This window comes from Aotus nancymaae, unplaced genomic scaffold (genome assembly GCF_030222135.1).
Source record: "Aotus nancymaae isolate 86718 unplaced genomic scaffold, 86718_ANA_hifiasm-v0.15.2.pri h1tg000067l, whole genome shotgun sequence".
NCBI classification, from domain to species: Eukaryota; Metazoa; Chordata; class Mammalia; order Primates; family Aotidae; genus Aotus; species Aotus nancymaae.
Window position 1 is genome coordinate 7,416,831 of NW_026988482.1, and position 288,358 is coordinate 7,705,188.

Here is a 288,358-nt window from a genome sequence, read left to right on the forward strand (position 1 = left end):
CCCATTAAACTGCTTTGGATGACAAGATGCAATTTTTCATTACAGGATCCAGGTTTTACCCATTCCAACCCACACATTCCTGACTAGAATGCGAGTAGCATTCATTTACAACTATGTGTACACCTTGTAAATGTAAATAGTAACTAGGTAATCCATATGGTAATATGGTAATAGCTCTATAGACTCATGTCTGGAAGAAGCTCTTTATCCAAACATCTTCAGTGGCTCAAACCACCTCCCCCTGCCTCCCAGATGTACTGTTTTCTCTCAAAGCTACTAAATTATGCCTGTGCTTCCTTGTGGCAGCTGGGGTGTGGTGAAAAGAGCATGAGGTTGGAGCCAAAGCCCCATAGCCTGTCTCAGCTCTATCATCACTGACTAGGGGACTGCTGGTTCAGGCTATTTTCTTTCACTGCACATCAGTCTCCTATCTGAAAAATGGAAATAATAACTCCTGTCTTATAGGGCTGTTTCAGTGAGCTGGTGTGTGTGAGGATGTCCAGTGCCAGGTAGACGGGCGGTGGACATGGGTTTCCATCTTGTGAAGTGGATGGATTTGAGCAAATAATTTCATCTCTCTGAGCCTCCGTTTTATCATTTGTAAAACAGGGATGATAATGCCAACCAAGTAGAATATTTGAAAAGCATCTAGCAGAGTATCTGGAAGAGAATAGAAATGTAGTACATTGTGCTCTCTCCCAACTCTTCTGTATGAATCTTGTTGCTAGGAGCTCACCTTTCATGACCACCATTGACCTTTTCAGTAAGATCCACAATGCTATTCTCTGGCATAAATTAAACAGTTCTCACATCTTTCTTCTCAATGCCATGTTTTTCCTTTGTAGATTTCACTTAGTGTTTTCTTCTTTACTACTTTTCTCTGATGTCTAGTGTTTCTCTCTTCCTCACTGATTTCTGAAAAAAACGAAAGGAATTCTGTTGGATCTGAGGACAGAGGTTCAGAGAGCCTTCATGGAGGATGGGACCTTGCAGAATGCCCATCTTTGGCAGAAACAGGGTCAAGGAGATCATAGGAAGAATGTATGATGAAGGCATAAATGTGTATGCGTCTGATATGTTGGAAGGGAAGAGTGTGTCTGAGGCAATACTTTGGAAAGTCACTGAGATGTCCTGGCTCTCAGCAACTACAATTTTCTTAGTAGAACATTATGACTTTTTTTTTTTTAAGATTATGACAAAAGCATGTGGTATATAATTCTATCATATGAACTGGAACAATTTTATTAGTAGAAAATGGGAATTTATTTTATGTGTGCATATAAAATCACAACCGTGAGCACGTGTCTGTGAAATAAACAAGCTGTTGAAGGACACGTGATGGGCTGCTCCTGAGGCTTTTCCATGATTATTCACACGGGACTTGTTCCTTCGCCTTGCCATCTGTGGGCTCTCACTAGAGATAGGCAGAGCTTCGAGTGCCAAAGGTTTAACAAAAATCGATGGGAAAAACTTCTTAACATTGAGAAAATTGTATCTTTGAGCATAATTTGGACAAAGTTCCACTATTCTATTTTAGTGAAGGAACATTTCTTTCCAACTTCGGAGTGCCACTGAACTGCAGTCTGCAGGGAGAGCTGGGTTGGGTGCTGGGGGTGGGGTGGGAGTAGGTGGGATGGGGCGGGGGTGGGGGTAGTCTCGGAGAGGAAGGTGAGTTGGGAGGGAGTTGGGTAGGGGCTGTATATTGGGGATCTGAGGAATTTGGGTCTGATTCTTCAAGCCATGGTAAGTCCTAGAGCAGAGGAGTGACAAATGGAAGGGGGAAATTTGGGAATGACAAACCTGATGAGGATGAAGGATGGGCTGTAGTACATCAGAGCAGACAGGCGAGAGAGAGAGCACAGACCTGGCTGAAGAGATGGGGGATCAGGAGAAGCTTTCTTCAGATGCCTTCTTGTCCCAGCTCAGAACACCCCAAAGCTCAGAGGAACAGGCCTGGGATCACAAGGAAGAACAGGGAAGGCTGTCTGGGCTATCAACACTCTGAGTGTCTAGGAATCAACCCAGCAGGTCCTGCTGCTGCCGCTTTCTGCCTCTGCTAGCTTGGATCCCGTAGGAAGAACAGTTTTACATTCCTTCAGTGAGTAATTGACTCAGCTCCACACCAGGTGTGAGTGGTGGGGTGGGGGTGGGGAGGCTCATGTGTGCTCCTCCCCTGACTTCTTCTCCACCCTCCCTCCCCCCAGGCACACCAGGGATTTGTTCATCAGGGCCGATCTTGAATGGCAGAGATAGATTCAAGCCATTTTGAGCCCGGGTCCATGGTAAACAAGGAGCAGAATCCTGTAGGCTGTTAGGTTTGTTGTTTTAAAAGACTTGGTACGTTATTTGTAAGGGAGTGCCAAGGGAAGTACAATAGTTCTTTCAACTGGCAGGCATGCCTATCTGTCATACTTTAAAAAAATTAAACTTACAGCCTAATTCCAATCAGAGAGGTTTCAGATATTTAATAATCTCACTTTTTACCGTTTCTCCGAAAGCATTTGTTTTTGTTAATTTTTAAAATCAATCTTCTCAATTCACCCACATTGGGAGTTATAAAAACACTTTAAATTGTAAAATCATTCTATATCCATTGTATACAATTAGGGAAATATAAAAAATAATTTAAAATGAACTAAACATCCATCATTCTAGAAATGAACACTGTTAACATCTAAACATATTTCCTCCCTGTCTTTTTTCCTTGCTGTTTTACGTAATGGAGATTTTAAAAGATAAATAACTTTGTATTTTTTCCTAGTATTACATCATAGGAGTGGCTTAAGGTTATCAAACATTCTTCAAAAACTCAATTTTAAAGATTTGCCTAATATGCCTTCTTATGGCTATAAGATGATTTGCTTGTTTTCCTAATGTTGAGTATTAGGCTGTTTCCAATTATTTGAGGTTAAAAAACAACACTACCACGAATATCTTTGTGTGTGTGTGTGTGTGTGTGTGTGTGTGTGTGTGTGTGTTAGTATAGGTATGACTGCAGGCCTGGCTACCTCCTGTTGCCTATTTCAGATGGGGATAGGACTGCCCCCTTGCCATTATGAATGACAGCTGTCAGCCAAAGGGAGGGCTGCATTAGAGACTGTCAATCTGGCTCCTGGGAGAGGGGATAACACTCAGCACAGGAATGTTGTAAACACATTAGAGAGGTCTTGCAATTCCACTTTGAAATGGAGGAATCTAAAAGACGTCCATTTTCAGCTGGGGTCGGGTTTGTTCAGGGTGGTGTGGCCATAAACAAGAATCCATTTTCAAAGGAAACGGAGGTTTTCAAAAAGCGAATGGACTGGGGTAGTACTGTGTGATTTTTAAATTTAATTACCCATGTTAAAAAATAGGGGATTTAGGCCAGCCACAGTGGCTCAGGCCTGTAATCCCAGCAGTTTGGGAGGCTGGGGTGGGTGGATCATGAGGTCAGGAGTTCGAAACCAGCCTGACCAACATGGTGAAACCCGTCTCTGCTAGAAATACAAAAATTAGCCAGGTGTGATGGCAGGCGCCTGTAATCCCAGCTACTCAGGAGGCTGAGGCAGGAGAATGGCTTGAACCTGGGAGGCGGAGGTTGCAGTGAGCCAAGATCACACAATTGCACTTTAGCCTGGGAGACAGAGTGAGACTCCTCAAAAGATAAAAAGGGAGGCAGGAATCCAATGAAGTGGAGAATAGCAGTTACTTTGAACAATAAACTAGCAGGAATATTATTTGTGAAGTTCCAGGCAGGCTGGCTTCCTTGGTGAAGCAGTTCACCAGAGTAACAAGACGAATATTGGAGTCAGCAAAGCAGAATTCTGACCCTCGCTGGGCCATATTGGGCAAGTTGCTTGGTCTCTCTGAACCTCAGATTCTCCACTAACAAAATGAGGTAGATGATGATACTAATATTTCTCACCTGCATTTTGTTGTTGAGAGGATTTAAAATACCAAGGAAGGATCAGTAAATGGCAGCTAAGACTGTGCCGTTAAGAGATGGCTGAGTCTTGTTCTTAACTCAGAATTCAAAGTAGGCGTGCCTGACCTCAGGACCGCACAGCACAGAAGACTCACACTTACAGAACGTGGCTGTAAATGGGGGGTCCTGGGTTATATTTTCCGATCCACTGTGGGGACCTTAAACCTTCTCTGTTCAGGCCTTTAATAAATGGTTTAATTTGTGCACTGGATAGTTCAACACTATTTTTTTTTCTTTTTCTTTTTCTTTTCTTTGCCCCAGCCTGTGAAAAGGGACAGGGTTGGGCTAAGGGAACGTTGAAGTATTGCATTCCTCTGTCAGAAGCTTGAAAACCCTGCAATCAAACCCGAGGCCCTATTCGGAAACAAGTGTATCCGATGACAGCTTATTATGGAAGGTTCTGAACTTCTAAGAATTCCTTCGTAGGAAACAAACAAAATACAAAGATATCCTCCTAATTTTTTGCTACTTGGAATTTTGTTTTTCTTCCTCACGTCTCCCAGCCATTCTGCATGTTTGTTAAAATGTAGGCACACAGGATCCCTGGCGTGTGATATTTGGGTGGGCAGAAGCCTAGTTCAGTTGGTCAGCGAGGCAGACAAGATGTGGTTTAACACACACGTTGCTGGAAGCTGGGACTTCTCCCTCATTAGTTCAACATGGGCATGAAGTAAAGATTTCTGGTATGTGTGCCTGTGTGTCTGTGATCACCTATCATGTCTGGGGTCCTGATGGGCCCCCAGGCAAGTTTGATTTACATTATCTTCAAGCGGGAGACTTGTCATCCAGTTTTCATTCACCCTTCTCTCTGGGCAGGAAAGAGCTCCGTTTTTCCTGCTCCAGAGAGGACGTTTTATTTTTGTAGTTCTTTGAAGAGTGTGTGTGTGGTGGGGTGAGTGTGTATATGGGAGATCTAAGCACCAGGCTGAAGGCAGCTCTGTGTATCTTTGCAACAGATTAGAACATATTCACATTTTATTTGCTCACAGAACAAATATTTCCCTTGGAATGAGACCGAGGCAGTGGAGCAGGACTAGGCAGGACCAGACACCAAAGAATGGCCCCCAGGCCCCATGCCGGGCCTGGTCAACGCCTGCACAATTGGTTCCAGAAGACTGCTTCTCCCCACTAGCTGCATTGAGGCACTGTAGACACATACGGCTGATTAGCTGAGTCATTTATCGATTCAGGAATATTTATCAAGCCCCAACAATGTACCAAACACTGTGCTGGTTACAGAAGTAAAGAGAGAAACACATTCTGTCCTCAAGGGGCTCCTAATCAAGTAGGAGAGATAAGCAGTGTCTGTCTATTTATGAATCACATCAAGATGACAAAGATGAGGCTTCAGAACCCAGCAGACAAAGCGTTTGAGGTAGGTCATCATTCTGTGTGTTGCGGGGTGTGTGGGCAGGGTGAGGTGTGTGTGGGGGGTGTGAATGTGGTGTGTATGCACCTCGGTGTGTGTGGGAGTGTGTGTGGTGTGGGGAGTGTGTTTGTGTATGGGAGTGTGTGTATGTAGTGACAGGTGAATATGTGTGTGGGTATGGTAGTGATGGGGGTAGGTGTTTAGTGTGTTGAGAAGTGTGTGTGGGTATAGGGGTGTTTATGTATAGTAAGTGGTGGTGGTGACTGTGTATGTGGTGTGGGGAGTGTGTATGGGAGTGTGTGTGAGGTGGGGAGTGTGTAAGGGAGTGTGTCTAGTGAATGGTGGTGGTGAATGTGAGTGTGTAGTGGTGATGGTGGTGTTTGTGTGGTGTGTGTGATGGGAAGAGTGTGTAAGGGTGTGTGTGTAGTGAGTGTGGTGGTGAATGTGTATGTGTAGGGGTGATGGTGGTGGTGGTGTGTGATGTGTCTGTGTGATGGGGAGTGCGTGTATGGGAGTGTGTGTGGTGAGTGGTGGTGAATGTGTGTAGTGGTGATGGTGTTGGTGTGGTGGGGAGTGTGTATGGGAGTGTGTGTATGGGAGTGTGTGTGGTGAGTGTTGGTGGTGAATATGTGTAGTGGTGGTGGTGTTTGTGTTTGTGTGGTGTGATGTAGTGTGTGTGTGATGGGGAGTGTGTATGGGAGTGCATGTGGTGAGTGGTGGTGGTGAATGTGTGTAGTGGTGATGGTGGTGGTGGTGTGGGGTGTATGTGTGATGGGGAGTGTGTGTATGTGAGTGTGTGTAGTGAGTGGTGGTGGTGAATGTGTGTAGTGGTGATGGTGGTGGTGTGGGGTGGGGAGTGTGTGTATGTGTGTGTGTAGTGATTGGTGGTGGTGAATGTGTGTAGTGGTGGTGGTGGCGTGGGGTGGGGAGTGTGTGTATGTGTGTGTAGTGAGTGGTGGTGGTGAATGTGTGTAGTGGTGGTGGTGGCGTGGGGTGGGGAGTGTGTGTATGTGTGTGTAGTGAGTGGTGGTGGTGAATGTGTGTAGTGGTGATGGTGGTGGTGTGGGGTGGGGAGTGTGTGTATGTGTGTGTGTAGTGAGTGGTGGTGGTGAATGTGTGTGTGTGTAGTGGTGATGGCGGTGGTGATGTAGGGGGTGTGTGTGATGGGGAGTGTGTGTACGTGTGTGTGTAGTGAGTGGTGGTGGTGAATGTGTGTGTGTAGTGGTGATGGTGGTGGTGTGGGGGGTGTGTGTGATGGGGAGTGTGTGTACGTGTGTGTGTAGTGAGTGGTGGTGGTGAATGTGTGTGTGTAGTGGTGATGGTGGTGGTGTGGGGGGTGTGTGTGATGGGGAGTGTGTGTACGTGAGTGTGTGTGTAGTGAGTGGTGGTGGTGAATGTGTGTCTGGTAGTGATGGGGGAGGGTGGTGTGTGTGCACATGTGGACGTTGGTTTAGACAGAGGCAGAAATGAGGTGGCAGATCTTCCCGATGGTGACGGGGAGGAGGGGTGGTCACAGGGCGCGAGGAGGGCCGGCAGGCAGACGGCTGAGCTAGCGGAGGCTTGGACATGAGGCAGCTCCACAGGGGATGTGCAGGGGGCGTGAGTGGTGGGAGGTGAGCTAGGAAGGCGTTTTAATGTTGACACCTAATCAAAACAATGGCAGTTCTGCAGCTGTTCCTCTTCTTAAGCTCCTGTGAGGATTTTGGGTTAGAAGCGCGGTGTTCTTCTCTGCCAGCCGAAGCACGCTAGCGCTGGGGCCTCCACTCTGGGAAGGGCCTCGCGGCGGAATCTCTGAGCATTTACCGGGCTCCTTCTCTACCTGGGTTGCTGCATCAGGAACAGTTCTGAGAGTTTCCAGCCTCCTGAGCTTGCGGAATAGCAAAGGTGGGTTCTACTGGACTTGGGGCAGAGGGGGTTTAAATGTGAGAATCCCTGAGGCAAATGTTAGAAGAAAGGGGAGTGCAGCAAGGCAGGGGGGGCTCCAGCTGGCTCACAATGCATGGCTGCCTGGCTAGATCCGCGCGTGTAGAGCTGTTTAACTATCGAATAAGGGACTAGGCGCGGTGGCTCTCGCCTGTAATCCCAGCACTTTGGGAGGCCAAGGCGGGAGGATCACCTGCGGTCGGGAGTTCGAGACCAGCCTGACTAACTTGGTAAAACCCTGTCTCTACTAAAAATACAAAAATTAGCTGGTATGATGTCGGGCACCTGTAATCCCAGCTGCTCGGGAGGCTGAGGCAGCAGAATCGCTTGAACCTGGGAGAGCCGAGATCGTGCCATTGCACTCCAGCCTGGGCGATAAGAGTGAAACTCCATCTTAAAAAAAGAAAACAAGTAAGGAGGCAGAGGGCAGGAGCTGACTTTCTTCCTCAAATTTTGGTTTGCTTTTTATTATTTTCCCCTTTCTGGATAGGGTCAAAGCTGCCTCATGATGAAGTGCTGGCCAGATAAGAATGATTTATTTCCATTTTACTAGACAGGGACTGGAAACACAGAGTCTAAGGTTTGCAACATATTGGTCATATTGTCTCAGGTCGTTTTGGTGCTTACCTGTTTCTGGTATCATTCGCATTTTACAAAAGGGGAAATGAGGGCTAAGAGCGGTAAAGTCATTAGCACAAAACCACTCAATCTCTGCAGTGAGCTCCTCATCACCGACCGTCTAACTGAAATTTCAACTCAAGACTGTTTGGCACCAAAGACCATGTGTTTGTCATAATGCTTCCTGAAGTTTACGAGGAGCATGGTTTGGCTAAATGCTGGTGGGTTTTATCATTACATAGGCGTAGGTCTAAACCCAAGTTCTCCCCTTTGCTGGTTAGGTATGTGACCTTGTATTCTTTCCTTCCTTGGTCCCTCGTCAAGTGTTAATTGAAGGCCTATTATATCCGTGTCAAGTGCTCTGCTGGGGTCTGGGAATATGCCAGCTAACTTCATAGTCCTTGCCCACCCAGGGCGTCCAGTCGGATGAATAATGCAGACTGAAATAGACAAGTACAATGTTGTTTGAGAAGTGCTTTGATGGGAAGCCTCAGGTGCTCTGGGATCACCTCTAGGCGATCTCTGTCCAATACAATAGCTACTAACCACAGCCCAATGCCATCAGTGTAAAATACAGGCAGGATTTTGAAGACCTAGTACAAAAAATAATGTTAAGCACCTCGTTAATACTGTCTTATATTGATTACATGTTGAAATGATTATTTTTGGGATACTTGGAGTTTAAAACTACTTTATTCAAATTAATTTCATCTATTCCTTTTTATTTTTTTATATGTGGCTGTTAGAAAATTTAAAATTACTCTGGGCATGGTGGCTCACGCCCATAATCCCAGCACTTTGAGAGGCTGAGATGGGCAGATCATTTGAAATCTGGAGTTTGAGACCAGCCTGACCAACATGGTGAACCCCCCCGTCTTTATTAAAAATATTAAAAAATTAGCTGGGCGTGATGGCACGCATTTATAGTCCCAGATACTCGGGAGGCTGAGGCAGGGGAATCGCTTGAACCCAGGAGGTGGAGGTTGCAGTGAGCTGAGATTACACCACTGTCTTCTAGCCTGGGCGACAGAGCGAGCCTCCATCTCAAAAAAAGGAAAAAAACAAAATTTAAACTTACGTATGTGGCTCACCTTATGTTTCTAATGAACAGCGGTGTTGTGGAAGAATAAAAGCATGGGACGACAGTGCCTATCTTAATGCAACAATCAGCGGACGTTTATCCTGTGATCTCCCCAGGAAGGCACACAAGAGAGACTTAACAAGTAGGAGCTTCTCTCCCTCCACACGTGGTTTAAGAGGCTGTTGTTTATTGCGGGACCCTCAGTCCTCTGGTACTGTGGAGAAGGTATCAAGTGACATGGCTGCAAAGCTTGTTCAGTCCCCTTGAGGATTCCTTTGGGTCCTCTATCTCGAGAAGTAGCTGTTGTAACCCACCTCCCCCATGGCCCCCGAAACACCCATGGCTGAGAGTCAGATGAGATCAATGTTGCTTGTTGCCATGGTCCCTAGGCATCTTTACTTTTCTTTATTTTAGCAGAAGGAAGTCTTGTTACATGTTTGAGGAGAGTCTGATTTTCAATATCTTCATTGGATTAAAAAAGACAAGGCGCATTGGGTTAATGATAAGGCCTTTTCTTTTCTTTTTTTCTTTTTCTTTTTCTTTCTTTTTTTTTTTTTTATGAGATGGAGTCTTGCTCTGTCACCAGGCTGGAGTGCAGTGGCTCAATCTTGGCTCATTGCAACCTCCACCTCCCGGATTCAAGTGATTCTCCTGCCCCCGCCTCCTGAAAGCCCAGCTGATTTTTGTATTTTTAGTAGAGATAGGGTTTCATCATGTTGGCCAGGATGGTCTCTATCTCTTGACTTTGTGATCCACCCGCCTCAGGCTCTCAAAGTGTTGGGATTACGGGTGTGAGCTGCCATGCCCAGCCCATGATAAGGTCTTTTCTGCCTGTTAGATTCATAGAACTGGGAAGGGTCTTGGGAATTGACTAGTCCCACTTCTGAGCCTCCTCCTCAAAAAGTGAACCTTAGAGAAGTCAAAGGGCTTGCCTAGGGTAACAGAGCCAACCAAGGTGGTCAGCGACTGGACCCCAGTCTTTCCATCCCTGTTCCACATGCAGCCACCATTCGGCACAGCCGTTCTTTTCTGAGATGCTCCCTTTCCTGCTCCTCCTTCCCTAAGTCTCCTCCTGTTTTGTGCCTCATCCCTCTTCTGCTGCCTTCTCTCTCTCTGACCCAGTGTCTTTCCTTTAATACAACAGGCAACAGAAACAGGTGTCAAAAAGAGATAGGCAGGTTAAAGGATAGGCAGAAATTAACAAAACAAAATGGAACAGAAAAAAATCCCTAATTTTGAATAGACACGAACAAATGAAACCAGGAAGACCTTCGGTGGCCTTAATAGTGGTTCAGGGCCGGGCAAGGTGGCTCACACCTGTAATCCCAGAACTTTGGGAGGCCAAGGCGGGTGGATCACTTGAGGTCAGGATTTCAAGACCATTCTGGCCAACATGGTGAAACCCCATCTTTACTAAAAATACAAAAAATTAGCCGGGTGTGGTGGCGCATGCCTGTAATCCCAGCTACTCAGGATGCTGAGGCAGGAGAATCACTTGAACCTGGGAGGCGGAGGTTGCAGTGAGCCAAGATCACATCATTGCACTCCAGCCTGGGCAATAAAAGCAATTGTCTCAATCAATAAATGAATAAATGAATAAATAAACAAACAAATAAATAAAAGTGGTTCGGTTGAAAAGGCAGCCTGGATGTGTTTGGAGGAGCAGGGATTTGGAATTATAGGCTCAGGGCCTGAGGACTGGCCAGGAGGCCTGGGAAAGCCATAGTTTCCTCCTCTGTAGTCACCCTCACTGGGCTGTCATGAGGGGAGAATAAGAGCATGTTTCTGAAAGGGTTTTGTCGTCTCTGAGACATCATCGTCCCAGTGGTGGTTATTATCATTCGTACGGGGCTAGGAGATTTTGTTGGCCGTCAGAGCAGGATGCAATAGCAGGGTGATATGCTTGCCAAAGAAAGCTGATGTGGTATCGAGAGCAAGGGATGTGACTCTGCACTTGACCATCCGTTTCTGGGGCACTATGCTGTGCTCAGTTCCGGGAATCGCCTTTTAAAAGGGACTTTGGCAAACTGTTGATGTTCCAGAGGAAAATCGCAAGAATAGCCTAGGGTTTGAGAGTTATGACATGTAAGGCATGATTTAAGGATTTGGAGGATGTTTAGTCTGGAGGAAAAAATTCAGATTGGCTAGAACGAGGTAGCTCTTTCCAAATATCTGTAGGTTGTCCCGCAGAAGACAGGAAAGGTTCCTTCTGTGTTGCTAGTAGCCAAGCCAGGACCCAATGATGGGAGTTAAGAGGAGGCAGAGTTGGGTGCAATCGGAGCCTATCTAAAACTCAGAAAGCTGTTCCCATATGGACTTCCTGGGAAAGTAGTGAGCTGTCTGTAAGTGGAAGTCTGCAAGCAAAGGGTTGGGGAGGTGTTTGTTTATGGAGACAGGATACTCTGAAGAGAAGTCCTGCTCTGGCTGAGAGGTTAAACCAAGTGTTCTCTGTGGTCCCTCCAATTCTGAGACTACGATTATCTCCTTCTGCTCTCTCTGATCTTTCTTTCTGTTTCCCTCATGGTTTTTGATGTCTTTGTTGACTCTCTGCTCCTTCTGAGAATGCTTTAGGGTTTTAGATTCAGAAATCTTTCTTCAATCATTGATAGTCCAGCGTGATGGAAAGTAGGAAGGAGGAACATTTAAAAACAAGGCAGTGTTGTTAATTTGATGGGCACACAGTAACCTGTTAAGTGGGGGAAGAAGCAGGAACATGGTCATGTGTGTTACAGAGTCTTGTAAACACTACAGCAAATGAATAGGCACCCCTTATTCTTAGCTATTGTTCAAAATGCAAACACAACTGCTGAAGGCCTTTGTTCTTGAATGGACCAGCATTTTCCTTGTTTATACAATTCTTTTGTTAACTACAGACATTCAAGAAAAATTCTCACTATAAGAATTCTAGATCATAAACTGCTTTCCAGACTCATAATTTAAATGCTTTGCTGATTTGGTTATATCAAATTCTGTACAGGAGGTGTTTTCATGATTTCTTGACTTCAGAAAAGCTATTTTCTTGAGAAAAATATTTTTCACGCATAGTTAGTGTTGCAGCTGGGAGAGTAAGAGGCTAGCTGAATCTCTGCAGTTGAGTGGGCAGCTGAGCTATTTCCAGTATTTTGCTCTGGTCCCAAGTAGCAATTATGCATCTGTCTCACAGTGCTCCACCTCAGACGTGCCAACCATCATTTCTAAAACCTCCACCTAGACTCTAAGGCACAAAATAGAACCGAGCAGATCCAGGTGGAAGGCGGAGGGAATGGGTAGGAATGAGTAACATTTTGGTCAGGTTCCCTGAGGTCAGAGCCCTTGCCCAGCCCTGAGAATGACAGCAGAGACACGGAGGAAACTGTGGATCAGGGCATGAGTTCCAGTGCTTGGGAGCCTTGTTGGTCCACTGTGGCAGGAAGAGCCTGGAGAGAGAGCAGTTAATGGTTCTTCAGATCCGGGGGACTGGCCAGTCGGGCCAGGCTGGGCAGGGTGGTGGGGCGCTGAAAAGGCAGGAGCAATCTGTAGGAGCTGCAGCGTCCATGGTCATCCTCTGAGACTGCTGCCCTATTACAGACCCAGCCTCTGAGGCTGCTGTGTTAAACCCACATGCTCTTGCCTAGCTTCACCTTGGTGTGCCCTTGAACCCTGGGTTCGGGACAGGCTCAGCCTGGAGACCAGCAGATGGATTTGCTCTTGGATCTAAATTCTGGACAACTCTGATTGAAGCCTGCAGCCTTAATCCCCACTCATTCTTTTCTTTTTTTTTTTTTTGAGACAGAGTCTTGCTCTGTCACCCAGGCTGGAGTACAATGGTGTGATCTCGGCTCACTGCAACCTCCGCCTCCCAGGTTCAAGCGAGTCTCCTGCCTCAGCTTCCCAAGTAGCTGGGATTACAGGTACCCACCACCATGCCTGACTATTTTTTTGTATTTTTAGTAGAGATGGAGTTTTGCCATGTTGGCCAGGCTGATCTCAAACTCCTGACCTCAGGTGATCCACCTGCCTCCACCTCCCAAAGTACTGGGATTACAGGTGTGAGCCACTGTGCCCGGCTCCTACTCATTCTTTTGTTCCAGACCTGCTTCCTCACCAGTCTCTTATGTCTAATAGTGCTCTTCTGTAAGTTCTGGTTTCTGAGCTTATAGAAGTCTGGGAAAATGGAGTCTGGGAATGGATGGGACTTCTTACTGAGTCATTTTAAAACTCTGACTTGTCTCTGTCCTTCCATAGTGGTCCTCCTCTCCCTGCATGGAGTGATACAATAGTTCTCAAACTTCTGTGGGCATGAGATAGTCCCAACTTTTATGTTTTTATTTTTTGAGACAGAGTCTTGCTCTGTCACCCAGGCTGGAGTGCAGTGGCATGATCTTGGCTCACTGCAACCTCTGCCTCCTGGATTCAAGCGATTCTTCTGCCTCAGCCTCCTGAGTAGCTGGGATTACAGGCGCACACCACCGTGCCCGGCTAAGTTTTGTATTTTAGTACAGATGGGGTTTCACCATATTGGCCAGGCTGGTCTCAAACTCCTGACCTCATCATCTGCCTGCCTTGGCCTCCTAAATTGTTGGGATTACAGATGTGAGCCACCACACCTGGTGACAGCCCCAGCTTCTAAAATACCAGATTTCAGAGGCCCATTCTCAGAAATCATGATGAAGGAGGCCTGAGTGAGCCCCGGGAATCTGGAGCCCAGGTGTTTCTAATGTAAACAGTCCCTGGGCCATACTTAGAGAAACGTTAGAGGAAAGAACATGAAGTTTGGGGTCTGAGAGAGACAGAACTGGGTTACTTACTGTGTTATGCGTTGAGCAAGTTAATCACCGTTTTTGAGCCTTCTGTTTCATCATCTATAAAATGCTGACCACTTCTCAGGGGAGTTTTCAGATGTTAGTGTGAAGATGTATATAAAGTGTTTAGCTGGGGCTTATTATTTTATTTTATTTTAAGTTCTGGGATACATGTGCAGAACGTGCAGGTTTGTTACATAGGTGGTAATGGTGCCATGGTAGTTTGCTGCACCTGTCAACCTGTCATCTAGGTTTTAAGCCCAGCATGCATTAGGTATTTGTCCTAATGCTCTCCGTCCTCTTTCCCCCCACTCCCGGACAGGCCCTGGTGTATGGTGTTCCCTCCCTGTGTCCATGTGTTCTCATTGTTCAACTCGCTGGGGCTTATTAAATAGGGCTTTCGGCTGGGTGTGGTGGCTCACGCCTGTAATCCCAGCACTTTGGGAGTCCAAGGTGGGCAGATCACGAGGTCAGGAGTTCAAGACCAGCGTGACCAATACGGTGAAACCCTGTCTCTACTAAATATGCAAAAATTAGCCGGGTGTGGTGGCGTGTGCCTGTAGTCCCAGCTACTCAGGAGGCTGAGGCAGAAGAATCGCTTGAACTGGGAGGCCCCGAGGTTGCGGTAAGCCAAGATCATGCCACTGCACTCTAGTCTAGGATACAGAGGAAGATTCCGTCTCCAAAAAAAAAAAAAAAAAAAAAAAAAAATAGGGCTGTTGGCTCTCTCTCCTCCTCTTTGAACACCAGGAAAGTGGCAACAGAGAATTTCAACTCCTCCTAGACCTGACATCGGTGGTGCCTTTCTAGCAGTTGCCCCTGTGGAATGGTCACAGAAGTGTCTGGAGGGACACACACATCCCCAGTGCTCTGCCTGGACTGCCAATCCTGATTTCACAAGCAATGACATGAAAGGAACCCACCAGGAGATCAGAGGTCAGCCACTTGCTGTCATTTTTATTTTCAGTAAACGACAGAGTCAGGACACACACAATTTACACATTTACAGTGCATTAGAGAACAATTCCACGGCACTCTATGCAGGCAGATGAACGGGCTCGAGCAGGTAACACTGTTACAGAGCAACACGTTAGGGTGGCGGAGGCAGTGGACGTGGAAGAGCAAGGAAGCATCTGGATCTGGGTCCTGTGCTGCTAGTTAGCTACCGCCGCAATCGTGGCTGGTAAAGTCTGCATTCCTGCAGTGCAGCTGAAGTGTGTTAGGACCTTTAGCTTCAACCTGTGCCCAGGGTCACCCTCAATACTGAGGTTTAGCTGAGTTCCCTAAGTGGAAGCAGTGCTTTCTGCTGTGGGATTGAATTCTCTCCCAGCACACTGGCAATTCAAGAGGGCAAAAGAGGTTCGATGCATGGAAGGGAAGATGCTTACACGTCAGGGTTCAGGTGTGTGTCTGTGTCAGTGTGTGTGTGGGTGTGTGTAGAGGTGGAGAGCTTACCTAAGAGTTTCTTTGTAGTGTTTCTTTCATGTCGGACCCCCGACGCCTCCCAGTTGGCTGATTTCTGAGAAGGAAAGTAGATTCTTTTTTTTTTTTTTGAGATGGAGTCTTGCTCTGTCACCCAGGCTGGAGTACAGTGGCACGATCTCGGCTCACTGCAACCTCCGCCTCCTGGGTTCAAGTGATTCTCCTGTCTCAGCCTCCCAAGGAGGAGCTGGGACTACAGGCCCCTGTCACCACGCCCAGCTAATTTTTTTGTATTTTTAGTAGAGATGGGGTTTCACCATATTGGCCAGGCTGGTCTTGAACTCCTGACCTTGTGATCTGCCCACCTCGGCCTCCCAAAGTGCTGAGATTACAGGTGTGAGCCACCGTACCGGCCAGAAAGTAGATTCTTGGCAGAGGGGTTAGGAGTGGCCCTCCTGGGTCAGCAGGGCTTGGAGAAGCCTTAGGCCTAGTGGGAAACCCCTGAGGACAAAGACCCCACCTCCTCTCCCATGGCTGCAGCATTCACCCAAGGTGAAGCAAGATCGCTGTAGCAGGAAGGTCTTTAGAGCACCCCCTTGTTAGACAGATAGAGGAAAATAAGTCCCAGAAGCATATTGGATGTGTCCAGGAGCACGTAAACGAGCCAGGACTAAAGCCACTCCCTGTGCCGCTCGTCTTCCCAGACAGGGCTTGATGCCTTATCCCATCATGGGATGTGGAATGACTCCCTTCCACAGCAGCCTCTATGGAGCATTGGGCAGACTTCCCCAAGACAGAAGGTTCTTACTTGTTTTCTACAGAGAGATAAAATCATCCGTCAGAAACCACTTAGCAATGGCTTCTTGGGATTATGACTACTTGCTAATAATAACACTGTCTCTGAGGTACCCACCGAACTTTGAGGTCGACAGAACAGAGAAGCGTAAAAGCATAAAACCTCTTTCCATTCTGTGGAAGAGGACAGCTGTGCTGTAAGCTGGGTCAGCAACTTGCTGTGACTCCTGTTCTCTTTAGCTGTCTGCCTCTTGCCACCTGAAGAAGGAAGAAAGAAATGCTGCAGGTTTTGAAATCTGCCTCGTTGTCGAGTGACCCACACACTAGACCACACTGTCTCTATTGAGACTGTAGACTACCTCGGCAGGTTAGCACAGAACAGAAAGGGTAACATCTGGGGCGTCAGGCCCTGTCCAGGTGTACACCTGCCTTGCCTCGTATCTGGGGTCCTGGGAGAGTTGTTCTAAAGGCGTTTTTTATATGCTGATGGAAGAACCAGTACTGAATGACTGCCATTTGTTAGTTAGCTATAATCAACAGAGACAGACATTGTGCTGTGCTTTCTACCAACTCTGCATAAAAGGTTGGACTTGGCTGGGCTTGGTGGCTCACGCCTGTAATCTCAGCACTTTGGAAGGCCGAGGCTGGTGGATCACCTGAGGTCGGGAGTTTGAGACCAGGCTGACCAACATGGAGGAAACCACATCTCTACTAAAAATACAAAATTAGTGTGGTGGCGCATGCCTGTAATCCCAGCTACTCGTGAGGCTGAGGCAGGAGAATCGCTTGAACCTGGGAGGTGGAGGTTGCTGTGAGCTGGAATTGCGCCATTGCACTTCAGCCTGGGCAACAAGAGCAAAACAGCGTCTCCAAAATAAATAAATAAATAAAAGATTGGACTTGATAACATTTAAGGAAGGGCCTTTCCAACCTAAGGGGGCTATGATTTTAGAACTCCTTGCTCCGTGGACTTTTCATGTTAATGGAGATAGTTTGTTAGGAACTGTAAGTCCAGCAGGGTTCTGCTTCTGGGTTTTTGGGTATTTATTTTGTTTTTGTTGACTTTACAGAAGCCAAACCCACCTAACTGCCACAGCCTCTAGTCCATTCTGTGTTCCTGATTCTGTTGTTTTTACACTGAAACTATTATCCTCATGGCCTGAGATGTTCCCCTGTGTCAACAGTTCTATCTCACAAGGTGCTTTATGGCTCTGATATGACTCAAGAGGTAAAGAGAAAAAGAAGAGTAGTAGTGAACGGAGGGGTTTAAGTTAGACATTGGGGCCATTGGTTTTCTTTTGAGATGGAGTCTTGCTCTGTCACCCAGGCTGGAGTGCAGTGGCGCCAACTCAGCTCACTGCAACCTTTACCTCCTGGGTTCAAGCAATTCTCCTGCCTCAGCCTCCTGAGTAGCTCAGATTACAGGTTTCACCATGTCAGTCAGGCTGGTCTCAATCTCCTGACCTCGTGATCCGCCCCCCTTGGCCTCCCAAAGTGCTGGGATTACAGGCGTGAGCCACAGTGCCCAGCCCTGAGGCCAGTTTTTTGTGGGAGAAGTTTGAGAGGCTGGAGTGCATCCTGAAACTGGGCTTGGATGATGCCCTCTGATCTTTCTTGGGCCTTTTAAGCACAGGTTTGCCTGGAGGTAACAAAGTGAGCAGTTGGCCCCTTAAAATCCTTTTCTAATCCTCCGATTTTATGTATGAACATTCTAAAAATAGAACCATGCTGGGGTGCAGTAGGCTGTGGAGAGCGAAGGAAAATATCATGAAAATAAAAGAAAAAAGTAGAAGAAGCAGGCTCTGGGTGTGGGTAGAGGTTGAGAGAAGCAGAATGTGATAGGAAAAGATGGAGAAAAAGTAGGAGAACTGCATTGCGACATGTTAAGAGATTAGGGTGCTTTTTTTTTTTGAGACAGAGTCTTGCCTAAGCCTCCTGAGTAGCTGGGACTACAGGCGTGCATCACCACACCCAGCTAATTTTTGTATTTTTAGTAGAGACGGGGTTTCACTTTGTTAGCCAGGCTGGTCTTGAACTCCTGACCTCAGGTGATCCTCCCACTTTGGCCTCCCAAAGTGCTAGGATTACAGGCATGAGCCACTGCGCACAGCCCAGGTAGTCATTCTTTAAAAACAAAATATTTACAGATGAATCCATTAGTAAATGTGTGAATCATCCTATCCAGCCCCATTTTACACGTGGGGAGAATGAGCTATAATATGACGTCCCTATTGCCAGTTGGTATGAAGGGAGGTGCTAGCATTGACCTTGACCAGCGTTGGAGAGGAGTCCAATGCTGAGCGGAGAGTGAAGAGCACATTGCCCTGACTGAGGATGTGTGAGCAGGAAGTGCTCTCAGGACGTGGCTTCGAAGCTCAGGACGAGAATGGGCAGGGCTAAGGCCTCGCGTCTTCCTTCCCTGGCCCTACCTCAGAGCCCCCAGTCCCGGAGTGACCAAGGTGGCAGGAGGAGCTAGGCACTGCAAGGGGCCTATGCATTTTCTTTCCTTTCCTCAGTGGCGGGAGGAGAACCAAATCCTGTCATAAAACCGTCCCTTCTCCTCTTGGGAGCCATGCAAAATGTCTGCTGAATTTGGAAGTTGGGCTCATGCATGGCCTTTCCTTGCTTTTACTCTTTCCTCCTTACTCTGAGTTCCTGAGTGCGGTTTCCAGAAGTTTCTCTCCTCATTTGAGAAAATGGAGTTTGGGAATGGATGGGACTTCTTGCCAAGTCAGTCGGAGGCAGGATGGATTTCCTGCAGATGACCTACCTTTGCGACTATCTGACAGATTTCCCTAAATGTCCTTTTCTTTCCCCTTTGGGGGAAGATGGGAATTTGCATTGATTAGGTTGGTGCAAAGGCAATTGCAGTTTTTGCCATTAAAAGTATAAGCAAAACAGCAATTGCTTTTGCTCCAGCCTAATATTTTGTCTCTCCCTCTGCCCTAGTCTCTGCTTACAAACATCTCAGAAGGGACCCTCGAGCTGGAGTCCTCCAAAATGTCACAGAGGTGTGGCTCCCAGCTTCCACTCTGTTTCTATCTGTGCTCCTCATTCACTGATGAGTCCATTAGTAAATGTGTGAATCATCCTACCCAGCCCTATTTTACATGTGGGGAAAGTGAGCTGTAATATGACTTGCCCACGTTCCTATTGCCAGTTGGTATCAAGGGAAGCACTAGGGTTGACCTTGACCAGCGTTGGAGAGAGGTCCAATGCTGAGCGGAGGGAGAAGGGCACATTTCCCTGACCAAGGATGTGTAGGCAGAAAGTGCCATCAGGACGTGGCTTCGCAGCTCAGGAAAGAGACTGAGAACGGGCAGTGCTGTGTGACCCACAGCCTTGTGGCCTCATCACAGAAAACAGCCAAGTGAAGGGGGCTCAGCATATTCAAGTAAGCTTTGTCTTTTGAATTCTTATTTTCCCCCTTAGGAAGCTGGGCCTCTTTTAATCACTGGGAAATAGGAAGAAACTTTGTGCTTCCTCTTCCCTACTATAAAATGACTGATGAACGGTAGTACAAATAGGCCTCTCTGTTCTGAGGAGACAGAGAAACAAAAAATCATATTGCCTAGGCAAAACAAGTGCAAGTGTGCAGAGACCTAGCCCAGCATCCGTCTCTGGGAAGGCCTGCCAAGAGCTCTTATATAAGCTGCAGTGAGCTCATGCGTTTGATCAGCAGATCCCGGGTTTCAGGGCCAGGGGTTAGGCTGGAGGAGGGAGCTTAGAAGAGACTGTGTTCTTCCAAAGAGGGAGCGATCTGGGAAGAAAACATGTTCCTACACTCAGAATGATGGAAGCAATTTTCATCTCTGTGCCAGTCAACATAGACTTCCATTTCTCATGGTGTCACTGTCAGGGGAAGAGAAGGTGATGCTTGGTGTTATGAACTCTATGGTGTGAGGAAAGGGGTGGTGAAGGGAGGGATGGTGTTTAATGATTCAAAAATGGGTAGATGTGTGCTTGGGATATGGATAAGAAAGCGTTCCTCTTGATGTGTAGGAAGTCAGGTAGGTGCCCATTTAGCTCCACCATGCCTAGGCTGGGAATCTATCAGGCCTTGGTTTCTAGTTATTGCCTCTCCCTTAGGCTGTGCTTAAAAGGGGAAACTCATTTCATTCATTGATGGAGACCAGCTGAATATTCTGGCACCTGCTATCACTCACTTTGCGTGCTTTTCTTTTGTTTGGCAGAATCACTGAGCTGGTAGACCTTTGCAAGCAAACTCACCACCCACCTGCCCACCATCTTGTCTGGAATACATGCAGCCAGCCCACCCTGCTCCTGGCAGCTAAGCACAGAACAAGTGGAATGATCCCTGCTTTCCTTACATTTTGCCCACTGAAAATTCTCTCTGACCCTGCGTAAATGAGCCGACGCTTTTCAACCAGGCTTCCCAGATGCTCTCTCGGGGGTTGACACACTTCCAGCTCAGTCCTGCCCTAGTGAGGGGGAGTATCTGTACTTCACAGCAGTCTACCCACTCGCTGAGTCTAGCTTCCTATTTTTCACATGATGGGGCAATAACTGTAACTGTTTTTTAGCCGAATAAATAAATCTGCAGACATGATGGTCTATTGTTTTACCTATTCAAAATAATATTGTGCCCAGCCGCTCTGTGACTACTAATGCTTTAAACAGTTATTTCAGAATTAAGAACATGCATTTTTCGGGTGAATTTCTTTCTTTTTTTTTTTGGTTTTTGAAATGGAGTTTTGCTCTCAGGTTGGAGTGTAGTGGCATGATCTCGGCTCACTGCAACCTCTGCCTCCCGAGTTCAAGCAATTCTCCTGCCTCAGCCTCCCGAGTAGCTGGGATTACAGGTGCCTGCCACCATGCCTGGCTAATTTTTTTTTTTTTTAAATTAAAGACAAGGGTTTTACTATATTAGGCCAGGCTGGTCTTGAACTCCTGACCTTAGGTGACCCATCTGCCTCTGCCTCCCAAAGTGCTGGGATTATAAGTGTGAGCCACCATGCCCGGACTTTCAGGTGAATTTTTAACTCCTCCAAGTGTTTCACATTTTCTCTCTGGCATCATTAGTGCTTATAACACTTCCCAATTTAGTGTCTTTGGAGAATTTAGTTCATGGACTGTTTGCTTTTCTGTTTCTAGAAGAATCAGGAATGTTTCAAATACAGCTAAGACTGTCTTTGGTTCCACCCAGCACTTTTTCCTCATTAGCGATGGTAATGTCCTGATTAATTTGTATTTGGGAACAACTGGGCTTAGTTAGTTCAGAAACAACAGAGCTCATATGCACCATACCTCGAAACCCTCCTTCAGCAACACCGATGATACAACTTTCAACACTTAAGAGAGAATCTTGCGTGATGATGTATACTTAAGTATTCTGGTGTGAGATGTCATGATACCTACAACTTACTAAAAAAAAAAAATAGCCAGGCATGGTGGCTCACTCCTGTAACCCCAGCACTTTGGGAGGCTGAGGTGGGTGGATCACCTGAGATTGGGAGTTTGAGACCAGCCTGACCAACATGGAGAAACCCCGTCTCTAATAAAAATACAAAATTATCTGGGTGTGGTGGCACATGCCTGTAATCTCAGCTACGTGGGAGGCTGAGGCAGGAGAATTTTGCTTGAACCTGGTAGTTGGAGGTGCAGTGAGCCGAGATTGTGCCATTGCACTCCAGCTTGGGCAACAAGAGTAAAACTGTCTCAAAAAAAAAAAAAAAAGAAAAAGAAAAAATATATTCAACAGAAAAAGATGAAACAGGGCAAAATGTTATCAACTGTTAAATGTAAGCAATGGGTACAGGCTGCTCATTATACTCAGGGCTGTACTTTTTGTATGTTTGAGCATTTTCATAAAAGAAATTATTCCCAGCTGTTCTAATTTCAGGAGGCATATTTAACCTGTGGGGGCTTGGGGAGGTCGACGAGGAGCAGATGGAAGGCAGGAATTGCTTAGTTCTTCAAGGCCTATTATCATTACCTTCATTCCTGGTGGTAGCAGAGTATGACAATAGCAAACCCAAACAGCAGTTCAGTGACACCTCCGTTATCAACACCCTCCAGGCAAGTGTGGTTCTCTGAGTTAAAAGATCTGGTTCTCAATCCCTTTACTTCAAGGATGTTGGGGAGAGAGGAAATATTCACCTGGAAAGCTTTTCTTCCCTTGAAGATCATGCCATTTTCTGGTAACTGATTGGTACCAGTTTTCTTAAAAAAATACAAAAGACAAAAAAGTTCATTAATTACTTCAAAAGTACTGTTGTTTAGTCCCTCAACAGAAAATGCAAACTTTCTAGAATCTTCTTCCGGATTGCCGGTTATATTGTGGGGTCTTAAAGTTCATTTCATTTCCTATTATCTAGGGTAAAAATAAATTATTATTTTTATTATTCCTCACCTTGTAATTCCTCCTAAGATTTCATTTTAAAAAGATTTTTGCTTTTTGGAGAGTAAAAATGCTCATTTTTTTTTTTTGTATTATTACTCCAGGCAGTATTTTTTATCCCGAATGATGATTCATCCGACAGGTTTTTAAAAGGCCACTTCAACTCTCCACTCCACCTTTTGATATGTTACTAAATTCTGGTATTTGACGACCTGACCTTATTTCTTTTGCCCCTGATCTTTAGTATGGTTTCTGCATATCTTTAAGATGCTCTTTAATACTATGTGAATACTGTGATCTGGCTGAGTTTTCACCAGGTGTCCACTGTCGTCCATCTTGTCTCAAGTAGTGCCTTAGGATATAGCCCAGCTGGTGCCTGGGAGCGAGGACCTGGGAAGGCAGGAGGAGGCTGAGATGGGCCTCCTGCTGCTCAGTATGCCCCTGCACCCAGACCTGTGAATGCTATTTTCCGTTCCAGCCCTGTGGAAGAGGGAGGAGAGGGACTTGGGTTTCCAGTTTGAGAAGGGAGTAAGTCATACGTAGGGGATTAGTTTCGGGGTAGTAAATCCCTGTCCATTCCTGAGGCTCAGAGGAATTGGTCATGCTACTGCAGGCACAGACTTGGACTTTGAAGGCAGATACTGACAGATCTGAACCTGGATCTGTCACTGTGAGATTTGCTCTGTTTCTCAGTTTTCCTCACTTGTCAAATAGAGAACCACCCAGCAGCAAGTAACTTCAGAAGGTTTCTGTGAAGTTCAAAAGTGGTCATAAAAATAGTAGGCTTTGGACTGGATAATAAATGATAGTTGTTATTTAACAACGATTTCATTAATACCTGGGCATTCCTATCTTACCATTTACTTGACTTTATGCTCTAAAAAATGTTTTTTTGAGAATTTCTCAGTTCTTCCTTCTATTTTTGGACTGTAATGTTCATGCCCACCTCCCTTGCCCAATTCAATCTGCCAAAAAATCTAGTTCTCTATCTCTTTTCATCTTATGAATCTGTATCTTATTATGCTGATCTCTTACTGTGGTATAACTCTACTTCTGTGCTGCCCTTTTATTCTTTGTCAATTCTGACCTTATCTCTAAGAAGTGAATTGCAAATATTTCTGTCTTTCTGTCCAAGTTGAATTTCATATTTTCTGAATCATGTAGCTGCCCTCCATGTGACCTAGAAAGCCCTTTGATGATCCATATTTAGCTGTATCCATCATTCAACAGATGTCTGGGTAGTTAAAGGCCCCCATGAGCTCCCTCTACATCCTGTGGTTTCAAGTTCCTGAGTTGTTAGTTAAAAAGCTTTCATCCCCCTGCCCCCCACCCCATCCAGAGTAGAAGGACAGATATCCACTTTAGCTATTCATTCATTTATTCATTTAACAAGTATTTACTCATTATCTACGGCATGCTTGATACTGAGTTAGATGTTACCCTCTTTGCTCCAAATTGCATTTTCTTAATCTGACCCATTTAGAGTAGTCCTCCAGGTTTTCTGATGATTTTTCTAGAATCAGCATTGAGCATCCAATTAAACCATCTCTTCTACCTGCAGGGTTTCCTGACCCCTGGGAGACTCGGAGGCTCGATCGTAAGCTCTGATGCCTTGCTATAATGAACCTGCTGTTCCATGCACAGATTCAGACTTACAAAGGTTCACCACAGCTCTAAGGGTAGTTTAGTTCGTAGATGAGGCTGCAGGGTTCTTCTGCTTGTCGTCCTGCACCTTGGACATGAAGAATGAAGTAGTAGCAAGGGGAGAATGCCTGGCAAATTAAGTAGGTAATTGCCAAAACCCCTTAGTTTTCTGTGTCCCTGGTTTCCCACAGAGATGCCTATGAGGAAAGATGCTTCTCTGCTTTTTGAGCTCTCTGGATCTTACCATTAGACAGCATCTCTTGGCATCTGAAAGGCAGCTTGCCATTCTGTTCTCCTGTGGAACACAGATGGCCCAGCCCACGCCTATCACTAATGAGGAATGCATACAGAGCTTCCTTGCTGGAGGCTCCCTTCAGCAACCCCAGTGCTCTTCCCTCTGCTGGCCAGTCACTGTTGACCATGGCATTTAAATCTGAGAAGGCCGTTTGCTGCTCCCCCACTCACAGAGCTGAACAAAAAAATCTATTAGGTGTAGGTCCTGGGAAATGAGTTGCATTCAGCTATAACATGAAGACATTGAGGATTAAGGAAGGGATGGCTGCCGATTCGATTGCCAGGGTTTTGGGATCCAGCTGTCCATGGAGGCTGTTGAGTTTAAATATGAACAAGCACTGGAAGTTCTTCAGTAGGAACACGATTAGATGGCTATACAGAGGTCGAACAGATGGGATATCAATTTGTCAATGCCATATTATTTCAAGTAGAATGCTAGCATGGTGGGAAACAATTAGAATAGAATGTTAAAGGCACTAAATTAGTGGAAAAAGCATAGCTTTTCTTTTCTTTTTTTTTGAGATGGGAGTTTCTTCTGTCACCCAGGCTGGAGTGCAGTGGCGCTATCTCGGCTCACTGCAACCTCCGCCTCATGGGTTTAAGCGATTCTCCTGCCTCAGCCTCCTGAGTTGCTGGAATTACAGGCATGTGCCACCATGCCCGGCTAATTTTGTATTTTAGTAGAGATGGGGTTTCACCATGTTGGCCAGGCTGGTCTCGAACTCCTGAACTGACATGATCCGCCCGCCTCGGCCTCCCAAAGTGCTGGGAGTCCCGGCAGAGCATAGATTTTCATATGAGACAGACCCGTGTCAAGTCCTAGTTCTATCACTTGCTATCTGTTGGACAAAGGACTTCACCCTTCTATGAATGGGTTTCTGTATCTGTAAAAAAGTACAATGCCAATATCATAGGCTGTTCTGAAGATCAAAAGGGAAAGCACATGAAAAGACCCTGACACCGTGCCTGGTACCTAGTAAGCAATGAATGGGAATTTCCTTTCTTATCTTCCTTTCCTGTTTTCTCTTTATAGCAGAAAGTTGAAAGATGGACTCCAATACGGTAGAAGCAAGTTGAGCTAAAATCAGTGACTCCATATGAAAGTTTATACAATTCTGCTCTGTGGTTTTATTTAAAACTTGATTGAATTTGAGATGTAGGATAGTTTCTTTTTCCTTGCTATTGCAAGTCTGATACAGGTTTGATATTTATGGTTAGAAATTCCAAACTGCTAATATGGACCCCAAGTAGAAAGTCAAAATCTGTTTGACCCATTAAGGAATGAGTCTCAAGTATAATCCATTCCTTAATGCCTCAAGTATAACCCATTCCTTAACTAGTGAGTCTCTGAGAATCAATTTCACCTGTTGATAGTGCCATGTCTCCAGTATAACCCATTCCTTAAACTCTCAGAGCTACCAAGGAGCCATCACAACCATCATCAGTGACCCTCGAGGGTGCCAGCGAGTCAGGGCAATCCTGCCGTGTATAAGACTGGTCTAAATGGTCAGTAGTCCTGATCCAGAACTTGCTCTTGGAGTCATTTTTCATTCTTTCAGAAAATAAAGGACACCAAGAAATGCTGTTCAAAAGGAATTAATAGATTTACCAATTTAACATTAATGCCTACAAAAACAGTTTAAATAGCTTTGGGGGCAAGGTAGATTAGTTACTGTTTGTTTCCCATCCAACCAGGTCAGAGCTTTTTCCTGTAAGAGCAGGGGCACGTTCATTCCCACACATGGCAGCCCTTTCCATATGAGAGCAGCTCCAGGAGCAGTTATTAAATGGAATAGAGGTTAACCTGTCTACAACTGTATTTTTCAGACCTGATTCCGTTCTCTGGAGTTACACAGATGAAGGGCCTAGATCATTGATTCTCGATTGAAGATGTGTAGAGGGAAACAATAAAAATAGACAATCTCATAAAGAAACAAGAAAGAGTGTCTTAGAATGGAGACTTTGGCTGGGCGTGGTGGCTCATGCCTGTAATCCCAACACTTTGGGAGTCCAAGGCGGGTGGATCACCTGAGGTCAGGAGCTCGACACCAGCCTGGCCAACATGGTGAGACCCCGTCTCTACTAAAAAATACAAAAATTAGCCGGGTGTGGTGGTGCACACCTGTAGTCCCAGCTACTCGGGAGGCTGAGGCAGGAGAATCGCTTGAACTCGGGAGGCAGTTAGCCAAGATTATGGCATTGCACTCCAGCCTGGGCAACAAGAGCAAAACTCCGTCTCAAAAAAAATAAATAAATAGAAAGTGGAGACTTCTTATCTGAGAAAAAGCACTTTTTGGGATATGATTGTAGAGGATGGAGTTTCCACTTCCACTGAGAACAACAACAACATAATAGATGGTGGGCTTAAGGCAGTGTTGTCTAATCCACAGATGTTAACACACAAAGGACTCTCTGGTTCTTTACTAGGAGTTCTCAGAGACTCTCATGTACCGCCCAGAAGAGATTTAGCACTTGACCACAGAACTCTTTTTTTCATGGAACATCTGATGGATACTAGTGTTTTCAGAGACACATTTTAGGAAGTTGTGGTTTCAGATATGCTGTGGGGACTCAGACTGGACATTTGAAATAATTTCCTGATTGATTAGTGTTAGATCCTGGAGCTGGTGGCCAAGGGAGACTGTGGAGTTTCCTTCCTTGGAAGGTTGGTAGACTCTTCCTCCTTCCCCCAACACCCCCTCTTTTCATATTAGCGTTATACACCCACTTGCCTGGGTGTGTCGGGGTATAGGCCTGATAGACAGGGGATCTGAGCACCTAGATCCTTCCCATCCCCATGATTCTATTTTTATGGATCTCAATTGTGGTAGCGTTGCACGGAAGGCACAGCTTAGCTGGGACAGGAGGGAACTGAGAGTTTTGGCCAAGAGAAGAGGGGGCTAGAGATGGGAAAAGTTGATGCAATTATTTTTGGCAGGAGTTGGAACCAAAGCAGCAGAAAAGAGTAAGTTTTAAGACTCTCTGGCAAAGTAACTTCCTAATCTGTCACTGAGTATGTGTAAAAAAGTGATTAGTGGGTCTCTATATTTATCATGATTACTCACAAATATGTAATTTACATAATATATACAGCACATTAAGTACTATGTCACCTTATATAATGTGCATATGTATAATGTATATGCATGTTATGTAACGCCAGTCTGGAGGCTCTTCCAGGTTCTGCCAAGTATTTCCTAATTTATTTGGCAATTTTAACGTATCTTTTCCATCTGTGGAAAGAACTCTCTTGAGAGGGGCCGGTCTCTGACCTGAATATAATCATCCTACTAGGTCTATCTCCACTCTCAACTCACTGGGGAAACCCCACAAAGACTAAGCCATAACGAGACACAATTCCTAGCCCATCGGTTTAGGGACAATACAGTGTACTAAAGAGTTCCTGCTTTATGGTTTTTATTGCTATTGGGGGGGCAGGTGAGAACATGTCTATAGCATGGCCAGAATCACAATCAGATAAGAAATAAGGGACTAGGTTCTCCCCAGACTAACCATGTGGCTGTGAGAAGTCGCTAAACCTCATTAAGCCTTTCTCTCCTCATTAAGATTGAGATAATACCTTCTCTGCTAACTTCAGAGGTTGCTATGAGGGTCACTATGATGAGGGACTCCACAATAAGAAACCACAGTCATAGTGTTTAAAGGATGATTTGCAAGGCACGATTAAACAACAACACAAGATTTACTAAGGTTACCAAATTGGAAGTGCAATTCCACCGAAGTTTGTTATACTCTATGCCTCTAGGAAGGACTTGGGATATGTCTCTCAAGCAACATTGGAAGTTCCCGTGCACTCAGGTACAGCAGGTACAGGCCATGGCTGCACAGCTTCTTCATGAGACCTGAGAATCAGTTTCACCTGTTGATAGCGCCATGTCTCAGCAGCCTCAGTCGGGGGATCATGGCGGAAACACATGTACAAACTTCTGTGAGACCTGAACCTGCCTCAGTTTCAGAATCAAGTGGCTTCCAAGTTAGTGCCTGCAGTAATTCTGGAGCTTGTTGGCCCCATCACCAACGATCCCATCATGAAAGATATTCTTCAGGTGGCCTGGTTCTCTCTCCCCTTACTCAGCATTCTGCACTGTTAGGTTGGGCAGAATGGTCCTAGATCTTGGTCCTAGATGGTCCTTCACAGTTAAGCGCCATTTGTACACACCATCTTAATATTCCCTTCTTTGTCCAAAGCTCCTGCCCCATGCAAGGGGATTAGAGGCAGCTCAGTGGAGCGATATCAAGCAGGCCCAAGTTTCCACTGAGAAATCTCAGAGACGGATGGAGGCCCAGTGAAGCTCTGCAGGGCCTTGCTTTGGGAAGGAGGACCGTGCTGGCACCTGCTGAGTGAAGCCCACTGAGCTCTGCTGAGACCCCTCTGTCCTGGCTAGCAGTATCTTCCAGAAGATGCCTCAGTCCTCCTTGCGACTCTCCACTGAGGTCATCCCTGCAGCCAAGGTTGTTTCCAAACTAAGAGACTGTGACAACCATGATGAGGTGACATGCGGCGAGTTCAATCTGATGATCTGTTTAGTACCTTCAACCTCAGCCCAACTTCGTTTCCATTCAGGCCAGAGAGAACCTTTGGGATGCAGCACAAGGCTCCTGTTTTCCTGTGTGGGCTTATCCTGGCCACGCATGTGCTGCCCGTTTGTTCCTCCCTGGCAACCTGGATCCAAGTGGAATCACTTTCCAGTGACCAGAAATGACCCTCTTCTGAGATGCGTGGGTTCTTTTCTCTATTAAATATCTTTGTAACGGCGCCTACTCTCAAGCCCTATGAGCCAAGACACCATGGAAAAGTCTCTGAACTTTTCTGAGACTCAATCTTCTTATCTGACAAATGGGACGGTAAATCCAGCCCAGCATGTCTTTCATGCTTGGAGGCTCCAGAATAGGAGTTCTCAGTCTCTTCTTTCATAATAAGGAGCTGCTTTCATTCCCCATAACCTTTATGATCGCCTGCGGCCGGGAGCTGCATCCTGACGATGAAATGGTGGAGTGAGGGGAGTAAGAACCTTCTTTGTCTTTACCACTTTCTGTCCCATACTACCTGTTTTATTCCAATCAGGAAAAGTCCATCAGTAAATAAATATTTATATATATATATAGGCTAAATATATATATATACACACACACACACACATAAGACCATCCCAAAGTATGACTTTGCACTCATATTCTGGGAGTGGTGAGTGCAAAGAAGCAGGAGGGCGCTGTCCCCCAGTTTCCCCAGCAAAGTTCCTTCCTTCCCATCTTTTCTGCCTTCAGGAATAGTCTGCCACCAGGGCTTGGAACTCAAACAGGAAACACGCTTTGGCTTGAAAAAGAAAGAAGCTGGGGGTGGTTTTTTTTTTTCCTTCCCTTTTTACACAATATTATGACACCAATTTGAAAAATAAATCCCAGTTTCTCCGCTTTCCCTCCCAGGTGTTCACAGAACTAAGAAAATAAATACCACATCTAAGGTGTGCTGTGCAGGCAGCTCTGGAGGCTCTTGGAGCCACCTCTAAACAAACACACAGCCACTAGGAGAAGGCTCCGGGAAAGGAACAAGTGCCCACTGATGGCGCAGAAACCCAAGAATGGAAATACAGCTTTCCACGGCCTTTCTGCCTCCTCAGCAGGTTCAGGGAGAAGTTGTCACTCAAAGGACGACCGAGAAACCAACGTGCGCCTGCTGAGCCCTGCCAAGGATTATGCCCTGAGAGCTGGAGGCTGTTTCGTCTCTACAGAGGGACCTTTGTGCAAATCCTCTGGAACCAGAGCTCCTTCTCTTGGCCACATCCGATCTCACCATAGGCAGGAAACCTACAGCCTGCTCCTCGCGAGCGTCCGTGAGGAAACTTACAGGGCTGGTAGAAAGAAAGGGGGATTTCTCTTCAGTCTCAGAAAATTCGACTTGAGGCCTGTGGGGATGTGGAGGTCACGGCATGAGCCAGCCACACCCTTTTGGGCCCTAAGTCCATTCGAAATGTTTTGTTGACACTGGCTCTGTTAGGGGTGTACCCGATGTTGAAATAGACAGAATGTATGGCAAGGTGAGGTTTTCTTCTCAAAGGGTGGCTTTGCTTCCACTGGTTGGAGAAGAGTGTGTATATGTGCATGTGTGTGTGCATGTGTGTGCACGTAAATGTGTGTGTAAGTGTGCATTATAGTTTCTTGTTTTCTCTCTTGGTTTAGCTGGCGTTTGGCACACTTAGTCTTTTGAACGGCTCTTCCTCCTCAACGAGAAGAAGCTGCTCTTCTGGGGAGGCCCCATCATCATGGGCGCTTGGTTCTTGTGAGTAATTTTAATCTAAAAGCAAAGAGGCAGAAATGAGTTAGTGGCATGCAAATTTCAGTAGCCTAAGGGAGAGTGAGTGGCGGAGACAGGAAAGGCCAGCTTTGGGCTGGAAGGAGCCCCGTGCAGAAGGACAACTGTCCTTGAATGGCTTCAAAATTGGCAACTTGACCCTGACTGGGCCTGGAGTTTGGCACGGCTGGAAGTGAGGGGCGGAAGCACTGGGGAGAGACAGGTGTGAGCTTCCCACGTGGTGATCAGCCCACACCTGTCTTGTGTCCTTGGTATTCACAGACTCTCAGAACGTCACAGTCAGAGGAGCTCTCAGGGACTCAATCAACCCCTCTGCAGGAGCCCTTTAGACTAGCCTAAGTTCACAAACAGAGAAGCAGGACAATTAGAGCCCAGTCCTTCAGATTCCCTGCCACCATTGCTCCTGGCGATTCCTGCCAAGGCAGTGCAGAGATGTCAAGCAAGTGACCCAGGCTTTGGTCTGACCTCCGACCAAGCAACGTCATGTGGAGAGTTCCAGAAGTATTTCCTCTTTTCTTAGCCTTCTATGGAAGACCCTAAATTCTTGTTTTTTTTGTTTGTTTGTTTGTTTTTTTATGAGACAGAGTCTTGCTCTGTCACCCAGACTGCAGTGCAGTGGTGTGATCTCAGCTCACTGCAACCTCCGCCTCCTAGGTTCAAGCAATTCTCCTGCCTCAGCCTCCCGAGTACCTGAGATTACAGGCACACACCACCATGCCAGGCTAATTTTTGTATTTTTAGTAGAGACGGGATTTCACCATGTTGGTCAGGCTGGTCTCGGACTCCTCACCTCGAGAGCCTCCCGCTTTGGCCTCCCAAAGTGCTGGGATTACAGGCATGAGCCACCGCGCCCTTAAAACTTTTTTGAATTTTAGGCTTTATAAGTGTTTTCTCCTGCAAACTTTAAGTGAAGTGGAAGTGAAAGACAGCGATGAATTCTCATTTTTGCCTTTCTTCCCAACCTTATCCTCAGGTCATGGCTTTGAAATGCTTAATTCCTATCTGAGTGTTGCTTTGCAACCTTAATAATCTACATATCAGTCCATCCACAACATTTATTTATTTATTTTCCCAAGATGGAGTCTTGCTCTGTCGCCAGGCTGGAGTGCAGTGGTGTGATCTTGGCTCACTGCAACCTCTGCCCCTCGGGTTCAAGTGATTCTCTGCCTCAGCCTCCCAAGTAGCTGGGGCTACAGGTGTGTGCCACCACGTCCAGCTAATTTTTGTATTTTCAGTAGAGACGGGGTTTCACCATGTTGGCCAGGATGGTCTCAATCTCTTGACCTCGTGATCCACCTGCTTTGGACTCCCAAAGTGCTGGGATTACAGGTGTGAGCCACCGCGCCTGGCCATAATATTTATTAAGCATGATAATGTACAGAATAGGATGATGATGTGGGAACAGGAAGCACTTCGAATTCAAAGGCCTGGGTTCGAGTCCAGACACTTCCACTCCTTTGCTGTGAAAATTTAGATGAATCATTGACTCTTCAGAGCTAGTGCTTACCAAACTGTAAATGAGGAGGATAACATTTGTCTTATTTTCCTCACAAAGATCAAATGATAGTCAATGAAAACCCACTGCAAACTGTAAAGTGGAAAGAGCAGTTAGTGAAATCCTTGTCTTGTATTGAAGGAGAAAGAAAGATGGATGTCAAAAGACACAGAACCTGTGAACGCATTCTTATGGTTTTTACCACATTGTAGCAAGTGACAGTGTGACCGCAGGGCACTGCTGTAAACCAGGTTTACATTTAAGGGGCTTCAGGTACTGTAATCCCAGCACTTTGGGAAGCTGAGGTGGGTGGATCACTTGAGACCAGGAGTTTGAGACCAGCCTGGCCAACATGGTGAAACCCTGTCTCTACTAAACATACAAAAATTAGCTGGAGGTGGTGGTGGGCACCTGTAATCCCAGATACTTGGGAGCCTGAGGCAGGAGAATCACTTGAACCTGGGAGGCAGAAGTTGCCGTGAGCCAAGATCGCACCCTGCACTCTAGCCTGGGAGACAGAGTGAGACTCCGTCTTTAAAAAGTAAAATAAAAATAAAGGGCTCCAGGAAATCGAAGAGAAGGATGGAACCAAAAGACATTGTGGACAATTATATAACCTGGTGATATAGGCTGAACATGACCCTTATGTTGGCTTTCACCAGCCTGGAGGTCTAAAAGGGAAGAGAGTCTCTGTTTTGTGATAGTCACCAGGTGAGAAGACCGAGAATACATCAACATCATTTTGTGCTGCGTGTCTTAGTGTGGGCATTATGTTTATCCCAGAACTCACAGAAGTGAGGCATAGGCTGGACCCTGGACACTCGGACAGCACTTATCTGTGGCATGCAATGTAGCATTCTTTGTGGCACGTTCCCTTGTGGTCAGCCTTCTCTCACTCCTGATCTCCCGTGCCCCACGACGGGAAGAACTTCAGCTTATTCACCATGGTACTCTCTGAGCCAGTGCCGTGCCTGTTCAGGGTGCCACACATTGTGGAAGTACTGACTGGTACACCCTACCAACCAGAAAGACAGCCCGTGCTGGCCGGGGATGTGGCTATGCTTGAGGCAGAGGATGGCAGCTGGTGCCATTTCCTGCGGGTAGAGCCTTTTTTTTTCTTTTTAGATGAGACAAGACCCTTGCTTCTCCTTTTTCTCCCTTTAGCTGAGCTATTTACTTGCTCATTAGTACCTCCAGGGCAAAGAAGAGGAAGTAAAACTCAAATCTCTCCTGCTTCTATTTCAGCAGTTCTGACAAAGGTCTTGTAGGGTAGGAGTTTGGAGCTCCTGGGTAACATAATATTTTGGTCAGCTTTGTGGATTCTATTACTATAGAACCGAAAGAAGTATGAAATCATATCCTCATCTCAAAGAGATATCAGTCCTTTACCCACAAATTAGGGGCTAGCAGGTAAAATAGTTACTGTCCTATTTTAGGAGGTAGTTGGCTGTGGCTAAGCCTGCCTTTTCAATCCCTGATAGAAAGAGGTGATCCCACACTTCTGGAGTTAACACTCAAGCTTCTTTGCTAATTGGGCAAGTTAGGCAATTAGCTAAAGTCTCTATGATTTTCTTAAAAACTATTCACAAGGGGCCAGGCGCAGTGGTTCACGCCTGTAATCCCAGCACTTTGGGAGGCCAAGGCAGGCAGATCACAAGGTCAAGAGATCAAGACTATCCTGGCCAACATGGTGAAACCCCATCTTTACTAAAAATACAAAAGTTAGCTGGGCGTGGTGGTGTGTGCCTATAGTCCCAGCTACTCAGGAGGCTGAGGCAGGAGAATCACTTGAACCTGGGAGGTGGAGGTTGCAGTGAGCCAAGAGCATGCCACTGCACTCCAGCCTGGGCTACAGAGCCAGACTCCATCTCAAAAAAAAAAAAAAAGCAGCTTACTGCATAGTTTTCTGCTCTGTTACAGAGAGAATTGATACACTAGCCTCTTGCATGATAGTTTGAAGTTCACAAAACTATTGTAGTATGTAATTTCCCCTTTAAAATGGAATAAAAATGTGAACTTCAGTAGGACTGGGGATTGACTTTGTTTGGGAGCTGTTTTCTGCAAATCAACACATTTTTATTACTTCAAGAGAAGCAAGAGACTGAGGGACTTCTTCCTGTGAGTAATTCAGATAATGCCTAGTAAAGTGGCCAGTAACCTTAAGTGTGAACCCTTCCCAAGCCATTTGAAAGGTGTCTGAGGGGCCAGGCATGGTGGCCCCCGTCTGTAATCCAAGCACTTTGGGAAGCCGGGTGAGCAGATCGCTTGAGTGCAGGAGTTCGAGACCTGCCTGAGGAACATGGTGAGACTTCGTCCCTACAAAAAATACAAAAATTAGCCAGATGTGGATGTGCATGCCTGTAGTCTCAGCTACTTGGAATGCCGAGGTGAGAGGGTCGCTTGAGCCTGGGAGGTCAAGGCAGCAGTGAGCTGTGTTCTCACCACTGCACTCCGGCCTGAGTGGCTAAGTAAGATCTTGTCTTGACAACAACAAAACAACAAAAAAGAAAAGCATCTGAGGTCTGCACTAATTTTAACTGGAGATGCCTAGAAGGGCACAACTCTGAAAGGTCTCAAATAGTCTCTGTGATATTTTTAAAGTTAAAGAAATAGGCCCAGCGCGATGGCTCACACCTATAATCCCAGCACTTTGGGAGGCCGAGGTGGGTGGATCACGAGGTCAAGAGATTGAGAGCATCCTGGACAACATGGTGAAACCCCGTCTCTACTAAAAATACAAAAATTAGCCGGGCGTGGTGGTGTGTGCCTGTGGTCTCAGCTACTCGGGAGGTTGAGGCAGGGAGAATTGCTTCAACCTGGGAGGTGGAAGTTGCAGTGAGCCGAGATTGCACCACTACACTCCAGCCTAGGTGACAGAGTGAAACTCCATCTCAAAAAAAAAAAAAAAAAGTTAAAGAAATATTCCTCCTTAAAATGAGCCTAAGAGAGGAGCGAAGGTTTGCATCGTCTTTCAGATCTTGCTGTTTCTGGGCTCTCCAAGATCCTAGAATGCTCTGCTTCATGACAGTGCTTCATGCCATCAGAGGCCTTCGAATGTAACTGGGCAAGGCTGGGCACAATGGCTCACACTTGTAATCCCGGCACTTTGGGAGGCCGAGGTGGGGGGATCAACTGAGGTCAGGAGTTCAAGACCAGCCTCCCCGACACAGTGAAACCCTGTCTCTACTAAAAAAATATCGAAATTAGCTGGACATGGTGGCAGGCACCTGTAATCCCAGCTACTTGGGAGGCTGAGGCAGGAGAATCGCTTGAACTGGGGAGGCAGATGTTGCAGTGAGCCGAGATCATGCCATTTCGCTCCAGCCTGCGTGACAGAGCGAGACTCTAGTCAAACAAAACAAAACAAAACAAAAGAATGTAACTGGACAATCAGGTTTTGCAAAGGGTGGGGAAGAAGTGTGGGATTTACTGAGGAGTCGTGAAGTTCAACTAGATATTGGTTCTCAAAGCGTGACTCTTAGGCCAGCAGCATCAGCATCACCTTGGAACTTGATAGAAATGAAAACTCTCTGACATCCAGACTTACTGAATCAGAAACTCTGGGATGTGGCCCAGCACTCTGTGTTTCACAACCCCTTCAGGTTATTTAGATGCGTGCTCACGTTTGAGAATCACAGGACTAGATAACTAGGATCATCTTTGACTTTGAGATTTTGCTATCATCTAACTCTGGGAGAAGATTCTGGATTTTGAGGCTCAAATTATGCCACCTAACTGTTATGGTGAAGCATGAGAGATCATCTTCCAGTGTTATAATCATGAGAGAAGTTTTCTTAATAAATATATTATATATATATATATATATACATGTATAAACAAATATGGGCTCATTTTTAAGAATTTAGAAAATACAGGCCGGGCATGGTGGCTCACACCTGTAATCCCAGCACATTGGAAGGCTAAGGCGGGTGGATCACTAGGTCAGGAGGTCAAGACCATCCTGACCAACATGGTGAAACTCCATCTCTACTAAAATACAAGAAGTTAGCCAGGTGGCATGGCGCGCCTATAGTCCCAGCTACTCAGGAGGCTGAGGCAGGGGAATCGCTTAAACCAGGGAGGGGGAGGTTGCAGTGAGCCAAGATTGCGCCACTGCACTCCAGCCTGGCGACAGAGCAAAACTCCATCTCAAATAAATAAATAAATAAATAAATAAATTTAGAAAATACAGGAAAAAATGGAAGGATCACATAGACGTAGTAACTGTTAACGTTTTGATACATTGCTTCCAGTTTGTTTCCATGCTTAGATGTTTTTAGTTCATTGAAATCACCAGATCACCTTCTTAATCTGCCACTTTCATTTAACAGGTTTTCATTAGTCATTAAATATTTACTAAATATGGTTTCCAATGGCTGAAAATGATCCCATTTGATGAATCTCACATAGCTTATTGAAGCCTTTCCCTAAACATTGGGCTTTTTAAGGAAATTTTTAGGAAATTTCCAACTTTTTGCTATGATGAATAATGTAGACGTAACTTTCTTATGTATCAATCTCTCTGTATTTCTGGTAATCTATATTTTACTTAGAATAAATTCCTATAAGGATACGAACAATTTTTAAAAGTGAAAATAAATGAACTAGATCAGTGTATGTTAATATTTATAACAGTTCTTGATGCATGGGTCTAGAGGCTTTTCAGAATGGCTCTAACCATTGATACTCTTTCCTCACTGTATGGGTGTCCTGGTCTCTGCATACCCTTGACAGCAATGAATATTAAGACAAACAAAAAAGCTGTGCTAATTAGCAAGTGAAACATGGCATGGCTTTCTCACTGCTTTAAACTTGAAAATCTTTTCTTCCTTTTTAAAAAACTTGTGGGCCGGGTGTGGTGGCTCACACCTGTAATCCTAGAACCTTGGGAGGCTGAGGCGGGCAGATCACAAGATCAGGAGATCAAGACTATCTCGGCCAACACGGTGAAACCCCGTCTCTACTAAAAATACAAAAATTAGCCAGGCATGGTGGTGCGCGCCTGTAGTCCCAGCTACTCTGGAGGCTGAGGTAGGAGAATTGCTTGAACCAGGGAGGCAGAGGCTGCAGTGAACCGAGATCACGCCGCTTCACTCCAGCCTGGTGACAGATTGAGACTCTGTCTCAAAGAAAAACAAACAAAAAATAAACTTTTCCAAATAATTATATTTCTTTTCTGCTTCAAGTATATTGCATTGACTAAAATTTCCAATGTTAAAAATACATGTCATGCTCATAATTTTAATGAGAATTCCGATAGTGTTTTACTATTAAGTAAAATACTAGCTATTGGTTTAACATATATTTAACAAAGGTATTTATTAGTGGGGGAGGATCTTTCTGATCTTAGTCTTCAGGAGTTTTTATCTTGAAAACTCAGAAATGTTGAATGTCATTGAATACTTTGTCTATTTTATCACGTAATTTTTCTACTTAATATTAGAAGACTTTCATTCCTTTGATATGCTCAGAGGGGTGAATGATTCTTTTAATATACTGTTCAATTCTGCCTACCAATACTTTTTTTTTTTGAGACAGAGTCTCGATCTGTTGTGAGACTGGAGTGCAGTGGCGTGATCTCGGCTCACTGCAACTTCCACCTCCTGGATTCAAGTGATTCTCCTGCCTCAGCCTCCTAAGTACCTGGGACTACAGGTGCCCACCACCATGCCTGGCTAATTTTTTTTTTTGTATTTTTAATAGGTACAGGGTTTCACCGTGTTAGCCAGGATGGTCTCGATCTCCTGACTTTGTGATCCTCCTGCCGTGGCCTCCCAAAGTGCTGGGAATACAGGAGTGAGCCACAGTGCCCGGCCTCTACATACTAACACTTTTAACTAGAATTCTTATGTCATGTTTATATTTGGAATTGGTCAGTTTTCTACAGTTTTTAAATGTAATTTTTGTTAGGTTATTGCATGTCTTCATTTCATAAAATGGATTGAGTAGCTTTCCATCCTTGTCTATACTATGAAACAGTTTACCTAAACATGGATTTCCTAATAGTGTGGAAGAGCTCACCAATAAGGCCATCTGTTTTAAGATCATTTAGTATATAATTCTTTGAAACAAATTTGTTTCATTAATGCTTACCCGGCTTTTCATTCATCTTCTTAAGATGTTCAAGCTCATTAGAATCATGACTATATATTTTGTTTTATAATTTTTTTTTTTTTTGAGACAGAGTCTCACTCCATCACCCAGGCTGGAATGCAGTGGCATGATCTTGGCTCACTGCAACCTCTGGGTTCAAGCGACTCTCATACGTCAGCCTCCCGAGTAGCTGGAATTAAAGGCATGCGCTACCACACTTGGCTAATTTTTGTATTTTTAGTACAGATGGGTTTGCCATGTTGGCCAGGCTGGTCTCAAGCTTCTGACCTCAAGTAATCCTCGTTCCTCAGCCTCCAAAGTGCTGGGATTATAGGCGTGAGCCACCATGCCTGGCCTTATTTTATATTTATATTTAAATAAAGCCATTGACACATTTATGTTCATATTTTATATTACCTTTTTTGCCTTCTTTCTCTTTTAAAAATTATGTTTTCAAACATTTGACATATTTTAAGAACTAGTTACAGATTTTCTTGTTTTTAACTATTTAATTTCTACTTTTATCTTTATTATTTTCTTCCTTCTGCTTCTCCTAAGTTTGTTTTGTTACTGATCTTCTAATTTTGGTATTATTCATTACATTTTATTTCTTTTTTATATGATGGAAGATTATGAGGCTTTGAATTTACTTCTAAATATAATTTAGTCTATATTCTATAATTTTTTTTTGAGACGGAGTCTTGCTCTGTCATCAGGCAAGAGTGTAGTGGCACAATCTCTGCTCACTGCAACCTCCGACTCCCTGGTTCAAGCGATTCTCCTGCCTCAACCTCCTGAGTAGCTGGGATTACAGGCACGCGCCACCACGCCCAGCTAATTTTTGTATTTTTAGTAGAGATGGGGTTTCACCATGTTGGCCAGGATGGTCTCGATTACTTGACCTCGCCACCCGCCTCGGCCACCCAAAGTGCTGGGATTACAGGTGTGAGCCACTGTGCCCTGCCTATTCTATAATTTTTTAACTGGAGCCTTCTTATTTTTGTAATTTTTTGAGTAATCAACTGTGGTGGCTTTGATCTCCTCATGAAACTCTTGTTCTTTAGGAGAATTTTTAAGTCTCTAAGTGACTACATTTTGTTTGTTTATTCACTTAATCTTCTATTAGTAATTTCTAGTTTTATTGCTTTGTGGTCAAAGAAAATGACCTTTATAATTTCTGCAATTGGATTTTATGGAGTTTTTTCACTTGTAAACTAGTTTATGATCTATTTTAGTAAATATGAATGCTTGAACAAATATGATATTTAATTTCTTTATGAGTTATAGTTATTTCATCCAAGCATTTATTTTTTTGCTACTTAACTTCAAAAATGGAAAGAAATATTTTAAAGCTTCTCAATATCTGTCAACTTCTTCCATATCAACCTTTTCTCAGAATATATATTGATATTATTTTTTCACAGTATATATTTTATTTTTTTCAAAGTATAATATATTGACATTATTTTTCACATTATATTTTTATTCTGTTATTAAATATCTAACATTTTATGACCACCATATCTCATAATTGAGTGTACTTTTTATCAAATAAAAAATGTCTTAACTTACTCTGCTTTATGCTTTTGGCACAACGGAAGGTTAGTTTGCCTAAAATTAGCATAATTAACATTACAATTTCTTCCTTTTAGTTTCTCTGTGTCTGATAAAGGATAAAATAAGAAGATCTATATTATATATACATATGTATATCCTTTTATTTTAGATGTATCTTTTGTAAGAAGCATATATTTGGATTCTTCTTTTTAACTCAAAACTCAATATGAGAGTATTGGTCTTTTAATAGGGAACTGTAACTCATCTATTTTTCTTTTCAGTATTTTTATGTATATATATATGTATATAGTCTTAACCTCATTCAACTTGCTTCCAAAAATTTTTAAATGTTGGCTTATTATTTGCTTTCTATTCCGTGCTAAATTGACAGGGTTTATATATTTTAAATTCTTCCAGATTTGAAAGAATGGAATGGAAATAGGTGTGTGCCCTATTTTTAGTTTCACTAGTGATTGTCTACCTATTAAAATTATCTTCTGATTTATCTGTTTTAGCATCGCAGTGAAGAGAGACAATGAGAAACTTCATGTTGCTTTACAATTCCTTCCTCAGCGTCTCCCACATGTTTTTGGCCTTCGTTAATATAATCTTGGGTTTGGGATACAGGTTATCAATGTTTACATGATATGTCTTCTCTTTCAAAGAATGACTTTTACCATTTGCATTTAGTTGCATAACGATATTTAACAGGTTTTTGGAAACTTCATTCTAATTTCACTGGTTTCCATTTTTTACCAAAAGTTCTTTTGTGCTGTGATGGCCCATTCTTAAAAGGCTTTAATTTTGAATCACTTAGTTGGTGTGTACCTTCAAGAAGATGTTTCAACAAGGGGTACATGAGTTTTAACCCTTGCAAATTTAAGAATGATTTTCTGTTACCTTCTGTTATGGACTAAATTGTGTCCTCCTCAAATTCACATGTTGAACCCCTAATCCCCAATGTAACTGTATTGGTATATAGGGCCTTTAAGGAGGTAATTAAGGTTAAATGAGGTCGCAAGGGTGGGACCCTAATCTCTTATGACTGGTGTCCTTATAAGAAGAAAAGAGAAAACAGGAGTGTGCAAACACAACGGAAAAGCCACATGAGAGTACAGCAAGGCGGCGGCCGTCGGAAGTCAGGAAGAGAGGCCTCCCCAGAAACCAGCCCTTTCCGCACCTTGGTCCTGTGTTGTCAGCATCCAGAACTGTGAGAAAATAAATGTCTGTTGTTCATGCTGCCAGTCTGTGGCATTCTATTATGGCAGTCAAAGCAGACGAATGCACCTTTATATATGGATTTCTGGACCTCACACGATGAAATCATTGGTTCACAGATTTTTTCATAGTGAGTTGTAATCTCTAAAGGGCAGTATGGAGGAAGGGTGGGTGTGGGCGTAAGAAGTATTTGGCTATTTCAAAAACCAGTGCTTGAATTTATAGGAATGGCAATCCAATTTTCAGCAAGCACTGAACCAGGTAGGAGAGGGTTTGATTTCTTTTGGCTTTTTTGGGGGGAGATAGAGGAGCTTGGATAGATTCTTCTCAACTCAGTTCCATCAAATGATAAATACTAGAAATTCCATCCTTCCTAACTCCAGCAAGGTGGAAAGCTATTATTTGCTATAGCGTGTTTTCATCTTTTTTTTCTTAGTCTTCATAAGATAGAGGTAAGATTTTTGCAGAGAAATTTCTGTTTTTGATAACCTTTATAGAAGATGCTACCTTTTCTCAGCAGGTTCATGGAAACCCTCTCTCTAGTAGAGGACAACTTGATGTACTGAAGGGCTCGAAATAGCAACTGATCAAAGTAGCTGAATTCTCCACTAGAGTGAGGGAGCTTAGAAATGCAACTTTTGTCTTGTGAAATTTGTATAGCTGCAATCTTATTGAGGGTATTACGCTCCCAGCAGAAGCCCTGAAAACCAGGACAGTGGTTGCTATTCACCACACAGATTCTAGCTGCGTTTCTAACTGAGGACAAACTAAGAAGAAAGGATGCATGGCTCCTGTACTAGTGCTAAAGGGAGAGGGAGAGCTAACGCATACAGTATGTCTGGGAATGGAGAACCTCGAGTTTTGTTGTTCATTTGTTCATCCTTCGACACATATGATTGTGCAACTATCATAAACCAAGCCCTGTGCTACGTTAGGTGATAAAGCCATAAACAAAATAGATAGCCTGTGTGGTGGCCTGTTCAGTGGAAATTTCAAGTAGGTTATCAGGGCTATGGGTGCACCAGGGGAGAGGAATGTCTGTGCACCGTGAGGAATTTTCTCCCAGGAGCTCCAGCAGTGAGAGGAGCTACCCTACCAAATTCTAGGTAAGGTAAGTGTGTAGATTTGGCTTCCACATAAGGAAGCACTTTCCAACAGTGTGACTTGTTCATCAGCAGAAGAATCTTCCTTTTGAGGTAGCAAATTCCTTGCCACTGGCATGATTCCTGCTGAGGCGGTCCAGGATATAGTAGATGTCTCAGAATTCACTGACAAGAACTGCGAACTCCTCAAAGTCAGTTCTATGTCTCATTCAGTTTTGTGACTGGTGCCTCACAGTACCTGGCATACAGCAGGTGTTCAGTAAGAGTTTGGCAGGTAAATGAGTGGATGGATAAATAAAGTGGAAGAGGGGTTGCACTAGATAATCTTCCATGGTCCCTGCAACTCTGAGATTCAGTGATTTCATATGAAGTCAGTGCCCCAAAAGGCTCAAAAATAAAGCTTCTCATCCCATCTCAGAGACTGGCAAGACTCACCGTGCAACGTGGCTGCATCCAGGGCTCTCCATCCACTTGCATCGGCAGCAGCTTGTTTGTCCTGGAACCCAGAACACCAAGACGACACAGTGAGCTTTTTCGAGCTGGAGAGTCAAGGTTGTTCCCAACAGGAAAACAGAAGTAGAAAAACCTTATCTGCGCACTTAAGAGTGGTCCTGTAAGACTCTTTTGGAGAATTTGTTAAAAAGAGATTTCTGAGACCACCTCGGGCAGTCTAACTTGGCAGATATGGGGCCAGTCCCAGGGGTCTGTGTTTAATAAGCACGACAGGGGATTCTACTGCCTTGGTCCTTGGACCTCACTTTGAGAAATACGGCTATGGATGAGCAGTGAAATCCACAGAAGTCTGGGATACAGTGGCCAGCAAACATGGCAGCACCACCACTGAGCAGATGCTCCTCAAACAATCAGCTAGAAGGCCCACAGTACGTGCCAAAAACTCCACTCTGAAAGGGGAACTGGCCTGGTCTCTATGTTGAGTGAGAGGTTGCATCATATCAATGAGGTAACGTCTCCAATTTATACAACATACAGCTCAGGTCTGAGTGTGTCTTGCCTTGCAATCTATTCTAACCTTAATCGTTTTGAAAAATCGCCTGAACAAGTACACTCTGGGGTTGCATGGACTGTGGACCTGGCTTACCTGGGAGAGGGGGTCATCCAGGAATACTGTCCCCAGAGGGGAGGTGAAAGTGCTGCCTTCTGGCTTGAGACAAGGCTTTTCTGGCCTTGGCATATGAACTTTTTAAAAAAGAGACAGGGTCTCACTCTGTTTCCCAGGCTGGAGTACAGTCATGTGATCATAACTCACTGCAGCCTCAACCTCCTGGGCTCAAGCAGTCCTCCCACCTCAACCTCCTGAATAGCTAGGACTACAGGTGCACATCACCACACGTGGCTAATTTTAAAATCTTTTGTAGAAGGGGGTCTTGCCATGTAGCCCCCACTGGTCTTGAACTCCTGGCCTTAAGCAGTCTTCCCTCCTCAGCTTCCCAAAGTGTTGGGATTATAGGACCACACCCCACCATAACTTTTAAAAGGACAGAGATGGTCTTCTGACTTCCTTCTGTAGAAGAGTTATGAATTCATATGACATTGCCTTTGGAAGAAAAGGCAGGCTCTTCTGGAGGCCTCTGGTCTGGTGAGCACGGAACAGTTACCACCCATGGACACAGAAGCCCTCACCTGGGTGTGACATCTGTTCTGTTGTTGAAATTATAAAATGGGAGGGAAAAGCTGTGTTCTGATGTGATGGTTCTCTGATTGACCCTGAGGATATTTAATAATGAAAACAATAAATTCACTAACAAGAACAAGAATAAAGAGTGACATTTTTGGTTCTTGAGGCTGGGGCTAGTATTTAGGAAATGGCCAGGGGGATGGGGCTCCTGGCTCACCCCCTCTGTTTCTACCTGGAAATAGAGCTACTGAATGTGAAGAAAAAGTCCTTCTCCTTATATATGGCTTCTTGGATTCCTCAAGGATGAGGCCATTATGTTCTCTTTGGTCTTCATATATTATGGCTTAGATGTGTTAACAGACTGGACCTACTCAGTGTTAGAGTCCTGGAGAATGGACAGGGCTCAAGAATTAATCTGGAAAACAGGGACCCCATCATGACCACAGCTCAGAAAGAAAGGAGAGCAAAGATCTGGGGAACAGAAAAGACAGAAAACAAAGAGAAGGAATGAAGAAAGTGGTCAGTGGAGTAGACCTTCAGCTAAGACACCTGTGGGGACCTTTCTGAGGAATGCCGTGTAGTGCTAAGGGCAGAGTTTCTTCCTGTGTGCTCTGATGACACTTGCCCAGGAGGTTCTGGGAGAAAAGAGTTCTGTGATCAAATGCCTTGGGGAAACCCAGCATTCTGTGGACTCCGCTAGGAGATCCCCAAGGCATATTAATAGATTTGGTCCATAGTAATTCAGTGAAAAAGAAGAAGACTTCTGAAACAATCAGGTGGGAGAAGAATCTCAGACAAAATGTGATGAGCTGCACTGATTAGTCAGATCAGAGGATCCTCTCAATTAGACCTCATCTTTTCCAGGAGCCTGCAGTGGCTAACCTGTGTGGTCCGTCCGCTAGAGTTGTCATCCTCTCTGTCAAGTATGCCAGTTTTGCTGATGTTGATGGCTTAGCATACAAAGGTATACAGGAAATAGCGTTTCTCAGGTCACTGTCTGAGAAAGAGCAGAGCAGAGCAGAGACATAGTTTTTTTTTTTTTTTTTTTATCAGCACACGCCCTCTGGCATCCCTCTGGCATCTATCTAACATTTTAATTTGCAAATATAAAAAGGCCAAGGAGTTGGACCTTTGGTTCTCTGGACTGCTTAATCTTATACTCCTGTTTAGAGAATTTCACCAGGTCATTTTAACAGAACAGCAAACTGGCTGTGGTGGGTCCTCCAGTTGATATTTTACATGGGCGCATTATATCATGTTTGGGAAATGGTCTACGAAGACGTTCTTTACACACATCATCAAGCTTCTGTGCTGCACTCTCCCTGCCCTAAAATCCAAAGATGCCTTCCTAGTGGTGGTCTGCAAGAATGTGTAGGGAGGTGGAGAGACGCAGAGGCTGCTGGATAACAAAGAGGCATACCTGATGGTGACAGAGGAACACTGGGCCAGCCTCCTGCCCGCACTCTTCAGGCCGGTGTAGATCTGCCCCATCTCCATGGCTCCTTCTAGCCCCACCACTTCAAGGAGCTGGTCACTGAGGTCTGCAGGGCGAGACAGCAGAAGTAGTGCATAGCCATCTCTCTGTTCCTCAGACAGGTTCTGGCCAGAAAGTCTGGTCCCCAGATGCCCAATGTCTGCATCCCTTCATCACCCACCAAACACCTTCTACATCCTCACTCTGAATAGGGTATTTCCCCAAAGGTCAAAAAATCTACCTTTTCATGAAGAGATGGTCAGTTTTAGTGAAAAAAGATTTTGATTCAGACATCATATGCATCCAATAAATAGGTATCAAGAAGCCCCTTCAAACATAGAGTGACACAAATGACGAACCAGCTATTTCGGATCATTTTCAATCCCCCAGTGCAGCTAGAGACATACTGGTTTGGAACTAGGATAGGAGGGAATGTTGATGAAGGCTATTACCCAAAGCTGGATCAAGTCTCTCTTCTCTGAATGTCTGAATCACATTTGGCCTCGCTGACAATGACGGATGGTTAATTAACCTTAAATTTGGCCTGTGGTAAGCCACTGGTGAGCCAGCCTCCTTGGACATCCTCAGGAAAACTAGTGACCTCTTTCAGGACACCAGGTGCCTAATCGAAGCCAAGGAAAAGAACCAACAGCAGAGTCTGTGAGCCCACGGGAGAAAAGGAGGGGCAGGAAGTAGGAGGTCTCACACAGTGGCGGTTGCTTCTCATTCAGAACCTAGATGAGGTCCTTTTCTTTCGAATTGCTGACGCTTGGATGGTGCATCCCCAATTTCTTGTGAAAGCAATAGCAGGATTAGTGTTTGATGTTGGGCTCAAAAGTCACTTTTCCAGTACAACTTTCATGTATTTAAAACAGAAGCAAAATTAAAAGGCAGATTTTTAAAAAGCTTCCATTCCTTCGCCTACCCAGGCAAAAGGAGCTTTCTCATAAGTTGTGGCTAATCACTAACGGCCTCTTAATATCCACAAACTAGAAGACTGTGTCTGTGTTAATGCTTTTGCTAATTTAACAGGTGGCTTCTGTCTTCTAAAGTGCCTCCTGGTATAATACAACAGTGTTAAGATTGGCAAGAAGATATCTGAGTTTGTCTTTACTCTTGTTTAGAAGGCTAACCATTGTTTAAAAAACAATCTCTTGGCGGATGTATTTCTAGTGAAGACAGTTAAACAAACCATTGGGCTTACCACAAATGTGTCAACGTTGCTAGTCTCAATTACTGATGATCACTAATGGACGTCAGCTGCCAACAGATACACGGCTTGCATCAGTCTTTCTATGACAGGCACATAAGCTTTTCCCCACTACATCTATTGACGATCACATTCTCCCCTATTACTCCTTTCTTGATGTCTGTGAAAAGATACTACCTCCTTAAACGCTCCATCTCATTTGGACTTGGAATAAAAAGCCATGAAAAGGTAATGTTTGTTTAGGAGAATGCTCCAGGCTCTCTGATGGAGTTTGGACCTAATAAACAATGAATGTCTAAACTTAATTAGCCTCCTTCTTACCAAAGAGGGTTAAATAATGTTGGATGATCTGGCTCACTTTATCATCCTAATAGTGTCTGTGAAAACAACATGGGCTATGAATGTGTGTGTGTGTGTGTGTGTGTGTGTGTGTGTGTGAGAGAGACAGAAAGCAGAGAGAGAGAGAGGAGGAGGAGGGAGAGGAAAAGGGGGAGGAGGAGGAGAGAAAGGTAAAGAGTGTGTCTAGGGGTGAGGGGGTTAGGGGTTGATGCTGGGGTAGGAGAGAGGAGGAGAAAACAGAAGCAGAACTTTTCAGAAGTCTCTTGAGTGGCAGAGACATATGTCTTGTAAAATGTTGCTCTTCATACCAGGCTTTGGTGTCTGATGGTGCTGTGATAGTTCAATGTTTTCCCTCCTTGAAACATTCCCTGGTAACAAAATGTTCTAAGAAGCAGAGGACTTAATAGACTCAAGTGTTTCAGCTTTACAATGTCTTGGTCTTTTAACAAATTTTCCCGATGAATGGCTTTAACTCTAAAGTTGTTATCACTTCCCACACGTTACCTTGCAGCTATCACTTCCCACACATTACCTTGCTTCCTGGCTCTAGAAGAGAAGTAATGAAGGCTGATCTCATCGGCATGGTGGGTGGGTGGGGGCAGGGGCTTACACAGATGTGGGACTGAGGAGATTTGCAGGGAAAGGTGCTAGAATCTTGGCATACTGTTTGCCATTCTGCCTTTGAGTTTTCCCTGGCATAGAGAGGCTGAGACCACCGCTGAGGCAGGACTTGATTGCTCTTTTACTTCTCTGCCGTCGCCCAACCGATCTTTCCTTCTACTTCCTAGAATGCCTAAGGAGAAGTCTTAAGGTAAAGAAATCTATGCAAAATTGTTTCTCGAAGTTATAAGACCACGAGACCCTTTTCTTGTGTGTGTGATGCCTATAAACCCACAGCATCGATATTTTAGGAATGCAATGCATTTTGGGAAATTCTGGCATCACTTAATTCCCTCTACGTCCTCTATCACAGAGATACTCAGGTACAAATTAAATTTGGAGTTAAAATGAAAGAGAACAGAATGCAAGTCAGTGTTTAGGCACACAGAACAATTAATGTTTAGATTTAGACATCTGGTATACCAGATGTCTGTTTTACCTTAAGCATCAATGATTCAGAGTGTGATTTTGGCAATTCATGTCATCTCCATATTGTCTTTATACTCTTCCAGTCATTAATATTTAAGATGGAATGTCTATGCGTCTTAGTAAAACAGGAATTCACTCACTCACCAGTTACAGAGTAACAACTCAGTGCCAGGCACTGTTTTGTAAGAGCTGGGATGCAAAATGCTTTGTTCTTGAAGGCTCTTAGCCAAGAAGGAGAAACCGAGTGAGGTGTAGAAAAGGCTGTAATTGGACAGCAGGATCAAGGGAGCCTGAGTGGCTGATTCCGCTGGGGCAAGGTTCGGAAGGCAGGTGTCCCAGACATCTCAACAAGGTCTGGAAGGACGATTGACTGCCAAAGTATTTTTGAGTTGAAAAGAGGAAGGAAGAAGGACACTCCAGGCACAGGGATGATCATGTGTGGGGCTGGAAAGTCACAGGATGAAGAAAAAAACTAATTAAACAATAAACCCTCTTGGCAATTTCATTGGAAAATATAAAAAGTATTTTTTCCTAAGGAGAATTACTGTCCAGAGACTCTTTTTGGCCAGAGCTAGAGGAAAAGGGTCTCTGGGCCAGCAGGAGCTTTTTGCAGCCTCGATAGTATTGATCTCTCCAGTAGCATGGGACCACAGAGCTGGGTCTTTCAGCACTGCTCTTACTTCTTCTCGATAGCAAAGCCTTGTACATGTTTTGTCTGTAGTGAACACATAACATAAGCTCTCCAAGAAAAGAAGAAGATAACAAATGGGAAAATGGAAAAAGGAGAATGTGGAAGCAACGGAGGAAAAGCGAGGACAACAGTAGGGTTCCAGTCCCGCCCCTTCCGTTTAACCTCCAGGAAATGCAGATCTGATCGTGTCATCCCCATATGAAAAATCCTCGGTGGCACCCATTATAAAACCAAGTGCTGGCTGGGCACGGTGGCTCACGCCTGTAATCCTAGCACTTTGGGAGGCCGAGGCGGGCAGATCACCTGAGATCAGGAGTTCAAGAGCAGCCTGGCTAACATAGCGAAACCCCGTCTCTACCAAAAATGCAAAAAAATTAGCCGGGTGTGGTGGCAGGTGCCTGTAATCTCAGCTATTTGAGAGGCCAAGACAGGAGAACTGCTTGAACTCAGGAGGTGGAGGTTGCAGTGAACTGAAGATCGCACCACTGCACTCCAGCCTGGGCGACAGACTGTCTCAAAACAAAACAGAACAAAAAAACAACAAAAACAAGTGCTGGGGAAGGGAATATGCGACGTGCATACTTTCACGCTGAAAACGTAAACTGGTAGGAAGGAAGCAATTTGGCCAGTTTTACTGAGTATAAAACTTCCTTGCTGCTTGATCCATCAATTTCTTTCTTGGTATTGATCATGAAAATCACTGATAGAAACTAAGTTCATACAAATACGTACATTGTGGCATCGTTTGTAACAGGGAAATCTCCCTACCCGCATTTCTTCCTGTATGGGAATAGTTAAGTAAGTGATATGGTATCTATATGATGGAATTTTTTGCTGCCATTAAAATATTTTAAAACTTCCAATAGCATTATTGTTTATGTTGAAATATTAAGTGTGAAAGGAGAATATAAACTTACTTATATAGCATACTCTCAACTAGGTGAGAATATGCATAAAAGAAAAGGTCAAATCCCAATAAAATCTTAACAGTGGTGCGTTCTGGGTAATTAAAGGTAATTGTTATTTTCTTCTTTATGCTTTTTGATATTTCTTATTTTCTGTAAGTATGCATTCATGTTAAAACAAGTCATTTACAAAAACATATCAACTTCTCTTCACAGTTAGAAAAATAATGCTCACATTCCCTGGTTCAATGCCCAAGGTCCAATCCCCATCTGGCAAGGGGCTGCCTCTGCAGTTTCACTTCCCGTCTTTGTGAGGCTAGATGCCTGCTGCAGACACACACACATGACATTCCCCAGGCAAACCCTACTGTCTCCTCCTCTGTGCTTTTACATATACTCTGCCAATGCTTTCTCCCACTTTCATTTGTCTATCAAAACTCAGGCCAAGTGTCACCAACTTCCAGAAGTTCAAAAAGAACTTCAAACTTCTGTGCCTGTGGTTTGACTTAGATGCTCCTCCTCAAACTCTCCCAGGTAGATATAGTCAAAAAAAGAACAAGGAAGACAAGGGCAATGATGGTATTGGCTGTGGCCAGATGGCTGCAGTAATTCCTGTGCCAAGGGTCTAGGTTGAATAGGAGAGGAGATGGACTGAATGAACAGGGGGAAAGCAAACAAGAGACTTGAGGCGTTCTAGAAATAGCTGCTCTGAAAGTGAAAGAGAGGGTTGGGGAGAGGTGCTGTGAGCAGCACTAGCTGATGACGAGTTCCACCTGTAGTCCCAGTGGTGGGCAGCTGAAGTGGATGGTGGAGGGTGGGATTAGAGTCAAGGAGAAATGAGGCTTGGTCAATGATTCCTAAACTCTGCTGAGTGTTAGAAAGACCTAGGGAGCTTTTAAAAACAACAATGCTGGCCAGGCGCGGTGGCTCACACCCATAATCCCAGCACTTTGGGAGGCTAAGGTGAGTGGATCATGAGATCAGGCATTGAGACCAGCCTGGCCAACATAGTGAAACTCCATCTCTACTAAAAATACAAAAAATTAGCTGGTCGTGGTGGCAGGCACTTGTAGTCCCAGTTACTCCGGAAGCTGAGTCAGGAGAATCACTTGAACCTGGGAGGCAGAGGTTGCAGTGAACCAAGATGGTGCCACTGTACTCCAGCCTGGGTAATAGTGCAAGATTCTGTCTCAAAAACAAACAAACAAATAAAAAACAGCAATGCCAGGAATTGCCAGGAAAACAGCAATTTAACTCATATAGGATGCAACCTATACAAGTTAAATCAAATGCCATCCTGAGTTAACTCGTATAGGCTGCATCCTATACGAGTTAAATCAGAATGTGTGAGCATAGGAGCTAGGCATCAGTCTTCGTTTTCAAAGATTTCCCGGTGATTCAAAAATGCAGCCCAGTTTGGGAAACACTGGGCGAAGCTAATGGGTGGATCATTCCTATTGGTCAGTGGTTCTCAAAGTCTGGTCCTGGACTGGCAGTCTCAGCATCACCTAGGAACTTGTTAGAAATGCAAATTCTTAGACCCCACCCCAGACCTACCGAATCAGACAGTCTGGAGGTTGGGACCAGCAGTCTGTGTTCTGACAAGCCCTCTGGAAGATTCCAAGGCATGCTTAAGTTTGAGAACTTGGGCCTTAGGCAATAAAACTGCCCCAAATATATACAGAAGCTGGAGTGAAGAAGAATGTCAACAAGTTATTTCATGACTGCTTTGATCTATTGCTTTTTCAATGGAAAATTTGAAATGATAATATTGACCTCAAAGTGGGGTTATGAGATCTAAATGGCAGACCTGCATGTGAAAGTGGCTGGCACAGAGCGGGCACTCAAAACACATTGGTTTCACTTCCCTTTCCTCCACATTGACCCTGACAACTCCCAGTGATCAGTCTATCTACCTTCTTAGAGCTGTGTACAAGACAGGCTATAACATTAAGGATAAAAACATTTTCTTAAATTTTCAATGTTCCTCATGGTTTTACGCTTCCTGTAAAGGTCAGAAATCCAGATGATCTCAACACCGATAAGTAAAGGCTGGCAGAACACTCGTATCTAAGGGGCACAGTTGACGTCCAGTCTTTTTTCTTTTTTTTTTTTTTTTTTAGTGGAGTTTCACTCTGTTGCCCAGACTGGAGTGCAATGGCACGATCTCAGTTCACTGCAACCTCTGCCTCCTGGGTTCAAGTGATTCTCCTGCCTCAGCCTCCTGAGTAGCTGGGAGTACAGGTGCGTGCCACCATGCCCAGCTAAGTTTTGTGTTTATAGTAGAGATGAGGTTTCACCATATTGGCCAGGCTGGTCTCAAACTCTTGACCTCATGATTTGCCTGCCTCAGCCTCCCAAAGTGCTGAGATTACAGGCGTGAGCCACTGCGCCCCTGGCCACATGTCCAGTCTTTCTTTGGGAACATCTGGAAGCAAAAAAAAAAAAAAAAAAACCCGAAATGTTCAAGTTCCTTAGCTAGGTGTGCAAATATCCCTCTGCTTGGACAGCTCGTGTTTAGCCTCCTGGGATGCCCCAGGCACCATGCTTGTTCCTTCTGTGCTTACACAGTGGATCTCATCCAACAACAACTGTCTCTGTTGGTATCACTTTCAACTCCATTTCGAGTTGAAGGCAGGACTGTGTTCTTGTTTTGTTTCTCTTTGTAGCTCTAGCAACTAAACCAGCCTTTGGCATATAGAAGGCTCTTCATATATGTTTGTTGAATAAACTGAAAAATATAGATGCTTTAGAGCCAAAGACTTTGACAGGGTTGGCCAGAAGAAGGAAAGATACAATGATCGATAATAATAATGATAATCATAATAACTATAGTTGTCTGCAGTTATCCATGGGGGACTGGTTTTAGGACCCCTGCAAATACCAAAACAGATGCTCAAGTCCCTGATATACAATAGTGCAGTACTTGCATAAAACCAGTGCACATGCTCCTGTTACTTTAAATCATCTCTAGATTACTTATAATACCTAACACAATGCAAATGCTCTGCAAACAGTTGTTATACTGTATTGTTTAGAGAATAATGACCAGAAAAAATGTCTACATGTGTTCAGTACAGGCGTAACCATCCATTGAAAAAAAAAATCTTTGATCTGCTGTTGGTTGAATCCAGATGCAGAACCCATGAATATAGAAACCTGACTGTAATTGCCTAGATTGTATTGGGTAGCAGGCTTTCCATGAATTAACTCACGTAATCTGCATTTAACAGTCAATGTCTACCCAGCCTGACTTTTGCCTCTCTCCCTTATTGCATAATTTTTCTGTCCATTCTCATCCCAGTCTCTTTTTTTTCCCCCCTGAGATGGAATCTTGCTTTGTTGCCCAGGCTGGAGTGCAATGGCATGATCTCGGCTCACTGCAACCTCTGCCTCCTGGATTCAAGAGATTCTCTCACTTCAGCCTCCACCCACCATCATGCCCAGCTAACTCATATATTTGGAGAGACGGGGTTTCACCATGTTGGCCAGGCTGGTCTCAAACTCTTGACCTCATGATCTGCCCGCCTCAGCCTCCCAAAGTGCTGGGATTACAGGCGTGAGCCAGTGCACCTGGTCCCCAAATCTCTTCTTATAAGGACACCAGTCAGCCTGAATTAGGGCCCACTCTAATAACCTCATTTTAACTTAATAATTTCATTAAAGGCTCTATCTCCAAATACAGTCACACTCTGAGGTACTGGAAGTTAGGGCTTCTTTGATGAATGAATTTTTGGGAGACACAGTTTGGCCCATACAGGGCTAATCATAAACTCTCCTTCACTGGGTTATTTTGAGAACAAAAGAGATAAAGAATATGAAGGTGTTCTGTAAAAAGCCATGTCGCTTATCATTGTGCTACTGAGAAGCTGACAAGCGCAGGGTGTGTGTGGGATGTTCTTATCCTCCTCAGAAAGAAAGGACACGAGCCCAGCTTTGCTCTGCAGTGAGGCCAGGTTCAGTCCCCACAGTCTAGACAGGTGAGTGGGACCTGGCAGGTCTCTTTGCAGACTTAGCTCGCTAAGGCTCCGGCAGGCATGGCCTCGGGCTCCTCTCCTGCCTCCAGATTTCCCTGGAGATGGGCATGTGTCCTTGGTGGCTCGGGCACTCAAAGCCTAACAAAGCTGGGCACTGCTTAGCTCCTCTGAGCCTCCCAGTTGGACTGGTCTGCACAGATGAAACACTGCTCCTGGCTAAAGAGCTTCAAAGCACAACTCAGAAGCAATGTAGCCTGAAAAAAGCCTAGGGGTGCGGAAATGGAAAGAATCCCAAAAGACTGTTTCCTGATCTTTTGCAGGGGAAGGGGACTGGGGTTCCCAGCAACAAGAGAGTGAGGAAGGAAGGAAAGCTCAAACCGGTCAATCTCCATTCCCATGTTCCCACCTGGCCTCTCAAAGCACCAGGCCTTCAGGCATCCCATCCACAACTAAGCTGAAGAACACTCTATGATTAAAGCTTTCCCTGGAGAAACTGACAATGTCACACGGAGAGAAGCAGAGAACTTATTCCTTGTTCTGCCGTGAACCAAGCACAGATAATGTACACCTGCGACAGGTCGTGAAACAGCATGAGCTTCGGACAGTCGGGTCTGATCCTGTCACTTCGGAGAAGGCTCTTAACTTTTCTGAGTCTGTCCTTTGTCTGGAAAATGTGTTAATAGACACAATAAGTCACTGGCAGGGTTGTCTCAAGGTTTAGAAGGGATGCCTTCAGGTGCCCTGTATGAACAGGATGGGATCGGAGCAGCACACAGAGGGCCCTCAAGAAACACTTGCTGTTACTGCGACTTTGTTTCTTTAAAAAGGGATGTCCTCAGGGAGTTCCATCTTTGCTACACAGTAAGTGCATGGCCTTCTGTAGCTGGTAACTAATGTAACTTAGAGAAGGTTATGGAAGAAGAGAAGGCGGGGTGGGAAGGGATGAGAGGAAGGGAGGGGAAGGAAAGGGGAAGAAAACGAGAAGGGAGGGGTGGGGAGGATTCTAAGTAAGAGAAAGACAGAGATGGTAAAGAGCACAGATAGTGTGACCTTGAGAACTGAGGGTGACTTGCTCCTCTGGCAAGTGAAGCATCTCTATTCCTTTTTTTCTTTTTACTCCAAAACAGGGAGGAAGCTTATTTGAAAATGAACTAACTCCTTTCCTTTCCCTGTGGCTCTGTGTGTGTGTGTGTGTGTGTGTGTGTGTGTGTGTGTGTGTGTGTGAGTGTGAGTGATGCAATCCCACAGCTATCCAGGTTGCCTTCTCTTGTTCCTGGGCTGAGCAAGGTGGGAGCAGAGCAGGTTCTAGTCACCTTTAAGGCATGGGTTGGACACTCTTAGGCAGTTGGCTACCCTGCCTGTTTGTGCCATGCCCTTGTCACAGTGGCTTGCAGGTTTCTGCTACTCTCAGGGGTCTGTAAAGCCCCATCAAGGCATACAAATGGCCAGAGGGCACCAAGTGGTCTTTGAGGCTGGATAATCCCATTGGGAAGGGGTAGGAAGGAGTAGCTGGGCGAGCCACTGCTTTCTGAGGAGGAGCGGGCCTGCAGAGCCTGAGAGAGAAGGAAGGGGTGGGCCCAGCAGGCCGGGCTGGAATTGTGGTGTCTGTTCTGGCTCTGTCTACCTGTGTGATCTGGGAAAATCACTTCCTCCTCAGGGCCTCAGTTTCCCCCAATTGAGGGTGGAGGCACCCTATCCCTAAGGTCTATTTGAGCTTTTCCAGCCAAGACGGGGGCTGGATTTCCTGACGGTCTGGGTCAAGAGCAGATTGGTAGGAGACCTCACCTGTCCTCACGCAGTACAGAAGATGGAACATTCAGCACAGCCCTACACTGAGGCAAGAGAAAGCGTGAGGGCCTGCGTACAACGGCCATTGCTGTTGGTTCCTGAAAGCCTGCTTGTGTGGTGGGCGGGGCGGGAAAAGTATATCCTCCATTCTGTGTGGCTTTATCTTCTGGGGTTCTCCAGGGCTCTGACGAAGTTGCTGTATGCTGGGGGAGGTGGGCTTTGAAAGCTCTGTGCATGAGGGTCAGGTGCTTCAGACGGGGAGGCAGTAAGCTGGCAGAGCTGAGTGGTGGGAATGTCTCTCCTGGAAATGGCTCTGAAGCAAGGGTTTGATGTGAGCACACCCCAAAGAGAAGCCAAGGGTGAGGATGTCCTTTAAGGCCTGGGAGTAACAGAGCTATAGAATCTTGATCTCGTGGTCCCAGTGAGGTCCAATGCTGGGCACAGACTCCAGGCTAGGCCTAGAGCTTCACAAAGGACAAAAGCAGGAACTGACACATGGAAGGTAATTAAACTAAAGAGCTTCTGCACTGCAAAAGAAACTACCAACAGACCTCACCGGCAGCCCAAGGAATGGGAGAAAATGTTGCAAACTCTGCGTCCGGGAAGGGTTTTTCTTTCAATCCTTGTGGCAACTCTGTTAAAAACTATCCCAACATAAGAACAACAACAAGCAGCCCTTCAGGCTCAGAGGCTGCGAAACTTGCCTAATAGCAGATAGCTGGCATACCGCCAAGCTGGAATTCAAACCAAGGCCTGATTCAAAAAATAAGCTCATTTGAAAGGACCCAAAGCAGAGACAAAATACCTTGGCGTGATAGAGTGTCTGAAGGCGGCGAGGTGAGCTTGGAAGGGGGTGAGCCTCTTCTCACCTCCACTCAGGGAAGCCTGGGCTATGCAATCCTATTAAATGAAATGCTGAGTTCTTTGGCTTGAAGGTAAAACACAAGTTGGTACATTACCTGGCATTACCCACTGAGCTCAAGAAACTCATTCTGGGCACACCGTATATAATAAAATAAATCAATTAGTGGTAAGATTTTCCAGCTTAACTCAATCCCGATTCTCAGGCATGGCATATAGAACATTACAGAGATCTGGACTGGCCAAACTAATCACAGCTCAGCGGGCTGTCTGCAACACCCACTATTGAGAGATCATCTCGGAAAGATCTTACAAGGAAACTAATCGCATACACTAAGATCATCTCACATTCTCCAGAAAGGCAAAGTTGGAAGAGAGTCACAACAGGGAGGGCCTTTTTCTGGTGGTTGGGTCAGGATTGGCCAGAAAGGGGGAGGTGTGGGAAGTGCTGGGTGTGTATGGAAAGAATCCGAAGTTTGGAATACTAGGACTCAGGCTCTAGTCCCAGATCCACCAGCAAACACAGTCTTGGAGAGGTCAGTTACCTCCCTGGGCCTTGTTTTTCTCATCTATGAAGTATTCCTCAGCGGCGCCGTAGGGGATTTAAATGAGATGATGTATGTAAAATATTTCTAGCATCCGGTGCTACATCCACATAAGCACTTAACACACGCTGGGTGAATAGACCTGAAGAGGAGAAGAGATGGGCACTGGCCACATGCTGGAGGTGCAAAGGGGCAGAGGCCCCTGCTGATGCCTCTGTTCTGCTAACAGAAGTCCCTAGTAGTGGGGAGAGGTTTGGGTGTGGAGGCAGGCAGGAAGAGGCTGAGTTTGTTGGGAGAAGCAGCAGGGGTCTTGCTGGGTGGTCTGTGGGGAGGGAGGAATCACCTGTGTGGCAGTGTCCTCTGTCCACCCCTTACTTACTGTTGGCTCTGTCCATTCTTCCCTTTGGGCCACGGACTCTCAATGTGAGGAGTTGTAAGCCTGGATTCTGCATTAGTCTCTTCACGGGCCTCGTTACCACCAGGTTGTTTCCCTTTCTTCTCATCCAAACTGCCCGAGACTCTCAGATCCTGTTGCTCCTAGCTGAAAAACCTTCATCTCTTCTTCCAGTCTTTGCTTTGCTACTTCTGTGTTTCAGTGCCCAGCCCATGTTTCCTTTCCTTTACTCACTGTCTTTTCAAATCTGTTTGAGCTCCCAGGACTAACACACATGTGTTTCATCTTGTTCATTCATTTGTCCATCAAATATTTGTTGATCATCTACTGGGTGCACTGCATGGTTCTGGGCAGCTGGGGCTCATGTCTGAAGGGGAGACCTCCTTGCCTCCCACACTCTTATAAACTTGTCTCTTCCACTCCACACAATTGTTCTACAGATATTTCTCACATGTAGATAGTAGATTGTCACCTACTTGAGGCCTGGACCACAGTGTATTTTTGTCCCCTCCTCTGCAGACTTGGAGCACCTGAGATACTTGAAGACAGGTTTGAGTCCAGGCTCCATCTTGCGTTATCCGTGCGATTTTGGCCCAGTCACGTAATCCCACTGAGCTTCAGGGTCTTGAGATGTAAAGTGTATTAAATAATTATGCAATAGTTTTGTCCCATAAGTAGGTATTCAATAAATAATAGCCCAACACATATTTGCTGATTAAGAAGATTAAACACTACTATGGACTGAATGTGCCCCCTTCCCCCATATTCATATGTCGAAGCCCTAATTTCCAATATGACGGTATTTGGAGGTGGGGCCTTAGGGATATAATCACATAATGAGGGTGGAGTCCTTGCGAATGGGATTTGTTCCCTTATAAGAAGAGATTGAGAGAGATGATCTCTCCACATGAGGATACGGCAAGAAGCATCCATCTGCAAACCAGGAAGAGGACTCTCACCAGGAACCAAGTGTGCCTGCGGCTTGATCTTGGACTTCTCGGCCTCCAGAACTGTGAGAGATCAGTTTCTGTTATTTAAGCCACCCAGTCCACGGTATTCTATTACAGAAACCCAAGTGACTAAGAAAAACACTTCTTGCATCAAATAGAAACAGATCGAAGAGAAAACCAACATTCAGACTGGGCAGAGCATGTGGCTAGGATGGAGTTTTGCCATGGGATGGATCTGAGGTGGTGCCTAATATTAGATGGTCTATGAGTTTCTGCAGGGGCACAGAGACCAGTTTGGGGGTCAAGATGGGCAAGGGCAAGAGGGTAAAACTAAGGTGTCTCGTACTGCCAAAGAGGCTAGCCTAGAATTTTCTTCTGCATGTGAAAAGTGAAAGTTTCCTTGGCTCTGTGGTTCTATTTTGAGCAGCAAACCTCCTGAGGCAAGAATTAAGTTGGAGTTCAACTCCAGCTTGAACCTGTGTGAGCAAGTTTTTCCTCTGCAGATGCTGAGCTGCCTCCTGAGGCACATTTCCACCTTGCCAGGCCCTCCCCGGTCTTGGAGAAGGGAGAGGGATGGGGAGGAGACACAGCTGGAGTTAGAGTCTTCTTCATTCAGACGTCAGCTGAGAAAGAGTGAGTGATTGCTTCACTTGAATTTCCAGTGGATTTGAGTTGGGTAAGGACCAGCTGGAAATCACAAGGCTGGGGTGGGGTTGGGGTGGTTACTCTGCTGTATGTAGAAGGAATTGTATGTTTGGAATACTTGAGTCCAGTGCCAGATGCACCAATTAGTGTCACCTTCGATAGGTCAATGAACCTCCCTGGGCTTCATTTTTGTGATTTATAAAATTTATTCTTGGTATTCTTTGGAGGAGAAACCAGGCTTACCAGTGCAGTGCTTCTCAAAACCTTCCGTGTGCGTGCGATCGCCAGCAGATCTTGTTGATATGCAGACTCTGCTTCGGCAGGCCTGGTGTGGGACTTGAGAGTCTGCCCTTCTGACACACACCCATGCAAGGCCAGTGCTCCTGGTTCATGGACCACATGGCGTTCTAGTGCAGGGATGACTAATCATGGTTTAAGGATCAAATCCAGCCTGCTGTTTGCTTTTGTAAATAAAGTTTTATCAGCACACAGCCATGCTCGTTCATTGAAATATTGCCTATGGTGATTTTCATACTAAATGGACAGAGATGAGTAATTGCATCAGAGACTGTATAATGCACACAGCATAATTAATTTAATAGTTACTACGTGGCCCTTTACAGAAAAGGTTTGCCAACCCCTGCTGTAGAGGACTGAGGATTGGTCTGTGTGAGCCAGAAGCTCTGGATTTCTCACCTGGGTTTGGCCAAGGGCAAGCCACTTCACCTTGCTGGTTCTCACTTTCCTTATCCAGGCAACAAAATAATATCTACATTTCTAGGCAGTCTATGATTCTGAGATTTCAATATTACATAGAAAACATCACGGTTTCGGCCGGGCGCGGTGGCTTATGCCTGTAATCCCAGCACTTTGGGAAGCCGAGGTGGGCGGATCACGAGGTCAAGAGATCAAGACCATCCTGGCCAACATGGTGAAACCCCGTCTCTACTAAAAATACAAAAATTAGCTGGGCGTGGTGGCACATGCCTGTAGTCCCAGCTTCTCGGGAGGCTGAGACAGGAGAATCGCTTGAACCCGGCAGGTGGAGGTTGCAGTGAGCTGAGATCGTGCCACTGCACTCCAGCCTGATGCCTGGCGATAAAGCAAGACTCTGTCTCAAAAAAAAAAGAAAAGAAAAGAAAAGAAAGCATCACAGTTTCTATAGAAATGGGCATCTGAGAACCATGTTGAATGGCCTGCATTTGGAAGCTGCAAAAACATACCTGGTCTAACTCTGCAGAGTCCAGCAAGGCAGATCCTGCCAGATGCCATGAGAGGTCTGTGGAGACAGACCGCAGCTACAGCCTGACGTACAGTCAGCTGGGAATAGAAAGGGGCTTGGAGGAGGAAAGAGTGAGGATTGGAGGTCGACCTCCTGAGCTCCAATACAGGCGGATGCTGGCAGAGGAGTCCTGGAACAGCGCATGCCAGCATCACTCACACAAATTCCCTAACTCACTGCTCCATGCGCTCCTGACTGGGTGCATTGGACAACCAATATTAACAAGCCTTTTTGAGGCCTCTTGAGATTTTGCCAGGCACAGGGATATAGAAGGGATTATGACATCTGGGGCCTCCTAAGGGCTTCACAGTCTGATGGGAGAAACACCATGTGAATAAATGATTATGTAAGAGTTCCTCAAGCCAGGTGTGAAGGGAAACGTGTGACTCTGGGTCTCCAGCTTGGGCAACAGGTGAGACATCAGTAAGGCGGGGAACATGGGTACGGGGAGGAGGCAGTGTTTCTAGGAGGGGGAAGGACGTGTAAAGGGGGGAAGATAATGACTAGTTTGGGGCATGTTGATTCTAACGTGGGCTGCTTGAAGGACTAAATGACAAAGCTGTGATTTCCTATGAAAAGCAAAACAATGTCTCTGTAGGCCTGCAAATGTTTAACGAGAATGATATGTATGTTGCCGTGGTTACTTCCCAGTGCAGCACCCATAGGACATCTGGGGCTCCTTAGGGGTCACCTGCCTTGCTTGGTCTCAGTTCACAGGAGAGACCTGGGCCAGAGAGATCTCTGTTAAATGCAAACTTTTAAGGAACATTTTTATTTTCTCTCAACTGGAACGAGTGGTGGCTGACCGTGTCTCACTGTGACCGTCAAATCTCCACTGAATGGGAAAATTGGACCTCTACAGACCTGGACAGCTCCTGAACCCCTGAGGCCACATTCTGTTACGGCTTCATAAAGGTGAAAAGAAAGCCATGAGAAGCAATGAACTCGTGCTCACAATTATTTTGGTGTCTCAGCTGATCTTAGTTCTCACCTGTGAGTATGAATCTGAGATGGCTGAATGGCATCCTGTTCCCTTGCTTGGGGAATTCAGGGCATAGTCCTTACAGTTAGTGAGAATCCACATGGGCGCAGTACACAGATTGAACCATACATGCTTGCAAAGTATCAGAGCCAAGGTTTCCCCCTTCCCAGGTAAGGTTCCCACATCTAGGAGGGCAGATCTGATGATTGCACATATTTGCCTGAAGAGTGCGTGTGCCTGCTGTGCTCCATCAGTCTGAGTACCAGGCGAGTGAGGCCACAGGCATGCCTATGAGACACACTGGCTTGCTGGCCTTGCTTGGGTCCTGGGTAGCTATGCAGTTCTTAGCACTTGGCGCAGTTCCTAATTACACGCCTGTCTGTGGGATTATTTTACTGAGGCCTGGCGCCCCCACTTCCCAATGGCTATAAGGACGATGTTTGTTTTTAGTTTTGTTCACCATTGTACCATGTGGCCTGGCACTTGGTGATGGCTCTGTAAGTATGTGTCGAATAAACTGACAGGAAGCCTGTCCCCACTGCTGGGAAAACGACTCAAAATGAACACTACCAAGGGGGTCTGTCTCCCTGTCACTATTTACCAAGAATTGTAAAAAGTATTATCTAGTGAGAGTTTGGGGAGGTTTTGCCCTCCCTGTTTAAAACCTTCTTTAGGGGCTGGGGGCGGCGGCTCACGCCTGTAATCCCAGCACTTTGGGATGCCAAGACAGGCTGATCACCTGAGTCAGGAGTTTGAGGCCAGCCTGGTCAACATGGAGAAACCCTGTCTCTATTAAAAATACAAAAGTTAGCTCAGCATGGTGTTGTGTGCCTGTAATCCCAGCTACTTGGGAGGCTGAGGCAGGAGAATCGCTTGAACCTGGGAGGTGGAGGTTGCAGTGAGCAGAGACCGTGCCATTGCACTCCAGCCTGCGCAGAAAGAGAGAAACTCCATCTAAGTAAAATAAAATAAAATAAAGTAAAATAAAACAAAACCTTCCCTAGGACACACCATTTGCAGCTCAAATAGGATTGACTGAGAAATCACTGAGAGGAAAGCTGCTTTAATATCAGACAGCCAGTGGGGCCAGGTGTGGATAACACAGGCTCAAGGCCACCACTGGCTTGAGACTGAAGGCTGGATAGGAGCAGGCATGAGGATCAGTGAAGAGCCTGAGAAAATATGCAGGAAGCCTCTGCATTTATGTTTTAGGCTGGGGCCAGAAAGAAACAATGGCATAGTTTCCCAGGACTTTGCTCCTCAACCTCAGGGGTCCGACCCGGCCTTGTGCCATGCCCTTGCTGCGTCACCAGGATTCGAGATTGGGTGCTCTCCCCCTCCCGTTGCTTCACTGGACAGCCTACTCAGGTGGAACTCTGCATGGGCAGCAACAGCCAAACAGGCGTAGGCACAGAGCAAATACATAACCCTAGAATTACGGGTTGTTAGAGCCACAGGCAATTTAAAGATAATTGATCAAATCCTGAAGCAGTAAACCAGAGAGTGAATTCTAATTTGGTCCCTTTCTTATAATATTCTATTTTTCTATTTTTTTTTTTTTTTTTTTTGGAGACAGAGTTTCACTCTTGTCACCCGGGCTGGAGTGCAATGGCATGATCTCAGCTCACCACAATCTCCGCCTCCCAGGTTCAAGTGATTCTCCTGCCTCAGCCCCCCAAGTAGCTGGGATTACAGACATGCACCACCACGCCCGGCTAATTTTGTATTTTTAGTAGAGATGGGGTCTTATAATATTCTAAATACCTTCCTCCACAGGTAACAATAATTCTGATTACTGCTGACCAACTGCTCGCCAAGTTCCCGGCGCTCTGCTGAGTCCCTACATGGATGACCTCATTTACCCTCAAAACAATGCTGAGGGAGGGACACCATCCTTGTTTCCATCTTGTAAGCGTTGAAATGGAGGCTGGAGATGTCCAGTGGCTCATCTAATCCATGACCGGTGAGAAGCTCTGGGTCTTCTGAATTCTAGTTCAATGGTGAGTCTCTACTCTACCCTCTCTCAATTGCAAGTCCTCTAGGCTATATTTGAATTACCTTTTTGAGGATGGCCAGCACATCTTACTTATCAAATGAGTTCATAATAGCTCCATGAAATTAAATTCTCAGCTTGGAAAATATTCACATGTAACTCTAAGGTTTTTTTTTTTTCTAGACAGATTTCACTCTTGTTGCCCAGGCTGGAGTGCAATGGAGAGATCTTGGCTCATTGCAACCTCCACTTCCTGGGTTCAAGCAATTTTCCTGCCTCAGCTTCCGGAGTACCTGGGATTACAGGCACACACCACCATGCCCAGCAAATTTTTGTATTTTTAGTAGAGATGAAGTTTCACCACATTGGCCAGGCTGGTCTCGAACTCCTGACCTCAGGTGGCTCACCTACCTCGGCCTCCCAAAGTGCTGGGATTACAGGTGTGAGCCACCGTGCCTGGCCGGTTTCTTTTTCTTAAGACTTTTCACTAAGTGCCTGTTCCTGTCCTGCTCTAGAATCTACTGCCTACTGGCAAACTGGAGGCAAGATTCCTTCCCTTCTGCCCCATCTTCCAACACACCTTTCTGTAGAACACGTGGGCCAAGCAGGGTGGGAGGCTTAGAAAGGGACAAGATATAAAGAACACATGATCCTCATTTTCCAGGTAATGGCAGGGAAAACATATGAGAACACACACGCCTGTGACACAGGCCAACTTATGACCAGTGTATTGATGAGACAGAAGGCAAAATTAAGTGCTCAGGGAATTCACAGGCTGGGCTCACTTCCAGCGGGGAGATGGCCATTGGGTAGGCCTTGCAGAGGGAGCAGAATTCCAACAAGTAGTTGTGGAGCCTTTCCTTGGACTGGGTCTAAGTACTTTCTATTTCCTGCGTGCCTGGCTTATGCTCAGTAGGCCCTCTAACATATTTTCTAGACCCTAGCCATTTGGGCTAGGCTAGGAGTTACGGGCTTGAATCTTGGTTCAGATGCCACTGCTGGATGTAAATTGTGTAAATACTACCCTTTCTCTGGGCCTTTGATTTTCCCCAACTATGAAATAGGGATCAGGAGGAGGCTGCGGATAGCCTTGCTCATGGGCTTCTGGTTAGGATTACAGTAAGTTAATACGTGCAAAATTATTTGCAAGCCAAAATGAAATGAAATAGAAATACAAGAGACTGGGTCTCACTATTCTTATTGTTGTTACAAAAAATAAAACCTAGCAAATTCCATATGCTTCTTATGTAACTAATAACCTTTTTTTTTGTGTGTGTGGGGTAACTTCTTGAGGCCAAGCACTGGGGATACAAAGATTAATAACACCCAGCCTCCATCCTTGGAATCTGAAAGGTCTAAAAAAGGAGATAGTAGGCACAATTGGTAATATAAGTTTAAAATGTGCTATGACAAAGGCTGGGCTGAAGTTTGGTAGGAGCTCTGCTTTCTTTTCTTTTTTGAGATGGAGTTTCACTCTTGTTGCCCAGGCTGGAGTGCAATGGTGTGATCTCGGCTCACTGCAACCTCCACCTCCCGGGGTCGAGATTCTCCTGCCTCAGCCTCCAGAGTAGCTGGGATTACAGACATGTGCCACCATGCTCGGCTAATTTTGTATTTTTAGTAGAGACAGGGTTTCACCATGTTGGTCAGGCTGGTCTTGAGCTCCTGACCTCAGGTGATCCGCCTGCCTCGGTCTCCCAACGTGCTGGGATTACAGGCGTGAGCCACCGTGCCCATCTGAGCTCTGCTCTTTCTTAGTGGTAGTGCAGATGGATAGTAATGCTTAGGACAAGAACTTCAAATGTGAGTCAACTGGCATTCTCTGCCACAAAATAGAATTAAAGGGGCAGGGTCTTTTTTTTTTTTTTTTTTTTTAAGTTTGAGCTTATTATACTATGTTTCAGGCACTTTCACATCCATCATCTTACTAAGAAACCATGTATTATTATGCCAGTTTTACAGATGAGGAAGCTGAGACTCAGGGAGGTTGGGTAACTTCTATAAAACTAGAAAGCATAAAGGCAAAATTTAAACCCAGATTATCTAACTGCAAGCCTGGGGCTTTTCCCAGTACCCCTTATTGCTTTCTTATCAGCCAGTGTTTCTGTAGAACCCATACCATGCTAATCTTGAATGACCTTCTTACTTGGATGGTTTTTCCCAGGAGAAAGACTAATCTTTGATGAGAGAGATTTTTTTTTTTTTGAGAGGGAGTCTCACTCTGTCCCAGGCTGGAGTGCAGTGGTGTGATCTCAGCTCACTGAAACCTCTGCCCCCTGGGTTCAAGCAATTCTCCTGCCTCAGCCTCCTGAGTAGCTGGGATTACAGGTGTGTGCTACCATGCCTGGCTAATTTTTGTATTTTTTGTAGAGATGGGTTTTCACCATTTTGGCCAGGCTGGTCTCAGACTCCTGACCTCAAGTGATCTGTCCGCCTTGGCCTCCCAAAGTGCTGGGATTACAGGTGTGAGCCACCACACCCAGCCTGATGAGAGAGATTTCCCATCGTCATTTCCTCTTGCACTTCCTATAATAAGCTCATTCCCTCCTGCTGTGCTCGCCTGACTTCTCCCTCTCCTCCAACCCCAGTGAAACTGCTGAGGATTGAGAATCACAACACAGGAAGAGGCTGCAGAGAGAGCGCCCTGCCTCCTCAGCCACTAGCCTATAAATCCCGGGACAAAACACACTGAAAGAAGGGAGAAATCTGAATACAATTCTGTCCAAGAAAGAGTCCGCGTAGACCAAAATCTGACTATGCCTTAACTTTGCGGAACTATAAGGAATCTTAAAATATGATTGTCAGACTTGCTTATTTTACACATACAGGAAACTGAGACCCAAGACGGTGAAAGGACTTGCCTCAGGTCACACACTAGCGATAGGCAGAGTCTGGACTGGAGCTCCAGTCTTCTGGCTCCCGGGCTAATGCTTTTTCACTAAAATTCGTTGCCTCTTTAGCTTTTCCCATTAACAACTCAACTTACATGAGATCATAGCCCTTTCAAGAAGAAAGCTCAGTGCTGGTGTCTCTGCAAAGCCCAGATGTCAGTGCCCCCTGCTTGCCCTCCCTTCTGATCAGCTCATGTCCTCATCTAAAGAACAGGAAGTGGCTTCACTTCTAGCTCTGAAAGCACATTGTAGGGGTGAGAAAGGGGGATTTGGAGAAGAGAGTTCCTGTACATAGATAGTCAAAAGCAATCAGCAGACACTTTGCTCTGGCTTGAAGAAGGGGAAGATATAAAGTCAGACATGTAAGGGGAAGATGAAGGTTGTCCTTGATCAGCACATGATCTCATCAAGATCTTCCTCAAGCCCCAGGGTGGTGGAGAGTGGAAGTGGGGATGGGGGACGGTGGGGATGGGGGACAGTGGTGGGGATTCGGCTCTGCTCATTCCCTTCTGTGCTCTGAGGGAGCTAGATGCCAGAGTGGGGGCTGAGATAGGAGCACCACGGTAGGAAAACTTGCAGGAACTTGATACAACCTCCAATGCTTCCCCCACCCTCTGTTAGCACCCACAACTTCCCCTGCCGAGGGAGGAAGGAGGAACACATTCAGCTTCATACACTGAAAAATTTACTGTGTGAAATAAAGAGGACTTAAGAGGTCAACAGAGGCTGGGTGTGGTAGGTCATGCCTGTAATCCCAGCACTTTGGGAAGCTGAGGCGGGTGGATCACCTGAGGGCAGGAGTTCGAAACCAGCCTGGTTAACATGGAGAAACCCCATCTCTTCTAAAAATACAAAAGAAGTAGCCAGCTGTCATGGTGTGTGCCTGTAATTCCAGCTGCTCAGGAGGCTGAGACAGGAGAATCACTTGAACCTGGGAGGAGGAGGCTGCAGTGAGCCGAGATGCGCCACTGCACTCTAGCCTGGGTGACAGAGTGAGACTCCATCTCAAAAAAAAAAAAAAAGAAAAAAGAAAGAAAAGAAAAGAAAAAAGAGGTCAACAGAGAAATAACAATTCCTGAGTAAAGGACAGAAGTGTGGAGGTGATGTTTCCTGATGACCTGGCCTGGAATATAACAATCTGATTGTCAAATAGATGGGTGTGAAATGAGAATAACCCCCCACCCCTACCTCAAGTCAGTGGAGGTGTCTGGTGTCTAGTGGTGGGATTACATCCCACCTTAGCACCAACAGCCTGAGACATCAAAGCACACAGGCACACAGAGCTATGGAATGCCAGGCATGGAAGAGACTGCGGGCATTTGCCTGTAGCCGTGGTGCTCAAACCTGGCAACCCATCAGAGTCATCTGGGGAGCTCATTAAAATGTAGATTCCCAGGAACCAGCCCAGAGCGGGTAGATCTGGGCTGGGGTCTACAAAGCTGGTTTAAGAATCAAGGATCTGGTTCAACCCCATCCATCCACCTAAAATAACTTTGATACAAGATGTTGCTTTTACAGTAAAGAAAACTGAGATGCCAAAAAATAGGTTAGTAGCAGCACTTAGACTAGAACCTGGTTCCTAGCCTGTTCGTCTGGTGTCTCTGCCAGTGCTCTTATACCTGGCTTTCTCCCCCAGCTCACCTGTCCTTTGAGGACCTGTGAGGACCCATAAGCCCACAGAGGAGTCAGTTGTCAGAAGCTTTGATTGAATCTCTCCATTTGGATTATTGGTGGAAAATGGCTGCTTTTGGGGCTGGGATAGAGGTGGTTTTAAGGACATTCTCAGAAAGCTGTGTTCTGTATTCTGGTGAGTTAAAAGTGGAAGGCCCAGCTGGTGGCCTCTAAAGCATACTACCCAGTTGTTCCAGAGAAAGAATAGTGGGTTCATGGGAGCATGTGTTGGAGGAGCCAGTGTGGTGGACGCAGAGTGAGCGATGGAGACAGTGGCAGAAGAGGAGGTCTGGGAGATAATGGGAGGCCAGAACATACGGAGCCCTCTAGTTCACGTGATATTGGGCTTTTTCACTGAGCCACTGCAGGATTTTGAGAAGAGGAGTGTCAGAATCTGACTTCTCTGATGCGGTGGTGACAATAGACTACCTAGGGCAGTGGGATAGAGGCAAGGAACCCAGTGGGGAGGCTTTGCAGTAATTCAGGGGACAGAGGATGGCAGCTCAGACCAAAACGGCAGGAATGCAGGTGGTGAAACATGGTGGAATCCTGGGTGTTTTTAAAAAGTTGAGCTAACAGGTTTTCTGATGAACTGGATGTGAGGTGTGAGATGATAAAAAGAGGAGTCCAGGATGATGCCAAGCGTTTTGGCTCTAGCAATGGGAAGGCTAGAGTTACCAACTGAGAGGAAGAAGGCTGTGGTGGAGAAGGTTTAGGGGAGGGACGGCACGACTCCGCATTGGACATGGCAAGTTTGAGGTATCTCCTAAACACACAAGGGAGGTGTGGCACAGGCTGCTGGACACGTGAGCCTGGAGCTCAGGGAAAGCTGGACACAGGCTGGAGGCAGCCTGAGTACACACGTGGTATTTAAATAAAATCTCATGACTGGATGAAGTGATCAAGAGATTAGGTACAGACAGTGAAGAGGGTCAAGGACCCTGCCTGGGGACCCTCCAGCATCAAGAGGTCAGAGAGAAATGAGACTGAGGAGGAGTGACCAGTGAGGGGGGAGGAAAACCAGGAGCGAGTCAAGTTCTAGAAGCCAAGTAGACAAAGCGTTTCCAGGAAGAGGGAGTGATCTACTGGGTCACATGCCACTGACTGCTGTAGCAAGATGAGGGTTAGGAACTGACGATTGGATTTAGCTATTGGAGAACACTGGTAACCTTGACAGTGGCAGCATTGACTCTGAACCTCATGGAGCCCCACGGTTTGACAACTGACTGTCACTTAAGACACGCTTCTTGTGAATTTTTGTCTTCCGGATTAAGTTGTAAGCTGCGACATCAGGGATGATGAGTCAGCGTATCCGGAGTGAAGCACACAGTGAAGCCCGCTGACATCTACCTGAGGGCTCCTACCACTGGGCATTGACCTGAAGCAATTATCCTCATTCCTGGCTTACCTTGGACGCAGAATTTCAGTTCTTTGGGGTCGGTGACACCCTTCCTGCTTTCCCGGATCACAGCCCGGTTCTTCTTGTTTTCTCCCCAGAGATTGGTGCCTCCATACATGCTGGGAATGTTGAGAATGGCAATGCCTTCCAGGAAGATGTTGCTCAGGTCCACCCCAACCCCATCACACTGGAGGGCGGAGAGAAAAGGCCATCTGTTAGTGTCCTCAGAGTGTCACAACCCAAGGTGCTGTGTGTGTATGTGGGGGGTGGGTGCTGTCTTAAAGGGTATGACAAGTCCCCAGCCACCATCCTGCCAGTGTCAGAAGCCAAATCACGGGCAAAGTCACTCAGGCTTAATGCTTTGACCGCCGTGGTGAGATGAGAGATACAGCGCTGGCGGGCTCTGTGGAATGGGAAGAGCCAGCACAAGGCTCCAGGGGTCACCTTTAGGTTTAGAAGTGCTTTAGGGCTGGTTCCCAAGTCAACTGCCAAACTGTTCTCCAGTCTAATCTCATTATCATCAATCTTGCCCCTTCTTCACCATTAGAAGATTTCCTGGAACTGAATTCAGAACCTAACAAATGACAGAAAATTTTCATTTACCCCCTTCTGTTTTATCTCTCCTGTGAGACGCACAAGACTTTATGCTTTGGAAGGTTTTCAGAATTTGCCTTCTCCTGTATCTGTATTGTAAGCGCAATTTTGGCATACGTGCTTGCTGAAGGAGCAGTTTCTTTATCCAATCTCTACAACTTGCAGTCCCCACCAGGTACGACGAGCCAGAAAGCTTGAATTTGCATCTCATGTATCTATAAAGTCAGCCCACTTTGGCATCGTGCTTACCAACACAGCAAGAAACATCAGCTTTGATCCTTGTTCCTCAGGATAGTAGGTAGTTTATTTCACTTACAGAAAACACTGGACCCAGAGAGTTGAGCTAAGCTTTCAAGATTGCAAAGCTAATAAATAACAGAGCAGAGGTTCAAAGTTGGGGAGGATTTGACTGTAAAGTACATGGCCCTTATCTTGCTTATTGCGAGAAAGAAAAAAATCAAACACATTCATGGAGAAAATAAAAATCCACTGTCTTTGAGATTATATACAAACCCAAACTTTCAGAGACTTATCAATAGAGGGAGACTAGAAACGTGTTGTTGCCATCAGAGGAGGACTAGAAGGCTTCTTGCCGTTCACAGTGACTCACCTCCTGATTTCTTTGCAGTTCTTAAATTACGTTATCTTGTTTCCCCAACTACAAGATGGAATACAGTGAGCACCTCTGGTAACTGGGAACTCATGTTTTCATTGGGAAGTTCTGATAATTTGAGAGTCTCTTTATGTCGGTCTGGATTCTCTCCTACTCTTGTTTCTACCGGTTGGTCCTGTTCTCCCTTCTGAACCCATACAGAGTGATCCTCCTTCCTCCTCCATGGGCCAGCCCCCAGCTAGATGGTGGTGATGATGATGATGATGATGACCGTTGTGCACGTGTATTAAGCAGGGCCATCTACCACATACAATTTCATATACATCTCATTTATTATCTTCATAATAATCCTATGAGTTAGTTACTATGACTATCCTCTTTTTACACTGAGGAAACTGAGGCACAGAGGAGGTTAAGTAACTTGCCCAAAGTTATACAACTTACAAGTGGAAGTACACAGACTTAAGGGCAGGCAGTCAGAGCCCAGCTCTATTTTTCTTTTATTTCTCCTCCCTCTCACACTACGAGGTTGCGCCACCTCTGGACTGACTGTCAGCTCTCTTCATCCTCTCCTGTGGGACTTGGCTTTCAGATGTTTCCCATCCTGGCTGCCCTGTTCTGCACACACTCTAGTTTGTTGCCCTCCTATTTGGCAGGGCACCCAGCATTGAAAAACAACACCAATGACAGGATCTGATGGGGGCAGGTGGCTACCACACCAGTACTTCTTGTGGCTGAAATTTTATCGTGCCCCAGAAACGAGATGACGTGCAAAGCTCATGTAAGAGCTCAGCACGTTATCCATCATCGCCATCCTTGTTGTTCAATGTGATCAAGCTTGCACTGGCCCTTTCGTTAGCTGCGAGATGGTAGCATCACTTCAGTTTAAATGCGTGGTCATTTCCGGCACCCAGACCATCTCACGATCTATTTCTCATTCAACTCTTCCCCATTCCGAACGGGCATAGATTTAAAGAAATAAAATAGATATAAAACTTTACATTTATGTTCATTAATCGCCTTTCAGCCCAAGTTTCCTCTAGTCCACCCAGCTTACTTCCAGTCTTCATTCTGTGACCTTTGTCACAGCACTCCCATCATTTGGGGATTAAGTCATTAATATGTGAGCATAAAGGGAAAAAACAGTGACCAAGCCCTCTCTTTGGTCAGTTTAACACCAGACATTATGCATTAACCTCCCTCCCCTGGGGTATGGCTGCCCTATCGGAGGTGCATCTTCTGAACTGGACTGTCACCCAGCCTCCTTTTTTTAAATTTTATTATTTTTTTTGAGATGGAGTCTCACTCTGTAGCCCAGGCTGGAGTGCAGTGGTGCGTGATCTTGGCTCACTGCAACCTCTGCCTCCCAGGTTCAAGCGATTCTCCCGTCTCAGCCTCCTGAGTAGCTGGAATTACAGGCATTTGCCACCATGCCTGGCTAATTTTTGTATTTTTAGTAGAGAAGGGATTTCACCACGTTGGTCAGGCTGGTCTTGAACTTCTGACCTTGTGATCCACCTGCCTTGGCCTCCCAAAGTGCTGGGATTACAGATGTGAACCACCGTGCCTGGCTCTACTTTTTATTATAAGACATACTGATGGAACCTTAGAGATGAGAGGCACATAAAGGAAGATGCAGCTTCCCTGTGGTCATCCAACTTATTAACGGTGGAGCTAGATATGTATCCAGGTCTCCAGACCTCAATCCTGTGCTCTTTTCGTGAAAACATAAAACATTGTGCTGAGATCAAACAGCATTTCCTAAATGACCACCCTACAACCTCTATCAGAAAAGGACTAAGAGAACTCATATTAAGTCACCAATATCTCTCATGCCTGCAATTCCAGCACTTTGGGAGGCCAAGGCGGGCAGATCACAAGGTCAAGAGATTGAGACCATCCTGGCAAACATGGTGAAACCCTGTCTCTACTAAAATACAAATTTTAGCTGGGCATGGTGGCACACGCCTGTAGTCCCAGCTACTCGGATGGCTGAGGCAGGAGAACTGCTTGAATCCGGGAGACAGAGGTTGCAGCGAGCCGAGATTACACCACTGCACTCCAGCCTGGCGCCTGGTGACAGAGCGAGATTCTGTCTCAAAAAAAAAAAAAAAGCCACCAATAGCTGTGTGAAAGCCTGAATACTTGGTTAACAATCTATTCTAGAATCTTGCCAGGGATCGGAATAAAGTGTATCAGTCTGTGGTTTGCAAAATGTACCTTATTCTTATTTTTTGGACACAGGAGCGACATTTGTCTACCTCTTATTGGCTACGACTTACTCTGTTTTCTGGATTTGTCGAAGTGGCCCCTGAATGACATATATAGGCTTGTCCAGCAACTTGGATTCAAACGTGTATTTTTCAAAGCCAGTTAGTTCTCCATTGATCTACTCTGGGCTCTAGTAACTACCTCTGGCATCTTTTCTTCCGTATTTACTTTGAGGCCACTCTCTTTGGAAAAGATGAAAACTCTTCAGGAATGGCAAAGTCCTATTGAGCTATGCTTTCTATGTTCTTTTTTGCTTCAAACGTTGTCTAGCATTCAGCTTGGCCTTCAGTTAGCCTGGAGCCAGGCTCACAGGTCTGAGTTGCTTTTGTGTATCCCTATCTGGTTGTGTGCCCAGGCTGTGCCTTTGCGTGTGTGTGTACAGCTCCCTGAAAGCATGGGCTCAGCTAGCACTCTCTGTTGCTGTCACACTGACTGAAAAACAGAAACTAACTCCTTTTTCTTTTCTTTTCAATGTGATTCATGACTCTTTAGAAATTTATTTTGGAATGTCTTCCACCCTCCTGTCCTTCATATGCATATTCCTAATTAGGGATTTAGGCTAGAGTCCATTGGGTCACACTTTTCTCCTTATCACCCTCTAGGTGAAGCGGTCGCTTCCACATCATCTCAATGTATTCACTGTTGGTGAAAACATCCCTTTGCCTTCTGAGCAGGAATAATAATAATATTAGCAACTCATGCTTGGTGAGAGCTTCCTAGAGCACTGTGCTAGGATTCACCCACATTATCTCTTGGGATCGTCACATGAACAGGATGAGGGAGGCAGCATTACTACCCCCAACTGACAGGGCATCTTAGGGGCTAAGATGCTTGCTCAAGGCTCCATAGCTTCCCGCTCTACAAGATGGCAGAGCCAGGATGCAAACCCAGGAAGGCAGATGCCAGATCTACACTGGAGATGAGTCAGTGAGGCAAATCGGGATTTTTGCTGATGCTAGACTGATAGCAAAATTAAACTTCCAGCTGTTTGAATAATTGAGATCTCCCACTACTGCTCTATCTTATGCCGTGCTTAGAGCAATGCCTGGCACATCAATGTTGGATATTAATATTATTATATCTTGCCTCTGCGCCAGGTTGTTTTTTAAAAAAAGGACATCACCAGCACAGTCCTGCCTAGTATTCCACAGTCACTTTTCTTGCATACTGCAGTTTTAAGTGTACTCTGTCCCCTCCATCTCTATCCGTAGCCAGCTAAGTGTGTTTGCTATTACCTTGGTAAACGTTTACCTCTTCCCGGAAGAGCAGACAGTCCTCACTCTGCTTTCTAGGCTGTCTCTTCCCCTATGACTGCAGTGAGTCCCATGTAGATAGGGCAAGTGGAGGAGGTAGGAAAAGCCTGGGGTCTGCTGGACCTGATGTCCTCTCCTTTTGGAATGCAGCTACTTGGAAAGTGAGAGGCAGTGTAGCGTCTTGGAAAGAACGTGCCTGCCTGGGCTTGGAGACAGACATGGGTTTAAATCTTGGCTCTTTCACTTGCCAGCGGTGTGATTCCGGGTCGCTTCCTTACCCCCTCTGAGGTTTAATTTGTCATCTGTAAAATGGAGGATGGGGGAGTAACATCTGCCTTAAGGAGTTGGTTGGTTTCTGGAAGGCAGTAGCATTCTGTAACTGTCTGCATTATCATCACAGGTTCCCCAACCTGAAGTCACTCCCGCTACCTGAAGCTTTGCTGGAAGTATTTGAATGGCCTCTTGGCCCGACCCAGGCTGGTACGCGCCTTGGCAGCGCTCGCCTGCGTGCCCATTCTGCAGAGTTCCTGGCCTCGCGATCGTATTCTGATTTCCTTCCGAACCCCAGGCCCGCTCTGGACAGGTGGAAGGCAGCCGTGCCGTCTGGGAAAGTGGAGCCGAGCCCGGGACACTGTCGGCCTAAATGGAACACCCACCCTGGGGCCCGATCCCAGGCGGGTTCCTGAGCTACATTCTCCAACTGCTCCATGACGTCATCGGGCCCCCCTCCCCCAGCCCCGGCCCGCGCGGCCCCGGCGTGGCGCGAAGGAGGGCGGCGGTCCCGCGCGCACGGTTAGCCATCCCTATAACCCAGGCCCCGGCTAGCCGGCTCCCCTCCGAACAGAGGCTGCGCCGGGCGGAGCCAGGGACGTGTAGCCTGGAGTGTGGCTGAAACAGAGAGCTCCGGGCCCGACCAGCGAGCGCGCACCCCATGAAATCGTGCTCCCGGGTGCGCCCGCGGACCGGCGCCCGACGTCTGGAGTGGAAGCAGCGCGGGAGTCTGAGCGCGGGCCGGCCACGTGCAACGGTGTCCCCCTTGGGAGGACGGTCCCCCCAGTTCTGGTTTCTTCCTTAGCTTAGGGTGACGGGTCGGTTTGGTGGAAGGCCGGTGCACAGGTAACAGAGTCTGCATCAGGAGGCAAAGTGCATTTATGTGCAAATGAAACGCACTGGGAACCCGTATTCCTTCCCAACCCCCGCCCTGATGTCTCGACCCCTCCAATCTCAGAATTCTAGGCAGAGGCCGCCGACTTCTCTGCCCCAGCCAAGAGGGACCCGGGGCACCGAAGCTTCCCAGGCGGTGCGGGCGTTTCCAACCCCTCCTGCCGGCCTGCGCTGCGACCTCAAAAAGGCGGTGGGCGGGGGCCCCACCACTCCAGCCCTGTCGATCCTATTTCTGAAGGGCCTCAGGGAAGGAGATTCCACAATTTATTTGATGACCTGTTTCAGTTTTTAGCAACTAGGAAATTCCCCCTTCTTCTAACCTCAATTCACCGTGCCACCAATTTGGTCTGGACGCAGATGGTTCTCTTTATAAGTCTGCCACACGGGCTGTGTCTGCTCTCGGGAGTGACCTCCACCAGGCCAGACCGGAGGTGGCAGCCAGGCCTCGGTAGCTCCGGAGGCCTGTGTCCCCTTTCGGCTGGAAATTTTCTCTTTCTTGGGTACTCTGCCACTGAGGTATTGTCCCTCCCATCTTCCACGACCCTTCTTGGTCTTTCTTTAAAAAAAAAAAACAAAAAAAAACTGTGCTTTCCAGCTTCATGCATGTCCCATCATTATCAGCAAACTGACACAAGAACAGAAAACCAAACACCGCATGTTCTCACTCATAAGTGGGTGTTGAATGATGAGAACACATGGACACAGGGAGGGGAACATCACACATCGGGGCCTGTCGGGGCGGGAGGCTAGGGGAGGGATACCATTAGGAGAAATACCTAATGTAGATGATGGGGGGATGGATGCAGCAAACCACCATGGCACATGTATACCTATGTAACAAACCTGCAAGTTCTGCACATGCACCGCAGAACTTAAAGTGTAATTTTAAAAAATTATGGGTATTTCCAAACATGTAGGGAAAGTAGAGAGAATCATAAACCTCCATGTACCCCAAAACCAGTCCAGTTAATTAACACCTCTAGCAACTGGCCCCTAATCATGTTTTAACTCTACCCCAGTTCACTTTATCACCTCCAGACTGAACTACGTATAGTAAATTCTTGAAATTCTATCATTTTATCCGTAAATACTTGGCTATGTATCTTTAAGAACTAAAAAAAAAAAAAAAAAAAAAAAAGAATTACCTCAATACTATTGCTACTCAAAAACTTCTTTAGTAAGTATCCAGTAATTGTTCAAATTCCTTGACAGTATCAGTTTTTTTGTTAGCTTGCTTGAAAAGTCTTCACATTGCATTTGTTGATATACCTATTAGGTTTCTTTTGATCTATAAACTCCCTGTTCTTGTCTTTTATTTAGTGAAGAAATGGGTCATTTGTCTTTAGAACAGTGCTTCTCAAACTTTAATGTGCATGCTAATCACTCCAGGGTCTTATTAAAATGCAGATTCTGATTCAGGGGTCTGGGTGTGGCTGCATTTCTGGGCTCCTCCTTGGTGATGCTGATGCTGCAGGTCTGTGGACCTCATTTGAGTAGTAAGGCTTAGTGTTGCAGATTCTGGATTTTGCTGACGGCATCTCTGGAGTGTCTTTTAAACATAGTCTATCCTTTGTATTTTCATTAAGTTGGTATTTTTAGATCTAGAGGCTTGACTAGATTTAGGGTTGGCTTTTTGGCAAATTATTAATGGGGCTGTATATTTCCCATTGCATCTCATTAGAAAGCACATAATTTGATTGTCTCTTTTTTGTGATGTTTAGACTGATCAGTGGATTCAGGTGTTGTCAGCCCACACCTTCCATTATACAGTTCTTGTCCAGACCCATTACTATAGTCCCCTGATGGTAGGATACGCTTGAGGACACCCTAGTACCCTCCCTGTACCTTTCTTCCAAATCTCTACAGATACCATTTTCTCCATGAATTATTTCCCAGATAGTCTCTTAAAAGGATCTCTTTTCTTTTTTTTTTTTTTTTTTTTTTTTTGAGATCGAGTCTCACTCATTTGCCCAGGCTGGAGTGCAGTGCAGGGCAGTGGCGCAGTCTCGGCTCACTGCAGCCTCCACCTCACAGGTTCAAGTGATTCTCCTGCCTCAGCCTCCCAAGCAGCTGGGACTACAAGCGCCCGCCACCATGCCTGGCTAATTTTTTGTATTTTTAGTAGAGATGGGGTTTCACCATGTTGGTCAGGCTGTCTCAAACTCCTGACCTCAGGTGATCCACCCACCTTGGCCTCCCAAAGTGGTAGGATTATAGATGTGAGCCACCGTGCCCGACCTCTCTTTTTCTCTTCTCTGCATCTGTACTATCATGGAATCAAAGACCTGAAGGGATTGAAGGGTCACCCAGTCCAGATATCTCATTTTATAGTTGAGAAAACTGAGGCTAAAGATGTTAAAGGAAGGGCTCAAAGTTACACAGCTAATTAGAGTGAGCTGATCCAGAATTAGACCTGTGGTTGTTTGGACGGACAACCAAGAAGCCATGAGTGACTTTATAAAGAGGAATTTTGGCTACTAGATGAGGGCTGAAGCACAGACTCTTAGAATGGTAAAGCAGCATGGAACATTAGAGATCATTCCTAATTACCAAAATGAGAACAGTGAGGCCTAAAGTTGGTAAGGGGCCTTCCCAGCTGACAGAGCTCTCTCCTGGAAGAGATAGGGCTTAACCAGGGACTCTGGGGTGAGTCGGATGGTGGTAGTGAGGGAACAGAGTCAGAGTCACCATGTGGTTTGGTGGCACATGGGCTGGAGAGGGAAGATGAGATCTAAAAGGATGTGATTACGGTATGAGGCTCTCCCCAATGCTCTTGCTATAAATGAATCTTCCCCTTCTCTGAATTTCACTGCCTTCTTTTCACCTTTTAGATGGGATGTCCATGTACATTCCGTATAAGAATTCCATATAAGAATATATATTCCATGTATATTCTGCCATGGATTTTGCATATTTGCCTGTCACCCAGGAGAGTTTAAACTCATGGAAGGTGAGGACCATATCTGACAGCTCTGTGTTCTTCATAGTTCCGGGCATGTCTTCCTCAGATCAGGTGTCCAATATAACTATTTGTGAATTGAAAGAAAGACTGTGTGCAGAAATCCTAAAATGGAAACCCAGGTGTTCTTTGAAGAAACTTGTATGGGGTTTCTTGGCTTCCAGATGAGTTTCCCCCAACCTCTCTGGATGAATCTAGTGAACAAATAAAATGGACCAAGCTTCCAGGGTAGGGAGAGGTACGGAAGGTTAATCCAAGTCTTCATCAAGTGGTCCTCTGATCCCAGCTGAAAGAAATGCATACCTGAACACCTGCCTCGGTAACCAGAATAGGGCACATGAGGCCTGTTTTATATGAGAGAGACGTTAAGAGGCAGAAGACAGGAGTACTCACAGATCCATCAAGAATGATGAGAACCTACTTATTGTGTGCTAGACTCTAGGGATGGAGCAGAAATGGGACATAGTCCCTGTCCTCAAGGTACTCCCAGTGGGTCAATACTAGAGGCGATGGTGTGCTGTTAAATGCTCAACAGCAGACTCCCCAGGAGAAAAAATAGCCCTTGTTATTGTGTTCCACGGTGGTGTAAATATTCCTACTATGGCCAATTTCAAGTGACTATGATGACATCACTGAAAAGCAAGTTGGGAAGAGATATACAGCTTGCACTAGTGCAGCGCTGGCTGGAGGCGATGGGACAGAAAAGGAAGTAGTTATCTGCATATCTGCAGGGCCTATAGCCATAATAGAGAAACCTATCGGGAGTGAAAGAAAAACAGGGCAAACAACAATATCTGTGTTCCCTAGAGAAAAACTAGAGAGAATGTTTTTAGTGTCAATAACCTGATGTGGTTCAGAAGGGAAGAAAAGGTGATGTACTGAGTGGCACTGATGAGTGGCGACAGCATTATTGGAGAGAAGGTCCAGTGCTATCCTCATACGCAAACTGGCCTGGCCCACAGTCACTCTTACAGAACAGTGGCTTCTCCTGCATTCCGAGGGGCCGGTGTATCACTGTAGGAGCTGATGTCTATTGTGGGCAGTTAGATAATGATACTAATCCACACATATGTTATATATTATTAATATATTGCATTTATTGAGTAACTGTTATGAACCAGCACTTCATATATTTTATGTCTTATCTTCACAACCCTACAATATCAGTATTTGCATTCCCATGGTTTTTTTTTTTTTTTTTTTTTTTTGACGGAGTCTTGCTCTGTCACCCAGGCTGGAGTGCAGTGGTTGCGGTTCACTGCAACCTCTGCCTCCTGGGTTCAAGCGATTCTCCTGCCTCAGCCTCTTGAGTAGCTGGGATTACAGGTGCGCACCACCACACCTGGCTAATTTTTGTATTCTTACTAGAGACGGGGGTTTCACCATGTTTTTCAGGCTGGTCTCAAACACCTGACCTCAGGCGATCTGCCTGCCTTGGGCTCCCAAAGTGCTGGAATTACAGGCTTGAGCCACTGTGCCCAGCCATGTATTCCCATTTTTACAGATGAGGAAACATTGACTCAGTGACATTAAGGAAGGACCGTCTTTCCAGATTTGTCAAGATTCGTGGTAGTCCTCATGAACTTGAAGGTTTCCTGCATGAGATGCAAGTGAGGAGATCAAGAAGTCAGTCCAATTTACGAGAGTGCACGCACCCGATGCTTTGTTACCTATGAGACCACATTTGGAGTATTATAGACACAGGAATTTGATTTTTCAGTTTAAGGCAGACCCTGAAAAAAATGGAGTGTATCAAGAGAAGAGTGGTCCAGGATATTTATGAATCAGGTCATCTAAGGAACTGGGCTGTTTAGCTCAGTGAAGATGAAGAGGAGACACCATGAAGATACATCTCCAGCCCTGTGAAAGGCAGTCACGTGGAGGAGTGAGGCGGATGTTCTCTGTGCCCCCAGAGGGTGAATATGGGCCCAGTCAATGGGGAATTCAGTCATGCGACCCATAAACACTTATTGTGCACCTATTTTGTTCCAAGCATTGTGCTAAGTGCTGTCTAGGGAAGAAGATGACAAAGAATGGGACACACGATCCTTGTTCAACACCAGGAGGAACTTGCTGAAAATCAGAGCTGTCCAGTAACACAGCAGGCTTCTTGAAAAATGGCCAACTTCCTATCTTTGGAGTATTCAGGAGGAGGCTGGGGTCCCACTTACCAGAATGTGCTGGGATGAGTCTTTTGTGGAGTAGCAAGTGGACTAAATCCCCTTCCAGTTCCAAAATTCCACATCTACGTTCAGCTTTGTTTTGGCAGGCTAGTGTGCGCTGAGCTGGAAGGGTGCCATCCTGAACCCCCACTTCCACCCAGCCTTGTCCACCCTGCTGGGTGCTCTGAGTTCTCTGACAGTGAGTCGAGGTGGGCCAGTTAGACTGGAAAGTGGCTGCCATCTGTGACAGGGATGATGGAGTTCTGGCGGGTCTGTGTGGGCTCAAGGAATGCGGCATTGAAGCCATGTACACACAACCTGCTTAAGAACATCCCATGGGCAGAACATGTTCTCTTCCTCTTTAGCCCTCCTCTGTTGCTGTGCCAGGCGGGCACAATGGTGCCTTTGAGAGGGGCAGCTGGAAGGGGGTGTTGGCAGGCAGACTGGAAGTAGAATATTGCAGCTGGGGGTGGGGGTGCCCAAATTCATTTCCAGGAGTGAGCCGGCACTGGGTGCCAGTTTCCAAAACAAAACTGCTGTTTCTCAGAGTTCACAGGGATGGGTTGCCTCAGAGCTGGACAGAAGGCAAAGCTGTTTCCTATCCGCTGCTCCACCCACCCCAGTAGTTTTTTTTTTTTTTTTAACTGGTGGGTTAAGGCATTCTTGCTCTGGATGGAGATGAATGGGCTTTGCTGTCTGTCTGGGAAGCCGAGACCGACCTGGGGTGGATGGGGCTTTTGGAGAGATCACACTTTCCTGCTGACAAAGCGGGGCTTGATGGCCTGAGGACCAGCAGGGATCAGGGGCAGGTAGGCTTCTGAGCCATGAGAGGGGACTCAGAATGGAGACCCTTTCTGCCCTGCAGGGTCACTCCTACCCTACAGCCACCTGGCACCCTCACTGCCACATGGGACTGCCCACTCACTGTCTTAACTGTTAGGTGGGAAAGAGGTGGGAGAATGTTGGCATTTCCTGTTCTGGTTCACAGTTGTCCCTAACCCTCTGCTACTATCAAAGATACCACCAATAGCTCGGAGATGGGTGTGGGAGGTCCTCTCTCTCACTACACAGTTAGAAGGCCAGAGTGCCAGCCATCTTCCCCTTTGTGTTACAAATGTTGCAAGGTGGGCCCCTTTTTCTGGTAGCTTCCAATAAAAAGGTGTGACTTGAGGCTGGTCAAATGATCATTTCTAGTGTTCGAACCTATTACGGAATTTTCTTTTCTTTTTTTTTTTTTTGAGACGAGGGAGTTTCACTGTGTCACCCAGGCTGGAGTGCAATGGCCTGATCTTGGCTCACCGCATCCTCTGCCTCCCGGGTTCAAGTGATTCTCCTGCCTCAGCCTCCCGAGTAGCTGGGATTGCAGGCATGCGGCACTATATCCGGCTAATTTTGTATTTTTAGTAAAAATGGGGTTTCTCCGTGTTGGTCAGGCTGGTCTCGAACTCCCGACCTCAGGTGATTCACCCACTTAGGCCTCCCAAAGTGCTGCGATTACAGGCATGAGCCACCATGCCCAGCCCAATTATGGAATTTTCTACTCGTGTTTCAATTTTACAATCAACAAACAACTAATGAGGAATTACTTCATTTTAGGTATTGTGCTAAGTCCAGGGGTATAGAATGAATAAGATAAAGTTCCTGCTTCAGAAAGCTGACTGGCTGATAGGCCAAGTCCTGAATGGGAGCCCCTTTATCAACTAAATGGACACATGACTCTTCTAAAAGCAGGAGGGTAATGCAGAGGTCATCTCCTACTGCAGGGCCCGTGGCACCGTGAAGGGCATGTGGGCCTGGGATCACAGATCGAGGCTTTAAAGTCATCTGATCTTGGGAGTCCGCACTTATTTTATGAGATGCAGTTTCCTTGGGTAAATAATGAGAATAATACAGGGTCATGCAGAGCTGTTATAAAGATGAAATACGATAGGGCTTACCACGTGGTAAGTACTCAGTATGCTGCTGCTATTGCTATTCATTTGCTGATCCTAATGGACTTGAGATATAACACGTGTGTGTACACAGTGGTATTTATTCAATCCCTTGTAGATTCTGTGACCTTCTTCAAAGATTCAATTCTTCTACCTTCTTAATTCCTCTTCTAGTGAAGACTAAGATTAGCAAGTTTATGACCTCACAAGTTAGAAAAACAAAGACATATCTACTATAGCCAACAAGACACATTTGTGTTTAATAACCTGTGACTGTAGAATAAGAAAAGGATTGTAATGTTTCTTTTCCCTGAGGTTCCCAAATCTCCCGACTGTGGTGATGAAGATCATGAATTCCTCTGAATATTCTAAATAGTCTACATCATTTCCTACTGATGGGGCCTCATAGTTTATTGCTACTTAAAAGATGCATTTGTTTGGTAGACATTGCTTGGGGAAAGTTATTATTATTATTATTATTTTGAGCTGGATTCTCGCTCTGTCGCCCGGGCTGTAGTGCAGTGGCTTGATCTTGGCTCAGTGTACCTTCGCCTCCCGGGTTCAAGTAATTCTGTGCCTCAGCCTCTCGAGTAGCTGGGATTACAGGTGCCCGCTACCATGCCTGGCTATTTTTTTGGTATTCTTAGTAGAGACAGGATTTCGCTATCTTGGCCAGGCCGGTCTTGAACTCCTAACCTCAAGTGATCCACCTGCCTCGGCCTCCCAAAGTGTTGGGATTACAGGCGTGAGCCACCACTCCTGGACAAGTTATTATTTCAGTAAGGGACATTGGTGGTATATTTATGCTCCCTGGGGCTGGGACAGAGGTGCTGAAAGAATCTTCCAGAAAGAAATGTGTCGTGAGAGGGCATTCTAATCCCACATGCTGAATCATGTGACCCCCAAGTTCGGTCTTCTGAGACTTTCTTGGGCCCCATCTATTAAACATGCTGCATATCACCCAACAACTACTTTGTGAACATGTAGGCATAAAATTTAATCTTTAAAAGTTATTTCCAAGTCCATGGAAGACACAAAGTAGATATAGCCAGGAGTCTGAAGACAAAAGCAAATCAAAGCAATTCACGAAGAACAAAAGAAATGGAAAAGAACAGGAAAATAAAAGCATATGAATGAATGGAGGCTTGACGTGAACTACAGGGTACACATTAGCGAGAAATAAAAAAAAAAAAGGAGGTCATTTAAGAAAGAGAGAAAGTTTTATGTGCCAGAAACTGCAAGCGAACAATGGAATTTTGTAAGGGAAAGTTGACAAGAACAATTTTTCCTTAGTAAGCTGAACAATTCTAAGCATCAGTGAAGGAAACTTACAGTCAGTGCATGATAGAAAGAGACAGAGATGGGGATGACAGAGCTGCATTTAAAAATGAGTGAAGATTTAACAAGCCAAAGAATCACAGAGGGCCTCAGGAGGCCTGATGTTAAAGAAACAAGAGCTAAGATTTTTCTAAGATTGAAAGGAGGCCAGTGTTGTAACAGTGCTGCTTCCTGGTTGGTGGGACTGGGGGTTATTTTCGTTTGGCCCCTCTCTCTATTTTAAAATGTTCTACCATGAATTGGATTACCTTTGTAATCAGGAAAAGAGGTTAGCACACATACTACGAGTAACAGAAAGAAAGCGAATAGGAGGAAGCAGAAAGAAACCAAGTGGCGAGAACGGGTGGATGGGCAAGAAGCAGCACCCGGAAGTGGCAGGAGCTGCCTTGGGTGGTCTCACAGTGAAGCTGATGCTGGAATGAGGGAGCTGCTGGACTGGGTTGAGGAAAGGAATCAACTAGAAAGAGGACCTCTCTCAGGACCGTTCCAGCCTTACTTTTGACTCCAAGATTTGATGTGCAATCAGGTTGCCCTTCTTATTTTCCAAGAACTCAAAATCACTTCTAATGCTCTTCTGGACGTTCCCTTCCCCATGCGTGTTTCCATTTCTTCCACTGTGGCTGCATGGACAGGCTGCCTGTCAGCCAGCTCCCACTTTCCTTACTCCAGGGAAAGGCTCTACCTATGCGAGCTGAGAAGAAGGTTCAGATCATGCCAGGAGACCAAGGCTTGAAGACCTCTTTCTCTCTGAGTTAAGAGAGGGCAGCACTGCAGGTGGATACTAAGACAGAGTAGAGAATGCCCAGAGTTGGAGCTTAAGAGCTGTGAGTTCTCTTCTGCCCTTACTGGTTTGGGTGAACTTAGTCTCTCTTTTAAAAATAATGGCACTGGCCAGGCACGGTGGCTCATGCCTGTAATCCCAGCACTTTGGAAGACCCAGGCAGGTGGATCACTTGAGGTCAGGAGTTTGAGACCAGCCTGGCCAACATGGCGAAACCCCATCTCTACTAAAAATACAGAAGTTAACTGGGCGTGGTGGCGGGTGCCTGTAATCCCAGCTACTAGGGAGGCTGAGGAGGAGGAATCCCTTGAATCCAGAAGGTGGAGGTTGCGGTGAGCTGAGATTGTGCCATTGCACTCCAGCCTGGGCAACAAGAGTGAAACTATGTCTCAAAAAAAAGCAAAAACAAAAACAAAAAAACCCACAGCACTAACACAGAGTGATCTCGAGAACATAAAGTTGAGTGAAAAGGCAAGTTCGGAGTGTGAAGAGACTGGGGGCTTCAGCTTTATCTATAATATTTTATTACTTCTATTGAAAAATAGTTGAAGGTGCTGGGTGCGGTGGCTCACGCCTGTAATCCCAGCACTTTGGGAGGCCAAGGTGGGTGGATCACCTGAGGTGAGGAGTTCAAGACCAGCCTGGCCAACATGGCAAAACCCTGTATCTACTAAAAATACAAAAATTAACTGGGTGTGGTGGTGGGTGCCTGTAATCCCAGCTACTTGGGAGGCTGAGGCAGGAGGATTACTTGAACCCGGGAGGCAGGGGTTTCAGTGAGCTAAGATAGTGCCACTGCACTCCAGCCAGGATGACAAATCGTAACTCCATCTCAAAAAACGAAGCAAAACAAAACAGAAAAGTAGTTGAAGGAAATAAGACAAAATTAATGACAATATCAATTCTGAGTGAGGGAGAATTGGGAGTATTTGATATACTATCTCAAGACTTTTCTGTATTAAAAAAATCCTCAATTAAAAGGAGTAACTGATGTGCAGAGATTCCCAAAATATACTGGATAACCAGATTTTTTTTTTTTTTTTTTTTTAAGCAGTTTCCAGATTTGGATTAACTTCCCCTCCATCAAAGTTTATGTTAGTTCGTGTTACTGGAGCTGGCTGGCCTTCCCTTGTGAATATTGTTTTAAAGATTGGATTAAATATCAAGGAATTTTGGAAGTTCTTATTTTTAAATTAAAACATCCCTACAAAATGTGAAATAAGTGCTTGAGTTGAAACCCATCTGGTTTGCTCTACCTATGATCCCATTCAAAAACCTCTGCAAGGTTACTCTGGGCCTGGGGTGGGGGAGGTGACTGTGTGCCTCCCTCGCCCCCCACCTGTTTAATCAGGTGAAATCAGGTTAGAATGAATATTAAGAGCCTCTGGAAGGGAAGAGATGTCAGGGAGCACCCTGAGAGACCACCTTAGACCAGGGATGGTGAGGGTGGGGGTGTGGGTGACATGCCTGCTTCTTCTATTTTTTTTTTTTTTTGAGAGAGAGTCTCGCTCTGTTTCCCAGGATGGAATGCAATGACACGGTTTCTGTTCACTGCAATCTTCTCCTGGTTTCAAGTGATTCTCCTGCCTCAGCCTCCCAAGTAGCTGGGATTACAGGCATGCACCACCACACCTGGCTAATTTTGTATTTTTAGTAGAGACGAGGTTTCACCGTGTTGGCCAGGCTGGTCTTGAACTCCTGATCTCTGGTGATCCACCCCCCTCAGGCTCCCAAAGTGCTAGGATTACAGGCGGGAGCCACCACACCCCACCAACATGCTGGCTTCTTAATTAGAGCCCACAGCGATTTATGGAGCACCCAGTTGTCAGGTACAGCACTCACGTTCACAGGCCCGCCTTTGTGATCTTATAGAGGAAGTACCTAGGGCGAACATTTGCAATATTTTTTTATGCTCCCTTTTTGATAAATGGAAAAATTTAATCCCTGCTTTTAACATTATCTGAAATGTCAAAATAAAGCCTGTGAATGATCAGGAGATTGGACACGCCCAAACCTGGTTGACAGTGTCTGCTCTAGACCGAGCTGCTCAAGTGCAGTACTGCCCCGAGACTCTCGGGTATCTGGCAGACCTAGACTTGAAACCTGACCTGATCGCTCGTAGGTTATGGACCTCAGGTGAGCTTCTTACCTTCTCTCAGCCTCTGTCCCCCTTCTCTGGAAAGGTGTTTATGACACCTGCCACTTAGGGCTGCTTTGCAGATTCCGTGAGGCACTTAGCACCACTGCCAGTTACATAAAAAAACAAAAACAAAAAGCCCCGAAAACTTTAATCCTAATAATGGCCTTGGGAGGTGGACTAACCCCTATACCCCCCATTTTGTAGATGAGAATACTGAGGCTCAGACATACAGTTTAATAAGTTGTTTAACCTAAGCACAGACCAGGGCTCCCCACCAGGCCTTGTGAGCCCAAGTCAGGGCCCTGGCCAAATGTCTGCAGGTGAACAGTAGATTTAGTCACCTTCTCCCCTGCCTGAGTCACAGGGCCCTAAAAAACAGGGCCAAGAGTGACTTGACTCACATGACTCTGCAGGACTCTTTGGATCGAGTTTCCTTAGCACTAGTTAAGCAAGTGCCATATTAACCAGCTCCTGTGTGTTCTGTGGATTCCCTTCAGTTTCTCTCTTGTCTAGCCGGCCCAGGGGCCACAGGCTTTATTTCAGAGATAAGACCAAGTTTCCTATTCCTTCTCAAACAGCCACTAGCCTGAGAGAAATCGCCTGTATATCACTTCAGCATGTGAATGGCTTTCTTTCTTTCTCTTTCTTCTTTCTCCTTCTTTTTTTCTCTTTCTTTTTCTTCTGTCTCTTTCTTTCTCTCTTCTTCCTCCCTCCCTCCCTCCCTCCTTCCCTCCTTCCTTCCTTCCTGCCTGGCTGCCTGCTTTTTTGTCTCTCTCTCATCCAGACTGGAGTGTAGTCACGCTGCAACCTCTCTGCCTCCCAGGCTCAAGTGACCCTCCTGCTTCAGCCTCCCCAGTAGCTGAGATTACAGGCACGCACCACCACACCTGGCTAATTTTTGTATTTTTAATAGAGATGCGGTTTCACCATGTTGGGCAGGCTGGCCTCAAACTCCTGACCTCAGGTGATCCGCCCGCCTCGGCTTCCCAAAGTGCTGGGATTACACGTGTGAGCCACTGTGCCCAGCCACGTGAATGGCTTTTAATGGAGACTTTCCCTGCGATCTCTCATGTGAGCTTTAAGTTTCACCATCCAACTTTTTACCAGATTGGCAAAAAAAAGAAAAAAAAAAGGAAGAACCTAAATAGACTTCGCTCTCTGTTCCTCCAAGTTCCTTACAGTTGTTCCCTTCCTCTGGTTGCTGAACCTGTCAGCCTCAGTTTCCTCATCCATATAGTGAGGACATTAATTTTGGCCCTGCCTGTTCTGTGGATCAAAATAAATGAGATGCTGTGTGAGAAGACCTTTTGCAAACTTTAAGGCGGGTTTCCTCCTCTCTGACTTTCCTGTGATCCAGCCTGAATCTATGCCTTCCTCAAGTGAGAAGTAGGACTGAGCCTTCTGTTCTTTGCAAAGCGTTTCTCAGCACACCTGCCCAGCTGCATGAGCTGAGAGGAAATCAGCAGAACAGTGAAGGCGGAAGAAACAGTGCCTGGTGCCGAAGACTTTACCTTTACCGCTTCCAGCACTTGTTAGGCACATCTCTGTTTACTGGGTTCCAAGCTCAACTCACTCTAAAAGACCTGGATCTTCTCTCTCACCAGTTTTCAGCAATGAAGTTTTGGTCAAGAGACTGTACCTGAGCCTCATTTGTAAAATGAATACTTGCCTCGCTGCGTTGTCATGGCACACGAGGACATGTTACGGTCAGCGGTCAAAGCATGTGACTTTTTCTTGTCCCGTTTGACTTTTCTCTCCCTTCAGTTTACCCCTCTTTTTTTTTTGAGATAGAGCCTCCCTCTGTCACCCAGGCTGGAGTGCAGTGGCACCATCTTGGCTCACTGCAACCTCCGCCTCCCGGGTTCAAACGATTCTCCTGCCTCAGCCTCCAAAGTAGCTGGGATTACAGGTGCCCACCACCACGCCTGGCTAATTTTTGTATTTTTAGTAGAGATGGTGTTTCACCATGTTGGCCAGGCTGGTCTCAAACTCCTTACCTCTGGTGATCCACCCACCTCGGCCTCCCAAAGTGCTGGGATTACAAGTGTGAGCCTCTGCACCTGGCCCAATTTACCCCTCTAAATCTCTGTGCCTCAGCTTGCTTCTCCATAAAATGGGGATAATAATCTCTGGACTACTTAGCTCACAGGGTTGGTTGTGTGACTTTGAAATAAAGGCTGCGGTAGGGCACTGACGATGGTGAAATGTAATAGAAATGCCTGAATGGGGTTATTTGCTGGCCTTGGGCTGGGGGGTCATGTGCTGGTCCTCAAAGGCCTGGCCTGTGGTCTGCGGCAACCGCGTTTAGAAGGTCCCTTAGCATAGCTGCTCATACCAGCTCTTCCTGAGGCCTGTGACGCTCTCCCATCTCCCTGCGAGGCTCTGCCGTCTCCTTACACCTGTTATCCCCGTGCCTCGCCCCTGTCTGCCTCTCTCAGATCTGCTCTGGATCATAAGACACAGGACCATCTACCACTATTCTCAGGATGCAGAAATGGTGCCTTTCCTGAACCTGAGGGCTGTCAGAAGCTGCCCATCACATGACATGCTCAGCCCCACTCCCCCAGCTAACCCTCATGAATAAATACTAAAAAGACTCATTATGGAGAGATAAGGAAAACAGGAAGAGCTTTGAAAGCGCCCAGCAACACCCCCTCCAGACCAGTGAACAACCCCACCCCCTCCAGAGGCCACCAGTGTCTTTAGCAACGAGGCCCCCTCTGCAGTTGAGGAAGAGCCTCTGTCTCTCAAACCCGGAGGGGACGGTGGGGCCTGGAGCCGGGAGGGCAGGCCAGAGGCAGGGGAGCTGAGCTGCTGTATTCTGGGCACACTTTCAAGGCCAGCTGCAGGGAGAACAAGCCGCTGCTGTGCGCCTGCAGCTGGCTGTGGTTAGGCCAGGGCTGTCCCTCACTTGTGGTATATTTAAAGAGACCCCACCAGACGGCTGTGCCAAGGGGAAGAAACGCACACATATCCCTGTTAGCCACACTGCGTCCCCTGCCAAGGCCTCTCCTCCTTCCTCAGCTCCCAGGCACTGCGCAGGAGAGGAGGTCCGACTTCTCAGCCTCCCCATGTACCACCTGGGGACACATGCCCCGGCTCCTGGCCTCTCTGCCCTCTGACCAAGCTGGCCATAAGTTCTGGGGATTAGCTAGCTCGCTGCCCCCCACCCTGGTGTTGGTAACCCAGCAACTGAAGGGGAGAGGCAGGCAGATGAGTCAAATGCAGCCGCACAGAACCTCTGGCTTGGTGTTCTGTTTGTGAAAAGTCCCTGTGAGTGAGGAGCCCCAGGGCTCTTCCCAGGGAGGGATGGGGCTTCCCTAAGTGGCTCCAGGCCACGTGCTCCTCCTCCAAGGGAGGCCCGGGCCCCACGGGACTGCAGCGCGGGCTTAGAGGCGAAGCTGGTGGGCCAAGAGGAGCCCACCCTGGCTGACCTCTCTGGCTGTCTCTTCCACTTGTTTTTCTCAAGTGAAAACAAGACTATAGGCCCAAACCCCCTGGGAAGGTAGGCCTGGGAGCGAAGCACTCTGGGCAGGAGAACCAATGGGCGTGAAGTCCCACGGAGCAGGTGTGCATTGAAGTTTGGGCTTTCAGTTGGCCAGAGACCTAGGAGCTGTTCTCATAGCAGTCAATGAGAGGGCTTCAGGAGCAGAGCCCAGTCGATGTGGGGTGAGAGGGTGGGAAGCGGGCAGCTTCTCAACCAGGGGAGGGGAGCCACCAGGCCGACTGTCTGAGGCAGGCCGCTACAAGTGCCGGAAGAGTTAGTGAAACCCAAGTGCACCAACAGGACGGGCCACATAACTCGTGGGGCCTAGTTCAAAATGAGAATGCCGGGCTCTTTGTTAGAAAATGATCAAGAATTGCAAGACAGTGGCAGAACAGCATTAAACCAGGGGCCCTTCTAAGCACAGGGACATTTTGTGACCACACAGATTGCATACTCACGAAACTGACCCTGGGTACCTGTGAGCAGCTCCCTGGAGCAGCTGTGAACAGCAGGACAGGTGAGCGGGGGGATGTCTGGCTGCAGCTTCTGTACTCCCCACCCCTGCTGCCCTGGAAACACCAGTTTCCAGACTTTTACCAGGCCTGGGACGTTATCTCTGCCCAGCAACAGCCCCTCTCCCTGTGCTAATGGCAGTGGAGATACCTCTCAGAAAAGAGGGAATCGCAAGGCTAGGGTGGAAGGAGGGCTGAGGGCTGGAGTGAAGTGTGGCTCTGGGGACTCGAGGCCTCTGAGTCCCACAGCCCCAGGGATTCTCTAGACAGGCCGCTGGAGCCTTCTGAGTGAGGGTATGGAGGTGTTTGGAACAGGATGGAGAAACAACACAGACTACGCTCTGGGTCACCTCTTAAGGACCCAAGACGGTCCATCCTGTGGGTGTGTGACAATCCAGGAGCAGAAGCAAGGTCCAGGAAGCCTTCTCCCCACTTGGGAACTTACCTCCAACTCAATGTGGTCATGGAGTTTCTTGCAGGTTGCTGCAAAAGTCTCTGAGGTGCCAAATTCGAAGTACCACAGCTTGTTCTTCATCCTGAACCACAAAGCAGAGAGACGGCTCAATATTCCTTGAAATGCTCACGTAAAGTAGCTGTTCTTTGGACTGGGAGGCCCAAGCCTTCCGCAGTTTCCCTAATCTTACATTTTCAGCCCTTGTTAATCAGATGATCGAGGAATAGAATTTTTACCAACTGTTCTTGCTCGGAAGTTAGAGAAAATCCACTCGTTTCTGAGACATCATGGTAACCCTGGGTGAACTACCAACTGCTCTCTGAACATCCTGGTCAGAACAGGAAGAAGGTCTCTGTAGCTGCATTAAGGAAACAGTTCTATGAGGAGTCAAACCAGAGGTGGCAAATATTGATACGGTGCTCTGGTCACTGTCTTTTCCATTACTCAGGCAGAACCCTCTTTGGGGCATGTTTGGGGTGTAAGGGAAAGATCCTTCTAAGACTTGAGAGATGAGCCGTCTTAGGACAGAGGAGGAAGAGCCCTGAACTAACCCAGCTAAAATGTGTGCTCTGACTGCGGGGAAGCAGAATGGCAAGAATTAGATACAGATTTGCAGGCAAGTTGGAAAAAAAGAAGAGTTGTTTCATAACAATAATCACCACCCCCTTTCTCAAATATATTTGCTGAGGCCATGGCAATCCTTCAGTTAAGGGTAAACCTTGTCATATTTGCTTCAAAGTAAGAGTTCACTACTTGGAGCTTTACAGTTTTTCAGCATTTTCCTTTAGGAGAAAAGGCTTTATAAAGTCAGATGGCTTGTCCTGACGGTTGGTGCTTTTGATCAGATGGTCTCACTAGGAAGTGTTTCTGAAGGTATTCCATTCCTTCCACCCCCACTGTCACCCCATTATCAGGGGTTGGCTAAGAGAAGGGACACCTGTCCACTTTACGAGCTGACAGATTTTGCTAAGGAAGGATTAAACAAAATCACATTCTTCTTGGCACTCAGAAGAGAGGATGCTACCTTCCACGTTGCTAATCCTCTCTCCTCAGGTTTGTAGCCCAAGGGGGAAGGAGCAGTCTTCAGAGGGAAGAGGGCTCATACTTTTTCCTCATTTTTCCTTAGGTCGCAGCAGATGACTCTTCAGAATAATAGACACAACTCTTTTCTGCACATTTCCTCAAGAGTCTACCTAGAACTTGAAGACGAGACTGTGTCCTTCCATTGTAGGAAGACTTCTGACATCTAGTTGGTTGGGAAACAGCTTTTCTGACTGTTAGTATGCATGAAAAGAATTGATAAATGATGAAGGAAGTAAGAATAAGCAAGCTCTGGGAATTATACCTCATGAATAAAGTTAGAAGAGCTGGGTGTACTGTAAGCAGACAGGAGGAGGGGATTCTCCAAGGAGGACAGAGTGAGGGGTCAGTGTCTTTCCACAGTCAATGATGGTGAAAGACCAAGTAACGGGAAAAACACAGATTGTCATCAATGCTGGAGCTGAGCATTCCTTTTTGGCAGCAAGAACGTCTCTGTAGCCAGGAGACTCGCTTGTGATTCCGTTTTCAAATATCACTGCTGGCCTGAATCATGACTTTTGAAAGTTATTACCAGGAGATTTAGAGTTTTAATAAAAGTTTCCGGAAGCCACAGCTATTTTTGCCCAGTAGTAGCTCTTCGATGAGCTAATAAAGGTTAAGAGGTCACGGTCAGGTCAGTATCGCAGGATAACTGAAAAGATCAAATAGACGACTCATTCACTGCTGGCTGTGTAACCTCTGACAAGTGACTTAACATTTTTAAGCCTCAGTTTCCTCATCTCTAAAATAGAGATAGGAAACATACCTGCTTCAAGGGGTAGTTGAAAAGTTAAATGAGGTGACAGCAAAGCCCTTCACATAAGGCTTGCTGCATAGTAGGCTCATCAAGAATGCTAGCTACTTACTTATCAGCTATTATTATTTCAGTGTCTTGAGCTGGCATATTTGGATAACATAGTGAGGCAAAGATGGCAGATAAAGATGTGGAGCTGTAGATATTTTATATTCATATTTTTCTGGGCAAGAAAAAAGGTGATCATATTTATTAAATTATGTGTCTTGACTTTTGGTAAAAAAAAAATATGTTCCCCATATGTCTAGTTTAATAGATGTTTTCAGCATCATACCATACCCAATCCTTGATTACTTATCTTGACTGGTCACACAATTGGCCAAAGTGATGTTAACTGCTAATATGCGGCCAGACGTGGTGGCTCATGCCTGTAATCCCAGCACGTTGGGAGGCCAAGGCAGGCAGATAAGAGATCGAGACCATCCTGGCCAATATGGTGAAACCCCATCTCTACTAAAAATACAAAAATTAGCTGGGTGTGGTGGCGCATGCCTGTAGTCCCAACTACTCAGGAGGCTGAGGCAGGAGAATCACTTGAATTCGGGAGGTGGAGGTTGCAGTGAGCTGAGATAGCACCACTGCACTCCAGCCTGGGAGATAAAGTGAGACTCCGTCTTGGAAAAGAAAATTGCTAATATGCTTCTGAGAATGTACATGTTTGGTGTGAGACACAGTCATCATCAATTCAACAAACATTCATTGTGCCAGGGACTAGAGGAGGCGAGCTGAGTACAACCAAGAACAAAACAGCAATCCGGGCACTGGACACCCGGAGAAGTCAGACAGGAAGAGACCTCAGTGTGGCAGGCTGAGAACAAGCTCTGGGGTTCGTAGCGGGAGGGACACCCAATTCTTAGTAGGCAGATGCCAGAGATGCGTTTAGAAGGATGTAGAAGGCAAACAGGGAAGGTGGAGAAAGAACATTTCAGACAGAGAAAGAAGCTAGGCCATACATACAAATAAGGACTTAACACACTGAAGTGAATTCCCCTCTGCCTTGCCTTCCTTTTCCTTTACTATCGCCAGCACACCACCACCACACCTGTCAAAGCCTTTAGGAAAAGCCCACAGGCACGCAGTACCCTACAATTTGAGCTAGGAGATGCGGCCCCACTCTCCCTGACCACCAACCAGAGAGCCTGAGTGCAGTGGTCCCTCTCCTCTTTTGAAGATGTCTCCCAGCTACTTTACTATTAGCCTTTGCTGGAGGACCACCGCTGCAGAGTGTGGCACCGAGTTTTCGTCTGTGTTGTCTTCTATCGTACAAGAATATGGCGTCCGAGAGCTGAGAGGCTAGGGTTCGTGGCTGGCTTTGCCACTCCCTGGCTGGGCAAGTTATTGAAATGCTCTGAAACTTCACTTCTTCTACAAAATGGGAACATTATTTTCTACTCACAAAGTTGTGAGGCTTCTGTGGCAGATGCAAAGTAGCAAGCAGGTGTTTAATGCATAGTAAGCGCTCAGCAGCTCTTCTTCCTTGTTGCTAGGAGACGCAATCACTGGGGAGGAAGATGCATTCCCAGAGGCTGCAGGGGTAAGGGTAGGTCTACCGTGGGGAGTCTATTGTAGGTGGCCAATATTTTTTGAAGAAAATAAAACTAACACTGTTTTAATGGCTGCTGGAACACTTTCTCTGCATCTCTCTTCCTGAGTTGTCTTTGGCCCACCATTTCTTTCCTTCTCATAACCACCTTTCAGCTGGAGATGACTAATCCTTAACCAGCTGTTCTGAGGCTGACTTCCAGTTCCACGAAACTCCTGGGTTCATTGTCAGGCTCTGAACTACCCAGATGAACCCATTCCGTTCCTGAGGCAGAAGATCCTCCTGTGTGCTCCAAGGGACTCTCAGCCACATGGAGAAATGGCAAATACAAGTAGTGACACCATGGCTCAACTCTATTTCTGGGTTTTCTTAATTGCCTCCTGGCTTATAAGAAAATAACATCAATTGCACACTAGCTAGTTGAATTTTTTCATTAGACAGATGAGAGAAAAAAATAAGACTAACTAAAAATGTTCTGTTATGTTTGTCAGCAATTTAGGGCTGGAATCCATCATCCTGACAGCTATGAATAGCCTGTTTTCAAGGATGTCCACAAGTGAAACCCAGCTAGCTGCTGGCCATTCACTTTACCAGCAGAGGCTACGTATTCAGCTTCCTGTGCCACCCCGAGCTTCTGGGGACCCTTTCCTGAGAATCAAGGAAGTTTTAAGGGCAATGGGCTTTTGAAGTTCTCGAAACATGAAAACATTTATTTGGGCTTAGAAGTCTACACAGAGAACACTACAGTTATTTCTAGAAATAGAAGCCCTTGAAGTGAAGGTATTCCTCTTTGTGGTTTGGACTTTGATAATCAGGTTCTCTGAGTGACTCATGACTCACATAGTTAGGCCTTGGGTGTCAGTTAGCATGAGGTTGGGAGGCCTCGTGAAACAGATGCTACCCACAAGATGGTGTTCTGTGTTGTATGCGGGGAGGGCAGAATGACTGAGTGGAGACTGCACTGCACCAGCGGGCAGAGCTATCTCCCAGACCCCGTTATCAAACACACCAGCACGTGCCTCCACGAGAGTCACTCAGCATCCCCAGGCCTCATCTCAGAAAGAAGGGCTTGGGGCTGAGCGTGGTGGCTCACCCCTGTAATCTCAGCACTTTGGGAGGCTGAGGCGGGCAGATCACGAGGTCAGCAGATTGATATCATCCTGGCCAACAGGGTGAAACCCCATCTCTACTAAAAATACAAAAAATTAGCTGGGCGTGGTGGTGCATGCCTGTAGTCCCAGCTACTCAGGAGGCCAAGGCAGGAGAATCGCTTGAACCTGGGAGGCGGAAATTGCAGTGAGCCGAGATCACGCCACTACACTCCAGCCTGGTGACAAACAGAGACTCTGTCTAAAAAAAAAAAAAGGGCTTGGACCATCTGCTTTCCAAGGTTTCTCCAAGCTCCCCAGGCAACTTGAGATGACACAATTCAGAACAGGATGGGAGGACTCACGTGTCCCACAACTGCTGCCCTGTCGGAGCGTGGGCCCAAGCATTGTCAGAGCTGACATTTTTGAAAGAGAATCCAGAAATATATTTTCATGTAAAATCTCCTGATTATTGGAATTGGCAACTAATTCAAGTTTTTAAGAGTCTAAGCCAAAAAGTACACATTTGGGAAAACTGTAGCTAGCCAACAGGACATTTCTGTACATGAATTATAAATTTTCATCAGATTCGTCTCAATGAAAACACAAAACAAATGATCTCAATCCCATTTGGGGTTTGCTGGGTTATTAGTGGTGTTACTGCTCCCGCTACCGAAGATAATAGACAAGTATTGGATTACTAAGGTAAATAGTAATTTAGCAAATCAGGTATCACAGATACGCAGAACGGCCAAATGCAACTAGAGTTGAATTATAATTGAGTGATAAATATTAGTAATATATTAGTAATAATGTTGACAGTACTTTACCTGTTAACATTTTACATTACTTGAATCTCGAATACGTTTGGAAGCTTAGTAATTATGTTAACCAAAGTTTACATCAAGAGTTAAAAAAAAAAAAAAAAAAAAGCAAAGGCAGGTGGGTTTTGCTGTAAGGCCAGGATGTCAAATCCTATAAGAGGCCCATGACTGTCACCTCACAGGTGCTGCAGAGGCCATCTGTGTCACCCGCACACCCAGCTGCCTTGGCCCATCAGAGAGTGTGTCACCACGTCTAATCCACCCTGCATGCTGTCCCCGGCTCTCACTGCTCATCAGGGCAGTCACTCGGTGATCCTCAGGCACGGAGCTGCGGATGGAATCATCTTTTCCAAGAGGGGGCAGTGCCCCTTTGGTTCAAGGGAAAGTGAACACCCAGCAATCAGGAAGGAGTCTTTATAAACAGCTATTTTTATACTCTGAATGTGACTCTTGTGCCTGCTGTTCCTGCCAACAGATTTGTGTTGGCTCGATGTGTTTCAGCTTCAAGGGGCGAGGTATTCCCTGACTTTTTTCCATAGCTGGGACAAGACTGGTGTTCAAGGCACTCAGAAAAATCTAGGGTGGTGAATGATGGGAAGACTGGAGACCAGACACCAGGAAGGGTGGTCAGAAACATGGAGAACAGGAAAGGGGAGATCTTGAGAAGGGGCTCAGGAAAAGAAAAAGGCTGAGGAAGCGGGGAGAAACTTGCTTAGGATGTATTTGACTGTATAACTATGGAATCCTCAATAACCTGTGAAGACACTTCTTGAGTCATTTTCAGATGTGAGAAATTAACTGTAAAATCACAGATGACATACTGTTTGCACTTAAAAGGCCTCCAGGGTTGAGGGACGTACAGCCAGGGGATCACAGGTTCCAAAGAGTCTTCCAAAGTATAAATAGAGTCCATGAGCTAGGTCAATATTTACAGGTGTGAACTTCCCAGCCTGGCCAATATTTCTTAATGTAAAATAGTATTTGTGCATTTAATTATAATAAAGACAGCATAGGCTAACTAGTGAGTTAAATCATAATTTTTTTGATATACAGTGGAATTAAATCAGTTACTGCTTGGTAACCGGAGACACGGATTGAGTGGCCATTGAATCCTGAATAATAAAAATGGGAAAACAAATGATTACTTAAAACAGCTTTATGGCTGACAAAATCCTATTCAATATGGCACCCATGGTGGGAGACGATGGGGGAAGGGATAAAAATGTGCATTATTCCATATTAAAAGGGTACATGTAAAATTACTACTCTATACCAGGGCTGGATGTTGGTTCCCTTCTAAGCCATGGCAGCCTTCTCATGGTACAGCTTTGGAAACTGAGTTCTTGATGATGCTGCTGGGAGGAACGGAGCTGGAATGCAAACCCCATCTCCTGACTTCCAGTCCAGACTCCTTACTGGTTTACTCCCACTGGCTCCTGTTGCTATGCCCCAGAGGCATCTGAGAGAAATGGAAAATTCAACCAAAGTCTCCAGAGCTAGTGACTGCAAAGCTGTGAGTTGTTCTCATTCACGCTTGTGGGCTGGGTTTACTCACATCTACCACATGGGCCATCTGTATGGCTGCAGGATCCCAGCTCGAGGTTGGCTGGGACCCTGACCCTCTTCGGCAGATCAGTGATCTGGCCTCCCCATTGGTCTCCAGTCTCCACTCTTGTCCCAGAGTAACAAAGGGCCAAACCCACGAGCCTCATGTTTAGAGCAGCGTCTGCATCCCTTCAAGGGTAATTCTGGGCCCTCAAGAATCTACTGCCTCTGAACAGTGACCCTTCTCTTCCATATGAGACAGTGTGTTTCTGCGGGCCATCGACACATTCTCCTTTGATGGGCTCTCCCGGATTCTGTCTGGCACCTGACGGTATCTCCTCCTAAGGGCAGGACTCCAAGCATGAAGACTGCCAAAGCCTGAAATCGGATCCTTTCCCAGTGCAGCACACGAGGACACACGTGTGCACGTGCGGGCACACACAGGCCACAGCAGGAAGGCTTCTCTGAGACTCATGATCCACTGTTCCCAAACATGCTCGCAGACCCTGCCCCTCTGAGGCCAGAGAGTCTCTCCAAAGGTGCAGCAGCCTGGCCGGAGAATGGCCACTGTGCTGTGAATGGCACCACTTTGGGGGTGCCCCTCAGGAGAGAATGCCGAGGGGTAGGTGAGGCCAGGCCCCATCTTGTCAGGGTTTTCCTTTCCTGACGGCCTAAGTCTCCAGGGTGTTTTTCCAGTTAGTATCTGCCCTTGCCAGGAGAAAATAGCTCCCTTCCCTCATCCAAAAAGAAAGAAAGAAAAAACTCTCACAGTTTGGCTGCTTCTTAGCAATCCTTTCTCCCTTTGAAGAGTTATTCGTGGAAAGAAAATCCCCTTCAGGCCGATTTGGCGGAGGCTGGAGGGCATGGAATAAGCCTGCTCTTGGCGGTTGTCGGACAGCAAAGTCAAATACTGGGACAAAAAGAAATCCCTGCCTGGAGGAACGGGGAAAGGCGGACAGGAATGTGCGCCCCTGAGGTTCTGTAGTGATGCCTTAGCTGTGCTTTCCCAGCGTTCACACGTTCACACGTCTATCAGCCCTGGGAGCTGGTATCTGAAGGCGGTGGGGACAGTAGAGACAGAGGTGGGCGAGGCCTCGTGTTAGAACCTGAGCCTTGAAGGCTTAGGGAAGGTGGCTGCCTTGCTGGAGCTGAGCCTCTCGCTGTGGAAGGCGACTTCCTGGGTCCTGATCAACCAAGACTAAAATGCGGAACTGTCTGGAGGAGCAGAGGCAAACCCCGGAAGCAGGTCCATGCCCTCACCCTACTGTAACCACCAGGTGGGTCCCCAGGGAGCCAGCTGAGCTCTGCCGGCCCCCAGCTGTTGGGAGGAATCTCACTTCCCACTTCACAAATGTTGACTGTGGGTCTGACCTGCACTGGTGGCTTTATACACTCAAGAGTCCCGCTCTTTTGATCCTCACATCTACCCCCCGCGGTAGGTACTATGGTGGCTATTTGTAGATGTGTGAGACTGCTGTTCCTTGGCAAGCCCACAGCTAGACTGGAACCGGATCACAGAGTCTGAGGGGATGCAGTCTGGCTGATCCCGTTCTCCCCTCTCGCTCCCCCGCCAGCCTTTCTGAACGCGAGGCAGTGCCTGCTTTATGATAGGTCGGGTTACAAAAGTTCCTTGGTTAAGCCAGTTGTTTGTCACTCTGAGCACATTTCCCCATAGAAACGATGTTATGTTGACGTTGGGTTCCCAGGCTAAAAGACAAGAGCCAGTTAACCCAGTAGGTACCCAAAATACAATGTCTAGTTTTAGAAAGAGCTTACTGGAGCTGAAGGAGCTCTGGTGAGAAAGCAGAAAGGCCTGAGTTCAAGCCACAGTTCAGTCACTGACTTGCTATGTGGCCTTGGGCAAATCATTTAGTCTCAATATCTTAGTTTCTTTATTTTTGAATTGACACAATATTACCAACCTGCAGGGGGTGCTGGGAATATTAAGTAAGAACACACACACACGGCCAGGTGTGGTGGCTCACGCCTGTAATCCCAGCGCTTTGGGAGGCCTGAGCAGGTGGATCAGTTGAGGTCAGGAGTTCGAGACCAGCCTGGCCAACATAGTGATACCCCATTTCTACTAAAAATACAAAAATTAGCCAGAATGGTGGCCAGCACCTATAATCTCAGCTACTCAGGAGGCTGAGGCAGGAGAATTGCTTAAACCTGGGAGGCGGAGGCGGAGGCGGAGGGTGCAGTGAGCCAAGATTGGGCCACTGCACTCCAGCCTGGGTGACGGAGTGAGACTCCATCTCAGAAAAAAAAGAAGAATATACACACATGTGTATGTATATATGTGGATTGGGGATCTTTGCTTTCCTCAACTTCCTGGGAAAGAAACCTGGAGACTTCCACCCTACATCCCTGGTGGTGACCCTAAAGTCTGGGCTGGAGTTCTACTTAGGAGGGGAATGAAGATGCCAGAGGGAAAGTGAGAAGTAGCAAAGGTGGAAAGGGTAGCAGAGAACACACACCCAAGTATGCATCCTGCGTCTGCCTTTACGATCATAAAACTCCACGATGGTCTGGTTATTTCTGCCTACGTTTCCTGTGCCTTCCACACCATCAGGCAGTTAGAGGCAGCCTGTCTAGAATTAAGTCCACAGTAAGTCGCTCCCTCCTTGTTTCCCCTACCTTTCCCGTCATGAAATTGTTAGCAAGGCAAGTCAAAAACGCATTAGATAGGGCAGATGCCTGGATAAATACCCCCCTTCTCTTCCCTATTCCATCTTCCTGTGCCAGTTTAAAAAACCTTAAATAGGAAAGCATGAGCCAGAGCCTCGCGCTGCCTGAGAAGACTGCGGTAGACCCTGCCAGCAAAATCCTTTCTATTTCATCCTTCTGAAAATCTCATCCATATGCTCTCTCCTTTGCTTCCACTCTGACGTTTGTGACTTCTTATTCTTGTGTATACATCCCTGCCACCCATTTCAGAGACTGCAATTTATGGGAACTTGTCATCGTCACCTGGCCTGGTGGTACGGCTGTGTGACCTGCCCCACCATGCCTCTGTCTGCAATCTCTAAGGTCGTGTTCCTCACCCCTAATGAACACAACTCTTTCAGTTTGCCCCTTTCACTGTGAAGTTGGCAAACTCATCTGTTGGCTGTAGGTGTGGCCCCAGTGGTCCTCCCTGCCAGTTCCTTGGGAGAGCTGCTTGGCACCACCTTAGCCACGCCTCTTATTTCTAGCTTGCACCTGCTGCCCTTCTGTGGGCTGTGATTTTAGACTTTAATTTGAACACTCTACTTTATCCCACTTAAATCTCATTTTAAAGCTCTCCTGTTTGGTCTTCAAGTCTCTGGCCAAAAATATTCCTCTTGGTTTATGTGATAAGCTCCCAATTCCTTGCCAGGGTCCTCTCATTCCAGCATGAAAATCCATGGTCCAGAAGAACAGTCGTTCTCAGATCAGCTACAGAGCAGCTCTGTGTTCCCCATATGTGCCTGTTTCTTCTAAAATTATGACTCATGGCTGAGGAAGAGACTAAAGCATTCCCTTTGCGCGTGTCCCTTAGCTTCCTACCCGACATCCAAAGCCACTAGAGAAAGTAACCAGGATTCTTCCAGATGTGCCATTTGCCACCATGCCACAGGCAGACAGGAGAAAGAGTCTGTAAGTTATATAACTATGTGCACTCGAATGCAGGGGTTTTCACCAATGTGAATTCTGTAAAATATCGGTCTCAAGAGACTTTGGAGTGAGGGGATTCTATGGTCAAGTAAATTTGGGAGATGAAGTACTTTACTTTCTCTTGCTTTTTGCATGGTCCAAGCAGGTTAGAATCTACATTGAAAGCTCTACAATATCAAACAGAAAAGAATTATGTTTAACTATATTTTCCAAGTGTATTCAATGACTGACATCCCTCCCAGTCTTCCTGTGAATTTCCTTGTAGCGCGCTGTGGAATGCGTTTTAACCAGTGCTGCACGGTAACACATGCTGAGAGAAGACACTGGGTAGCTTCCTCTGCAGGCGCGTGAGGGGCTGAAGCTCATGGTGAGTCTGTTCGCTGCTCTGTCTCCCTTCTCCAGAAGGTCCAAATGTATCCTCCTTGTGCAGAGACTATACTTTTCATTTTCCCCCCAAACAGGATTTGGGCATTTCCTGTTTATTTCCATATCTACTTATTAATCAGACTGACTTCTCTTTCTGTTCTCTTTGCCTTCCTGGGTGCCTTTTCTTTCTGAATCATTCCTTTTTTTAAAAAAAAATTTATTTTATTTACTTATTTTTTTGAGACAGGGTCTTTCACTCCATTGCCCAAGCTGGAGTGCAAGTGGTATGATTATATTCACAGTTCCCTGCAGCTCTGAAACCCTGGGCTGAAACAATTCTCCCCTCTCAGCCTCCCAAAGTGCAGAGATCACAGGCATGAGACACGGTGCCTGGGCCCGAGTCATTTTTTTAAATGACATCTAGGAACCCTCTGTCAATGTTTTAAAATTCTCCTCAAGCCCATTCATTCTCTCCTTTGGCAGGAGATCAGTTCACATTTATAGCACCAATAATTTGTGACCAAGGTCAGGCAAGAAAAATAAACAATTGGCCCCCATCACAACCCTGAGGTTACATTTCCTGGGCATCAGCGTGACAAGCTGGAGGGCCAAGGCTCTTATGGTGCCTGGCAATGTGTTTATTTGGCTTGCACGGTGGTGTTTAAAATTGGAAAATTTTACATGCACACCTGAAGCCCAGCTTCTCTTGAGAAGTCAGATCTGTTAATACTGGATTGCTTTCCAACCTGGCAACAATCAATTGCCACTGAGTACTGGCTTCTCCCTTTACACAGGACTCATGCTGGAGTCCTCACCTGTCCCCAAAGCCTCACATCTACCCACTTCTCCCATTTACATTAACTGCCTGGCCTCTGCACGCATTATTTGGATTTGTGACCCCTCATATAGACCTTTGTAGTTTCCCCCTGGGAATTCCCCTGGAAGATGCCTCAGAAGTGTCTCCCTTACTTTCTTCCTGAGATCCTTCCTATCTGAGCTTCTGGTGTCTTTGGTCATGAGTCCTAATATGTGTCTGATTTCAAGAGCAGACCAGCTGCAGCAGGGTGAGAGATGAATCATGTTGGCATTTGCGAAGATCACATGCACAGAAATAAAATATCATCCAAATCTACCTGTTCTGGGAAATAATATTTTAGTTGCTCCGTAAGTTAGGGTACAACCTGGTAGATATATCAACTATTCCACAATCGTGAAACACTGAGAAGAATGAACTTGTCTCTAACCACTAGGAAAGTAACCTAAGCTCACCTACACCTTTCCCCCGAACTTACCACTTTGTACAAAACATGGTTATTATGAATTTTAAGATTGTTTGAGACCAGCCTGGCCAACGTGGTGAAACTCTGTCTCTACTAATAACACAAAAATTAGCTGGCTGTGGTGGCACATGCCTGTAATCCCAGCTACTTGGGAGGCTGAGGCAGGAGAATGACTTGAACCTGGGAAGGGGAGGTTGCAGTGAGCCAAGATGGTGCCATTGCACTCCAGCCTGGGTGACAAGAGTGAAACTCCATCTCAAAAAAAAAAAAAAAAAAAAAAAAAAGATTATTCTACCAAGTCTTAATTATTAAGGGACAAATTCTTTAGTAGGTAGATTATCCAGTCCTTCACATTTCTTCTTTTCTAACTCATTGGCTGTTAACCATTTCATTTTTCTTTAGTGCAATTATTACCAGTTGTGGGGGTGGGGCCAGAGGGGGAAATTCATTCTACAATATACAAAGGATGAACGAGAATGTCAGCTCAAATCAGAGGGCGTCCTGTGGTGTTTTCTTCACCCCAACCCTGCACATACCCGCAGAAACCCTGACTATGAGCAGCCGCCCTTCCTCTCCCCACCCAAGTTCAGGGGCAAGGTAGTACGGAAGAGGAAATGGGGAACCTGATTAATTACAACACTCTGTGTCGATAGCTCCAAGAGAAGTTTCACTAAGTCAACAGTTTGGGGTTTTAATTTATCCAGGCCGTTCTCACTCCTTCTTACTCTATGGTAACCCAAAACTGGAGATTATGGACACGCTTTCAGCTTACTGAGTTCAAAGGCAAGGTAGGGTACTTGGCTTGATTGGCAGTTTGGAATGCTCTCCAAAAAGGCCCACTTTCAGGATTAAAGGGACACTCCAACAGAACAGAAAGCATCTTGTTATTAGACAGTGAGGAATTTTAATCTAAGTGTAGGTTCAATAAACATGAATATTCAGCGATTACGTAAGTCCCTGATGAGTTAGTTAGTAATTTGAGGGTGTAAGTACATTCTTGAAGTAAGAAGAGCCCCTCTTTCCCTGAAGAGCATTAGAAGATTGGGAAAATGCCTTCTTAGTAAAATGTGAAGTGGTAAGCACCCCCTACCCACTTCGAATTTAAACACTCCTACAATCTTCAAAGTAGAAACCTACAGTCTTCAAAGTAGAGGTTTGATGACCCCCTTCGGAGGAGTGTTTATAGAGGGGATGCTTATACTGAGAAGGGGCTTGAAATCTAAAGTCCTATCCAAAGCTAAGAGTCTGTAAGTTACCATTACAGACAGGAACCATGACAGCGTGCATTTAGATTAGAGATTCCACAATGGAGTCTCATATACTGCTGGACGTTCTCCTTACACACCCCTGTAGTAATCAGTAGCATCATGCTAATACCTGATCAACTTCAACTCCATTGATTTATCCACTCCAATCCTCATAGGCACCTTGTCAGACAGTTGTGATTTCCATTTTACACATCAGAACATTAGGAATCAGATAAGTGAGTAAATTTCCCAATGACGCACAGCAAGAGGCAGGGTTCGGGATGAAACTCAGTTCTTTTGATGTTGAATGCAGTGAAACTCAGGAATTTGTGTCTGTATTTCACATCAGGGTGACACGACCTAGCATAACAGAGTTGTAATACCATTTGTTCAGGGTTTCAGTGAAATAATTTACTTATTTCACTTTACTTATCTCACAGAAGAGAGTTACCGTGTTTCCTGGTAAGTACGGTGGAAACTTGCTTTCAGAATTTCCTTTGGCCCAATAATAAGTGCATGACAACTTTTTTTTAGTAAATGTTGATTTAAATGGGGAATTAAAATTAATCACTTGAATCTTTTTTGAGGACATCTACTCTCTTTTCGCCCTTACAGTTTCTTCACAATAAAATGGATGCAATTATGAAAAGTTTGAAGAAAATATGTAGGACTGAATATGCTAATCACATCGGCTCTAAATGCAGATATGGGGTCTGTTGTATCATCAAAATAACCTTATGCAAAAGGGCAGTCATTTTCCCAAGTTTTAATTAGTAAAGTACAATAGAAGGCCAAAAAACTCTGACATTACTTTCTCTGGAGCTAAAAACAAAGAGACATGTTAAACTAAGTTTAAAAGCCACCTAAGTTGCTCTCTCCCTGAAGGCATCTGCAACTGTGGTGGTGAGGAAGACAGAATGACGTGCGGATTCTTTTTTTCAATATGAATTTCTGCTTCACTACCAAACACATGCTTTACAGCTCAGGGTTTATAAGAAAGCTCTGTCGTTGGTTTCCACAGTTTTTTTCCAGCCCTGATGTGTACTAATTCCTCCAAGGCAGCAGAGCTGGCCCCTTCATCTAGCTTGTGATGCCCCTGTTCCTTCTGTCTCCCCTGGGGGTTGCCTCTTCTTGGGTCTTTCTGACTAACACTCTGTCTGTACTAATCTAACACTTCAGCAAGGTTCAGTATTTTAAGGTCCCAGATGTTTCTAGGAGCCCTGAAACTTTTGCTCCAGAAATACCTTGAAAGGTAAGCCATTCCTTCATTAACCGATTCAAAAAGGATTTACTGATGGCTACCCTCACTGTCCACTCACCCACCCCTAGGATAAGATGCGAACTCTGGTGCAGACTCCCGAGATTTGCTGCAGCTCCCCGCCCCCCTGCCTTTTCACTCCACGCTCTACCCAGGAACCTCCAGCCCCTCGACTCCTGTCCAGTGCCCGCTCACACTTCGGCCCTTCTCCCAGAATGCCCCCGGTTCCTTCTCTCCTTGGTGAATTTCCATCTCTCTGCAGCTCTCATGCAAAGGTTACCTCCCTCCTTTAGTTTCTTCCTCCTCTCTCACAATAGCTTCATTGTTCATGTCCCTTCCTGAAAACAAAGCTACCATATTATATTGTATTTCCTTCTTGTGTGAAGGTTTGGGGGAGGGCTGATGCTGTGGGTTGAATTGTGTCCCCCCAAAAAATGATATCGGGAAGTCCTCACTCTCTGTACCTGTGAATGTGACCTTATTTGGAAATAAGGTCTTTGCAGATGTAATGAAGTTAAAATGAGGTTATACCGGGTTTGGGTGGGTTCAGTCCAATGACCGATGTCCTTATAAGAGGAAGGAAATTTGAACAGAGACACAGAGACAGAGGGAGAAAGCCGTGTGATGATGGAGGCAAAGACTGGGGTGACTGACGCATCTACAAGCTAAGGATGCAGAGGACTGCCGGCAACCACTAGAAGCAAGGAGAGAGGCTCAGAACTCATTCTGTCTCAGCCTGGGGAAGGAATCAACCCTGCTCACATCTCTCAGACTTGTAGCTTTTTTTTTTTTGAGACAGAAAGAGAGTCTCATTCTGTCACCCAGGCTGGAGTGCAGTAGTGCGATCTTTTTCACTGCAACCTCCACCTCCTGGGTTCAAGCGATTCTCATGCCTCAGCCTCCCAAGTAGCTGGGATTACAGGTGCCCACCACCATGCCTGGCTAATTTTTGTATTTTTTGCAGAGATGGGGTTTCACCATGTTGGCCATGAGGTCTCGAACTCCTGACCTCAAGTGACCCGCCTGCCTTGGCCTCCAAAGTGCTGGGATTACAGGCGTGAGCCACTACACTTGGCCAGACTTGTAGCTTTTAGAACTATGAGTAAATACATTCCTGCTGTTTTTTTTTTTTTTTTTTTTTTTTTTTTTTGAGATAGAGTCTTGCTTTGTAGCCAGGCACCAGGCTGGAGTGCAGTGGTGCAATCTTGGGTCACAGCTACCTTTGCCTCCCTGGTTCAAGCAATTCTCCTGCCTCAGCTTCCCCAGTAGCTGGGACTATAGGTGCGCACCACCAAGCCCAGCTAATTTTTGTATTTTTAGTAGAGACGGGATTTCACCATGTTGCCCAGGATGGTCTTGATCTCTTGACCTCTTGATCTCCTCGCCTTGGCCTCCCAAAGTGCTGGGATTACAGGTGTGAGCCCCTATGCCCGGCTCATTCCTGCTGTTCTAAGCCACCCAGTTGTGCTTTGTTATGGCAGCTCAGGACACTGATACAATCGGTATTAACTTCTGTATGTGCTCATCTTCTCAGCTACACCCTTGAACTCCTGAAAAGCAGGGGTTGTGGTTCCCCATCGCTCCTTTCAGTCCTGGCATGATGCTAACACAAAGAGATGCTCAACCCATTTTGGCCGAATGAAGAAAGATGCTTAGCACCACCCTTTTGGATTTAGTTCAATGGATCCCAAAGAGAGTCAGACTCCTCTCGGAGTGACAAGGCTGATGAACAAGTTGGAGACATCACAGTAGTTTAGCATCTCAAACAATGAATGATAGAAGACAAAGAGGGTGCAGCAAAGTGGGAGAGAATGTGTCAAAAACATTGGAAGTGGAGTGTAAGAGAAGGTGGAGTACAAAATGAGGTGGTCGGGTTGGTGGGCTCAGAATATTCTGTGCTGCATTTTGAAACAAGTGATGATTAGGCCACAAGAGGAGATGTCATCCAGGTTGAGGGATTGAGGGCATGAGGGCAGCTGTATGGGGAAGGCGAGAGTAATGGAGCAAGCCGGCGAGAAGGTGAGACTGGTGCTTGAAGAGGAAACTCATACAGGGCACTGGCTGCAAGCATGGGATATAACATGGGGTGGGGGTTTTGGATACAGGTGCTTATGCAGCAGAAACAGGACCACAAACATGTCTCGGGGGGACTAATGGGCAGCTCCAGGCAAGGTGGGCCTGAGTGGGAAGGGCACGGAGATGGGCCAGAGGGTGGCTGAGGAAATCCTGATGATGGGACATCTTGGGGACCGATTGGGAACTGAGGCGCACAGGAGGCAAGTAGTCTTGCAACTAAATAAAATCGTGCGAATAAACTGTGCAGCTTGGTCATTTGGAATTAGGGTCTTCGAAGATGTAATCAAGTTAAAATGAGGTTATACTGGGTTAGGGTGGGTCCAGTCCAATGACTGATGGATGTCTTTATAAGAAGAAGGGAATTTGAACAGAGACACAGAGACAGAGGGAGAAAGCCATGTGATGATGGAGGCAAAGACTGGGGCGATTGACACATCTACAAGCTAAGGTCCCCCCATTTGGGTGGGGACCTGGTGGATGCAATGAGTGTACCCCTGGACTCAGAGAAGGTGCTGTGTTTATCATCTCAGATGAATGGAACTCTGTTTTTGGAAGCCTTTGCAAGAGATTCCAAAACCTCTCTCAATAACTCATTTCAGTCTTTAACCTGTCTCCAGGCCAGAAGATTCCTGCTCCCATCCAAAAGACAATTCTTCACTTTTAGAGCACATTTTTTCCCTCTCTCATTCTTTCCTGAACTGAGATGAAGAGTAGGAAGGTGTGGTCACTATTTCCTTTTGAGAATCCTTCACACACTTGAGGCCCATTCCCAGTACATTCTGTTTCCCTCCAGGAAAGATGATTTTGGATGACTTGTGGTTTTCTCATGGGTCCTTTAGTCATCTCTGTGGCTCTTCTCTAGTCTCTTTTGGGTGCATCTTTGGTCATTGGGCACAAAACACACAGAGAGGCAGGGAAGTGTAGCCGGCTAAGAGGAGATGTGGAATAGACAGGACTAGGTGTGAACGGCAGCTTCTCTAGTAACTAGTGTGGTCTTCAGCAAGTCGCATTATCTTTATGAGCCTCACTTTTCTCATCAGTAAGATGGATCAATAATACTTGCACTTGGTAAGTTGTGCCAGTTAAAAATAATGCACATGAGATTCTTGAAAGGTCTCAAAAAATGATGCCTACTATTGTTGGTATAGGTTGGAACAGGACTGATTACATTTCTAAACACTTTAATAAACAACCTCATGGTTATTCATGCTTTAAAAACTGTACTAGGCTGGGTGCAATGGTTCATGCCTGTTATCCCAGCACTTTGGGAGGTTGAGGTGGGCAGATCAAGAGGTCAAGAGATCAAGACATCCTGGCCAACATGGTGAAATCTTGTCTCCACTAAAAATACAAAAAAATTAGCTGGGCATGGTAGCAGGCGCCTGTAATCCTAGCTACTCAGGAGGCTGAGGCAGGAGAATTGCTTGAATTTTTTTTTTACAATGAGCCTGAATGACTTATACAAAGAAAAATGACTTTTAAATGGTATGTATAGCTTTATAAAAACACGTTATCACAAATATTGTAAGGTATTTATATATCAAGTTAACTGCTGTAATGCATCAGAATGGCTATTGTGTTTCTGCATGATGGGACTATGAGTGATTGGTTTTTTCTTACTTTAACTTTTCTGAACTTTCCAAATTATTTATAATAATATTGCCATGTGCTATATAGTAACACTGTATAATGTATTGTTAAATTACATAATGATAAATGTATTGACATTTTATAGAAAAACTTTTAATCAAGATAAATGAAAAGTAATTCCATATATTTCTACGTTGATGACTCACACCCTATTTAATATTAAATAGATATGTATCTGCCTATATTAGAGAATCACCAAACTTCAGAGTTTTAACGGCTTCTGAATCATCTAACATGACTATTATCTGAGGTAGGATCTGTCTTTGTAACAAGAGTATTAATAACAATATTAATAGCTACCACTGATGTCCCGACTCTGTAATAAACACTCTAAATGCCTTGTTCCACTAGATTCTTGAAATGAGCCTATGAGGTTAGTAGGCAGAATAATGCCCTGAAGATGTCCATGTTCTAATCCCCAGAGCCTGTGAGTATGTTAGGTTATGTGACAAAGGGGGAATTAAGGTTAGATGGAATTTAAGTTGCCAGTCAACTGACCTTGGCATGGGGAGAGGATCTTGAATTATCTGGGTGGGTTCAGTGCAATCAGGGTCCTCATAAGTGGAAGAGGGAGGCAGGAGAAAGAATGTCAGAGGGCTGCCATGCGAGAAGGACTCAACCAGCCACTGCTGGCTTCCACAATGGGAGGGGGCCAGGAGTCAAAGCAGGGGGACAGCCTGGAAAAGGCAAGGAAACAGCTTTTTCCCCGAACCCTCTAGAAAGGAATGCAGCCCTGACGGCACTTTGATTTTAGCCTGGTGACACCTATTTCAGACTTCCGACTTTCAGAACTGTAATACAGTCATGTCGTTTTAAGCCACTAAGTTTGTGGCAGTTTATGACAGCGACAACAGGAAACTCATATAATATTATACCCCAACTTTACAGGCGAGCAGACTGAGGTTTAGGGGGAGTAACTTGGCCCAGGTCACACACCGTGGCGACATGTGAACTCCAGGATTTGAATCCAGGTTGTCTGATAATACAACCTGTCCTATTGGGCACTTGCCTCCAAAATGATTGCCTGGCATGGACGTGAATGTAAAAGATGAAAACTCATCACCTTCTCCAGTGGCTCACTGCACTTGAGGATGGCTCTGACTGTTAGGATTGATGTCCTGTTTGGGGCTTAAACCAGTCTTGCATTCCAGCCACCTTTTCATTGATTTGTCATGCAAAATAACACAATTCCTGCTTTATAAGAAAAGCCTTTTACCTATTTGACGCCAATAATCACTTCTCTCTAAGGCTTCTCTTCTTTGGGTGGAACAATCCCAGATTCAGCCTTTCGCTAGAAGCCACCTAAAGTTCCAGCACCTTCTCGACCGCTCCCTTCTGGAAAACATCCAGACTGCCAACACTCATGTTAGGATCCAGCCAGTTCCTACCTTACTTTGAATTTGTGTGCTTTGATTTTCTGACATAATGTTATCGTGCTAACCTCAACTCTTGTGAACTAGATTACACTACATCTTGAGCTCTTTGATGGAAATATTTCTAGAAATCAATCAGTCAGTAAATACTGATAACTTTGGGATTATCTGGCCCATAGTCTTGAAAACACAGCGTGCTTTCAAGTTCCTTCTGATACGATCACAAACTGATTCTGCTATTTGTTGACATGAATAAGACCTTTCCTGTTCTAGCCTGGCAAGGGCTAGAAGAAAAAGCCAATTAAGCTACAGTAACAAACGGTTCTGGCCAGTGGGCAACCCTGCAGGGAGGCTTGAGATGCCATCGGCTGCTGCTGTATAACAGTCTGAGAGGTTGTGCTGCCCGTTTCCATGTGGACTGGGGGCCCGGGAGGAAAATGAAGGAATTGTTAAGAATCAATGTGAGGCCGGGTGCGGTGGCTCACGCCTGTAATCCCAGCACTTTGGGAGGCCGAGGCGGGTGGATCACGAGGTCAAGAGATCGAGACCATCCTGGTCAACATGGTGAAACCCCGTCTCTACTAAAAATACAAAAAAAAAATTAGCTGGGCATGGTGGCGCGTGCCTGTAATCCCAGCTACTCAGGAGGCTGAGGCAGGAGAATTGCCTGAACCCAGGAGGTGGAGGTTGCGGTGAGCCGAGATCGCGCCATTGCACTCCAGCCCGGGTAACAAGAGCGAAACTCCGTCTCAAAAAAAAAAAAAAAAAAGAATCAATGTGATCTCATCATATTATTTAAAATATTGTGAATGCTAGGACAGAGAGAACTGCATACAGATATTAATAACAGACTCCCAAAGTCTTTGATCATTTACCACTTCAGATGATCCACGTGGTTGCTCCCTTGTTTCTGCAAATAATTGAGGGTTGACTATCAACAATCCAACAACAAAAAATACCCCAGAACTTCTGCAGTTGTGTAATGATGAGCATCTGATGAAAAAAACCATGAATCCATATTTCATTCATTTTACTCTCTGCATCTCTCCCAAAGAGGGATGGGGAGGGTGGGGGACAAAACATTTTTGTGGCTTAGTATATAAATATTCAAGTAATTAACTCAGTTGCCCTGTCAGAATTGACTTGAAAGTTAAAGGTACTTGAGCATAAAACATAAGGTTTGCATTTCCTTTATAAATACCTATAGGAATAAGAAAAATCACAGAAAATGCCACAATTAATTTCACGTGGGGCTTTCTGAATCCCAGAGATTTAAGTAAAATAGTTTGCTATATTGAGCGAAGCAGGTGCAGACAGTCTGGACCTCTGGCTACCTGCAGCAGGTCTCTTTTGGGGTGCCAAATATTAGAGGAGGAGAGGCAAAGCCCAATTCAGGGCACAAAATGAAGACTTTAATGGCAAGGATTTTTAACTTCACTATATTTGCTGCTGTTGAACCTTTATGCCTTGAGAAAGTCAAACATCTGGGTTGTAATAGTGGGCTACCTCACAGGGCGCCAGGAAAAAATAACTTAGAAGCGTTTCATTTTTAGATATAAGAAGAAAATCTTATGTAGATTGTGATATATTTTATGCTTGTGACGGCAGAGCATACTGCAGGTATTCAAGAGAGGAAGCCCTTCCTTTTATTTTCAGAACTGTATGACTTGAGCTTTGACAGTTTCTATTTTGTTTCCCACAGAACATCTCTGCCTTTATCTGAGGTTAGGGTTGGGGAGAGGTTCACGGGGGGTGAGGGGAAAGTAGTATCCGGGAGAAAAGGACAGTCACATCCCCAGCATCTGACCACATGGGCCACCTGCCTGCCTGCCATGCAGTCCATGACCCCTGCTAGGAAGCCAGAAACACCCAGGGAGCACATAAAACCTGTCCTGCTACTCTCCTTTACTCACTTCTGGTTCTCCTGATACCATTTCTCCTGGGGTCTGTGACCCCTTCCCTTGATCCTGCTAGCCGGGACTTGGCACTGTACTTCGAATCTCTAGCGTTTAGATTCCCAACCTCTGCCTCTTGGACCTCCATGGAGCCAGTGAGGGGATTTCCTCCAGAGCTACTGTCCTGTAGAATCCAAACCAAGCAAACTGGTGCCATCTTCCCACCCCTAAAAGAGGAATTTGGGCAGATTCAATGCATCACTGCTGGGGTCTCCTCCAACTTTTCAGGTTAAAGGCCATGTCAATGGAGCATTGATTCTATGATAACTGAATTCCATTTGCCATTCCGTTAAAAAATAAAAAACCTTTGACTGTTAATACTTCATGGTCAATTTAAGGTAATGTTTGTTATTCAATGATATTCAACAACACATGTTTATTGTGAACCTACTGTGTACTCTGAACTTATGTATTATGTCATTAAATATTACAGCAACCTTGAAAATTTTTCAAAAGAGGCAGCAAAGGGTTAAGAAGATGAACTTGCCCAAGGTCACACAGCTAATAAGTGGCAAAGCCAAGTTTGGATGCCAGTTTACTCTATACCCTGCTGCCTTCTTCTATAAATAGTTACTAAGTGCTTAGTTATTTACAAGGTATATTTCCAGCCTCTTAAAAACTCAAGCTACATTAGGGCTTCTGGGGAGCCCCTCATCAGTGACTCCATGGGCCCTGTTCCAAGAAAGCTAGTATTTCAGAACCTGTTAATTAGTCAAGGGCTTTTGAGAAAGGTGGTCAGATTCTAGCAGGAATGAAGCACCACTTCGGTCCCTTTGAAGGGCCTAACAGGAAATAACTTGCTTCAGTCTCAACTGCTGAGAGACCGTCAAGTGGATGGCACTCAGCAGGTTTAGAATAACACATTCCTCAAGCACTCTGAGTTTCTAACCAACAATGAAAACATTCCATGGTTAGACTTCTCTCTCTGGATGCTCACTGACAGTGACATTAGAATTAGGTGGCTTTTATGTATACTTTCCAGATGCAAAACCTTCGTGGAGACTTCAACTGGAAACTTCACGGTGGGCTGCTTCTTGGCTCCTCTGCTAGTACCGACCGCTGTCTGTTTGTGGTACTGATAGTCCCTCTCCTTCTCCCTTAGTTGAAACCCTCTTTCCTCCATTCTTTTGCCTCTATTACAAACACTCTACTCTGTGACTACTGGCAAATGTGTCTTCTTTTTATTAATTCCTCTCTCCTTGCCAGGGCCAGCTCATAGGCATGAGATCTGGACCCCAGGGCCCCACACTTAGGAGGGCTCAGTACATAGTTTAATGCTTTGCTGTCACTGCCTTGAAATTCATAATAATTTTTGAAGAAGGGGCCTCACATTTTTAATTTTGCACTGGGCCACACAGATCACATCGACAGTCCTGCTCCTTGCTGTGGACATGGAAACAGGGAGAATACTCTTACCACGCAAGGTATGACTATGGATGGTGTACCTGTTCTCCTCGCCTTTGGAACTCGGCAGCCATTTTCCCACAGAGACAATCCATAAAGGCAGATGATGCCAATGATAGCTCCATCCTCCTTAGCCTCAGTGCCTTCATCTCTAAAATGTGGACAGTAGCACTTACTCTTGCATGTCATTGTGAGCAATGAGTGGGATGATGTACATGGTACTTATCAGGGCCAGGCACAATGGCTCATGCCTGTAATCCCAGCACTTTGGGAGGCTGAGATGGTTGGATCACTTGAGGTCAGGAGTTCAAGACCAGCCTTGCCAACAAGGTGAAACTCTGTCTCTACAAAAATACAAAAATGAGCCGGGCATGATGGTAGGCACCTGTAGTCTCAGCTACTTGGAGGCTGAGTCAGGAGAATTGCTTAAATCTGGGAATACATGACTTTCTTGATTAGTTGACTTGGTTTCTTCCAGCCCCTGTTCCTTTTTCTGTAAATGGGAATGCTAATATTTATCTTGTAAGGTTGTTTTGTGATTTAAATAATTTAATGTATTTAAAGACCCTAGTTCACCACTTGGCATCTAAGAGGAGCTCAAAAATCTATAACAGTTCTTGGTCAGGTTTCCCTTTAACAAATTTGGCCAGGAGTGGTGGCTCATGCTTGTAATCCCAGCACTTTGGGAGGCCGAGGCAGGCAAATCACTTGAGGTCAGGAGTTTGAGACCAGCCTGACTAACATGTTGAAATCCCATCTCTACTGAAAATGCAAAAAAAAAATTAGCCAGGCATTTACAATTCAGGATATGATTTGAAAAAAAAAAAAAAATTAGCCAGGCGTGGTGGTGTGTGCCTGCAATCCCAGCTACTTGGGAGGCTGTGGTAGGAAAATCACTTGAACCCGAGAGGCAAAGGTTGCAGTGAGCTGAGATTGCACCACTGGACTCCAGCCTGGGCGACAGAGTGACTCCTTCTAAAAAAAACACACAACCAAAAAACCCCCAGAAAGAAAACAATCCATTTGCAAATGATGTTTGAGATATGACCATTAATAAGTTCTTATATACTATACAACTTCCTGCATACTATATCACCTGGTGAAATTTAACCACCTTGTATATTAAAATAATTTTGTAAAAAATATTTGAGCACTAGTTTTCCTTTTTTTTTTTGCTAGACTATGAGTTTCTTGAAGGCAGGGGCCATGTCTTATGTACCTTTATGTCAGATCACTTTCAAACACTTTAGTATCTCAGTAGAATCAAATTTCTCTTTTGTACTTTATTCTAACAGTGAAATGATAATCTCCCTAACATTCCTCAATTAGCAATTCATAATTAGCCTATCAATAACTAGGAGGTAGACAGGGCCAAAAATAGCCCCATATCTGCCCTTAAAGGCCTTTTTCTTCTTTTTTTTTGAGACAGAGTCTCTCTCTGTTGCCCAAGCTGGAGTGCAGTGGTGTGATCTCAGCTCACTGTATCCTCCGCCTCTCAGGTTCAAGCAATTCTCCTGACTCAGCCTCCCTAGTAGCTGGGACTTCAGGCATGCATCACCACGCCCAGCTAATTTTCGTGTTTTTAGTAGAGCTGGGGTTTCACCATGTTGACCAGGATGGTCTCGATCTCTTGACCTTGTGATCCGCCTGCCTCAGCCTCCCGAAGTGCTGGGAATACAGGTGTGAGCCACTGTGCCTGGCAAGGCCTTTTCTTTTTTTGCCCATCACATGGCTCATATTCCCACCTCCTCGGGTCTGGTTATTGCTCCATTAACAAAACTATTCCATGAGGGAACATCCAACTTGGTTTTATGCATCCAACTATCCTCCCCGGCAACAACCTATATAGAGAGGCCATGGAGGAAGAATTTCCTGGACCCCAGCGGTCGAATCATAATTTGATGCCTATTAGGATTCAAAGAGGCCTCTAACCTGTGACTTTTAAACACAGGTTCCTTTAATAATCTTCTGATAGTTACGGACATTTTCTGCAGAAAAATACATTCCACACCTTAGTACGATCTCAAGGTGTTCTCAAAATGCCTGAAGCCCTTGGATCCCAGGTTAAGAATTGTTAGCCCAGAAAAAGGAATCAGCAGTGTGAATGATTCCGGTTTCCTGAGAAGTTCTAGCCCTGACTAGTCAATATCCATTGCTGAAAACAAAACAAAACGACAGAACAAAACACAGCAATGACAACTCCCAAGATTTAACCTCAAGGTTATCCCTGAGAGTCCAGACCCGGGTAGTAATGGTAAAGGCTTCCAGCCAAGCAGTAACTACTCTTCGGAGAACCCAAGTTCAGCCGGCGTAAAATAAGCCTTGTTTGATAATACCGTTTACATTTCCAAATCCTGGGTATCAAGCTTTCTTCCTATCCCTTGCGGCCTTTCCTAAGTTTAGCCGCTGGTGTAATGGGGTAACCATGGCAACAACCACCTGCCTATTTAAAACCATCTCCAATGCTAAATGAGGAAGCCTAGAGAAAATGGCTGCTTGCCTGCCTCTCCGTGGACAAATTGGGCACTCCTGGGTATTTTAGACATGGGCGAATAGGCAGGGTAGAAGCTGTAAGTATGCAAAGTTCTCAATAGGAAGCGTTTGGTGACCTTGTGAAATAGGTGCTACCTCAGTCCTTCCGTCTTCACTCGTTAGGCCGGCACGCATGTTTACATGCAAATCCCTGTGCCTGTCACCCAGGCGACCATGCTACCTTGACCTCAATCAGGTGAAGAGCGAAGTGAGAACCGAACCTCAAAGAGTAGTCTTGTTCATGGGCTGTGGGAAGTGAGAAGCGAAAACGGTTCTACTTGTTCATACTTGAACTTGTTCATACTTGGCATTAAAATGCACACTACGATATGTTTTTCTCTGATGGCTGTGTCTTTCTAACTGTACTTAATCGTGTGGGTGATTGATGGCTGCTCTATTTATGTCATATGTTGGCCTGCCTATTGATTTTTGGCATCTGGAGAAATGTCCCCCTCCCTCTGCTTCCTTGCTTTCTACGAACTACAGAGGTTTGGTTTCTTTCCTGTCGAGACCATACAACCGGTCACACCGAACGTCTGCTCTTCCACGAGTACACTGAGCGCGCTCACTCCTCCGTATCTTTTTGTACATTTGCTTTCTTCTCCCTGTGTTGCCGTCCTCTTTTTCCGTGTCTTGGTTCAGGCATCTCTGTCATTGGAAAACCCTCCACGCCATGTTCCGTGTCCTTGGTTTGTGCTCCCATAGGTCACCTCCAGTCACATCGCTTAACACAAACCATTCTGCACATTTGCTTTCCAGACCGTTTCCAGCACCGGGCTGTGAGTCCCCTACACGGGTCTGTCCCAAACGCCTGCAGAACAGTGTCTGGTGTGCAGTATGTTTTCTAAAGCTCTGTTGAATGAATGGATGAATGAATGAACAGAACCCCGTGGCTTTCACAAGCATATGGCACATGTACATGAGTACATATAGGGATACTTGTGTGAGGCCGGGTGCGATGGCTCATGCCTGTAATCCCAACACTTTGGGAGGCTGAGATGGCGGATCACTTGAGGTCAGGAGTTCAAGACCAGCCTGGCCAATATGGTAAAATCCTATCTCTACTAAAAATACAAAATCAGCCAGGTGTGGTGGTGGGCACCTGTAATCCCAGGTACTTGGGAGGCTGGGGCAGGAGAATCACTTGAACCCAGGAGGCAGAGGTTGTAGTAAGCTGAGATCATCCCACTGCACTCCAGCTTGAGCAACAGAGCAGGACTCCATGTCAAAAAAAAAAAAAAAAAATACTTGTCTGAACAGAGGACCGTAAAAGTCTGAGGAATGGGTTGAAGAGGGGTACTTAAAAAAAAAAGTGATTTGTGTGTATCTGGGAGTGCAAAAGACTGTTAGAGGAGGCATCTGAACTGTAAGTTTGTGACTCCAGTAGCAGGGTCTGGAAGTACTCATGTTCCTAGTGTGCCGTGAGTGTGTATAGTGTGTGTGTGACAGCAAGAAGATTCTGTGACAGTATGTACTTCCTAAAAGGTTCATTCAGCTGCTACCAGATCCCACAGATCACTCTTCTGAAGCTGAAGTGTTCAGTTTCTGACCTCTAAAAAGACCCCCTTCTTCTTGGTTAACCTCTCAGGCTGTGGGGTCAGGACAAAGAGCAGGAATGAGAATGGCAAGTGATGAAAATGATGGGGCACTGGGCTTTAAATGAATGTCTTCAGTCAACGCTCTAACCTCTTTCTTAAAGATAATTCTTGCTTGTAATCCCAGCACTTTGGGAGGCCAAGGTGGGTGGGTCACTTGAGGTCAGGCGTTCGAGACCATCCTGGCTAACGTGGTGAAACCCCATCTCCACTAAAAATACAAAAATTAGCCTGGCATGATGGCACATGCCTGTAATCTCAGCTACTCAGGATGCTGAGGCAGGACAATTGCTTGAACCCGGGAGGAGGAGGTTGCAGTGAGATGAGATCATGCCACTTACTCCAGCCTGGGTGACAGCAAGACTCTGTCACAATAAATAAATAGATAAAGACAAATCAGTGGGCTAAACAAAAGCCAACACCTTCAGGTTCAAAGACAAAGTCCAAATCATTATCCATCCACCTCCCCACCTACCTAGCGTTGGGGTGGGAACAGTGTCTGAAATAATGGTCATCTCGAAATACGGGGTACAACAAAGAAAAAGAAAGAATGAAAATTAACCAATGAGAAGAAAGAGAGAAAGAAGGAGGGAGGGAGAAAGGGGTAGCTACATGTCAGACACAGCTCAGTTCTGGCAGATTTCCTCCTACAAGGGAGAAGTGTTTGCTTTCATTTGCAAATGACCTAGTTTTCTCTTTCCTTTCATTTTTGAACCTAACTTGGAGACTTCACAGAGTGCCCAGGCTGAGGCTGGTACCTTTGCAGGTACCTCTCTGCTGCTGCCCTCTGCTGTCGGGGGAGGCAAAGAAGACGCCTTCTTGGTCCTCCTGGTTCAAGCCCTGGAGCTGCCATCTCTTCCCATTTGAGACCGACAGAAGCTAGGGTCCTCTCCAGCCTCCCCACCCTTCCCCAAAAGAATCATGAGGGGCTGGGGTTGGAGGCGCTGTACTAGAAAGCAGCAGAGACTCAGGAGTTGGGGTTCCAGTTAGCCAAGGGCAGACGCCCTCCCACCTCCTCCCCTGCAAAAGCAGGCCCTTCATACCCACCTCCTGCTTCCCAGCCCCTCCCTCAGCTCAGATCCTTTGGGAGAGGACAGGCAGTTAGCCTGAGCCAAATTTCTGACATTTTTTTTTTCTTGGAAATGGAAACCCTCCTTCCGGCAATGTGGCAGGAAGGCCAAGTCCCTGGCGGCCCTGGCTAGGAACATTTCCGGAGAGCAGGTGAAAGGCTTCTGTTCCGCCAGGGCCACACTGGGTGGGCGGCAGTGCAGCCGGGCCTGCAGCTTACCTGCTGTTGAATTTTTCAGGGTGTTTCTCTCTCATCACATGGAATCTGTGTGCAATGGAAGCGTCCTGAAAGTGAAACAGACAAAGCAGATCCTTGGTGAGTGGTCATGACAGTGCAGTGTGGAATGAAGGGACCCACACATGCCCTCGCTGAGTCGTGCCAACCCTGGGACTCTATCGCACACGGTGGGGCTCCAGGTCACATCTGCAGCGCCAGCAGAGGCTCAACACCGCCTCCAAGGGGATGAGTAGCACCACCAGTACTCTCACAGCCTATGCCAGTTGACCCAAGCCCTTGCGATTTCACTCTGTCCCAGGAGCCGACAACAGACAGTTCAGGGGTGAGTGAAGGGGAAAGCCGCTGCCCTTTGGGGAGAATGTGAGCCTGTGAGCTGCTAGAGAGCAGGAGCCTGTGTCGGGGGCTGAGCGTGAGTCTCTGGAAATGACTTTCCATATTAATTCTTTTTAAAATAGTTTTTATTTTGGAATATTTTGACTTATGAGAAGTTGCAAAAAATAGTATAGAGTTCCCATGTCCCTTTCACTCAGCTTCCCTGGATGATAACATCTTACATAACTATAGAACACTGTCAAAACCAGAAACCTGACGTTGGTAGATGCTATTACATACTAAGTCTTAACCATCCACACCAGTAGGAATAACTAATGCCATTGGATCACATACTCAGGAGATAATAAAAGAAAATTAAACTGGTTTCTGCTTCTTTTCTTTTTTCTTTCTTTTTTTTTTTTTGCGGCAGAGTCTCACTCTGTTGCCAGGCTGGAGTACAGTGGCACAATCTCGGCTCACTGCAACCTCTGCCTCTCAGGTTCAAGCGATTCTCCTGCCTCAGCCTCCTGAGTAGCTAAGATTACAGGCACACACCACCACACCCAGCTAATTTTTGTATTTTTAGTAGAGATGAGGTTTCGCCATGTTGGCCAGGCTGGTCTCGATCTCTTGACCTTGTGATCCGCCCACCTTGGCCTCCCAAAGTGCTAGGATTACAGGTGTGAGCCGCCGCGCCCGGCCTGGCTTCTGCTTCTTGATCGCTTCACTCGAAGGACTCTCTCTAAGGCCAATAAAAGTCATTACTACATCCTGTGGACACTGTCCTCCTATTAGCACTGCCCTCCTTTGCCACACTAGTAACCCCTGCACTCCAGCACTCACAGTTAGGATGGCAGTCATGACAACTGTGCTTCTGGGCTCTCCATCCTCTGACCACAGCTTCCTAACCCTGGGTTCTACCTGCGGCCCTCACTCCACACTGTGGCCATCTCGTGAGTTCTGTGGCTGTTAACAGCATCTGGATGATGATGGCTCCACCGTGTCACTCTCTAGAGCTTCCAACCCGAAACGGAACTTGTCTTTCCTCCTCAAACTCTGTCTTCCACCCTCGTCAGTGTTCTCATTTTCCAGTAGAAGAATGTGTAATGCCCCTTTACCGCTCAGGCCCTGTGCCAGCACTTTGAGTGCCAGTGTGGGGCTTCAGAACTAAATAGGCTAAGTGGGCTAGAGATCGGGGGTGACACAGAAGCCAGGGAGCTGACTAGATTTGTTTTGCAACAAAAAATATAGAAATCTATTTACTGGAATACATGGCTACAAGACACCTGAAATTCCACGCAGTGAATTTTCATCAAATGCATATTAATTTCATTTCTTATATGAAAATTTCTGTGCATGTGTGTGTTTTCTTATTTTGCTTTTTGAGATGGAGTTTTGCTCTTGTCACGCAGGCTGGTACAGTGGCATGATCGCGGCTCACTGCAACCTCTACCTCCCAGGTTCAAGCGATTCTCTAGGCTCAGCCTTCCAAGTAGCTGGGATTACAGGCATGTGCCACCACACCCGGCTAATTTTTGTATTTCTAGTAGAGATGGGGTTTTTGCCATGTTGCCAGGCTGGTCTTGAACCTCAGGTGATCTGCCTGTCTTGGCCTCCCAATGTACTGGGACTACAGATGTGAGCCACTGCACCCGGTCTCTCTGTGTGTTTTTAAACTTCAGGAGGGACAGTTCCATGAAGAACCTTTTTAAGCATGAACTGTGTGTGGCACAGGAGGCCAGCAGCCCACATTTGAAAGGTGGCAGGGCAGGAAGGGAAGATGGGCTTCTTTTGTGATTGGCAAACATTCCTTGCTAAAATTATGTTTTGAGAGTTTAAAAATTAAACTTTAGCTATTAATGTTTTTTTTTTTTTTTTTTTTTTTTTGAGATAGAATCTTGCTCTGTTGCCCAAGCTGGAGTGCAGTGGTGCGATCTCAGCTCACTGCAACCTCCGCCTCCTGGGTTCAAGCGATTCTTCTGCCTCAGCCTCCTGAGTAGCTGGGATTACAGGTGTGTGCCACCACGTCTGGCTAATTTTTTGTATTTTTAGTAGAGACAGGGTTTCACTATGTTGGCCAGGCTGGTCTCAAATTCCTGGCCTCAGGTGATCTACCCCCGTAAGCCTCCCAAAGTGTTGTGATTACTGGCGTGAGCCCCCACACCTGGCCGATTTATTTTTTCGTTTACGATATACTGAGAGTTTAAGGTCTTGGAGAGGCACCCCCATGGGTGCTGGGGTGAGATGTGCGGACCCCAGGGAGGCCTCTGTCCCCAAGGCCTATGTAGCCCGCACCATTTCCCCTCGGCAGCAGCACTTCCTGCTCCCAGACTGTGCCCACCTCCCACTCTCTGAGCAAATTTCAGTGAACACCCTCAATAAGAATCATATGACATTCGTCAAATGCTTCTCTAAAATTCAAGAAAACATTCCATCTACTTCTATTCCTTTGAAGCACTAATTTTCTTCTGTCAGGAAAAAAAAGGGGGAAAGAAAAAAGCAATCACATGTTGCCTGGCACAATTTGTACTTCTTCACTGTCTCCTACCCCTGTACTGCTGACTGGCTCTCGGCTTTTTGATTCCCTGGGATACGTCTTCACTGTCTCCTACCCCCTGTACTGCTGACTGGCTCTCGGCTTTTTGATTCCCTGGGATACGTGTACAGGCCCCCTCCTTCCACATAGTTCTGGTTGTCCTTGGTTTTTCCATAACTAGGTTTTGCAAAGCTGCTTTTCACAAAGACCAGCCTTTAAAACATTATGAGCTAAGCACGTGGTCCCTAATTTGACAATGTAATTCCTTGGCAAATACACAAAGTAGCAAGGAGAGCTGAGCAGCTCCTTTTCTAAGTCTTAAAAAGGCAAGGAGGGAAAAGACTCTGACCATGTTTCTCTACCTGGGGATTCGAGACAGAGTCGAGATTCACTTTTACTCCCTGGAGCTTCTAGGTCAGGCAATGAATGCCCTGAGCATATTTACAATCAGCAGTGACTTCATTTAAATTTTGGAAACCAGGGCTGTGACGGTTCAGACCCTTTCTTGGTTATTAAGGCATAAACCCTTTCTTGATGATAATTAAGGCAAAGCCAGACTCTGTTGTGAAGGCTGGAGACGAGAATTACAAATCCATGGAAGTGATAATGGCATTTTTGATGGCCTTACTGACATCTTTTCTTTCGGGTGTGGGGTGACGAGGAGACAGTGGAAGGTATGGCCATAGGGCCTCTTTCCTGAACTACAACTCAAGGCACATGGTTGGACAAAGAAATCTGAGCCCTTTCCAAGTACACGAAGCAGTCATTTGGACTCTTAAGATACTGTCATGTCTAGGCCAGTACTATCCAATAGAAAAACAGAGTAAGTTACATATGTAACTTAATATTTTCCAGTAGCCACATAAGTTAAAAAAAGACAGATGAAATTAATTTTTAAAAAATTAAAAAAAAATTTTTTTTGACACGGAGTCTTACTCCATTGCACAGGCTAGAGTGCAATGATGTGATCTTAGTTCACTGCAAGCCCCGCCTCCAGGGTTCAAACAATTCTCCTGCCTCAGCCTCCTGAGTAGCTGGGATTACAGGTGTGCACCACCACGCCCAGCTAGTTTTTGTATTTTTAGTAGAGACAGGGTTTCACATCGTTGGCCAGGCTGGTCTCAAACTCCTGACCTCAGGTGATCCACCCGCCTCAGTCTCCCAAAGTGCTGAGATTACAGATATGAGCCACCATGCCCAGCCTGAAATTAATTAATAATATATTTTCATTAACCCAATAAGCACTGAATATTATCACATGGAATAGAAAAATTATTGAGACCTTAAGAAAAATTTTTATATCACATTTTTGAAATGTATTGTATATTTTATACTTATAGCTCACCTGACCTCTCAATTAAGACAAGCCCCATTTCAAGCACGTAATACCACATGTGGCTGATGGCTGTTATGTGGGGTAATGCAGGTCTAAGTCACTTTGGCAGTTGATGGAGATAAAAAGATGGAAAGGAGACCATAAGACAGATTATTTGAAATCTGGGTTGTTCTGGAAATCACGGCAGATTGGGGAATGGAAAAGGGTACAGACCCTTGTCCCCTCTGGGGAGTCCCACTGTCTTAGTATCTTCACGGCTCTCACAGGTGACAAATAAGAACCTGATGCCGGCAAGACCCAAAAATCTGCAGGAAAAATTATGTCTTGTGGAGAAATTCCCTAGGGGGTAGGACGCTTATTATCATGGTGGGAGGCTTGCCTGGTGATAGCTAGGAACAAGCTGTAAGGTGGAAAACCGTGCGTGGGTCAGTGCGACCACTGCGGCCTCTCCTTGGCCCCTGGGCTCCCCTAGTATCAGAAATAGATTTCATTGAATCAAGGGATTAGCTGTTCACCCGTCCTGATAAGGCTCATGAAAGCAGAGCTTGTGAGAAGTTGAGAGTTACACATGCCTCGGGAATTATTTGGTAGTCCCAAACTTCCTGTCACTGACACCTGGCCATTCTGACATTTTCTGCTGATCCAAAAATAAAGAACAGGGCGGAGCAGGCCAGAGAAGTCAGAGGAAGTGGCATCCTGAATGACTGCCTTTAAAATCTCCTGCCAGTAGATATTATCAGTTGGAAGGACTGATAAGGCCAACTATCTTAGCTTCTCAGTGGTGAGAATCTGATTTGTGAATGGGGCTGTTGTAGCAGAGAGGGCACAGTCATTCCTTGGAGAAGCCAGGAGACCCTGCCTTACATATTCGCTCATCTATTAAATGGGTTCTTTTGGCACCAAGGGGTCCCGGTAAACTCATCAGAGAAAATTCTATCCACAGCACCCAGGGGCACTGTGTCAGGGGTCATTGCCATCATCTTTATAAACACAAAGCAGCAGACATTTGATACCAATAAGACATTCTAGGTTCTTCAAAAGATGCAAAGACCTCACAGGGCTCTCTCTGCCAACGGAGTCTGCCTCTATTTGATCATCATCAGGAAGTAAAACTTCCTTGGTTTACATACCTACTTCTCTTACAAAGTTTGGGAAGTCAAACAGGGAGCAAGACCTTCTGCAAATGTCAGCCCCAGACTCTGTGAGGGTTGCGTGCTGGTTACTTGTTTTCTCAAGAATTTCTCTTTTCAACTTTGAAAGAGCGAGCATACAAACCCTGCAAACGTTTTATTGAGAGAAAGCCAAAGGCACACCAATGAGATGAGAACAGCCCTGGCTTCTCATTCTTCTGCAATATAATATTAAATATGGATAAACGAAAGTATGAAAAAAATCACGAGGAAGATATTGTGAAGTTGTTCATAGTTGGAAAGATGAATAGATTGGATTATGATAAGTCAACCCAGGGTAGGTAAATTATCTTGACCACTGAGAGTGATGGAGAATCTGTTTATATGCATTTCCATGGGGACAATTAATTAGCCAGCCAGCAGGTTTTCCTTCCTTCTTACCTCCTTTCTTTCCTTTTTCCTCCCTCCTTCCCTTCCTTCCTTTTTTCCTAGTTTTATGCTAGAACAAATTAAAACTGTGATTACTGGTTAGTCTTGTCTCTTGGGTTTCGAGCTTGCCTATTTAGTTGAGGGAAGGCTGCCCATTTCCTTTTGGTGTGTTCATCCATTTGGTCAGCAGATACTAAGGAGGGCCGTCTTCTACAGGGCACTGTGTCAGGACAGGGAGGTGTCAGGAACCATGTTTCTGTCAGCCGGAGCTGGGGGTGTTGGAAAGGGAAGAGCTGGGGCTGAAGCTTCTGCAGGCAGCTGTGCTGCACCCTGCTGTCTAGACATTCCCAGGCAGCGATGCCTGTCTTGCTCCTCAGCTCTGGCTTCCAGCCCGTTGCTGAGAGGGGCTAGTTCTCCCCTCCTTCCTTGCTTCCCTCTCTGTTTATTTCAGTTCTGGCTTCTGGGCCAGCGAAGAGCCACTTTCTTTGACCATTCTTCTCTGCTGTAGTAGGCTGCCTTCGCTCCCTGAGAACTTGGTCAAGACCATCTGCATCAGAATGATCTCAGGGGCTTGTTAAAAATGCCGGTTCCCGGTTCCCGGACCTTGCCCAGTCCTACTGAGTTGGAATATGAATCAGCATCTGTTGTTGGGGTGAAATTTACATTTCTAACAAGGGGTGCGGGTAAGCCACCACAGCTAAATTTTGAGATGCACCCCCTCTCAAGCGATGTTACATTTGGCAACATAAAGACAGAGAGGGCTTCCGGGAGGCAAACGCTGAGGTCCACAGCTCAGCTGGCTCTAGAGCTCGACTTAGGACTCCAAGCTCTGCCACTCACCAGCCTGCACTTGTTTCTGTACCTCTCTAAGCTACGATTCCTTCTTACAAAACACAAAGGGATAATGCTTGCATCTCCCTGCAGGGAAACTATGTCTGGTATGCAGCAGGTACTCAATAAATGTTAGCAAGTTATGTTCTGGTTACTATAGGAAAAATATATGAGTTTTTTTTTTTTTTTTTTTAACTGTCATGATGGGAAGCCCACGCTCCAGAACCCCAGACCTGTCAGTCACGTCTGATTTGCAGGAGCTGAAGGCTGCACATGTTCCTGCTGGGGGAAGCGGAGCCTAAGCAGCCGGTCCAAAAAGGAAAGGGGCCTTTGCACAGTAAGAGGAGGGAGGGCATCTGCATGGTCACTGGAGGGGATGCCTGGAAGAGGTCTAGGGAAAGACGGCCCTCAGCTGAGGCGGGGATCCACTGGGATAAATCAGACTGGGGCAGAGGAACCCTTAAACTTGCTCCCAGTCCACCGCCTCCATCCTCTTGGAACCTGATCATGGGCCCGGCAATGCTTCCCTCTTCTGCTTTAGTAATAGAAAAAGAGCACTGGATTAGGAGACAGAAAATGAAAGCAAATCCCTTAATCTGAGTCTCTGTTTCCTTACTCATAAAATAGAGATAATAGTGCCCTTCAGAATATATCTGTGAATACTGTAAATTTTAAATCCTTCTGTAAATATAAGATATTATTATTTTTAATCCTTTCTTCTCCCATGGTTTTCTATTTAGCCTTCTTATTAAAAAAGTAAAACCTAGGCCAAGCACGGTGGCTCACACCCGTAATCCCAGCACTTTGGGAGGCCAAGGTGGGCGCATCGCTTGAGGTCGGGAGTTCGAGACCAGCCTGGCCAATATGGTGAAATCCCATCTCTTCTAAAAATACAAAAATTAGCTGGGAGTGCTGGTGCATGCTTGTAATCCCAACTCCTGAGGCAGAAGAATCACTTGAACCTGGGAGGCAGAGGTTGCAGTGAGCCGAGATCGTGTCATTGCACTCCAGCCTCGGTGACAGAGTGAGACTCTTGTCTCAAAAACAAAACAAAACAAAAAAACCCTTTACTTAGACCTGTTATCCCCTCAAGCTATCTATCATTTCTCCTTCTCTTTCCTTAAAAAAAATTAAAATACCAAAATTTCAGAAGAAACACAGCTGAGGATGGTTGAGGAGCGCAGGTATCAGTCTGGGGCAGAGGACTGGTCTGGAGGGTTTCATATGCATGTGAAATGGGCAGCACAACTCCAAAGACAGGGGAACAGAGAGGAGAGAACCTGGCTCCAGAGCAAGGCGCCGCCATGCAGGTCAAGGGTCCTGAAGCCTCGTCTGTAGAGTGGGATGAGGGGGATGATGGTACCTGCAGGACTGCTGTGAGGATTGGAATATATACAGCCTCGCACTGTAGAGAGCACACAGGTGCTCACTAAATGCGAGGGTCTGTTCTCACTTATGAGCGGGAGCTGAACGATGAGAACACATGGATACATGGGGAAAAACAACACACACTGGGGCCTGTGGGGACGTGGCGGGAGGGAGCGCATCAGGAAGAACAGCTAATAGATGCTGGGCTTAGTGCCTAGGTGACGGATGATCCGTGTAGGAAACCACCATGGCGCACGTTTACCTAAGTAACAGACCTGCACATCTGCACATGTACCCCTGAACTTAAAAGCTGACGGAGAAAATTTTGATAAATATTTGTTGAAAAAAAGAATAAATAGCTCTATAATTCTGTCTTTTTTTTTTTTTTTTGAGACCGAGTCTTGCTCTGTTGTCCAGGTTGGAGTGCAGCGGCACGATCTCAGCTCACTGCAACCTCCACCTCCCAGGTTCAAGCAATTTTCCTGCCTCAGCCTCCCAAGTAGCTGGGATTACAGGCGCCCACCACCACACCCGGCTAATTTTTGTGCTTTTTAGTAGAGAAGGGGTTTCACCATGTTGGTCAGGCTGGTCTCAAACTGCTGACCTCAGGCAATCTGCCTGCGTTGGCCTTCCAAAGTGTTGGGATTACAGGTGTGAGCCACCGCGCCCAGCCAATTCTGTCATTCTTAAAAAAAGTAAATGCTGGTCTCTTTGTTGTACCCCCACCCCCTCCCAAACCCCAGCTTCATTTATAGAAATGATTGATCTCTCCCCCTCGCTCCCATCCTGTTCACAGCAGCCTGGGAAGCAGTACCCACCCAATCGTCTTTGGACCAGAAGCTGAGCTACACTAGATGTGTTGGGGCTAGTGGGTGAAAAAGGAACAGAGTGCTGTCCTTGCACTGCAGGAGCGTGTGTGTGTGCATGGGGGTAGGGCACGAGATAAGTTCATTCAACCAATTCCTTCAATCTAATGCAGAGTGTGCATGAATGGGGTGAGCACAGGGGCTGTGGGAGCATCAGGGAGGCTCACGGCATTCAGCCTAAGGGGTCAGCTGGGAGGAGACGCCCCCAGAGGTTTATGAAGCACGAGGAGTGAGTGAAATGGGGTTGAGAGGGGAAGAGAGCATAGGAGAGAAGGAAATCAGAGTGCTAAGCCAGCCGAGGCAGCTTGGAACCACATGGCCCTCCTTTGAGGATCAGAATTCCCAGTTCCTGCAGCTCATGTGAGAGTTTCCTACCAACCTTGTCCCCTCGTTATTTCTTGCTGTTGCTTTTCTATGACTGCTACAACTTACAGAAAGGGTAAATACGTCTTTTGAAAATTTTTCAGTCTTTTCCTGTGTTAGTTAAAATGATGGAGGAGAGAATTTCCTCCCCAACCAAGAGGTGGGGAATAGAGGGGAGTGCAATCAGGGTGTCCACACTCAGGCCAAGTCTGAGGATGTTTGGACCCAAGTCAGAGCTGGGGGGCAGGTAAGACAGGTAGACAGTAGGGACCCGGGGTGGGGTAAAACAGAAGACTGGAACCTTTCCTGGGCATTTCTCTTCCATGCAGAAAGGTGATGCTTGACCAACTCACCACACCAATGGAGAAATAGTTGTTCATGATGCTGTATGGGACCTGGTCCCCGTTTTCCACTTCCTCTCTGGGGATGACTTCCAGATGCCAGCGGTCCAGCATCACCAAGGGGCTCTGCTCAATGTCCTTGAGGATTTTTGTCAAGCTGCCCCCTTCATAACCTGTGGAGGACAGCACTGCATTTGCCACCACAGCAGAAAGGCAGTGTTCTTGCTAATGCACAAGTAATTGTCAGGGCAGGTGGACCCAGGGCATCTGTGATGAGGGGACACCCCACTGTGTCTGTGGGCTGGAGACACTTATGTCTCCTGGGCCACATAGAAGGGGAGGATAACCGGGAGTAATCAGAGGCTGGGGGCAGGGGAGAGGTGGGTGCTGGCTAAAGGTGGCAGGCCTGTGTAGCTGGAGCAAACCCTGGAGAAGCGGTGGGTTGGATGGCTGGGATTCTCTTTATGGGAGAACAGCAGATCCTTCCCAGCTGTGTCATGTGGGAGATGGACAGTGTGGCAGGCAGAATTTTAAGATGGCTCCTAGGGCTGGGTCCTGCCTGCTCTGACACTGCCCACCAAGCATGGCCGATCATTGAACACTGACCGTTGCCCCATGCCTGGTCTTGACTCATTCTCTGAATTATCAGCCATCTGGAGTCCCCGCCCCTTTTCTGGCCGGCAGCCTAATCTGTCTGCTCCATGTGTTGAGCTGAACATCTCCACTTTCTAGCGCAAGTGCAACTCCATGGGGCTACTCCAGTTTGCAAAGTTCTCTGCTCCCGACCTTATAAACTGGTTATCACTCTGTGTTTCCTCTTAGGGAAATTTCAAAATGAGTACCCATGGGCATGAGGCTTAGGACAATCTGAATGCTTCTAGTGACTTTAAGTAACTGGAGACGTAGCATTTCGGTCCTCAGTTTGAGTCCTAATTCAGAAGATCAGCCATCTGTGGGGGAGGGAATTTCATACAGAAAACATCTAAGTGAGTGCCTTCCTGGATGGGACTCTGGGGATGGGACACCGGAGACTTTGTCTTTACCCTGGAGTTGATTGCTTTCTACTTGGGAAAGCAGACTCTGAGGTGATGGTTTCAGGATGATAGTGAACACGGGGCCGAGGGAGCAAAAGGCTCCCAGAGCCCAGAAGAGGGGCTTCTAGTCCAGGTTCAGCAGGGGATGGAGGGCAGAGAAAGGGTCATGGACTTGGCCTGACTGCAGAGTTGAGTATTACACTGCGGAATGTGATCCATGAAAGGGTAAGTTCAGCCTAGCTCTGCAGAGCACCTCTGCAGACTGGAACGCTCGTTCCCGGGGTAGCAGCACTAGCATGCAGACTCACCTCCTCCCCAGCGGAGACAGCGGGCAAGGTCATTTCCTGTTCCAAGAGGCAGGACAGCCACTGGTGGATGCTTTGCAAAGTTGGCCTTATCTGCAAGACACACAGGAACAGAGAAAACCATATGCCATGGGACCGCAGGGTGTTCGAGTTGTCTTTTTATCCCTGATCTGATGCTTGAACCCCTCCGTAGCATTCTTTGTTTGGATACCACCCGATGGAAAACACACTACTTCCTAAAGCCATCTATCCCATCTGCAGCGTGCTAACCACCACTAATTGAGTTAAATCTGTCCATTTGTATTTTATATTGAGCTAAATCTGTATCCTGCAACTTGCACATGTTCATTCAAATTTCATCCTAAATCTGTCCTTTGGGGTGGCAGCATACACCCCAACACATTAAGTTGCATGTTTTTAATCCTTAATGATAATCAGCATTTACTCCATTTATCCCTCAGCCTACGTTGCAAGGTTTTATCTTCCTTCAGGTAGCTGAAGAAACAGATTGAGAAAGGGAAAGTGGTCCACAGCCATTCTACCCCGAGCGTGCTCAAGCTCATCTGATTTCAGGAGCTTGAATGGGAGAGAGGGAAAGTAATTCCAGAACCAGGATCCAAACCCGAATCTCTGCGGCTCCAAGTTCATCCCCTTCCCCTCTTCAGGGGCTAGGCAGGTACACAGATGAGTAAAACAGGTGGGGCTGGGACACCGGGGAGTAGCGGGACATCGGACAAGTTGAAGATGCTCACCTTCAACTTTTCACCATGCGAGTTTAAAAGTTTAAAAGCCAACATGAGTTAAACAAGCAATCATCCAGGTGTTATTTGGCCACCATAACCAGTGTGCCACTTCCACCGCCTCTCAGAATTGCAAAGACACAGATTCCTAATCGTTTCTCTTTTGTTGGTTGTGAAGGACATCAGACAGAACCATCAGAGAAAGCACAACAGATCTACAGGGGCGTATCGTCTAGGCTGGGAGAGCTGAAGAGGGCACAGGCATCCATCAGTCTTGGGGGCGGGGAGTATGAGACCTCAGTGTGCACGGTGCCCCTGGATGTGAACGATGTGATTGTGGGGAGAGATGCAGGAATCAGCAGGTGAGGCTCAAGCTAGGGCTGCCCTGGCAAACTGGGAGCTCATAGGTCCTCCAGGTGGTTTGACCTGTATCAGAAATGGCTGATCGCAGGCAAGACCCAGGACTGAGATGACCACTGGGTGGTTGGGATGGAGAGTGTGGCGATGCAATGGCCTCTCTCATTGTCCTCAGAACACGTGATGGGAGCACTGCCTCCCTGCCTTTGCACAGGCTGCTCCCTTGGCCTAGAAGGCTCTTGATTCCTGTGTCTGCCCCTTACCCCTCTGTGTCCACCTCAGCAGGTCAACTGTCCTTACGGTGTTGAGGCCAGAAACCTGCATGCCGTCTTGGGTTTTTCCCTTTCCCTCACTCATCCATCCACACATCACTTTCTATGTGCTGTCTCCTTAATAGATCTCCAAGCAGTCTCCTCCTCTGTCCCCATGGTGATGCCTGAGTGCAGGTATGATCCTTCCCGCTGGTACTGCTGCAGCAGCCTCCTCTCGTCTCTCTCCACCTCCGGTTCCACCCACGCTGTGGGTGTACTGCCCACGCTTTCACCCAGAAGGGCAGTCCATGAACCACAGCCCCTCGCGTTACCCACCGCTTTTGCTTCTGGGTGGGGCTGTGTGGCTCCCCGTGGCCCCATAGCATGCCGCAGTGGGCCCAGGAACCAGGCTCTGCCGTTCTTCCGAGCCTCAGCCTTCTGCATATCCTGCCTCCCACGCAACATGTCAACCATTCTCAAGTGTTTTCACTTCCTTAAAGCACAAAGCTCTCTGTTGCTCAGCTTGGAAGCTGCCTTTGGGAGGCTCTCCCTAGTTGCCCCAGTCTGGACCTGGTGCCTCGTCGGAATATTTCCTTGGCACCAGAAATGATCTCATTGTACTCTCTTGTCATTGTCTCCTTGTTTGTTCCCTGAATGTACTGACACCTCCCCGAGGGGGACTGGGTCTCCTTCTCATGGTGTCTTCACACATATTGACTGAAGCCTGCTATATGCAGATGCAGCGTTAGATGCTGCAGCTGAGAGTGGGCGGAAAAGCCGTGGCTCGGGTCCTCATGGTGCTTACCTACTGTCCGGTGGGACAGACGGGTATCAATGAGGAATCCGTGGAGAGAATGCATTTCACACTCACGTTGGAAAACAGAGGGGCACTGTCCTATAAGAAGGTGCCTGAGGCTGGTGGGTGCGTCAGGGGAGGCTCCCCTGAGGAAGCCACGTGTCAGCTGAGATCTGGAGTGGAAGCTGGCTGAGCCAAGGCTGGCGCAGCATTGCAGACAGCGGGGCTGACTTGTGTGAAGGCCTTGAGGTGGGAGGGAGACTGGAACGGCCAGGGGTCTGAGAGATGGGCCGGGGCCTGAGTCCAGATGGAGAGAGACGGAGGTAGAAATAAGGCTGCAAGGCTGTGCCGCAGCTGGACCACCCTTTCAAGGGTTTTGTCTTTATCCTAAGAACAAGGGAAGCCACTGGTGTGCTTTATGCCCATCAGGCACCCAGTGACGTCCAGAAAAGATGGCTCCGGCTGTAGGGAGAGAACAGATCAGAGAGGGGACCACGGCGGGGCGCTGGAGAGCACGGAACAAGCGCTTAAATGAGAGTGAATAGATGAACGTCTTACACAGTTATCCCTTTTACTTCTGCTTTTTTTCTCTTTGGGCCACTAACCTGTGGAAAAAAAACCCTAATGTTTCTTCCTCCTTCTGTGATCTTCCTTCTTTCTGTTTTGAGCAGCTTCTTCGTCTGTGTCCTCTGCGGATGACCTGCATAAAGCTCTCTGCCAAAGCCTGCTTTCTCCCTCATGGTGGAGGGAGCTGTGTGACTAGCCCAGTGCCGCAGCCATCCACCCTCTGTGGATCAGTTTTTCCTTCCTTGGCTCCCAGAGGACTCCTCCCTCCTCCCACAAACAACTCCAGAGCCCAAGGTGACAGGAGAGCGTGGGTGGCTGCTTGGCAGGGCTGTGTCCATGGCAACCAAAGTGCCTGGGGGAGTGGCGGTGGCAGGTGCAGTCCTGCAGCCTTCTTAGCCGCCCCCGGAGGCACAGCCTTCTCTGCCCTGGTCACGGTCCAGTCCTGGCCTATCCTCGACTCTCCTCTTCCTCTCATCTCCCACATCCGGTCTGTCGGCAAAGCTTCTTGCCTTCCCCTTCTAAAGATATCCAGAAGCTGGCCACTTCCCACCACCCCTCTGTTTCTGCTGTGGTCTGATCCCTGGACCTCTCTCCCTTGGATTGCTGCAGTGGCCTCCTAACTGATCTCTTCCTCCCTCTTCCCTAATCTGTCATGTTCCTCCTTTGCTCAAAACCACCCAATGTCCTGCGACCCTCCCAGTATAAAAGCCATAGTCCATATAATGCCCTGTGTGTCCCAATCACCTGTCCCCTCATCACCTCTGCTTCATCCTCTGTAGCTTTTCTCACGTCCACTCTGCTCTGTCCTGCCTCCAGCAGCCTGGCCTGCTCCCACTGCACGGTCTTTGCCTTTGCGATTGCTTCTGCCTGGACTGTCCTTCCTCAGGCATCCACGTGGCTCACTCCTCCTCCAGATCTCCATGCAAATGTTGACTTCTCTGTGAGGTGTTAGATTGCAGCCTTGCGCTCCCTTTGCCCCTTCCCTGCTGTATTTTAAACACCTACTGACATACTATGTCTCACTCATTTAATTGTTCATTGCCTGTCTCCTTCCTCTAGACGGTAAGCTGCATGAAAGTGGAATTTTTGTCTGTTTGTTCACAGCTGTATCTCTATTGCCCTGGGGAGAGCTTGACGCATCACGGTGCACAGGCAGCACTTGTGGAATGAAGAATGGAGAGCCCAGGGCTCCTCGTTCAGGGCCAGTCTCGGACTTTGATGACCAACCTCCCAGGTGCTCCCCCTGGCTGTTTTCCTGTCCTTATATTACATTTTGCAGTGTTTGTCTGGGTTCTCTAGGGTTAGATCTTGACTCTGCTTCCATCCCAGAATTTCGGAGTCAGTTTCCATCACTTACTGGGGCTGATGTGTCCAGGGACCTACAGACCCAGGTAGAGCTAGGTAGAACTGAGGCTGGCAGCCTTCCAGCCTGGGCCTTTTAATCTAGCTGTACCGTCCTGGACACAGCTCAGTGTGGTCCTTCTTTGCTTGCACTGATCTGTACTTTGCAGATGCGTTTTCTGGACTCAGGCTCCAGGCGTTTATCTCAAGGTGATTTGTCCCAGGCTATGATCTATGCTCAGTTCTCTGCCCTTTACCCACCCCAAAGGATCTGCCCAGAATTCCGCTCCTGTCCTCCCACTCCCCAAATCTGGCCTGTCCTGTCACTGCCCAAACCCCAGCCATGACAGATCTGCTTTAGAGGCAAGGCCTGAAACGTGTTCTCTCTGCATCTGTGGGAATCATTCCATTGTTTTATTTCTTTATTTTTTTCCACCCGGAGCAAATATTTAGTCAAGTGTTGGTCCAAGGCAAGATACAAGGACGAACAGACATGGCTCCACGTCTCTTTCTTTCTTGTTGCCTTCTGCTGATGGTAAATATGCTCACTATAAATAAGCAGCAAAGGCCCTCTCGGCCTGTGCTTACCAATGCAATCCAAAATCCAGCCGACTGTCCCATCTCCACCACAGGCCAAAACACGGAAGTCTGGAGTATCACGGAAAAAGTTCAACCTGGAAAGAAGAAGAAAGGCCGAAACGGGCTTGTTACGCGGTTGCGGCTGACATTGATACATGTTGAATCAGAGTCTCCTCCGTTCCCCAGGAGTATGTTAAGACCTCAATTCCTCCTGGGGTCGAAAGGGCCACTCAAGGTTCTGAAAGCAGAGGTTACTATACAGGGCCTTGAATATGCAGCAAAGGCCCAGGGGCCATCCTTGTGCAAGGAGAATCTGACTCAACATTCGATACAAATGGAAAACGGTGTCCTAGAAATTCACTACTGGTTATGCAGAGGAGTCCAGAGTCTGTGCATTTTGGCATCAATACAAAGAGCCCCCGATGTTCTCACTCCCCTCGGGCTCTCCTGACACCGCCCTGGTAAGCGAGATGCACCGAATTTGCTGAATCTTCACTTCACTCTCCTGTGGCCACAGTGAGTGGAGTGATGCCCTTCTCTTCTCAGGAGCCTTAACCCTGGAGAGCAGGGCGCTTAACCTGGGGTCCATCAACCTCCAAGCGTTCTGTGGATTGGATTCAGAGGGCCATGAACTTGGAGGAGAAGCTATTACGTTCCTGTTTTCCCTAAGCTCAAACTGAAATAAGTAGTGTTTCCTTCAATTCAGAATGGAGGCAACAAACCACAGAGGTATGAACGATACCCACGACTTTGTCAGCGGTCACAACGCAGGCGTGTTAGTGTGTCATTACGGTTATGGCAGATGTCTCATAGTAGCGTCAGGCTTGTCACTGCTTGAAATTTGCGGTAGTTATCAGACCCACTTCTGGGTCTTCCTATTTAATGCGTTGGTGAAGCTCATATATTGAGTGATATTCTCATATAACTAATTCGTTTTACTGTTTTAATAACTATTTTTTGGATACAGTTTCCCTGGTCACCTTTTATTATTTCATTTTAGGCATTAAGAAATATTCCAACGGGGGTTTATATGCTTTACCAGACTGCCAAGGGGGTTCCTGGCACAAAAAAGAACCTCTGCTTTAGGACGAATGTGACCTGTGGACACCTTGGGGGTGGGACTTGGGAAGCCGAAGGTCAGTATTTCCAATCTGCCCAGCCTGGCAGTCTGAGAAGAGCCCTGGAGCTTTCAGAGTCACTAATGCATGTGTAGGCAAATGAACATTCTCTTCCACCTCTCTTTCAGAACTCTGCTCTCTCTCGGGAAGTGAATTCTGAACAGAGACTCGCTCCCTCCAGCTGGCAGCCTGTCTGATTCCAGAGTGACACACACATGAGAGACACTCGGGCACGTGAGCCCTGGAAGTAGCCACCTGGCACTTCATCCCAGGTAAAAACCATTTAGAATACATGAGAGTAAGCTGGAGGACAGTATGCATGTTTGGACAGTGGGCCGGTAAAGGTGTCTGTGGGGTGCTGCTCCGTCACAAGGCCCTGCTGTACAGCAGGGATGGCAATCATGGTGACCGTGATGGCAGTTGCAGCGGTATCCAGAGATGGGCTCTGTTCTGAAATTAGTTTTACAGGTCAATCATGGCAGGGGTACTGAATCTGCACTTAGGTTTCTCTTTTTTAACTGGGCCTTGTACTACCGCTGCCATAAATAATAGCTTTGGTGTTAGCCAGTCAAAGACAGGGTCAGATTCCCTTTTCAGAGTCCTTACCCCAGCCTCTCTGAGGGGTCTTGCTGAGCTCGGAGTAGAAGTCCTGGTTAGGAGGTTGGGCCAAGTGGCTGTGTGCTAGACAAGCCAGTCCAGCGAATGCAGACAGCCCCGGATCCGGGGCTGGCCAGCAGAGGGCTCTCGAGCCCCGGCCCATACTGGGAGGAGGCCCAGGCTTTCCCTGCCTTCTAGCCCAGGTGCTGGAGGGGCCCTCATCCCAGGGACCTGCAGCTCCCCATTAGCCACCACAGACACGGGGACCAGACCTCCCACCAACTCTGTTCAACCCCATGCTAACCGGCAGAGAATAACCAATGAGTAAGTGGCAGGATGAGCAAAACAACCTCAAAATCAAATGATTTAGAAAACAAAAGTGATTCCATTGGACAATTAATTGTCTCGATCCTAAAATGCTCCCGCAGTGGAACACCAAGGCAGAACTCTGAGTCACTGTACAGATTTCCAAACTGCTGACTGACAATGATAAGAAAACTCTTTCTCTTCTCTGATGATTCAGTCTGAAGATGCCAGCTCACAGAGCCTTGCAAATAAGTTAAAATAATTTACCAGCCTGTTCCTCCTGTCAATCAAATGAATGGTGTGTGCCATTTTCCCCTCTTATAAAATCAACAACTTTTTCTGCGACAAGCTACAGGAAGCCACTTCTCACACAGAGTTAGCCTCTATGGGCATCCTGAGTATCTCCAGGAGTGAGAGTAGGATGGGAGAAAAAGCAGAGAAAGGGAGTAAAATGGCAGGAGGGGACATCTGAGAGATGAAAGATAAAAATGGTGACAGAAGAGGCATCTTTGGCCGGGCGCGGTGGCTCACGCCTGTAATCCCAGCACTTCGGGAGGCCGAGGCAGGGCCAGGCGCGGTGGCTCATGCCTGTAATCCCAGCACTTCGGGAGGCCGAGACGGGCGGACCACAAGGTCAGGAGATAGAGACCAGCCTGACCAACCTGGTGAAACCCTGTCTCTGCTAAAAATACAAAAATTAGCCATTCTGCTGGTGGGTGCCTCTAATCCCAGCTACTTGGGAGGCTGAGGCAGGAGAATCACTTGAACCCGGGAGGCAGAGGTTACTGTGAGCCAAGATCACGCCACTGCACTCTAGCCTGGGCGACATAGCGAGACTCCGTCTCAAAAAAACAAAGCAAAACAAACGAACAAACAAAAAGGCATCTTCATTGGAGACTGAAAGGGAGGAGGGAAATAAGAGGTGAAGAGGCATCTTCATTGGAGATTGAAAGGGAGGGGGGAAATAAGAGGTAAAGATTGTGATCTCCATACCCTGGAGTAGGCCCCCCATTGTCCAGGTTGAAAACTTGTTTGGGGTTGAGCAGATAGTGGAATTTCCGAAGAATTCTATGAAAAAAAAAGAAAAGGAGGGAGAAAGAGAGACAGAGAAGGAATATGTCATCGTGAGAAGTCACATTAGGGCAAACACCTCTGAAGCCTACTGGTGGCAGGGAAGAGGGCTCAGTGAAACCCCAGAGGGGAGGGCACTGCCTGCTGACCCTGGCATCCAGGCTCCACCTGGCATCACCCGCGTCATCACCCCCAGTTCAGAGCTGTGCTACCAACCTAGACTCCGGCTCCTAAGCTCAGAAGTAGCACCCCTTACAAAGAGGACAGGGGAGAGAAACCCAGAGAACAGAACTTTCATTCTAAAGCTTTATCCTCCACAGAGACCTTCTCCCAAATGTCGTGTATGGTCTAGGCGTGTGATTCTGCCCTCTGCAGACTGTATAAAAGCATCACAGGACCTCCCTCCTCCCCAGCGTCCCCAGGGAGAGGCCCCCTGCAGTCCTGGGATCAGGTGGAAATGCAGGAGGTGGCGCTGGGCAGGGGAGGGCTGAGAGACTGTGGCCGCACCCAGGCCTGCTTTCCCAGCTCCGGCTTGTAATTGTCAGGTCAGTTCAGGAGGGTGTCCTGCCCCATGGATGGGGGTGGGGGTCTTCCTCGTTCTTGCTTTAACTCTGCTAACTATTCTTTTTTTAACCTGGATTCCAGATCACGGTGCCGTCTGTTAATGATCCTGGAATTGGGAGGTAGAGCTGCTTTTCCCATTCTCTCTGTCCTCCTGTTCTGTTGAGCAATTTCTAGCCACCACTGAACTGGGAATTTCATCAAACGGATGAGGTGGATGCCCTGGGTTCTCATGGGTGGCGGTAGCCCGGGAGGTCCTAATCAGTGCCTCCCATCCCCACATCTCTTAAATTAAGATAAGGCCTGAGAGGCTAGGAAGGCACAGACATCTCAGAGCGTGGTCTAACCCTTAATAATGGCTCACATGGCAGGCAGTGGGCTAAGCACCGTGTCTATTCTCACCTGTGAGAGGAGGAAGGATAATTATCTCCACTTTACAGAGGAGGAAACCGAGGACCAGGGACATTAAGTCACATGGGCCAGGTCATAAAGTGGCAGGTGGCAGTGCCGGGGTCTGAGTCTGCTTGTCTCCACAGCCTGCTGTGTTATCGCCAAGGGGAGGAGGCGCCTGAGTCATGTTGCCCTGGTTGCTCCACTTGGAAAAAGAAGAGAACGTACCTTTCTCCTTGTCTCCCTCCACTCTTGGGGTTCACCAAGACCAGCAGGGGGTGGGTACCCGGGGTGGGGATGATCTTATACTTGAAAGGTAAAAGAAAAAGAAATTAGCTCTGCTTCATCCAATGGGAGGGTGAGATGAGAGCTGAAGCCGAGACAGCTTCGGACAGGCAGATGAGAAGCAGGAGGAGAGGCGGTCGGGGAGGAAGGCGTTTGTCCACTGGCCGAATTTCCTGAGGGGTAAGTAGCCAAGTGTCTCCGGTTTGAATGGCCTTTCAGTAGTGTTAATGACAGTGAGAGTCTGAGGTCAGGATCAGCGAAGGGACAATGGTGCTGTAGCTTTGAATCATTCAACAGTGATGTGGCCTTGTGCCTACAGCATAAGATTACATTTTGTGGGAGACATACAGTCTTAGAAAGCACGGCTGTCTGATCTTACATGCAAGTGAAATAGCACTCATGGCGTGAACCACCGCTTCCACCCTGGCCCCTTCCAAATGCTCATTTCCAGCCGCAGTTTGCCCCCTGCACCCTGGCCCCACATTTCTCACTGTCCAGTGGTTCCTGTCGACTGGATGTCTCACTATCAGCACAAGCTCAGCATGCTTCAAACCTGACCCATCTTCTCTCCCTATGAAACTCGGCCTTTCTCCTGGTTCCCTGTTTCTGTTATTCATCCAGCCATCCAAGGAAGCTCCTGTCCTGCCACGTCTTTCCATGAAATGTCCCTTTACCTCTGGCAGCTGCCACTGCCCCATGCTGCCTTTCCCACCCCAGGTAAGACCTGCACGCCATCCCCACACAGTTCCTTCCCAGGACACCAGGTCAACCATGCCACTCATGCTCAAAAACTTTTAAGGACACCTTGTTATTAAAGGAGTGGATTCTGTGGATAAAATGCAAATCTCCTAACCTGGCATCAAAGGCCTTTTCAGTCTAGCCCGATTTTACTGGTGTCTCCTAATTCCTGCTAACCCTCAGCTGCAGGTACAGCCAAGTCCTGCTTTTGCTGCTCTGGTAAGTCTAGTGTGTGTCTCTTGCATTTCCGCCCATGCATCTGCTCATGTTGGTTTCTTCTTCCATTCCATGCCCTGAAAAGCCCACTTCCTTCTTTGCAAACTCTTAAAAAAACAAAACAAAACAACTAGCTGGGCATGGTCACTCACGTCTGTAATCCCAGCACTTTGGGAGGTCGAAGTGGGCAGATCACGAGGTCAGGAGTTCGAACCCAGTCTGGCCAACATGATGAAACCCCGTCTCTACTAAAAATACAAAACTTAGCTGAGTGTGGTGGCATGCACCTGTAATTCCAGATACTCAGGAGGCTGAGGCAGGAGAATCGCTTGAACCTGGGAGGTTGAGGTTGCAGTGAGCTGAGGTTGCACCACTGCACTCCAGCCTGGGCGACAGGGCAAGACTCCACCTCAGGAAAGAAAAGAAAAAAGACCCAAAAAACAGAAAAACCAACAACAGAAGCCTTCTTATCCTCGGGGCTCAATTCAAGAGGCACCTCCTCTATGAAGTCTCCTTGATCATTGCAACTAAAACGATTGCACTTGAAACAGGTACTACCTTCTGGAGTTTCTTTTGTTGTTGATTTGAATTTTTTTTTTTTTTTTTTTTTTACTTTCTTAGGTAAATGACTCAAAACATCAACTGGATTTTAAATGCATTGGGAGCGGAGTGGGGTGTGTGTAACTCTACCACCAAGGACCTTATAGCACCAGACACAAGAGTGGGTGCTCAGCAAATACTTGTGGGCTCAGTGGAAGGATACACCAATGCAGATACGCAGCTCTGCTCCGTATTCAATAGCTAATGCCTGCTTTTCCAGATCTCAAGCTAAAAGTCCAGCAAACACAGTGCCATGTTGTTTGAAAAGGATAGTACCATTCCCGATGATTTTAAAAAATTGTCTCACCTGCCCAGGGTGACTATGTGACACCCAGAAGCATCTTGAAGGCTGAGGAATAATCCCTCACCCCTGGGGATGATATTCAACACATTTAACAGCCAACCCTATAGCGTGGGCTCTGCCCCATCAGATGCAGGACAACCCGAAGGCTGCCTGCCCTAAACAGCTGGCATAGAGGTGTTGGGCATGTGTGTGTGTTTCCCACCTTTCTGCCCTTCTAGGTGTCTACAGCTTTCTCACACATTACGGTTCTCCCCTCATTCTGCCTTACGTTTCACTTCTTTCTTTCTTTCTTTTTCTTTCTTTTCTTTCTTTCTTTCTTTCTTTCTTTCTTTTTCTTTCTTTCTTCCTTCCTTCCTTCCTTCCTTCCTTTTCCTTCCTTCCTCCTTTCCTTTCCTTTCTTTTCCTTCTCTTTTCTTCTCTATTTCTTTCCTTTCTTTCTCTGTTACCCAGGCTGGAGTGCAGTGGCCAACCTCCATCTCCCAGATTCCAGCAATTCTCCTGCCTCGGCCTCCCTAGGATTGCAGGTGCCCCCCGACCATGCCCAGCTGATTTTTGTATTTTTAGTAGAGACAGGGTTTCGCCACGTTGGCCTGGCTGGTCTTGAACCCCTGACCTTAGGTAATCTGCTGGCTGCAGCCTCCCAAAGAGATGGGATTACAGGCGTGAGCCATCATGCTTGGCCTGTTTTACTTTTGAAAACACACAAATCTGTGTGTTCTCATTGAATCTCACAGCACCTCTGGGAGGAGCAGGACAGGGTTGACTGTGCCCCTTTCAGCTCACAGGCAGAGGAGGTGGCGCTGGCTTCCGGTTTCCTTTCCTGGTACTCTTTGTTCCTCACCAGACTGCCTTCCCTGCATTCCTTGGAACTCCGTGGAAGGCACAGAAAATGTTCATGGTGAACCCAAGTGAAAAAATGAGTTCTTAACTATACATTTAAGGATTAAGAAGAACTTTTGGATCTGGTTAGCTTCATTCTGGCAGATCATGTTCTGGAGACAGCTTGGCAATCTTGGAAAACCCATTGTCTATTTTTAGGCCACATCTTTGGTATTATTTAGGACATCTGCAAATTAAAATTTTATGTAACTTGTTCCTAAAATAGCGATAAAGCCCAAGAAGACCAGCAATGGGATCAGCCAACCTGTCCTCTCATCGCTTGCTGAGAGCATGGCTGTCAAAGGCAACTCCAAAGGCCAGAAATAAATGCCCTGCTGGGTGATTTAATTGGTCAGATGAGAAGGCAAATGCTGAGATGCTTTTCTACCGAACCCGAACCCCGTCCTCCCCGCCACAGCCCTGGAACAACTTAGAAGCAGCGATCAGGCTCAGCGCTCGCTGAGGTACCTGCATTACAAGTTCGCCCATGGAGGACACGCAGTCATCAGACTTCCCACCTGGCCTGTCCTGTGAGAAGAAAGGAAAGACAAGCATCTTTTGGAAAAAGAAGCCTAATACAAAGGAAGTGATCAGATGAAAAACAAATGGCTGGCGTAAAGAAAGAGATTAGAAAGCTAGTGTAGTATGGAGAGGCGATTTTCAACATGGGGCTTCTGACTTAAAGAAAGAAATGTATCCCTAGGAGTTTTTCCAGGATTCGCCAAGCCTCTGTCATCACCAGCTCTGACTTTACCTTTGAGGCAAGGGACATGGTGGGGAGCACTGAAATTGGCAGAATTCCACCTGGTTGATTTAGAAGCTTGAGCTCTGAGAAGCAAGTTTGTAGACTTGGCTTTTCTGCTGAGCACTAATGATATGATATTGTCATTTTTGTTGGTTTCATTTATCTTGTTTTTCTAATGTTTATTTTACTGAGACTTTCTCACATATAGCAAAATGCTCACATCTAAATTGTACAGCTTGATGAATTTTGTATACAGGTATGCCCTGGCAACCACTACGTCTTCATATGGGTTTTGCCTGGCTTTTGAATTTCATATACATGGAATCACAGAGCATATATTTTTCTGAGTCTAGCTTCCTTGGTTCAGCATTATATTTTTGAGACTCTCCATGTTTTTACTCTATGCATAGTTTCTTCTTTTCCATCGCAGTGTAGTTTCCAGTTCTGTAAATGCCAGATGCCGATGTGCCTCAGTTTATTCATCTGTTCTCCTGTTAACGGTCAGTTAGCTTGTTTCCAGTTTTTAACTGTTATGAATGAAGCTGCTATGAGCATTCTTGTGCATGTCTTTCTGTGGAATAGATGCTTGTACTTTCCAGGTAGATGCACTGGAGGATAATTGCTGGGTTATGGAGTTTCTATATTTCCAATACAGTAAATATTGCCAAATGGTTTCCCAACGTGTTGGTTTTTCTTTTTTTTGAGACAGAATCTTGCTCTGTCACCTAGGATGGAGTGCAGTAGTGTGATTTTGGCTCACTGCAACCTCCACCTCCCAGGTTCAGGCAATAATCCTGCCTCAGCCTCCCCAGTAGCTGGGATTACAGGCAGCCATCATCACACCAGGCTAATTTTTGTACTTTTAATAGAGATGGGGTTTCATCATGTTGGCCAGGCTGGTCTCAAACTCCTGATCGCAGGTGATCTGCCCACCTCAACCTCCCAAAGTGCTGGGATTACAGGCGTGACCCACCGTGCCCGGCCTTTTCTCAGTTTTTTAATGAGAAAGAAGTAGCTGGTCAAGTCAGGAGTGAGATGTGAGGAATCAGTGGCACTTGTAGTATTTTTAAGATGGAAAGAGGGCAAAGTTAAGTGTTTGGTGCTTGTTTGAAAGAGGAGTCCCCAACACAGGTGGCAGGGGCAGGTGGGGGATAAAGGAGCTTAATTTTGCTGCTTTCATTTCCAAATAGGGCTGAGACACCCAAGTGGAAACTCAGGAGGTGGAGGGTGATAGGGATTGGATGTGGCAGGGAGGTTGACAGACTCCCAACCTGTCAATCTGACTGTGCATAGGTGGTGACTGAGGATCCTTGTGCTGTGCACTGCCTTTAAGAGGCTTAGAACAAATGTGCTTTCCTTGATGGGTCATTTCAGAGCATTCGGGGTGGCCCGCAATTGGAAACAGTATAGTCAGAGAAGTGTTCTCTCAAAATCTGATCTGTGCAGTGCTGACCTCTTTCAGGCACATACCGAAAACACAAACCCAACGGAGAGGAGCAGAAAAGATTAACGACTGGGCACTGGGCTTAAAACCCAGGTGATAAAATAATCTGTACAACAAACCTCCATGACACATGTCTGCCTATGTAACAAACCCTTCCATGTACCCCCTAACCTAAAATAAGAGTTAAAAAAAGAATAAACACAACTCTCAAGAGTTATCAGGGAAGCCCTGTGAGGGATGTGAATGCCTGAAAGCTGCCTCCATCTGAAACGAGAGCCCGGAGAAGCTAGAGCCCTCGCCGGGGCAGGAGCACTTACCCGGGTAACGGGGCATATTGAGGTGGGCAGCAAGATGTGATCTCTGAGTTCCCCACCGTCACACAACGTTGATAATTCACACTTGCGGTGAAACTGGGCGGAGAAATGAAAAGGAGAGTGGGCAAAAATGAGTGAAGAAACATCAAACATGAGGGTGGAGAGGTTTGCGGGAGAGGCGAGCTGTCTAGTGCTCCCCCAAATCCTGATGCACTACTAGCTTTGACGGTATTGCTGTGCGTGTGTGTGTGTGTGTGTGTGTGTGTGTGTGTGGTTAAGGGTGCAAAGTCTGCCATGGGCAGAGAAGGCGGCCAAGAGCTGCTCATGGCTACCGAAGTGACACTGTCATGAGCTGGCCTGTGACCCTTCAATGTGGCACCCTGTGTTGATTCCAGAGACCCCTTGGATATGTGCTCTCTAGGCTCTGAGACTCTGGCAGGAGGGAGATCTTGATGAACAAACTTATGGGTGGCTGAGAGTAAACCTTGTGATTCAACCTTTGCATTCTGAGAGTTCTGCGGTCTCGTTTGGAGAAATCTACATTTTGAGGCTGATACCCGGGGAAAGGACAAGAGCTGGCATTGGGTTTTGACAGGTAGGTTGGCCAGCGCAGAGGCTGCCAGTGGTACCCGGGTGTCCAGTGGGGCTGTGGACTCTAGCATGTGTTGTGGCTGGTGGCAGCAGGCCTAAGCCTTTGGCCCAGGCAATGAGGCTACTCTGAGGAACGTGCCTTTAGGGCAGTCACCCCCTCTCATGATACTCCTGTTGTCCAATTCTTCTCCCACTCTGTCAGTGTCCCCGACCCCAGGTGACACCCAGGTGAAAGAAGTTCATGGTCAGGCCTGCTGATCCCAGCTGCCAGGCCACACAGACAGCGGACTGGCCAGCTTTTTCTTCAGCAGTCCTCACTCTCCTGGTTCAGAGGTGCCCTCTCTCTGGGCAGCTTGGTGATTCACTGGAGCACCATTAGGCCGAGGGTATTGAATGGGGGCTGTGGGGCGCTCCTAGCCTCGCTCCTCTGGCTCCACTCATGCCCTCTGGCGGGATGTCCACTGCTCCTGGGCTGCAGCTTGGGCCAAAAAATAAAAAAACACCGAAAAGAAGCAGGGCCACCCTGGGCACCAACCCACCGTCATCCGGCACCACACGCAGTGCCGCGCGGTGACACTCTGGTAGCACTTGATACTTTTGTGGCACCGGTCACACTTGACGGAGGAGTTCCCTTCCACCCATGCGTGCTGCATCACCTGCGGGAGGGAAGCGAAGGATGCCAGGGAAAACGGCAGAACCATGCCCCCCGGGGCCCTGGGCTGGAGGAGAAGGATCTGGGAGGCGACGCTGGGGAGCCAGAGGGACTGTTTCCTATTCAGTGGATGCTTACTGGATGTTGGGTTGCTTTGCCTAATGGCACGATGTGGTTCCTTCCTGCCTGACCGCCCTTATGCTAATCAAAGGAGATTAAAAACCCGCTTTGCCACATTTTGAGCAGCTCAATTGCCCTGGCAGGCAGGCCTCCAAGCAGCATCTTGTCTGGCAGTCCATCTGTTTGTCTTGCAGAACTCCTGCAGACTGATGTGTTTGTACGCGCCCTCTTCTGGAAGGCAGCGTGGTGCAGAGGAAGTCTGGAGGACTAGGGTGGGCCACAGACAAAACTGGTCGGAATCCCTTTGAAGCGGTGGCCTTTGGTCAGTTCTTAGACCTCTCTGAGTCTCAGGTCCCTGACCTGTAGAAATCAGTATAAGAAGTCCCACCTCTGGTGTTACTGGGGCAACGCGATGAGGTAGCACGTTTGGAAGGTCCTCCCTGGTCCAATCCCGGCCCTTTGGGGTACCCAAAACTGCATAACGCCCTTCCCCTTCCTCAGCCTTAGCTGCCCATTAGAAGCACCTGGGGGAGCTTTTAGACGTCCTAATTTCCAGCCGACACTCCAGACCAAATAAATGGGAGTCTTTGAGGGTGGGACACATGATTAATATGTTTTAAAGCACTCTGGGTGATTATAACGTGCAGCTGAGACTGAAAAGCACTCTAGAAGGAAATTAGAGAAAAAGTCCAAAGAAATTAGTGAGAGCCCATTGGCGCTTTTCACACCTGGTTCCTGGAGAGCTGGTTGTATCTGCTCCACGATCAGGAAATGCCACCAGGGCAGGTTAGGCACTTGGAAACAGGTGGGATGGTGGGAATGTTTTTGTATGTGCGTGTCGGTGCAGCTAAAGCAACAGAGCTTGCTAGTAACCCCACTATCCGGGAGGCTGAGCTCTCAGTTCTCCCCCTGGAATTCTACAGAACTCACACATTTCCACCATGGTACCCCAAACAACAGAAGGAAGTGGATACGGACTCTAGAAGGTGGGGACATACCCTGAAGTGCCTACCTGCAAGCACAGTGTTAGAAACCCATGAAATATTTGCACTATTCTGTCCAGGTTTGTATTAAATAAGAACAAATGTGTTTTTTGAGACAGTCTCACTCTGTCGCCCAGGCTGGAGTGCAGTGGCATGACCACAGCTCACTGCAGCCTTGACCTTCCCGGCTCAAGCTCAGCCTCCCGAGTAGCTGGGACTACAGGCACATGCCGCCACACCAGGCTAATTTTTGTATTTTCTTTTTGTAAAGGCAGGATCTCATCATGTTGCCCAGGCTGGTCTCAAACTCCTGGGCTCAAGCTATTGGCCCTCTTCAGTCTCCTAAAGTGCTGGGATGGATTACAGGTGTGAGTGACTGCACTCAGTCCAACAATAAATGTTTTAAATTACTTAGCAATTAAGTTGCTTACGGCCTCCCCTAAGAATGTTTTCAGTAAAATTATTGCTCCAGAAGATCTGTCACGTTTGGTTGGTAGCTTATCACCTTGTGCCTTGCACTTCTGAGGGTGTAAAGAACTCAGTTTGTTCATCCATCTGTCATCTATGTGGCCACATTGAATTTGCTCTGAGATTATTATTTCCATTTTGCAGAGGAAACAATGAAGGTTTCAGAGAGGTTAAGTGACTGGCCCTAGGTTCCCAGGCTGGCGAGCGGCCAAGTAGGGTTTCCTAGCCAGGTCTTCCGACCCCAAGTCCAGGGCTGTTTTCCTAACACCACGTTGCCTTCCCCATAATGCTCTTTGGGAGCTGAGAGGGTGAAGGGCTTGGGTTGCTCCTGCAGGCTGAGAAGGTTGTGAGTGTGCCCTGCTGGCCTCTCATTGGCCTCACTCTGTTCTCTGTGTGACAGGTGGCCAGACTGCAGGCTTAGGGCCTGCGCCCAGCAGGCGCACCACGTGTCCCGGTGAAAGGCATGGACATGGAGTGGGGCGTGCATGGGGTGGTGCAGAAGGCATGGATGAGAGACCGTGAGGTGTCCATGGGGCATGCACACAAGTCCTAGGAGGCACCTGTCTCTCCCAGGAGTCCTGCAGGAGGGCTGGGTACCACTCTCACCTGCCAACCATCTCCTATCTCACACTCCTCCGTGTAATCTTCCCTTTGCAGGAAGGCAAAGTACCCTTTCCCTGCTAATTTCAAGGGAAGTCTATCTCCAAACTTGGTGAATGGCACCACCCAATGGCTGAGCTGGAAACCTGGGAGCCATTCCCTACCTCTTCCCCTCTCTCACCCACTGCATCCCCATCACCACATCCCGGTGGTGGTACTTCCAAATTACCTCTCAAGCTCTCCCTTCATCTTTCCTCCTTCAGCCAGCATGACAGTCAAAATACTCAATAAGTGGCACAGCCCAGGGGACCCTCAGCACAGGACTGCACTACAGCAGCGAGTGTGGATCCCACCCCAGTCGGGCCCTCAGTGCAAGTATCGGAAGAGTTTGATTTCTTCCCTCCCCTGATTTCTCTCCCACAGCACGCTCAGAGCTATTAACCTAATTCACAAACTCAATTACATCTTCATGTGCCTGAAGCCCTTCAGTGGCCCCCGGCTGCACAGGTAACACCTTCCTAACTCCTTGGCTGGCCTCGGAAGACCTGCTCCAGGCCAGATCTCACCACTTTCTGAGTGCCTCTCCTGCCACTTCCCTTTAAGCATCCTCTGCTCCAGCCATGCCACACTAAGTATGGATCCTGGAATAAGCCATATCTCATGCTTTACACACGGCTTCCTCTTCCTGGAGAGTCTTGTCCTCCTCAATGCCTCATGAAGTCCTCTCAATTTGTGTTCAAGACACAACTACAATGCCAGCTCCCTGTGCAGCTTGCCCTGTGCTTCCACGGTGCCCTCCACACAGCTGTGTTGTTGGAGCACACATCTCACTACTCTGTTCTCTGCTTACATGTCTGCCTCTCCCCCTAGAGAGCACAGTTGTCGAGCATCTCTTACAACCTGCGGACCCCCTAGCACAGAGCCTGGCACATAGCGGGCACCAGGAAGGTGCTGAATGGATTGATGGATGAATGGGATGGTTTATGGGTGGTCTTCAAGGCAGAGAAGGGACTGGATAAAGCTCCCAGTGCCCCTTCCTGCCCAGGAATCCATGCTGATGGGCATGCTGCCTGGATGAGGCATGCAGTAGAACAAGGCAGTAGATGTCACCAACCTCGCCACTCCTTTTGGCTTTTGAGTACGTTTTGACACACCCAGGAATGTTTTTGGATACACAGCGTTCGTGGACAGTGTATTTACAGTCTGAAAAGAAAAAAAAATCAAGGCAGGTGCTTGTGAATGACCACGTAGGAGAGCTCCAGCCACCCTCGCACCCCAGCCAACGCCTGTACCTCCCTCTGAATGGCTCGTGAGGGGCAGGGGACACAGGGGGCTGCGCTTGCCTAACGGAAATTCAAAACAGCCTCCAGTTGTTCTTGGAGGAGAGAGTCCCTGGCTATCCGCTGCAGCTGCACCTCTACCTGCCCCGCTGCCTTCTTCTGTGGGCAGTGAACGCGGCAGGACACATCCCCAGAAGGCGCTTTTTTGAAGGGGAGCATGTGGCATCATCCTCCTGTCTATGCCAGTGCCACGGTATCCCATGCTGGAGACATTGGAGAGTGTATAGAAAGGCCAGGGCTTTTTAAGGCTAGGCAGGCTCCGGTGACAAGCCACACGACCTTGGGAAAGTTGCTTTACCTCTCTGACATTCAGGGTTTTCTGTAAAATGGGAAGAACATGGGCTCTCTTTCTCTCTGCAGGGACGTTGCAGTGTTACATTGTGTAAAGCATATGTGCCTGGGTCAGAGCAGCTCTTCCACACATTACTGCTGTGGTTGTCACTACCATTATGTGAACAGCAGAGGCCCATGGGCCTAGAACTTCATGGGAACGAGACTGATCTATAAAATGTGGGTGAGAGCTGGGTTTGAACTGGCTCTGGGGAGACTGGTGGATCCCTTCTTTAGCCCGCTGATGCTTGGTCTTTGTGGACAGCGGACCCAGCTCTGCCAAGGCGACTCTCGTGGCTGAGGTCACTTGCTGCCTAATTCACACGTGCACGTTGGATAAAACAATTCGACCTGGACCACAGCCAAGGGGCCTCCCTGCAGCAGCAGCTCCCTGGTCTTTGGTGGGTTCAGGCTAAATGCTGCTGTCCACATCATGGGGCGGGCGGCAGGGCTCCATGCACCTATATACTTGGGTGCCTGGCATGGCTTCTTGCTGCAGCCCCTCTGCCCTCTGCTCCTGCTCCGTGTCCCCTCCTTTCCTACCCCTTCTTACCCTTTCTCCTGTTTGCCTTTCCAGTTTTCCTCTCCTTTTTCTTCTATCACTTATCACTTGTAGTTTTTTTTACCTTTCTACTCTGACTTTAATAAAGAAATTAAAAAGTGAAACAACTAGAGTTTTAATTCCCATTGCATTTACAGAATTCAAAATGCCTTTTTTTTTTTTTTTTTTTTGAGATGGAATCTTGCTCTGTCGCTAGGCTGGAGTGCATTGGCACAATCTCAGCTCACTGCAACCTCCACCTCCCGGGTTCAAGCAATTCTCCTGCCTCAGCCTCCCAAGTAGCTGGGACTGCAGGCACGCACCACTACACCCAGCTAATTTTCGTATTTTTAGTAGAGATGGGGTTTCACCATGTTGGCTAGGACAGTTTTGGATCTTTCGACCTCGTGATCTGCCTGCCTTGGCCTCCCAAAGTGCTGGGATTACAGGCGTGAGCCACTGCCGCCGGCCTATTGTTTTTTGTTTTTGGAGTGCAGTGGTGCAATCTCAGCTGGAGTGCAGTGGTGCAATATCTCAGCTGTAGTGCAGCGGTGCAATCTCGGCTACTGCAACCTCTGCCTCCTGGGCTCGAGTGATCTTCCCACCTTAGCCTCCTGAGTAGCTGAGATTACAGGCGCATGCCACCACACCCAGCTAATTTTCTTTTTAAGTATTTTTAGTAGGGACAGGTATTTCCCAACAAGTATTTATGAATGTTGGCCAGGCCAGTCTCAAATTCCTGGCCTCAAGCAATCTGCCTGCCTCTGCCTCCCAAAGTGCTGGGATTTCAGGCATGAATCACTGTCCTCGGCCCCAAATGCTTATTAATTTTTAAAAAATAAAGTTTCCTCTGAACATATCCAGAATAAAAATTGACTGGAAAATCCAATTAAAATTAGTATGAGATGCTTTTAAATTACGTGTGGACTTTAATAATTTTTCCTTGGGGGTCAGTGGCCCATAAGAAGCCTCTAATAATAGTCCAAGACCTGTCTGTTGGAGTTGGGTAGGGTAAAACCAGGACATGAAGGCCTTGCTTTACTCCCTGCTGTGGGAAAAATATGGGCGGTCCCTCAAGCTAGGAAGCAGAAATACCTACATTTTCCCTGGAATGGATCAACCAACTATGCGCAGAGCAAGACAGTGCCTGGGAAGGAGGTTCGAAGGAAGTTTACTCACAAGTGCAGCACAGGCCTTGCTTGCGAACGCCCATGAGCATGATATGGCAGAAATTGCAGTAGGTCGGTTTCTTGAAATGCTTCATGGTCCAGGCATGCCGTCCATCCCCTTTGGAGCCCTGCAGGGGTTATAGGAGGTGAGACCCCGAGCTGGCAGCCCTGAGACAGGGGAAACCAGGGGCGGCCTCCTGCGTGTTCTTCCTTTTCCTAAATAAGACTCTTGTAATATTTGGAAGATGAGTAATTCATATATATACATATATATTTTAAACCATTTTAAATACAAATAGAAACAAAGTTCTTTGTGTGTGTTTTAAAAATTAGCAAATATTAGAAGCAAGAAACATCTGAACGGGCGTATGTATACGTAGGATAAAACAAACCCTCCCCCACATAGAAGCATAAACTGAACAATCTGATCTTTCTTTCTTTTTTCTTTCCTTCCATCCCTCCCTCCCTTCTTTCTTCCTTTCTTCCTTCCTTTTCATCCTTCCTTCTTTCCTTTCTTTCTTTTCTTTTTCTTTCTCTTTCCTTTTTTCTCTTTCTTTCTTCCTTTCCCTTCCCTCTTTCCTTCCTTCCTTCCTTTCTCTAGCTATCTAAAGCTTCTTTAAGTGTTTGCAACCTTTGACTTACCAGTCTCTCCTCTTAGACTTCATTCTAAAGAAATAATTTCTAAAAAGCAGATGAGCATTTTTGTGCCCTGTCAGATGCTTAATCCAGCGTTATATAAAATAATGTAAAGTTGGAAATATCCTAAAGGTCTCAAAATTACCGAAAGGCTAATTGTAGCACATCCATCTGATGTAATGTTAGGTGGCAATCGACGAGATATTTATAAGACTATCCAGTGGCGTGGGAATGTGCTCGTGATACAGTGCTAAGCGAATGTATCACGAATGCCAATTCGATGATATGTTATGATCTCAGTTTATATAACAGATCTTCGACGGGAAGACGTTTCACTAACCTGTTAACAGAAGTTGACTAGAGCTGGGAGCACTATGGATTGACTGTATTCTCTCATTTCTGCTTTCTTCTGTGTGTTCCAAACTGTTTACAGTGTGCATGTACTAGTGTTATAATCAAGAGGAAGTAGTTTAGTAAAAACAATGTATTCCTCCCGTCAACTTTTTGTACACAGATGGAATAGTAAAAAGACGGACAGAGAGAGGATTAAGCCATCTCCTCCTGACTTTGCTCAGAAGTGAAATCGTCTCCATCCACTAGATACAGCAAGCCTCACACAGTCACACACCTTCCCTGGAGCACCACATCTCCCACCTCCCACACCAGGGAAGCCCAGCACGGCCTCAGGCTGTGGCTTCAGCAACTTCCCTCCTGCATATGCCATCCCTGAACTTTTCTCATAGGCTCCATCACACTCTTGGGGTGGTTCTGTGAGCAGTAAACACTACAGTAAGGTGATGAGGATCGATGGTCGTGGACGTAAAGTCCAACATGCTGAACTCAAATGCAATTCTTACTTCTGCGGTGCGTATGCATTTGGGCTGGTCAGTGCAGCCAGACCTTGGTGTGTGTCCAGGCTTGTTACGATCTCCAGAGGAGCTCAGATTCTTTTCCAAATGCTGGCTTCCTCCTCTGGGCCAGAGAAGCTCTTTTCTTCTCATTACCTCAAACCCTGCTTCTTCTAGGACACGAGTTTTATAGAATTAAAACCCTCTTATCTAATGGTCTCCACTTTAGTAAATACATTCACAAATTGATAATGATTCTCAAAAGATGGATTCATTCATTTACTCATCTGACCAACATCTACCTCAAGGGATTTTTGTAAGAATAAAATGGCATCGTGTAAGTTAAGCTTCTAGTTGAACGCCTGACACATTGTAAATCTAAACTTTCATTAAGTTCTTATTCCATTCCAGATGCTGGGAGACACAAATAAACTAAAAAGTGTTTACTGACATGGAAGGAGGTAGACTATTCCTATTCTAGAAATGAGAAACAGAGATTCGGAGAAGTTCTGTAACTAGCTCAAGCCCACACAGATAATGAGGGACTGAACGAGTAGTGAAACTTGGGTCTTTTGCTGGCCAGAGTCTGTGCTTTTTCCAACCCTCTCGTCTACCTCACAAGCCAGGGTTTTCCTGTAGGGATAGAAGGAAAATGATAGAACTCTTCAGCGGACGTCTTCGTGTAGCCCAAAGGACTGTCAATGTATCTGAAAACACCTCCAGTAGCTAAGTCAGTTAGCTGATCCCCCTTTCTCAGTGACTGTTTCTATAGCTGTAAGAAGTGCGTGGACCGGGACTTGGGATAACGTGATGTCTCTGCTTGGGTTATAGCACCATCATGTGGCTCTTTCCTTTCCACATGATGGTGGCTGCAGCACGTGGGAGTTACCTTCCTTGTGCTGGCCAGGTTTTATGCTGCTGCTGCGATTTCCCTCGGAGACAGTCTGTTTTGCAAATATCTCATTCAGTGATTTCCCCACACTCTTCAGGGGTTGTATGCGGGTTTTGAAAAAGCCAAACAAGCAATGGTCTTTTAAGACATGGATGGGGGCTTTCTCCAAAACCCCAAATAGTCAATGTTGAAAACTTTGTAAGTACATATTTAAAAATAAGTGCATAAACCTCTTGACTAATAAAACTAAACTTGCATTTGCATTCATTGGCCACTTTCCTGATGTCAATGAGAGTTTTCTACAGGGCCGATCTGGCATTTAGGGGAGACACTGGGGAGAATGCCGAGGAAGTAGATGGGCTCTCCTTTCTCCAGCCACGCAACAGTGGGTCTTTTCCATGCAAAGAGCTGGTGGTATTTTGAACCTCAGCAAATTCAAAGTAGAACAGAAAATGGAAATTGGTTCCCTGTAACGAAAATGTCCCATCTCTATTTCCTAAATGAGAAAAAAATGGTGTTTTGGAACAGCATCCAAGCAGAACTTCCATTTTGATTTGAGTATAATCTTGAGTGAGTAATGTCAGCAGAAAGTGTATCTAACTTATCTGAGCCCCTCCAGTTCCTGGGTCACATGGGTTCTGGTACATACAGCTTCCTGGCAAGGGATCATCGGATGAGAGGGGTAACGTGACCGAGTGAAGGGGATGACCTCTGGTATTAGTTCAGTGTATTCTTGGGCAAGTTCCTTTACCTCTCTGGGTCTCAGTTTATAAAACAAAGGGGATCAGCCAAGGAGGGACCACAAAGATCTTTTCCAGCTTGACTTTCTAGGGTTCTAAGGGACAAAAAGGGGGTCATGTAGTTCCTGATTCCTTGATTTCTCCTTAGCTTTTGGAAAGAACCGGACATACTAAGAAATGACTGCAAGATTCTTAGTTCTTGAGTTTTAGAAATGGAGGCTCAGCTTTAGTCCTGAATTGAAGAGCTATGAAATGGAGATATTACAGGCAACTTGGTCAGCTAGAGGCACTTGCTGCTCTGTTCGTCTCTATGGAGGAATCTCAAAGAAGCATAATCTTTTGAGATCTGTAATCTCAAAGTAGTGTCGTCACACAACCTGTGTGACTGGTAAATGCTTAATGTCACACTTAATGCTTCTACTCGTCTCAGCCGCCCCTACCTCATGTATGGAAGTGAGTTCACCTGGTAAGTAGGCGGAGAATACAGTAACTGGGTCGGATGAAGGTATATATAACCATTGGTTTCACATTAAGCCTTTACACATGTGCCCTACTCTGATCAAATGGGAGATTTGCCTAACACACCTGGAACTTTCTTTCATTTGTGTTTTTGATCAAGCTGTTCTCTAAGCCATAAACTCCGCTTCTATTCCCCAAGTCGATCCCATCCTTGAGAGCCAGATCAAACATCCTCCCAGGTCTTTCCACCTGCCCTCTATTCTCCAGAATGGGACATCAAAATCTCACGTGTTCTTCTGGGACAAGTCAAACACCTTCCAGGGTTTCTTCCCACCGGCCTAACTCTCATGTGTGGGATGTTACAAAGTGCAGTATCTTTGGTGTCAGAGATAAATCCTCACTCCTCCTTTTGCTCCTTAGGCTCAGAACCTCAGTTTTCCATCTGTATAAATTGGGACAAAAATATTTACCTCATCTGGTTGTTCTGATTGTTAAATAAGATACCGTTCATGGAAGCCACCCCCACAACAGATCAGTATTTTTTCCTCTCTTCCTTTGTTCTGTCCTCTCTCCCTTCCTTTTCCAATCCTCTTAGCATTTTTTAAACCTAATTGGTTGAAAAGACAGAATTCTTCTTGGCACTTTTTGTGCCCTTTGCCTGGTTGAGTATAAGGTTCTTGCAGGCAGATATCATATCTATGTTCCTTCATGGCATGCAGAACAGTATGTTTAATGTAGTAATAATGTAGTAAATGTCTGTCAGATGAATATATTTCAGGCACTAATGGATACAAAATAATGTGAATAGAGAGGACTTTGGGGCTGGTCAAGAATACATGGCACGTCTGTTGGGCAGTCTGGAGCAGAAGCCAAAGTGATATGTTGATATTGACATGAAGCCCAATGTTCCTGAACAGCAAGAGATCTCCGAATTCCAGCTTGTTGACTTACAGAGTCATCCATCCCCAGGAGGACCAGCAACGGGATGGTGGTCATCCCTCCGTGGACCCATTCCTGTAGAGACACAAAGCCGTCCCGGTCGTAGTCCATCCCTTGCAACATCTCCTTCAGTATCTGTGGAATCCAAAGAGCAACCATTGTCCATTTTCGTCATCGACACGTCCACCTCCCTTCTGCCTCTGCTGTCTCGTTCGTCTTGCATTACTGGTTTATGTTTTACCCCTTTTCCCTCCTGGTAAGTGCGAATAGAGCAGACTGGGAGTGAGGAGCTTCCAGGACTGGTTCTGACCTTGGGCCTTGGGCCTTGGGCCAGTCACTGGCTCTGTGGTCTCTGGTTTGCTTATCTGTAGAAATGGAAATAGTATTGTTGTGTTTGCAGCAGTGTAGCAGGGATTAGAGAAAATGAATGCAAAGTGAATAATATAATACCTGACACACAGAAGCCCCCAAATGGAATTATTCATGTAATTCATATTATCTGATGATTGGGGAAAATCTCTACAATTCTTTCTAACAGAAATCTCGACAGTTTTCTCTAAACTCTTTGATTGATGAATTTCTGTTATAATATTTTAGCTCTGGTGAAAATATTAGCGTTGTTATTTCAGTTACGTCTGCACGTTTTCCCGCTGCCTACATTTTTCCTGTCGGAGAGGTGGAGGGTAAAGTGCAGGACTCCAAAGCAGCTGCCTAAAGAAGACGAGTCTGGGAGCACCTGCAGAGTAAGCACTCATTCATGTCCCAAGCGGGTCCCACTCCCATCTTGGAAGCTCACTCCAAAGCCACCCCATCCTTTCAGAAACTCACAGGCCTTAGCTCTGTGGGATCCCACTCCAGGTACTGGGCGATATGCAGCATTTGGTTGACGATGCAATCCATCTCCTAGAAAATAGCAAAGGGAGAAAATATCAAAAGGAGACAACCAAACATGTGTACTTAAGAGCAAAACTCAAAATTAAGCCCAGAGGGAAGAGAGACAGGGCAGAGCAAGAGAAGAAGCTGGTGCAGTAACTGGCATTTTGTGAGGAGCTCAGTTTATTTCCATCTTGACCACAAAGCTCAAGAGAAGCACAGAGCACGCATAAGCTGGAGGTATGCAAAAAGCTCGTGACCACTGACTTCTTCCTGGACCCACCTTCCTTCCCTTATTCTGTGCTTTCACTTGGAAAGTATAGAAAGCATTCCTGTTTTACCCTGCTTTGTGATTATAGCTTTCACAAATACTTACAAACCAAGGCAGGTTTCTCCTGTCACTTCTTATCACTCATCCCCACAGCTTCAGCAACTTGGGGTCCATCTCCCCACTTGATGCCAGTTTCTCTTGCATGGAGGGTTACTGTGTTGGTCTTAGCTCAGCTACCATGATTTCCATTTCTTTTGGTATCTCCTCTGTTTCCTTTTTACCATGGTCCAGCCCTTAGCTCAGAAGTCCGTGGACAGGAAACTCATGAGGAATACGTTTATTTGATGAATGAGCCTTTTGGTACTGAGGCCAGGCTCCATCTAAAACCTCACAGAATTGTTGGATGCCAATGAGTCAGTGTTCTGAGAGCCCCACTGAAACATACCAGACTGAAGAGGCATTTAGTGTTAAAGTTAGCCCCACTTAGGCACCAGCTAAGATGTTCATAGTAAGATTGTTTTGGGAGGACGTGGTGGTAGACTGAAGCAAGGTTCAAAAGTGGTAGGTACCTCTGCCAGATAGAATGCTGGGTCAAAACAGCAAGCTAAAACCCAGCAGGGATTTTAACAAATTATATTTCATTTAAATTAAAAAACAATCCGTTGCAAAACTGTAAGATAGGCCAGTAGATGAGGGTAAGAAAGTGGGCAGAAAGATGGGGAGAGGTTTTTGGCAGAAGTTCCAATAGAAAAGAGTTTGTATATCTGGTTGGGTCCAAGATTTAATGAGAAAATGTAATTCAGGAACCAAGAATTGGACTCAGTCTTGGGCTATGTAAATAGAAGCAGAGTTGGCAGATTTCAAAAAGAAAAAGTCCCCCTGAGGTCTTCCTGGTCAGGTCACGTTTGGATACTTAAAGAGTCATCGGGGATGGATTCTGTTCTGTGCCACATTTCAAGAATAGCATTGACAAACCAGAGCTTGTTCAAAGTGGATATTTAAGCCTGCCTTATGAGAATCAGTGTAGGAATAGGGAAATTTTAGCTCAGAGAAGATTTTATGGGAGATGTGATAGCACCTTCAAATACTTGAAGGCCTATTGTATGGGATAGGTATTCCACTTGTCCTGATCAGGTACAGGGGCAGAAGGAAGCAGAGGAATGTAGAGAAGGGAGGAGTTGAGGATTGACTTATTTTGGCCTCCCTGCTGGGTTGGGGGAGAGGGGAGCAGAAGCAGGTTTTGAGGTGAAAACTTCCCCAGCAGGCAGAGGAGTGCCTGTGTTCAGGAAGGAAGCCCTCTCCAGCAGTCACCCCCAGCAGTGGAATGGCTGTCTTAAGGTAGTGGGTGTCCTCCCTGTTACTGGGAGTCCATACGCCAGGGATTCCAGGTGAAAAGTTGAATCAGATAACTCTTGAGATTTGCTTCAGTCCACCAATGTTACCTTTAAAATGTATCTGGAATTTAACAACTTCTTACCACCTGAAACGATTCTACCCTGCACAAGTCTACCACCATTTCATGCCTTGATTATTTCAATGGCCTCCCAAGCAGTATCCCTGCTTGCATTTCCTCTGTCACCCAGGCTGGAGTGCAGTGGCGCGATGTTGACTCATGGCAACCTCTGCCTCCCGGGTTGAAGTGATTCTCTCGCCTCAGTCTCCCGAATAGCTGAGACTACAGGTGCCCGCCACCATATCTGGCTAATTTATTTTGTATTTTTAGTAGATATGGGTTTTGCCATGTTGGCTAGGCTGGTCTCAAACTCCTGACCTCAGGTGATCCACCTGCCTCGGCCTCCCAAAGTGCTGGGATTATAGGCATGAGGTACCACGCCAGCCTAGAGTGATTCTGTTAAAACATAAGTCAATCACATCACTCCTCTGCTCAAAATCATCAATGGTTCTCCATTTCTCTGGAGTAAAAAATAAACACTTCTTTTTTTTTCTTTTGAGACAGAATCTCGCTCTGTCACCCAGGCTGGAGTAAGTGGTGCCAACTCAGCTCACTGCAATCTCCACCTCCAGGGTTCAAGCGATTCTCCTGCCTCAGCCTCCTGAGTAGCTGGGACTATACATGTGCACCACCACGCCCTGCTAATGTTTGTACTTTTAATAGAGACGGGGGTTTCACCACATTGGCCAGGCTGGTCTTGAACTCCTGACCTCATGATCTGCCCTCCTTGGTCTCCCAAAGTGCTGGGATTACAGGTATGAGCCACCGTGCCCGGTCAAAGATAAACACTTTTAATCACCTATGAAGTTTAATATGTTTTGCAAACTCCCCACTCCCCTACCCCCATCCCATGACTTCTCTGATCTCATCCCCTATTACTTCCTCACTCTGATCTCATCTGTTCACTCATTCTGCTCCATTCACACTGGCCCAGAGTGAATCTTTTAACATCTTAGGCACCCTCAGGACCCTCACACTCACTGTTCTTTCTCTTGGAAGGCTCTTCCCCTCACTTATTCCTTCACCTCCTTCATGCCTCTGTTCAGATGCCCCCTTCTAGAGAGGTCTTCCTTGGCGACGCTCACTAAAGCTGCAACTTCTTCCAACACTTCCTCTTCTTTATCATTCTTCTTAGCACCCATCTCTACCTGACACATGTTTTTACTATGCTGCTTAGTGTCTGTGCTTAGACTAGAATGAAAGCTTCCTGAGGGCATGGAACTTTGTCAGTTGGCTACACTGCGGTACCCCTAGTGCTTAGAAGAGTGCCTGACATAATGTGGACACCCAGTACATATGTGTTGACCAAATGCTTGATAATCTGATTCTCTGGATGTTCCTTCCAGTGACCCAACCCCCAGCATTGCAATGTGGCTGGTGGGGGGTGGGGGGTCCCATGGAGGCACCCTGGGGTTTAGAGGGAATTGGGTTGACTCAGTTGGTCTAGAGGACTTGTTCCCTTCTTTCCTCCCTCTGGTCTGACTCAGCCCCATGCATCTCAACCTCAGAGCCTTCCTGTTAATGAGCCCTACCTCTGACATTGCTAGTCAGGACCGCAGGGCCTATCTGGCTCTGTTTGCCTTCTTTTCTTTCCATTCTTCCTTTTATTCCATGAGCCTTGACCCATCCTTGCATATTCCTGAAGGGGTGAGGGTGAGTCTCGGGCTTTTCTCAGGTGCGATGGGATGGGAACACGAACAGACTCAGGCTTGCTCAGGTGCAACGGGATGGGAACGCGAGCAGACAGAACCAGACTCCTAGGCTAGTGCCCTGGAGTAGGAGAAGCAGCCGAGGGCGATGCCAAAGCACATCAGCAGTAGCCAGCAGCCTCCTTCCTCATGCCCTTTTCCCCTGGTCCCCTTGCCTCCCCGACCCTCTCCTCTTGGCCTCAGGACTCCTTCAGGAATTTGCAGGGAGAGCTTGTGAACTGAATGGGAAGTTAAGCTAGGTGATATGCTAAAGCCTCCCTCCATCCTGAGATTTTATGATCCCAGGCTTCTAGAGTGAAAAGGTAAGTTGGAGTTCACGCTCTGCAAGGCTGGCTGTTTGGAAATAGCAGGTGGGAAGGTCTTACTCGGATTTCCTCGGCCTGTAACAAGACATTGCTATTACCGCAAACACGGAACTTGACATTTTCAGATTATTTCTTTGCTTGCTCCCTGCTCCCCTAGCCTTTCTCAGATCCATGAGGGATATTTGGAGTGAGAACTTACCGCTTGGTCCAGGAGACCGTTCTCATCTGAATCATAGAGGCGAAACATGACTGTAAGAAACACAGAGGTAAGCCTGAGGTGTCCTCTAAGAAGCAGGGATGGCTGAAGTTTTGATGCCGCCAAGTTTTTAGATTACTTCTGTCACCCCGTGGCGAAGGCTGTGGCAGCCAGCTCTCCCTCCCTCTGAGCGCAGAGTCTGACTTCCTAATGGAGAGGCTGAGCTCCTGGACCTGTCTAAGCAATACCTATGTGGCTGAGGTCCAGGTCGTGAGTGTGATTCCCTGACACTTTTCAGCGCCACAAGGACACAGCCGAAAGCAAATGCCCAGCTGGTCGTGGGGCAGAGGCACCAGAATTTCGCTTCTATTGAGCATAGAAAATGTAGAGTTAGGCAGATTTCAATCCTGGGGCTGCCCCACCACTTCTGGGGGGTGTCCAACAAGTCACTTAACTTCTTTGAGCTCAGTTTCCTTATCTGTAAAGTGGAGATAGTAAGGGTTGGTTTCTCCTAGGGTTATGATGAAGATTAATGTGTAACTGACAGGCCAAGTCAACTGTGCTTAGAACATAGCACTCAACAGACGTTACTAATTTTTTTTATTTTCCTTTTTAAATGAACATTTATATATAGCATTTAACATATACAAGATACTGTCTCATGTACTTTGTCATTATTACTTCATCCTCAGTGATGCTATGAGGTAGTTATTACAGAAGCCTTTTTTTCTTTTTTCTAAAAAGTGTTCAGAAACATGCTATTCAGAAACATCTTCAATCTTGTTCTAATTGTAGGGAGGTGATGTAGGATAAGGAAAATCTGGGAGAAAAATTTGGACGAGGGACTACACATTTACTTATAGGACCTGGAAACCTATATTTTACTCAACCAAAAGGCAAAGATCCTGTCTGTGGTCTCATAAGTCAGCATGGTAAGAAGCAGAGATAAGCATTTCTTCATTTCCTGCCTTTTTTTTTTTTTTTTGAGATGGAGTCTTGCTCTGTCTCCTAGGCTGGAGTGCAGTGGTGCAATCTCTGCTCACTGCAACCTCCGCCTCCCGGGCTCAAGCGATTCTCCTGCCTCAGCCTCCTGAGTAGCTGGGACTACAGGTGCATGCCACCATGCCTGGCCAATTTTTCATATTTTTAGTAGAGATGGGGTTTCACCATGTTAGCCAGGATGGTCTCGATCTCCTGACCCCATGATCTTTCTGCTATTCTTTAAAATCCTTCATCATGCTTGCTTTTTCTGCGGAGCGCCCCCTGACTGATCCTTCCCTGATGCGGTGCGAGCCCTTGGGGCATGCACCTGCCTGGTCCCCTTATTCCTGCTAAGTTATCCCGTGTCATCATTTCCTCCTAGATGTTTTAATGTCTCTGCACCTTGTGTTTTTTTTCAAGGGTGCATCGCTGGTCGAAGTCAAAGTTCTTTAAGGGTAGGGTCATGGGCTTTCCATTCTTTGTGATTCCTCAGAAGGTCCCCAGTCAGAGGCACTCATCATATGCTGCTGACTCACCCAGCAGATGGCTGAATGACATAAAGGACAGAGCTTTTCTGCTAGCAATATTCCAGGACTCTGGGCCTAGGCAACTCTCCAACACTGACCTCTCTCTGGTCCTACTGTGCATGAACAATAGAACTAGAAAGGCCTGAGCGAGCATTTTAATTTTAGCAGGTGGCCTTGGGAAAGTCTTTTAACCTTCTTGTGCTTTCCTTCTAGGTTACAATGTGTTAAAATGAGAATGCATTTAAAGTGCTTAGCAAACGTAAGGTGTTTATGAATGATAGTTGTTATTGTTATCATTGCATTGGCAAGAGGTGTGGGATTTCAGGCTATTATTTCCAAAAATACATGCTTGGTTTTTAAAAAGAAAAGTGTAACTTGTTTTCAATCCTTAAAGTTAAGGAAGGATATAAATTGATATGATTTAGTAAAAAGCAAACCAAAATGAAAAGTTTCTGCAACAAAAAATTGCAAGGAAAAAAATAGCAAAAGATGGAGAGGGTTCCAAAAGATGAAAAGAAAATGAAGAGACATAATAACCGGTGGTGCTGTGTGAATTTTACTCAGATCCTGATTCAAACGAGCAATTAAAAATATCTAAGACAATTGAAAAATGTGAATATTGACTATTCGATCATAGTAAAAGGAATCATTTTCTTTGGCTGTGATGATGGCATTGTGGTTATATTTAAGAAGAAGAGTCTGTGGTTTTACAGGTACATACTGAAATATTTACAGATAAAATTATAAGACGCCTGGAATTTGCTTCAGAATACTCTGAGGCAGAGGGAACGGGTAGGTGGTATAAACAACAAGATTGACCATGAGTTGATTATTGTTGCAGCTGGGTGATGTGGCCATGGACGTTCACTATGCTCCCTACTTTTATCTTTGAAATTTTCTTTAATAAAAAGTTTTAACATTTCTTTGCATCGCCATTATAAGTCTCAGTCAGAGAGTCATTAATACAGAAAATCTGTCACCTTCTCTTTGGTAGTTATTAACAAATATAATGCCTAAAACTCAAAATCCAGCTAAACGCTGGAAATAATTTGATGTTTCACTTTTAACATTAGCTAGAAGAAAATAGAAATCTGCTACATTGCCACCAAATTAGCACTTATAACATGCCATTGTTAACACCTCAAACCTATGGGAGAGATTTTTAAGCTCAGCTAATGAGCAAACTGTCTCATTTTGTTTTTGGCAAGAGTTAACCTTTGGCAGACTTCCCTTGCTAATGTTTAAGTCTTGTTGACTAGTCTTATTATTAACTGGAATTTTGACTTTGGCTATAACGTGTACATGATTTTTCCTTACTGTCTACTTAAGTTCCCAAGAGAAGCAAAGACAATACAAATTTTTTAACAAGGTCCTATCATGTCCTTCTTTTTAAAAGTATGCCTGTAGGTTCACAGAAGCCAGAGAAACCATCCCTGGACTGAATCATCTACCAGACTGCAGGCTGCTTCAGCCACTGTGAACTTTCTGCCTCCAGCTCTTACTCTTCTCCTGCAATTTTCTTTTCAATTAACTGGCCCCCTCATTCTCTATAGGCCAAGATCTTGGGGTGGAGCATAGGTAGAGAAATGGACAAAGCCTTATTGAGACCAAGTTGATGAGATTTCAAGGAAAAAATAATTCCTTATAGTTAAGAGTTGCCTGGGCACGGAATAGGGGAAGGAGGACAGATGTTGAATATCTTTCTTTAAAAAACCTATTATGAGAAGGTAGCAATTTGCTGAGTAAAGGCTTTCAGGAAGTCCTGCCAGCAAAGCAAGGAAGTCTTGACCGCTTGATGGGACCCCTTCCCCTTTCCAAATTCTGGTTCTCAATGTCTGGATATCGGATGCCCTTCCCATGTGATACACAACTGGTACAATGTCTTAGGGTGGATTCTAGGAGTTGTCCATATCACTGCTGGTAACAGGACAAAGAAACCTCCCCAAAGAGGGAGGACCTATACCCACGATCCCAGCTCAATCTCCAGTGTGTTTACGAATAATGGACAAGACCCCAGATCTTTCTCTAGGAAAAGGCGGAAGCCCCTTGACAGGGTGAGCACTTACACTCCAGCTTATCCTGAGGTCGCCCTGTTTCCAGCAGGGACAGGTAGCACACAACATCCTTCAGGTATACCATGGGGGATTCTGAGCTCGAAGACCGAGGGACAGGGGATTCCAGGGGCAGCGCGGCCACTTGGTCTTCGGTTGGTATTTGCTTCTCAGCCATATTTGATTCTGTGACAGACAAAAGGAAAACATCCAAGGACATTTTCTGTTTAGTAAAATGAACCCCTCTTTGTTACCCCATCCTTTTCATGGTAGAGGCAAGGATTTTGTAGAAGTGTCTTCAAAAGCTTTAGTTACATAGATGTGATCAAATTAGTGGCCCCAGAAATCCAATTTGTGGAGCTCATATTCTCTGAAGGGATTCCATTCTGAGAACGTGATCTCCTCCTCCTCCTCCTCCTCCTCCTCCTCCTTCTCCTCCCTTTAAGAGTCTATTTCCTTGCAGGAAATTTGTCTATACTCTGAATATTCAGAAAAGATGAGAGTGATTATTGGTAATATCAATAATCAACAGGTAGATGTCATTTGGCCTACTTTTTTGGGAACGTACCCAACTTGCAGAAGTAATTTTGGCTGAGATTTCAAAATAGCAAATGACCAACAGCCATTTCTCAGCAGACCTTCTTGCAATTTTCTTTTCAAAAACATTTAAAGATAAATAAAGGATGAATATTCAAAAGAGAAAACTGGGATTGATAATCAAGGAATCTCCAGAAACTAGGAAGAACTCAAACTGACTGCAAGTCTAATCATTTGGATGGAGAAAGTGTAGAAAGTGAATTATTGGACCACAGGAATGGGATACGTTTTCCCTTTGAAGTTTCTCCCTTCTAAGGTAGGAAAACGCTTTGTCTTTTCCATACTCTGCCCTCTGGTTCAGAAATATAAGATCTATTACTAACAAAAGCTGAGCACCCCTATTTTCCTGTGTGAATTCTATTTCTGAGACACTTCGAGTGCTGTCCTCCCTCTCTATCTCCATGCTCATTAGAAATGATCTCTTAATATCTACCAGGAATGAACGACTCACAGAGGATAACTAACTAGGAAACAAAAGGAAGATGTGCAGTGGAAAATCCAGCGTTTTAGGTGTTATAAAATTATACCACCAAGTAATAAAGTACTGAAGGTAGAGGCAGTGGGAGAGACAGCCTTGATAGTAATGTCTGCCAAGGAAGGCAATGTTACCTGTACACACTTCACTCTTCACAGAGAGAAACAAATAACCAAGCAATGGGAATAAATATGCCATTTTAGGCAAGCAGGGCCGTGCTAGATGAAAGCCTTCCAGGTCCCAGGGATTAGGCTGTGGGTCTGAGAAGGAAGTTGACCATCATCCAGATGGACAATAGGAAAGACAAAAGGTCACTGACACACTTCATATTTAACAAAGGGCCTCATGAAGAATCCAAGATGGAGCCTACGAAACACAGCTGCAAAGTAAGGAAAGAAAGCTTTATCCTGAGATTCCAGAGGACCAGATTTTCAAAAGCAGTTTCCTACCGGACAAGACCCTCAGCAGGATGCAAGAAGACATCACCTCTATTAAACAAAAGCAGAAAGCTTGGACAAGTAGAGATGAAAATACAGCAGGATGAGATAAAGACAGAGATCATGAGACAGGGGAGGGTTGTAATAAAATTTCATGTTCAACGAAGTATTGGAATCATCACTGGAGGAAAACATGGGAACAGGCCTTTGTACTGGGCTAGTCCATTATGCCCAAAGTTATTGCTACGTCCTCAGATTATTCATCCATTAAAACACTATCAATGACTTCCACCTGGACTAAAATGGACAAACGGAGACCAGATTTACCCTAACACGGTGACAAAACTGGACAAAATATATGAAACACTGGTCATAGGACATTACATTATCAGGGAGGACCACACACCGGTCCCTGAGAAGATGAGATGACTCCTACAACTGCCACATCAGACGGTTTAAAAGAGCTTCTAGGCTGCAGCACAGAGAGGGGGAAGCCAGAACAACCCTGGCAGTCTCTCTGAGTGGAGAGGAAGCTGGAATCTGGAGCCCACGGTGGCTAGGGTTCACGCAGTAGGCTCTGGAGAGGAGGGGATGCACAGAGAGCAAGTTCTGATGATGTGTACAAGGTCCCCTTTGAGTAACAGCCGAGAATTCCCTTCAGTTATTCAGCTGAGTAGTGATTGACACACTCCTGGAAGGAAAACACCTGAGGCTGGGGAAAGAACCAGGATTAGAGGGAATAATCCTTGGAATGCAAAGAGAACCAGGAGTAATGTCTATTCCCGCCAACCACGGTAGAAAACTCCCATCATTCGTGAATCATCGATGGAGTTTTCAGAAACATTGTTTCTCGGTAGTGAGTAAATGCCTTTCTGGTCCTGTCCAATGAAGCTTTAAAGATAGATCCCAAAATATCAGACCGTTTCCAAGTAACCTAACTATACCTAAAAACAAAGCCTAGGAGTATTTGTAGGAATGTAAAAATCCAGTGCTCAACATTTAGTGAAGAGATACCATAAATTCTATACAGATTCTTCCAGAAAATTTAAGAGGCAGGAACCCTACGCAACCCATTTTGTGAGGTCAGCATTACTCTCAAGCCAAAGACAAACAATGACATGACCAGACATGCACATGCAAATCAATATCCTTCACGAGCAGAGGCAAACGTTCTTAACATTTTAGCAAGTCGAACCTCATATGTAAAAAAAAAATTAAATAAGACCAAATTAAGCATATGAAAAGATATTCAACATCATTAAAGCACAAGAAAATTTATAACACTTTAATTTATAATAATCATAAACTGGAAGCAATCTAAATGTCCATCAGTAGGTTAATAGACAAATTGTGTAATATCTATATATTCAAACACTAATCAGCAACTAAAATATGTGAACTATTGATACATACAAAGTGGATACATCTCAAAGTTATTATGTGGAGTGATAAAAGGCAGACCCAAAGGAGCAGATGGTGTATGATTCCATCTCTATAAAATCTAGACAACGCAATCTAATATATGACACAAAGCAGATCAGTAGTTGTATGGGGATGAAGGGTGGGCAGGGAAGGAGGGTGGAAAAAAGGGATTATAAAGAAAACTTTTAGAGATGATGGGTGTATTCATTATATTAATTGTGGTGCTAGTTTTACACATATGTACAGATGTCAAAACATATTATTAATTATACACTTAACACATGCAATTTATGCTAGTTTATACTTCAATCCTTGGATCTTGAACCATTGCTCTAGTTTTTATTGAAGTCTACTGCTCACTCCTATCATAGAGATGCAGGGGTCCAGGAAGACTGAGAGATACTGACACTGTCTCATTAGTGTCCTTCCTCTTCATTCTGCCTTACATGAAACACCCCTAACCTATGGCCATCTGAGCACGGCCCTCAGGTACCACCAGTAAAAAAAGCCAACACCCTCTTCTGGATCAGAGAGGTTCTGTCCTGGTGCCGTGTCATGAACCCTTTCATGTGAGGGTTCTTGGGCAGACCTGACTGGTTCCATTTTCTCTCCTGGTATCTGCGTTCCTTGTTCCCTTCTGGTTGGGGAGTGTGGCATACTAGGAACACATAACATAGAACACTCTTGATGTTCTACATATTCGAGAATTTTGTTGTTTCTTTATTTTTTGGGGTCCTTCAAATACCTTACAATGTGAATATGTTACTTTTCTAATTTGGAAAACCTAACACAAAATATTGGGGGATTTTCCTCAAGACTTTGATATTCCAAGTTGCTGAAACGTCTCGGCAGCCTGAGAAACTAATTAAACACCAGGATACTGAAGTTCTCCTTGTTAGTCCTGGGCCTTCATCAAGGGAAGGGTGGGCTCAGCCTTTCCTAAGCTGACATTCTGACAGTGACAGACTGCTCAGGCCTCTGAGCCAAATTCTGGACTCAGAAAGCCCTGCTCTGCTGTCTCTATGGGCACAAGCACATACCTGCCTGGCTCTAGGAATGAAGCGGGCTTTGCTAGATCTGAGCTTGGAGACTGATCTGATAGGCCTAGACAGGGCACATGAAATGAGAATCTAAGTTCCTCCTCTAGCTTCCACCTGGGCAACAGGAAACGGCTGGTCTTTTCAGCAGATGGCCTGATTGAAGGTGAGTCCAGGACTTGGCTCTTCCTTGTTGGCAGGGGCCCCTCTTTGTGGTGACCGCCTGGCCCTATAATTCTTGCTTTTGATAAACAGGGACATCTAATTAAGACATCTGTGGAAAAGAGCCTAGCAGGAAAAGGTTTCTTCCTTTTAAATCTCAAGTCTCAAAAGAAGATGAAAAAAATGCTCTATACCTCTTTGGGCCGAGTCAGATAATTGCCCTTTCATAATTTTACCACAGGGGGCTGATTTTTCCCATACACAAGGAATATGGTACATCACAAAATCACTTCTCCAGGAGGAAATCTCTGGAAGTTTCTCCTTTAGACCTAGAATGATACAACTATTGCAAATACACGTGGAGGTCCAGTAAGTCAGCTAACTTCCATCATCATCGTCCATCATCTTTTCTCAAACATCACATAATGACTTTTCCCCAATAAGTCCTTCCTTGGTACCTCAGAAACATTAGCCACTAAAACAAAACCTGCCCAGACAATTTAGAACCTCCAGGAGTGAATGGTATCTTCTTCCAGGTTCCTCTTGAAGTTCCAGACACTTGGGATAAGAAAGTCTCTAGGTTAAGAATTTGGGGCAGGATGCTTTTTCATCACTGAGTTTCTTGCTGGGAGTTTAAAATCTCAGAGCTCCTAGTTTCACCCTTTCCTCCCTAGCATGAGAATGATTTATGCCAGCATATGCCTCCTCTAGTGCGTAGAAGATGTAAGAGTTATCTATGGATTAAGTTCATTTCACCAAGGGGCCATGGACCAGCATGGCTGAGTGGGGCACTAGGCAGGGCATGAACGAGCCAGCACTTTTGTGGAGTCTTGCCCTGCTGCTGTCCCTGAAGCCATCGAGAAGGCACAGCTGCTCCTAGTCCTTGCTTTCTGGTGCTCTGTGCACAGCCTGGAGTTTGCTGAGCTTATGATCCAGGGGTAACTGTTTTTCCCCAACCATGCTCTGCTGTCCATCTATCATGAAGTGTTTATCTCACCAGTTAAACACTGAAAACTCAATAATCCTTCCAGTTTCTCTTTTTGCTGTGACAGGAAGAAAGATTAGAACTACATGGAAGAAATTCTCTCATCCCACTTCCCTGTTGCAATTAGTTCCCCTTCTCCTTCAGCTGTAGTTTCTCTATCTTGTTTTATATATATTTAAAATATAATAAAACTGCATTCTTCCCCCCCAGGTCCATCCCAAGAGCTGGAATTCACTTTTGGATATCTATAAAGCTTTTCAATAAAATGATAATGCACAGTTAAAAAAAAAATGTCTCACTCTCTGAGTCTTTGTATTGAAAGCTTCAGGAGCAACCTGGAAGAAAGAGAGCCCATGAGGGACCTTTCACGAGAGGAGGATGACCAACTGACGTACTTGGAGACTGAGGGTGCAGACCGAAGGGGATAACGGCAGACGGTACTGAGTTAAGAATAGAATATACTTACGGTCTGAGTGCGGTGACTCATGCTTATAATCCCAGCACATTGGGAGGCTGAAGTGGGTGGATGACTTGAGGTCAGGAGTTCGAGACCAGCCTGGCCAATATGGCGAAACCCCATCTCTACTAAAAAACTACAAAAATTAGCCAGGTGTGGTGGCACACTCTTGTAATCCCAGCTATTCAGGAGGCTGATGCATGAGAATAGCTTGAACCTGGGAGGTTGAGGCTGCAGTAAGTTAAGATCGTACCACTGCACTCCAGCGTGGGTGACAGAGCAAGACCTTATCTCAAAAAAAAAAAAAGAAGAAAGTATATTTATGGAAGGTGGCCTGAATAATAACTGCTAATATTTATTGAACATTTACTGTGTGCCAGGCACTGTTCTAAGCACCAACATATCTAATTCAATTAACCTCCATAACAACATTTGTTATCTTGCTTGGGCACACTGAGGCACAGAGACATTGTTCAAACGTGCCCACAGTTACAGAGCTAGGTAGTGTCGGTTCTGGGAGTCAAACCCAGGCAGTCTGGCTCCTTAAGCAACATGCTCTATTGCCTGACCCAACTTGAGGTGATAGTACTCAGGACATCTGTACTGAACATGAGAACAGAAATTAAGTATGGCAACCTTTACTTCTCGTTTTCAGGGGAGCGTCTGGCCTTGGGCCTGGCCTGCCAGCAGCAGAGAAGAATGGCTTCCCACTGATAAACATGTCAGGGAAGAGTCCATGTCTCTCACAACCTGCTGCCTATGGCACCACTACAGCAGCCCCCTGAGAGTGCAGCCTTGCCTATGCCACAGGAACCACCACACCACCGGGACCACTGTGTCCTCTCTCGGTATAGGAAAGACAGCAGGAGCCTTGAGGTTGGATGACTCTGGATTGAATCCCTGGCTCCACTGTCTCTTAAGGTCTCAGTTCCTCATGTGTAAAGTGGTGTGATTGTGAAGCTTAGATGAAATGTATAATGAACAGATGCCTGGCAAATGCATCTTCAAGACTATTTGAGCTGGCTTCCCTTGCTAACTTATTAGCAAATCCCCAACTTATTCAAAATAGTTTATATATGTTGTTGGAAGTCAACCAGGACAGACTTTTACCCTCTTGCCTTGTTCCTCTTCAGCCACCCACTGGTAGAGTCATCTGCACGTCAGCCTTAGAGCCACAGCCACCTCTTCCCCTCTCTCTCTGACACACACATACACACACACATTCTCTCTCCTGAGGAGGTGCTCCACTTTTTCCACTTTCTGGGCAGGCAGACGTATCAGAGGTAAACATCCAGCAAACTGTCCCAAGTCCCGACCTGCCCTGTTCCAGGGCAAGTGAAGCAAGAACATTTACCCAGCCTCAAATCCCAGAACATTCAAATGACAGGAGCCTCAGAGCTGGAGGTTCTGAAGGCCGCAGGAGGACCAGATCTGCCTAAGGCAGCACAATTACGTGAGGACAGCATGGCTGGTTAGGTGTCCCCACTTCTCCCCAAGGACGAGGTATTCCCTACTTCTCCCGCAAATCTTATATTCCAAAGACTTACCAGTATCAGGGGCACAGGCTTCGTCTGCTTTGGTGGCATTATCTGCATTCTGTATATTAGAATCTGAGGAACAAAAAGAAGATGTAAAGACCAGCCCAGGCCCTCCAGCTTCTTGGAAAGGCAGGTACGGGACCTCCCCATGGGACCTGGTTCACCCGGGTCATGTCCCTGTCTCCGGTTTACTGTCAGCTGGGTTCATGCTCACTTATTGGGGTTGGCTGTGTCTCCCCCATTACAGCCCAAGCTCCAGGAAGACAGGGATCTTGGCTTCCCTCTCCTCTAACACTTCCAGGTTAGTCGCAGCCTGGATGCAGAAGCTGAATGTGCTCGGTCCGTGGACCATCAGCCTTTGCTGAAGGCTCTCTCCCCTGCCATGCATTGTTTTGTGTCTCCTCTTTCCCTACTCTGCTCTTTTATCTGTAGTGGCAGGAATTATGCTTCCTCTTTATTCCTCTTGCTAAGAGGTTCATCAGACAGGGCTTCCTGTAAGGCCTTATGAGGAAAGGCATCTCTCTCCCTTGGGGCTGTTACTATGTTCAGGGCAACCTCCAGGAACGCAGCCTGCGGCAGTGGCAGCGGTAAGTGCTACACAGGTCTGCTCATCTTGGAGAAAGTTGGTCTGTGTACCTGGGCCGCTGGCCTCGCTGTTGCTGGCCCCCTCCTTGGGGTGGTCAGGGGTCTCCTGTCTGGGCTTCTGGCTGAAGGCCAGGAAGAGGTGAGTGCTCAGTGGCTGGGGAAGGTCCACCTCCAGGTACGCCCTCATGAACAGCTTGAAGACATCATAGCTAATCGGCTGAGAAGGGGCAGAAGGGCAAAGTCAGTGAAGAGAAGCAAACGGCGAGAGAGGAAGAGAGAAGGGAAAGGAGTAGAAAAGACGGCAGGTGAAAGAAATGGAAAGGGAGGCAGCAGGAAGTGGAGGAGCTGATGGAGGCGGGAATGAAAAGGCCAGGGAAGTGATAGAGAATGACAGGCACAGGGGATGCGTATGAGAAACGCTGAGGTTGCATATTGGGGTTTGGTGGGGCACACAACCAGGGCAGGCTCTTGTAATAAGAGAGGACGTTATTAAATTTAGATAGAAAGTGAGGTGTTGGAGAGAGCCCAGGGAGTGGAGGCCACAGTGCAGGGCTCTGCCTTAGCCCAGGCCCGTGTGAGGGATGTGGCTCTCATGAGCGGGAGCAAGGTCTGTGCCCTGGAATCCTAGTTAAGATGAAGAAGGGTGTAGTTGAAAACATGATGGAAAGAAATGGTTCTTCTACAGTATCTTGGTTTTCCTCTTGTGCCTTGACAGATGTGAGTCCTGAATATTCAGGTCTCACAAAGTGGGAACGACCTGGAAGAAAAAAGAACAGGCTCCATCTTTCATTCCTTTCCTAGTCCTTATCTTCCCTGGAAAAACCCTCAAATAAAACAGGGCGGCGGGGGGTGTGGCTCTGGCTCAGCTGCTTCTCAAAACATGTCCTTGTGAAGGTTTTAGACACCAGGAGAAAAGCAGGAAGCCAACGACAGAAGGTAGAACCAAGCGATATGCCAAAAACTAGACCCTCTTCCTGCTGTGTCTCTCCCAGTACCGCCTGGCTTCTGGTCCCAGGCTGGGAGCAGCTATGCCAGAAAGGGCTGCCGTACTCAGCAAACACTCAACAACAACAGTTTGCAGTGAGTCATCACTGGCTTGTGCTTTGATGGCATCAGATTCTTCATCAAATCGGCAGATGCTCCTGAAAATGATTTGAGGAAGCACTACTCCGAGATCTGCTGTGCAGGCTTCTGTGAATAACAGCAGCCATGAGAATAAAATCCCGTTTCAGGAGCCTACTTGGTGCTCCCATTAAAATGTTGGTAGCATTTAACCCCTTGTCTGTTCTGGGAGATCTGGGAGGCTTCTCCGAACCAGGGACTGGCTTACATGTGTACGAACAAGTTCGGGTTCAAAATCTTGGCCTTAAAAGTGAGTAATGGCCTCCCCACCCCGCTGGGAGCTCACAAAGAAATTTCTCTTTAGCCCCAGGCTTGGCTGTTCTATCCATCTCCTTTGCAGAGTGAAAGATGTCTGATTCAGCTGGACAGAGGCTTCTACCAGATTAGGGGAACTCTAAGCAAATGGTGGACTCACATTCCTTGTGACAGCCATCCATCTCTCTGCTCCTTTTCTGTCCCTGAGTCTCTGTGCCTCTTTATTTCAGTCTTTCTGTCCCTCTCTGTCTTTACAGCTTCATTGCCTCAGAATGTCCCTTCCTCTCACATTCTCTTCCTTTTTCCTAATATATAATAACAAAATCTTTTCTTCCTCCTCTTTTTTTTTGAGACAGAGTCTTGCTCTGTCACCCAGGCTGGAGTGTCGTGGCATAATCTCAGCTCACTGCAACCTCTACCTCCTGAATTCAAGTGATTCTCCTGCCTCAGCCTCCTGAGTAGCTGAGATTACAGGTGCGTGCCACCATGTCTGGCTAATTTTTGTATTTTTAGTAGAGACCTGGTTTCACCATGTTGGCCAGGCTGGTCTTACTGACCTCAAGTGATCTGCCTGCCTTGGCCTCCCAAAGTGCTGGGATTACTGGCATGAATCCCATGCCTGGCCCCTCCTCTCCAGTTGCAACCTATCCGCTATGACCCTTGATTCCATCCTCGCTGGCTCTGATTGCATCTCCAGCATTTTCTTTTCATCTGCCTGCAAGTATGTTAAATGTCCACTATTCCAAAGAAATTGCTGTCTGCTAGAACTACTGGCCATCCTTCTCCCTTTTCCTTTCAAATTTCTCCAAGCAGACCAGACTAGCCTCTTCACCTCCTTAATCCCATTTAGATGGGATCCTAGCCCATTACTCGGAACCTGCTTTGTTGAATGTCACAGATATAATCATCTCTTTTTAGCCTTTCTTGTCTTTGCCTGTCTGCAGCATTTCATTCTCTCGTCTTTCTGAAACTCTCTGTTTTCCATGGAGTTGTTCTATTTTGGTTCTCTTCATTCTCTACTTTGATTTCACTGAAGATTTGCTGATGGCACTGTTATTCATTAATTTGTTTCTAAAGCTCTTTTTGCATTGTCTTTTTGTACCACTTCAATTGACAAGTACTATTTTAAAAGGTAGTTTTCAGTTCCAAAGTGTAGTATTAATCTCCTTCAGCTAGCATCAAATGAAAACTATTGGAATAAAATATTTCTGGAAAGCAGACTGTACTAAATGATATAATAAAAAGAAAGTTTAAACAGTCTAACAAAATGCTGTAAAAAACCAAAGCCAAAAGATCATCAGACAAGATCAGCATGAGACTCAAGAAACCTCGTGACTGGTCTCAAACCAAGTGCATTTTCTCCCTTTTTCCAATCTGTTTCTTCTTCAGCAAATTGTGAGTGCTGAACTAGAAGATTTCAAGTTCTAAACTTCGATTAGCTTGCTCCCTGAAATCCGGTTCCTCTTCCTGACTTTACAGTTTCTGCTAATGCCAATGACACCATTATGCTCCCAACATTACAGGCTCAGCTTTGAACTCTGTTGTCTGAGACTAGTTCTTGTCCCTTCCTTCTATCCACTGTTCTTCTGCAACGTCTGTCACATCCAGACCTTTTCTATGTCCATTGTTGCTGCTGCCATCACCAAAATTCCTGGGTTCTGACTTGTGTTCCACACATCTCACCCGGACCATTGCAACACCTCTCCAGGTCTTCCTTAGCCCCATGCACACCTGTTGGTTCTTTCACCTGTCTTACCTATCCTTGCCATATGCATCTTCCTAAAGCACAACTCTGATAAGATTGCTTCTCTACTCAAAAACTTTCCATCGTTTTTAATTGCCCATGGAATGAAACTGAGATCAGCTGATGCGCTACTTGTTCTTATACTATACATTGTAAAATACATGCAAAATAAAATTGGCAAATGGAAATTAGAAGAATGTAAATAGAAGGTCTAATACGCCCTGTTCTTCAGTCCAATGGAGCGTCCTGTATACTCTCCTAGACCTTTGGGATTCACAGCCTCCAATAATCCCCTCCAACCTAGATTTGTAGTTACTTTGAGCTCTGAGATGATTCTGGCATTTTCTCCTATTATTCCCTATGTGCACGTATGCACTCTGTCCATGCCGATCTCTGACCAGGCCTCCATGCACTCTACCCTGCACAAGCTGCTTCCATCTCTACGTGTTAAGGTTCCAGTCATGCTTTAAGGCCCAACCCAGATGCCACCTTTTCCAGAAAGCCTTAAGATCTCTGTCTCTGAATTTCTGTACTTTGCACCTTGGTTCCTGTTTTGTGACACTCATATCTGCTGTTCTACGTTAATATATAGTTGTTTGTGACATACCTTGGTTCCTCTACTCGATCCAGAGCTCCTAGAAGGTAGTGAGAATGTCTTCTTTCATCTTTGAATCCCCCACACCACCTGCCACAAGGGTCTTCATAGGTATATGAATGGATGATGAGTCCTAATCAGTGCACCTCAAGAATAACCTGGTGCCTGGCCCCGGGATTATATGGATTAAATGGAGATATATATATATCCCCACTCACAAGTTGCTGAAGAAGAAACAGATTGGAAAAAGGGGGGAAATGTGCTTGATATATATATATGTACCAAGTAGTAGGTATAATGGCATGGCATGGGGTTAGGCAAACAGGAAGGTTTTAATTTGTCTTGAGTTTGATGGCTTACTGCCGCTAAAATGTCTCAATGAGAAATGAATTATTGAGCCTCTTAAGTACAAGGAACAGTGCTGGGCACCAATGAAGAACACACCAATGAATTAGGCATGGGACCACATCTCCAAAGAGTCAGTGTTATATAAGAGGTAAAGATATCAAAATAATTGCAATGCACAGTCATCAGTGGCGAGCGCCATAGGAAAAGAGTCGACAAACTGTTATGAGAACTTGGAAAATAATACTGATGGTACTTGTCCAATCATGTATGTATATCCCTATCCTGGAGAACAGGATGCACAGAATCCTATTCTCTAGGATAGGAACATGCATGATTGGACGAGTTCACTCTCTTAGGTGAAGCACAGAACATGCAGACCAGAGGAGCCTCACAGGGGGCTGGGTCTTCTGATGCCCCTGAGGCTCAGGAAATTCAGTGATGAGCCCCAGTGAACTAGCACCAGAGTGAAACCAGAAGCCAGACCTCCTGACTCCTAGTCCAGTGCTCCTGCTACTTTATCTGTCACAGGTTTCAGAGCTGGCATAGTGCTCCCTGACACTCCCTCCCAGCACCCCATGTTCAGCAGGCAAAGACATGCAGCAGTGTGCCACACTCTCAAGGTGATATCTGGGTTATACAAAAGTTCTTTAAAAGCACAGGCCAGGAGCAGAGTAGCTGCTTAGTAAATGCATAATGGGAGACTAACTAGGGACTGGCTAGGGATCGTGCCCAAACCAGATGACCAACCACTATGAGGCATGCTGGCGATTATTCTCTGAGACCTAGAATAACATCCCAGGCATGGTCATGGTTCAGGCCAAAGGAACTCTGTTTTCCCCAGCAGCTTTTATGTAGAAATTAGCTGGGAAATTTACTCCTGCTGCAACCTGCTTAAAGAGAGTGTGTCAGTCCTTACACAAACCAAGAAGGGAGCAGAACTAGATGGAGAGCTTAGCATGCATCAGGGACTTTAATCTTCAAGACAGCAGTGTGAGGAAGAACTGGTACTGTCATTTTGGGGATAAAACACATTTTGACAACATAAATAACTTGCTGAAGAGCACAAAGCATGTGGCAGAGCTGGGATTTGTGCTCAGGTGTCTGGATCGAGGCTCACAGTGCCACCAACCCACCTGCCTCTTTTGCTACAGTGGGTTTTGTCCACTCTCTAGCTGTCTGCCACCACTCTGTTCTCCAAGGAATCACTGGTCCTGCTGGGTAAGCATGTGTTCATCATGGCTAGATGCAGCTCTGCCACTCTGCAAACTTTCATTCTCATCCTGGCTTTGCTAGTGATCTGCCCCTTCCCACAGCTAACTCGTTTCTCATTGAGACATTTTAGCAGCAGTAAGTCATCAAACTCAGGAGAAATTAAACCCTTCTTCTTTCCCTAACCCCGTGCCATGATATTACACCTACTAGAAGTCAACTGCACTGTGTGAGAGAATGAAATCAGAGTGACAGAGCTCCCCTGGGACACAGCAGTGTGTGGCATACAAAAAGTGGGGGCCAGCCCCGACAGAGGCAAGGGCGGCTGCGTGCTCATAGCAGCCAAGCTGCTCCCTGCTTCTGAAAGCTCCCATGGCCTCCACACCTGTGGTGGCCCTGACCAAATTGTTCCTCTCCCACTCATCAGCCCCAGGGCAGACAAGCTGGTTAGCAGCCCCCGCCAGGCTTTGTTCCCTTGTTTTTAGAGCTGGGGGTGGGGGGTGTGTGGCAGTGAGTTCTTTGCTGGCTCTGCTGTCTTCTCTGCATGGTTTCTTCTCAGGAATGTTCTTTGAAATGGTGCATTCTCAATCTCGCCCCTGTTCTGGCAACCTTCCTCATGCTTCATTCTCTCTGCAACTGGTGCATTTTATCCAAAGCCCCCCTTAGGTGTGCCTTGAGGGCACAGGCTCTGTTGATTCATTTCCAGTGTCCAGCAGAGAAGGTATTGACTCAGTTTTGTTCAACGGATGACAATGTGAATAAGAAAGTGGCCAGCCTCTCCCTACGTTAGTCCTGCAGATCGGTTACTTTTCCACAGTTAGTCCTCATAAAAGGACTCAGGAGCAGAGAAAGGGGAATTGAGTTGAAAACATTCTGGGGAAAGGGGATGGAAGAGGGGTAATAATAGGTACAATTTTTTAAGTGCCCTGTAGGGTGTTAGCTACTTTGCAAAGATCCTCTCATTTGATCACTCATCCATAAACTTCAAGGCTTTTTTTGTTATGTTCAGTTTATAGATGAGGAAAGTGAGACTCAAAGATGTGAAATATTATTCAAGACCACATTGCTTGTTGATGGCAGAGGTAAAAGTCTAACCTAAGACCATGTAATTCCAGGATCATGGCTTTCACACCTGACCCTGCCAGTAGGAAGTAAGTCCTGGAGGGCAGCAACCATGCTTCTATATGTCTATGCCTTCGACAGTGCCCAGCACAGTGCATAGAAGCCCAAGAAATGTTGGACTCATTGAATTTGAAAGTAGGGGGGAAGGTCTTGCATTCATTTATTCAGTCCTCATATTTATTGAATGCCTTCTGTGAGCCAGATACTTTTCTAGGTACTGAAGACACAGCAGTGAACAAAAATATTCTAGTGGGAGAGACAGACAATTAATTAAGTGAATTATATAGTGTGACAGGTGATGAGAAGTACTTAGGAGGAAAATAATGCAGAGCAGGGGGATAGGAAGTGTCAAGAAAGAGGGCTTCAAGTTTTAGATGAAGAAGGTGATGATCACTGAGAAGATTACTTGAGCATAGGCTGGAAGGTGGTAAGATAATGGACAATGTGATATGCTGAGGAGGGACAGCCTAAGAAGCAGTAACAGGAAGTACAATGGTGCTGAGGTTACGGTGACACTGGCTTGTTTGATAGCATCAAGAAGGCTAATATGCTGAAAAGGAATGAAGATGGGGAGAGTAGCAAGAGATGAGGTCAGAGAGCAGGGGGAGGTGCATATTGCAATGACCTTCACATTTACTCTGAGTAGGGGTGGGGGAAACCATGGGAGACTGTGGAGTAGAGCAGTGACAAGCTCTGATTAAGTTTTAACAGATTGCTTAGGATGTGTGTGAAGAATAGATTGAAGCAGCGAGGGCAGAAGCAAGGAGACCAGTTAGGAGACTCTTGAAATCATCTGGGAAAAATATGATGATGACTCAGGTCAGGATGCTAGCAGTGCAAGTGGTGAGATGTGTCTGCATTTTGGATATATTTTGAAGGTAGACGTAACAGAAGTTGCCAATGAATTGGATGTGGGATGTGAAAGACAAAAGTTGATGATGACTCCACAGTTTCAGGTTGAATAACTTGAAGAGTAGAGTTGCCATTTACTGAAATGGGGAAGACTGCTGGGAAAACAGGCTTTATAGGGAAAGATTAAGCACACATCAGTTTAGCTCATGTTAAATTTGAGATACCTATTTGATTTTTAAGTGTAAATGTCAACTAGTGGGGTAAGAAGAAAATCAGGAGAATGTAGCGTCTTAAAACCAAGTGAAGAAAATGGAGGATGGCTTGACCAATTATGTCCAGTGGTGTTGAGCAAAAGTGCTATTGGATTTAGCCACAGGGAGGCCCTTGACTATCTTGACTAGTGGTTTTAGTGGAGGAGTGAGGTTATAGACTGATGGAAGGCATTTCAAGAAAGTAGGAAGAAGAGAACTTGCAGGCAATGAGTATAGACAAGCCTTTTGTACGGTTTTGCTATAAAACAAAGGAGGGAAATGAGGTGGTACCTAGAGGAGGAAGTGGAGTCAAAAAAATGTTTTTTAATATACAAAAAATAACAGTATGCTTACACGTTTATGGGAAAAATAAAATATAGAGAGGAAAGTTGATGTGAAGAAGACAGAGATAAAGATATAGAGAGAAAAGGAGGGAGGAGGAGGGAGGGAAAGAGGGAGTCTCAGGAAGACGTGTTTCTGAAGCAACACCTGTCAGTAGGTCAAAAGAGGATAGGGTTGAGTGCACACATAGGGGAGCTGGATGTAGACAGGAATATGGAGGGTTCATCTCTGGTTACCGAAGAAAAGATAGAGGTAGGTGGGCACATGGTAGGAGGGAGCTTGTGAAAGATCTTTTCTGTTTGTTTCTGTGTTTTCAGTGAAGTAGAAAACTCGGTTGTTAACTGAGAATGAGAGGAGGAGTGAGAGACCTGAGCAGATGAGAAGTAGTGGTCGTCTTCTAGGACAGTGGGCTGAGCGCATGGGCTTGGGAAACATATAATATCAGGTAGCACAAATGGCTTACTTGAGACTTAGGAAGAAACATGTTGTGGAGCGAGTTTTTCAGGGCAAGCAAAGTCTCCAAGAGGGAAATAAATTATGGAAAGGCTAAAACACAGGGTTTTTTAAAGGCTTAAAATGGATATGTTCTTACCTCATGTGGGTCATATTGTTTCAGGCTTCCACTCTCATTAAATTCCATCAAGACATCCTTTATCTTCTTGGAGGAATCTGAAGAGACACAATTCACATGTGAAACACTGGCAAACAGCTAATCAGAGCTGGACCAAATAAATCCCCTCCATGTTTATATTGGAGCTGCCCCTCAGTCCCAGAAAATCCAGAGAAATATCACCCTCTTCTGCCCTTTGCCCTCTCACTTCTTTTTTTCAGTCTGATTTCCCCCTTGCATCTAAATTATCTTTCTAAAACACAAATCTGATCAGATCATATCCATACTCCAAACCATTCAAGGGCTTTCTGTTCCCCCAGGATAAAGCTTACCATTCTTAGCTTGGAATATAAGCCCTTGACTTGAAATACAAGCCCTTGGTGATTTTATCTACCCTATTTCTCATTTCCCTATTTGCTCTATGTTTCAGCCATATCAGATTACATTTCCAGACGTCCCTGAACATATTGTGTACTCTTTCATGGTGTTTCTACTCTGTCTTGCAAGTTTCACTCAATCTTCAATATCCAGCTCAAATGTCAACTCCTTTGTAAAGTCTTTCTTTGCACCAGTCAGAGTTAAGCATTCTCTTAGTTGGCTCCCACATGACTGGTACACAACTATGTAACAGCGCTTGTCATATAGTGTTATAGTTATTAACTTGCCTATCTTGCTCATCTCCTGCTTCAGCTTCACCTTGAGAGCTGTTAACTGGCTGGTGAGTCTTTGTCTATCATACTAAGGTCTGACGTGTAACTAGGGCTCAGAAAAACAATATATAGATGAGTATATAAACATCTGAGTGAAAATTTCAAAACATTGAAAATTCATTATGTAAGATGGGTGGGCACTAAACCCCATAAGGCCCTGTCCTTGGTGCTGAAACACTGTTGTACGCTATGGCGAGATAGTTTCTTCTACTTCTGGAATCTTGGCAGCGCTGTCCCTTTTTTTCTTGATTTTTATTTTTTATCTTGATGGAGAAAATTGAGCTACTCGTTCTGACACACAAAACATAACCTCAATTATGCCTCATAATTAGCATGGTTGATTTTATGTTCCCATGGTATTTCTCACATATTTCTGACAGCCAGAAGATTTTTCTCTGAAAATTGAGGCCTCCACACCCCGCCATGATTTTCCCTTAATGTTCCCTCTATGCTGCATTTACATTGGAAGGGGATAAAGAGAACTCAGATAATTCATGAAATATGGTGGTTTAGAAATGCTGTTTTCTATAGGAAATAATTCAGAAGCAACTGGAGATAAGACTGCCTGCTTCTTTTTGGAATTTTATAAAGACATTGGGAATCCAGAAAAGAGACTCAATAATTGTTATTAAAAACACATTATGAGTGCATCTTGTGTAGCTATCAGCACTCTTGACATCAAAGCAAACCAGGGTTTCTATGACCTTGCTCTCCCTGTCTCCTAATATTGTGGATAATTAAGAGCTTTCCAAGTTCCATTGTTGTTGATATTTAAATATCTGAGCCAAAGGACGATTTTATTAAAAGCTCACACAGTGTGTTTTATTGCTCAGGCTCCTTGTACAGAGAGTTAAGGTCTCTTAAACCTAAGTAAAGTAGACATATTCATGGGCTGGGCTGTTCTCCATGGCTTTGCTGACTTGGATTCAATCAAGCAGAAGTTCTAATCATTTCAGGATTGAGACATATTGGAATACCACAGGAAAATGCTTCTGTTGCCTAAAAAAGGAAATTCCTTTCTGAAATTCAAAACAGATGTTGAAAAACTAATAGCTCAGTAAGAGCCAGGCAGCAGATGCTGTCAATTTGGGCTGCTTCCATTCAATTCAGAAAACACTATGGAGGGTAAGATGTGGCAAGATACTGTTAATGGACCAGTGTGAAAGATGATCTAAATAATTGTGGCACTAATAGCTGTCCCTTACTAGAGATCTTCACCTGCACAGTCTCATAAACTCTCCTCTACCAATCCATGCAAGCATTTTCTTCTGTTTACAGATGAAGAAGCTGAAATTCAGAAAAATTAATTCAACTTGCTCAAGAGCCAGGGTTGTAACTCAGGTCTAGTCTGGCTCAAAAGTATATGGTCTTTTCTCTTGAGCATTATTCACTATAGCTTCCTAAACATTTGTTAACCTAAAGAAAGGTGTAATTAAGTGTGACACAATGATATGAAGTTCTATGAAACACCAAGTGGGAAAGAAGGAAAATTAAGATGAAGGTGGGGGAGGTAGCATTTGAGCTGGAGCATAAAGACTGGGTAAGGTCCATAAAAGCAGATATGAAGTTGAAAGGCTATTCTTGGAAGAGACAAAGGGAGCAGTGGTGCAGAGATGGGCACCACAGAAGGTTTAGGACAAGTTAGAACCAGAGAATAGTTTGTGGCCAGGTTTGTGGGGAGTCTTGAAGGTAGAGATAAGAACATTGATTTGAAATGGTTAAAGATTTTTTGAATGGTGAACTAATATAACCAGGTCTCTGTTTTCTAAAGACCACTCTGGAAACGGGATGGAAGAGAAGTTAGAATGAGACCAGAGCTCAGTTAACATCACACATATATTCAAGTTATTCCACAAGCAGCTTAATTATTTAGGAAAACAAATCCTACATTTTAGAATCTATTTTAATGAGAGGTTGTTAGCTCAGCCACAATGGTCAACTTAAAAAAATAAACATTTCAGAACATGGGTACCCCTGGTATGACTCCTGCAAGAAGAGTGTAGAGTTAGCATTTTGGTTGAGAACCAATAGAGTGATTTCAATTGAATGTACGATGTTTTGATGTTATTATCTCATCTGGGGTATTCCACCATTCACCCTAGCAGAATTCCTTTGATTCTAAAGTGCTGCTGCTCTATTTTCAAAATTCTGCTTTATACTTAAATGTGTGATATATATACACACATAAATTCATCATATGTTCACATAAAATAAACAGAGGTTTTAAAAAGAAAAAATAGAAAATATTTAAGATATCTGATTAATAGCTTGAAATTAAATGAAAACACACACACACACACACACACACACACACACACACACACACACCAGTCCAAGAGGTTTCTAACTAGCCTTCCGTGAGGTGGATTACTCATCAGACATCTACTTCAATTTGCTTCATGGGCTTTCATAAGCTTATAGCATCAATATCCTTTAAAGAAAGAGAATCAACCTTAGGCTCAAATTTGGGACACATTACTTTCTCCTTGGATGTCCTTATATACTTTATAACAGTTTTCTTCTTAACAGATTTCTGGGTTGGGTTTCTTTTTCCATGAGGAGTAAGTAGGTATTAAGCATGACTGATCTGCTTCAATGACCACTGCTTTATTCTGTTTCATCTTAAGACAGAAAAGGAACTTCTTCTGAGCATTCCTTGATCTTATTTTAGGTGTCATCTGTGGGTCCAATAGTATAACCTCACAGAAAATTCCTTTGTCAAAGCCTTTACCATAATACCACCACTAGACTCAGAAGACATCATGTTCCATTTCTGAGTGTACAAAATAGGGCCATTTCCACAGCTATTTGTAACAATTCCCATTTTGTTGAGTGCTTATTATATGCTAGATGCTGTCCCAGTCACCTTATATATTTTATTTAAATCCCCACAACTACCCTCTAATGTAATAATTATCCTTATTTTAGAGAAGAGGAAATCGAGGCTTATGGAATTTAAGTGATTCCTTCAAGGGCACTCAGCTCATAAGTCACACTTTTTAAACGTTTCTAAATAATGAGACACAGTTATTAGATTCATTGGATAACCAAACGCTGGCAAAGTTAGAGGACAGGACTCTTCCTCTATGAAAGTGGTTCTCAAACCTGTCTGCATGTTGAAATCACCTGGGGAGTGCTACACACACTGTAACCCAGGCCTTACCCCAGGTGAATTAAGTCAGCATCTCTTGAGGAACCCGGGAAACAGCATAATTTAAAAGCTTCCTGGAATTCGAACACACAGTCAAGGTTGAGGACTGCCATTCTATGACATGATTTTTTTTTGTCGTAAATGAAGACTATTTTAAAAAGCCCCTGAACTTGAATACTTATTGCCAAGGGAAAAAAGCTTATAACTCTGCTAAATTTAAAATTGCTGTGCTTGGCAGACATTATCCACTGTTTAAGTGAACAACACCAAAGAACTCTCCCCAACAGGTCAGCTTGTTCAGCTGCTTGGCAAGGTAGGGGTATGTTTTGCTTTAACCCAGATTAGCAGGATTATCCACACGCAGTTCTACCCTAAATCGGGTGTTCAGAAAGTTCTTCTCTTTGATCAAGGTCACTAGTGCCCTAAGAAGTTTTCAGTCCAAAACTGTCTTTTATACTTTATGTGCCAAGAACTCTGGGACATAAACCAAGCACTGTTCCTAGTGTTTGAGCAAATTCAAAGCCTTTTTAAGGGAAAAATTTGGCCCTACACACAGACACCTTTGTTGCCTTGTTGGTGTGGGACAACGATGCATTCCATCTGAACAAGCAGACAAATCAGAGACTTCAGTGTTTGCAGCAGAATATTAGCTGTGCTGCCAGGACTAGACCCCAAAGTTTACAGTCTGTTGTCTAGTTAAGAACACAGAGTATTTGAGCATTAGACCATTAAACTATTAAACTTTGTAATAACTATAAATCAACATTTTCAAAAGTGAATCTGAAAATCCATATATGAGAGTGGAATTCTAAGGTACATGGTAACTCTCCATTTCTCAAAGTTCTCTATGAGCCTGTCAAACTGTAGTGTGCATATGAGTCACACTGGGCTCTGGTAAAAATGCAGATTCCATAGGACTGGGCCACAGCCTGAGATTCTACATTCTGAATAAGATCCTAAGTGACACCAACTTTGCAGGTTCGTGGACCTCCCTTGATACGCAGGCTCTAAAGCAATGTGTGTACCTGTGGATCTGGGGCTAACTGCTGAGGCTTGCCTGTCACAACCTGGAAAAGATCATGATGCCAAGGACAAAGGAACATAACCCATGGAGTAGAGGGACCGTAGGTGGTGGGCACACAGAGTCACTGAGCGGAGGGGAAGGGAAAGTTGGCCCATGAGCAAAAAAATAAAATCTATATTTTCCTTCTTCCAGTGAAGGCGGGTATGTATGAATACATTTTCTAATTACTCTAGGAAGTTACACAGTGAGATGCACAAAAGCAGGAGCAGAGTTTTGTGAGGGTCCTGAAAAAAGAACGTCAAAACAGAAGGGCCGGGGCCAGGAGCACTGCAGCAAAAGGCCCATCTCTTCAGCCAGCTGGAGTCAGGCCCCAAAGCAGCATGTGGGAAGCACAGGGGAGAAGCCCAGCTTCGTAAGCACTGATGTGCTTGCTACACACATATTCTCTCAGCTAAACTTCGTTTCCTATTCACTATTCATCCCCAGTATGTAGCTCATTGCCTGGCAAAAAAAGATAGATATTCAAGAAAGATCTACTGAATAAATGAAGGCTAGAAAAGGGATTGAGCTGGTCACACTTGTCCCACATGTCCTATATTCCCAGGAGCATAGAAAGAAATGGCAATGGTTCTCAACCTTGGCTGCTTACTGAAATCACTTGAGGAGCTTTAAATAATACTGATGCCCAGGCCCCATGCCTACATACTGTGATTAAATCATCTGGGAGGTGTGGGCAGAGCATTGCAAGTATTCAAGACCTTCCATGTGATTTGAACGTGAGCCAAGGCTGAGGACCACTGACCTGTGGAAGTGATGGCTCTGCCACAGATGTTACATAGGAAATAATAAGAAAAGACTTTATATTGAAGCAGAGGGAATTGGGGTCAATACAAAAAATTCTTTAAGACACAATTTTTGTCATCATAAATGATCTGAATGTCTGGTATGGCTTATTCATGTAAGTAAAATTTGTATTGCTAGAACATTTTCTCACCTTTTCTCCAAATAATTTGGCCTCACCAGTGATATTCCAAATGAAGGTGGAGAAATGGATCAGACAACTTGGACCATCAGCATCGCCTGGGAGCTTGTTAGAAAAGCAGAATCTCAGCAATATCTCAGACCTACTGATTCACAATCTGCATTTCAACAGCTTTTGCTGTTGTACATTACAGATATGTACATTAAACGTTGTTCCATAGAAATTCTTCCCTGTCCATAGATTCTGTGACTCCTGGTGGGCAGAGTCCTGGTCATCATTAAAGGAAAAAAAGGTCTGTTGTGCCGAAACACACGATGAGAAATAGTTATGGCTATCCTTCCAAGATAGAAGCAACTAGATATGACCCTTAATGGGCCCAGGACTGCATGAACATTTGATTAAGTCTACTGGCCACCATAAATAGCAAGGTTTTAATGGCACTCGCTTAGAACCTTCTACAAATCAGCCCTAAACATGCTCTCTGACTCTGACAGTTTTGTATTTTGAACTGTATCCACATCTTAAAGTCAGAAACTGCCATAATCTGATTCGAATGAAATATATTTCCTAATAGCACATTTACTAATTTATTCTCTTTAATTAAATCTTAAAATTTTGCTTTAGTGTAATTTAATTGACATATACATATCTGTGTGCATGCATGTGTACACACACACACACAAACACACACACACACACACACACCCCAATGCATGTTTGAAGGTTGAGTTCCAGTGGGTAAGTTTTGGTTTATTTTTTTGAAGCTGAATTGAAACACATGAGTTTGTACTAGAATTGAGAGACTTTTGGTTCTAATTTCTATTTTATCATCAACCTTCTGTATGACCTTGAGCAAGACACTGAGCTCTTCCGGACACAGTAGTCTCATTTTAAAAATGAGTAATGCTTGCAATTGATGATGGTTAAGAGTTCTTCCAACTTTAAAAGTTCTGGCAGGGCACAGTGGCTCATGCCTATAATCCCAGAACTTTGGGAGGCCAAGGCGGGTGGATCACCTGAGGTCAGTAGTTCGAGACCAGCCTGGCCAACATGGTGAAACCTCTTCTCTACTAAAAATACAAAAATTAGCTGGGCGTGATTGCCGGTGCCTGTAATCCCAGCTACTGGGGAGGCTGAGGCAGGAGTATTGCTTGAACCCGGGAGGCAGAGGTTACGGTGAGCCGAGATTGTGCCACTGCAGTCTAGCCTGGGTGACAGAGAGAGTCTAGCCTGGGCGACAGCTGTCTCAAAAAAAAAAAAAAAAAAAAAAGTTCTACACAGTCCAAGCAACTGGCGGCTGATGAAGGAAATGTTTGGTTTAATTTCTTAGAGAATTAAAGTTTAACGGATGTTTCATCAGTTGTTTTTCCTTTTTTCTCTTTCTGAATAAATGAATAGTTTCTGTCCTTAATGCATCATGGAACTTATAAGGAATGAGCAAAAAACTGAAATAAAATAGCCCACTTCCCACCAGCCACCAGCAATTCCTGTTAGGAAAAGGGTCAGTAGGGTGCATCCCCGCATGCACATACCCTCTGAGGTAGAAATCTGTTTCAATATAGAAACCAGTATTGGAAGAGCCAATGAGGTCATTTAATCAACCAGATGACTAAAGCTCTTATCTCCCCTATAGTGTCCAAACTGACTCTCTGCCCAGACAGTTCCAGGGAAAGGAAACCTACTCACTTTTAAGTCAATTCAGTTCCCTGCTGGGCAGGTTTAACCACTAGGGATTAATGTATTCCATACTTTAAAGACTTCCTATAATTTCCTACCAATAGTCCTAGGGCTACCTCTTGAAGCCTCTAATTCAAAATTAACTTCACACCTCTTCCCACAACAGTACTGAGCTATTTTAATACAATGAGCTCTTCTTCACCTTTCCCTTCCCTTCTCCAACAAATATGCCCAGTATCTTCATTTCTCCATAGTGAGGCTGTGAGGCCTCTCACCACTCTCAACCAAATTCCACGTTGTCTATGTCCATGGTAAACCATAGTGCCCACAAATAAATTCAGTTCTCTAGAGAGGTCTGACAGGGTAGGCTAGAATGTGGATATCATTTTGCCTTACTAGACACTATGAGTCTATGAATACAGGCTAAGATTGCAGTGACTGGTTTGGTTAGATGAAATAGCAGAAATGTAGTAAAAAAAAAACAACAACTCTGCAACCACTAAAAGCTATGCTTCTGAAGAGTACAAAAGATGGCTGCCACCAATTCTTTCCCTCCCTATATGAGTCCCTCGTCCCTGAGATGTGGAGTCCATTCCTCTACCCCACTGAATGTGAGCCAGGCCTGTGACTGCACTGACCAACGGAACGCAGAGGGAGTTTCCTTCTAGGATCTCTGATGCCAGGTGCTAAAAAGGTCTGACAGCAGCTTCTTTGGTGCTCTTGGAGCCTTGAGCTACCATGTTAGATTTCCAGCTTACACTGTTGAAATGAAAGGCCATATGGAAGACAAGAAAGTGCTGGAGACAAGAGGTTCCATGAAGGAACACTGAGGTCCCACCGTGTGAGTGAATGAGCCACGCCGGACAGTCCAGTCATCAATTGTTTGAGGCCTCCCACTTGAAGCCCCAAACACAGTGGAGCAGAAATGAGTCATGCTCACTGTGTCTGCCCAGGTTCCTGACCCACAGAATCATGGGAAACCAAAATGGTGGTTGTTTCAGCACACAAGTTTGAAGTTGTTTTGATACTGCAATAGGTAACTGAAACATACAGTTAAGGGGAAGAAAACAGCATACAAAATAGCACAGCATGCATATTCTCAAGTTTGTTTTACACATGCATGTATGTATGTATGTGTGTATATATGTACATGTGCATGTCTATTTTGATACCTATATTTATACTTAAATTTATACAGAAACATGCTAGTGCTGATTATCACTGGAAAATAGAATCATGGGTAGCTTTAAATTTCATCTTTCTGTCTTGAAATTTTTACTTTGTTTTCATTTTGTAAAAATTTCTAGATATCACATTAGCTCTTTTGACAAGTACTTTACACTGTAGATTGACAGGAAACTTACTGTCAGCTATATGTGTGTGCGTCTGTGTACAGACGTATGTATGTATACCTGCAAAGTAAATGTCCTTGTCCCCAAGAGCAGTTTTAAGATGCCTTACCCCACCCTATAGAAGGTCACCAGAGAAGGAGCCAGCTTTACACTATATAAATGGAAAACACCAAGAGTTTCTCCAGTGGGTAACCCCACTGGAGAAAGTTCTCAATTCTCAGGCTCCACACTTCGTTACTTTGTTATTGTAAAGCTCCTGTTTATGTGGTTATGGAAGAGTGGTTGCTATGGCAATGCAATCCAACTGAACACCAGAATGTGTCTAAAATTGGTGGGAATGACTTTTTCAGGATTTCCTCTGAGGATTAATCATTTTGTAAGAATTGTATCCTTTTTTCCTCTCCCGTTCGAACAACAGTAGCAGAGTGTCTCACCCAGTCCCGGGACATGGACAACACGCAGAAGGGTCAGAGAAGGACAAAGGTAATGTTTGAAGAACAGGCCCAACCCAAAAAGAGCCCCCTGCTGAATCCTCGGGTTCCTTTCCATCCCTCTGCCTGCTCAGTGGCTTTGCCGCATTTGGAGCCCCTCCCCGCCTTCGTGCCCTCCATGCTTCACTCTTTTCCAGCTACTTGCCTTTCTGGCTTTTCTCTCTGTGTCTTCTGCTGACCCCTGATAGAGATGTACCTTAAGCCTCATTCTCCAGCCTCTTCTTTTCTTGCCTAACATTCCTGCTGTCTGAGTGCCTTCATTCATTTTCTTTCTTTCCTTGCTATCTCCACATGTGATTCCCAAGCCAGAGCTATAGACTGACCCCTCATTTCCACTCACATCCCATCATATATCCTCTTGGGGCCTGTAGGACATGTCACTTAGAAAGCAGAATCCCCCAGGATAAGGTCCCATCACACACCCTCTTGGAGCCTGCAGGACATGTCACTTAGAAAGCAGAACCCCCAGGATAAGGTCCTACTCTCCTTTCTAGTTCTTCCTCAACACTCCTGATGCCACCACCAACACATGCTCTGGGCTTCCAGCCTGGGAGCTGCTTGCAGTTCTTGGAAGCTCTCATGATGTCCTGCTCCCTGCCCTCCCCTTGCCCAAGCCACATCCTCTGCCCAGAACGCCCTTCCTCCTCCCTCCCCTACAGCTCCTGGAGTCTGGAAACAATGCCTGCATCAGGAAGCCTCCCACTGGGCCGGGCCTTCTCCTCCCAGGCTGCCCACTTCTGAGCACTGGCTATACTGCAACACCCTTGCTTGAGTCCTGTCTGTCTTCCCCTGTGAGGCAGTGATCTCTTTGAGGGCAGGTATTGTGTCTCCTTTATTGCTGGATCTCTGGAGCCTGGCACATAGGAAGGCATAGTGGATGTGTTATCACCGTCTCAAAATCAACATTCCCGAACATTTGCCATCGGCCCTGCCTCCCGATGTCAATTTCCACAGATTCAGTCTGCAAGGTATCTTTGATGGCTTCCTTTTGTTCTATATGTGTTGATGATATTTCCACCATAATTTCCCATGAATTAGCATTTGTTCATTGCCACACTCACCATCTTAGCCTAGATCTTTGGCTCAGAATAGGTTTCCTCCAAAGGATTCTACCCAATTCCCTGGCCTGGAAACTACCTTATCCAAGTCACCCTGTGCACAGTATCCAGATTCATGGCTCTCAGTTTTGCTTACACCTTGACATGCAGGACCCAAGGCCTCCTGCTGTCCCCATGCCTCCTTATGTCCTCCTCATTCCCTGCACCTTCTCACTAACTAGCCCAGAAACCCTCCTTACCCACCCCTGCACACCATAGGAATGCATAATGAATGTGTCCTCACCATCTCAAAATCAACATTCCCAAAAATTCCCTTTGCTTCCATTGTTCCCCTTTCCATCTACTGCTTGCATTTTAAACCTCTTTCCTCCATGGAGTTCATCCAGCGAAATCCTCTGTTATAGGTTCAACTATGCCCCCACCCTCAAATATATCTGTTAAAGTCCTATCCCTCAATAACTCAGGATGTAACCTTATTTGGGTTGTTGTAGATGTAATTAGTTAAGATGAAGTCAGGACCGAATAGGGTGGGTCCAAGCCAATAAGATTGTGTGCTTAGGAAAGGAGGAAGTTTGGACACAGAGCTGTGTACACAGGGAGAATGTCATGTGAGGGAGTGCAGGGAGAACACGGCTATCCCCAAGCCAAAAGCACAGCCCTGGAACAGAGCCCTTCACTGCTCTCAGAAGGAACCAGTGCTGCTAACTCCTTGACTGGGGACTTCTAGCTCCCAGAACTTTGAGACAACAAAGCTTTGAGACAATAAACCCACGTTGAATTGAACAAAGCAGCAAAGTATTATAATACAACCCCCGTACCAATTTCCCTTGGTTTTTGATTCCCTTCTTGTTTCCATGCTTAGTTTAGACAGCTCTACCAGAGCTGTTTGCCTGCTGCCTTGAAAGCTGTTCTCTGTGTCACGAGCACATTTCTGATTCCCTAACAAGATTCTGAGTCCTCAAGGGTAGGCCTCTCCTCTGTGCTTCTTCTTCATCCCTGACAGGGCCTTGTACTTTGCTGACCTACAGAGCTAGCTGAATTAAATTGAATTTACCCTGGAGGGTGATTTTTTTGCTTCTTGCCAATATATTAGAGTTTTTCTAAACGCATGGAGGTCAGATGAGAGATCAGAGGCTCTGGAGTACCAGGAGGGTGACAAGCCAGTAGGCCTATGGTCCTGTTTTGACCTCGGAGAGCATTTGGAGTCACAGGATGCTGGGCTGGAAGGGACCACAGGGACAGAACACCTAGTCCCACCCTCCCATTGTACAGAAGAGACTGCTGAGGCCCTGGGGTGTTAAGGGATGTTACAGCATAGAGAGCAAGAGGCAGAGCTGGCACCTGAACTGGATCCCCTGACTCCTAGACCAGTGCTGGGGACAAGGGCTGCCTGTCCCGTGAGAAGGGGGCCTGTACAAGAGCGATAGGGCAGGTCAACAGCTGCGGGCCTTGTGATTTACAGAAGCACCAGCACAGTTAATGTGAACGGAGAGGCCACGGGACAGGGGCATGGAGCAGGCAGTGCAGCTGAGACCTCTGCAAGACAAACGGCCTCTCGGAAAGTCAGTGCCACGCAGGGTAAGTGATGGTCACTGTGGGGGCAGAGTGCAGTGGTCAGGTGGTGTCTTGCCACAACCCGACAGGTTCCTGTCACCAGTCAGGATTGGGAGTCGCCTGAGGGGACACAGCCATGGGCCACGTGTGGCTGTGCACCTTAGCCAGCACTGTGCCTTGCACTGAATTGGGTCTGGGGCACAACCAATGGGACACCAAGAGCCCCGAGTAAAGGCTCAAGCCTTCCCAGAACAAAGTCAAGACAGAAACACACATCAGCATTCAGTATCTTACTGCAAGATGGCTTTGGGTCCAAACGCGGGAATATATTAAAGTAAATGATTGAGTAACGTTGTGCCCATGCAGCATGCAGCCCTTCAACATGATGCCCTAAAGAGGCTTTAATGGCCTGAGAAAACGCACATGATCTTTTAGGTGGGAAATGCAGGTTTAACGAAGGGTGTCTACAGAGTGAGCTCAACCGTGTAAAGCAATGTGCACAGCAGGAAAGTGCTCTAAAATGTCTGTAGTGTTGTCAGTGATATTTAACCTACTCTATTTTTTTCTATGTATTTTACAAATTTCTATGGTGACCACGTAGCATTTACAGAGCCTAAAGATAATTGTGTTTTTATGTTAAATACACTAATTCTGTGTTTATAAGGAAATAGAAGCTGTCAGCCCCGACATCGTTCTTTGTGGCTTTGCCACGATAATACAGCTACGCTTTCCAGAAATGATGCCTCTAGTCAAGAGGAAATCCCCTCCCAAGTCTGTCAATGCATTTACTCACATTCTGAATATTTCTGCAGTTGGTCAAATTCTTCTGGAGTAAGGGAGACCCACCGTTCTTCACCCATTTTTAAACTTGGTGTGAGTGGCTGAAGGCCAGAGACGCAGTTTTGTTCACTAGGCTGAAGAGGAGGCCCAGCCCAAGGCCTGGCTCATTGCAGGTTTGCGATGTAAACCCTTCAGGAGACTTCTGGGAGCACTCAAGTCTATACAGCAGCAGCAGGCACCCCTCAGAAGAAGAGATAGACAAGATCTCCGCTACTTCTTAGGCAACATCCTCCTGTCTGTATTCGAGGTAAATTCAGAAATCCTGGCTTTTCCTAGGTAGAAGCAGAAAAAACATTGTAAATGAAAGTGTTAAAAAAAAAAAAAAGGCCCTGAATGTTCTTTGCTGAAAGATCTACAGGGGACAGTGGTTCCATGGTTCTCAAGGATGGTTCTACCCTTAGAGAGGTCTGGCTAGGGGTGAGAGTCGAGGTGCAAGCTGTGGCCTGTACGAATAGGTGGCCATACTACTCAGCTCTGGGAAATGTTCAACGTCTCACATGAGAGGTGGTATTAGGCTGCCTAAGGCTATCCTTGGGGCATAAAAATGCCTTAGGCTGTTGGATGCCTCATGAGTAATTACAGGAACAGGGGCCTATGTAGCCATTCTCTCCTCCACTGATTTCTAAATTCCACCATGATAGCTCTGCTGAGCCGTTTTGGAATACCCCCAAGGCTGGCTAACCATCTCATGACCGGAGCGGTTCTCTGTTCTCTCAGAGCCATAATAAGGAAGTTCAAGGGATGGTCTGCTAGCCTCAGCGAAGCAGGGAAATGGAAATGGATTCAGTCTTTGCTATGGCAGAAAACTTTCGTCTTGAAACTGTCTTATTTTTCTGGGTGTTTCTTCTCAGTCTTCTTCAGCCACTTCTTTTGCCATCTTTAAATATTGATGTTTCCACAGCAAAGACATAGAATCAGCCTAAATGCCTATCAATGGAAGACTAGATAAAGGAAATGTGGTACATATACACCATGGAATACTACACAGTCATAAAAAAGGAACAAGATCATGTTCCTTGCAGCAAACAAACATTTAGCATCTTTTCCTTTGAGACTCTCATACTGTGGGTCATTAAATAAATTTTGTGGTTGTGAAATTGACATCATGAATCACAACAAGCATGTAAACACATGAAATGGAACAGGATAGAAGGAGATGGAGTTGAAAATACTAGAGTGTCTCTACCATAGTAAAAGGGTGTATTATGTCATAAGACTTTTCCTTGAGTTATACACCCATGGTTATACTGATCATAATGTGAAGTGTCTTTCTTATTCTCAGTTGAGGTCACAAACAGTTGGGAAGCCACCAACCTAAAAAGGTGAGAATTAAGACCAATTGAAACACAGCCTCCAGTGTTGCCAAAGAACAAGCTTGGTTTTAATAAAACAGGGTCCATCCTGGGGACTGACAGCAAGGCAAGTCTGGGGTGCCTGGTGCATATGAGCAGTGCTGGATGAGATGACCAGTCAGGAGGTGTATATGGATCATTCTCTGGGGAAGTGTGTAGACTGGTTGTTTTGAACCTGGAAGGTGAACAAGAGCTGAGGGAAGATGCTGGAAAGAGAGAGAGAGATTCTAGTTTTACAAAGAAGACCTTCCACTAACCAGAATGCATGGCAAGGAAATGAGATGCCCACATTCCTGGGGCATTAAGTTCTAGTCTCTCTCCTTGACAAGTCCAGCTCTCTCCTTAATCCAGCCAGCTCAACTCTGCTCCTTGGCACCTGCTGCTGTCAAGGTCATCAGTGACCTAGTTGTCAAATCCAACAGGCACCTTTCAGTCCTTCCTTGCTTTGTTTCTCTCTCTGCAGTCTTTGCCATGGCAGAAACCTTCTACCTTGAAACTCTCTTATCTTTCTGGATGTTTCTTCTCAGTCTCCTTCAGCTTCTTCTTTTGCTATCTTTAGATATTGGTGTTTCCACAGCAAAGACATAGAATCAGATTAAATGCCTATCAACGGAAGACTGGATAAAGGAAATGTGATACATATACACCATGGACTACTACACAGCCATAAAAAAGAACGAGATCATGTTCCTTGCAGCAACACGGATGGAGCTGGAGGACATTATCCTAAGTGAACTAATGCAGAAACAGAAATCCAGACACAAAACGTCCTCACTTAACAATAGGAGCAGAACTTTAACAACACATGGACAGAAAGAAAGGAACAATAGGTACTTGAGGGTGGAGGATGGGAAGAGGGAGAGAGTGGAAAAACTACCTACTGTGTACTATGCTTATTACTTGAGTGACGAAATCATCTGTACACCGAACCCCTGTGACATGAGATTTACCTATATAACAAACCTGCACACGTACCCCTGAAACTAAAATAAAAGTTTAAAAAAATTGGTGCTTCCAAAATCCTGTCCTCAGCCTTCTTCTCACTCTATGTCCCTTCCCTGATGGACCTCATCCGCCTCCAAGCTTCAATGACCCCTGGCATCCTGCGGCAGCCCTGAGCTCTCTCCTTGGTCTTCAGATGCCTTAATCCAGAGCTGAAAACCCAACCATCTACCGTGACTCCCTTGTGTGTCCCAAACCACCCCTTCCAGTGTCCCCAGCTGCTCGGGTTATGCCCGAGTGGAGCCAATGCCCAGGTCAGAGGCGGGAGGCTCAGCTAAGCTCCTCCCCCTTTCTATCCTGCCAAACGCAGGCACTGGCCCTGGAGTGTGACTGTGTACTGTGTGCTCCCTCTTGTCCATCACACCGGCCCTGTCATTAACTCAGACCTTCCTTATCTCTTGCCTGGCCCTCGACAGCAGCCTCCTGCTGTCTCCCTGCCTTGTGCTTTGTTCTCCTCCTTTTGGTCTGCTTTCTAAATTGCCAACCAGATCACACCTCTCTTGGTAATAAAATTCCTCAGTAGTTTCTACTGCTTGTAGAATAAGATGCAATCTTCTTTTCATGATACATAGAGCTCTTTATGATCTGGCTCCTGATGATCAATTTAGTACAAAAGTGAGCAGTATCCTTTAGAAACCTTTTCCATCATACCAGGAAATCTAGCGTTGCAACCACTGTCACCACTGCTGCTGCTATCAATGAATGGACGCTCACTTTACACTGTGGTATATGCTTTATATACATGATCCAATTTAGTCCTCTTAATACTGTGTAAATTCAATTTTGCTGCCTCTGTTTTGCAGATGAGAAAAAATGAGGCTAGGTGTTTAGTAAACATGGTGAGGAGAAAGAAGGAGCCACCAGTGCTTCTGTTTAAGAATACTCCATGGCCTGGGAATTCCGCTCACTTCAGAAGCACAGAGGGAGAGCTAAGAGGATGCAGAGGCACACTGTGAAACAGAACAACGCTGAACTCAAAACCAGAATGCAGGGAATTGGAATCCGGGCTCTGCCCTCTTCTGAGCTATTTCACCCTAGACATACTTGTCATCTCTTGAAACATGAAGATATTAATGAAAAAGCTTACAGGGTTTGTGTTAAGATTAAGTGGGTTAATATATGCAAAAACCATAAAATCAAAATCCCCACCTGGTGCAATGCCTGCACGTTGCAAACACTGAATAAATAATTGTTATTATCATCCCATTGCAAATACAACATGTAGCAATATGGCTTAAATGATCAGCTGAAAAAAAACAAACCAAAAACCCCACTAAAAAGTGGGCAAAGGGCACAAACAGACTTTCTGAAAAGAAGACATAACAAGTGGCCAATGAACATGAAAAGAGGCTCAACATTGCTAATCATCAGAGAACTGCAAATCAAAACCATGACTATTAGGAAAAAGACAAAAAATAACAGATGCCGGCGAGGCTTTGGAGAAAAGGGAACGCCTATACATTGCTGGCAGGAATGTAAATTAGTTCAGTCACTGTGGAAAGCAGATTGGAGATTTCTCAAAGAACTTAAAACAGACCTCCCATGCAATGCAGCAATCCCATTACTGCATATATATCCAAACAAAAATAAGTAGTTCCACAGAAAAGACACATGCACTCATATGTTCATCCCAGCACTACTCACAGTAGCAAAGGCATGGACTCAAACTGGGTGCTCATCAGTGATGGATTGAATAAAGAAAATGTAGGACATATATACCATGGAATACTACGCAGCCATAAAAGAATGAAATCATGTCCTTTGCAGCAACATGGATGCAGCTTGAGGCCATTATCCTACATGAATTAACACAGGAATAGAAAATAACCAAATAGAAGTATCAAGTACCAAATAGAAAATACGTAAAAACCAAATACCACATGTTCTTACTTGCAAGTGGGAGCTAAATATTGGGTACATATGGACATAAATATGGAAATAATAGACACTGGGAATTACTAGAGCAGGGAGGGGAAGGGGGCAAAGGCTGTAAAACTGAAAAACTGGGTACTATGCTCACTACTGGGGTGATGGGATCATTCATACCCCAAACCCCAACATCATGCAATATACTCAGGTAATAAACCTGCCCTTGTACCCCCTGAATAACAGTTGAAATTTAAAAAAATCTGCTGATGGTAGTTGGGTAGAAAGTTTCTAGTGTTGCATCACGGGTTTCTGAATTTGATCTGATACTGCTCCAGGCTGTTGTAATTTTGTAATTACTCATCAAACTCTGATCCACTCGTCTTAGTGTCCACTGATGATTCTTGTCTGGATTAATTATTACTATAATACTGATTTTCTAATTCCATCATTCTTTCTATATTTGTTAGTTGGGAGTCTATTGTAAGTAATGGCTTTCCCTTCTTGTTACTTATATCCATTTATATATATATATATATAATATATATATATATAATATATATAAAACAAATAAGTATAAATTATAAATATATAAATAATACATATTTGTATATAAAACTGCATTTATAGATAATATATATTTATATTCATGGATTCTGATTTTATTCTGTGGGTTACAAATCTGTCGCTATCTTTGATTCTCAAATTGTTGTGGATTTGCTCAGTGGAAGCTCAGTCAAGACGGCTATTTGTTCTTGAGATAGATCTCAATCATTTTTTGAGCACGTCTTTATTTTCTGGAACTGCAAAATGTTTCAGGCTCATCTTGGACTCTCTCAGCTCAAGTGCTAAAATCAGTCATCTCTCTAAGGACTTCCTTTAGTGACGAATGGCATTTGAAGCTAAGGTTTGGATACCAGGTATGCTCATTGCTGCTGGGGTGTCATTGCTTCTAGGCCCTATCAAGGACAGAGCTAGAAAAAGGAGCATGTGCTGGGTGCAGTGACTCATGCCTACAATCCCAGCACTTCTGGAGACCGAGGTGGAAGGATCACTTGAGCCCAGGAGTTCCAGATCAGCCTGACTAACATGGAGAAACCCCATCTCTACTAAAAATACAAAAATTTGCGGGGCATGATGGTGCATGCCTGTAGTCCCAGCTACTCAGGAGGCTGAGGCTGGAGAATCACTTAAACCCAGGAGGTGGGGGTTGGATGTTGCAGTGAGCTGAGACTGCATCACTGCCCTCCAGCCTGGGTGACAGAGTGAGACACTGTCTAAAAAAAAAGAAATAAGAAAGAAAATAGACACACACAGACACACACACATACACACCCCAGATCTCTCTCTCTCTCTCTAATCTATCTAATATCTCTATCTCTCTAATCTAATCTAATATCTCTCTCTAATCATCTCTATCTATCTGTCTATCTATCTATCTATCTATCTATCTATCTATGTTAAATACCTTGAGTTCATACTTACACTTCCAACTCCAGTTCAGCATTACAGAGTCAGCTGTAGCCTTCCCTTCTTCCCATATTTTTTAACTTTCTTCTCTAACAAGCTTTGTTTCCATCATCTACAACATACTTATTTGCTTAATACACGGAAAGTAGTTTCAGAATTGCAAGTCCACACCTTTGTGAAAAACAAAATAGACTTCAAGATTTGTTTTCGGTTCTCTTGTTTTCAGGCAACAGCATATCCTCAAAATACCCTCGCAAAGTTACGTATGTTAGTTCTTTGCCACTCCCGTCAGTTTCTGTTTGTATTTCATTTTAGGGTGTTTTCTTCAAATCCACTGATTCTTTTTCAGTATCATTCCAAAGTCAAAACTATATATAAAGATATACTCAGCCAGGCACAGTGGCTCACCCCTGTAATCCCAGCACTTTGGGAGGCTAAGTCAGGCAGATTGCTTGAGCCCAGGAGTTCTAGACCAGCCTGAGCAATATGGCAAAACCCTGTCCTACAAAAAATACAAACAAACAGAAGAATTCACCAGGCATGGTGGTGTGCACCTGTGGTCCCAGATACCCAGGAGGCTGAGGTGGGAGGGTCACCTGAGCCAGAGGGATCAAGGCAACAGTGAACTGTGATTGCACCACTGCACTCCAGCCTGAGCAGCAAAGTGGGATCCTGTCTCAAAACAAAAACTAAAACAAAAACTAAAAGATATACTCAGAGAAGTATCCCGCATTCCTTTTACTCTGTTCCCAGCTCCTCTTTTCTGTCTTATTCCCTCTCACCCTTGTAGCATCTAGTTTATACTTCCTGTGTTTATTTTTGGACATGTGAGAAGATATATGGATATCTTATTTCCCCCTTCCTTCTTCTCCTTCTTTCTCGCTCCCTTTCTTTCTTTCCTTTCCTTTTCTTCTTTTCCTTTCTTTCTTTCTTTCTTTCTTCCTATCTTTCTTTCTTTCTTCCTATCTTTCTTTCTTTCTTTCTCTTTCTTTCTTTTGACATGGTCTCTCTCTGTTACTCATGCTGGAGAACAGTAGTGGAATCATGGCTCACAGCAGCCTTGAACTCCTGGGTTCAAGCAATCCTCTCACTTCAGCTGCCCTCTCCCAGTAGAGTAGCTGGGACTACAGGTGTATGCCACTATGACCCACTAAATTTATTTTTTACTTTTTGTAGAAATAGTGTTTTGCTATGTTGCCCAGGCTGGTCTCAAACTCCTGGGCTCAAGTGATCCCCCTGCCGTGGCCTCCCAAAGTGCTGAGCTTATATGTGAGCCTCTGTGCCTGGTCTCTCCTTCTTTCTAATACAAAAGGTAGCACATTATACATAGTCATCTGCACATTGTTTTTTTCATTAATCAATATACCCTATGAATCACGCCATACCTATTCATAGAGATCTTTCTCATTTAGAATTAAAGTTGACTCAGACACTTACCTCCTTAAAATCCTTCAGAGGCCTCCCTTGGCCTCCAAGAAAAAAGGGGTTGTATCCTTAGCTAGTTCCACAAGGTTCTTTACCTGTGGTAATAACTCACCTCCCCATTCTCACCCCCATTACCTCTGCCCCACACACTCCACGTTCCAGCCAAATCTACCTTCTATCTACTCTTTGCACTAGCAAAGTGCCTGGATGTGAGAGGACCTCATAAGCATTATGGACTGACAAAATACACCATGGCTTTGATCTACATGAAATGCCCTTTACTCCTTCCTTCCTGTAACAAATCTCTACTCATCGCTCTGGATCCAGATTAAAAGGTCACTTCTTTTCTATAGCTTTTTTGAACTCTTAGAGCAAATTTGCCTGTTTTCCCAGCTGTGTTCCACAGAATCCTATATATTTCTCTATTGTGGTAGCTGCTAATTCCCTGCGGGAGACAGACACCCAAATAGCTATTAATAATTAACACACCAGCTGGCAAGAGAAGGAGTGCAGATATCCCAGAGATTTATGGGGTCATCTAATGTGCCTGAAGCAGGCACAAGGGATCAGGAAAAGCTTCCTGAAGGAGCTGATGCTCCTGCTGAGGAGAGGCAATGAGGTGACGTGGTATACATTGCTATAACTCAACAGATATTCACATTATCATTGTTATGGTTGTTCCATTGTAGCTCAGTGCTTGACTTCACAGTGGAGAAAGCTACATCATTCTTTTTTTTTTCTCTTGAGATGAAGTCTTGCTCTGCTGCCCAGGCTAGAGTGCTGTGGCATGATCTCAGCTCACTGCAACCTCCGCCTCCAGGGTTCAAGTGATTCTCCTGCCTCAGCCTCCTGAGTAGTTGGGATTACAGGCACCTGCCACCATGCCCAGCTAATTTTTGTATTTTTTTGTAGAGATGAGGTTTCACCATGTTGGCCAGGCTGGTCTCGAACTCCTGATCTCAGGTGATCTGCCCGCCTTGGCCTCCCAAAGTGCTGGGATTACAGGCGTGAGCCACTGCGTCCGGCCTTGCACCATTACTTGTTTCCATCAAGAAAAGTTAGGGGCCTAAAACACTGCCTGACTCTCCAGATGGTATCCCACATGACAGCCCGCCTCTGGCTGTGGCTTTTGATGAAGACGACAGCTGACATCCTGGAGGGCTTGCTCCAGCTCACGGAGCTCGGCACTTCCCTCAGCAGCCTGCTCCGTTGCTCCTCTCTCAGAGGCTCTTTGTAATATGAACAATCTTCTTATTACCACCCCAAGCATCTTTTCTGACAGAAAAAAAATTGAATAGGGTTTTCTAAATAAAACTCAGATTGGATATTGTCTGACTTGGGTAGGAGAAGACTGTTTTATGTCTCTACAGCTATGTCACTCTGAGCAACTGCTTCAACACCCATGGCCTCAGTTTCCTTGTCTATAAAATGAGGGGGTGGAAATAATGGTTTCTAATGCATTTTCTAGCTCTGCAATTTTGTATTCTGGATCAAATTCTATTTGTTCTGTACAGATGTCAGCATGGAAATCACAAGTCAGGAGGAAGAAGGCAAATTCAATGAGTATTGAATTGCACCCTGGGTCTCTCTATTCATTTGAATGAATCAGCCATACCCAATTATCCAGGAACATACACCTCCTCATCTCCTCTTTGCTCTCCTGAAAACATTAATTCATGAATATGACATCAGATTGGAGGAGCATATTTATGTGCATTTGAAGGTTTATTACAAAGCCATAATGAGTACATTTTCATAAGGGAAGAAAGACTAAAAGCTACAAAGATGAAAACCCCTCTCTCTTCTCAGACTTGTGAAAAGTCACAATTAGACAAGCACCCCATCTCTGGCTTTTACTCCTACTGTTCTTTCTTCAACCCTGCAACTCTTACGCAGCCTTTGGAGTTTAGTTCAAGTTGCACCTAAAGATGCCCTGTTTAATTGCCCGGAGCGGGCTGGGCATGTCTTCTCTGCTCTCCAGTAGCACTTTGGGTTTTTCTCCACTACGGCATTTACTGCAGCGCATGTCCTTATTCACTCTCTTCCCTACCGGACTCTGAACTCCTTCAGGGCAGAAAGAATGTACCGTTCATTTTGTAGGTCTAGCTACCTCAAGATTTCTAAGAGTTCATTTTTTGACACTAGAAAAATGATTCTCAATCTTTTTTTGACTGAGATCATTTTCACGGAGTAAAAGATCCTACCGCATCTATTTACACGTACCTGTAGAAAAAGAACTGAGTAGTAACAAAGAATTCAAGAGGAACAAAAGACACAAGTTGCAGTACAATTGTTGATAATATCATTTAGGAGTCACTTAATTTACCATAAAATATGCATCGACACTCACATTTTAATATTAAAATAATTACCTACACCAGTATAGGCTATCAGGGTTATAAAGTTATAACAGATATAGGCTTATAATCAAGTTACTTTATCATGCTTAACCTGATAGTATTCTGCAAGTTACATAAGTTGCTCAAATTCATCAATGAACTGTCACTATTGTGGTTGTCTGTTACATTGATGCTTCCTGGTATTTATGCCTTTTCTAGTTTCTTCGCTTGAGTCTGGGCTGCACTTGTAATGTGCCTTAACCAAGAGGATGCACTAAAAGTGGTGCCTTGAGAAGGCCTGGCAGCTCCCACTTCTGAGTTTCTGAGGGCACTGAACTGCCACGTAATAAGTTCGGTCACTTTGCTGGAGAGATTGCAGAGAGACCACACAGAGAGGCCACACAGATGAGGGGAGACTTAACATGACAGAGAGGAGAACTGAGCAACCCAGCTGATGACAAGAACTGAAGCCCAAGATGTAAGACCCCAGTCAAGCCATTCCAGCCAGCACCCAGTCATCTAAGTCATCCTAGCTGTGCTGGGAGACAAGAAGCCGTCTGGGATTTCACAGCCTTAGCAGACATCACGTTGAGCAGAGATAGCCCATCCCCCCTCAGCCTGGTCTGGATTCCCAACGCACAGAAACGTGTAGACTAATAACATAATTGTGGAGCCACTACATTTTGGGGTAGTTAGTTATGTAATCACAGAAAACCAAAACAACTACACAAGCACTTTTAGGGGCAGATTATGCATGTATCTATTTAGCAACTGAATCTGCATGATTCATGCTTGAACTGCAACATATTCATGTCTTAAAATCTAGTAATTAGAAAATTATAGGCTAAAAATACCTTCGATGCAAATATGTATCACTGCCTGCTGTGGGGTTAACAAATATCCTTCACCAACTAATATGATAATGATGAAGTCAAGTGAACTATAATTTCTAATTAATAAGCAAGAATAGCAGTAGCTGAAAACCACAGCCAACTCAAAGCAAGACTGACATGCAATGATAACAACGGGGCCTTCCCCAGGTCACAGGATTCTAACCATCTGCTTGAGTGTGGGGGCTGTACCTGCTGAGCATTTATAAAGCAGCCTGACCTCACAGATAACTGAATTAAAGCCCTTGGGGAACTTAGCAGTGATCTAATTTGAGTTTATGAGTAGCAAACATGAGTAATACCTAATAACTGCTTTAGTAGATTACCAGCATATAGTCCTTAAACAAACATAAAAATAAGTCTTGGAATTGCATTCTGTCCATAAGAATTCAGAGAGGATTGGCAATGCCCCGTGGCTTATGCCTGTAATCCCAGCACTTTGGGAGGCCAAGGTGGGTGGATCCCGAGATCAAGAGTTCAAGACCAGCCTGGCCAACATAGTGAAACCTGGTCTCTACTAAAGATACAAAAATTAGTCGGGCATGGTGGCGGGCCTCTGTAATCACAGCTACTTGGGAGGCTGAGGCAGGAGAATTGCTGGAACCTGGGAGGTAAGAGGTTGCAGTGAGAGGAGATCACACCACTGCACTCTGGACAACAGAGCAAGACTCAGTATCAAAAAAATAATAATAATAATTCAGAGAGGATTTTCACTTGAGAATTACTCTGTACACCATTAGTGGCCTCAGAGTGAATGTGAGAATCTCTGCTGCGGGATAGTCATGAAAATGTCAGCTGAACCAAGTGCTCGGGTCAGGGTGCTGGGAGTGGCTCGTGCCCAGAAAAAGCTTTTGGGTCCTGAGGAGAAGTTGAGAACTGCTACTTAGGGGGTCTGTCTTTGGCACAGGCAGACAGTGTTGGTCTGAGAAGTGTTTGAAGCTCAGGGGCATCACAGTCTGAGGATGGGTCATTCATTCACTTATTTGTTCACCTGCTCAACAAATCATTGTAATAACAAACAATAGCGGTAACCTCCATTTATAGATTACAACACATCTTCTGTTTTGCAAACTTCATCTGTTATAATCACCAAACCCTGTGAGGAAGGTGTTTTATGTCCATTTTACAGCTGTAGAAACAGGCTGAGAACAATGTACCTAAGTTGTCCTACTAGTAAATGACAGGACTGTATAGGAATCTAAGTCTGTGTTATTCCAAAACCCATGGTGACATCTCTGGATGAATGAATACTGAGTACCTAAGTGCTAGGGCCTGTGCAGGTACAGATGCTGTTAAAAAGCCAGCTGTGGGCGGGGCATGGTGGCTCACGCCTGTAATCCCAGCACTTTGGGAGCCCGAGGCTGGTGGATCATGAGGTCAAGGGAGCAAGACCATCCTGGCCAACATGGTGAAAGCCTGTCTCTACTAAAAATACAAAAATTAGGCCGGGCGCGGTGGCTCAAGCCTGTAATCCCAGCACTTTGGGAGGCCGAGGCGGGTGGATCACGAGGTCGAGACCATCCTGGTCAACATGGTGAAACCCCGTCTCTACTAATACAAAAAATTAGCTGGGCACGGTGGCGCGTGCCTGTAATCCCAGCTACTCAGGAGGCTGAGGCAGGAGAATTGCCTGAACCCAGGAGGCGGAGATTGCGGTGAGCCGAGATCGCGCCATTGCGCTCCAGCCTGGGTATCAAGAGCGAAACTCCGTCTCAAAAAAAAAAAAAAAAAAAAAAAAAAAAAAAAAAAAAAAAAAATACAAAAATTAGCTGGGCGTGGTGGTGCATGACTGTAATCCCAGCTACTCAGGAGGCTGAGGCAGGAGAATTGCTTGAACCCAGGAGGCGGAGGTTGCCATGAGCCGAGATTGCACCACTGCACTCCAGCCTGGTGACAGAGCAAGACTTTGTCTCAAACAAACAAACAAACAAATAAAAAAACAAAAAAACCATGGCCTGCTCCTGAAAAGCCAATTATTATTTGAGGGGGGAAAACTATGCTATATTAAACACGAGCACAGAATGAGATAGAATGTGAAATATGCAGGAAATTTATGGGCAAAACATGGGACTTGAAAACAAAACAGAACAAAACAAAAATTCCCTTGCTCTTCCCTGAGGCCACCTCTGTGATACCTGGGAGAAGTTTACTCAGCTTCACCACTCAGGGCCGTAATGGTGGAAAGTTAAGGAAGCAGGGTTGTGAATAGCAATGGGAAGTTCTGATTCTGAACTCCAGTGCTGAGAGGCTGATGTGGGGAAGGGATTGTGAGTGGAGGTCTCCTTTATGAAATTACTACCTGGGGAAAGTCTTCCCTAGACTCATGCCTTGCGTCAGGGACTCTTCTGCCCAGAGCACCAAGCACGAGTCTGGCTTTGGAATTAGAGGCCAGAATTCAGATCTTGGCTCTATCCCATACAACTGTGTGACATTAGCAAGTTCTCCTTCATCTCTAAATGGGAACGCGTGGTTCTCAGGTTGTTATGAGGATTATTTGTATAATGTTTGCTATGGTTTGAATGTTTGTCTTCTCCAAAATTCATGTTGAAATTTAATTCCCAATGTGGCAGTATTGAGAGGTGGGGCCTTTAAGAGGTCATTGGGTCCTGAGGACTCTGGTCTTGTGAATGGATTAATCCATTCATGGACCAATGGGTTATCATGGGAGGGGGACTGGTGGCTTTATAAGAAGAGGAAGTGAGATCTGAGCTAACATGTTCAGCCCCCTCACCATGTGATGCCCTGCACCGCCTTGGGACTCTCAGGAGAGTCACCACCAGCCGGAAGGGCCTCACCAGATGCAGTCCCTCAACCTTGGACTTCTCACCCTCCATAACAGTAAGAAATAAGTTTCTTTTCTCTATAAGTTACCCAGCTTCTGGTATACTGTTACAAGCACCAGAACATGGACTAAGTGTTTATGAGAGCATCACTAGGAAAACTTTCTGCCAGTGGTTTTGAAAGCCTCATCCCAGCAGCATCAGCACCACCTGGGGAATGTGTTAGGAAGGCAAATTCTTGGACCCCTCATCAGAGCTAGAGAGATCCAGGGTGGCCCAGCAGCTTCCCTGTGTTTTGTAACCACTGCTTTATGTTAACCTAAGGAACAGTATTAAGAAGAGAAACTTGGAGTATCTGGAGCTATTTCTTCTTCTTAAGGGGGACCGTAAGCAGACAGATTTTGGGTCTGTCAAGTCAGTTTCACTTTCCTGAGGCAGGAAAACATTACAGGGAAGCTGGAGGCCCATGCCTGCCAGAAAACTGTCATCATGCCACGCTCCTAAAATTGTCATGTTATGACTTATATTCCCTGCAGAATTTTCCTTTCCTTCCAATCTGGATCTGCTTTTCATTCTCCTTCTATGACATTTTGTGCAAAGTATTCATCTAGAGGAGGCGCAGAACAGATAAGATTTTCCTACCGTAAGTGGATGGACAAGAAACAAACCAAAAATCCATGAAGGTAAGAAAATGACAGCTCCATTAAGGCCGGCAGCCCATTCCCACACCAGAAATGGAACTGTCAATGAAGAGACACTGCAGAGACCTGGTCCTAGAGCGTGAGTATGGGGCTTGGGCAGGTCTAAAAAAAGACAGCTCTGTAAAAATGCCCAGGTACTGTGGTGATAGTGGTGTGGTGTGTATGTGTGTGTGTTTTAACAATAACCACAACAAAACCACATTAGAGAGAAAACATTCAAGGTTGGAACAGTGTGTAAAATCATGCTCAGCTTGGTAAGTTCCTGTGGACTAGGAGGAACTTGAGGTCAGCCAACCTGCATCATTCTCCACTTCGGGAAGCATTTGTGTTCTCCCTCCCCTCTCTCTTCTGCCAACGCCTGATCTCCCATTCTCTAATTCTCCTTTCCTTCTCCTCTTCCCCTTTGTGTTTCCCATAACAACATAAACAGCGGCAGCTGTTTACTGAGAGTCTACTACCCGTTCTACATTAATGCAATCCTCAAAATAATCTCTCAAGGTACGTATTATTACACCTGGGACCAGGTTCCTCACAGGAAACTGAGTCATCATTCAAACCCATGTCTGCCTCAATGCAAAGCCCATATTCTCCCACCCCACCCTGCATCCGTACTGCTTCTCAGACCTGCAGAGATTATTAGTACCATCTCTAGATGGTAAACTGATGGAGGGTGGATTTACCGGTTCATTCCCGAAACCTAGGGTTGAGTTTATGGAAGGCTCTGGGTAGCCAGTTGCCCCTTCCTCCACCAACTCCACAGAACCAGCAGTGTCCTAATGGGCAATCATGCAACAATGATTCAGCACTGTGGACAACAGCATCCAGAGGTGCATACACCTCATGCCTGGTTCAGACAATATGTCCCTGGATGGCCTCCTCTACCCCAGAGTTGTCTAGAACCCAGTTTGAAAGAAACACTTCATTAATATTAGCTAACCATTACAATGTGACAGACGGTCCTAAACAGTTTACATGAATTAGCTGGTTGACTCTTCGTAACAACCCTATTAGGTGGATACAAATCTTATGCTCATTTTAAAGATGAGGAAACTGAAACACGAAGGTTAAGTAACTTGTCCTAGGTCATAGAGCTATTAATTAATGAATCCAGGATTCAAATCCAGGCGCTCTGACTCTGGAGGCTGTTCTCCACCATCACGTCATGTGACACAAAGTTAATGGGCAATGGCATACGGCAGTACTTGGCCTAAGGAAGTCATCAAGAAAATGCAAATAGACCTACAATAATTTTAAACATTGTCATTTAAATAAAGTACAACATTGAAATCATTTCACAAGGTGCTCATGAACCCCAGTTTCAGAAACACTACAGATTGAAGGGGTTTGGAAACCAGAAAGGAAGAAAAAGTTCATTTTCTAAAGCAAATATAAGAAGGTGTTGTATGACCTGGAGCCTTTGGGTCCAATCCAAGTCCTGGTATTTAGTAGCTCAGTGACTTTTTTTTTTTTTTGAGATGGAGTCTCGGTCTGTCACCCAGGCTAGAGTACAGTGACATGATCTTGGCTCACTGCACCCTCCACCTCCCGGGTTCAAGCAATTCTCCTGCCTCAGTCTCCTGAGTAACTGAGACAACAGGCATGTGCCACTGTGACCGGCTAATTTTTTATATTTTTAGTAGAGCTGGGGTTTCACCATATTGGCCAGGCTGGTCTCAAACTCCTGACCTCGTGATCCACCCACCTTGGCCTCAGTGGTCATCAGTTCTACTCTCTATGCTTCAAGTTCCTCATTTGATAATTGTGGTGAGTGGAATATGTAATACTGAAGCTTTTTTTAAAATAGTGATTTCATTTTCCTTCCAGAAGTGTTAGACATAAAGCCTTTACTCTTGCCACATGGTATCTGGTGCCATCGGTTCAGGCTGGGGAACGCTTTTTGTTTTCATATTCATCTAAACCATACTCTATTGGATAGAAACAGTATCTTACAACAGTAAGATACTTTTGCCACCTATCAAATTGTTAACAATTTAAAAGTAGTTAATATTCTTGTTGGCAAGAAAGGAAGGAAACAGAAACTCTCCAATGCTGCTGCTGTGGAAGTACATTAGCCAAGATAACGCTATATGCCAATAGCCTGAAAATGTACATTTCCATGAAATTTTACTTCTAAAAATTTATCTTAAGAAAGCAACTATGGGCAGTAATAACAGCATTACTTTCACAACTACTACTATTTCCACAAAATCTCAACTCCCAGGACATTTGTAGCAGCACTGTTTATAAAAGCAAAAAATCTGAACAATTTAAAGGCCACACAATATAGAATTGTTCAATACCTTTCAGTATGTACATCTAAAATATCAAACTATACATATTTGCAGTAGGTGTTGAACTGTGCCAATCAGATCTCCCAGATGCTAGGGAGTGGTGCTGGCAGACAACTCTCACCTGTCAATTCTTTTCAGAAATTGCCTTTATTATAAAAAGCTGCCTTGTCCAAGGTCATGCCCCCTTCTTGGGCAGCCCACACCCAGTGACTGGATGATACACAGTGGTACGGTGTAAAAGCCTGGTCCTCTCACCCCGACTGGGAGCAACTCTGCAAGACCATTCCAGTCCAACTTCTCCCTTTGCCAAGTTCCATTTCTGTCCCTTCCTTTCTACGAATGGTGATCCCAAGAGTACTCCCTAATAAAACTCCTAACACTTCTGCATGGCAATCTCCATCTCAGAATCTGCATCCCAGGTAACTTCATCTATAGCAATATGAAGATTAAGAAAAAGGCCCATGCATTCTTAAGTAATTAAATGTTTAAATAAAATGAAGATATGCAAGTTTTAAATATCAATGTTGTAAATTGAAATTTGGTTATAGCGATGCTTAAAGGACACTTTGTAGCCTTAAATAAATTTCTTAGAAAGCAAGGTAGATGAAAACAAAAATGAATGAGGCCTCCAACTCAAGAAGCTAAAAAGGGGACACAAAAGAAATCTAAGTGAAGCCAAAGAGGGCAGTAATGAAGATAAGGGCAAAAATTAGTGAACTAGCCCCCAAAACAAAACAAAACAAAAAACTGGACAGTTCTGGTCAAAAGCAAAAGTCCTTTTGGTTAATATTGTTGAAAAATTCAATAAAATAGGCAACCCTTTGGCAGAGTATGAGACAGAGCAAGAGAAGGGGAAGGAGGAGGAGGGAGAGGAAGAAAAAGAACCAGTAGCAATATCAGGAATGAAAATGAATACATAACTAGAAATATAAGAGATTTTATTAAATTAAGAGAGACTACTATATTCAACTTCATAGCACCACATTCGAAAACCTAGATGAAATGAGAAAATTCTGCAAAAATATAAGTGATCAAAAGTGACTCAAGAATTAGAAAAGGCTGACTAGTTCAATAATAGATAAAATTGAACCAATATTAAAAAGTCTACTTGCCCCACCCTCCTGGCCCAGACAAGATTACAGGCAGTTTTAAGAGTCATCTAGAAACAGATAATTCTCCTCTTACATAAAATGTTCTAGAGCATAGAAAAAGATGTTAAGTTACAGTTGATTAACTTAAAAGGTGTTAAGTTACTGAACAAGGAAAATACAAACAAAAACAAATTATAGACCAATGTCATCTAAGTATGGTAAAACCCCAGGTAAAATAGTAAAATGTAGTATAGTATTAAAAGAACAATAAAGAGAGTTTATTTCAGTAAGGCAAGACTGGGTCAATGTTATAAAACCTATCAATATGCTATGTTAACAGACTATAAGAGAAATTCATATGACCACCTCAATATTCTCAATATATGCAGAAAAAAGTATCAAAAGTCAACCCTCAAATATAATGAAAAACAAAAAAACTGGAGAGAGATCCAAGATGGCCGATTACTAACAGCTCAGGATTGTAGCTCCCAGTGAAAGCGCAGAGAATGAGAGATCGCCACACTTTCAGACGAGATTTTGTTGCTCACAGACCAGGAGATTCCCAGTGGAGGAGCCCCACGGGTCGCCAGAGTGACTCTTGTGGCCGGCGCGGCAGTTTTGCCGGTGCCCCAGTGCAGCAGTTCCCAGTGCAGAGTAAACGGGACTGGGTCCCCTTTTGGTCGACGTTTGGAGCTCTGGGAAGGCAGAGTCGCCTATTCAGCTGATTGAAAAAGGGACTCAAGAAGGAAGCCAGACCAGAGATTCCCAGGCAGAAAAGCACCACGAATCTTAACGCCGCTGTTTTAGCCAGCGCAGTGGGTTGCTCAGATTCCAGTGCTGGGAATCAACAAGTTGGACGTCCACTCAGAGACCTAATTTGAAAGTCGGTAATTACAAAGACGACAAGTGGATAAATTTACAATGATAGGAAGAAACCAGTGTAAAAAGGCTGAGAATACCCAAAATCAGAATGCCTCTCCCTCTACAGGGGATCACAGTTCCTCATCAACAAGGGAACAAGGCCTGATGGAGAACGAGTGTGTTCCATTAACAGAATTAGGCTTCAGAAGGTGGACAATAAGAAACTTCTGTGAGTTAAAAGAACAAGTTCTAGCCCAATGTAAAGAAACTAAGAACCTTGAAAAAAGGTTTGACAAAATCCTAATGAGAATAGACAATTTAGAGAGGAATATAAGTGAATTAATGGAACTGAAGAATACAATACGAGAACCCCGAAAACTATGCACAGGTTCTAACAGTTGAATTGATCAAGCAGAAGAAAGGATATCAGAGGTCGAAGACCAACTTAGTGAAATGAAATGAGAAGACAAGATTAGAGAAGAAAGAGTAAAAAGGAATGAGCAAACTCTCCAAGAAATATGGGACGATGTGAAAAGATCTAATCTACGTTTGATAGGTGTACCTGAATGTCATGAAGAGAATGAATCCAAGCTGGAAAATATTCTTCAGGATATTATTCAGGAAAACTTTCCTAACCTAGTAAGGCAGGACAATACTCACCTCCAGGTAATACAGAGAACACCACAAAGATATTCCTCAAGTAGAGCAACCCCAAGACACATAATCGTTAGATTTAACAGAGTTGAAATAAAGGAGAAAATTCTAAGGGCAGCTAGAGAGAAAGGTCAGGTTACCCATAAAGGGAAGCCTATCAGACTCACAGCAGATCTCTCAGCAGAAACCTTACAAACTAGAAGAGAGTGGGGGTCAATATTCAATATCCTCAAAGAAAATAATTTTCAACCCAGAATCTCATATCCAGCCAAACTAAGCTCCATAAATGAAGGAAAAATAAAAATTTTCACGAACAAGCAAGCACTCAGAGATTTTATCACCACCAGGCCTGCTTTACAAAAGCTTCTGAAAGAAGCACTATACACAGAAAGGAATAACCAGTATCAGTCATCCCAAAAACTTACCAAAAGGTAAAGAGTATCTCCATAATGAAGAATCTATATCAACTAATGGGCAAAATAGCCAGCTAGCATTAAACGACAACATTAAACTCACAAATATCAATATTAATCCTAAATTGAAATGGATTAAATACCTCAATCAAAGACACAGACAGGCAAATTGAATAAAAAGTCAAAACCCATCGGTACAATGTATCCAGATCCATCTCATAAGCAAGGACACACTAAGACTTAAAACAAAGGGTTGGTGGAAGACTTACCAATCAAATGGAGAGCAAAAAACAAACAAACAAAAAAAACCAGGAGTTGTAACTTTCGTCTCTGACAAAACAGACTTTAATAGTAACAAAGACTAAAAGAAACAAAGAAGGACATTACATAATGGTAAAAGGATCAATGCAACAACAGGAGTCAATCATCATAAATATAAATGCACCCAATATAGGAACACCCAGATACATAAGACAAGTTTTTAATGACTTATAAAGAGACTTGGACTCCCGCACAATAATAACGGGATACTTTGACACCACGTTGTTAATATTTGACGGATCAATGAGATAGAAAATTAACAGGGACATCTATGATTTGAATTCAGACCTGGAACAAGTAAACTCAGTGAATATTTATAGAATTCTTCACCCCAGGTCCACAGAACATACATTTTTCTCAGTATCACATTACACCTATTTTGAAAGTGACCACATAATTGGAAGTAAATCACTCTTCAGCATTTGTATAGCATTTCACAGACTTAAATGAAATATTGGTTGGCTGTTTGTTTGTTATTTTCTTCCATTATTCCTTCCTGTCTCCGCTGTTAAGCACAATTATCGGCATAAAAGAGGTTTTTAATACCTATTTTTAGATTGCATTCCAGCCTGGGCATTAGAACAAGACTCCTGTTCTCTCTCCCCCTTTCTCTTTCTCTTTCTTTCTTTCTTTAAAAAAACAAAAAACAAAAAACAAAAAAACTAACAAAACCTCTAAGCACATAGGAAAGTAAATGCAACATCCTTTAACTTCATAATGGCTACCCTCCAAAACCCCACAGCGAACTTCATATTTAAATGGCGAAATATTAGAAGCCTTAACCATTAAAATCAAGGACATGATAAGAATGCATGTTAGGACCTATAGTATTCAACAATCTCAGTCTATGAGAGATCCCAGCCAATGCAATTAAATAAGAAAAAATCAGAGGTATATACATTGGAATAGAAAAGACAAATCTGTTATGATTTTTAAGTGATATGATAGCATACCTAGAAAAACCAAGAGATCACATAAATATAAATTATTAAGGGATCTCAGCAAAGTGACTGATACAAAGTCAATATTAAAAATTAGTGGCTTTCCTTTACATTAGCAATAGCCAAATAGGAAGTATAGCATAATAGAAAAAAATATATTTCAAATTTTTAATAAAAAGTAGAATGGGCCAGGCATGGTGGCTCATGCCTGTAATCCCAGTGCTTAGGGAGGCAGAGGTGAGCAGACTGGCTAAGCTCAAGAGTTCAAGACCAGCCTGGGAAACAGGGCAAAACCCCATCTCTACAAAAAATTTAAAAAATCAGCCAGGTGTGATGGTGTGTGCCTATAGTCCCAGCTACTCGGGAGACTGAGGTGGGAGGATCCCTTGAGCTCATGAGAGAGATTACAGTGAGCCAAGAACGTGCGACTGCATTCCAGCCTAGGCAACAGAGTGAGACCCTGTCTCAAAAAAAAAAAAAAAGGAGAATGTATGCTGGAGTGAATCTAACAATTGATGTGCAAGACCTTCATGGAGAAAAATGGAGAAACCTATAGAAGTTTACAGCAGGACAACAGGGAATCTTAATAAATAGATACATATTTTATTCATGGATAGGAAGGCTCTTTTCAGTTCTGGTACTTACTAGCTACGTGACTTTGGTAAAATTTTTGAAATCTTTGTCTATCTGAGCCCTAGTTTCCTCACATAAGTGATAATGGAATCTCCCTTGCGGAGTTTTTGTGACTATCAGAACTAGTAGAAGTAAATGTCATTTTTAAAAACTCTCAAAATTACATGCAATTTTTGTAGTGGTACAAATATACTTATGTAACTGTAAAAAAGAGAGACGTGAAAGGATATACATGACATTGTAATCATGGTTACTTCCGAGAAATACATAAAGATTAGAAGTTGAGGTTTTGCTATCTGTAATGTCTGAATTCTTTTTAAAAAAGGGAATGTATGTATGTATGCATTTATTTATTTATTATTGTACTTTAAGTTCTGGTGTGCATGTGCAGAAGAAGCAAGTTTGTTACATAGGTATACATGTGCCACAGTGGTTGGCTGCATCCAGCATCCCATCGTCTACGTTAGGTATTTCTCCTAGTGCTATCCCTCCCCGTCCCCTCCATCCATATGTTCTCATTGTCCCACTTATGAGTGAGAATATGAGGTGTTTTGTTTTCTTTTCTTGTGTTAGTTTGCTGAGAATGATGGTTTCCAGCTTCATCTATGTCCCTGCAAAGGACATGAACTCATCCTTTTTTATGGGTGCATAGTACTCCCTAAATAGACCAATAACAAGGTCGGAAATTGAGGCAGCAATTAATAGCCTACCAACCAAAAAAAGTCCAGGACCATATGGTTTCACAGCCGAAGTCTACCAGAAGTACAAAGAGGAGCTAGTACCACTCCTTCTGAAACTATTCCAAACAGTAGAAAAAGAGGGACTCCTACTAAATCATTTTATGAGGCCAACATCATCCTGATACCAAAACCTGGGAGAGACACAACTAAATAAGAAAATATTTCAGGCCAATATCCCTGAAGAACATCAATGTGAAAATCCTCAATAAGATACTGGCAAACTGAATCCAATGAATTATTTATACTTTTCTTAAATTTAAAGGAAAGTTCTTATTTCCACCATCTTGGTCTGCTTCTTTCTACTTTCTTTTCTGGCACAACTCAAATCAATCTTCTCAAAGTTTACCTATAGCAGTTAGAGATGGAGCCTTATGGAACGCTGACTTGAAGGCAGACGGCCAAGCAGTCACTGTATGGAGTATCTTGTGTACTATGTAGGAATGCGTGTAATGTATGTGGGCTTATAGGATGAACACAATGTATTATGTCTTTTCGTTCTTTATGAGTATTATTTATATATGTGTGCATTTTAGTATCTGTGCACTACGTGTGAATGTATGCCATTGTGAAATAAATGAATTGCCTTCACTTAAAGTTCCCCTACACCAGAATTATTTTGAGCATTATAGAGGATTTTTTCTACTTTGAAATCCTATTCTATCTTCTAGCTTATCCTTTCCTATAAAGTTGGTTAAAATAGGCCAGGCGTGATGGCTCATGTCTGTAATCCCAGCACTTTGGGAGGACCAGGCGGGTGGATCATGAGGTCAAGAGATTAAGAGCAACCTGGTCAACATGGTGAAACCTTGTCTCTACTAAAAATACAAAAATTAGCCAGGCGTGATGTCACGTGCCTGTAGTCCCAACTACTTGAGAGGCTGAGGCAAGAGAATCGTTAGAACCCGGGAGGCAAAGGTTGCAGTGGACTGAGATCAAGCCACTGCACTCCAGCCTGGTGACAGAGCGAGACTCAGTCTCAAAAAAAAAAAAAAAAAAAAAAAAGTTGGTTAAAATAGTGATGTTCAATAGACAATTATACTTCTGCATTTACCAAGCTTTTAGTATGTTTAAAATACTCTGCTAGGGGTTATGGGGGAGGGAGCGCAAAGATGAATTTGAATTACCTTACCTATCAGTAAACTTAGAGCCCACTGGGGATATCACAGAGCTTCTATAAAAGCTGTAGTACTGAGCCGTGTCTGCTAAGGGCTGTGGAGCTCAGAGAAAGGAGAGCTCAGCCAGCAATGATGTTGACATGGTTGACTGAGAAGAAAGAGCAGAAAAGACTCCTGTTTACTAACTGTGTCTCACATGCCTCCACTGAGAGTGGAACTATGAAAATAAAAACCGTAAGACTCCTAAATTGGGTCTAACGTTAAAAGAGTTTTTTTCATACTATGAAATTATTTTTTGTATTTTCAATTTCAGTAAAAAATATAGCTAGTGGGTTCCTCAATTCAAACTAATTAGGAATGTGTTATTTCAGTTCCTTTGAATCTTCTAAAATAAAGAGCCCAGCTTCCTGAAGTACGTATGTGGGTTTGGGGGGTGGGTGGTATGCCGAGAGGCTTGTACACCGGGGCCTGTGAGATATTGAAGGCTTCTCCTCTGCTCCTTCTTTGTACCACTGGCTTCTGATGGGGAGTACAACATGTCAGCAGTACCCGGAAATCTATATCTGCCAGGAAACAGAGAGGAGTATCACCCCAAGCTCCAACAAACCTGAGTCAGCATCTCGTCCATGACATTTCCTATATTTGTGGTCTTGAGCATACTATTTATTCTACTTAATCTCTTGAGCCCAAGTTTCCTCATCTGGAAAATGGGAATAGTGGTATCACCTTACACAGTAGGATTAAAGATAATGAATACAGGTTTCCTAGCACAGTGCCTGGCACATAGGTCTCTGCAGATGTTAATTCCCTTCCCTTCTGCTTTGTCAGACACATGTAAATGTGCCCAGACTCCCTGACACCTTGAGTGTCCTCATAAAATGGAGAAGGGGTTTAAAATGAGAGACGGTATGAATTTAGAGATGAAAAATCTTCAAGGAAGAGGATGGGAGGGAAATAAGACAGTTTTCAGTATCAGCTGTAAAAGACGAAACATTGTAAATTTTCACCTTCACCTCTAGAAGCTGTTAATGAATAAATAAATCAATAACTATAAACTTCATGGCAATATCTGCTTGCAGGGGTGAGGAGTGGCTGGATGTGCGGGATTAATAACACTGGAGGGGTTGAGAGAAGACCGCAGAGTTAGTCATTTTGCTGAATGTGTTTAATAGATTACAACCCAATGGGAGGGGCTGGTTCCCTAGGCGAGTCACTTTGAACTAGGCAAAAATAGCCAACAGAAACCAGCCCCAACTAAAGAGAAAAAAAAAAGAAAAAATCATTTTATTTGATTGACTGACGTTGTTTTGATCAGAGTGTGAAACCACATGCCGAGTTTAGTTTGGTCAGAAAGACACCCTGTTGCTGATGGAATCACATGCACGTATTCGTTCCTCTAACTGCTTACTAGGGGTAGCTTTTAAATATATAAATAATCTGCTCTCAAACTTACCTTCCTCCCACCCCATCCCCAAAACTAAACAACTAACTTTTTCAGTGAAGATGTCATTCTCCACATTTTCTGGGCTCGAGGCATTGGCTTTATTTACCTTCCGTCTCCTTCCCCTCTTTGAAATCTCAATACCAAATCAGACAGCAACTCACCAAGTTTTGTCTGTTATCTTTCAGCTCTGCCCCTTTCTCTTTATTAACTTCCTTGTAAACCTCCAGTTTCTGGCTAGCGGCTTCTCAATGGCCCTAGCATGTCTCTGGTCTCATAACTGTCTTCTCACTCATTTCAGTCTGTTCTGCACATGAGACTTTACCAAACATCACAAGTTTCAATTATTTTCCAGGTCAAGAACTAAACTATCAGTTTGTGTTCATTGCCTTTTCCAAGTATTCCAGGTACTTTATCTCCTAGTCTAACTGGATCTCCCGCTAGTTTGGAGGGCGAGACCGTGAAGGACTTGGGAATAGGGATGAAGTGGTCATCATTCATTCTGCTGACAGTTGGGATTCTGGGATGACAAGGAGGCAGATGATATCATTATCTGGCTCTAGATTTCTGGACCGTGATTTATCCTATGCTGGAAGTGTAAGTTCATGTCTGGTCATGAAGGACTTGTATCTACTAAGCATGGGGGACATGCATTTACTACAGGGTGATGAGTAAGAGGCTCAAAGAGGTGGGATAAGCCCAGTGCGGTGGCTCACGCCTGTAATCCCAGCACTTTGGGAGGCTGAGGCGGGTGGATCACCTGAGGCCAGGAGTTCAAGACCACCCTGATCAACATGGAGAAACCCCGTCTCTATTAAAAATACAAAATTAGCCGGGCGTGGTGGCTCATGCCTGTAATCCTAGCTACTTGGGAGGCCGAGGCAGGAGAATTGCTTGAATCTGGGAGGCAGAGGTTGCAGGTGAGCGGAGATCGCGTCATTGCACTCCAACATGGGCAACAAGAGTGAAACTCTGTCTCAAAAAATTAAAAATAAAATAAAATAAAAGAGCTGGGATAGAGCCAGATGCAGTGGTACATGCCTGCTATCCTAGCTACTTGAGAGGCTGAGGAAGGAGGATGGCTTGAGCCCATGAGTTCAAGACCAGCCTGGGCAATATAGTGAAACCCTCAACTCAGAAATAAAATAACAAAGAGCTGGGATAATACCATGAATCTATCCAGAAACTGCTGGTAAAACAAAGACAAATAGGACATGTATACATACATAATTATAAAGAATACTAGAAACTACATTGATGGGCTGATCAGTCCACACAGCAAGAGATTGATTTGTTACAGGAATTCACGATACTAAGGATAGAGCACCTAGAAGATATCATGAGTGAGCAGAATATGGTAAAGAACACGTGTGATCTCATTATGAGCATTTTCTACAGGCTGCTTGGCCACAGGAAGAAATGGAGGGTACATTCCCAGCCACGGCTATTCTGTCATAAGGGAAGATAGAGCAGTACACGTGGTCTTGTGCTGGCCAAACACTTGCAAAAAGCCTTTTTTTCGGCTAAAAATAGATCATCAGACAACTCTCTTCATTTCCCTTGTTGACATGGAATGAAGAAGCTTAACTGGATACACTCCTGTCTCTCATTGTTTATGTTTTGTTTTTTAATTTAATTTTTTTTTCTCCCTGTCCCTCATTCTGACCAACAGAAAGACCCTGCTTGGTGAAGCAAGCAGAAGAGACATATTAAGAGAAGGAAGCCACTCCAACTCAGAGGTCATGATTGTCAGTGAGGAGAAGGCTGGCAGTAATAAATAGCCAAGAAGTCTAGCTTTAGGCAGTTCAAAAAGTTAAAAAGAAGATAGCATGATTATATGAGATTCTGAAATAGAGGCAGACTGAAGTTTTCCAAAACGGGGAAGCATTCAAAAATCATTCCAATAAAAAGGAAAAAGAAATAGTTATTTAAAAATATGTGCCTGCAGACTCACCCATGGATTCTCATTTGAAAAAAAAAGGAAAAGAAAGGCACACAAACCAAGGAACATATAGGAGGATGACACAAACTTAAACATAAAAATTACAATGTGATAAAAATGACTGAAAGTGATCTGAAATACTAAATGACAATAACAACAAAAAACCCCACTATGGGCCAAAAAAGTTTGGAGGAATTCTGGGAAGTGGGCCAATTCATTTTAGACCAATAAGAGCTAAGAACAGCTTAGTCTCTCACTTGGGAAAGAGGATTACCAGAACTTCATGGAGGCTACTGAACCACTTTCGATGATCTTTGAAGAATTTTGGAGAACAACCACAAAAAGCCAAAGGACCAGAAACAAGCATATCTAATCAATCTTTCTTTCTTTCTTTTTCTTTTTTTCTTTCTTTGCTTCTTTCTTTCTTTCTTTCTCTCTCTCTCTTTCTTTTTCTTTCTTTCTTCTCTCTCTCTATCTCTTTCTTTCTTTCTTTCGTGAGATAAAGTCTCACTCTGTCACCCAGGCTGGAGTGCAGTGGCGCAGTCTTGGCTCACTGCAACCTCTGCCTCCCAGGTGGAAGCCATTCTCCCACCTCAGCCTCCCGAGTAGCTAGGACCACAGCTGTGAACCACTACATCTTGCTAATTTTTTTTTTTTTTTTTTGTATTTTTGGTAGAGACAGGGATTCACCATGTTGCCCAGGATGGTCTCAATCTTCTGAGTTTAAACAATCCGCCTGCCTCCCAAAGTTCTGGGATTACAGATGTGAGCCACTGCATCTGGCCTATCTTATTTTCATTATCAAAAAAGTGGAAGAAAATATATTTCACGAACTATTAACAGTGTGAGCATGATACTAGTCTTAGTGAAGAATCCAAATCATATTTTTAAATGATTTTAAAATAAAAATCATATGTCATCTCATTATCCAACTATAATGACAATTAACATTTTGTTATAAATTCTTTCTAGAATTTATCCATGTATATATAGTCATTTCTTTAAAAAAATTTCAGATTTGTTTTAGCTCTTTTTTTTCTTTTATTCACTTAGCAGTATATGGTGACCATTATTTGGTGTTATTAAACATTCCTCTACATACAATACTGTTACCCTGGTTACCTAGTATTTTATTGTAAATAGACATAATTTATTGACAGTCCCCTCTGCTGTTGTTTATTTTTAAAATCCATTTCTTGCAAACCAAAACCACAATGAGATGCCATCTCACACCAGTCAGAATAGTTATTATTAAAAAGTTTAAAAACAAAACAAAACAGATACTGGTAAGATTGTGGAGAAAATGGAATACTTATACACTGTTGTTGGGAGTTTAAATTAGTACAACCATTGTGGAAAGCAGTATGCTGATTCTTTAAAGAGCTAAAAGCAAAACTATCATTTGACCCAGCAATCCTATTACTGGGAATATACCCAGAGGAATATGAACCATTTGACCATAAAGACACATGTGTACAAATGTTCATTGCAGCACTATTCACAGTAGCAAAGAATCAACATAAATGCCTATCAGTGACAGACTGGATAAAGAAAATGTGGTACATGTATACCATGGAATACTATGCAGCCATAAAAAAAACGAGATCATTATCCTTAGCAAAGCAATGCAGGAACAGAAAATCAAATGCTGCATGTTCTCACAAGTGGGAGCTAAATGATAAGAACTTAAAGAACTTATGAACACAAAGGAAACAACAGACACTGGGGTCTACTTGAGGCTGAAGGGTGGGGGGAAGGAGAGGAGCAGAAAAGATAACTATTGTGTACTGGGCTTAATACCTGGGTGATGAGATAATCTGTACCACAACCCCCCGTGACACAAGTTTACCTATGTAACAAACCTTCACATATAACCCTGAACCTAAAATAAAAGTTAAAAAATAAATAAGTAAATGAAATTCATTTCTAACAGTTAGAAACTATGATTTTTACTATTTTTGCTTTGAGGAACCTGCTGAAGTTTTATCTATAACCTGATGCATAATTAATTTTTACAAATGTTCCACGAGCCCTAGAAAAGAAATTTTATTATGTGTTTTGGGTATTATGCAGCATATACTTTTATCAGCAGTATTCATTATATTACATAATTCCCATATTTATATTGTTTTGTTTGTTTACTTGATATGTGAAAGCCTGAGAGTGGTATTTTGAAATCTTCCACCGCTACTGTGTTTTCATCAGTTTGGGGTGCAATATTAATTGATGTGTATATTTCCATGATCATTCGCTGCTTATATTTATATATACTGTGTATATTTCCATGACATTTTTTCACTGCAAATTTGATGCTTCACTTACAGAAAACAACCCTCATTGTATTATTCAATGATATTTGTCATAAATTGCATCATCTTGTATCAATATCATGACTTCTCTAGTTTTTGTTGCATCTTCCTGCTATACCTTTTCTCAGCACTTTAATTTTTGCACAACACTTTGTTTTAAGGGTGCCTAGGGTAAACAACATAAGGCTGAATTTTCATTTTCGATACAATATGAAGACTTTTACTAAAAATGAGTGACTGGCCGGGCACAGTGGCTCATGCCTGTAACCCCAGCACTTTCGGAGGCGGAGGTGAGTGGATCACCTGAGGTTGGGAGTTCGAGACCAGCCTGACCAATATGGTGAAACCTTGTCTCTACTAAAAATACAAAAATTAGCCGGGCGTGGTGGTGCATGCCTGTGATCCCAGCTACTCGGGAGACTGAGGCAGGAGAATCACTTGAACCCAGGAGTTGGAGGTTGCAGTAAGCCAGGATCACATCATTGCACTCTAACCTGGGCAACAAGAGCGAAATTCCGTCTCAAAAAAAAAATAAATAAATAAAAATGAGTGATTTAGTTCACTTATGTTAATGGTTATAACTGAGGTTTTCGGTGTCAGCATTTTCATGCTGCATTTTATCATCATTTTAATGCTTCCTTGCTGTCTCCTTCATTTAAGTAATACTTAGTTTGCCACATAGAGTTTGTTTTCTTAGACCCCTTGATTCAGAAGATGGGCTATTGAAAATTCTACACCTGTTATCTTCTAAATTTAAGTGCCAGGAATGAAATGACTCTCTCATAATTGAACCAAGGAATTCAGAATTTTTTTTTTTCACTGTCTAATCCTTTCAGATAAATACCAGTCTTTTCAGGCTTTAAAAATTATTATCTGGGGTTTTAGATCCAAATTTATCTCAGAATTTTTTGTATCAGTGCATATCTGCTGTTTGAATATATTTTACTTTTGCATACAGTTTTAAAACTTGATGTATAATTATTAGTTAGATATCTTTTTTAATTGGCTTCAGTACCAGTTGCCTATCTTTTATGCTTTCACTTCCTTCACATACTTGGTTTGACTTTTGATAGAAAACTCTGCTCATTAATTCCAGCTAGTGAATTTTAATTCTGCGGTTGTACTTCAATTTCCTTGCAGTCCGTCCATATTTCATTCATATCTTTGAATCCCATTTTTCATTTTCATCTCAGCCTTATTCTTATTCTCTTTTGATTTGCAAAGACCATGCTTTCTAGTGCCCTCTTACGTGGATTCTAGTCTACTAAAATACTCTTTTAGGCCCAGCTGGAGTAGCTCATTTTCATTTCATATGGTATTATTTACTCCCTTATTTTACAGTTCCCTTAATTCCTGTATGTCCTACTGTATTCATTCTTAAAGAAGGACGCATTCTGTAAACTTGGTGCTTGTCAAATAGTAGGACTTTTCGGTCTTGTTCTCACTGAATGCCGAAATCAATAATGGTGAGTGAATGTACACAGGTCTGAGGCTTACATCAAATTTCAAGAATAGATTATCCTAGAGTAATTATACTTCAGTTTTATTTGCCTCTTACTGCCAGAACAAGTTCTACATTTTTTGAAAGGTATCATGAATTTTTAAAAATGTATCATGAATTTTTTTATAACAGGATCAAAATATGTCAATATTTCATAAACTTTAATAGATGTATATTATTTTATTTTTAAAATGTAAAGTCCCATATATGTCCATTCCGTCAAGTTCCTTATAGCCTCAACATTTTTATACACTAATTTCTTTTTGGCACCCAATTTGTTGAAGATTGAGAGACATATGTTAAAGTCTCCCTCTGCAATTGTGTTTTGAGAATTTTATTTTATATATTTTGATGTTTGTCATTCAGAATAAAATATTCATGAATGTTATGTCTTCTAAAGAACTCTTTTAGCCCCATTTAATGATTTTTTGTATTAAATTCTACTTTTAGCCACAGTTTAATACTAACATCACCCTCCCTTCTTTTTGTTTGCACTTTCCCGATATATCTATCCCCTTTCCTTTTTGATCTCCTTTCTGTCCCATTTTGTTTAAAACAGCATATATTTAGAATTGGGTTTTGCCCAATGCATGTTTGTCTTTTAATAGAAATGATTAAACCATTCACACTTAATGTGATACATTTGACCTGACTTCTATCAGCTTATTTTATACTTTTTATATTAATGAAGATTATTCACCCCACAGCTTTGATTTCACATCTTTACCATTCCCAAGCTTTAATGTTAATTTCTCTGTTGACCAAAATAGTTTAAGTAAATACATCTTTTAGTAAAGGATTTCAGTGGCCTACTTGCTGGATGCTTTTTTTGTCTGAGAATATCTTTCTTTCTTCTGTGCAAATTACTGAATACAGAATTCTGGCTCATAATCTTTTTTTTTTTTTTGAGATAGGGTCTCACCATTGTTCAGGCTGGAATGCAGTGCTGTGATCACAGCTCACTGCAGTCTCCACCTCTCTGGCTCAGGTGATCCTTCCACCTCAGCCTCCCGAGTAGCTGGGACTACAGGTCGAGCATCACCATTCCTGGATAATTTTTGTATTTTTAGTAGAGATGGGGTTTTGCCATGTTGTCCAGGCTGGTCTCGAACTCCTGGCCTCAAGTGATCCGCCTGCCTTGGCCTCCCAAAGTGCTTGGTTTACAGATATGAGCCATGGTGCCGGTCAGCTCATTATCTTATTACCTCAAAATTCCATAGTCATACCTCAACTTCTTTCTGATATTTAGTGTTGCAGAATGCCTGACACTCGCTTATTTTTTCTTTGAAAATAAAACATTGTTTTTCTGTGTTCATACAGATTTTTTTCTTATAATTAATAATTTTCGCCAGAATATACTTTTCATTTTCCCTAGTACACATGAACTATTTTGGACTAATGTCAGGAAAATATATATATTTTTTAATTTAAAAAAACTTTAAATTTAAGTTCCAGGATACATGTGGAGAATGTACAGGTTTGTTACGTAGGTATACATGGGCCATAGTAAATTAAAGTTTTTTTGGTTTTTAATTAGAGACAGGTCTCGCTCTGTCACTCAGGCTGGAGTGCCATGTCACCATCTTGGCTCACTACAGCCTTGACCTTCAGGGTTTAAGCAATCCTCCTGTCTCAGCTGTCCATATTTTTTATTACAACATATCCTGTATTTTCTTTTCCTGAAAAGTTCTGTATTTGTATGTTTAATGTGTTGTATAGTAGCCTCCATTTTCCCTCATTATTCCATTTTTATGTTTTTTGTCAGAGTTGTGAGAACTCATCTTTAGCTTTCTGCATTGTTCCAATGTTTGTGCTTCCACTGCATGATTTTAATTCTGCAAAGTATTTTTCATTTCAAAGCAGGGAAAGTTTCACAATCTCAGATTGCTCTCTTTCAGATAGCTCCATTTTGATAGTTTCTGCTATATCCTCTAAAATCTCTATAAATATAACTTGGAGATTTTTAAGTTTATGTTCTCTTTTTTTTTGAGCATCTATTTTAAAGGTTGACATTAGCTCTGCATTCTTAGATGTCTCCCTTCTTTGGAACTGCTAGATATTGTTTTCATGAGCTTCACTAAGAGTGAATCCCATGGCCCCAGCACAAGGCACATTGGAGAGGCCACTGGATGCATTCAATTGAGAAATGTTTCCCATCGCCTGCCTACCTAGTGTTCCTATAGCTCTTGCCACATTTTAAAGTTTTTTTAAAGTGGTAAAAAATATATAACATAAAAGTTACCATTTAACCATTTTTAAGCATACAGTTCAGTGTCATTAAGTACATTTACATTGCTGTGCAACCATCACTACCATCCATCCACAGAACCACCTCCTTTTTTTTTTGAGACCAGGGTCTCACTTGTCCAGGCTGAAGTGCAGTGGTGCAATCACGGCTCACTGCAACCTCCACCTTCCAGGTTCAAGCAATTCTCATGTCCCAGCCTCCTGAGTAGCTGGGATACAGGTGTGTGTATTTTTTTTTTTTTTTTTAAGTAAAGATGGGATTTCATCATGTTGGCCAGGCTGGTCTTGAACTCCTGAGCTCAGGAGATCCACCTGCCTTGGCCTCCCAAATTGCTTGGATTACAGGCATGAACCACCACGCCCAGACTTCCATGAACTTTTTCATGTTGCAAAACAAACTCTATGGCATTAAATGATAACTACACATTCTTTCCCACCACCACACCTTGGCAGCTATCATTCTACTTTCCAGCTCTATGAATTTGACTACTGGAAGTACCTCATATGAGTAGAATGTGCAGTATTTTCTCTTTTGTGACTGGATTATTTCATTTAGTGTAATGTTTTCAAGGTTGCATGTTGCAATATGTGTCAGAATTTCATTCACATTTAAGGCTGAATAGTATTTAATTGTATGCATTTTCGTTTTGTTTATCCAGTCATCCATAAAAGAACATTTGGGTTGCTTTTACCTCTTAGCTATTGTGAATAATGCTGTTAAAAACATGGATGTACAAATACCGTTTTATGTTCCTGATTTCAATTTTGGGGGGTATATGCCCAGAAGTGTGATTACTGGATCATACAGTGATTCTATTTTTAATTTTTTGAGGACCCACTATACTGTTTTCCACAGTGGTTGTACCACTTTACATTCTCATCAGCAGTGTACAAGAGTTCCAATTACTCTACATCCTTGTCAACACTTGCTATTCTCTGTTCTTTTAAAATATATATATATATATAAAATACCTATCCTAATGGGTAAAAAACCATCTCATTGTGGTTTTGACTTACATTTCCCTGATGATTCGTGATGTTGAGCTTCTTTTCATGTGCTTATTTGCTATTCATACATCTTTTTTGGAGAAATATCTTTCAAGTTCCTTATCAATTTTTGAATTGTGTTTTTTTCTTGCTGTTGTTGAGTTTTGGGAGTTCTCTATGTATTCTGAACTTTAATTTTATATCAGATATGGGGTTTTCAAACATTTATTCCATTCTGTACAGACTCTGATGCTTTACCTTTGGAGATGTTAATGGAATTCTTTTCCCTCCATTCTGATGACTTATGGGTTGGTTGGTCTTTCCCTCAATCACTGTTGTGAACACTCTTTATTATGGAATGTTTTCAAAATGTCTGACATGTGGATTATATTGGTATCCTTTTCTAGTTGTAAGTACCATAACAAGTATTCCCAAATATTTGTATATTAATTTGATTATTTCAATAAAAAGTATGGAAGGTAAGAGTTAAATGTGTATGCCTCATTTTCCATTTTTAAGGCCTTATTTCTTGAAGGTGGTATCCCTGCATCATAATTATCCTAATTACTGGTTAAAAATGCTGGTTCAAGGCTCTGTTCCTACACCTCTGGCTCAGTCTCTGAGGAGAGAGCCTTAGGATCCACGTTTCATTACAAAAGAAATCTCTAGGAAGTTCTAATGTAATTGAAACTTAGAGAACTGCTGGGTTGAGTGGTGACTTGTGAGCAGTTAAAAGAGAAGGAAATAATCCCTTGGAACTAACCAAGGTTCAACAAGAAGAAGTCATGGCAGGTGACTCTTACATCTTCTTGACAGGTACATTAGTTATGTAACTCAGAGAAATGTGGTAGACAGTGGATGTAAGTGCAGGAGTCTTGGCAAAGTTTTCATCAGCCTTGCAGGCATGAAGGAGAAATACCCACTGAATACAAAAATCGGGATTCCATGCAAGCAAGACCATGGCTGGTGTGCAGATCCAGGTTAGATTCTGACACCTTAAAGTGGTTTTTAGAGAAGCTGTAATGCACACATAGGAGATTTTCCAGAGGAGCTAAGGAATTAAAAGTTCTATAATTTGAGAAGTCACTGAATTTTCTGTTCTTGGTTCTTAACTCTTCTAAACATTGGTGTAGTTGGTAGCACTAGGAGACCTTTAAAAAGTACTGAGGCCAAAGCTCTGACCCCAGACCAATCAGGTTAGCATCTCTGGGAGTGGGACCCAAAATTGCTATTTTTTTCAATGCCCTCCAAGCAATGTTAATCCTTAAACAGAGTCAAGAACCACTGGCTTAGAGAGAAAGACCATGTTTACAAATTTGTGAGCTCTAATGTGGAAGATGAGCATAAGTGTTTCTGTGAAACACCCTCCTGCTTGACCATTCACGTGGCAGAAGTGGACACTGGTCTGAGTCAATAAATGGCTACTAGGACAGCTCGACTGCCAAGCCCAGATTCTCAATGCTGTGAGATATTTCTTCTCCTTACTAGATAGGCATGGACTGCCTTGACATGGATCTTTCAGATACTGGCAATACATTGATCAAGATACACGAAAATCAACTCTCCCCGATCTCATGAGTTTTCACAGTTTCACCCACGACTTGCACCGAGGACTTCCTTATCTGGGCCTCCAGCCACGGAGCTCATCTATCCAATTACATCTCCATCTGGATCTCTCACCGAAACCTCAAGTTAACATGCCCTGAACTGAACTCGTTATCTAACCCCACTCCTGCTCCTGTTCCTCTATTTTCTTGGTTGATGAAACCACTATCCTCCCAGGTGTAGGAGTCTGGTGGCCACCTTTGGCTTTTCTGCCTCCGTCAGCCCCCTCACATACACTCAGTTCCAAGTTCTTTCTGGGTTCTGCCCCGACTCCACCTGTACTGCCATTGCTGTAGCCCTCATCTCCCTGGAACTCCCTCAAAAACCTCTCAAGGGTAGCCCTACTTTCTATCTTCTCTCCTTCCAACACAGCAGCCTGAGGGGTTGCTCTAATGTTAAAACATGACCATGACCACATCAGTCCCCACTTAGGAGTTCTCAGTGCCTCTCCCCTCATCACTAGCTACAAGAAAAAATATCCACACTTCAATATGACAAATGGGACGCTCCACGGCCCAGCTCCTGCCCACATTTCCAGACTTATCTCCCATAACTTCCTACCTCACAATTTTTGCTCCAGCAACACTGAAGTATAGATAACAAGAACTGCCTTTGCTTACATGGCTCCCTTTACCTAGAATTTATTACCCTCACTCCTTCACTTAACTTCACGCATCCTTTAAATTTCAGTTCAAGCCCATCTACTCCAGAGAGTATTACAGGATTTCCCAGGTCCAATACCTTCTTCCCAGGCTGAGAACGTGACCCTCCCCTGACTCTCATCTAAAGATTGACTCTAGCTGGGAGTGGTGGCTCATTCCTGTAATCCCAGCACTTTGGGAGGCCGAGGAGGGTGGATCACCTGAGGTCAGGAGTTCAAGACCAGCCTCACCAACAGGGTGAACCCCCCGTATGTACTAAAAATACAAAAATTATCCAGGTGTGGTGGTACATGTCTGTAATGCCAGCTACTCGGGAGGTTGAGGCAGGAGAACTACTTGAACTTGGGAGGCGGAGGTTGCAGCGAGCTGAGATCGCACCACTGTTCTTCAGCCTGGGCAACAGAGCAACACTCCATTTCAAAAAAAAGAAAAGATTGACTCTGTTCCACTCAGCTCTCGGAAACCCAGTTGGTCCTATCATCAGAAATGAGTCCTATGACCGGCATGGAGTGGGTGCTCAACATATATTTACTGATTGAATACTGGTTAAATGATGGAGCAGCCTCAGGAGAGCATTGCTATATTCACATAATTTAGGGGTTAAAGAACAGTGTGGACTTTGGGGCACAATGGAACTTTTCCCCCTATAGGAACAAATATATGGCTACCGGCTTCCTAATAGTTGAGAAGGATCACTTTGTGATCATCCAGGTCTGCTCAACACGCTGGCATGAGAAAAGGGGAGAGACCGACTTCTGCCAGTGAATATCTTTATACCAGGTTCTGGGGATCAGGAACATCATTGCTGATGAGACCTTAGGATGGGGAGTTTGGGGGGCTGGATGAGAGTATACCCATTTTGTGTGGCTCCCAAGGAAGGGACACCCTGGCCTTCTGGGAGTTGGAAAGAGCTTTCTCTGGCTTATTTACTTGAACTGCAAGGCAGGGACACCGAGGGAGCTGGTGAAGTACTATGAACCACTGTTCTCAGAGCAGAGGGGAGGAGAAATGCAGTAGGAAATGGAAACATTTAGGTCAAAACATTTCCAGCATTTCAGCATCTAAGGATCAAAATGGCCTCACTGACCTCTGGCTACTTGGAACTTTCACACTAGATCAGCCATCAGCAAAGTGAAAACTTGGTTTCTCTGTAGACGACACTGTTTATGTCCCAGCAGAGGAGAAAACTTCCTATGCAAACCACACAGAAAGGAGTGATGGACCCGAATGATTGACTTGGCAGGCAAGTCTAGCTTTTGTCAGCTGCTGTGTGGCCATTGAGGTTTTCTCTTCCATCCCTTTTCTTGCCACAGCAGACTTTTCTAGATGCCTCCATTTTTTACTTGGAAAATGAGAGCCCTTAAGCTCTTTCTTTCTTTTCCCTAGCACATCATGATTCCAGGAAAGAATCTTTAACTTTCACTGAAGCATCAGTGATTTAAGAGGTGAATTCCAAGAGGAGAAATGGATATTTTTGCAGGAAACAAAGGCTTAAGCTTCTTCAGAAAAGAAATTGAAAATAGGCGTTATGCCCTGGAGAAGGCGCTGGTCAGAGTGGCGAGACCCTGGCTCCCGTTCTGGCTTGTAACCCGAGGTAGGGCACTTCTACTGATGGAGGTTTCCTTATTTCTCAGGATGAAGGCTTAGAACCAGATGCTCTCTTGGCTCTTTCTCTGAGCTCATTTTCCATGACGCTAGAAATTCTTAGATCTGCCCCAAATTAATATCTATCTCTTATCCTAATTAAATAACACCCCAGAGTGTGGAGACAGTGTGCAATTGAGGTAATTAGACCATGCTCCTTAATTTGTTCAGAACCATAGAGTAAGGAAGCCACTACCATCACCACCATCACCCTGCCCCGACCACCATTATCATTGTCACCACCACCATCAATACCATCACCAACACCACTGCCATCACCACCACCACCACCACCATCACCATGATCATCACCACCACTACCACTACCATCACGACTATTGCTACCGCCACCATCCACATCACTACCACCACCACGATCATCATCACCACCATTATTGCCACCCCCCACCACCACTACTATCACCATCACCACCAACACTATTACCATCACCATGATCACCATCACCACCACCACCCTCATGACTATTGCTACCACCACCACCATCAACACCACGACCACCACGATCATCATCACCACCATTATTGTCACCCCCCACAACCACCACTATCAGCACCACCACCATCACCTTACCATTACCCCCCACTATCACCCCACCACTACCACCACTACCACCACTACCACCACTACCATCATCACCCCTACCATCACATTCCTACATTGCCAACCCGAGTGGCTGTGGGGGGTGTGCACTGTCTGGGGTGAAGGCAAGCAGATGCAGGTGGGCAATGCGATTCAAGAACAAGTTTAAAAGAGAATTGGGTTACTTCAGTTGATATTAAGCTCAACAGGTGTCAATGGTATAGATTCTTAATTAGACCTTAACGAGTTTTAACAGAAATAGGAAATAGAATGAGGAGGTGGTAATTTCAGTCTTCTCGATGCTGATTACGACTCCCTTGAAATTTTGCACTTTATTCTTTAAGAATAAAGAAATTAGAGAAAACTGGGACAAGAGTGATGATAATAATAGTGAGGCCACTAGAGCAAATGGCCTGTGAGGTAGGGAGGAGCCTGGAAAGGGCACTGGGCAGGGAGTTGAGAGCCAAGTTGCTCCATGAAGGGGCTGCGAGATCTTGAGAGGTGGTTCAGGACTCCCTGAGGAGAGGCACGGACTATGGTGATTGACTGATCTGCTCTCGTACGTTTTGGTCTTCCGGTCCGGCCACACTGTGGGTAGGTTCCTTTCTCCCTCCCTCACCCCTCCAGGGACAGGTCCTCTTGAGGCCATGAGCAAAATTTCACACTCTTAATATGTCATTCAGAGTCACAAATGATACCCATCATTTCTCTTGGAAAGCTTTCAAAAGTCCCCTTTCCATGATTTCCCAAGAAGCCAAGATCATGGCAATCCTAATCCACATCACCACACACAGCAGTTATTGAGGCAGTAAAGCAAAAGGCCCAAGAGAAAAAGGGAAGATAAATAAAGAGAAAAGGCTTTGAAATCATATGGACCTGAGTTTAAATCTCAGACTCTCCTAACAGCTTTGTGACCACAGTCGAATTGCTTAAACTTTCTGAGACTCAGATTCCTTATCTGTGAGGCGGGATTAATACCAGGCAAGTAGTGATGTGAATAGTAGGTGAAGTCATGCATGTACAGAACATAGCACAATATGGGACAGAGTCAGTGCCCAGTAAATGCTATTGCTGTTATTACCATAACGCTGACTACCACCCTCCCTCCTTTATCTTCTTCTCCCTCATCTCTTCTGTGCCAGTGCAGAGGATATAGTGCAAAACAAGACAGACATAGACACACGCATTGCTTGCACCAAGCTCATACTCTAGCAAAGTCCAGTTAAACTTTTTACAATGATGGAAATCTATGTGTGCATTCTCCAATATGGTAGCCAGAAGTCACATGCTGCATGTAAGCACTAGCAATGTGGCCTGTGTGACTGAGGAACTGAATTTTAAATTTAATTTAATTTGTTATTTTATTTTATTTTTTGAGATGGAGTCTTGTTCTGTCTCCCAGCCTGGAGTGCAGTGGTGCCATCTCGGCTCACTGTAACCTTCTGCCTTCCAGGTTCAAGTTATTCTCCTGCCTCAGCCTCCTGAGTAGCTGGGATTAAAAGCGTGCATCACCAAGCCTGGCTAATTTTTGTGTTTTTAGTAGAGACAGGGTTTCACCATGTTGATCAGGCTGGTCTCGAACTCCTGACGTGATCTGCCTGCCTCGGCCTCCCAAAGTGCTAGGATTACAGGTGTGAGCCACCACGTCGGCCCATTTAATTTTAAGGAACTAAAATTAAACATGGAAATAGTCACATGTGGAAACAGAGAGCACAGCTCTAGACACCTTTCAGGTACATTTCCAGGACTGACTAGCCTGAGCAGAATAAAGGTGCACTGAAAGAGAAAGGCACATAAAGCATCCAGTACGGGACTGGAAAATTCTCTTATTTATTCATCCATCGCATTTAATTATTGCTTATGGATTGGTACTGTCTCAGGTGCTGGAGATACAGAACAGAATTAGGCATGGTCTCTGCCTTCAGGGGGCTCACAGTTCAGTGGGAGAAATGCAAATAAGTGCCTTTACCACAGTGAGGTAAGCTTATGCACAGGGTAGGGCTTCCTGAAGGATGTTTCAGGACCTAAGCCAAATCTTGCATAAATTGATCTCAGAGTGGGAGCAACAACAGATTATATTCCAGGGCAACTAAACACACTGCTGGGGGCAGAGGTGGCTTGGAGATCAACAAGGCTCTAGGAACAACTTGTAGCTAGGGCAAACTTGTTTTCTTCTAATCCATGTGTGTGTGTGTGTGTGTGTGTGTGTGTGTGTGTGTGTGGTGTATGTGTGTGTGTGGTTTTGTATTGCCTAATTCAATCTCTCTTCTGCCAGCCACATATTTTTTCCACCTGAATACATTTTTTTTTAATGATAGGTATAATCTTATTTTTTTATTTTTATTTTTTATTTTTGAGCTGGAGTCTCACTCTGTCACCCAGGCTGGAGTGCAGTGGTGTGATCTTGGCTCACTGCAACCTCCGCCTCCTGGGTTCAAGCAATTCTCCTGCCTCAGCCTCCTGAGTAGCTGGGATTACAGGCACCTGCCACCACATCTGGCTATTTTTTTTTTGTATTTTTGGCAGATACAGGGTTTCACCATGTTAGCCAGGATGGTCTTGATCTCCTGACCTCGTGATCTGCTCGCCTTGGCCTCCCGAAGTGCTGGATTACAGGCATGAGCCACTGTACCCAGCTGGGTTTAATCTTATTTTTAAATTGTTTTATTACTACTAATAGTTACTAGCCTTGATTTTTTTTTTTTTTTTTTTTTTTTTTTTTTTTTAGTCAGAGAAATTCTTATTTACAAAGTGAAATCAGCTCTCACTATGGTTTGGTTGTGGAATTCTGATACTTGGTACAAACAACTCTGTGACTATGGCCAGTATGTGAAGAAGCTGTTGCTGATGAGTTAAGCTTGCTGAATCCGGCTGTGATCATGATGGACGTTCATAGGAGTGAGTGCTGTTATAATGACTTTATGGAGAAGTGGGATATTATACACATTTATATATCTTATATGATGGTTTCCTTTGTTCAAAGTTAGTATGTGACATTTAGCTAGAGAATTCTGCAGCTGATACTTGCTCACATAAAAATGGGTATAGCTTTATGTTGTATGGTTTCCATAATCACTCCTGAGTGTATAAAGCAGGGTGATACGTGTGATCCCTTCTTCCGTGAGACTGGAGAATGCTCATGTGATGTGGCTTGGTCATGCAAGGCCTTGGCCTATTTGAATTCCTAAAGGTCATCTGCCTTAACTATGGCCAAGTTGCTTCCGGTTAATGGAATCGTAAATTGGTGAACCCTTTTTGAAAAATGGCTTCTCATGTATACTGTGAGCCTGAAAACATTCATGTCCTTTGACCTAGTGATCTATTTCTAGGAATCTCTCCAAAGGAAGTAATGGGAAATGTGTGCAGTAAAGACTTTGCCAGAGTTATTTGTAGTTGCTGAAGACAGGAAGCAACTTAAATAACTGACAGTGTAATAACATATAGCCAGGAAAACCATGTTCACGAAGGTCTTTTGCTACAACGCTAATTAAGAAAAAAGCAGAGAAGCAATAGCTGCATGTTTGAGTCAGACAGCTTGGGTTTGAAGCCTGATTCTGCCACGTACTAGCTATGTAACTTGGGCAAATCACCTGCACTCTTAGAACCCTAGAAAAATGCAACCCTAGAAAAATGGGATTGATAATAACAATACTCACCTCAGATGGACTCCTGAGGATTAAAGGATATAATGAATATAAAACTTAACACCATGCAAAGTATACTTATTAGGCACCTAATAAATGCAGGCTCTCTATGGATTGTATGATTTCCAGGCATAAAAATAGACAGAAAGGAAATATGCCAGTATATTAACATGTGCGATGGAGTGGTAGGATCTTGGGTGATTTATTTGATATTTGCATACTTTTTAACTTCCCAATTTTTTGGCTATGAACATGAATTACTTTTATACTCAAAGAGTACATCATAATGATGTAATACAATAAGATATATTTTAAAAGCTTTAAAGTTTTACCACAAAGAAAGGGTACTTCCCTACCCTTTTCCCCCTTCTCTTTCAGGGGAGGAGGTGGGGCCAGCATCCACCGACTCCCATCAGTAGGAGAGGAGAGAGTTTCTGCCTTCTGGATTCTTTCCTCTCAGAGGCTCACACATGCACAGCCTGAGCCTCTGGGAGTGCCTGGGTTGGAGGGATCCTTGCCATCTGTTGATGGTGTTGCGTGGGGAGTTGGAGCGGTTGGGGGAGCTGGAACAGATGATATTCGTAGTTACTCCTGTCTCTGAGAGTCTAGATTTCAAGACACGCTGATGTTTACCGTTTTCTCCCCATGTCTTGGTTGATCTGAACCAACCACTACATAAAACTCTAAGGTGGGAAAGACTCATCTGCTAGCTTCCCACCCCAAAACCCCTCCCAGAAAGATACCTGCAGTAATGCCTATAGTGCTGGATGAAGACGTTAATGGTGATTGTCAAAAAAAGTCATAGATCAGGAGTAGACAGGGAAGTTAGCTTAGTGGCAGCCGCTTTATTTAAGGAGTAGAATTTATACTCGGACTGGAATCTCCAACAAATGTAGCCTTTTAACATGACAAACAGTGACGTCCCTTCCTAGGTTAGACACATGGCTGCAATGAGAGGGACATAAAGTATAACGCATCGTGTGTCTGTGCCTGGCTTCGTGACCAAACCTTGACATTTGCCCTCTATGATCTAATTTCCTTCATTGACAACCAGGGTGCCCTGTGCCCTGTGCGCCAGCAAGTGGCTCTGCCAGCTGTATTTTACAGACAGAGAATCCCAAGCACCAAATAACAAAGTTGATAACCCCATCCAGTCCAGAGGGTCCATTTCCATTCCTGTATCCTGACCGCTGTTTCTCATCATGACTCCCCTGGCGTTCAGCTCCAGATCCAAAGTGTCGTCCCCCAAGCCCCCGAAATAAAGGAATGACAAACAGCCCTCCCAGGCCCTCCTCCCCACAGAGAGGTCATCGTATGCTAATGAAGTCCGGGGAGGCAGCGGCGCAGCGCGGGAGAGCGCGCCCACGGGTTCACAGTGCTCCCGGGCACCACTGCGGCGCAGCCACCAACCGCCTCGCGCTGCAGCAGACCCTCCCGCCGCGGGGGGCGACGCGGGGAGGGGTCTCGACCGCCGCCCTGAGTTTCGCAGCTGGATCACTCCCATCTGGGTGGTGGTTCTAGCTCTGGTCCCACGCTTTCCACTGCAGTGATGGCGGGGATGGGGGCAGCAAGTGAAATCACCTGTAGGGCTTTTTAGAACTCCACAGCCCCTTCCCCTAATTACAGTCCACTCCCTCAGAGGACGAAAATCTCAGACCAGGTAAGGGGAGGCGGGCCGGTGGAGTCTGCGAAAGCCCCACAGGTGATTTCTGGGTACGCACCTCTCAAGACACAAACACACACACGGACACATCTTGTGACTCCGAGACTACACACATCAACCTTAGATTCTCTTCCTGACCCTTCCCCCTTACTCTCCGAGGCGTCCGTGTTCTCTTCAGCTTCCCTTTAAGTCGCCCTGCTCGGGGGCTTGGTGGCGTGCCCCCAAAGTCCTAGAACCCCGCGGGACGGCAGGAGGCTTTGGCGGCCAGACATTAGGAAAAGCAGTCCCCGCTTCTCCGACTGCCTGGAGCGCGAACTGGGTATCGAGTAGCCAAGGTAAGTCCAGAAGACGGAAATCCGACCAGTTGCTTCAGCAAACTGCCTGGAGCAAGGCCGCCCCCCACCCTCACAGCTTGGAGGCTTGAGGGGGCCTCCCAGTCGCAGAGAGAGCCGAGCCCCACCCTGTGCCTTCCCCAAGCCTGCACCCCTCGAGCGGGGCGCCCCTTCCTGCGGGGCTTTGCGGCAGGTGGAACTGTCGGGGTGGGCGCGGTGGCTTTGGCCGCAGCCCCTTCCCTGGCCGCGAGACCGGCTCCCGCTTTGCCCTCCTTTTCCAAGTTGCTGCACCCGGCGGTCCCGGAGCCGGGACCCCCTCCGCCGCGCCGGCCGCCGTCTTACCTCACTAGGCAACACTTGGTCGCGCGGTGGCCCGGGGCGCTCTTTCCTCGCGGTTTATTCCCTTACTTGGGAGGAAAGAGGAACCGAGAGACAGAAGGGGGACCGAAGCTGGCGTCTGGGCGTCTTCCCGCCCGTGCGGCCCTCTGCGGGAGGGGGGGCATGCAGCCCGAGGGGCGCCGCGGAGATCAGCGGCCACGCTGCGGGCGGCAGCGCCGGGGTCTTCACCTGTGCTCGGGGTTCCGCAGCTCCAAAGCCGTCTATCTCCGTGGCCCGCTACTACGGCACTGCGGCTCTGTGCCCTGCCCCTCGCAGCCTGGCAAGTCCGGCTGCCACTCTCACTGCGGAGCCCTGCCCCCGGGCGCTGAGCCCGCCCCCGCCACACACACCGGCGCGCGCGCGTACGCACGGCACACACAGACACGCGCGCCCACACATGCACACGCGTGCGCACACACGAACGTGGGTCCGTCCGCTCCCTGGGAGCCTGACCCCCTTTGGTGCAACTTGGGCGCGGGCATCATCAGGACGCTTCTTACTGACAGGGCTTTGGCTTGGGAGGAGGAGTTACAGGCTTAGGGCTGTGGAGAGGGGGCCGCAGTGACGGGTACCAGAGGCCCCCTGTCCCCGGAGGCGAAGGGCAACTGCTTGACAAACAAATACCGACTGGGCGTTTCCTTTTCTCAACTCGGGTCAAGGCTGCCTTAATATCCCGACCAAATGGAAGAACAAATAAAAATGTAGAATCAACAAGTTCTCTTCGTTTCCCAGGAACTCAGTATCTCTAGATTCCAAATCACTGACCCTGTCCAGGGGGACATTTGTGACAACCTTGACCTCGGAGGCAGTGGATTGGTGGCCGTTCAACCTGAAAAGCTTTTCCCCTGGTAGCCATGGTGGAGACTGGCACAGCCTGCTTAGCTGGGCTCTGGGAGTGTTTAATTCCCATTCTCCTTTGCCTTTAGGTGACCTTGGACTGTATTCCCGCTGAGCAAATAGATCCCTTCCTTTTTAAAAAACGTAGATAAGCACAGAAAAGGGGCTGGGATGAGGGGGGGAATGGGGAGCCGCACTGGCCAAGGCACTGTGACTTGTTGCTTCTCTTTCCATGACGTGCAGTGGGTCCACGTCGGGGGTGATGGTGGTGGTGACACTATTTCAAGCATGTCACGCAGGATGACTTCTGTCCATTTCACACCACATTTAGAGTCATTAGGCGTTGAGACTGTCATCTGTAAAATATGTGGAGGTTTCCACAGCCGAGAATTCTTTTCTGCCGGCGGGCAGTGAAGGTCCCCAGGCCAGCACTGTAGCCAAGAAAAGCTTTCTGCAGAATGTGGAGGCGCCGAAGGACCCTGGGTGTCTGCGCCTTTGGGGAAGAAGCCTCAAACGTGAAGGTCAAACAGCCCTGAGGACCCTGTTGGGTGGTGTCCATATTGGGCTATCTGTAGGCAGGCTGGTGAGGCAGATGAGAAACAGCTGAGAGATCTCCTCAAGGTTCCACGCGGTGACGAAGGCAGAGTTGATACCACAACCTGTGTGTGCAGCTCCTCTTATCCTCTGGGATTCACACCTGATTCTCTCACCCTGGGTCGGTTCTCAAGGCTCGCTTCAGCTAGACTGAAATCATCTTGGTGAGGATGCCCTCCAAGTTCGTTTTTATCTTTTCTTGTTTCCTTTTCAGTCACTGACTCATTCATTTCACAAGTATTTGTTAAACTCCTACTCTGTCTTCAGGTGCTTCCCCTTAACTCCAGTCCTGGGTCTTACTTGGGAGGAAAGAGGAACTGAGAGACAGAAAGGGCTTAGAACTGTCCTCGTCAATGGAAGAGGAGAACCGTGAACACAGGTTTCTTGTGTATATTTTCACTGTGCTAGGTCGCGTGGATGTGGAAGACACAATCCTTGCTTTTTTGACTACAGGCTCTTTGGAGGAAAATGCACACACATGTCACAAGAAAAACACTCTGGCTGTCTATTCCTGACTCCTAAAGAAGGCTAAGCTGAAGGAGACCCTGTGTTTGAGCATCGTAATGGACTTGGGGTACATGTTTGCAAGTAGCAGTTAGGACAACATGAAGTTGCTCTGCCTATTAGGACAGGAAGGAAATGAGTTGAATGGAACAGACGGGGAAGACATGCAGAGACTGAGCGTGGAGCCTCAGCCTGCTTGAGAGCACGCTGGGGAAGAGTAATGAGAGGGGAGGAACTCTGAGGACGGAGTTGCCAAGCAGGGATTTGGACAGGGGAGATGCTTGCAAAGATTGGTAAATAGTTTGCTGTGGGGTGGGCCATGGCAGTCCCTGGTCCAACGGAAGAAATCATTTGTAAAGCCAATATTGTTCACCAATTTCTTTGTGAATGAATTCCTTTGGGAGCTCAGGATGGAGCCACATGAGGCATCTGGGTTGCTGCAGGATGAGTTCAGAGAAGGCTGCGTGGACTGAGTTACATGCTAATAACATGGAGGAAAAGGGTTGGAATAGAGGCTGAAGCAATGTGGAAGGCACAGAGGGAGGGGCGGGAAGCAGCAGCAGGAACAATTAGTGCTAATGAAGGCGTCATGAAGGAGGTAGGGTTTGGCATAGGCTTCTAAAGGGGAATAGAGATCTTGCGCAAAGATCAACAGGACAAGGGCAATCTAGGCTGGAAGAAAGCAAAAGCAGAAAAGTCAGACAATTCACGGTGAGTTTTGGGCCTTCCCAGCAGAAGAAAGGAAGGCTGGGGTAGAATTGTGGGAGCCTCCAAATGCTCTTCCGGGAGCGTAGACCTTGGGATCCGTAGTGAGGAGCTTTGGCGAGTATGGATTTTTTGTTGTTTGTTTTTGACGGGAAATGAGCTAGGGAGCAAGCTGGGAAGGGTCTGATGCCAGCTTTCCCAAGGTAGGCCTTCTCCATCAGAAAGGAGCGCTGCGGGGAGGGAGTCTTTGGTGCTGCTCTCGCGAGGAGCCAGAGCCAAGGTGGTTTATGTGGCTCGCTACGCAGGGCACCAGCTAAGGGGCTGAAATCCAACTCAGGCTACACAACCTGGCAGCGCCGGTCTGCCCAGAGTGAAGGATGACTTTTCTCTAATTTGCCTGGGCTGACGGAAGCCCTGCAACTGAGCTCTTTATTTGAGATGGCTGAAGCTACAGTGAAACGTTTGCTGTATGTGCAAACATAAGATAAAGCAGAAAGAGTCTTGAAGTCAGGACTGTCCGTGAGTCTGAGCATGTCTCTTCTCTGTGATGACACTCTGAGACTTACTGTAGGGTGTGGAGGAGGAAGCTTAGTTCCTCCCCTCAAAGACGTGTCATTACAAAACAAATGCTCCAATGGCTAAGAAGCGATGAAAGACGGTGTGGAATCAAGCGCCAAATTGTACAGGGCAGAGTCTCAGGGCTTGAGAAAGGAGACCTCCGCTGGGCTCAAAGAGTCAAGGCAGGCTTCATGGCGGAGGAGGGCTGGGTTTGGCAGTGGAGCGTGTATGTGTTGGTTCCCATTCAGAGAAAAGACCTGTGAACAAAGGGCCACAGGAAAGGAAGCTGGGGGCTTCTGGGCATGGATTTTTAGCCCCCACAGTCACCCTAATGCCATTCCCAGTTGTAGCTCAGGCGCTGTGATGAGTCACTCTTGTTTCTGAGAGATGGAGCATTTTTGGATGTTTAACTAGTTCAGCACTTTACATTCCCGAGACTTCAGTGTTGGCAGCTCACACTCACCATGTTGCTCTGGGAACACATCATCCAAGCCAGAAGCTGATGCCTGAGCTGCATTGCCAAGGCAAAGCGAGGGCTGAGTCAGGTACCTGTGTCTGGAAATTTCTAGTCCCACTGTCTCTGACAAGCTGGGCGAACAGCACTCGACACTTGGAGCATAGCTGAGTTCAGCAAGGTGGGCTGGGCTGGGGGGTTTCTGCTCGCCTTTTTAGGGCTGACTTTTCTCATGTACAGAACACAAAGGATTGCACCAGACGATCTACAAGCTGTCTTCCACCTAATATTTTATGATCTCATAATTAATAGGGTCTTTCCATTTTACCAAACAGTGACAGGATGGGAACAGATACTAGCCGAGTCCTAACCTTAACTTTCTTCTTGCCTCTGCCTGTGAAGGCTGTGGTGGAGTGAGACTGCGAGACTGTGGGTTGGAAACAGGGGAACCAAGAGCTCCTGGTCACAGTTTCATCATGAACAGGAGTGTAGGCATTTAGGTTTTCTTATTAGTAAAATAAGGAGGCTGGAAATGGTCCCTACAGCCCTTTCTGGCACTCTGTTAAGTACTAGCAACTGGACAACTTTTAAGTACTGCCCCTTGCCTGACTGGGGCCCCTCCACAAGGCAAGCTGGGAAAATTCTCACAATATCAGCGGATAAGCTTGAAGAAAAGCACAACGGAGAAGCCACTGGGTTCAGAATAATAAATAGATCATTTTGAATTAGATGGAGTCAAAAGAGCTAGATCTCAGTCTCTAAGCCCCAATTTCCTCTTCTGCAAAGTGGGGATAGTAATACATGCATCTCAGGGTAATGATTAAATGGAGAAGCTTATTTGAAAGTGTTTTAGAAGCACTATGCAAAATGTAAAATATAGTTGTTAAAGATAGTCTGTTCCGTTAAGGTTGTCTATTTTTTAAAGCCCAGTTATTATACTACTTGCTAACGTGTCTGCTTCCTAAGAAACAGCAATTCAGGTTAGCAACTCTGTCTCCACGTTCCTAAAGATAGTAATATTTTAACATGAAAGGAGCTGGCGGACTTCGGGACCACCAGAGTGTAAATCTGCCCCCCGCCTGGAATTCTGCAGTTTCACTGGAGTTGCTTGCAGTGGATTTCCCAGGAACTTTGGTTGTGTTGACTTGACAATGAAGGAGACACCTACCCATCCAAGATCCTGCTTTGACGATTGCCTATCAGGAGACAGATGGTGGAAAGAGGGGAAGGAGATATGAGTGAGTAGGGAGCCAGAGAAGGAGGCTTTCTTCTTTCGGTTGTATTTTGGGCAAAGGATGTTAAACGTTATGCTTTAATGAGCTTGTAAAAAGGCTAATTTGGGTTCACTACATTACTCCAGGTCTGTTTTCTGCTATGTCTGGTCAGGAGACGCTGCCGTGGAATTCTTCACTGTTGTCCCTGGAGGGGAAACTTTTCACCGGGAACGCTGGGAAGAGCCACAGAGAGGAAAAGGTTCTAACTCCATAAATGACCATTTGCTTCAAAGTCTGCCCAGCCCACAGAACGTTTGAAAGGATCAGTCTATTTTTAGAAATCCTGGTCACTTCTTTATCTCCTGTTAACCAATTTTGGGGGACAAAATGTCACAACATGTTAGAAACTGAGGGAGCCCCAAGTGCTAGCATTTCCCTCCATCCGTTCTTCCTATTTGCTGCTGCCAGAGTAACTTCTGAGAGTTTGGACTCCAAAGCCCTCCCTTTGTTCAAATCCTTCAAAGCCTCAGATCCCTCATCCGTAAAATGGACATAATGATGATTAGGCATAGGCTTCTATGGAAGATAGATGAAACATTTATAAACAGCCTACAATAGGATTGGTCACACAGTAGGTTCGTAATAAATGGAGTTATTGTTATTACTGCCTTAATAAAGTAGAGAGTCCTTAAAATGGCTTTCAGGACCCTCCATGAAGTCAAACTGGAGGGATAAACAAATACTGGTCCTGGCTCACTCATCCACTTGCCCTTCCGGTAAACTTCTCAAAGACATGGGCATGCATGCCCCCTGGCTTCGTCTTCCAAACACACCTTGCACCTGCCCTCCCCCATCCTGTTCAGGTTACTCCCACGGCTGGGAGAACTGCCTTTTTTTCTCTCTCTTGCTCCCTCTATAGTGCCTCTTAAATTCACCCAGTTGAAGTTAATTATCCTCTCTCCTGTACTTCCATTGAAACTTGTTTATAATTTATTCCAGTACTTACAACAGACTGCCTTGTATTACAACTACTTGTATATGCTTCATACCCATTGTCCCGCCCCATCCATGGAACAGCAATTTTTCCTCCTTAGATGACATCTGAATTGTTTTCCTATCACCCGCAGAGTATTGGAAATAGTAGGGAATCAATCATATCAAACTGAATTTAAAGAAGACAACTACATGGCCCTATTGGCTCCAAGATTCTACAATTACAGGAAGGTTTATTCCCATTTTCAAATCTTGCTAAAGAACTTCCTCTCACCGAGCACCTATCATGAGCCACGCACTACGCAGACTTGGATGTTAACCCTTTCAAGAGCGCTGTGAGGACAGAACCATCATCCTCACTTTACACAGAAGTGGATGGCTCGGGGTCTCCCAAGCTGTACGCGGTGGAGGCACTATTAGAAACCAGAAGCCACAGTATGCTGTGCGCTTCCTCTAAGAGAGCTTCTCTCACACTGAGCTTGCTTTAATTTTCATTCTACAGCACTTGTGAACAAATTGAACTGTATTCTATAAAACTGGCTTATTGTTGCTTGGGCTATATTTTTTTATGTCCTTGTCTGGATTCTCCAAGTAGATTTTAATATAGTTAGTTGTAGGGCAACAAAATAATAGAAATAAACATTTATTAAGCATTTATAATGTATTTAGCATTTTATACACACACATCCTAAGAAGATGTTATTAATCCTATCCCGTAAGGAGTTTCAGTGGGGTAGCTGCCACCGGCGGGAGTTACTACCTGGGAAAGCAGTACTCAGGACAGAGACTATTTTTCCACCCAACACATTTGTTGTTGTTGTTGTTATTTCAACCACCAGAATACCGGCTGCATCTCAGCCCTCAATGTTTGTTGAATGAGTGATGGGATCTCTTATCTCTCACCTATGCTCTTACCTAAACCCCTGACCCACACATAGCCTGTGAAGTGACAGATCATTACTTGCTCTCTTCTCCCACTGGAGAAGAAAACGGGAGAACGAGAGAGGAGGCATGGTTCCCTACCAAACAGACAGAGGCAGTCTCAGGAGATGAGCCCTCAGCCCAGGCGGAAGTGACGTGACATCTCTTCTGGGCTAAATGTTCAATAGGTGTGGTCCTCACATCGCTTGGGTCAGACTTTTCCACGTGCCTGTTAAAATGCCTATTACTGGGCTCTAGCCTGACCCACTGAATGTGCCTCCTCCCTAGAGGGAGAGACTAGAAATCTACATTTTGAACAAGCCCTGCAGGTGACTCACCCCAAAGTCTGAGCATGACAGCCCAGTCTAAACATCTTTTCAGGTATCCCTTTTGACCTCAGTAGCTGCTGCAAATACAGCACGTTTTTTCCCAAGTATCAGCATTCACAATAAATAAGTTAAAAACAATGGAAAATTTCATTTCATTGTTTCCCAGTATTGCCCCTTATCCAAAGGTTACGGTGTAATCTGACACATTCCATATGTCTATTTTATGACGTGTAAAAGAAAAGGGTAATTCCACAGTTTATAGCATTAGTGCTTCCTATTACTTTCCTTTGCAAATCTCTCGAGTTGGAGCTATGTTGTCAGTTCCTATTCTGAACACAGTTCTATGAGAAAGTGTATTCTGACTTTCAAACAACAATTTCATAAATAGATTTGCAGAATACAACATGTTCCTACGTAGGGAACTGTCAGTATTTTAAAGTTTTTGTAGTTATTTGTTCCTGAGAAAAAGATTTTTACAATTGGCCCAAGAAGGATGTAGACGAGGGGCTCTGAATTTTTCCAAATCACCATCTCACAGCTCTCTGGCTAGCGTCATAGCTTACTTTATTCTGTAAATTGTTTCTAGGTGTTTGTGGGAGTTTTGCCAATTAGGGATATATAAATTAGAGGTGTAGAAAGTAGACTTCTTTCCCTCTCATTTGTGAGTCTGATCACTTAACAAATGCTTCTTGGGCACTGCCAGCGAGTAGATGCCATGCTAGCCACGAGATTCAGACAGGGTGTTGCTTTCCATCTCTGAGGGGTTCAGGGTGGAGCGAACATTACAGACCACACAGGGGAAATGTCGGTGGTAAGACGATACCGTGGGATGAAAGTCTAAAGAAGAGAGAGTTGAACAGTCTGTGGAGGGATAATGAAAGAGAAATCACAAACGCCTACCAGGAATTCTACTGATTGATTGTTTGAGGTGGGGGTCTCACTCTGTCTCCCGGGCTGGAGTGCAGTAGTGTGATCATAGCTCACTGCAGCCTTGACTGCCTGGGTTCAAACCCAGCCATAGCTGCTATAGCCTCCAAAAGGACTTCCCAGGAAAAATGTCAAACTAGAGGGATAAACAAATATTGGTCTCGGCTACTCTGGTTGTTCATCTTCTCAGAAATAGGACCTGGGGAGGTGACCTCCTCGGACAGGGTTTGCCCAGTAGTTTCCATCATATTGGGTTCCATATCCTTAAATGGAAAATTTGAAAATGGCGCCTCAAACTCAACATGTCCCACATTCAGCTTGTATCCTGGTGCCCCACAAATGTGCATCTCCCCTGTGTTCCTTTCCTTAAAAAATGGCTCCCACTCTCTGCAAATTCAGCCAAGCTAGGAACCTGGGGTTAGCTGAGACTTTCCCTCTCCTGGGCCCCCTTCTCCTCTCCTGGACCCCCTTCCACTTTCAGACCCTGAGCAATGACAATTCGTTTTGCTTTCTTGTTGATTTCCAAGTCTCCAGCCTCAGCCTCCTGAGTAGCTGGGACCACAGGTGTACACTACCATGCCTGGCTAATTTCTTTTCTCTTTTCTTCTTTTCTTTTCTTTTTCTTTCCCTCCCTCCCTCCCTCCTTCCTTCCTTCCTACTTGTTTCCTTGCTTTCAAGATGAGGTCTCGCTATGTTGCCAAGGCTGGTCTTGAACTCTTGGGTTCAAGTGATTCTCCCACCTTGGCCTTTCAAAGTGCTGGGATTAGAGGAACAAGCTATCATGCCTGGCTTTGCATTTATATAATGAGAGAAAAGCATCCGGACTGTAACCTCTATTACTTTGAATGTTCCCAACCTCTGCTGGGCTAGGGATTGCACAAGCAGAGCTCCCTCAGTATTTGTAGCAATAGAAAAAATTCCTTTCCCTGTGTTAGGGTGTAGAGGCAGGGGAAATGGAATAGGGCGATTTTTCAAGTGGGTGAGGGCAGAGGATACTAACTGAAAGGTGGAAGACAGGGAGGACCCCGCATTCTATATTCTGTAGGAGCTACGAGCTCTATTTCTTCAGAGAGAATCTAAACCTACTCCCCTGCCTCTTCCTCTTTTTGGTCCTGGTTGTGTCCACTGATATTAAAAAAAAAATAAATCCCATCCTTAAAAATTTTTTTTAGAGCCAAGGCCTCACTCTGTCACTCAGGCTGGAGTGCAATGGTGTGATCATAGTTCACTGCAGCCTCAACTCCTGGGCTTTAGCAATCCTCCCACCTCAGCCTCCTGAGTAGCTGAGACCAGAGACATGTGACACCATGCCTGGCTAATTAAAACAAACAAACAAACAAACAAACAAACACTTTTCTTTTGGTAGAGATGGAGTTTCATCATGATGCCCAGGCTGGTCCCAAACTCCTGGCCTCGAGTGTCAACTGTTTTTTTGCAAGGCATCTTTGCAGATGAGTGATGGCAGCTTCCTTGTTTTCCCTCTCCCGTCCCGCAGAGCATTCACTCATTCATTCCAACACCCAGTCAATAAACATTTATTTAGCAAACATTCCTTACATGCCTACTTTTCCAGGAACTGTGTCAGGTGTGGGAGAATGGAGCCCTGCATTTACACGGGAGGACTGGCAAGGTGACACTATGGCCTCACAAGCGATCCACGAGAGAGGAGCACAGGGAGGCCAACAAGGTGGCTGGCAGCACTTCTCAGGGACAGATGGCGGTGCCCCATCTGTGTCCTGAAGTCTAGTCCAGGCCTTCCGTCTGCCCTCTGAGACATGGTACCGCCCACTGACAACTGCAGGCAGTGGCAGTCCCAGGGCCCTACCAAGTGGTGGGCTGGAGGCAGGGGTGCTCATCTCTTCCCGATTTCTGCATCCAGTGACATCTGGTGCTAGTTTCAAGCCAGCCATGGTGGGAGTATTTACGGCACAGAAATCTGCAAATGCTATAAATCAGGACTCTTCCCCACCCATCAGAGCTGATGCCAAATATCTACTAGAACAACATTGGTCCTACCATATCATTCCACCCTAATGCCCTGTAGAAACTAACATAGGGACAAGCAAGAGATGCAACCTAGCTTCTGCTTCTAACGTGAGTGGTCTGCCTGCTTTTCCTGCTCCTGCCTCCACCAAGGTCATGGTTGAACATGCCCTGGGGACTCTCAGAGTGACTCCTGTCCTTCACTGCATACCTCAGTAGAAGCTGTAATGAGCTGCTGGGAGTGATGGTTTGTGGCACCATGCTGAGAATCACAGTAAGCTTGTTTCAGATGGTGGGTTCTCGTACGGCTCATGCAGGTACGGAAGCTAGAGACTACTGGCCACATGGCTCTTTTCATATGTTTCTCCCAGAAATATCACTGTCAGTGGAGAAAAATAAACTTGTGTCTTCCTCCTCAGGAATTGAGGCAAAACTTGAAAACTTGAAATACATCACTGCACGCTTTAGTTTGTTTTTTCACTCGTGCCATGTTTGTTCATTACAATTTATAGAAATGTGGGCTGCGACTCCATGATCTTTTCATGTTTGCTTAATATAGAAACAAAGAATAGACCAAAAAAAAGAAAAAAACAATAAAGGAATAAACAGTAGAAATGTGCTCTTTATCCTCTTGTGTTTGGGTGGGGAAGAGTCCCAGATTGAACTCCCAAAGCTGAGTTGTGGATAAGCACAAATGATCATTGGGCTAGTTCGTTATAGATGACTGCCTGCTTTTCATATTTGAAATGGATTAAACTAGAAAAATAAATACACGGAGACATTTGCTTTTGTGGCCTGGGTGTTGATATTACCTCATCTCTGTAGCATTAAGAAAAGGGGGGTGGGGGCGGGGAATAGGAACCCAGCCAATTTGCCATCAATCCACAAAGAATCAGCTCCTTTTGTTGGATTCTGGATGCATGTTTTTTGGCTCTCTTCTGCTGACAATTATATTTAATGGCAATTTAAGAAATTGATTGATGCCATTTAGTCCTATGCAGTTTTATAATTAATTTCTAATCTTCTCTGGAACCTCAAAGATACAGAGAAGAAAGGAAGGGAAAGAATGAAGACGCTCATAATGTGCCTACTGTGTGCCAGACACTCTCTCTTATGCCATTTCAGTCTCACAATCACCCTTTAAGGGAGAGAAGACCCTAAAACCTGGGAAGTGAGATGAGCTGCCCAAGGTCACACCCCTGGGGTGGCAGTAGCAGGAAGCAGACTCAGTCCTGTTGGGCATCAGGACCCAGGCTCCTTCCACCTTGCTGCTTCTCCTCATAATCACCAGATGTTTTCAAAATCCAGAGAAGCTGATGCCAAACTCATTTTTTCACAAACCAAGCAGGGCCCCAGAGCTCCTTGTGCAGGGAGATATGTCCAGGGGATGTCCTGCGATCAGTGTCCCCCTAGAGCTGCGGGCATTTAGCCAGAGTGCCCCCAAGGGATGTAAGATCATTCCTGTAGTTGTGAGGCAGGGGGAACCAACCCAACAGCAGACAGAAGAAGAAAAATGGAGGAAAAAGAGCAGTAACAACTACTGAAATCAACCCATCCCCTCCTCTGCACTGGTCACCTTCCTGGGCCGGTTCTCATCCTGACCCTATAAGGAAGGTATTAGTATAAACATTTTAAAGATGAAGAAGAAACTGAGCCTTAGAGAGTTGACACAACTTGGCCAAAGTCACATGACCAAGTTTTCTCCTGGAATTTGAACCAAAGATGATAGGGCTCCAAAGTCTGCTCTTTCTGTTGTGCCAAGCCGTCCTCTGGAGGTAACTTTGAGGTCCATTGGCTTTTTCTCTCCCATTGCAGACCACTTCGGGGATTTCTCTGTTGCTTGTCATTTTTTTTTTCTATTTTATTGTCCCTGCATATTATTTATCTTTATGCTTTTCCCTGATATTCTCCCCATCATTGTGGCTTTTCCTCCCTAAGTAGCAGTGGTCATCTGGGGTCCTCTGGGGTCATCTTTGGCCTCTTTCTGCAGGTGCACAAACCTGCTGCTGTTCCCTTCTGTTGGAGCTGCTGCACTTCCCCTTCCATGCCAGAAACCAGCATAGAAAAAGCATATCTGCAACCAACATACCTAGAGGGTGAGGGCCAAATAAGAGAAATGGTAGGTTCTGGTGTTCTGTACAGTGAGTGAGATTTCTTGGTAGGAAACTTAGAAGCATTTCTCAACACAGCCACAGCTGCTATAGCCTCCAAAAGGACTTCCCAGGAAAAATGTCAAACTGGAGGGATAAACAAACATTTGTCTTGGCTACTCTGGCTGTTCGTCTTCCCAGAAATAGGACCTGGGGAGGTGACCTCCTCAGACAGGGTCTGCCCAGTAGTTTCCAACATATTGGGTTCCATATCATCAAATGGAAAATTTGAAAATGGCACCTCAAACTCAACATGTCCCACATGCAACTTGTATCCTAGTGCCCCACAAATGAGCATCTCCCCTGTGTTCCTTTCCTTAGAATACATATGGCTCCCAATCTCTGCAAATTCAGCCAAGCTAGGAACCTCGGGGTTAGCTGAGACTTCCCCTTTCCTGGGCCCCCTTCTTCCTCTCCTGGACGCCCTTCCACCTTCAGTCCCTGAGCAATGACAATTCGTTTTGCTTTCTTGTTGATTTCCAAATCTGCTGCGAGAGAGGAAGATTCCTCACGGCTGCACTTCCTGCCTTCGTTTAGGCTTGCATCCTCTCTCCCTGGACAGCTGTGCTGGCCTCCTGGTCATTTTCCATGCCACGGGTATTGTTGTGCCAGTCCAATTTCCCAATCTACACCTTCTGTCCTGCAGCCAGAATTAGCTTCCCAAAGTACAGATCTAATCATATTACTCTCCGTGATTTTATCTTGGTAAAATCTCACCAATACTTTCAATATAAAATCCTAAACTACTTTGCCCAACCTGTAAGATCCTTCGTGATTTGGCCTCTACTTACCTTGTTTTGACTCATTTTTCACCCCTTCCCAATCCTTCCTATGCTCCATGCATTTTTGAACTACTTCATTTGGAAGTTTAAGTAGTTATCAGTCCTTGTTGCTTTCCTAAAAATATGTTTTGTTTTGTTTTGTTTTGAGACGGAGTTTCGCTCTTGTTAGCCAGGTTGGAGTGCAATGGCGCGATCTCGGCTCACCGCAACCTCCGCCTCCTGGGTTCAGGCAATTCTCCTGCCTCAGCCTCCTGAGTAGCTGGGATTACAGGCACGCGCCACTGTGCCCAGCTAATTTTTTGTATTTTTAGTAGAGACGGAGTTTCACCATGTTGACCGGGATGTTCTCGATCTCTTGACCTCGTGATCCACCCGCCTCGGCCTCCCAAAGTGCTGGGATTACAGGCGTGAGCCACCGCGCCCGGCCTGTTTTGTTTTTTTGAGACAGGGTCTCGCCCAGGCTAGATTGCAGTGGTGTGATCATAGCTCACTGCAGCCTCACCCTCCTGGGTTCAAGTGATCCTCCTGCCTCAGCCTTCTGAGTAGCTGAGACTACAGGCATGCATCACCATGCCTTGCTAATTTTTGTACTTTTTGTAAAGACGGGGTTTCACCATGTTGCCCAGGCTCGTCTCGAACTCCTCAGCTCAGGCGATCCACCTGCCTTGGCCTCACAGAGTGCTGGGATTACAGGCATGAGCCACTGTGTCTGGCCAAAATATGTGTTTTTATCACCACCTTTAAGTGAAGAATCTGCGCCTCAACTCACAGAGCTGGTATATGGCAAAATCTGATTTTAAAGACAAGCCTCTCTGACTCTGAAGATTTTAAAGACAAGCCTCGCTGACTCTGACAGACTAGGGGAGCGGGTGTACTTTGTGGAGTCCACCAGGTCTGCAATGAGGAAGAGGTGGAGATGGAAACAATGCCTCTCAGAAAGCCCTGACATCATCTCATTGTACCCCCATCATTTTTCTCTGACCCATATGATGTTGCAGATGTTAGGGGTGACTGAGCCCCAAGATTAATAATCATTGCAAAACTCACTGTGGCCAAGGAGAAAGCAGACCATTCATCATGTGAACTATGCTCAGATTCCATTGCTTGAGTTTAATCAGACTAATGAACCAGCTGGCTTCCTTTCTAAAATGATTTCTGCTGTTTCCATAACTGAATAACAGCACAGCAGGATTTGAAAGGAAGAGAGAAGAAAATTTGACTGGGGAGAAAAGACATCCTCCAAGTTAGCCAGCTGACAAGTTGGCTGTGCTGGTAAATGCGGGGCAGAGTGACTGCAGTGTGAGGAGGAACTGTGTGGGACCTTGCTGATGTCCAGTCCAGGCCCATTACCTCCAAGCAAATGTACCCAAGGAAGAGAGGAGGCTTTTTAAAGGATGGGTAAGGACAGCTCCAGGGGACTTACAGGCCAGTGTGTTCAAAGAACAGCCAGGGTGTTGAAGGAGGTGAAACCCAATAATACATTCATTTATCTAACGTTTATTGATTCCACAATATTGTAAACATTGCAAATACAATGATGGGCTCTGCCTCAAATAATTTAAAATCAAGGCAATTATTTGCAAATATCTTTAAACCACAGAATTGTTCCAATAAAGCCTTTAAGATAAACCCAACAGTGAAACAAAGGCAAAGCTCTATGTGGCCCTGATGAGGTCCCTCTGAAGCCTACTGCTACACAGAGTTAAGTGGACCATGCCGAGGAGCAGGACTGAGGGGCAGAGGACACAGAGCTGTCCTCTAACATTTGATGGGGATCTTGAGGAAGGAGGGTCTGGTGTATCCATTGTGGTACCATGTTAGCCAAAACTCTACTAAGAAGAAACAGCAGAAAGTGAACCCAAACCTCTGAATTACCAATCTGCAGAAAGAGCAGGAAAACGAATAGGCCTCATGAACAACTGGAACCAGGGATAGAATGTCATCCGTTCTTTATTCCCCCTCCCCTCTCCTCCTAAGCCCAATCTGATCTCTGCTTCTTCCTGAACGTCAGCCTCATCCTCTCACACTCCAGACCAACTTTCTCCAGATGGCGGAAAACAATGATATCTTGTCTTGCTTCTGACTTTTAAAATCCCAGGGAAGGAATTTGATTGACATGAGTGAAGTGCCCACTCTTGGACCAGCCATCTGTGGCCTAACCGGAGGAGAAGATCCTGGTCGCTCCAGCTGAATCCATGGAGCTCCCTTAAAGGATCTAAAGGACTGAGTGAGAGACAACAAGCCAAAAGTTAGAGGGAAATCCACCTTGGCTCAAGAAAAGAAAGAAGTCCTAATGGTCAGAGATGACAAAGAGATTCTCCTGCTGCTTCTAGCAGAATATAACACATTTTTCATGCGATTCCCCACGTACTTTACTCAGAGTCAGCCAGGCTTCCTATTTATTTGGGAAAAGTGTTTTGTAGGTTTTGTTTTAGAGTGCAGAGGATGTGATCTATAGGCCCTTACAGGATGCCTAAGTATGTCATGCTGGGCTGAACCTCTCCTTGTTCAGTAGTAATAACAGTGATGGCTTCTGCATGTCATGGCATTAATTTCATACTTTATCTTACTTAATCTTTGAATGAGCCCACTAGGGTAAGTATTATCTCATTTTTCATATAAGGAAATCAAGAGTGGGAAAAGTTAAGCAACTTGCTCTAAGTTACTCAGTTACTAAGTGGTAGAGCTGGGATTCAACCTGCAAAGCCTCGCTATTTATCACTGCCCTATATTGCCTTCAAGACCCATCCTCCAAGGCCAACTCTATCTGTGTCTTTTTGGGGCAGGATAAGTGCCTGATTGACATTCAATTGGCCCTGGGGCTTTTGAAATTATGGTTTTAGCATGAAAAATGTCAGTGCTAGAGAGAGGATGAGTGACCAGGAGAGACATTGGGGTAGGGGTGGGAATGGTCTAAAAGCACAAGATTGGCCAGGTGTGGTGGCTCATGCCTGTAATCCCAGCACTTTGGGAGGCCAAGGCAGGTGGATCACCTGAGGTCAGAAGTTTGAGACCAGCCTGGCCAACATGGGGAAACCCTGTCTTTACTAAAAATTCAAAAATTAGCTGGGTGTGGTGGTATGCGCCTGCAATCCCAGCTACTTGGGAGGCTGAAGCAGGAGAATCACTTGAACCTGCGAGGTGGAGGGCGCAGTGAGCCAAGATCATGCCACTGCACTCCAGCCCGGGTGGCAGAGTAAGACTTTTTTAAAAAGAAAAGCAGAAGATGAAAATTTATTCATCCACTCATTCCACAAACATTTGCTGAATTCCTAATACTCTAGAGATAACTCAAAGTACCTTCTAGTCTACTCCAGACTCTGCATTCTAAGGGCATCCCCGCCGAGAGGACTTGCCTCAGTGAGTGGTCATGAACATTTGAGTACCCGTGTCTTATGCCATGTGGCAGCCCACACACTGATACCCTGACTGGCCCATTTGGGCACTTGACACAAGGATGGCCAACTAACCTAGAGGTTAGTCCGTGGCTGTAACTTGAGCTTGCCTTGAAAAGATGAGCTGGGACAGAAGGACCCTCCTGCTCTGAAAACCCGAGCCAAGAGACACAGAAAGAAGTTGCCAATTAGCTCTGGGAAGAGAGGGACAAACGTGGGTGTGGGTGCTGGAGTGGCCATATGGATTGGGTGACCATATATCCCAGTTTGCCAAGGAGAATTTCAGTTTATCTCAGCATAATTATGACTAGGATTAAAATGGATTAAAAAAACTATTCAATCACCCTAATTATGGATCATGATGGGATGCGGAGTGGGAGAAGAAGAGGGAGGAGAGGCCAGACTGGGGTCAGGCCTTGAAAAGCCCTGTGGATCAGGCTGAGTCTTGATTTTTATGCTGGAAGTAATGGGGATTTTAAGCATGGGAAGCATGAGTTCAGATTTTTTTGCTTTTAGAAAGTACTCTGATAAAGCATGAGCAGTGGATCGGAGATGGGCGGAAGTGGAGGCAAGGGGATCACCTGGAAGGCTCATTGAACAATCCAGAGAAAGGCTGGCTGGAGCTAGACCAAGTGACTGCAGAGATGAGAAGGCAGATGTGCTCGAGGAATCACCAGGAGAAAGAGTTGAAAGGATTTTGGAGACTGATTAAATTTGGGGGATGAGGGAGAGAAAGGTGTTAGGAGATATGGATCATGATGGGATGCAGAGTGGGAGAAGAAGAGCGGGGAGAGACCAGAATGGGGTCAGGCCTTGAAAAGCCCTGTGGATCAGGCTAAGGAGTCTTGATTTTTACGCTGAAGGTAATGGGGATTTTAAACATGGGAAGCATGAGTTCAGATTTTTTGCTCTCTGAGCAAGTTTCTTGTTTGGGCCACTTGTGAACAATGCCACCTTTCACCTAGAAGGTGTTACTGGTGGCAGGAAGATAGAGAGTATAGCTTTGAACATGTTGGTTTTGAAGGCCATCGTGTTACTCTGAGTTCTCCAGAGAAACAGAGCCAATAGGAGGATGGATGGATAGATAGATTAATCGATATATTAAAGCAATTGGCTCACACCATTGTGGAGGTTGAGAAGTCACACAATCTGCCATCCGCAAGCTGGCAAACGGGGAAAGCCAGTGATATCTGCAGTTGGAGTCTAAAGGCTCAAGAGCCAGGAGAGCTTCAATGTCAGGGGCAGGAGAAAATGGATATCCCAGCTCAGGAAGAAAGAGATGAATTTTCTCTTCCTTCTCCTTTTTATTCTATTCGGGCTGTCAACACATTGGATGGCATCCACTCACATTGGTGAGGGTGATCTTCCATACTCAGTCTACTGATTCCAGTGCCAATCTCTTTCAGAAACACCCTCTCAGACACACCCAGAAGTAATGTCTTCTCTGCTATCTGGGAATCCTTTAGCCCTGTCAAGCTGATATGTAAAATTAACCTTTGCAGCTTTCAAAGTGGCATCTAAATGATTAAAACTCAGTTAAGGAAGAGGGGTCTGGGCTGAAGATGCTGAATGGTGTGTAGTTGTCAGGGAGGTAGTTTCATTCATGGGAATGGAAAGAGCACCCAGAAAAGATGAGTAGGGTGAGGAGAAGGAGGGTGAGAGAGATGAGTGGCGAGGCCAACCCTCACAGCTGTCTGTACTTCTGTGTTTCTTACTCTCCTTTGTATTCTAGTTATATTTTTTCTTGTCATTCTCCACCATAGACTGCAATCTTTTTGAGGTCTGGCACCCTTGTAATCCCTGAGTCACTCAGCATACTGCATTTGCATAGCATATTGTTAGCATGCGTTTGGTACTAAATGATTCGAGTGTTTTAAAGGCCCATGAGATTGACCATCAGGAGATCACTGATGACCTTAGGTGGGTATTTTTTCATGATGTGCTGGGGCAGATGCAAGGCTGTAATGATACATGGAACAGAGGGTGAGGGGAATACAAACCAATAACTCAAGCTACAGTCTGGGCTGCCTCAATTTCCTCTAGCTCATCCTCTTGTTACAGTAGGCAGCTAGTCAGACACGAGCAGGGCAGGAGAGTGTCACCTCTGACCAGGAATGTCAGACAACCATCAGGTGATGGTCAGGTGGGGTTAAGATTGTCTCCCTAAAATAATAATTGGTCACAGCCAGTGCCAGAGAAAGGCAGTCTCCCAGTAGATGGAAAAAATCTGACATTGGTGATCAGCATCTTCCCAATAAGATCTCAAGATCTCAGTGCCACCCCCCACCAGGAATGTCAGGCAACCATCAGGGGATGGTCAGGTGAGGTTAAGCTGTCTCCCTAAAATAATAATTGGTCACAGCCAGTGCCAGAGAAAGGTAGTCTCCCAGTAGATGGAAAAAATCTGACACAGGTGATCAGCATCTTCCCAGTAAGATCTCAAGATCTCAAAACCCAAGAGTCGGGCGAGTGGGCTCAAGCATGTACACTAAGGGGAAAATGGCAGAGTTTGACAGGTGTGTGACCTTCTAGGAACACTGCACATGCAGCTCCTTCCACATGCGGGCAGGCCACTGTGCGTGCAGAGAGCCCACCCAAAGGGAAGAATCGGGGAGGGGAGATGCAGACTCTGGAAGCACGCCACCATCTAAAACCCCAAGTCAAAGGCCAAACCGTGCACTTGATCTCTCGAGTCGCCCACTTGGCCCTCTTCCAAGTGCACTTTCCTCCCTTTTGTTCCTGCTCTAAAACTTTTTAATGAATTTTCACCCCTGCTCTAAAACTTGGCTTGATCTCTCACTCTGCCCTATGCCCCTCAGTCGAATTCTTTCTTGTGAGGAAGCAGGAACTGAGGTTGCCGCAGACCTTTACGGATTCACTGCTGCTAATATAATTTGGTACCACGTGACTCAGATACGGTCCCTAGTGGTAGCGCTCTCCCACCTCACATTTTGAAGGAGGTATTTTTAATTATTCTTGAAAAAAGGAATTGAGTCATTTGGGAGGGGCAAGAGCAAATGAAGAGTCAGAATGTTTATCGACCTGTTTTGTTTTTCCCTTTAAGGGAAATGCCCCTCGGAAAACAACAGTACCACAGCGTAACAGGAAGTAGATTGACCCTCAGCTCTGTACTTGGGAAGGGCACCATTCAGATAGCTCAGAATCATAGGAAGAGCTTTGGAATTTGAAATCAGATCAACCTGGGGCCAGTATCCAGGTCTATTCTGTAAACTTTGTAAAGCTTCAACATCTCTGAATATCAAGTTACTCGTCAGAGAAATGGGCACAATAATGAGTACCTTTCAGTTCGCGTAGCTGATCCAAGGATAGCAGAAACTGAAATGTACAGAGGTTTTATGTTACATACTCAAGTCGCTTGGCTAGTAAGTGATAGAACTGAGATTTCAACCCAGCTGTCCTCAATTTTGATGCTTTTGTAATTTCTAGGGTAAACTGCTGCCTGGTACACGGATGACTTGTATATGCCCTCAACTCCTCTTTGGAAGGAAGCAAGGCATAAATAACTAGAGATATGCTCAGATCAAGAGTATATAAAATCCTCTTCCCTACCCTCATTTTCCTTGGGACCTTAGGAAAACCTCTGTTATCACTGAGGTTTCTCACCTATAAAAGGATGGGAAATTATAGGGCCCACTACACAGGCTAATTTTGAGGCTTAGAAGAGTTAAGGTCAACAAAAGCACCCAGCAGTGTTTACCTAGTAGGTGCTAATGAAATGGTAACTAACGGTGATTCTAACTTTGGGGTTTGGGGTTAGCTCTTTCTAACAAGCTTTGTTGATAATGACAGTGATTGTTGCTGTGGTGGAGGGAGTCATATTAAGAAAAGCATTGGCTAACATTTGCAGAACACTGGCAAGTCTTCATGTGCCAGGAAGTAAGTCTCATTTAAATTCACATCAACGCTCTTAAACAGATGTCATTATTTATTCCTATCTTACAGATTAAGATAGCAAGGCATAAAGAAAGAGGACAAGTAACATGCCCAAAGTCATCTAGTTAGTAAGCAGTAGAACAGGGATCAAATCCAGGGCTCAGGCTATCAGCGATCTTTCCACCTCCAGTGGGTTCCAACACATGAACCCCAGGGTTTGGTCATAATTTATTCCCTTTGTGGGGCCTTTGTGCTAAAAAAGAAGTAGGAAGGCTCCTTACAAGTAGACCCATTTGGCTCCCTGACTGTGATTCTGGGAGCTGATTCTGGACTTTCGAGGACAGTACTCCAGGTAGGCTGGGGTTGGGGGGTCATTGTCTCCAAATGGCTCCTTAGCCCCAGCCTGTACTTCTGTGGCCCTGTGACCTGCCAGTTCCCATTGGGAGGCCCTGCCAGCCTTGCTGAGGCCAATGGGAGGCAGAGGGCATGGGCTAAAGGCTGGAGAGACCCTCACACAGAGACAGAGGGAGAGAAGCAGAGTGAGAAAACCCTCTGAGTGGCCTGAGTGGACAGGCAGCAGGGAGTCTGCAGTCCACTCATCTGTGTGCTCTGAGGCTGAGAGCTGTGTGGAAGCCACTGCCAGGCAGCACCATTCCAGTGTGGGTCATCAACTAGTCAAGGCTCACAGGCACCGTTCTGAGCTTCTGGGGGTTCTGATCCCATTCCCTGCTTGTCCTTTATTCTCTGCCCAACAATGGGATCAGCCTGTGGGTATGGTGTATACATTCCCATACCACGGAAGCAGAAGCAAATGAAAGTCCGGAACCCAGACCCAGGACTGTGTCTGCTCACTCTCCCTGTGAAGCCGCTCTGAAGGCCTCTCCCCAAGATTGTTGGCAAAGCTGCAGAGCTTCTGATTCAGTGACATTTGACAGGATCACTGTGTTCTTTCTTTAGAGCCATTTGAGATAGAATGGAGAACAGGAAGGCCACTGTCTCAGAGGATTTGATCAAGAATGGTGTTCCCCCAGCAGCTGAAGGCTGCAGGGTCCCAGAGCAGCGGGAGAGAAGAGAGAAAGAGCCAACACCCCTTGTGTTCCAGGACTGGCATCGCATATTTCACATATTGTCTTTTAATCCTCTCAGGAATACTAGAAAGTGGGCAAAACTGTCCCCATTTACAGGTAGAGAAAACTGAGGCTGAGAGGCATAAAAGTGACTTGCCTAAGATAATTCAGTGAGGTAAGTAGCCTAAAGGTTTTAACATCGGTTTTCTCTAATTCTCCATGATGACTCTGTCTGTATGTCATGCATCCTGCAAGCTTTGCCACCAGCCAGGATTCCTGGGACACGTCGCTGGTTTATAAGGCAGTGCTGAATGGTGTGAGTTGGAGAGGCTTGCTTGTGCACAGGGGGTCATTACGCCTCATCCCCTTCTATAGACTCCTAATCTAAGTCTGTCAGAAATTCTCATGGAAAGGCCAAAATATTTTGGAGTGGGAGGAAAATGTGTAGGTCATTTAGTTCAAATTTCTAACGCATGGATTAAAGTTACAGTACTGAAGCAGTTTGCTAGTTTGTGGTTGGAGATTTATATATTGTAAAGGACTTTACAAAGAAAGGAATTGTTACAAGAAACAGTAACAAGTGGCTGGGTGTGGTGGCTCACGCCTGTAATCCCAGCACTTTGGGAGCCCGAGGTGGGCGGATCACCCGAGGTCAGGAGTTTAAGACCAGCCTGGCCAACATGGTGAAACCCCTTCTTTACTAAAAATATAAAAAATTAGCCAGGCATGGTAGCGGGTACCTGTAATCTCAGCTACTGGGTAGGCTGAGGCATGAGAATCTCTTGAACCCAGGATGTGGAGGTTGCAGTGAGCTGAGATCACGCCATTGCACTCCAGCCTGGGTAACAAGAGCAAAACTCTGTCTCAAAAAATAAAAATGAACAACAAAAAAAAAGAAATAGTAACAAGTGAGGTTTGACCCCACAAAGCACAGGCTTACACAGCAAACACCTAGAATTATGTGGTGGCAGTGGTCGTGATGGAGGTGGTGTGGGACTGGTAACAGTGGTGGTAGCAGTAATGATGGTCATGATGGAGGTGAGGTGGAGGTGATGATGGAGATGAGAATGACAATAATTACAATAATGAGGGAGGTGGTGGCCATGATGGCGTTGGTGGCTGTAGTGGTAGAACTAGCAGTGATGATGGTAAGGGAGGACGATGGGGGGTGGTAGTGGAGGTAGAGGTGGTGATGATGGTGGCAGTGGACATAGTAAGCAGTGGTGGAAGCTATGTTGGCAGAGGAGGTGATGGTGGCCAGTGATGAAGGTAGTGGTGGTAATGGTGGTTGGAGATGAAGGTAGAGGTGAAGGAGGAGGTTCAAGGGTGGTGATGGTGGTTAGAGATGGAGAGGGAGGAGATACTAGAGGACAAAGGTAGAAATGGGGATGGGGTTGTCTTGCGGGAGAAAGAGTGTTTTACTCTCTAAGATTTAGTGCATGCTGGACTCTCCAAAGCCTGAGGCACCAGTGCACACGGGAAAACCCCAGGCCCAGTATCGGCAGAGGGTGATTTTCTTCCCGGGTGCTGTAGTTGGGTTTGTTTGTCCTCTCCAAATCTCATATTGAAATCTGATCCCCAATGTTGGGGTGAGCTTCATGGGAGGCGTTTGGGTCATGAGGTAGTTGGGTCATGGGTGGACCCCTCATGAATAGATGATGCCCTCCCTGAGTCAGAAGGTGGGGAGGGTGTTGGCTGAGTTCTCACTCTGTTGGTTCCCATGAGAGCTGGTTGTTCAAAGAGCCTGGCACCACACCCCACCCTTGCTTCCTGTCTTGCCACGTGACCTCTGCATATGCCAGCTCTACTGTGCCTTCTGCCTTGAAGGAAAGCAGCCTGAGGCCCTCACTGGAAGCAGACACTGGTGCCATGCTCCTTGTTGTATGGTTTGTAGAACCATGAGCCAAATCTCTTTCCTTTATAAATTACCCAGCCTCGGGCTTTCCTTTATATTAACAGCAACACAAATGGACTAAGACACCAGGACACTAAACAGTTGTCCAGACTGCCCTAGTGTAACTCATCCCCATGAGGAGAATGGATAAATCCATGTCTCTCTCCTGGCCTGTGTGGCTAAGGGTGCTGCTTGACTCTGGTGTCTGCCTAGGCTGGAATCCTGTACGACAAAGACATTGGCCTTCATTCCCATGTGGCCAGGGGCTAGAGCCCTCAGGCCTGGTAGAGCTATCTAAGCTGCTGTGGAAATGCTTACGATGGAAACATTCAGGTCCATACACTCTAACACATTTCCGCTGATAGGCACGTATGTACTCACACACCCTGACACATATGCACGCACGTCTCTGCACACATACACAGAGTTTCTGCAGAAGCTCATGCTGACTGTCTTGAAGAGCCAGTAGACGGAGGATGGAGTGTGTGCTTAAAGTGCAACATGTCCGCCTCCACCCTCCTGATCTGGAGTGGTTACAGAGCGCTGGCAGCGTTGCCACGGACTCAGCCACTGAGACACCACCAGTGAAGAGAAATCATATTGTTTGCCTCTCTGAAGTGACAGTGCACCAGATGAAGACTCACAAAGGGTGGCCTGGACAGCAGCTATCGATGGCCCCCCACTTGTTTCCAGGTTTGACCTCTGTTTCATTCTAGCAACCCTCTCATCTGTCAGGAGTAATATATGGGATATTTGATGAAAGCATCCTCCATTCTGTGTTACCTGTATTGACTTGCATGGCTCGTTGGCTTCCCTTTGCAAGTGCCTAGCTGCAAGGCTGGCTTAGTATAGCCTTGACCCGTAAGACTCCTGCTGTTTATTATGCTCCACAGTATTCCTTCCCCACGAAAACATGTATGGTTCATACCCCATGCACCCCTCTATCCATCACCTCAAGCACTCCCAGCGGAACCACCCAAATAATAGATTCACTGAGGTGGCTTTCTTTAATACGACTCCTTACTTTTGCACATGGGGTAAGTAATAATCTCTAGGGCAGGAAGGCAGAAGAGTGTGTGAATGCCCTTCCTTCTTTGGTGCCTGGTGCTTCGGCAGCATTTAGAACATGTGTGTTCAATGAAAGGAATGAGGGCTGGGGGACACAGATGTGGAAGCTCTTTTGTGTTTTCAAGGCCACATTACCTGCAGTGCAAGGAGTCAACCCAAAACTTGGACAGTTTCCAGGAACACAGGGCCCAACTCAACACAACCACACCACACATACAGCTACCTCAGTCTACAGGCTGTAAAGACAGCCACCAGACAGTCCCCACCTAGACGGCTTTGCACAAGACAATGGCATATGTTGGTACCTAGCAGTTCTCCAGAGACCCAATTTTAAGGGTTTCTTTTATATCCTAATTGCCTCCATGAAGACAAGTCAGTCCATGGCAACTATAGCCCTTTGAAATTCTGGACAGTGACTCAGAGATTAGCCATAAACCACACCATGTTATCTGCAGGCACAAGGCTTAGGCACTGTGTGTACCTGGCAACAACGTCCCTGCCACTCTGCCTAAATTCCACCCTAGATACAAGGAGAGGCCCTCAAATTCCAGCGAACCAAAGAAGCAAAGGCCAGTTTTAAGGAAATTGCCATTTACTTGAAAAAATAATACCCAGACCCTCTGTAACAAATTCTGCTGATTGCCAAGAGAACGTACCAACAGAATCCTGATTTTATTCAAGCACTCATCCATGACCAACTTGAAGTCCTGCCCTGGCATCTGTTTCTGGTCCAGGTGTGGGAATGTGTATTTGCCTTCACTGATACACAGATTGCATCATGCCCGGGCCTTCAGTTATGTCAGATAATACATTTTCTTATTGTTTCAATCAGTTTGTTTCAATGTATTCTGTTCCTTATAGCCACAAAGATACTGAGATGCTCTGCAAGGCTAGCTGGAGAGGAAGATTCCCCATGTGAAGAGAAGCAAAGAACACCACAGCCCTGCTCTTCTATCCTGAAGGTGACATCACCTCCCCTGGTGACCTCAGAGGGCGCTGCTCCTCTTTAATGCCCTAACCACAATTCTTTTAAAATCTCCTCCATCCATAGAGCAGAGGGCAGGCTGGAGTATTTAAACAAGCCTATCCCAATGCTCTGGGATATCAATAGGACAATAAGCATGGAGAATAATTTGTAACTAGATAATCCAGTTTTCAATATATGACTCGGTTTTCTTCAGATTGTGGCATTGGTTTTCATTCAGTCTTTATATGATGGGCTCCACCTAGCATCATAGAATCATGCCTTAGAGATCTATTCTCTTTGACATCTAGTCTGGAAGAGAGAGAGAGAGAGAGAGAGAGAGAGAGAGAGAGAAAGAAACAGGGAATTTTCTCTCTCACTTCTCAGTTTCCAGTCTCAGGTCCTACCTCTTCCTACAGTGATTGACTCAGAAGGGCCATATTTCCCAATCATAGGAAGAGGTCCTACTTAAGGCCACAATAGTTGCAAAGCTGCAATAAATATTTATTGAATAATGAATGAGAAGGAAACTCCATCCCAGTTCCACACAGTGACTCCAGCACTGATACAAGAGCCAGAAATAGTCTATCTATAAGGGGGATAAGATAATTGTTTCTTTTTAAGACATTTAGTGAGCCATACCTTTCCACCTACCAGGAACCCCCACATCAGCTGGGCCCATGCCTCTACAGCCCATGCTGAGCACAACTGAAGAGGTATCACAGCACCTCCTCCAACCCATACTGGCAGTGGAGTGTGGCAGGAGCGGAATACGGGCCCATTGCCTGGCCTTGACCCCTTTTCTGCCATCTGCTTGTTGTGTGAACCTACTATATATGTTGCCACGGTGATGAAAAGGTTAAAGTATATACCTGTGCCTGGCACATCAGCACTTTCCTAGTATGTGGTGGTTTTAGTTATTAGTAACCACTTAGCCAAGTTTCCACTTCTTTCCTTGACCTATTTCAGACACCCCCAGCTATCTCTTTGTAGCTCATTCTTCTGTTGATCCTCAATGTTATCCTCAAATTTGGCACACAAATGATTCCTCCCCAAGTTCCAATACTGGTGCTGACGATGTCCCACAGATGTTCTTGGAGAAAGACTTCTGGTATTTCCAGACCCTAGAACTCTTCTTGTCTAGATGTGACCCCGGGGTGCACTTCTACCTATCACATCTAGACAGGACTCTGGTGGCAGCCAGAGAAGATGGTCCCCAGCTAAAGAAGAGCCCGGGAGGCAGCCCCCGTGGAAATGTCAGAGAGGCGCGTGGCTCTCACTTGAGCCTTTGTGATCTCAGCAATATGAACGATATGACTGCATCGAATGGCACACCCCCATGCCAGTTTGGGGAGGGAAGCAATCTGTGAACCGCCAGCATACTAAAGAGTTTGATCTCTCTCAATAAGGCCCGTCTGCCTGGGGTGGACCAGAGCCGACAGAATCTCTTGGGGCTGCTATCGCCAGATGCCTTTCAATGGGTTTTGCCATTGATCTCAATCAATACGAGGAGACAGAAACTGGACTGGTAAATAAAAAGCAATCCAGGCCTGAAAGGCTTATGCTTAGAAATCCTCACCATTTCAAATAAATTTACCCAGTATTTGCAGGGCATCTCCCATGAACCAGTCACTAACTATACTTGGCCCTGTGATTACAAAGATGAATAAAAGGCACTTGTGTCCTGGAGAGGCCCAGAGCCTCCAGAGACAGGCAGGGGTGTGGATGGGGGCAGAGCAGGGCAATGCAAAGGGTGCCTAAGGAAACGGGTCAGTTCACCTGGGAGTAGGAGGTCAGAAACGTCTTCACAGAGGAAGTGACTCAGATATCATCAGTTCCATGATATTTACTGACTGACAAAACAGCAGTAATTTCTGTGCTAAAGGATTTCATGGGCATTACTCCATTTATGCTTCACAAAAATCCTATAAAGTAGATATTATTTCTGTGATTTTCAAAGATGCACAAAGGTAAGTCCAAAAGTTGCATGGCTAATCATGATGTTGGAGCTTTGACAGGAGTTTAGCTGTCAGTCTGACCACTCAAGTGCCCTAACTCTGGGCCTTTGTTTTGTCCATGCACATAAGCCATAGTTATATAAGGTCTACTCTTCATTCTGGTGACAGTGAAAAATACGTGCAAAAGAAACTCACAGACAGAGCAGCTAAGGTAAACCTCCCTCCCTCATATCCCTAGGCTCTCTCAGTTTCCAAGGCATTGAACTTGGCAAAAACATTATTTGCCCCCCAAAACCACTGTTCTTCTCTGTTTTATTACATTGGGCTTGAAATTGACATAGGAAGGCCTATTGCCAAGGAATTCAGAATAGAATGGGGTGGGGAAGAAGTGGGAGAGGAAGGGAGAGGGGAGAGAGGAGAGAGTACTACTTGGGCTGTGAGCACTGAGGGGTGGGGGAAGTAAGGAGAGGGTGAGAGTGGAGGCAGTGGCACAATCGAATGGGGAGAGTGAAGAGAAGGTAGGCCAGAGACTCAGGGAGAATGAGGAGAAAGAGCCATAGCCAGGCTCAAAAAGGATAGGCAAGGAGGAACCATAGAGCTGAGTTCTCTATCCTGAGTTAATTTCCACAGATTCAATCAATCCTGATTACTGCTGCCTTGATCTTTGTGTCCCAGACCTGAAGGCCTCATTGGGAGATACTGTGCTGATTTTTTTTTTTTTTTTTTTAACACACAGACTCAAGTAATGGAAGTACCGGTTTCTGGGGGAAGGGGACTCAGTAAACCTGGTTTCACTAAGCCCCAGGCTGTCTATCAGTGAAGGAGGGGATTGGCTGAGTTAATCTCTAGGGACCTTTTCCACTTTGTTTTTCCAGGATTGCTGAGCCTGCCCATTTTCCCTGGATTTGGTTGGAGAGAAGAGACTAAGAGCCTGGGAACTTGAGCCAACTCTGCAGGTGCATGGGAAGAAGCGGCAGATTTAAGACAGAACCAATACATTGGCTTAGGGCTGCAATTGCCAAACATGTTATTTAAGGAAGACTGTCTTAGTCCTACCCTCATTCACGTGGCTTTCCCAAAAATTCTTTTGTCACTATATTTCCTTTTTCTCAAATATGGTAATCTCTAACTGAACACTTACCTAGAGGCAGAAGAAGCTGCTGTAGCGTGCAAGCCCCTAGCCCAGTAGTGCAGGGTGAGTAACGTCTCTCAGAATGATCAGGTCCAAATCGTGGTAATGGTAAAGGCCACCTTACTTAGAAAAAGGGTTTTTGCAGATGTGATTAAGTTAAATTTTAAAATTTAATTTTCTTTTATAATTTTATTTTTTAGTACCAGATGGAGTCTCACTATTGCCCAAGCTGGTCTTGAACTTCCGGCCTCAAGTGATCCACCCACCTCAGCTTCCCAAAGTGCTGGGATTACAGACATGAACCACTGTGCCCGCTGAGGAAGCTAAAAATTCTGAGATGAGGAGATTATTCTAGGTTGTCCAGGTGGGCCCTGAATAAATCACATCTGTCCTTCTAAGTGGGAGCCAGAGGGATATTTGACACACACAGAGGAGAAGGCCATTTGAAGACACTGGCCTTGAAGGCTGGAATGAGTGATGTAGGCATAAGCCAAGGAATGCCAGCAGCCACCAGAAGCCGGAAGGGGCAAGGAAAAAATGCTCCCCTATAACCTCCAGCGGGATTGTGACCCTGTGGACACTTTGATTTCCACCCAGCAATACTGATTTTGGACTTCTGGTCTCCACAACGATGAGACAATAAACTTCTGTTTTTAGGGCACTAGGTTTGTTGTAATTTGTTACAGCAGCCATAGGAAACTAATACACTCAGCCTCATCCTACCTACAACACCTATGTGTTCGTCTACATCCATACCCTGCATTCTGAACATGTCATGGGCTTGTCATTTCCCTTGGAGGGCTGATCTTCCAGTTCAGTTTGTTACTTACTTGTGATGGGTAGAGGACTTAAATTCTCCAAGCCTGTTTTCTCATCTGTAATACAGGAATGACAATCCCTGACTAGCTTGTTGTTGTCATGTTAGGACTACGTGATATAATAGACTTAAAGACTGTTACCTTTAAAGCTTGACATATACATGCCAGGGATCATTCATTGATTTTCATTAAATTGTGTTTCCTGGACCTAATCCTGGGCAGATCCGTACTGATATCAGCACACAATTCTGAGGAAATGCAATTCAGGATCAGGTTGGGAAAAACTTTTGTGGCCCTTGCTGGCTTTGACATTCCTTAATGCTTGCTTTCTCTAATTCTGTGTGTCAGGAAGCAGCAGGACAAGATGTGAATGATCTAAAGGACAGTGATGGATGCAAACCCTTTCCCAGTCCCCCTACACTGGAGTCACTGACATGCTTTATCCACGAACTCGTCAAGACCATAAAAATCCTTAGTGTACTCATGACCTTTGTACCACCAAAGTGAAAGGACGTGGCATAAATCCAATAAGTTGTGGACAATCTTTTATTTGCTTTGTATCTCTAGTACCTAGCTTGGAAAGCCCAATAAATGTTTGTTGGATGAATGAAGGAATGGATAGATATATGAATACATTATTAAAGAAAGGGAATGAGTCGTGAACATCCACATAACCTCCAAACCACAACCTTCTCATATCCTCCAATGTTTCTTTTGACTATATTTTTAGGTTTTAGCCTCTGTTCCCCTGTCTTGAGCTGTCTCCCTGGATCCCTGTTCTGAACTTGGCTGGGACAAACTTTCGCAAGTCTCTATCAAGAGTCACTACCAATATCAAAGACACAATGAGAAGAGAAAACTACAGGCCAATAGTCCTGATGAATATAGATGCAAAAATATTCAACAAAATACTAGCAGACAATCTAGCAACACATCAAAAACTCAATTTACCGTGGTTAAATAGGCTTTATTCATGGGATGCAAGGTTGGTTCAACTTATGCAAATCAATAAATATGATTTACCACATAAATAGAATTTTAAAAAACCATATGATCATCTCAGTAGCTGTGGGAAAAGTTTTTTATAAAATCCAAAATTCCTTTATGATACCCAGAAATAAACTTAACAAACTAGGCATCGAAGGAAATAACTTCAAAATAATAAGAGCTATCTATGACAAACCCACAGCCAATGCCATACTGAACGGGAAAAAGCTGGAAGCATTCCTCTTAAGAACAGGAACAAGACAAGGATGCTCATTCTCACCACTCTTATTTAACATAGTACTGGACATCATAGCCAGAACAATCAGGCAAGAGAAAGAAATAAAAGCATACAAATAGGAAAAGAAGTTGTTGAATTATCTCTCTTCACTGATGATATAATTCTATACCTAGAAAACCCTAAATATTCCACCTAAAGGTTTGTAGAACTAACAAATTACTTCAGTAAAATTTCAGAATACAACATAAATGTACAGAAAATTAGTAGCATTTTCAGGAATGTTCTGGGGGATTAAAAAAAGAAACACAAATTAGTAGCATTTCTTTTTTTTTTTTTTTTTTTGAGACGGAGTTTCGCTCTCGTTACCCAGGCTGGAGTGCAATGGCGCGATCTCGGCTCACCGCAACCTCCGCCTCCCAGGTTCAGGCAATTCTCCTGCCTCAGCCTCCTGAGTAGCTGGGATTACAGGCACACGCCACCATGCCCAGCTAATTTTTTTGCATTAGTAGAGACGGGGTTTCACAATGTTGACCAGGATGGTCTGGATCTCTTGACCTCGTGATCCACCCGCCTCGGCCTCCCAAAGTGCTGGGATTACAGGCTTGAGCCACCGCGCCCGGCCTACAAATCAGTAGCATTTCTATACACAAGTAACATTCAAGCTGTGAGCCAAATCAAGAACACATTCTCATTTACAAAAAGTATAAAAAGAAAAAAAGACCTAGAAATATATCCAACCAAGGAGGTGAAATATTTCTACAAGGAGAACTACAGAGCTGAAAGAAATCATAAATAATACCAACAGATGGAAAATATTCCATGCTCATAAGCTGGAAGAATCAATATTGTTAAAATGGCCATACTGCCCAAAGCAATCTACAGATCCAATACTATTCCCATCAAACTACCAATGTCATTTTTTACAGAACAAGAAAATACTATTCTAAAATTTATATGGAACCAAAAAAGAGCCCAAATAGCCAAAGCAATCCTAAGCAAAAAGAACAAAGTGGGAAGTATTACATTATCAAACTTTGAACTATACTACAAGACCACAGTAACCAAAACAGCATGGTACTGGTACAAAAACAGACCCATAGACCAATGGAACAGAATAGAGAATCCAGAAATAAAGCTGCGCACCCACAGCCATCTGATCTTTGACAAAGTCGAGAAAAATAAGCAACGCTGAAAGATCTCCCTATTAATAAATAATGCTGGGATAACTAGCTAGGCATATGCAGAAGATTGAAACTGAACCCCTTCCTTATACTTTATATGAAAATTAACTCAAGATGGATTAAAGATTTAAATGTATGACTTCAAACTATAAGAATATTAGAAGAAAACTTAGGAAATAGCATTTTGGACATAGGCCTTGGGGAAGAATTTATGACTGAGTTCTCAGGAGCTATTATAACAGAAACAAAAATTGACAAGTGTGACCTAGTTAAACTAAAGAGCTTCCACACAGCAAAAGAAACTATCAACAGAGTAAATGGACAACTACAGAATGGGAGAAAATGTTTGCAAACTATGCATCCAATAAAGGTCTAATATCCAGAATCTATAAGGAACTTAAACAATTGAACAAGCAAAAACAATCCCATTAAAAAGTGGGCAAAGGACATGAATAGACACTTCTCAAAAGAAGACATATAGGTGGCCAAAAACATGAAAAAATGTTCCACATTATTAATCATCAGAGAAATGCAAATCAAAACCACAATGAGATACCATCTCACACCAGTCAGAATGTCTATTATTCAAAAGTCAAAAAATAAAAGATGCTGGCAAAGCTTCAGAGAAAAGGGAATGGTTATTCATTATTGGTGGAAATGTAAATTAGTTCAGCCACTGTAGAAAAGAGTTTGAAGATTTCTCAAAGATCTGAAAACAGAACTACAATTCAACACAGCAATCTCATTACTGGGTGTATATCCAGAAGAAGACAAATCATTCTACCAAAAAGATACATAAATGCATATATTCATCACAGCACTATTCACAATCGCAAAGATGTGAAATCCACCTACATGCCCATGAATGGTGAACTGAATAAAGAAAATGAAGTCTGTATACACCGTGGAATATTATGCAGCCATGAAAAAGAACCAAATCATGTCCTTTGAAGCAACATGGTTGCAGCTGGAGGCCTAATATTATCCTAGGTAAATTAACCCAGGAACAAAAAACCAAATACTGCATATTATCACCTGTAAGCGGGAGCTAAACATTGAGTATATATGGATGTAAAGATGGGAACAACAGACTCTAGGGACTACTAGAGGGGGATGAGAGGGAGAGGGTAAGGGCTAAAAAACTAACTCTTGGCAGCGAGTGGCGGCTCATGCCTGTAATCCCAGCACTTTGGGAGGCCAAGACAGGCAGAGCACCTGAGGTCAGGAGTTCGAGACCAGCCTGGCCAACATTGTGAAACGCCGTCTCTACTAAAGATACAAAAATCAACCAGGTGTGGTGGCATGCATCTGTAATCCCAGCTACTTGGGAGGCTGAGGCAGGAGAATCGCTTGAACCTGGGAGGCGGAGGTTGCTGTGAGCTGAGATCGTGCCACTGCACTCCAGCCTGGGCGACAGAGTGAGACTCTGACTCAAAACAAAAACAAAACAAACAAAACAAACTCACTCTTGGGTACTGTACTCATTAGCTGGGTGACAGGATCAATTATACCTCAAACCTGAGCATCACACAATATGACTGTGTAACAAACCTGCAGAAATGCCACCGAATCTAAAATAAAAGTTGACATTATACAAAATAAAACTACTTATTCAAAAGGGGAAAAAAGAGTCACTGCCAAGACCCATAAGCACCATCCATGGTCTTCCTCTGCATCTACTGGTTACCAGTAATCACTATCCGTGTGAGTTTCCAACCACTCTCTGCAGTGGGCCCGACAGGTGCACAGCCAGCCCTGGTTATCTGAGGGCAGTACCCTCTCTGTCTTATATTCTTAGACAGCCTATTTGCACCTTAGAATCAGCAGCTCCAGCAGAATTAGGGTTTCTCAACTTCTGTCTCACCCTTTCTTTCTCCCGGGCGACTGTGGTTCCCTCAGATTTCATTAGAGACACGAAAGTGAAAATGGGACCAAATGTTTCTATAGATCAAATGGGATTTTTGAGAAGCCTGATTTTCAAGTAATATATGTTCATCATATAGAGCTTGGAAAGTACATAAGAGCATAAAGCATTAGAAAAAAGTAATCGTAATTCCATCATCTTGAGTCAATCACTGTGAACATTCTTGTACATTTCTTTCTAGTCATTTCTCTAATTTTTACATAATTAGGATCATAGAATATGTACAATTTAAACCATGTTATTTAAGTTTATTTTGCATAAATCGTTTCTCATATTGTTAAAAATTCTCCAAAAATGCAATTTTTAACAGCTGCATACAATTTCTCAACCTCACATGGATTGCAGTTTATAGGTGTAATCCACATGCTGACTTTCCCTTATTCCTCCTGCTCTGGCCTATTTTCTTTGCTCCCTGTAGAATCCATTTTGCAGAATTCAGCATTTCTTTGTGTCTCCTAAGAAGAATTAGTTCATTCCAAAGCACTGAGAGTAATACAGACTTATACTGACGATCCCACATGGAAGATGTAAGAAAGATTTTTACATGGTATATCCTATGCAAACAACTTCAGTAAATACGTCTCTTAACCACTTCTGGTGTATATTAAATCAGAAGCCTCCGTGTGGCTGGAGGAGTTTTTCCCCTGCTTCTTCTTTCCTTCTTCCTAGATACCACCTCCACCCCATCATATTTTTTAACTACTCTTATAAGAAGGAGCTCCTAGTTTCTCACACTTACTTACGTTCATCCTGAGACAAAGGAAAACAGATAAGGTCTGTCCACCTAGATCCACTTACCTTTCTTAAAAGGCAATAGAGTGACAATCATCTGATATTTGGATGGGCCTTCGAAACCCACCCTTATTCCAACTGACCTCACTTATCATCATCAAGATATTTCTTCCAGACACACAAAATGCTTTCCTAAGAGTAAACGACTTTCTCAATTTTATTAAATACGTATGTAATAAAATTTTCTTGATTTTTCGTGGAATCAATCCTTTTTAATTTAGGTCTGAATAGGAAATAGAAAACAGTTCATAAAATTTGGAACCTGCATATATGAATTCCATAGATGCCCCCCCAAAAAACCAGCTAGCTGTACCCATCAACTCAAAGGAATTTGATTGGAAGAGGGGGAACAGAGAGTATTTACATAAAACAACTCCAGTCCATAGATACTTGGTGAAAGGAGGAGTTATACAGGTGAGGAGGCCAAAAAACAAGGGCCGGGGAGTAGCGTTTTGCCTTCTCTGAAGCCCCATCACTGTCAATGGTAGACCTGTCTGTGTAGGCACGGAGGCCTCCTCCCCAAAGGCCTTGCCTGGAACACTGGGTCCAGTAACGTACAGTTTATTTCCCAAAAACTCCAGCAAATTGGAATGTGCTGAAAGGGAAGCTACAATAACCATTGAAGGGCTTCAAGAAAAGCCTAAAAGAAGGGGACAGGGGCTCCGTGTGAAGTAGCTGGAGGAACAGAAGGCAGAGTTGGGTGGAGGTGGTACCCTCTTGCCACCTGGAAAAGAAGGGCCTGGCTTGGAGAATTCTGAGAGGCTCTAATAATGGGAGAGGCGGGAGGTCCCAGAAAGAAAATGCTCCAAGGCAGGGGATGGAAGCAACTTACCCTGCTCTGTGAGCTGAGCAAAGGCGCATGGCTTTCATCTGTTTGTGAACAAGAAAATAAGACAGTCTACTAGGAGTTGTGTAGCTAAAAGAGCAGCTTTGAGAAAGAAGTTCCTCCTCTCCCACAGGTGACTGGGCTCAGAGCGTGAGAGATGACCTGCTGGGAGAAATGAAGGGGCTGCAGCAAAGCGGGGAGCTATAGCCACCCACTTCTTGGAGTCCTGAGATCCTCAGGACCTGGAGATGGCTCCTCACCCCCTGCCACACCCACTGCTGTGTCCTCTCCATTGTCCTAGCCTCCCATAGCCAGGGTCTGCAGGCGAGGATGGGGTCGGATTTAGTGCACCCACATACAAAACTCCATAAACAAAAACAGAAACAACAGATGTTGATGTTCAGTTAAATCTGAATTTCAGATAGCGTATATATTTTTAGTATGAATATGTTGAATGGTAGCCTTAAGATGACAAAATTAGTGACTGCCCAAGTTGCCTGTCAATAGAATTGAAAGAGAAGTTAGAGAAACAGATAATACAGTTGTTAGAGAACCTGCGCGTGTGTGTGTGTGTGTGTGTGTGTGTGACATATATATATATAGAGAGAGAGAGAGAGAGAGATTAAGCTATCAGTACTGTCACTGGTTTTAGCCAAATACTTGGGGAACTAACAAGATAAGAGGGATTTTAAGAAAACACTTGGTTCTGCTGTAAAAAGAAAACTAGCCAGTCATTTATGTGACCTCTCCACTCTTTCTGCCTTAAGGCCCCACCATTTTTCTGCTCGGGAGGACCTTTTCTACTTGCACCAACAGAATTGTATTTTTGGGAGCTTGCCAATTCTCTCCAGCCTCTCCTAGCCATGAAGTTGCTTCTATTTTTTTTTGCAAATGCTCTGACATCTGCTGTTGCTGGTTCAGGGTATATCTTTGACTCTGTCTAGCTTTTTTCCCCTGTCTTTGTGAACTAACCACAAGATTACCAGGAAATTTCTTCCTAAAGTTTCTTTTCACCTGTCCCTCTCCTCCCAGTACACCACCGTCTTAGCTTCTTTATTAGTTGGAATTTGGTCTAGAAAAGTTTTATCCTCAACTTCTTTTACTCCTTGGAAGATATAATAGCAAGGCAAATTATGAACATGTTAGATGCTCTGCTTTTAGCCAAATGACATTTCCAGCAGATCTGAGTAGCATGAGTTTCCATCTTACTGCATTCCTGGTTGGGCCAGTTTTATGATCTGTATCAGAAACGCCTCCCCGTTTTCTCTGTCTGACTAGGGACTGCCATGCCTTTTCGTCTCTTGGGTTTATCCCCTTTTCATGATGCTACTCTCAGGAGCACTGTCAATTTCCAGGCAGCTCCAAACCTTCTTGGTTCCCATCTCTTCTCTGATCTTTTGGTAATGGATATGTTCTTGCGACTAGCTCCTATTATCAGTTTGTCCTATTTCAGCCTTGAGGTCCATACTGCTGTGACCAGAGAATCACACGAGAGCATATGAGCCACCCTATGAGTTATCTGTTTCACTTTGCTCACCCTTCCTGCTCTATGCACTGTGTGGATAGACAGTTTAGACATCCATAGTCAGAAATAGTGTGTCAGACTCCCTCCACCAGCATCTTCGATCCTCTTACTCATCTTGTGGTGGATGTCGGCTGCTTTGGTCTGTGTAGGATTCCTTCCCTTTCCCTACTTCTGGTCATAACAACTTGCTCTTTCTCTGAGAACTTCTTCCCGCCCTCTGCTAGGACCTTCAACTGCAACATTTCACTGTTTGGCCACAGGCAGGGCGAAGCACCCAGGCAGTGCCTTCCATCTCCCTGTTGTAGAGGCATGCTCATGGGAAAGCACATGGACCAATCTGGTTCAGAGTCTTCCCCTGGGAGCACCTGTGAATCATTATTGGGGTGATATGATATAGACTCAAACTGTGGGCAGCAATGCTCCTCTCTCCTCCTGCAGTGTAAGAAGACACCTTTTTTTTTTTTGATATGGAGTCTCACTGTTGCCCAGGCTGGAGTGCAGTGGTGTGATCTTGACCCTCGGCAACCTCTGCCTCTCAGGTTGAAGAGATCCTCCCACCTCAGCCCTCAGCCTCCTTAGTAGCTGGGACTACAGGCGTGCACCACAATGCCTGGCTAATTTTTGTATTTTTTAGTGGAAATGGGGTTTCACCATGTTGGCCAGGCTGGTCTCGAACACTTGGCCTCAGATGATCCACCCGCCTCAGCCTCCCAAAGTGCTGGATTACAGGTGTGAGCCACTGCACCAGGCCAGGAGACACCACTCTTAAAGGAGAGCTGAGGGGTGGAGGGAGAGACAGAGACCTGGTGACCTCATCTGAGTCCCTGCATCCTGTCATGCCGAGGCCACCCGACTCGAACTTCTATTTTTCGCTTTAGCTCCTCTGCTTTGGGTTTATCATTTGCAGCTGAAGATCGCTGACAAACACACGCTTTGTACCTACCATTCTCCCAGATCTAAACGGTGCTTATCCAGGGCAGTACCTACTATGTGCCAGCACATGTGCTCTCTCCTATACCTCTCAACATCGGTCAGCTCAAGTAGGCAGATCATCCCCATCGTTCACACGCAGGAAATGTGGCTGGAGGAGTACACAGTAGGAAGGAGCTCTCCTGAATTGAAATGCAAATTTTGACTCCAAATCCAACAGTCTTTTTCACATTTTAGAAAAATTGTGATTCATAGAAAGACATGTTTCACATTATGGCCAAATACACAAATACCCTATTAAGGTAAACCAAATGAAACTGCAGACACTTGACTTCTTTTTTTTAAAAAACTAACCAAATAGCAATTTTATGTAGTTTAGTCTCTATGTATGACATAACAGAAATAAAAATGTATTGAAACAATTAGCCATCTTATTAACACCTTATTATGGGTAATGCACTTTAATATTTATATGCTATCCTATTTAATCTTTTAACTGCTGGTCCCAATCCACTAAAATTATTTTGCACACTAATGGGATCTGGCCTGTGGTTTAAGAAACCATAACCTGCCAGGCACAGTGGCTCATGCCTGTAATCTGAGCACTTTGGGAGGCTGAGGTGAGAGGATCATTTGAGTCCAGGAGTTTGAGACCAGCCTGGGCAACATGGTTAGACTCCATCTCAACAAAATATTTTTAAAAATTAGCCGAGTGTGGTGGCGCATGCCTGTGGTCTCAGCTACTCAGGAGGCTGAGGCGGGAGGATCACTTGAGTCAAGGAGATCGAGGCTGCAGTGAGTTTTGTTCACTCTACGGCACTCCAGCCTGAGTGACAGAGCGAGACCCTGTGTCAAAAAAAGAAATCACGACCTACACAAAACTGTCCTGATAACCATGCTTCTTTGGAGTCTTTATCTTAGTCCCTTTGATTTCAGTTACAATTCTCTTGTGGTGAGTATTCTGACATGAATGTCCCTTCCCATCACAACTGGAGCCACAGCTTATCTGTCACAGGCCCTGAGGCCTGGGTTCTCTTCAGAGGTACCTGGAAGAGCTGCCTCTTTGATCGCATCAGGGGAATGGGGTATGGTGAGCCCACCACCAGGACCACATGAACCAAATTCAAAAACCACAGACAGGGGTGTTGCTTCTTGCAATAACAAAAAAAAAGATGACTTATAATAAATATTATTGTAGCATGCATACCATCTTCAATCCAAAATGAGATCCAAATTTCTCTGAGCATGTCTGGGTAACTTGCGGACAGTCCATGGAAGAGTTAATTTTTGTGAAATTCACTTGCCTAAGGTTTTTTTTATTTTGGCTTGATGAGAAGGAAGGTTTGTGCTGAAGGCCCTGATGCAGAGAGAGAAGTGATGAGCAGGGCAGATGGACATCTGTGCCCTGTCTTACCCAGGGATGGGTGCTCTGGGAAGAGAAGAGCTACAGGAGCTGTTTCTAAGCAGGACTCTGTTGGCTCCAAGGACACAGTAGGTGATATGGGGTAGGGGTGGAGGAGGGCATGGCACTGCCCTGGCACCCAGGAGGTCTTTGGGCATTAGCAGCATGCCCACAGGAGAAACCCCAGAGCAGGAGAGGAATGAAGCATGCTCAGGAGAATGTAGGTACAGAATGAAGTGCGGAAGTTGTACCCATGAAGTCAGATTGTGTGAGGTGTCTGCTGGATGTCCCCAGGGAGTATGAGAAGTCCTTAAGGGGTTCTTTACAGACACCAAGGCCCAGCTTGAGCTGCAAGGTAGCAGCAGCCAGTGAAATACGAATAGCAGCTGCTAATGGTACCTCACTGGCTGGTAGTCTAGAGAAATTCAGGTTACATTAAGCAAATACAACCACATTAGAAAATATTGAAATGTGATATTTTGAGAGTGCGTTCTACAAATTGCTTTCATGTACATATTTTGCAAAGCTCACAACTCTACAAGGTAGGCAGGATCTCTACTTTTCAGGAAGTGAAGGTTGTCAAGGGAGGAAAATCGGCATAAATAGCATGGCCAAGGTCATATGGACAGAAAACAGCAGAGCCAGTATTCAAACCCAAGCATTTTTTTTTTTAAATTTAACTTTTAAGTTTAGTGGTACATGTGCAGTTTGTTATATAGGTAAACTCATGTTATGGCGGTTTGTGGTACAGATTATTTTATCACTCAGGTATTAAGCCTAGTACCCATTAGTTACTTTTTCTGATCCCCTTTCTCCTCCTACCCTTCACCCTCCAATAGACCCCAGTGTATGTCATTCCCCATGTGTTCTCATCATTTAGCTCCCACTTATAAGTGAGAACATACGATATTTGTTTTTCTGTTCCTGAGTTTGTTTGCGAAGGATAATGGCCTCCAGCTCCATGCATGTTCTTGCAAATGACATGATCTTGTTCTTTATGGCTGCATAGTATTCCATGGTGTATATGGACCACATTTTCTTTATCCAGTCCACCATGAATGGGCATTTAGGTTGATTCCATGTCTTTGCTATTGTCAATAGTGCTGCAATAAACACGTGTCTTTATAATAGGATGATTTCTATTCCTTTGGTTATATATCAGTAATAGGACTGCTGGGTTGAATGGTGTTTCTGTTTTTAGGTCTTTGAGGAGTCACCACATTGTCTTCCACGATGGTTGAAATAATTTACATCCCAACAATAGTGTGTAAGCATTCTTTTTTCTTTGCAACCTCACCAGTTATTATTTGACTTTTTAATAATAGCCATTCTGACTGTTGTGAGTTGGTATCTTATTACGGTTTTGATTTGCATTTCTCTAATGATCAGTGATGTTGAGCTTTTTTCATATGATTGTTGGCCACATGGTGTCTTCTTTTGAGAAGTGTCTGTTCATGCTCTTTGCCTACACTTTAATGGGGTTATCTGGTTTTTCTCTTGTAAATTTGTTTAAGTTCCTTATAGATGCTGGATATTAGACCTTTGTCAGATGCATAGTTTGCAAAATTTTTCTCCCATTCTGTTCACTCTACTGATAGTTTTCTTTGCTGTGCAAAAGCTCTTCAGTTTGGCTGGGCGCAGTGGCTCAAGCCTGTAATCCCAGCACTTTGGGAGGCCGAGGCGGGTGGATCACGGGGTCATGAGATCGAGACCATCCCGGTCAACATGGTAAAACCCTATCTCTACTAAAAATACAAAAAATTAGCTGGGCATGGTGGCACATGCCTGTAATCCCAGCTACTCAGGAGGCTGAGGCAGGAGAACTGCCTGAACCTGGGAGGCGGAGGTTGCCATGAGCCGAGATCACACCATTGCACTCCAGCCTGGGAAGAGCGAAACTCCGTCTCAAAAAAAAAAAAAAAAAAAAGCTCTTCAGTTTAATTATATCCCATCTATTTGATAGTTTTTGCTTTTGTTGCAATTGCTTTTGGTATCTTTGTCATGAAATCTTTGCCAGTTCCCAAGTCCAGAAAGGTGTTGCCTAGGTTGTCTTCCAGAATTTTTATAGTTTTTGGTTTTACGTTTAAGTCTTTAATCTATCTTGAGTTAATTTTTGTGTATGGTATAAGGAAGGGGTCCAATTTCAATCTTCTGCATATGGCCAGCCAGTTATCCCAGCACCATTTCTTGAACAGAAAATCCTTTCCCCATTGCCTGTTTTTGTTAGATCTGTTGAAGATCAAATAGTTGTAGGTGTGTGGCCTTATTTCTGTGTTCTCTTTTCTGTTTCATTGTTCTATGTGTTTGTGTTTATACCAGTACCATGCTGTTTGGCTTAATGTAGCCCTGTAGTATAGTCTGAAGTTGGGTAGCATGATGGCTCCAGTTTTGTTCCTTTTGCTTAAGATTGCCTTGGCTACTCGCAAACCCAAGTCTTCAGACTGCTTATTATGTTTTTTCCACCATGTAGGTTCCCATGGCAACCCCATTAAACTGCCCAAACACAGTGGTGAGCGGGAGGCAAGGAAAATCAAGATGGAGCAAGGTGGGCACTAATCCTTCTAGCCCTCTGCTGCCCCCCCAGGTGCCTCATGGTCTTTGGATAGTGAGTCATCAAGCGTTGCTCTCCCACTTCTTAAACCCCTGCTTGGTGCTCTACAATCACTCTTCAAAATGGATTGCAGAAGCTGGAATTTGTGGGTGCCTCCCCTGGGGGCTGGGAGGGTGGGGTGAAGAAGGATGCTGTAGACAGCTTCTGGTAGCTGCCCTGTCTCATCACCCCTCCCTGAGATCGCCCAGCAGTTGACTTCAGGCACTAGATCCTCCCAAACACAAGTCAGAGGGTAGCTTCCATGGCTCCACTTCCCTTTGGAGGGCTGATGGCGCCCAAGGAAATCTGCTCTCAAGCTGCTAGGTATAAAAGCTGCAATGTCTTGAGCACTTAGCTGCTAGGCCTCCTGTTGGCACTTTATATGTATTCTCATATTTGACTTTTTCATGCCATTTGTACTAAGTGAGCGTGACTCTCTTATTTTACAGATGAGGAAGTTAACTTGCCTACTGTTGCACAAGTGGTAAGAAGCAAAACCCAGATCAGGACCAGAGGTCTTGCCTCTCCATCTGGACACCTTTCAACCACAACATATTTCTTTAGAGGCTCATTTTGCTTACTCTGGATGAAAAGGGCATGGGCATGTGGGAAATGAAGCAATGATAACTGCTCAACAGAATTCCTGCAGATGAACAAACTTATCTGTTCACACCTGGTGTGCAGCAGACACACACTGAGTCTGAACTGACTGCTAAACTGTTGTCTGGTTGGTAAATGGCCCCCCAAGTGCTTTCTCAGCACCCCAGCTACCCTGGCAAGTCCCCCAGTACCTCCTCACAATCCAGCAACTAAAGGCTATCACTTGGGCATTGGGGTTGCAGGGTCCTGCCCAGTGCTGTGGTCATTGTTCCCGCTGACTGGTTCCTTGTTCTACCAGTGTTGGCCTCATTCCTGCCTGACTGAATGAAAGCTGTGCAATGGGGACTCCTGGAAGTTCAGCAATATCTGGCATAAGAAATTCTTGCTTTCAGAGGTAACTTGTGGGTGATGAGGTGTCTCCCCACAGGGAAGGATGGTAAGCACCAGTGGAGGTTTTCTCAAGAGGATCTCATGAGAGAGAAAGGATGTGTACCTCATAATCATGGTGGAAGGCAAAGGAGAAGCAAAGTCACATCTCATATGGCAACAGGCAAGAGAACATGGCCATAGGGTAAAATTCTTCAAAAATGCTAAAAATCAGAATTATACTTGAATAGTGAGTTTATTATTGAAGAAGAGAGGGACACGTTTCTGATCAGGCAGGGCATGAGGTGGCCTGTGCCTGAAGCATGCTGACTTCTGCAATGTAGAATTGCTTTTGCAGAACTGTGCAGACTTGAAACACTTTACTGACCTTAGGGTTTCCTGTCTGCTGCCACCTCTCAGTCATTTTCAGGACATAGAAAGCTCACTAATTTCTGAAGGTATGACTCAGAGCTTCTAGAACTAGGCTCCCTTCTGTCTATTTCTGCTAAGAAATGGTCATAAAATCTCTTATTTAATGAACAGCTCGGATTTGCCAGGCACTATGCTAGATGGTTAACATATTTTATCTCATTATGACTCATTTCAGTTTTATCATATAAATTTCATTATATAAAATTTATAATTTTGTCATATTATAATAAAATTTATAATTTTATTATCTTCATTTTATAGACAAGGAAACAGGCTTGGAGACATTTTTTAAAGTTATCTATGGTGACCCAGCTAGTAAGAAAGCCAATTGTCTAACTCAAGTACATCAGACTTCAAATCCCACGTGCCCTTCTCTGTAGCACACTGCTTGGTGGTCTGGGTGGTCAGGGTGCCTCGCCAAGCTCTGAGGCCCTGACGTGGTCTGGCTGCTGCCTCCCACTCTGACTTCGTCCTGGATTCTACTCTCCCCTTCACTATGCTCCAGCCACACAGACCTTCTTTCTGCTCCTCAAATGCAGCCAGTTTGTTTCTGCCATTGTGCTTTCACTCTTGTGACCTGCCATGCCAGGAATCTAGAAACTTCTCAAGTTCTGGGGGTGTAAAAATACATGAGACAAAGTTCTTGCCTTCAAGAAATCTATAATCTAGTGAGGGGAGGCAGATCCACAGATCAATAATTACAGTGCAGTTCACTAAATTTGAGAGTAGAGTTTTGTATTAGTCTATTCTCACACAGCTAATACAGACATACCTGAGACTAGATAATTTATAAAGGAAAGAGGTGTAATGGACTCACAGTTCCACATGGCTCAGGAGGCCTCATAATCATGGTGGAAGGCAAAGGAGAAGCGAAGGCACATCTCACATGGCAGCAGGCAAGAGAGTATGTGCAAAGGAACTCCCCTTTATAAAACCATCAGACCTCATGGGACTTATTCACTATCACGAGAACAGCACAGGAAAGGCCCTCTCCCTCATGATACAATTATCCCCCATCCAGTTCCTCCCATGACACGTGGGAATTATGGGAGCTACAGATTCAAGATGAGATTTGGGTGGGGACACAGCCAAATATATCAAGTTTGCTAAAGACAGACATATAGAGATGGAAAACTACCCAAAGAACAGTCTGGAAGACTCTCTGGAAGAGTGATGCTGAGCTGATTCTTAAAGGGCAAGATGCAGTATAAGTGAACAAGGCAGAGTGTAAAGGAGGGGAAGGTCCCCTCACGTTCCGGGCAGAGGAGACAATCGGAGGAAAAGTGCAACGATTAGAAACCATGGCGTATATGGAGGTGGGTGATCCGCAATTTGGCATTCTGGAACCCAAAATGTTAGGAGATGAAGCTGGAGAGGCAGGCAAGGGTCAAATTGTGGAAGATCCTAGGACTAGGGAGACCAAATAATTTGCTGTCCAGATCAGGATACTTTGAAGTGAGAGAGGATGCTAGGCAGTGGGACCTCAAGACAACAGCGATAAACTGGAGCTGTCCTGGGGATACTGGGATGCACGGTCACTCTCACCTACAGTCCACACTAAGGAACTTGGACCTCGGCCTATGCACAACGAGGAGACATTATGAGGTTGCAATTGAGAGGTGGCAAAATTAGACTTTTTTTTTAAGGATCATTTGGGATGAATTGGAGGGATGGATTTGACAGGCTGGGGACAGGAAGGCCGCTTAGGAGGCTCTTATAATAGCACGAGAGAAAGTTGGAAAGGGATGGAGGTGATGGTGATGGTAATAGGATAAAAAAGGAAGAAGGGAATTTATCAATATGTAAAAGAATACTAAGGAGGTAACATCTTTGGGATTTTGTGATTGATGAAGACAGGGAAGAAGGAAGAATAAATGGGATGCCCTCTAGGTTCCTAATTAGGGAATTGGGTAGATGGTGGTATCACCTAAAGTAATGGAGAGCAGGCTGTGGAGATGTATATTGAGTTTAGCTTTAGACAGACCGAGTTTGAGGGGCCTGAGAGATATCTGGGGAGAGATGTCCAGTAGACTGTTGTGAGTCTGAAATATGGAGAAAGAGCTGGAAACTTACTTGGAGCTCATCAGAATGTAGAAGAATCCTAAGAGGGTAAAAAAAAAAAAAAAATTCTCACAGAGAGTATGTTCACCAAGAGGAATGGTAGACTAACACTATTTCTTATTTCCTCTTGGCAATTTTCTTTCAAAAAATAAACTTTATTTCATTAACAAGATATTTAATTAACACTCTAATCACTTGTGAAAATTAATGAGCTTATGATTTTTCCCTTGCAAAAACTTGCCTCGGGTTCTCCAAATTTTTAATTATGTTATTTTCCACAAACTTAACATATCGCTGTTAGTTATATATGGCATGGTTCAGCACCTGTCACTGGTAAGGGCAGTGCTGCGTTCACTCGGTTGCCACCAGAGCCTAGCAGTGATGACCAGCTTGTGTGAATGACGCTGGGCTGGGCCTTCTGTTCTTTTTGACTTCTTTTTTGTTTTGTTTTGTTTTGAGACAGAGTTTCACTCTTGTCACCCAGGCGGAAGTGCAATGGTGCGATCTCGGCTCGCTGCAACCTCTGCCTCCTGGGTTCAAGTGGTTATCCTGCCTCAGCCTCCCAAGTAGCTGGGATTACAGGCAAGCGCCACCACACTGGGCTAATTTTTGTATTTTTAGTAGAGACAGAGTTTTGTCATGTTGGCCAGGCTGTTCTCAAACTCCTGACCTTAGGTGCTCCATCCATCTCGGCCTCCCTAAATGCTGGGATTGTAGGCATGAGCCACCGTGCCCGGCCTGACTTCTCTATTTACTTCTTTTTTCATTTTATTTTTGAGTATTTAATGTGGTCATATGGTTTATAAATTTAATGCATTTACATATATGTAGCAAACATCTCCCTCCCACCTCTAGTCCTCATTCATACAATCTCATCCCTGCCTCAGGTAACCATTGCCACCAATTTCTTGTGTCGTCTTCCAGGATTTCCTTAGCATATGTGAGAATATACAAACATATTTCTCCTGCCCTATTTTTACACAAGAAGATTTTAGAGTATACTTACAGTTCTGACTTGTTTTCAGCTAACACATCTTGAATACTTTTCCAGGTCGAAACACACAGATTCACCATTCTCTGTAAACCACAAGTCATTTAGTTAGTCCTCTATTGATGGACATTGGGCTTATTTCCATATACGTAACAATTATTAACACCAGTGCCACAAACCTTGTGCATATGTTATTTTACACTTGTGCAAATGTGTTATTTTATATTTGTGTAAATATGTCTATAAGGTCTATTTCTAGATGTGGCATTACTGGGTTTAACATTTTAACTTGGTAGACAGTGCCAAATTGCCCTTCACAGTGCTCATACCAACTTCCACTGCTACCATCAATGTTGAGAGTTACTCTTTCTCTGCAGCCTTACCTACAGTCGTATCAAACCAATTATGTGAAAAATGGTATCTTATGGTAGTTTTATCTGCATTTCACTTAGCTTGAGTAAATTTGAGCATGCTTTTATCTGCTCCTTTTATGTAACTATTTGTCAATAATTTTTATAGTCTGAATGCTTGCATCCCTCCACATTTTGTACATTCAAACTTAGTCACCCATGTGATGGCATTAGGAGGTGGGGCCTTTGGGAGATGATTAAGTCATGAGGGTTGAATGTGATAGTGCCCGTATAAAAGGGACCCCAGAAACATTCCTCACCCTTCCACCATGTAAGGATATAGGGAGAAGGCTCCATCTTTGAACCAAGAAGTGGCTCTCACCAGACACCAAATATGCTTGTGTGTTCATCTTGGACTTCTGATCCAATTGATAATCCCATCCAGAAAAACCCTCACAGACACACCAGAAACAATGTTTAATCTGGGCATCCTATGGCCTCCTTAACAGAAAACTAACCCTCACAAACTATACTGTCTGTCACTGTGAGGCAGCTAGAATAACACAGTGACTAGGGGATTGGGCTCTGGTGTCGTGTGGATGTGGACTTGGGGTTACATCTCTCCCAGCTGTGTGACTTTGGGTAAGGCACTTAAGCTTTCTGGGCCTTAGTTGCTTAGCTGTAAAATGAGGATAGCACAACCTCATAGGATTGTTGTGGGCACTAAATGAGATGCTGTAGGTAAAGTAGGTAGTTAACAAATGTTAACTATTACCATTAGTGGATGACCCAAGGCCAGAGGATGGCTCTGAGAAATAAACACCAGCCCCATGAGAGAACACAGTTCTGCCCGCAGCCCTTCCCCACTCCATTGCTAGGGCAACTAGCGTAAGTGGTAAAGCAGGGCCTTTACATCATGGCCACTGTGGTCCCCAGGGGCATTAGTTCTGAAGCCACTGGTCCCCTCCAGGCCAGTGCTAGGGTGGCATCCATCTCGTGTTACAGCATCTGAGTAAGGGAGGGGGTCCCAGCCCCCACTCGAAAAGGTTAAATACAAGTACCCCCTGCCACCCAGTTCAAGAGCAGGGTCTCATCTGACACAGAACTGAGGAAGGCCTGAATTGGGATCAGTGTGTTTCCAAAAGAAAGCAGCTCCCTCTAGATAAACAGGCCATTTTCCCCACAACTGCAGCATGGTTGATGGTGTCAAGGAAAACCAGCGTGTCCCCCTGTCCCTCGCTGGCAACCGAGGCCCCTCTACTTGTCTTACTTAGTTAAAGCAGATGATGGGTTTCCCACAATAAAAGCATAGCCCCCCCTGAAGAATTCTGTGAGCCCATTCAGGCACACACGTCTCGATGTTACTCCCCAAAGCAGTAACTGTGGTTATTCTTGGGTGGTGGGGTTTGGGATGATTTTCGCTCTCTTCATGATGCACTTCAATTATTTTTATAGTCAGAAGAAAAAGCCATTTCCATTTTATTTATTTGTTCAGTTTTTGAAAAAGGGTCTTGCTCTGTCACCGAGGTTGGTGCAGTGATGTAATCATAGCTCACTGCAGCCTCAAACTCCTGGGCTCAAGCAATCCTCCTGCCTCAGCCTCCTGAGTAGCTGGAACTAGAGGTGCACACTACCGTATCTGGCTTTTTTGTTTTATTTCTTGTTTGGAGATGGGGTAGGTCTCCCTATATTGGCTAAGCTGGTCTTGAACTCCTGGCCTGCCTCAGCCTCCCAAAGTGCGGGATTACAGGCATAAGCCATCAGGCCCAGACTACTTCCATTTTAGAAAAGAAAAATAAACTGCCCATGTATCCCAAGAAATACTGCCCTCTTTGGCCAAATATTCAGCATTTCTGAGTACTCTATCTGCTGCCCCTCACATTGATGAATAAGATCTGATTCTCAGAAAAATATCTAACTCCGTCAACTTCTAAACTAGATATTGAGAATTAATAGAATTAAGAGCTGCCTTCCCTGGGCGCCCTGTCCTGGAGCCATGGGGCCTACCCAGACCCTGCCTGCCCCGATGTCCCAGCCCGCGGCCTGCTGACCTCGGCTGCCGGGGGAGCCCCCCCCCCACGCCCCCTCGCCAGCCTCAGCAGCCAGAGACCCTGGGTGAGACCCTGGGCCCGACGCCCAGCCCAGGGCAGCCTCCCACGCCCTCCTGCCCCCGCCTGCCTCCCCCTCCCCCACCCCTTCCTCCTCCTCCCAGGACTGGACCAGGGAAGCCACTGTGGCCAGTGGGGGGGCCCCTGAGCCCCCAACTCTCGCCAGCTGCTCCTAGGAGTACACGGGCCAGCTGGGGTCCCCCCCAGGCCTGGCAGGACCAGGATGCTGCCCTGTCACCTCCCCCCCAGCCCCACACCACGCCGCCACCCACCCGAACACCCAGTCTGACTGGAGACAGCCGGATGCCCTCTGACCCTGGGCCCGAGGCGGGCAGTGGCTGGCCGGGCCTCCTCATGTCCTGCCTGAAGGGTCCCCATGTCATCCTCAAAAAAAAAAAAAAAAATTTCATCATTCTTTATGGCTCTTTCTGGGAGCAAGTGAGACTACCAGATGTCAGGTCTCTCCGTGGTCCATTTTGTCGTCCCTGATTTTCTCCTTACACCGAATCTCACCCCTGCCAGTGCTGGGCCTCAACTCAGCTCTCCTCCGTCTGGTTCTTGGCCTGGATTTATGTTTGGTTTTGCCCCAATTTTCACAGTGGAACATCTCAAAACCAAAGTTGCCTCTAGTTGAATGAAAATGGGCATGACTTTCTGGCTTTGTATTTAGGACCAAGGGTCCTCGATCAGACAACCTTTCACATGATTTCAGTTCCGAGGTTAACCAGGATTCTTAGGATAGCAAACAATGAATGATTCTTCCTAACAACATGTGACCTGGACACAAACTCGTTGATTTACTAGAAGTTGCTCTTTCTGATGTGTCTGAGGCCTGTAGAGGCAGGACAGTGGTCCCAACTGCAAAGTGCTTTGCAAAGTATGAAAGATACAGAGTTGCCAGAGGCCTGCGAGCAGGAAGCCAGAAGTGACGGCAGGCTGTCACTAACTGCTCTCCATAAAAGTGAGGAGGACCAGGAGCCTTTGCCATATGCCAGGGGATTGCTCTCTGGAAAAAACACAAGGTTGGCTGCCCACCAAAACACAAGGTTCCCAAATAGAGCCTGAGTCCCGGAGGGAGAGGAGATCTAGCTAAAAATAGCTATGACGTCCAAAAGTTGATTTTCTTCTCCCCCTCGCCTTTTCGTTTTTTCAGTGAGTTCACCTAAAATAGCCTGGCAATAGATTTTTTGCCCTTTAAGTGGAAAAAGAAAACAGCTAGAGGGTCAAGAGCTGAAGTTAAGCCTCTAAGGAGCCTGAAGTTTCCGCCCAAAAGACGAGGGAGTGATGGCTCTGTCCTCTCCCGGGTGAAGGCTGCCTCCCTGAAGAGAAGGGCCAAGGCCTGGGGCTTTTCAGGGAATGACATGAGCTCCCGTGGCCCAGTGGACACATATAGGGGGTGACCAGAGGCTGGACCGGCATCCAGGTCACCGAAGGGCAAATTGGCCTGCAGCTTGAGGGACGATGCCAGGTTCTATGGTCCAGCCCTGAAACTGGCATTTCAGGAAATCTAAGGATAATTTCTGTTTGGGAGGCAGCATCTCAGGCTGTCTTACTCAGCTGGTAACCCCAATGGGTCAGTCAAGATGTCTCATCACCACCAGCAGAAAGAACCCTAACATGAGGAAGTGGGGTTTACCTAGAGAAAGGGCCAGTGAGGAAGATGCCCCCCTCTTCTTGGGGGGCAGTCAACTACTTAGAAATACCTAGAGAATTCCCTTCTCTGGGAGGGTTTTCCATTTTTCTACCCTTGCCTCGGAAGGAGAATGAATGTCTTCTTCCTCTTTGCTTCCCTGTCTCTGGCCTATGGTCCTCACTTCCTTGGGGTAGCCTGACTCAGACTCCTCCTGGAGTCCTCGTTGAGACAGAGCCACTACCTTGGGGACCCCTTTGAAAGACAAATCCCGAGCCAGGGCTGAAAGCAGAAGGAAAAAGAGGCAATGCTGCTCCCTTACAACCAAAGCAATCACAACAGCGGCTTGAGGCTGTGTACCTACAATCCCTCAGGTACAAGCAGTGTTTTGTACTTTGCAGTGTTGCCATCTACACTATCTGATTTAACAATGGCAAAAGGGGCTCGGTGCGGTGGCTCACGTCTGTGATCCCAGCACTTTGGGAGGTCAAGGCAGGTGGATCACCTGAGGTCGGGAGTTTGAGACCAGCCTAACCAACATGAAGAAACCTCATCTCTACTAAAAACACAAAATTAGCCAGGTGTGGTGGAGCAGGCCTGTAATCCCAGCTACTCGGGAGGCTGAGGCAGGAGAATTGCTTGAGCCCAGGAGGCAGATGTTGCGGTGAGCCGAGATTGCGCCATTGCACTTCAGCCTGGGCAAGAAGAGCGAAACTCCATCTCAAAAAAAAAAAAAAAACAACTGCAAAAGGGATGAGGTAGAGGATTCATTCATTCATTCATTCATTCATTGAGCAAATATTGCCACTTCTATTTGACGACTAAATAAATGGAGGCTCAAGAAGCTGACTGACTTGTTGCTCAAAGCTATACAATCAGTAAAGCTACACGGTCAATCAATTTTAGACAGAAAAGTCAAATGCAGGTGTCTGTCTTCCAGTCCAGGGCCTCTTCACTACCTTGCAGAAGTTTTTAGTTGGGTAGCCACGTACTCCAGAGGGGGTGTCCCAGGTGAAGTTCACTACAGACAATGGAGACAAATGTGATTGATGTCTGCAGGTCCAGGGGTGTCCCACTGCCAGCATTCCAATGCTGCCACTTAACAGTGTGTGAACCTAGGCAAGAGCCTCACCCCTCTGATGGGGTCACCGCACACGACGGTCAGGATTAAGTCAGAGAGTATATGTTAAGTCTGTAATACAATGCCTGGCATAGAATAAACACTCAATAATTTTAGCAGTTTTATTACCATTATTTTCATAATGTTCATGGTGCAGAGCCTAGTATCAATTTGGCAGACTCAGAAGCCTGGTTTTGCCAAAGTATGGAGAATGAATTTGTCTCCAAGATTGATATGTCAAGCTGGAAGAGAGATGTGCACTTTCCAAGGTGCTGTGTTCCCTGAGGAGTGAAATCTGTGTCCTGCCCAGTGCAGGCTTCTCTCCCTTAGACAGGTGGATCGAAAGGATTTTGTGAGCTTGGCAGCTGAGCAGGTGCTTGTCAGAACCCAAAGGTTAATGGCATTGGGCTAAGTCTGACTCTGCCATCTTCACCATATGGGGAACAGCCACCTTTTGCCCACCCACTGAGGCACTGATTCATTCAACAAGTGTTTTTTGAGCTCCTGCTGTGTGCCAGGCACTGCGCTGGCACAGGAGAGGTGGGAAATAGGACAAGCTCCTGTCCTCAAGGACATTCTAGGACCAACAGGGCAAGCCTTCCCTCTGTCTCCC

General features: G+C 45.2%; 1 protein-coding gene and 1 long non-coding RNA gene across 8 annotated transcripts; both read right to left on the bottom strand.

Moving 5' to 3' along the window:
• Window positions 1–14,680: 14,680 nt before the first annotated feature.
• Window positions 14,681–22,743, bottom strand: LOC105729878 (uncharacterized). The gene is made up of 3 exons (XR_001110331.2): window positions 21,910–22,743; window positions 16,072–16,211; window positions 14,681–15,973 (listed from the first exon to the last, which is right to left on the bottom strand). It is a non-coding gene; the product is annotated as an uncharacterized LOC105729878 (long non-coding RNA).
• A 926-nt stretch (window positions 22,744–23,669) lies between these two features.
• DGKG (diacylglycerol kinase gamma) lies at window positions 23,670–236,803 on the bottom strand. 7 transcript variants are annotated; one of them, XM_064366908.1, is made up of 27 exons: window positions 236,516–236,648; window positions 198,416–198,571; window positions 196,784–196,860; window positions 192,664–192,982; window positions 179,854–179,930; window positions 171,473–171,638; window positions 170,846–170,908; window positions 163,742–163,912; window positions 160,171–160,220; window positions 156,189–156,263; window positions 155,373–155,495; window positions 150,857–150,974; window positions 148,581–148,669; window positions 145,183–145,299; window positions 144,056–144,148; window positions 142,018–142,077; window positions 138,756–138,835; window positions 137,499–137,573; window positions 134,494–134,579; window positions 129,857–129,946; window positions 128,527–128,687; window positions 118,985–119,049; window positions 90,422–90,512; window positions 68,781–68,958; window positions 45,106–45,226; window positions 42,485–42,545; window positions 23,670–30,565 (listed from the first exon to the last, which is right to left on the bottom strand). In XM_064366908.1, the coding sequence occupies exons 4-27, from the start codon at window positions 192,728–192,730 to the stop codon at window positions 30,467–30,469; spliced, it is 2,376 nt and encodes a 791-aa protein (XP_064222978.1). In that variant the 5' UTR covers window positions 192,731–192,982; window positions 196,784–196,860; window positions 198,416–198,571; window positions 236,516–236,648; the 3' UTR covers window positions 23,670–30,466. The 7 variants fall into 7 exon arrangements, with proteins under 7 accessions (XP_064222978.1, XP_012326242.1, XP_012326243.1 ...); XM_012470819.3 differs by lacking the exon at window positions 196,784–196,860; XM_012470820.2 differs by lacking the exons at window positions 196,784–196,860; window positions 198,416–198,571 and having other exon boundaries at window positions 236,516–236,803.
• Between the last annotated feature and the right edge of the window lie 51,555 nt (window positions 236,804–288,358).

Excerpts from the sequence above, each read along its gene's own strand:
- DGKG (XM_012470820.2), bottom strand. The coding sequence starts at position 192,730 with ATGGGTGAAGAACGGTGGGTCTCCCTTACTCCAGAAGAATTTGACCAA. Across the intron at positions 145,300-148,580 it reads AAGCCAAAAGGAGTGGCGAG|GTGATGCAGCACGCATGGGT; the intron begins GTTGGTGACATC and ends TCCCTCCCGCAG. Across the intron at positions 138,836-142,017 it reads TGGGCGAACTTGTAATGCAG|TATAAGATCATCCCCACCCC; the intron begins GTACCTCAGCGA and ends TTACCTTTCAAG.